At 39.2% G+C, this 288,358-nt stretch overlaps 8 protein-coding genes across 13 annotated transcripts; 6 read left to right on the top strand and 2 right to left on the bottom strand.

Moving 5' to 3' along the window:
- The first annotated feature begins 2,571 nt into the window (after positions 1 to 2,571).
- On the top strand, positions 2,572 to 12,624 carry LOC139310271 (resistin-like beta). The gene is made up of 4 exons (XM_070934433.1): positions 2,572 to 2,602; positions 3,977 to 4,119; positions 11,768 to 11,845; positions 12,113 to 12,624. The coding sequence occupies exons 2-4, from the start codon at positions 3,996 to 3,998 to the stop codon at positions 12,238 to 12,240; spliced, it is 330 nt and encodes a 109-aa protein (XP_070790534.1). The 5' UTR covers positions 2,572 to 2,602; positions 3,977 to 3,995; the 3' UTR covers positions 12,241 to 12,624.
- A 53,589-nt stretch (positions 12,625 to 66,213) lies between these two features.
- LOC139310270 (G-protein coupled receptor 54-like) lies at positions 66,214 to 74,297 on the top strand. The gene is made up of 5 exons (XM_070934432.1): positions 66,214 to 66,511; positions 69,757 to 69,881; positions 70,193 to 70,328; positions 71,517 to 71,755; positions 73,938 to 74,297. Exons 1-5 carry the CDS (start codon positions 66,214 to 66,216, stop codon positions 74,295 to 74,297), a joined length of 1,158 nt encoding a protein of 385 aa, XP_070790533.1.
- A 28,491-nt stretch (positions 74,298 to 102,788) lies between these two features.
- Positions 102,789 to 106,264, top strand: TRAPPC5 (trafficking protein particle complex subunit 5). 3 transcript variants are annotated; one of them, XM_070934428.1, is made up of 2 exons: positions 102,789 to 102,860; positions 104,367 to 106,264. In XM_070934428.1, exon 2 carries the CDS (start codon positions 104,371 to 104,373, stop codon positions 104,935 to 104,937), a length of 567 nt encoding a protein of 188 aa, XP_070790529.1. In that variant the 5' UTR covers positions 102,789 to 102,860; positions 104,367 to 104,370; the 3' UTR covers positions 104,938 to 106,264. The 3 variants fall into 3 exon arrangements, with proteins under 3 accessions (XP_070790529.1, XP_070790528.1, XP_070790526.1); XM_070934427.1 differs by having other exon boundaries at positions 102,795 to 102,860; positions 104,364 to 106,264; XM_070934425.1 differs by lacking the exon at positions 102,789 to 102,860 and adding an exon at positions 102,943 to 103,037 and having other exon boundaries at positions 104,364 to 106,264.
- Positions 106,265 to 120,148: 13,884 nt separating this feature from the next.
- Positions 120,149 to 137,068, bottom strand: LOC139310265 (low affinity immunoglobulin epsilon Fc receptor-like). Its single transcript, XM_070934424.1, has 9 exons — positions 136,984 to 137,068; positions 132,328 to 132,447; positions 130,554 to 130,616; positions 129,499 to 129,552; positions 128,714 to 128,776; positions 126,206 to 126,295; positions 124,301 to 124,452; positions 121,238 to 121,344; positions 120,149 to 120,490 (listed from the first exon to the last, which is right to left on the bottom strand). Exons 1-9 carry the CDS (start codon positions 137,066 to 137,068, stop codon positions 120,352 to 120,354), a joined length of 873 nt encoding a protein of 290 aa, XP_070790525.1. The 3' UTR covers positions 120,149 to 120,351.
- Positions 137,069 to 160,605: 23,537 nt separating this feature from the next.
- Positions 160,606 to 166,899, top strand: NDUFB7 (NADH:ubiquinone oxidoreductase subunit B7). Of its 2 annotated transcripts, none has more exons than XM_070937417.1 (3): positions 160,606 to 160,788; positions 164,980 to 165,151; positions 166,625 to 166,899. In XM_070937417.1, the coding sequence occupies exons 1-3, from the start codon at positions 160,677 to 160,679 to the stop codon at positions 166,719 to 166,721; spliced, it is 381 nt and encodes a 126-aa protein (XP_070793518.1). In that variant the 5' UTR covers positions 160,606 to 160,676; the 3' UTR covers positions 166,722 to 166,899. The 2 variants fall into 2 exon arrangements, with proteins under 2 accessions (XP_070793518.1, XP_070793519.1); XM_070937418.1 differs by lacking the exon at positions 160,606 to 160,788 and adding an exon at positions 162,955 to 163,051.
- A 2,085-nt stretch (positions 166,900 to 168,984) lies between these two features.
- TECR (trans-2,3-enoyl-CoA reductase) lies at positions 168,985 to 219,389 on the bottom strand. Of its 2 annotated transcripts, XM_070937414.1 has the most exons (13): positions 219,267 to 219,389; positions 194,585 to 194,635; positions 187,711 to 187,762; positions 186,771 to 186,815; positions 186,253 to 186,356; positions 186,053 to 186,168; positions 183,447 to 183,552; positions 183,208 to 183,280; positions 180,840 to 180,883; positions 179,527 to 179,584; positions 178,962 to 179,050; positions 174,317 to 174,362; positions 168,985 to 171,604 (listed from the first exon to the last, which is right to left on the bottom strand). In XM_070937414.1, exons 1-13 carry the CDS (start codon positions 219,279 to 219,281, stop codon positions 171,477 to 171,479), a joined length of 927 nt encoding a protein of 308 aa, XP_070793515.1. In that variant the 5' UTR covers positions 219,282 to 219,389; the 3' UTR covers positions 168,985 to 171,476. The 2 variants fall into 2 exon arrangements, with proteins under 2 accessions (XP_070793515.1, XP_070793513.1); XM_070937412.1 differs by lacking the exon at positions 219,267 to 219,389 and having other exon boundaries at positions 194,585 to 194,749.
- DNAJB1 (DnaJ heat shock protein family (Hsp40) member B1) lies at positions 199,212 to 249,618 on the top strand. Of its 2 annotated transcripts, XM_070937415.1 has the most exons (5): positions 199,212 to 199,493; positions 244,610 to 244,748; positions 245,594 to 246,075; positions 247,613 to 248,178; positions 248,580 to 249,618. In XM_070937415.1, exons 3-5 carry the CDS (start codon positions 245,865 to 245,867, stop codon positions 248,808 to 248,810), a joined length of 1,008 nt encoding a protein of 335 aa, XP_070793516.1. In that variant the 5' UTR covers positions 199,212 to 199,493; positions 244,610 to 244,748; positions 245,594 to 245,864; the 3' UTR covers positions 248,811 to 249,618. The 2 variants fall into 2 exon arrangements, with proteins under 2 accessions (XP_070793516.1, XP_070793517.1); XM_070937416.1 differs by lacking the exon at positions 245,594 to 246,075.
- Positions 249,619 to 256,099: 6,481 nt separating this feature from the next.
- GIPC1 (GIPC PDZ domain containing family member 1) lies at positions 256,100 to 287,358 on the top strand. Its single transcript, XM_070934421.1, has 7 exons — positions 256,100 to 256,174; positions 267,401 to 267,723; positions 267,999 to 268,184; positions 271,555 to 271,735; positions 284,482 to 284,594; positions 285,085 to 285,166; positions 285,411 to 287,358. Exons 2-7 carry the CDS (start codon positions 267,451 to 267,453, stop codon positions 285,560 to 285,562), a joined length of 987 nt encoding a protein of 328 aa, XP_070790522.1. The 5' UTR covers positions 256,100 to 256,174; positions 267,401 to 267,450; the 3' UTR covers positions 285,563 to 287,358.
- Positions 287,359 to 288,358: the final 1,000 nt, after the last annotated feature.

Genomic DNA, 288,358 nt, shown 5'->3' with positions numbered 1-288,358 from the left:
AATGTAGAGTGAGACTTCAGCAAAAGTTACAGGCAAACAGCCCTCCTTATATACCCGTCCAGCCAGGCAGCTGACCAATCACAAGTGACCTATTCTTGTTTAAATCTCCCACCAAAACTATATACATAACAGACAGCTTCAGGAATACCAGGGCATGATCTGACCATGATAAGAGGGATAATCTCTCACAGGTCACATTGCAATTACTCTGATGAAAAAAATCAAGTCTGGCATTTGACTACTGTCCAGAGTTGGGTCAGCTTTTCTCTGAGATAGGCCCATGGCTGCCATGGTGGCAGTGAACTCCTGGCTGCTTCTGAGGCCTCATTCAGGGAATTCTACTGCCAGCCCCGAGATGGCCTCCAGCAGCTCATGCAGGGAGGCCAGTACAATAGCATCAATCCCATCTGATCCCATGATCTCAGCTTCAGGAACAGGGTCTCACAACCAGAGATTTGTGGAGCAGGGTCCCTGAAAGCCAATAAAGACTCTCTGATAACTACTGGCTCATGGTTGTAAGTTGAGGATCATTATTCTGTATCATTATTTTCAAGTCTAACCAAAGAAATAAAGCTTTCATTTTCAAATGCATAATTTGAAGACAGATGTGAAGTTTCCGAAAGATGTCCTAATTAATTCATGACCCATGAGCCAAACTTCAAAACAAATACAGTCATTTATTAAGAGCACCATTTCGGCAATATTTGGATGCAGTTAGAACTAATCCCACGTAGATTTACGTTCCCCTATGACCCTGTCTCTCCCCTCCTCCCTGGCCATGTCATAAATCACATTCTACAATTAACCACTTTGGCTGGCTGTGAAATCCAACACCCTTCTTCTGATTGTGGAAAGAAAGCATGTATGGAATGTAGCTTCAGTTAGGGAAATCAATCAGCTCCATCAGTTTTCCCTCCCTCCTGCTTATGGCAACTTGAAAGCTTTGCAAGTTGACATTGTTATTTCCAGGCCAGCCCTGCGGGTCAGATTTATACAGTATATATATTATACTGAATGGAAATAAAGTAGTTCCTAGCTTATGACCACAATTTTTGCTGCTAAGCAAGGTGGTTGTTAAGTGAGTCAGGCCCAATTTTGCCAGGGTTGTGAAGCAAATCAATGTAGTTGTTAAGTGAATCACACAATTTTTAAGGAGTTATGACTTAAAAGTTATGTATCATTATTTTCAAGTCTAACCAGACAAATAGAGTTTATATTTTCAAATGCATAAAATTGCTTATCGTAGAGGAGATATCCTAATCTTGCCAAGGCTATCCTGATTAGATTAGTCACTGGAGATAACATAATATGACTTAGGTAAACTATTTGACTTTCACTACTTCCTGTTCGGTGGTTCAATATTAACCAAACCAGGACATCGCCCAGGTTCCTGAGAAAAATTAAAAATAATGTTCCTGCTGCAGACAAAAATGGTATGTCAGGTAGGTGAGGGGAGAAGGGAACCCACGCTGTTACACGTTCACTGAGGACAGAACTCAAAATAGTTCAAAATAAGGCCTCCCAAAATGCATAAGGAGCCTCTGTAATATCTGGATGGGTTTTTTTCGCAAAGTGAGACAATACGTGGACAGATCCGTCTGCAGAAGCCAGGTGGTCAGTTTCCTCAGGGGCCCAACCAGGTTCCACTGGTTGATTGTCCTAACTGATAGGTCATAGAAGGCACTACATAGTCCTCAGAAGAGGATTCTGTAGTGGCCAATGAGAGCTAAGAAGATCCTAGCTGATAACCACATCATCACTAACTTTGTCAATTTGGCACTCTAAATATTTGTTGGAGAAAGATGGACCTGCACAAACAGCGGGCAAGTGTGGGTGTGCGCAGAGCTCCATTTGGTGAGTTTGGTGTGTGACTAGACAGTTGCTGTGTGCATTTCCCAATAAGAATCATTTTTTTGGCCGTGAATCTAAAAACACTGCATAACTCTAACAGAAAATATTTTGAGGAAATGAAAGATAGTGTTATAGAGGTCCCTCATCCTTTTTTAAAATTCTAAAATAAAATACTGTGTATTTTTGTGGCAATCACCATAAATATATGCCAGGTGCCGAGCTCCTAAATGCTGATTATGTGGCCACAGGATGCTCCAGTGGTTGTAAGTGCAAGGACTGATCATAAGTCAATTTTTTCAGTCTCGTTGTAACTTCAAACAGTTGTTAAATGAATGGTTGTAAGTTGAGGAGTACCTGTATTGTTATTTTCAAGTCTAACCAGACAAATAGAGTTTTCACTTTCAAATACATAAAATTGTTAATCTTAGAGGAAATCATGTCAATAGAGTCAATATATTCTTGAAGACAGATTTGCATCAGATTTGTCTTAGAAAAACTCTTGGTTGCTACTTCCTGCTCTGTGGCTCAATATTGGCAAACAAGGACATTGCCCAAGTGCCTGAGAAAAATTAAAAATAATGTTCCTGCTGCAAACAAGAATGGTATGTCAGGTAGGAAAGGGGAGGAGTGAAACCATTTTGAAACATTTAGACCAATCAGGATAAAAAGAATGGGCAACTCTACAGCATTTAAAGATGGGTAATTTGTTCGGGACATAGAACATTTGGGAAAATAATCCTTGTTGTTCAAGGTAAGTTTCGTCTTCTTTTGGCAAGGGAAGGAGGGGATAAGAACAGGAGGCTACTCTAAGGCTATAGGGTATCTACAGTCCTGTATGTTTATCTGAGAATCCATCCCAAAGAACACCAGGGGATTCTGATTGCATTGTCAGGTTACAGATTGCTTGTTTGTTGATTTGACTTTTCTTCATAGAAGATTAATTTGAGTAAATAAATGGATGAAATGCTGTTATTGCCAGTTAAAAACTCAGTAGAACCTTTGACTTAAAAGTGAAATACCTGTCATGGGTTATTTGGAATTTGCTACAGATTCATATTGATCATGACTAGAGAAATCATTTTAATTTTTCTTTGTAGGAATCTAGTGGTTAAACATGTTATATTACCATATTTGTAGCCTACCTAAGAGCAGTATTTTCTGGCTGGTTTATAGCAACAGAATATTAAAATACAGTAATAATTGCAAAAACAAGTGAAAGCATTAAAATTTCAACTGCAGCATCTTTAAAAGAATCCAGCATAGCTACATTTTGGTGAACTAAAAGTTCAGAGAAGTCAATATGGAAGAATTTTCACAGTTTTCATCAGATACTGGAAGCAATACTGTGTCAGGAAAACATCGATGGTTCTAAATTCCATCACTGGGTCTATAATAGTCAACATTCTTCCTAGTTGCAATTGCCTACATCTTATTAAATTGAAGAATGAGAGATGAACCTGCAAGAATTTATATGACAATGATATGATTGCTCAAGTAGCTTAGATAAAGCTACTTAAGAGATCCTTATCTCAGATCTTTTTTCATTGGTGAATTCATGAATACTTCAGTAATTTTTTCCATATTGCATTTAATTAATATTTTCCTTAATTGCAGACTCTGGCAGGGATGATGGAGAGGGTTATGGGTTTAATTGGGCAACGGCAAAGAGTTTGCCTTCCAGAGCTTTCCTACTCCCTTACACCCCTTATAATGCCCCAAAGGTGGAGGGGGAACCTAAAACCTAGCGCTGCCTCCTGGAGATGACAACAGTTGGATATCCTGATGTTCTCCAGTTGACAAAGGAAGCGAGTTCCACTCCCAGGGAAATAACTGATTTACAACCATATGTGGGTTGTAGCACTGATTTTTTATTTGTTTAATCCATTTATACTTACAAACATACATATTACTTTCTAATATCTAAACCACTTAGAGAGGGCTATAAAGCACTGTGAAGCGGTATGTAAGTCTAAGTGCTATTGCTAATATATGTAGACATGCAGAGATTTCTTTTTCTCTGAATGTTGGGTAAAGTGAGTAGGCCTGGGGAAGAAAGAAAGATATAGAAATAAAGGGGTTCTAAAATACCATTTTGGAGGAAATTACTACATTTTTTTCTCTGCAGGAAATTCTGCATCACTAAGATGAAGAAGCTCTTCATATTCCTACTTTTTACTGTGTTGCTTTTCGAAAAATATGCAAATACTCAGACATGTGCAATTGATAGCGTGATTGAATTGAAGATTAAGCAAATAATTGCTTCCACAGGTATTTAGCTTTTTATTTTTTATTTTGTTATTTATTTATATTCCTCCTTTATTAATAATTTTAAATAACACAAGGTGGCTTAAAATTTTTAACTGGTTAATTTTATGGGTAAGGGGTTTTAAATTGGGGAAGCCAAATTGATTTAATTATGTTTTAAATTATTTTAATTTTCATATTGTATGTATTTTAATCTTGGCTGTTCACCGCCCGGAGTCCTTCGGGAGAAGGGCGGTATAAAAATTTAATAAATAATAATAAATAATAAACATACCTAATACTCCTTCCTCCTCCTATTTTCCTCACAACAACGACAACCCTGTGGCTTAAGTTGGCTGAGAGAGTGACTGGCCCAAAGTCACCCAATTGGCTTCTATATTAAGGCAGGATTGAAACTCTCAGTTTCCTGATTTCTACCTTTATTTATAAAATTTCTATACTCCTCATTACACTTGTATGTCTCTCACCAGTTTACAGAATAAACAGTATAATGGTATAAAAGATATACGTAAAACAAGTTAAAAAGTAGCTTAAAGCTAATTTGAAAGGGACAATTACAAAGTAAAAAAGGCAGAGTGAGCACTTTCAACCCCCCAACCCCCCCCCCCCCCAGGGTTGCATAGCACTCTTGGACCTGCAGATACGTTGGCAGAGGCGGGTCTTAATGTTTTTCCAGAAGGCCTTGAGAGTGGGGATTTGCCTCACCTCTGGGGATAAACTGGTTTGTGGTGTGGGGACAACAGCAGAGAGGCCTCTCTTCCTGGACCTCACCAGTCAAAGTTCTTTAATGAAAAAGGATTCACAACATGCCTTCTCTGCCTGCCCATGTGAGACTGGTGGATGAAATTGGGAGGAGATGTTTCTCCGATCACTTGGTTCCATGACTTAATCACTAGAGCAAACAGTATATTTCTGAACATAGATTTTGTTGCAATATTTTCAGGATCAGACTCAATAATGATAATAAGAGTTAGAGGTTTAAATATATTTCTCTTTAATTATAACAGGCATTCTATATTCACTGAATATTCACAGATAGAAGCGAGGAAAATGGTGAAGGTGGCTCCTTATATATACAAGGGGTGGAGCCAAGAATGGGAGTGGTGAATTATGAATACATTAGGAACCAAAGAATAAGTTAACCCCCGATGTCCCATATATACATTATTTACACATTAGGGAATAAGGCATTTACATCTCACAAATCCCCCTCTAAATGCCGGTTCGCTATACAACACCAATTACATTCAGATTCAGGACAATATAAGACATATAATTTTGATGTTAAATATTTGTGCTGTTTAGAAGGTAAAGGCTTCGTCAATATGTCAGCTAATTGTTCAGAGGTATCACAATGCACTGCTTTGATAAATCCATCTTGAGACAATTGTCTCACATGCTTAAATTTTATATCTATATGCCTGGACCTTTGTCCAATGGCATCGGATCTGGATATTTCAATGGCTGCTTTATTATCTTCATGCATAACAAAAGGCAAAGCAGGTTTTTTCCAAACATCTGAAATCAAATCATTAAACCATACAAGGTTATTTGCAGCTTTGGACAAACAAACATATTCCGCTTCTGTGGTCGAAGTGGCTACCAGTTCTTGTTTACCAGTGTACCAGTAAACTGGACAGTCATTTAATAGAAAAATATAACCAGAAGTGCTCTTTCTGCATGATATATCTCCAGCCCAATCCGCATCTGCGTAACATGTAAGTTTTGGTTCTTTACCATTACTAGGTTCTAATACTAAGCAAAAGTCTAATGTACTTTTCAGATATCTTAGAATTCTTTTGACTGCTTCCCAATGATACATTGTTGGTTTGCTAACATATCTTGACAATAAGTTGAGTGGTAATGCAATATCTGGCCTGGTCCAATTAGATATATAAAGAAGTGAACCTATGACTGATCTATAAAATGTATTATCCTTGAATTCAGGGGAAGATTCATCAGTGTTTCTAAGGAAATCAGTTTGCATAGGAGTGTCACAGGGTTTGGCATTGTTTAAATTGCATTTGTTCAGAAGTTCAATGATTTTATGTTTCTGAGTAAGTTTGAATCCCCTTCTAGTTTTGTTAATTTGTACACCAAGGTATTTGTTTACCTTACCTAGAGATTTCAACGAGAAATGTTCGTTTAGCTTATTTACAAAGGTTTCTCTTCTCTCCTTGTGTTTTCCTATATATAAAATATCATCTACATAAATTAATACAAATTCAATATGATCATCACTCTTTTTTACAAAGAAACAGTTATCAGCAGTGGTAGCGTTGAAATCCATGGTCTTAAGTACTTTTACCAAGCAATCGTACCATCTTTTGCCAGATTGCTTTAATCCGTATAGACTCTTGTTCAATAGCCAAATTTCATTCTTATTAGTGTATTGACTGTGTGGTGCTCTTACATATATTTCCTTATCTAGTTTTGCGTGTAAATACGCAGTCTGTATGTCATATTGAAATACATCAAGATTGAGTGCAGATGCCACTACTAGAGCTGTTTTAACACTCTCTGTTCTCACTGTGGGGGAGTATGTGTCAGTGTAGTCCTCCGGATATTTTTGTGCATAACCTTGTGCAACCAATCTAGCTTTGTATAGAGTATTGCCTCCTTCTAGATTCTTAATTTTATAAATCCACCTGGTACCTATAATCGTTTTATCTTTAGGTGCAATCGCAGGTGTAAACACATTTAATCCTTGCAAACTTTCCATCTCTTTTTTCATAGCTAGTTCCCATTTTTCCTTTTCTTCACGAGGGAGTTTTAATACTTCCTCATATGTATTAGGTGTCATTTGTTCACCATCCATATGCATTATGTAATCTCTGTATTTATTTGGTACTTGATTTCTATTGTTTCTAATAGCTCTTTCGGGTTTGCTATGGTTATCATGCAAATATCTTGCTTCCTTTTTTGTTAATGTGTCTGTCTTTATTTTGTGCTGACTATTTGTCCAAGTTTTGGTTTTGTTTTTATTTTTGTTGATATTTTGATTTTCTATAGTCCCTTCCTCACAAGATTTTGTATCTTTGCATTTATTTGGAAATATTTCATTAAGATGTAATTTAGACCAATTGGCCTGTTCATGGAACACAGCTGTTCTGGAGACTATAAATTTGTTATTATTATCAATGAATCTGTACCCTTTGGTGCCAGTTTCATATCCCATAAATCTTAATCTTCTGGATACGTTTTCTCCCTTTCTTCTCAACTGCTTAGGTATGTGTACGTCTGCAGTGACTCCAAATATGTGCATGTGTGCTAATTTGGGTTTCCTATTATACATCACCTCATATGGTGTTTTATTCACAATACTGGACCAGGTTCTATTTTGAGTGTAATTTGAATAATGTAAGGCCTCTGACCAAAATTGTTTGCCTAAACCAGCATCCTCTAATGTGCACCTAATCATGGTTTGTAGTGTGGAATTCTTTCTCTCTGCAATCCCGTTTTGGAACGCAGAAAATGGGCTAGACGTGAAATGTAGCATTCCTCTATCCTTTAACCATTGGGAGAATTCTTTAGACATGAATTCACATCCCCTATCTGTCATAATTTGTTTTATTCTGATATTATGTTGTGTTTCTATGCGTTTGTAGAATTCCTTAAATTTCTGAAAGGTTTCATCCTTGTGTTTTAATGTGTAAACAAAACCATAGCGACTGTAATCGTCTACTATTGTTAGGAAGTAACGTTTTCTATAAGTGATTGATGGAGTTAATGGACCAACTAGGTCCATATGTACTAAGTCAAAAATTTTGTTAGTTGATCTGTTGGATTTTTTTGGTCTGGGACTAGTTTTTAGTTTAGTGGATTTACATACTGAGCATTCCAAATAATTTTCACAATTTTTTATTTTGACACCTTCTGCGTGTTCAGTCATTTTTTGTACTACAGGAAAACTTGCATGTCCTAACTTCCTATGCAAGATGTGAGCACACTCATCATGAATTGGTTTACCTATTCTTGGTTTCTTCTCATTGTGTGTATTTGCGTGATCATGAGATATTTTACATTCATCATTATCACTGTTACTAACATTTTCATCATCTGCCTCAATACAATCTTCCATATTTGAATCAATGTTATGTAACCATCTTTCTTTTGTTATTAGATAGGGTAGGCCTCCTTTAATCATCACAGTGCCTACATTTGTTTTGTCCTTCTCTAAAGTTGCTTTCCCCTTTGAGAAAACTATATTGATGTCAGAATCTCTGCTTAGCTTTATGGCACTTAGTATGTTATGAGGTATTTCTGGAATTAACAATACCCCCTCTATTTTTCCTAGGCCAGGCAAGGTCACATTTCCTCTGCCTAATACTTGAACCTTTTCTTGATTAGCTACCTTTATTACAAATTTATCTTCTGTAAATGAAGACAATATATTTTTGTTATTAGTGGTGTGGTTGGTTGCCCCAGAATCAATAAGCCAATTATTGTTCTCATTTTGTTGTGTTTTAGTGCTGTCTTGTTTATTTAGTCCATTCAGTGAACCAGATTTTCTCTCTTTTGAATTTTCTCTACCCCCTCTACTATCTCTGTAATTTGGTGGGCTTCTATATTTATGTCTATCTGTGGAAGACTGTCTATAATTGTATTTGCTCCTATACTCTGACCTATGTCTCTCCTTTGAGATTTTGGGACAGTCTCTTCTATTGTGTTCCCTGGACCCACAATTATGGCATTTAAAAGCTTCATTGTATTTTTCCTGGAAAGCTACCTTCCTAAAAGATTTGTGTTCTGTGTGATTGCTGGAACGATTTTTTCTTGAATTGTCTTCTGCTATCAATTTGTTAGATAGACTTTCTATGGATAAATATCCTAGATTGATGATGTCTAAGTGTGACATAAAACTATCCCATGATGAATCAAGTGAATTGATAATAACACTTTTCATTGTTTGATCTGAAATCACTTCCCCCCTCAAATGCAGCTCAGCTCTTATTTTGTTTAGAGATATCAAATGCTCACTTATGGAAACCCCTGGTTTTACTCTGGAAGAAAAGAAATCCTTAGACATTCTTGTAGTGGTAGCTACACTATCGCTGTGAAACAGATTAAACATGCATTGAATTATTTCTGAAACAGTTAGGTTTGGTTTGATGCTATGATACATTGTAGGAGACACGCTAGATATTATTAAGAAAAATGCTCTATGATGTAAACAATCTATTTTTAAAGTCCAAGGTCTTTTTGGAGGACTAGTGATAAAGAATAGCAAATTTTCTTTCATAAAGACAACCTGGAGCTGTTGATACCATTCTTGCAAATTAATGCCATCAACTCTAAGTTTTGGGAAGTCACTGGGTAAGTTTCCCACATTATTTTGTTCATTACTTACAACCTGAGGTAGTCCGTGGTCTCGCAAGTGCAGGAAATTGCAAAACGGCATGGGGATGCTCGCAACGAGTCTGCGCGGTTCTCTGGCCAGTTCAAGTCTTTCCGGACCGTCTACGTAGTTTCGCACATGCGCGTTGCTCATTTCTTCTTTGGCGTCATCGTGGAAGGTTCTCTCCATTGCAGCTCGCTCGCTCCGCTCCTCTTCAGACGAGTCGGTTTCTGGCTCGGTTTTAGGAGTTTTGATGGCGGCGACTGCTCTTTTCTTTCTTTTGTGTGCGTTGGTACTTGATCCGGTCTGCGGTGTAGGGCGGAATCGACATGGCTCTCTGGGCTCGGGCGTCGTCGCTCTCGAAGTCAGGATGGGAGCGTGCAGGTCTTGAGGTATCGGCTTGTTCTCTAGCTTCTTCGTTGTCGCTTTGGAAATTTTTAATTTTGGCCCAAATGCAGCAAAAAGCGTCTTCATTGCTGACTTTACTTGGGATTTCGTTAAGTCGTCTTCGCTTTCTGATTCTGGTTCTTCTGAAGAGTTTGAATCTTCCTTTTCGCTTTCGTTGTCTGATAACGTTTTTCGCGCCAGAAATTTTGAACTGAGCATTTTGATTGGCTCTGCTTCGCTCACTTTGGAGGCTTGTTGGAACCAAGATGGCTGCCATTCAAAATTTCGCGCGGGATCACATCTTTTCTTTTTCATAACGACTTTCTCTGTAGTCATATCACTCACAGTTTTTTGGTCTTTGGGTTTCTCTTTAGCAATGTTTTTCTCTCTCGCTGCTCCGCTGTTTTTCAGCATTTCTTGGAGATTCGCGATGAGACTTTCATCATTCTTCTGGCTTTTTAATAGTTTTAATATCTCTGACCTGAGTTCGTTATTTTCTATTTCGATTTCCTCCTGGTCATTATTTTCATTTATTAGTTCTTCTTCTTCAGTGGTGTATTCTTCGGATTCTCTCGAAATCGCGTTTGTGGATTCGTTGATTATTTCTTGTTCAGTTTCTATTTCTTTGCTGTAGGCCCTGGTGTTGGGCCTATCTTTCTTAGACATCTTTAAGTATTTATTGAGTCAATTAACCATCCTCTGCTACCAGCTTGTTGCAATATTTTCAGGATCAGACTCAATAATGATAATAAGAGTTAGAGGTTTAAATATATTTCTCTTTAATTATAACAGGCATTCTATATTCACTGAATATTCACAGATAGAAGCGAGGAAAATGGTGAAGGTGGCTCCTTATATATACAAGGGGTGGAGCCAAGAATGGGAGTGGTGAATTATGAATACATTAGGAACCAAAGAATAAGTTAACCCCCGATGTCCCATATATACATTATTTACACATTAGGGAATAAGGCATTTACATCTCACAGATTTATTGTACACATCACCTGCCTTAGATATGGGACATACACTTCAGATCTCCTGTTTAACCCAGAGCAAATAATAAAAAGGGAGGGAAAGTATTGTTATAGGTATATTGGATTTGCTCATGTGGTTAATGATTTTCTTTCATTTTAGGTAGGAGCACAGGCTGACTTTAAAAAAGTGAAATCTGAAACAGTTAAATGCAGGATGTCAAAGAGCAAATGTACAATGCATCCTTGATCTGCTATCAGAATGGTTCACTAACCATTTCCAGAGCAAGCCACGGCCTACATCTCCATTGTCCATCTGTAGTTGAGATAGCCAGACGATGGATTTACACACTGCTCTAAATGTGGTGCTTTTCCTCCTCTCCTATCCTCAGATGCTTTCTGAAGGCAACATAGAGTGTTTTGCTGTGCACGGGAGAGGCAGCCTGCAACAGTCTGTTCTCTGTTGGCACCTGGGTGGTTCCAATTGGTTTTGCTGATTTTTCGAGGGACCAGCCTCTTCCATCTGGAAGGTGTGCAGCCACTTTTTCCACAAAAAAGCCTACTATCCAAAATTCAATTAATGGGCCTCTATATTTAATAATAATTTTTATTATTAGTTTTTAAGATTACCTTTCCATAACGTATTTTAGACACAGTGTACTCATATAGGCAGATTGTCTGTTGACACTTAAAATTAACTTATCCAAAAATGTCCTTCAATATGTCCAATGTTAGAACACTTTGCTTCATTCTGTAATTTTAAGTCGACATTATGGGTAATTTTTTCCTGTACATGAATATGAAGAATATATCTTTGTTTTCTTGAGAATGGAAACAAAAAGACAAAAGCAAAGCAAAAGCCAGTGAGACAAATGATTGCAAAGCAAAAATAAAGAATCCTGTTTGAATAAGGATGCATGTGTTAATAATAACTACTGGTTTCATTTCCCAGTGCCTTCATATATACCAAGACCCGAGATGGCTTGCCAAGATGTGAAAGCTAGCGGTGCCACTGCCAGTTGTCCATCAGGTGAGAACTAATAACTTGTGGGAAAAAATCAGGAGCTAAGAGAAGAGGATTAGGTGGGGAAAAAAACCTCCTCTATCAAATCCCTTTCTCTGACATCTGCCTGTCTTGTGTATGCATGGGTATGAAATGCAAACTAAGCCAACTGCTGAAGGAATCTGCTTAGCTTGCCATGTATATCACAATTGTTCCAAACACTCAACTGATGTAAAACACTAAATCTGTACAACCTTAATCTTTTCTATCTTTCTTTTCTTTCTTCCTTCCTAGGTTTTATACCCACTTCATGTGCCTGTGGAATGGGTTGTGGATCTTGGGATATTCGTTACAACTCAGTTTGTCACTGCCAATGTGCCAATATGGACTGGACTACAGCCCGGTGCTGCAAAGTCTCTTAACTGATGGCTCCTAAGCTATCTTGATGGCAGGTTGGCTCCAACCCCTATGCTCAATAAAAGTATGAATCAATAATTCTATGAATTGTCCTCTACTTGAATTTTCACCCAGTGTGCAGCTGGAATCTGATAAATGGCTAACTGTTGAACTGTGTGTGTGTGAGCGTGTGTCTGTGTTTGTGTCTTTCTGGCCCCACAATGAAAGCAAGCACTGGTTTCTTAATCCTGTTGCAACTCTCTTACATATAGAATGACAAAAGTCAATTTTGGCTCCTAAAATGTTTTTCCCATATTCTTACTGTGGCTGGAAAAGGAAATTGCCTTAGCGGGTTAATATGCAAAGCTGTGTCGCAGCTCACTTGCACATATTAAACTTCATCTTGAGAATTGAGAATCCATTGTAGCTTCTTTGACAGGCTTGTTTCTCCACTCAGTAAGTTTCCACTACGCAGCAGATTCAGTCTTAATTTTTTCTTTCAATATTAAATTTTGAAGACAGTTCACTTAATCCTATCACTTTGTTATAACATTTATTTATTTATTTATTTATTTATTTATTTATTTATTTATTTATTTATTTATTGAATTTCTATACTGCCCTTCTCCCAAAGGACTCAGGGCGGTGAACAGATTAAGATTTCATATACATATAATATATATATTTTTTATAAACAGTAAATAATAAATTGAGTCAACTTGGTGTATCTGCTAAGACCTTGGCATAGAATTTAGATGTTTATGCTAGCCCTGCTTGTTGAAACAGAAAGGTCTTCAGGGCACGTCGGAAAGTGCGAAGATCTGGGATTATTTGTATTCCAGGGGGTATTCTGTTCCAAAGAGTAGGTACCCCACAGAGAAGGCTCTCTCCCTTGGAAGTACTAGACGACATTGTTTTAAAGATGGTACTATGAGTACGCCTACTCTGTGAGAGCGTATTGGTTGGTGGGAGGATATCGGTTGCAGTAGGTGGTCTCGTAAGTACTCAGGTCCAAAGCCAGGGAGCACTTTGAAGGTAAGAATCAACACCTTGAAGCGCACTCGGAAGGCCACCGGAAGCCAGTGCAACTCACGTAGAAGAGGTGTTACATGTGAGCGCCATGTTGCTCCCATAATTACTCGTGCGGCCGCATTCTGGACGAGTTGGAGCTTCTGGGTGCACTTCAAGGGGAGCCCCATGTAGAGAGCATTGCAGTAGTCCAGTCAGGAAATGACGAGGGCTTGAGTGACTGTGCGTAAGGAGTCCCGGTCTAGAAAGGGATGCAATTGGCGAATCAGGCGAACCTGATAGAAAGCTCCTCTGGCCAGGCTGTTATATGATCTTCTAAAGACAGTCATGCATCCAGGAGGATGCCTAAATTGCAAGCTTTCTCTGCGGGGGTCAATGACTCATCCCCAATAGTTAGTGATGGGACTAACTGGCTGTACCGGGACGCCAGCAGCCACAGCCACTCAGTCTTGGAAGGATTGAGTCAAAGCCTGTTTCTCCCCATCCAGACCCGTATGGCCTCAAGGCACCGGGACATCACTTCAAGGGCATCATTGGGGTGGTTTGTGGTGGAGATGTACAGCTGAGTGTCATCAGCATACAGATGACATTGCACCCCAAAACCACGGATGATCTCCCCCAACGGCTTCACATAAATGTTGAACAGGAGAGGTGAGAGGACCGACCCCTGTGGCACCCCGCAAGTAAGGGGCCTCGAGGTCGATCTCTGTCCACCTGTCAACACTGACTGCGACCTGTCAGAGAGGTAGGATGAGAACCACCGTAATACAGTGCCTCCCACTCCCAGCCCCTCCAACTGGTGCAGCATGATACCAGGATCAATGGTAGCGTCAGAAGGTCAAGTTTAAGGAGAGAATGGTCTGACCATGACAAGGGTTCGACGACTATATCCCCTACATCTAGACCATTCAGCCACTGGTCAGAGATAAAGATCAAATCCGGAGTGTGTCCCGCCGTGTGAGTAGGGCCATGAACTAATTGGGTCAGGTCCATGGCCGTCATGGAAGCCATAAACTCCTGAGCCCCTTCAGATGTTTCACCGATGGATGGCAGGTTGAAATCTCCCATAACCAGTAGTTTAGGAGTCCCAACTGCCACCTCGGCTATTACATTGAGGAGCTCAGGCAGGGCTGCTGATACGTGGCAGGGAGCCAGGTACGCAATCAACAGGCCCATCTGTAACCCATAACCCCACTTCACGAGAAGGGACTCACATCCGGTTGTCTGAGGGCCAGTGACTTCCCTAGGGTCAAGACCTTCCTTTATAATGACTGCCACACCTCCACCCCTGCCCCGAGTCCTTGGCTGATGGAATGCGCGGAAAGCTGGTGGGCACATTTCTATGAGGAGGACCCCCCTTCATTGCCCAACCAGGTCTCTGTAATACCTGCCAGGTCCGCTTTCCCCTCCGAATTAGGTCACAAATGAGGGGGTCTTTGTTAGCTGCGGACCTGGCGTTGCATAACATCAGCCTAAGACTCGGGCTCTGAGACCTTGAGCAACCCAAGGAACGAGAAGAGCTTTGGCAGTCGGAGCATGCCACCACTTGAAGATAGTGGGTGCGTACCCCCCTAACATGATGTGGCCTCCTGCTCCCACCATATCTGCCCCTCCCAACCATAACCATTTCCATGCCAGTATTAAGTCTGTCTATTCCCACTTCCGAGTTTCCTATGATGTAATTTTGTGTTGGCTTTGGCTTCACTTTTGGAAAATTATTTACTAATCCCTCCCTCTGTGGATTGCCCCCCAAATCCACATGATCCACCCTGTTTATACCCACCCCCCTTTCAGAAGCCATTAAAATTTTGGTTAGAAAATTAGATAAAAAAGCCCTTAATCCCCTCTTAGCACGTGCCACCTCTCGGGATTCCAAAATCTGTCATCAAGGCAGGCCCTCGATAATGTGGAGGGCCAAATTTGCAAGAGGGGGGAGTCTCGCAATGCCAAGAGTTCGGTCGCCAAAAACATCTAGTAAGTCAGATGGGTATAGCATTTGGGTGTGTCCAACAATCTGATGTAAGAGTCTTGAGGCAGATGAGTAATAAATTCAGTGTGGGTAAGAAACTGGTCTCCCTTGCCCTCTCACGGCAGGGGGAAGGAGTTTAGTGCTATCTCAGGATGGACAGAGGATAAAAATCTAGTCATCCGCTCACGGCAGCTTGTTCTGATGGAGATGGTCGTAATAAATTTGTTGTTCCATCTGCTCAAATGATGTCAGTAATTTGAAACTCCCTCAGCATCCACATTAGTAGCTGCCCAGACAATGTATGACAAGAGGGTGGCTCAGTTGGAAATAAAGCCAAACAGTGAAGGTAGAATGATAATAGCTCCATGGGGGGGGGGGTAGATGTATATAAAGAGGGAAGGTAGTCTAGGTGGTGAAAGTATAGTCTGGAGGCAGCTAGGTTAGTGTCAAAATCAAGGTGGTAATGTATAAGCTGGAGGCGGCTGGGTTAGGGACTGGCCGAGGCAGAGAATTGAGAAAGGTGGGGGAGGCCTCCCAAGGTGACCAGGTAGATAGTCTTTTGTCAACCTCTGGCCTCTCCTACTCTCGGCATATTGGATATGTTACGATATTTTCAGGATCAGACTCAATAAATAATTTGAGAATTAAGAGTTCAAATTTATTTCTCTTTATTTACATAAGGCATTCTATATTCACTGAATATTCACAGATAGAAGCAAAGAAGGGATGTATGCAGCTCCTTATATATACAATGGGTGGAGCTAGATATGGGAGTGGTGAAGTATGAATACATTAAGAAGTGAAGAATAAGTTAACCCCTGATACCCTGTTCATGTACTATTTACATAATGGAGAATAAGGCATTTACTTGTGACAAATCCCCCTCTAAATGCCGATTCGATATACTACACCAATTACATTCAGATTCAGAACAATATAAAACATGTAACTTAGAAGTCAAGTATTTGTGTTGCTTAGATGGCAAAGGCTTTGTTAATATGTCAGCTATTTGCTCTGATGTTTCGCAATGAACTGCTTTGATAAATCCATCCTGAGATAACTGTCTCACATGTTTAAATTTTATATCTACATGTCTGGACCTTTGTCCAATAGCATCAGATCTAGATATTTCGATAGCAGCTTTGTTATCTTCATGCATGATAAATGGCAAAGTGGGTTTTTTCCAAATGTCAGAAAGTAAATCATTAAACCATACAAGGTTATTTGCTGCTTTAGATAGACAAACGTATTCTGCCTCTGTTGTTGAAGTGGCTACTAAATCTTGTTTGCCAGTGTACCAGTAAACTGGACAACCGTTAAGGAGGAATATATAACCAGATGTACTTTTTCTACATGAAGTATCGCCAGCCCAATCCGCATCGGCGTAACATGTGAGGATGGGCTCCTTGACATTATTAGGTTCCAATAACAAACAAAAGTCTAAACTATTCTTCAAATATCTTAATATCCTTTTGACAGCTTCCCAATGGTATAGTGTTGGTTTGCTGACATGTCTGGACAATAAGTTGAGAGGCAAGGCAATATCAGGTCTAGTCCAATTGGAAATGTAAAGAAGGGAACCTATGATTGACCTATAAAATGTATTATCTTTGAATTCAGGGGATGATTCGTCTGCATTCTTTAGAAAATCAGTTTGCATGGGAGTGTCACAGGGCTTAGCATCAGTTAAATTACATTTATTCAAGAGCTCTATGATTTTATCTCTTTGAGAAAGTTTGAATCCCCTTCTGGTTTTACTGATTTGAACACCAAGATACTTATTTACTTTACCCAAAGATTTCAGTGAAAAATGTTCATTCAGTTTTGTTACAAATGTTTCTCTCCTCTCTTTATGTTTACCTATGTACAAAATATCATCCACATAGATCAATACAAATTCTATGGAATCATCATCCTTTTTTACAAAGAAACAATTATCAGCAGTAGTGGCACTGAAATCCATAGTTTTAAGTACTTTTACTAAACAATCATACCATCGTTTACCAGATTGTTTCAACCCGTATAAACTTTTGTTTAATAACCAAATCTCATTTTTGTTTGTGTATTGACTGTGAGGTGCTCTTACATATATTTCCTTATCTAATTTTGCGTGTAAATACGCAGTCTGTATGTCATATTGGAACACGTCGAGATTGAGTGCTGATGCTATAACTAGAGCTGTTTTGACACTCTCTGTTCTTACTGTGGGAGAGTATGTGTCTGTATAATCCTCGGGATATTTCTGTGCATAACCTTGTGCAACTAATCTAGCTTTGTATAGGGTATTGCCTCCCTCTAAATTTTTAATTTTATATATCCACCTAGTGCCAATGATGGTTTTGTCCTTTGGTGCAATTGCAGGTGTAAATACATTTAGCCCTCATAAACTATCCATCTCTTTAGTCATTGCTGATTCCCATTTTTCCTTTTCTTCAGGAGGAAGTTTTAACACTTTCTCATATGTATTAGGTGTTGTTGATTCTCCATCCATATGCATTACATAATCCTTGTATCTGTTTGGCACTTGATTTCTGCTACTTCTGATTGCTTTTTCAGGCTTACTATCATTGTCATGTAAATACCTTGCTTCCTTTTTTGTTAATGAGTCTGTCTTTATTTTGTGTTGACTGTTTGTCCATGTTTTGGTTTTGTTTCTATGCATGTTGTTACTGTGTTCTTCTATAGTCCTTTTTCCTTGGAATTTGGTATCTAGGTTGGTGTTTGGGAATATTTCATTAAGATGTATTTTAGACCAGTTGGCCTGTTCATGGAACACAGCCGTTCTGGAAACTATAAATTTATTATTATTATCGATGAATCTGTATCCTTTTGTACCTGTCTCGTATCCCATAAATCTAAGTCTTCTGGATACGTTTTCTCCTTTTCGCCTCAATTGTTTAGGTATGTGTACGTCTGCAGTGACCCCAAATATGTGCATGTGTGCTAATTTTGGTTTCCTATTATACATTACTTCATATGGTGTCTTATTTACAATGCTGGACCAAGTTCTATTTTGTGTGTAATTGGAATATTGTAGGGCTTCTGACCAGAATTGTTTGCCTAAGCCAGCATCTTCTAATGTGCATCTAATCATGGTTTGTAATGTTGAGTTCTTTCTCTCTACCACTCCGTTCTGGAATGCGGAAAATGGGCTAGATGTGTAATGTAACATTCCTTTGTCCTTTAGCCATTGGGAGAATTCCTTAGACATGAATTCACATCCCCTATCTGTCATGATTTGCTTTATCTTAATATTGTGCTGTGTTTCTATACGTTTGTAAAACTCTTTAAATTTCTGAAAGGTTTCATCTTTATGTTTTAATGTGTAAACAAATCCATAACGACTATAATCATCCACAATGGTTAGAAAGTAACGTTTTTTATAAGTAATTGATGGTGTTAGTGGACCAACTAGGTCCATGTGTACCAAATCAAAAATTTTGTTGGTTGACCTTGTTGATTTTCTAGGTCTGGGACTAGTTTTCAGCTTTGTAGACTTACATACTGAGCATTCCAAATAGTTTTCACAATTCTTTATTTTAACACCTTCTGCGTGTTCAGTCATCTTTTGTACTACAGGAAAACTGGCATGTCCTAACTTCCTATGTAAAACATGAGCACACTCATCGTGAATTGGCTTACCTATTTTAGGTCTTTTTTCATTATGTGTATCTTTGTGATTATGAGTTACTTCACATTCATCATTGTCACTGTTACTATTGTTTCCATTATCTATTTCAATGCCATCTTCCATATTTGAATCAATGTTGTGTAACCATTTCTCCTTTGTCATTAAATAAGGTAGGCCTCCTTTGATTATTACTGTACCTATATCTATTCTATTTTTCTCTAATGTTGCTTTTCCCTTTGAGAACACAATGTTAATGTCAGAATCTCTGCTTAGTTTTATGGCACTAAGTATGTTATGAGGTATTTCAGGTATTAGTAATACCCCCTCTATTTTTCCTAGGCCAGGTAAGGTTACATTCCCTCTACCTATTACTTGGACTTTTTCTTGGTTAGCTACTTTGATTACAAATTTATCCTCTACAAATGAAGACAATATATTTCTATTATTTGTAGTGTGATTAGTTGCTCCAGAATCAATAAGCCAATTATTGTTCTCTGGTTGTTGTATGTTAGTGTTGTCTTGTTTGTTTAGTCCATTCAGTGAACCAGATTTTCTATCCTTTGAATTATCTCTGCCCCCTCTATGTTCTTTATAATTGGGTGGACTTCTATACCTATATCTATCAATGGAAGACTGTCTGTTGTTGTACTTATTTCTATATTCTGACCTATGTCTTTCTTTTGGAATTTTAGGGCAATCCCTCCTATTATGTTCTTTGGACCCACAATTGTGGCATCTAAATGTTACATGGTATCTGTCTTGAAATGCTACCTTTCTATATAGTTTGTGTTCTATGTGGTTGTTAGAGCGACTCCTCCTTGAATTGTCTTCAGCTATTAACTTATTGGATAGACTTTCTATGGATAAGTATCCTAGATTGATTGTGTCTAAATGTGACATATAATTATCCCATGATGGGTCAAGTGAGTTGATGATAACACTTTTCATCGTTTGATCTGAAATCACCTCCCCCCCTTAAATGCAGTTCTGCTCTAATTTTGTTTAAGGATATTAAATGCTCACTTATGGTAACCCCTGGCTTTATCCTAGAAGAGAAGAAATCTTTAGACATTCTTGTGGTAGTGGCTACACTATCACTGTGAAACAAATTGAACATGCATTGAATAATTTCTGAGACAGTCAGATTTTGCTTAACGCTGTGATACATGGCAGGAGACACACTGGAAATTAATAAGAAAAATGCTCTATGGTGTAAGCAATCTAACTTTAGAGTCCAAGGTCTTTTTGGGGGGTTAGTGATAAAAAACAGTAAGTTTTCTTTCATAAAGACAACCTGGAGCTGCTGATACCATTCTTGCAAATTAATGCCATCTATTCTCAGCTTTGGGAAGTCACTGGGTAAATTTCCAACATTGTTGGGTCCATTACTTACAACCGGGGGTAGTCCGTGGTCTCGTAAATGCTGGAAGTTACAAAACGGCGTGGGAATGCTCGCAACGAGTCTGCATGATTCTCTCCGCGTCTCATGTCTTCCTGGATCGTCCGCGTAGTCTTGCGCATGCGCATTGCTCATTTCGTTCCTGGAGTCGTCGTGAGAGGTTCTCGTTGCTGCAGCTCTTTCGCTTTGTTCTTCTTCCGATGAATCAGTCTCCGGCTCGATCTTGGGAGTCCTGGTGGTAGCGGGTGCTCGTTTTCTTCTGTTGAAAGCGCTGGTCCTTGGATCAGTCTGCGGCGTGGGGTGGTATCTGCAGGGCTTTCTGGGTTCAGGTGTCGGTGCTCTCGTCGTCTGGATAGGAGCGGGTAGATTTTGAGGCGTTGGCTTGCTTGCTTGTTTTTTGGTTGATTTTTTAGTAATCTTCAGTTTCGGTCCAAATGCAGCAAAAAGCGTTTTCATTGCTGACTTTATTTGCATGTCTGTTGAATCTTCCTCGTTCTCTGATTCTGATTCTTCTGAGGTATATATTTTTTCTTTTTCATTTTCTTTATCGAGTAATGTCTTTCGCGCCAGAAATTTTGAATCAAGCTTTCTGATTGGCTCTGCTTCGCTCACCTTGGGGGTCTGTTGAAACCAAGATGGCTGCCATTCGAAATTTTGCGCGGGATCGTTGTTTTTCTTCTTCACTGCGTTTTTGTCTGTAAGCATATCACTCACTATTTTTGAGTCTTTTGGCTTTTCAGTAGCGATGTGCTTCTCTCTCGCTGCTCCGTTGTTTTTTAGTATATCTTGGAGGTTCGCGATGAGACTTTCATCGCTCTTTTGGCTTTTTAAAAGTTTTAGTATCTCTGACCTGAGTTCGTTGTTTTCTATTTCGTTTTCCTCTTGGTCATCATTTTCATTTATTATTTCTTCGTCTTCTGTGGTGTATTCTTCAGATTCTCTCGAAATTGCGTTCGTGGACTCATCGATTATTTCTTGATCCGTTTCCATTTCTTTGCTGTATGCCCTGGTGTTGGGCCTATCTCTTTTAGACATATTTAAGTTTTTATTGAGTCAATTCAACCATCTTCTGCTACCAGATTGTTACGATATTTTCAGGATCAGACTCAATAAATAATTTGAGAATTAAGAGTTCAAATTTATTTCTCTTTATTTACATAAGGCATTCTATATTCACTGAATATTCACAGATAGAAGCAAAGAAGGGATGTATGCAGCTCCTTATATATACAATGGGTGGAGCTAGATATGGGAGTGGTGAAGTATGAATACATTAAGAAGTGAAGAATAAGTTAACCCCTGATACCCTGTTCATGTACTATTTACATAATGGAGAATAAGGCATTTACTTGTGACAGGATAGTCCTCTGCATATATTGCCAGGCTCCAGACTTTACATTATAATGGTGTCTCCCAATTCCAGCAAGGGTCTAAACACCTTGTGTGATTCAGGGCACTCAAGGCACTCCAGGGGTTAATAGTTTTTAGATTCCCTCTGATGACATTGCAAGCTGTCACTGGCCTTAGCTCAGGCCTCTCGAAGAAGCGTCATTACCGCCCCAGCAGCTATCATCGGTGAGGGCAGCTTCAGGTTTCCCAGCATGGCCCCAAACCAATTTGGAGCCCCCAGTGTGTCCAGGGCTCGACAGGGACTGCCATGGTGCCGTTCGTCGCCGCCGCCCGCCGCCATTGTCGTTCCAACTGCCGTTGCTTTAAGAATGGAGGAACTGATGTAACTGCCATTAACGGAACTGCTAGAGTTAGCTTCCCATGGTGCCTTCACATGCCAATTTCTGCCCAGCTCCGATGATCCAGAGGGTGAGAGAAACCTCGTTGAGCTGGGAAAAGGCTCCCCTAGTTGGTGCTGGGGCTGAAGGGAGTTAAATCAGCCCCGGTGGACCTCCCAACAACTCAAAGCCGCCCCATCATCAGATGGAGATTAGGCGAGAGCTGCCATCTTGGCGCATGCGCAGGTCTATTCTATAGAAGGACATGTTGGTTTTTCTCACTTGGGATTCTTGTAACTTTCAGCATAATGTGTGAAGTAACCAGTTCAAGTATAAAATGCTACGTGAGAGAAAAATGTCATGTTATTAGATGGAGTGGTATTTTCATAATTTATGCTAAATGCCTTTAGAAGCAGGGACAGACGTGAAAGATCCTGTTCTCTTTTGATCACATGACTGTGGGGATGCTGCACTGGTTGTAAGTGCAAGGACTGGTTATAAGTCAGTTTTTTCAGCACTATCATAACTTTGAATGGTTGTTAAACTAATTATCAAAGATTATCTGTAAGCATTTTTAGTAATAACTGTCCATCAGCTGTGGTCTTGGCCAGAGACCACAGATTAGGAATTAGGTATGAGTATTAGATATCAATCCATAGGGAGGGCAAAACCAGACAAGATGCACACACCTACAAAGAGATAGAAGATAGAATAACAGAGTTGGAAGGGACCTTAGAGGTCTTCTAGTCCAACTCCATGCTTAGGCACGAAACCCTACACCACTTCAGACAAATAGTTATCTAATCTCTTCTTTAAAACTTCCAGTGTTGGAGCATTTTCAACTTCTGGAGGCATTTACAACTTCTGGAGATGGGACTTGGATTGTGCTGCTACAATTGCCATGGTGCCTGTATGACCTTACCCTTCAGAGCTATCATTGTGGAATGTTGGCAAAGCCAACAAGATACAAGCAGAAATAAACAATCCACATTTCTTTCCCTAACAATATACTAATCTTATGCTCCGTGTGGATGATTCTTACATTTCCATGTACACACATCAAACTATTTCCATATGGGGGTTAACACATTATGCGGAATACATAAAAGCTAAAAAAATATGAGGATGTGATATAAGAACAAAAGGAAAGGAAACCTCGGTAGATGTTTAGCTATGGTTACAACCCCATTGACTCAGCCTGTTCACATCCTTCTACTCTTGCAAACCATTCTTTCTTCCATCACATCCATCCCTTCATACGTTGTCTTTTGTTCTTCAAATTACTTGCCTCTTTCTTTGTGGGGAATCTTGTTATAAGAAGTAAGATAGATGAGTGGAATTTGAACACAGTGAAAAGTGGGGATGTTCCGAGGAAGGTGGAAAACAAGAATAGTGACCAGATCAGTTTTACATACCTGATAGCAGAGATAAGAGCTACCTGTGGCAACCCTTCAAGATTGGAGAAGGATGGGAAGACAGCAACCAGAGACAAGTTAACTGTCTTGCAGGAGGACATGGAACAGTAAGAAAAAGGCTGAAATGGCATGCAGAGGAAGATGTAACAGAATTTGAGGCAAAGAATAACTGGACATGCTTCATAGGTCTCTTGTGGAAAAACTTCCAATTTGTACGTGTAATTATCATCTATGGAAGGCTCCCGTCTTCCCTAAAACCTGCACATTAAGTGATCACTTTTGCACTGGGCAGGTCAGTTGAAGTATGTGGATGTTTGTGCATGCAAGGAGGGTTGTGGCCACCATATTCTTTCTCCCTCATCCCTGGAGGTGGGAGGGATACAAAGAGAAAGAGGAAAGAGAAAGGATTGTCCACTTTTCCTGGTATTTCCGGGTGGCACTATGTTGCATTATTGACTGGAAAGATAGGAGGATTGACCTAGCTTTTCTGAATTGAGAAAAGGGGACAAGGACACAGAGAGAGAAGTTAATGTAAGCAGGAGTTCTGGTTCTCCTCTGAATGATTTAGAACCATTTTGTTCCTCTTTTCTTCAGCAATTTAGCAAATAGAACAAAACCAAGTTCAGCCAACCAAGTATGGTTGGTTGAACTTTTTTGTATTAGGGGTATCACTTTTTTAAAAATAAAATCAGGATAGTACTAGTTGTCCATATAGAAGGGAAAAAGCCAGAATAGTATATCATTGTAAATAATTTGACAAAGACTGAAACTAGTTCATAGGTGAAAAGAAATCAGAGGAAAGACCAGGGATGAAATGCTCCCGGTTCGGACCGGCTCGGGCGAGTAGGTAGCAATCGTGGCAGGCAGTTCGGAGAACCGGTAGCAAAAATCCCTGCCCCCGCCCCCCATGCCCAGCTGAGCCCCGCAATCATCAGAGCCTTTTTTTCTTTTTAAATGGCTCTGATCAGCCAAGCTCTGACATCCCACCTGAGTTGCCTGCTAATCAGGCAACTCAGCTTGGATCGCCAGAGCCATGTAAAAGAAAAAAAGTTTCTTTTTTTCTCCCCCCTCCCCCTCTCCCAGCCTCCAGCTTGCTTACTTTAGCTGCTGATCGCATGACGATCACAATCCATGCATCAGCAAGCAATTGAATCTCCCTGCCCACAATCAAGCTCATCGGTGAGCAGCTCTTTCTGCCCACCTGCCTTCCTGCCTAGACTTGTGGGCTTCAACTCCCAACAAAGCTGGCTGAGGAATTCTGGGAGTTGAAGTCCACAAGTCTTAAAATTGCCAAGGTTGGAGAGCCCTGTTCTATTGGGTAAGTTTTTTTCCCCTTTGGGAGCTTTAAAAAAAATAGTTAATTGGGGTTTTTTTTAGTTGTTCTTTTTTTAGACCTAGCCATTTAAAGTTTAGGAAGTTTTAAATTTAGCTGCTTTTATATAAAAATAAAAATAAATTAAAATTAAATAATATTTGTGCAGCTTTCTGAGATTTAGTGTGTTTCTGTAGTGTGTCACTCTAATTATACAAACACACAAAATCTCACAAAGCTGTATGTGGAATTTTGTGTTTGTAAAGTGTGAAAGTTGGTTTTTTGGGCTTTTTGTGGTGTGTGAGGTTCCTGCTTGTTGCAGGGGCCATTTTGGGTCTAGCACAGCTGCTTTTACATTGTGGGTGAGCCAGTTGTGTTGTGTTGTGTTTTGTAGGTTAAAAAAGGGCAAAGAAGTGACATTGACTTGGCCACGCCCATCCAGTCACCTTACCACCAAGCCCCACCCACTAATTAAGCCCCGCCCACAGAACCGGTAGCAAAAAAAAAATAGATTTCACCAGTGGGAAAGACCATATTATTTTCAGTTGCCCTTCCTGTATGTGAAGGGGGGAGATCAAAGTTTGCAGTGATGTGAGTGGCTGCCACTCACAAAGTGCATCTCTAAGCTGAGTGTTCTTAGTTCTACATTTTAGATACAAAGAGAAATTATCACTTTCTTTCCTTATTTCTTGAGAAAATAATTGCATTAAGGGGATAAGGAACTGAAACCGAGTATAAAATATATTATGCTGTGCCTATGACCTTTCCTGATTAAACAGATAACATATTCAGGGGATAGAATCAACAAACAGCTATCAAAGCAGATTGATCTATATTGAAATAGAAAGGCATATCTCATATTGACCAATAGTATGATCCCAAGGGATCCTAGAGCAATTTATGTTGCAAATCAAAGCTAGTTGACTTAGGATATTTCTCACAACTGCATTAAAATACTGTCTTCAAAGTGGCAGAATAGTATGCAAGCATATGGCACTCCAATTGCTGAGCCCACCCACCCCTTTTAATTTTTTTATTCATTCAATTTATGTAGCTGCCCATTTCATTGGTGACTAGGTGGGTCATGGGAGTCTTTCTGCTTCAGTCATGAGACCCATACCTGATGGCTATGTCTTTTAATAGAATTCTTTATTGGCCAAGTGTGATTGGACACACAAGGAATTTGTCTTCGGTGCATATGCTCTCATTGTACATAAAAGCTATAAGTGATAAATTATGTTCATAGTAATCATAAAATAGAGGAGCCTTGATGGTACAGTGGTCTAAGCACCCTGTTATTAACACAGCTGCCTGCAATTTACTGCTGGTTCGAATCTCTCCAAGGCTCAAGGTTGACTCAGCCTTCCATCCTTTCTAAGGTAGGTGAAATGAGGACCCAGTTTGTGGGGGCAATAAGCTGACTTTGTATAAATATACAAAAGTATGAAGGCTATTGCTTAATGCATTGTAAGCCGCCCTGAGTCTCCGGAGAAGGGCAGCATATAAATCAAATTAAAAAAAAATACATTTATCATAAATATAAGATACAACACTTAGTGATAGAATCAACATAAATTGTACTAGGAAACGAAATAAAACAATATAAATTGTAAAGATACAAGCAACGAAGTAGAAAAGAGGATAGGTAATAGGAAAGGTGAGAAGAATAAAATTAATACAGTCTTACTAAATAGTTTGACAGTGTTGTAGGAATTAGTTGTTTAGCAGAATGATGGCATGGGGGAAAAACTATCAGTGTATCTAGTTGTTCTGATGTGCAGTGCCCTATAGCCATGATGGCGAATCTACGTGCATGAACTGGCACACAGAGCCATTTCGCCTGGCACATGTGGCGTCACGTGTTCCTCTTCCGGGCTTCTGGCGTGCATGCATGTGCGACGATCAGCTGGCCTTCGTGTGTACGGCAGTGCTGGAAACTTGAAAGTTTTCTGGCATGGGCATGCATATCGGCCAGCTGATCATCATGCACGCATGTGTGTCAGTAACCAGAAGATGAGGTGTCCAGTGCCCATACACATGCCAAAACCCGGAAGTTTATTTCCCGGCATGCGCACACATGCCCCCTTTGCAGCTCCTCTTCCGGGTTGCGTGGCTGATGAACACATGCTCTCTTTTCGGCACTTGGTGCTGAAATGGTTCGCCATCACTGCCCTATAGTGTCATTTTGAGGGTAGAAGTTGAAACAATTTATGTCTAGGATATGAGGGGTCTGTAGATATTTTCACAGCCCTCTTTTTGACTTGTGCAGATGTGGGTCAAATTCTGGTGCCTTGGTTTTCTCCTCCATTGAAATGTGATCAGTTAGCAGGAAAATGTCTAGCAATCACTCTGCATAACCCTGGAGAGTTAAATCTGGAGAGGAGGTGAGTTTTTACAGATGGCCCATTGAGTGCATTGAGCCCACCTGTCACCTGTCTGGTTTTGTGCAAGTGATTTATATAGATGCATTCAAAGGCAGCTCGTTGTCAAGCTCAATTCTGAGAAGAGGATTAAAGGAAAAGTCCTTCTGTCAGGTGCTAGTTGTGAGGAGCATCAGGGATGCTGCCTCTTGATTCAACCTGTGCCCTCAATTGCATTTGTGACTTCTCACTTGGACCAAAAAGGAAATGGGCAGATCTTTCATCAACCATCTATATCCCCAAGTGGTAAGTGTTACATGGAGGTGGCATTGTTTGCAGATGGAAATACTGTGTAGTAAATAAAATAGCACTCAGATAGATGAATTGTCTCTCAAAGTAATACACAGTGGAATGTACACCTTGATGCAATGCCCAATTTGTGAGAGAAATAGCAAGAATGAAGTCTTTTCTCTGGTTTCTCCAAAGCACAACTTATCTTGCTTTCTGTTGTTTAAAGAAAGTGTGCTGTACTTTCACCAAACATTAAACACATTTGAAAAATAAGTCCACAGCTCTTCCAGAATGTATGCATATAAGGAGCCCATTTAATTTCTAACCAGTGATTTTTAAAGCAAATGCCTCTGCAGAATCCAGATCTCTGGTGTCTTTTGCAGCCCAAGCTAAAATGGCCATAGAAAGAGGGGCAAGGGCAGGAGGTAGGTTTGCAGTAGCCTTAAGTGGCCACTCAGGATTGAGCACATTCAAGCCTTAATCACATCACCAACATCATTGGTGAGATATGGTAGATAATTTTTACAACATAACTTGCATTGGGAGCAGCTGAAATTGTTATGAAACTAGAACAACAACACAAATCTAAGCTGCCTCCATGGTGAGATGGGAATGAGACAAAGATGAAATCAGGATGACATAACCTTTTAAACAATTAGCAAGGCAATTTGCAGTTTGTGGGATACAAAGATGAATCCTAATTACCGGTATATCAAGAAGATTATCTTTATACACACACATACACACAAAACACACACACACAAACACACTATTTAAATGGTTACTGGTATGCTGTCTCATCAAGGTTCCTTCCTTCCTTCCTTCCTTCCTTCCTTCCTTCCTTCCTTCCTTCCTTCCTTCCTTCCTTCCTTCCTTCCTTTCTTTCTTGCCTTCAAGCCACTAAGGTGTCTCTTGTCTCCTGGCAATTGCTTGGACAAATCAAGACAAGTTTTCTAGGCAAGATTTCAGAAGTCTCTTTCTTAGGGCTGAAAGAGAGAGAGACCAACCCAAGGTCACCCAGCTGACTTTGTGCCTAAGTCTTATGATCTCCTGGTTTCTACACTGGTGCCTCAACCACTACACCAAATTGACTCTCTGATGTGGCTTATATCTTATAAAATCAGAAACCTGAAATAAAACCATAACATAATAATAATAATAAAACCACAACAATAATAAATACCTCAATATAAAGCATGGAATTAGCCATTGAAATCAATCCCTATCCAGATACCGATATTTTCAAAAATATTTGACACATGTCTACTTTTCATAAAATGTGGATAACCCATGCAAAGGTAAGTTGAAGTCATTTTTCTGTACCTGAAATGGGGAAGGGGAAGATGACTTCTGTCTAAGATAATCACTCAAGGTCAGCGATTAAAGATTCATCCAAGTTCTTAGATTCTCACTATTGGATATATGACAGCATTCATTATTCCATTCACTAAGTTTATTATGGATGAAGTTTGAGCACTTATGCCCTGTTACGTTTAGCACAAGTTTGAAGAACCATGTTCATCACTTCTAGTTCTCATTCCAAAACCAATCTGGGTATGACTACTGATCAGTTAGAAAATTATCACTTGCAGAGTTTTTTAAAAAAGTAAATTAACATTTAATCATATCCTCGGCTATTTCTCAGAGCTCATATTTATTCCAATCACGTGTGTTATTATCCAGTGATAAACTTATCTAGTGAGTGGCTTTATGCAGAAAGAAAGTAGATCTCCCTCTCAGCTAAACTTCAAAACACGGATAAAAGAATAACAGAATAACAGAGCTGAAAGAGACCTTGGAGATTTTCTAGACCAGTGTTGGGGAATCTTTTCGGCACCAAGTGCCGAAACGGGAGTGCGCGTGCGCACGCGCATGCTGGAAACCTATGGCAGGTGTGCCGGAAGTGGCATGCAGAGCCATCTCACTGGGCATGCGAGCCATCGCCTGTTGCTCTTCTGGGTTCCAGTGCGCTGGGCAGCTGGTCTTCCCACGCGCCTGCACACCAGAAACCAGAAAACCAAGTGGCTAGTGCACATGCACATACCGGAAAGTGGAAGACCATCTTCCTGGTGTGCCCATGCGCATCGGGCGGCTGCTCTTCTGGTTTCCAGTGCTCCTGTGCACCGGAACCCAGAAGAGCATCAGGCGATAGCTCGCGTGCCCGGAGAGATGGCTCTCCGTGCCACTTTTGGCACACATGACATAGGTTCGTCATCATGGTTCTAGACCAGGGGTGGGCAATTGTGGCTCTTTTACAACCTGTGGACTTCAACTCCCAGAATTCCTGAGACAGCTTCTCAGGAATTCTGGGAGTTGAAGTCCACAGGTTGTAAAAGAGCCATAATTGCCCACTCCTGTTCTAGACCAACCCTCTGATCAGGCAGGAAATCCTATACCATTTCAGACAAATGGTTGTCCAATCTCTTCTTAAAAACCTCCAGTGTTGGAGCACCCACAACTTCTGGAGGCAACTCATTCCACTGATTAATTATTCTAACTGTCAGGAAATGTCTCCTTATTCTAGGTTGGTTCAAAATTAGCCAATAGATACTTCACAGAAAGTCACTCATGGGAATTAATATTTCCATTCATTATACTTTGGAAACTTTTTTTCTTTTTTCCACCAGAGTCATAACAGATTGCGCACATTACTTCCAGTGGCATGGCACAGCTATAGTTATTAAACAGGCTCTCTTGCTGTATCATAGCCAGTTTCTCTTTCAACTTCCTCTTCCACAAATGCTGTGTTAAATCAAGAAAACCTTAGGAAAGGAATTGATGCACACTGAAATCAATATTTTCCCCAAACTTAACAACATAGCATCTAGATACCCATGTTCTTAAACAAGCAGGAGGCCATTCATTTGTGGAGGGAAACATTTCCTAGTTATTTCAAGTTTTCAACTTTTAATAAATCTTTTCCTGCTCAATGCTTTTCAAAAGCAGGAAATAGGAAAACAGGAAGGAAACAGAGTAAACATGAGTAGAAATTCAAAATGTGCTAAGTGTATACTGGCCAATGCAATTCTCCTAGATGGATCAGATACTGAAAACTATATTTTCATGGGAAAAAAACAAACCAAAAAGAAATCTGTATTCATCAGTTTTGCAAATACTACTGTATGTATGAGCATTAACTTCTCCGCTATCTTCTTCTCGAGATATATCTTTTGATCAGTACAGGATCATGCAGCTATAGAAGTACAAAAACCGAAACATAGACATTGAAATATTGAGATGTGCAAGATGAATTGTAGATCCAGCTGTGCCTCCAAACATCTTTCAGAAATTAAATATATTTCCATTGCCTTTAATAGAAATCGGTATATTTTACTGGCTGTTCTCCAACCTTCATTTGCAACATTTCTTATTCAGGATTAATCATGGGCTGCAATTCCTACTCAGGGAAGCGGGTAGATAAATGTGAACTTGCCTCTCTTAAACGATACACATTATGTGTGATTAGTGGGAGTAAAGTACTCCATGTCAAAGAACATTCTCATGCTTTTTGGTAAAACAGTTACATGCATTATGTAAAAGATACAACGACTGTGGTTTTGGAAAGAAAAAAAGGTTAAAAATTTGAGAGAGAGTTGCTGTTTATATGGAAGCTGCTCACAACAGGCTTAGACAAAATTAAAATGTGTTATTTCCAATGTTGTTGTTGTTGTTTCTTAACACAGAAGATATTTTAAAGCATCTTTGTTCTCCCCATAACTTTGTTTGCCATTTCTTTATCCTTCACATGGATGATCAAGGGTTGCCATGAAATCAGACAATTGATTGTTTATCTCATAAATAACTTCGGCCAGCTAGAAAGACTCCAAGAAGAATTTAACTCATTCAAAGAAACTTCACTTTAATGAACTCACAGTAAACGAGGATGGGAAATTTCAAGATTCCATATTTACTGAGACTGCCATTAAAAACACCTTACTGGAATATGTGTACTATTCTCTCTAAGCTGAGCAGTTGATGGTGAACTAGTATGAGCTGGTGAAAGGTACTTTGTGTCACAAAACTCACTCAGGCCTCTAATGTTAAAAGATGGATTCAGAAGCTCCTCCAGGTATGAACTTGGTCCTTTAAGGGGGGGGGGCATTACCCCATCTAGAATTGTTTAAACATCATTTTCCCCAATAGATAATTCATTCACTGTCAGCACTTCTGTTTTGCCTGGCATCAGTTTCACTTCATTGACTCTCATCCACTCCATTATAGCAGCCAGCGAGTTAAATTATTATATATCCTTATTTTATAAAAAGTATAATTTAAAAAAAAATTGTAGTGAATGTAGTGGATTGTATTTTTGCAATGGTTACATTTTTATCAGGAACTATAAACTCTGGTTTCATTGCTTGCACCTACACTATTAGCTATTTTCTTTACTCAAATTCCCCTTTTTGTTTGTTCGACATTGAATTCAACTATAATGTTTGGAGATTTTGTTTTGTGGTTTTTAGTTCCTCCAAATATTGTCCCTGTTAGAAACTGGATCTAGCCCAATAACTCAAAGACATAGCCCAATTCTTTTCAGTAGTTTTATTGTTGGTCTGTTGGTACTGGAGGTCACTGACCTTGTACCTTTCTCTTTCAGGTATACATCTGGAATCAACTGTGGAACATGTGGTTGGCCCTTTTGTACCCAGGAGGAGGGGTCAAGAGGTAAGGAGTGGTTACAGGGATTATGGGATATGTGGTTAGTTAACCCTTGAAGGACCGGGTGGTCAGGGAGAAGTAATAGTTAGGCATTTATCATGACAAAACCCCCTCTAAATGCCTAACTGGATACCAGGGGTAATGTATGCGCATATACAGGAAATACACAAGTACAGACATGAATTACAAGCAAACACGCATTTTTGACATTAGGTAAGCATGTTGTTTATGTGGTAGGGGTTTAGTGAGAATATCTGCTGTTTGCTCCTCTGTGTCACAGTGTACTGCTCTAATGAATCCTATCTCTGAAAACTGCCTGACGTGTTTGTATTTAATGTCAATGTGTCTAGAACGCTGACCTATGGCATCCGCCCTAGAGATCTCTATTGCTGCTTTGTTGTCTTCGTGGATAACTATTGGATATGAGGGTTCAGCCCAGATGTCGCAGAGCAGGTCATCGAACCATACTAAATTGTTTGCGGCCTTTAATAGGCAAACAAATTCTGCTTCCGTGGTTGATGTGGCCACCAGTTTTTGCTTTCCAGTGTACCAATGGATGGGGCAATTGTTGAGTAGTAGCACGTAGCCAGAGGTGCTTTTTCTGCATCCTATGTCCCCAGCCCAGTCAGCGTCAGCATAGCAGGTTAGCTTTGGTTTCTCGGATGTTTCTGGTTCTAGGCAGAGTAGGGCATCCGCGCTGAATTTTAAGTATCTGAGTAGTCTTTTGATGGCGTTCCAGTGTATTAACGTGGGCTTGCTTACATGCCTGGACAGTAGATTGACGGCTAAGGCGATGTCGGGCCTGGTCCAGTTGGATATGTATAGCAGTGACCCTATCGTTGATCTATACAGTTTGTTGTCTGTGAAGGGTTCAGATTCCTCATACATGGTCTTCAGGAACTCAGGCTGCATGGGGGTCTCGCTGGGTTTTGCTTCGGACATGTTGCATTTGGACAGCAGCTCGATGATCTTTTCTCTCTGGGAGAGGCGGAAGCCCTTGTTGGTTTTTATCACTTGGACCCCTAGGTACCTGTCAATCTTCCCGAGTGACTTTAGGGAGAAGTGGCTACCCAGGTCGGTGGCGAACTTGTCACATCTGTCCTTGTGTTTGCTGATGTACAAGATGTCGTCCACGTAAACGAGCACACCCTCGAATGTGTTGTTTTCTCTCCTCGTAAAGAAACATTTGTCGGCTGAGGTGGCCTCGAAGCCCATGGATCTGAGGGCCTTGGCCAGGCAGTCATACCACCTTTTGCCTGACTGCTTGAGTCCGTACAGGCTTTTGTTCAGCAGCCAGGTTTGGTCCTCGCCTTTGTTGTATCCAGGCGGCGCCTTGACGTATATTTCTTTGTCCAACTCGGCGTGCAGGTACGCTGTTTGCACGTCGAACTGGAAGACCTCCAAGCCTAGGATGGTGGCTATCACCAGGGCGCTTTTGACGCTCTCCGCCCTGACGGTTGGCGAGTAGGTGTCTGTATAGTCTTCGGGGTATCTTTGGGCGAAACCCTGCGCGACTAATCTTGCCTTGTATAGGACCTTGTTGTCCTCTAATGTCTTGACCCTGAACACCCATTTGGTTCCTATTGGTTTTTTGTCCCCTGGAACTTGGGCAGGTGAGTATACCTGGAGGTTCCTTAGGCTTTCCATCTCCTTCTCCATGGCAGACATCCATTTTTCTTTTTCTTCCTGGGGGAGCCCGAGGATGTCCTCATATGAGCTGGGCGTGAAATGGGTGTTGTGGATGGTCATAACGTAGTCCTCTAACTTCTTTGGTAGCTTGTTTCTGGTTCCTCTGATTGGCCTGCTGGGGGTTGGTTCGGTTTCCTGCATGTTGTCTGCCTCATTATCCGTTAGGTCATCTATCTTCAGTGAGGGGTGCCCTTCTTTCCAACCTTTGACGCTTGCCTTGCGATGGTTGGCTTTGTGCCCTGTGACCTCTCTGACCTCCCTTTCCCCTTGGTCATGCTCGAACGTGACCCTATTGGTTGGGATGTCATTGGAGTGTACCCTCGACCAGTTTGCGTTTTCGTGGAAACTGGCTGATCTGGAAACCACAAAACGGTTATTGTTGTCGACAAATCTGTAGCCCTTTGTGCCCGGTTCGTAACCCACGAACCTTAACCTTTTTGATAATTTTTCCCCCTTTCTTCTTAGCTGCCTGGGAATGTGGACATCAGCTGGGGCGCCGAATATGTGTAAGTGAGCAATGTTGGGCTTTCTGTTGTATAGCATCTCGTATGGTGTCTTATTGATAGAGCTTGACCACAGTCTATTCAGGGTGTAATTGGCGTAGTGTAATGCCTCTGACCAGAAATGCTGCCCCATCTCAGCATCCTCCAGGGCGCATCTCATCATGGTTTGCAACACCCCGTTTTTTCTCTCTGAGACTCCATTTTGGAAGGGGGAGAAAGGTGAAGAGGTGTAATGCGCTATGCCCTGCTCCCTCAGCCACCTTGTGAACTCTTTGGCCATGAACTCTGAGCCCCTATCGGTCATTATCTGCCTTATTCTCATGTTGTGTTGCATGTCTACTCTCCTGTGGAATTCTTTAAACCTTTGGAACACTTCATTTTTGTGTCTCAGGGAGTAGACATACCCGTACCTGGTGTAGTCATCTACAATCGTGAGGAAGAACCGCTTCCTATGTCCTACAGAGGGTTTCATTGGCCCTACCAAGTCCATATGCACCAATTGGAAGGGGTATTCCGTGGTTCGTTTGGATCCCCTGGGGATGGCCTTAACCTTGATCTTAGAACGCTTACAAACTGAACACTCCAAGTAGTTTTCGCAGTTCTTTACTTTGAGGCCCTCGGTACATTCCGTCATTTTCTTTACAATGGGGAAGCTTATGTGTCCCAGTCTCCTGTGGAGGAGATGGGCGCAGTTATCATGCAGTGGCTTGCCGATAGATACGGACTTGCTTGTCTTCTCATGGCTACTTCCTGCCTCCTGCTGCACCCCCTCTGTTTCTGGATACTTATCTATCCTGTGGTTTGTGCTGGTATCAATGCCTTCTTCCTCTCTTGCATTGGGTGTGAAGTAGGGGAGTCCCTCGTGTATGGTTACCTTTCCTATCTCTTTCCCCTGCTTGATCAAGTGTGCCTTTCCATCTTTAAACTTTATTTCTATATTTGTGTCTCGTGTTAGCCTCGTGATGGCTAGCACATTGTGGGGAATCTCTGGTATGTACAGTACCTCCTTTAAGTCCCCTAGCTGTGTGATGTGTACGTTTCCTTTCCCCACTACTCTGACCTTGCTTTGGTTTGCCACCTTTATCTCTGAGTCTATTTTTGTGAGTGAGTCTAGCAGCTCTGGGTTACAGGTAGTGTGACTTGTGGCCCCTGAATCTAGAAGCCATGAGTTTCTCTCTATCTTGTGTTTGTCATCTGGGTCATCGTGCCTGATCCCGTACATGGAGCCAGAGCTACTCTCCCTGGAGTGGTCTCTGCGCTCGTGGTGTTTCTTGGGGTTGGGTGACCATCCTCGCCCCCTTTCCTTTGGGTACCTGCGTTCAGGTGACCTTCCCCCTCTACTGTCGTGCTGCCCCCTATCCCTATGGTTCCTGGGGCAATCCTTTTTTAAGTGGTTCCTCGATCCACAAGCATAACATTCTGAGGTATCCCTGGCCCTATCCTGGAAATCCACCCTCTTTGTGGGTCTGGGGTCCCCTTTGGCTAGTTGGCGTTCCCTCCTCAGGGTGTCCTCTGCAACAAGCTGACTGGTCAGTGAGCCTAGTGTGAGGTATTGCATGTTGAGGCTATTTAGTTGGGTCATGAATATGTCCCAGCTGCTATCAAGAGAGTTTATGATTATGCTTATCATGCTCTCTTCAGTGATGATTTCCCCCCTCTGCATGAGTTCTGTCCTTGCAGCATTCATCTTTAAGATGTGCTCACTCATGGGGACCCCTGCCTTATGCTTGGTGGAGTGGAACTCCCTGGATAGTCTAGTGGTGGTGGCTCTGCTTTGGCTATAAAACAGGTTACATAATTTTTGCATAATATCATAAACAGTTAGATTGTCCTCAATAGATGGATACATAGCGGATGGAATGGAGGTTAACATGATGCAAAATGCCCTGTGATGAATGCAGTCAATTTCCAGTGACCAGGGCTTTTGGGGAGGTTTGTTAGCTAGGAACAGTGCATTCTCTCTCATGAGAGCAACTCTTAATTGTTGGCTCCACTCTATAATATTACCCCCATCTAACTGCAGTTTTGGCAAATTGGCATAATTTGCCCCAGAAATGTTAGTAAGGTTACTTACTGGGGGGAGCTGTCCATGGTCCAAGTTGTGATTAAATTCACAATAAGGCTTTGGGATGTCTGTGGCCATTCTGTACTTGCTTGGATCTATGTAACTTGCTTCTCTTATTACAGGCAGGTACTGGGCATGCGCGAAGCTCATTCCGCGCTGGAGTCCATCGGGTGAGGTTCCTGTTGCTGGAGCTCCCAGGCCTAGGCCTAGGCCCGTCGGTGGGAGGCTGGACCCGCCTCCGGTGGGTCCGAAGATCCCTCCCTGAGGTGGACACCACTGCTGGATGGCCGGATCCCCGGCGAAGAAGGGCAGAAGGTGAGGGGGCGACGCGGTCGTAAGTCGAGGACTTTCGCGGGTCGGCGGCGCGGAAGCAGCGGAGGTCATAGGTTGAGGACTTCCTGCTCCCGGCGGCTCGGCGGCAATGGCGGCGGCGGCGGCTGATCCTCCCTCGTGGTCGCTGGTCCCTGGTCGCGTGGACTGGCCTGATGGGTGTCGTGGCGTTGGTGAGTAGCCGGTCCTTCTCTTCTGCCTCGGGCCTCGCGTTGTCGGTGTAGCGGGTGGTGAGTTCGAGTCCTGCGGTTGACTTTTCCTGCAGGCGGGCGGTCTTTTGTGCCGGTTGCTGGTGCGCGCGGAGTTTTTTGTGGGCTGTGCCTCGGTTGCCTGGTCTCTGTTGGTTGTCCTGGCCTTCTTGTGCCCCCCGGGATTTTTCTTCGATTTATTGAGTGCCGCGGGAGGCTCGAAAGCAGAGCCTAGGGCAGCGGTGATGGTCTCGATTGCCTTTTGCAACTCGAGATCGGTGGGCGTTTTTCTTTTTGTTATTGCGATCTCTTCGTGGTCGCTTTCAGAGTTGGGCTCTTCGTAGTCACTTTCTGAGTCTCCCTCGTCTGTTTCGGGGTTCGGGCATTTTCGCGCCAAGGGATTCAAATCCTGGCTTCCCATTGGCTGGTGCTCGTCCCAAGATGGCCGCCGGGAAGGGGGCGCGGAGATGGATTCTGCCGGCTCAGGGTCATCGGGTTGGGGTGGCTTACCCTTTTTTGCTGGCTTTTCTTTCTCTGTGGTCTTTGGGGCCTCGATCGCTGCTTCTTGTTGCTCGAAGAGGCTTTGAAGGTCCGCGATGAGGTTTTCTTTGTTGCTGTTTCCCTCCATCAGTTTCAGGATGGAGAGTTTGAATTTATTCATTTTCTGTGCTGTTTCTTCTTCCGGGGCGATGATTTCCTTGGATGGCCCCTCTTCATCTGATTGTGAGTCCAGGCTGGAGTCCTGTTCGCTTCCAGCTTCTGTCTCCTCCATGGCTGTGGCTTCGGTTGCAAGCTTCTCAGCCATCTTCTTGGTAAGAGCTCTGGTCTGTGCTCTGTTTGCTTCTTCAGGATAGGTGTTGGGTTCAGTCATTGTCTGGAGTTATGGGCAACCGACCTCTGCTACCATTTTGTTAGAAACTGGATCTAGCCCAATAACTCAAAGACATAGCCCAATTCTTTTCAGTAGTTTTATTGTTGGTCTGTTGGTACTGGAGGTCACTGACCTTGTACCTTTCTCTTTCAGGTATACATCTGGAATCAACTGTGGAACATGTGGTTGGCCCTTTTGTACCCAGGAGGAGGGGTCAAGAGGTAAGGAGTGGTTACAGGGATTATGGGATATGTGGTTAGTTAACCCTTGAAGGACCGGGTGGTCAGGGAGAAGTAATAGTTAGGCATTTATCATGACAGTCCCTACATCTCTGATTATTTTCACAAGAATCCTGTTATACCTAATCCAGGAATTATGTAATGATTGCATCTTTCTCCTTTCAGGAAGTTCTATGCTATGCAGGTAGTAAAAGCCACCATATTCCTGCCTGTAATGATGTTTTCTTCAACGTCTGAACAAGACATCATGTGGTGTTGATAATGTACTTGACCTGAAAATCAAAACTTTAATTGATGCTATAGGTATCTGGATATAGGAAAATAGGCTTTTTCTGATGCTTTAAAATTTGGTAGCTTCCAGATTAATTTTAATCGTGTTGCCATAAGACACTTAATCAAAGATGGACATTTAAATGTCTTTCCTTTGCAATCCTCCCATGCTTTCCCGCTATTTTTTCTGTATTTTCATATCACTGGAAATCTGGTAAGGAGGAAAAGATAGAATTTTAATGGTCAGCAACACTTAATATCTGGAAATACCAACCACTGTTTCATTATCTATGGCTTAGAGGAAAACTCAGCTGCTGAGATTATAATTCATAATTTAGCAAAATATACTAAAGCCCTCTGCCTCCTGCTTAGCATTAAAATATCTGCTGCCAGCTGAAAAATTACTGTGGTTCAAAATTCTAGTCCTGTTCCATGTAATGTAATTCTGTTCAAATTCAGATTGGGTTTGTTGACAGAATTACAGCCATGCCCAAACAACTTAATTCATGGTTTATATAACCATGTGTAGTGGCAGAAAAAGATGGGATGTGTCCAGGTTGATTGGCTGTATCTGTATCAAATGCAATGTGGAAGGAAGTGTTTCCTTTCCACTCCACAAAGTCTTTGGTATGTCAGTCCTTTGACCTAGCCTTCCTGCAAGATCACAGCTATCATCTAATTTTGGGGGGAAATACCTTCGCCTGGATTCTTCCTCCTTAACAGCAGTTTGTGCAAAAGATAGGCCCTTAGTCCTTTTTCTGATGCTTCCTAGACATCTTACTTCTTCAGAGGCCTAGAGAACTTTTCTCCACTTTTTCTAGGGAAAGGAACTTTTCTCCACTTTTTTTAGGGAGAACATGAATAAATTTGGACTGTATAATAAAGGTGATTCAGACTGGGAGAGTGGGAATTTATTTATTTTCTGGCTAAATCCTAATTACTTTTAGATATCTATTTGGAGATTCTTTTCTACTTGAGCAAGATTGACTTGAGGTAATACTAATCCTGTTTTTGTTGTGTAGTATCAGAGCTGGAAAAGGTAGAACTGGTTTGCAGAGATCTGACATTCCAATGTACTTATGTTAAATGTCTTTCAGGTGAGCCGTCTTGCCATACTGGGAAAGGTTCACTAAAGAAGACCAAACTAGAAACTGAGGTATTGAGCACAAGAAATAAAGGGGAATAAAAATAGACTGTGAGTACAGATCAAGAATGCTAATAAAGAAGGATATAAAATGCAAGTTGAGTGACAAGTTAACACAGTGTCCAAAGATTGTATATCTCATCTTTCAGCAGGTGACATCCCTTTCTCCTCCAAACAAATAAAGAGATCTTAGATCATGCACAGATAATATCCATTTATGTGTGGGATTACTATTATGTTCAATGTAACTTAATTTAAAGTAGTTTGAGATTACTGATAGCAAGGTGAAAATTCCATGATCTGATTTTTTAATTTAAAATCTCACTTCCTTTATTGAGTTCTAGTAGATAAATTGTGGAGAACTGTACAAACACATACAGAATTAGAGCAATTCAAGAAATCACAATCTAGGTAACCAAAATACTCATCTTCTTTAATCCTTGTGAAATTCTGCCACAATAACTTAAAACTGAATTTTTAATTTGCAATTTTAAAATTTTCAGATTATTAAAAGAGTGGTCTAATCAAATGAACTCTGGCAACTTCTGCATTAATTAAACATCTTTCAACAGCCCCAAAAGTTACACAATAGAATAGACAAATGCAAATTCAGATGACTAAACTGATGTAGGATTTAAACAAGAGAAAGGCGGGGGGGGGAGATAAATCATGCAAGTTAGAAATTCCATACTTCAGCTCAGGTATACTTCTATTCTTATTCCATTCATTTCCAAAATATGGTACCATGAGGAACTGTTATCTCTAAAAAACCTTGGCTTGAGTTCGTGGTAGCAGGGAGTTTCAATGGAATCAACTTGCTCTATTTTCTTCTCATTTTCTCCAGTAAAGGAGTTATCCAGATGAGGGAGGAGGAAGAGTCATTTGAATATAGAATCACTCCTCCCTCATCTGGAAAGCTTCTTGATTGGAGAAAAGTGAGAGAAGGAGAAGAAAACAGAGCAAGTGGATTCCATTGAACTTCTCTACTACTCTCTATTGATGTCATTTGGATATTTCCCCTCACTTTAGGTATATGTTATAAAATGGCTCTCAAAGATGAAAAAAAAAAATCCTAGTAAAATCCTAACCTTTCTCATAGCTAGGTTCCTCTGACACATCCAATCAAATAAATGCTTTTTATTTCAGTCTGTAGCCACTGCTAAAAGCCTTCAACAGCTAAGGAAAAGTAATTGTCCCTGACAGGCTCAACAAAAGTGGCACCCTATCTTGTACAATAGTGCAAGCCTAGCATACACTAAATCAGCTTTCATAAGAGCTGGACTGCAATTCCCTGACTCTTGACATGATGGGAGTTGTAGTCCAATAGAACTGGAAAGTATTATGCTGGAAATAACTGTATTCAATACCAAGGAATCCATTCTTTTTATTTTTAAAAGCCTTTCCTTCTATCTATCTATCTATTTATTTATTTATTTATTTATTTATTTATTTATTGAATTTCTATATCGCCCTTCTCCCGAAGGACTCAGGGCGGTGAACAGATTAAGATTTCATATACATATAATAATTTTTTTTTCCTTATAAACAGTAAATAATAAATTGAGTCAACTTGGTGTATCTGCGAAGACCTTGGCATAGAATTTAGATGTTTATACTAGCCCTGCTTGTTGAAACAGAAAGGTCTTCAGGGCACGTCTGAAAGTGCGAAGATCTGGGATTATTCGTATTCCAGGGGGTATTCTGTTCCAAAGAGTAGGTGCCCCCACAGAGAAGGCTCTCTCCCTTGGAAGTACTAGACGACATTGTTTTAATGATGGTACTATGAGTAGGCCTACTCTGTGAGAGCATATTGGTTGGTGGAAGGTTATCGGTTGCAGTAGGTGATCTCGTAAGTACTCAGGTCCTAAGCCATGGAGCACTTTAAGGGTAAGAACCAACACCTTGAAGCACACTCGGAAGGCCACCGGAAGCCAGTGCAGCTCGCGTAGAAGAGGTGTTACATGTGAGCGCCATGTTGCTCCCATAATTACTCGCGCAGCCACATTTTGGATGAGTTGGAGCTTCTGGGTGCACTTCAAGGGGAGCGCCATGTAGAGAGCATTGCAGTAGTCAAGTCGGGAAATGACAAGGGCTTGAGTGACTGTGTGTAATGGGTCCCGTCTAGAAAGGGATGCAATTGGCAAATCAGGCAAACCTGATAGAAAGCTCCTCTGGCCACGGCTGTTATATGATCTTCTAAAGACAGTCGTGCATCCAGGAGGATGCCTAAATTGCAAGCTTTCTCTGCGGGGGTCAATGACTCATCCCCAATAGTTAGTGATGGGACTAACTGGCTGTACCGGGACACCGGCAGCCACAGCCACTCAGTCTTGGAAGGATTGAGTCGAAGCCTGTTTCTCCTCATCCAGAACCGTACGGCCTCAAGGCACCGGGACATCACTTCAAGGGCATCATTGGGGTGGTTTGTGGTGGAGATGTACAGCTGTGTGTCATCAGCGTACAGATGACATGGCACCCCAAAACCACGGATGATCTCCCCCAACGGCTTCACATAAATGTTGAACAGGAGAGGCGAGAGGACCGATCCCTGTGGCACCCCCCAAGTGAGGGGCCTTGAGGTCGATCTCTGTCCACCTGTCAACACTGACTGCGACCTGTAGAGAGATAGGACGAGAATCACCGTAATACGGTGCCTCCCACTCCCAGCCCCTCCAACCGGTGCAGCATGATACCATGATTAATGGTATCAAAAGCCACTGAGAGATAACAGCACAGGTATACATTTGCAAGTGACCATGTATCTTGAATGATTATTTTACATTTCTCCTGCCACTTTTTCATTTTAGTTATCATAAAATAAAAACAAAACCCAAAAAACTATTTTTTTAAAGAAAACCTCCTCAATAGTGCTTTATAACTCATTCACAAATGGTCCAAAAATAAGAGAGGATGTTTTGCTGATGATCTCAAATTGTCCAGGAGAGTAAAAACAAAAGGGATTGCAAAGAGATTTATCAGATATATCTGGCCAAATGGACTGTTGCAATATTTTCAGGATCAGACTCAATAAGATTAGTGAGAGTTAGAGGTTTGAATATATTTTCTTTTATTTACAGCAGGCATTCTATATTCACTGAATATTCACAGATAGAAGCAAGGAAAAGGATGCAGACAGCTCCTTATATATACAATGGGAGGAGCTAGATGTGGGAGTGGTGAATTATGAATACATTAAGGAGTGAAGAATAAATTAACCCCTGATACCCCGTTCATATACTATTTACACATTGGAGAATAAGGCATTTACATCTGACAAATCCCCCTCTAAATGCCGATTCGTTATGCAACACCAATTACATTCAGATTCAGGATAATACAAAACATACAATTTAGAAGTTAAATATTTGTGCTGCTTAGAAGGTAAAGGCTTTGTCAATATGTCAGCTAATTGTTCTGAAGTATCACAATGCACTGCTTTAATAAATCCATCCTGAGATAATTGTCTCACATGTTTAAATTTTATATCTATGTGTCTGGACCTTTGTCCAATGGCGTCAGATCTAGATATTTCAATGGCTGCTTTATTGTCTTCATGCATAACAAAAGGCAAAGCAGGTTTTTTCCAAACATCTGAAATTAAATCATTAAACCATACAAGGTTATTTGCAGCTTTGGATAAACAAACATATTCTGCTTCTGTCGTTGAAGTGGCCACTAGTTCTTGTTTACCAGTGTACCAGTAAACTGGACAGTCATTTAAGAGGAATATATAGCCAGATGTGCTTTTTCTACATGAGGTGTCTCCAGCCCAGTCCGCATCTGCGTAACATGTAAGCTTTGGTTCTTTATTATCGTTAGGTTCTAACATTAAACAAAAGTCTAGTGTACTTTTCAGATATCTTAAAATTCTTTTAACAGCTTCCCAGTGATACATTGTTGGCTTGCTGACATGTCTGGATAATAAATTGAGTGGTAAAGCGATATCTGGTCTTGTCCAATTAGATATATAAAGAAGTGAACCTATGATTGATCTATAAAATGTGTTATCTTTGAATTCGGGAGAAGATTCATCAGTATTTCTTAGAAAGTCAGTTTGCATAGGAGTATCACAAGGTTTGGCATTATTTAGATTGCATTTATTTAAAAGTTCTATGATCTTATCTCTCTGAGTAAGTTTGAATCCTCTTTTAGTCTTATTAATTTGAACACCAAGATATTTGTTTACTTTGCCTAGAGATTTTAACGAGAAATGTTCATTTAGCTTAGTTACAAAAGTTTCTCTTCTCTCTTTATGTTTTCCTATGTATAAAATGTCATCCACATAAATCAATACTAATTCTATGTAATCATCACCCTTTTTGACAAAGAAACAGTTATCAGCAGTGGTAGCATTGAAGTCCATGGTTTTGAGTACTTTTACTAAACAATCATACCATTGTTTACCAGATTGTTTTAACCCGTATAAACTTTTGTTTAACAACCAAATCTCATTTTTGTTTGTGTATTGACTGTGAGGTGCTCTTACATATATTTCCTTATCTAGTTTTGCGTGTAGATACGCAGTCTGTATGTCATATTGGAATACATCAAGATTGAGTGCTGATGCTACCACTAGAGCTGTTTTGACACTCTCTGTTCTTACTGTGGGGGAATACGTGTCAGTATAGTCCTCCGGATATTTCTGTGCATAACCTTGTGCAACTAGTCTAGCTTTGTATAGGGTATTGCCTCCCTCTAAGTTCTTAATTTTATATATCCACCTGGTACCAATAATTGTTTTATCTTTAGGTGCAACTGCAGGTGTAAATACATTTAGTCCTTGTAAACTTTCCATCTCTTTTTTCATCGCTAATTCCCATTTTTCTTTTTCTTTACTAGGGAGTTTTAACACTTCCTCATATGTATTAGGTGTTGTTGGCTCACCATCCATATGCATTATATAATCCTTGTATTTATTTGGCATTTGATTTCTGGTGTTTCTAATAGTTTTTTTAGGTTTACTATCGTTATCATGCAAATATCTTGCTTCCTTTTTTGTTAGTGTATCTGTTTTTATTTTGTGTTGGCTATTTGTCCATGTTTTGGTTTTGTTTTTATATTTGTTGATATCTTGCTTTTCTATAGTCTCTTCCTCATGAGATTTTGTATCTTTGTTGTTATTTGGAAATATTTCATTAAGATGTATTTTAGACCAGTTGGCCTGTTCATGGAACACAGCTGTTCTGGAGACTATAAATTTGTTATTATTATCAATGAATCTGTATCCTTTAGTGCCTGTCTCGTAACCCATAAATCTGAGTCTTCTGGATACGTTTTCTCCCTTTCTTCTTAATTGCTTAGGTATGTGTACGTCTGCAGTGACTCCAAATATGTGCATGTGTGCTAATTTTGGTTTCCTATTATACATCACTTCATATGGTGTCTTATTTACAATGCTGGACCAGGTTCTATTCTGTGTGTAATTTGAATAATGTAAGGCTTCTGACCAGAATTGTTTGCTTAAGCCAGCATCTTCCAATGTGCATCTAATCATGGTTTGTAATGTTGAGTTCTTCCTCTCCGCAATCCCGTTCTGGAACGCAGAAAATGGGCTAGATGTGTATTGTAACATTCCTTTGTCTTTTAACCATTGGGAGAATTCTTTAGACATGAATTCACATCCCCTATCTGTCATAATTTGTTTTATTTTGATATTGTGTTGTGTTTCTATGCGTTTGTAAAATTCTTTAAATTTTTGAAAGGTTTCATCTTTGTGTTTTAATGTATAAACAAATCCATAGCGGCTATAATCGTCTACTATTGTCAAGAAGTAACCTTTTCTATAAGTGATTGATGGAGTTAATGGACCAACTAAGTCCATGTGTACTAAATCAAAAATTTTGTTGGTTGATCTAGTAGATTTTCTTGGTCTGGGACTAGTTTTTAGTTTTGTAGATTTACATACTGAGCATTCCAAATAGTTTTCACAATTTTTTATTTTAACACCTTCTGCGTGTTCAGTCATTTTTTGTACTACAGGAAAACTGGCATGTCCTAACTTCCTATGTAAGATGTGAGCACACTCATCATGAATTGGCTTACCTATTTTTGGTTTTTTTTCATTGTGTGTATCTATGTGATCATGAGATATTTTACATTCATCATTGTCACTGTTGCTAATATTTTCATTATCTACTTCAATACAATCTTCCATATTTGAATCAATGTTATGCAACCATTTTTCCTTTGTTATCAGATAAGGTAGGCCTCCTTTAATCATCACAGTGCCTATATTTATTTTATTCTTCTCCAAAGTCGCTTTTCCTTTAGAAAAAACAATGTTAATGTCAGAATCTCTACTTAGTTTTATGGCACTTAGTATGTTATGAGGTATTTCAGGTATTAACAATACCCCCTCTATTTTTCCTAGACCAGGCAGGGTTACATTCCCTCTACCTAATACTTGAACCTTTTCTTGGTTAGCTACCTTTATTACAAATTTATCTTCTATAAATGAAGACAATATATTTTTGTTATTAGTGGTGTGATTAGTTGCTCCAGAATCAATAAGCCAATTATTGTTCTCATTTTGCTGTATGTTAGTGTTGTCTTGTTTATTTAATCCATTTAGTGAACCAGATTTTCTATCCTTTGAATTATCTCTGCCCCCTCTATTCTCTTTGTAATTTGGTGGGCTTCTATATCTATGTCTATCTATGGAAGACTGTCTATAATTGTATTTGTTTCTATATTCTGACCTATGTCTTTCTTTTGAAATCTTGGGGCAATCTCTCCTATTGTGTTCCCTGGATCCACAGTTATGACATTTAAATGTTTCATTATATTTTTCTTGGAAAGCTACTTTCCTATATGGTTTGTGTTCTATGTGATTGTTAGAACGATTCCTTCTTGAATTGTCTTCTGCTATTAATTTATTGGATAGACTTTCTATGGATAAGTATCCTAGATTGATTGTGTCTAAATGTGTTATATAATTGTCCCATGATGGATCAAGTGAGTTGATAATAACACTTTTCATTGTTTGGTCTGAAATCACCTCCCCCCTCAAATGCAGCTCAGCTCTTATTTTGTTTAAAGATATTAAGTGCTCACTTATGGAAACCCCTGGTTTAATCCTAGATGAAAAGAAATCTTTAGACATCCTTGTGGTGGTAGCTACACTGTCACTGTGAAACAAATTAAACATGCATTGAATAATTTCTGAAACAGTCAGATTTGGCTTAATGCTGTGATACATTGCAGGAGACACACTAGATATTAATAAGAAAAATGCTCTATGGTGTAAACAATCTATTTTTAGAGTCCAAGGTCTTTTTGGGGGACTAGTGATAAAAAACAGTAAGTTTTCCTTCATAAAGACAACCTGGAGCTGTTGATACCATTCTTGCAAATTAATGCCATCTACCCTTAGCTTTGGGAAGTCACTGGGTAAATTTCCGACATTATTAGGTCCATTACTTACAACCTGAGGTAGTCCGTGGTCTCGTAAATGCAGAAAGTTACAAAACGGCATGGGGATGCTCGCAACGAGCCTGCACGGTCTCCTCGCCAGTTCATGTCTTCCCGGGCCGTCTGCGTAGTCTTGCGCATGCGCGTTGTCCATTTCTTCCTTGGAGTCGTCGTGAAAGGTTCTCCTCACTGCGGCTCGCTCGTTCCGCTCCTCCTCAGATGAATCGGTCTCTGGTTCGATTTTGGGAGTCCTGACGACGGCGGCTGTTCTTCCTTTTCTTCTGAGGGCGTTGGTGCTTGCTTCGGTCTGTGGCGTGGGGCGGTATCGGCAGGGCTCTCTGGGTTCGGGCGTCGGCGCTCTCGTAGTCAGGATGGGAGCGGGCAGGTCTTGAGGCATTGGCTTGCTCGCTCGCTTCTTCGTTAGCTTTTTAGTAATTTTTAGTTTTGGCCCAAATGCAGCAAAAAGCGTTTTCATTGCTGATTTTATTTGGTAGTTTGTTGAATCACCTTCACTTTCTGATTCTGATTCTTCTGAGGAGTTTGAATCTTCTTTTTCATTTTCATTGTCTGATAACGTTTTTCGTGCCAGAAATTTTGAATTGAGCTTTTTGATTGGCTCTGCTTCGCTCACCTTGGAGGCCTGTTGAAACCAAGATGGCTGCCATTCAAAATTTCGCGCTGGATCACCGTTTTTCTTCTTCACAATATTTTTTTCTGCAGTCATATCACTCACTGTTTTTGGGTCTTTAGACTTTTCATTAGTGATGTTTTTCTCTCTCGCTGCTCCGCTGTTCTTCAGCATATCTTGGAGGTTCGCGATGAGGCTTTCATCGTTCTTCTGGCTCTTTAATAGTTTTAATATTTCTGACCTGAGTTCGTTATTCTCTATTTCAATTTCCTCCTGGTCATCATTTTCATCTATAATTTCTTCGTCTTCAGTGGTGTATTCTTCGGATTCTCTCGAAATTGCGTTTGTGGATTCGTTGATTATTTCTTGTTCTGTTTCCATTTCTTTGCTGTATGCCCTGGTGTTGGGCCTATCTTTCTTAGACATTTTTAAGTTTTTATTGAGTCAATTAACCATCCTCTGCTACCAGCTTGTTGCAATATTTTCAGGATCAGACTCAATAAGATTAGTGAGAGTTAGAGGTTTGAATATATTTTCTTTTATTTACAGCAGGCATTCTATATTCACTGAATATTCACAGATAGAAGCAAGGAAAAGGATGCAGACAGCTCCTTATATATACAATGGGAGGAGCTAGATGTGGGAGTGGTGAATTATGAATACATTAAGGAGTGAAGAATAAATTAACCCCTGATACCCCGTTCATATACTATTTACACATTGGAGAATAAGGCATTTACATCTGACATGGACAATAAAAAAAAATGGAGCATATATAGTTCAATATGGTCTGAAATGGATCTGTAATGTGGGCAAAACAATCTTTTGCTATGTCCTGATGAGACTAAGCGGAGAGCATCTTATATAGAAGGGAATCCTAACTGTTTTCTTCTGGAAAGTGGAATGAAAACATTTACCCACAGTGGTGCAGTTGTATAAATGGTAAGTTCTATGTCAGGAGTGTCAAACTCAAGGCCTGCAGGCCCAAACCTGGTCTGCGGGGTGCTTAGAACTGGCCCATGGATCCAATCTGGAAACAGTGAAGGACCGGCCCGCAGTGCCTCTGCCAGTGAAAATGGAGCTTGGGAGGGCCGTTGCAGCCGAAAATGGAGCTTGCAAGGGTCGCACACAGCCCTTCTGAGCTCCATTTTTGCAGGCAGAGGGTTGCAAGAAGCCATCACAGCTGAAAATGGAGCTCGGGAGCCCGTTTTCGCTAGAAGAGTGCTCGGGCCACCACAGTTGCCCCCGACATAAGTGATGTCGAGCTGGCCATATCCATCCTGGCCACACACACCCAGCCCCCCCCCAAGGTCAAACACCACCCTGATGTGTCCCTCGATGAAATTGAGTTTGACATCCCTGTTCTATGTCAAGATGTATAAGGACAGAAGATAAAAACTGCAATATACATGGATACACATGCATAACTCAGTCAGTCTGCCAGTATTGTATACACTGAGTTGCCACATCTTGAAGAGGACACCAAAGCCCTGGAGAGATGTAGAAAACAATAATCCAAAGGATCAAAAAGTTGGAACAAATCCCTGTGAGGAACATTTCAATATTTGAAAAGAAAAGTACATAACAATATTATTTATTTATAGAATTTATGCAGCAACCTATCTTTTATGCAATAATGCTGGGTGACTCACAACAAATTCAATAAAGCAGCAATAAATTCATTGCATTATCTTTACAAAGGAAAATCATGTCACATCAATTCTACTTACACTGGTGTACCCACATCCTAGCCCAAAGCCTGGGGAAAGAGTCAGGTCTTCAAGGCCTTCCAGAAAGCTTATAAAGGTAGGAGCACTCCAAATCTCAGGTGTTCCAAAGAGCCGGGCATCTATGAAGACGGCACAGAAACTCAAAGGTCTCACTAGATGATGATTAAGGGAAGGGATCCTATTACTAGTGTTTATAAAATTAAACAATAGTTTGAGGTTTATAAAATTTAGTCTTAGCACAGAGATGATAGAGATGCTGACAAAGGCAATATGTAATCAGTCAGATTCTTAGTCTTCTACAATATTGTTTATCCTCTTTAGGATCAGAAATCCAGAAGGTCAAACAGGAATCTTTTTTGACCGCTGCCTGAATATATCAGGCTGGAATTCTGTACAAGGAAAGAATGGGCCCTGATGATGAGCCAGTATTACCTGGCAAACCATGATGATGCTAAAAGAATGGCACATGCACAATGACATAATCATGCCAAGACCTTGCATTAGGACATCTGCGGTTAAGTACCTAAGTAGCTTTACTGGTGGGATTATATCATTATGCATATTTCACCATTAGTTCTCTCATAGATGCACATGTGGCATACAATGGTCATAAATCGTTTGTCTGCCAGCATAAACACTCCTTCATCCCAATGGCTGTTTCAGTTTTTAGCAACTGCCTTCTCTTTCTGTCCACTTTCCCTTTCCCCGTGATGCCTCAGGAAATCAGTCTAAGTACTGTACTCCAGTGAGAGTGGTTTGTGATTCTCTGTCCATTGTTCCCCATTAAGATAACAGGGATTTTAGAGAACCTCCTCTCTGAACCAAATAGTCCCCTGAGCAGCATTATCTCTCAGGCATAGAGATCTTCACTCTATGAGAGTGGCAAGGATCTTCACTCAAATCTTGCAGTACTCAACTCAAACTCATTGAATGTTTCCCTATGAATACGTATGTTGTATTTCTACAAAGCAAGTATGTAGTATTTCTACAAAGCAAGAAAAGGGGTGGTGGGGAGGGGGCTTAAAGACCTGGATGTTCCCTCAGCCCCTTGAGTCATGAGACTAAACCTGCCTTGTTGGTGGCTCTGTTTCCTTTGGTCTTTGGTCGTTCAGCTTGCTAGCTGACGCATGGCTCCATCAACTGTGAACAGGGATATGTCTTTCAGATTCCACAATACAGTTTGGTCATTGTTTTTGAGTTGCGTTGAATACAGACAAACTGTTTTTCAGTTCTTATATCTTTTCATGTAGGAATTTAAAAGTACTTTGTGACTTACAGACAAACACTACTACAAACACATTAAAGAGAGTCCAGTGTTTCTATCATCCTCCTACAGACAGAGAGGCTTTCCACCCTTTTCTTCTGGTATAGGTTTTAATTGAAACCTTTTCCTCTTCTCCTATATCCCAAAGGTGCTTTTTCAAAAGGCAACTGGACTTTGTTTTTTTCCTCGAAGGTGTTTCACTACTCATCCAAGAAGCATCCTCAGTTCTGACACAATGCTAAATAAATTCCCACATTCTTTAGCATTTAGTCAGAATTGAGGATGCTTCTTGGATGAGTAGTGAAACATCTTTGAGGAAAAAAAGAAAGCCCAGTTGCCTTTTGAAAAAGCACCTTTGGGACAATCATGACCTAGATGACTGAGAATCTTCATAGACACTCCTCTGCTATACTATTTTATCCCTTTCTTAGGCCTTTCCTCACTTCCCATGACACAAATATCTCTTGGCAATATCTGCTTTCTGTTCCACCATTGACATTGCTTTCATTTAATTCCCAAGTCACACTATCCTTAGCCAGTAAAGGTAAAATAAAAGAAATATTTGCCTCTTCACAAGGACCATTTGAAAATAGGTAAAACTTAAACTTTCAAATCTTTATTGTCAGTGCACAACATATGTACAATGAGATTTGTACATATGAGCTCCCTCAGTGCACCCCGCCCCCCAATACAATGCAACTCACAGTGAAGACAGAAAATCCCTAACCCAATAAATCATATTAACAAAACACTCAGTCCTATCACACCAGTGTGAACATGTTACACATTGTATCGGCCCTGCAGTCCATCATACTACATCAAACTGAATTAATTTAATGTGATCTGTTGACTCAAGGATGGCTCTAATGTAGGAATGGGGACACCACAGAATGTCTGAACCACAGAATCATACCGTTTAAAGGGCCATTTAAGGTAATGTTTTTCAACCTTCTAACCCAAATGTTCATTAATGGCCATGCTGGCTGTGGATTCTGTGATTTGAGATCCATGCCTGGAAATTGACATGCTAAACAGTGATTTAGAGACAATTGAGCCGTTTCCTATTCCATGCAGAAATTCAACTGAAAGCATCTATGACAGATGGTGGTTCAGCTTTTGTTTGAATACATCTGAAGAAAAGAACTATGCCCTTGGCTGTTTTGTTGAACAGCTAGGCTTTGGAAGCTTTCCAAAATCACGGCTTTCTTAGAAGCACGACATTGGGGATCATGATTTTCCTGGATCTCTCATGAGGAAAAAATAAAGCAGATTAAAAACAAATGAATGTGTTCATTTAAAAAAAATGTAATGTAGTTAGTTAGTTTAGTTAGCTTTTAGTGCTAACACTATTTGGCAAAGGGCTCTTCCATCACTTTTCTGGCAATGACTCAGGGAATATTGTGCTGCCCTGGGATTTTAGCAGCTGCTTGTGAATTGTCTTCAGTTTTTTTTCCTAGGCACAGGTTTCTCTAAAAATGGTCATGACAGCTGGTGTGTTTGCCAATTCCCCAGGGGTTGGACTGCCGATTTCCTAATCTACCAATTTGCCAATTTGATAATGTGTTTCTCACTGATTAGTTCTGACTCAGACACCCACCGCTATTCTCCTTGGGAGACGGCGGCTGAACCCTGCTGATTCAGAGTACAAACAAAGCATTCCCTCCTCTGTAAAAAGGAGCCAGAAGGAGCTCACCTGGAGTGTTAATTTAACAGATTGATGTTGATTGATCTGTAGAAGTTAAATTAGAATCATAGTGTGGAAGGGGATCTTAGAAGTAATCTAGATCAGCCTTTTCAAAGCTAGTAACTTTCAGATACTATCATTCTTAAACTAGAATTGTTGCAGAAGTACAGATCAGAGGTGAAATGCTCCCGGTTCGGACCGGCGCAGGCGAGTAGGTAGCGATGGCGGCGGGCAGTTCGGAGAACCAGTAGTAAAAATCCCTGCCTGTGCCCCTCATGCCCAGCTGAGCCGCGCAATCATCAGAGCCTTTTTTTTCTTTTAAATGGCTCTGAAGAGCCAAGCTCTGACGAGCCAAGCTGAGTTGCCTGCTAATCAGGCAACTCAGCTTGGATCGTCAGAGCCATTTAAAAGAAAAAAAGTTTTTTCTTTTAAATGGCTCTGATGATCCAAGCTCTGATGATCTCAGCTGAGTTCCCTGCTAATCGGTAGCAAAAATCCCTCCCCCTTCCCCCTCAGCTTGCTTACCTTAGCTGCTGGTCACAACGCCTTGCTGTAATCCCTGCAATCCATTACATCAGCAAGCAACTGAATCTCCCTGCCTGCAATCAAGCAGGCAGGGAGTTGTGGACTTCAACTCCCAGAATTCCTCAGCCAGCAAAGCAAAGATGGCTGAGGAATTCTGGGAGTTGAAGTCTACAAGTATTAAAGTTGCCAAGGTTTTAGACCCCTGTTCTATTGGGTAAGTTTTTTTCCCCTTTGGAGCTTTAAAAAAATAGTTAATTGGGGTTTTTTTAGTTGTTCTTTTTTTAGACCTAGCCATTTAAAGTTTAGGAAGTTTTAAATTCAGCTGCTTTTATATAAAAATAAAAATAAAATAAAATAAAATAATATTTGTGCAGCTTTCTGAGATTTAGTGTGTTTCTGTAGTGTTTCACTCTAACTACACAAACACACAAAATCTCACAAAGCTGTATGTGGAATTTTGTGTGTTTAAAGTGTGAAAGTTGTTTTTTTGGGGCTTTTTGTAGCTGTGTGAGGTTCCTGCTTGTTGCAGGGGCCATTTTGGGTCTAGCACAGCTGCTTTTATATTGTGGGTGAGCCAGTTGTGTTGTGTTGTGTTTTGTAGGTTAAAAAAGAGCAAAGAAGTGACATTGACTTGGCCAAGCCTACCTGACCAACAAGCCACGCTCTCCCAGTCACCTTACCACCAAGCCCCACTCACTAATTAAGCCACGCCCACAGAATCGGTAGCAAAAAAAATTTGATTTCACCCCTGGTACAGATAGTCCTCGGCCTATAATCACAATTGGGACTGGAAAGTGTATTGCTAAGTGATGCAGTCATTTAGTGAGTCTTGCCCAATCGTATGGCTGTTTTTGTTAAGTTTTGGATTTCTGGACTTAGCGCAGGAATATTTAAAACATTTCCCTGTTCCTAATGCTGGCTGAAAGAGAAATCCTTGTGGAAAGGCTGGTAACAGAGTCGCATATATCAGGAAGTTTAGACTGTATGTCTTTTACCAGGAAGGAGGAGGAGGAGGAGGAGGAGGAGGAGGAGGAGGAGGAGGAGGAGGAGGAGGAGGAGGAGGAGGAGGAGGAGGAGGAGAAGAAGAAGAAGAACAACAACAACAACAACTACTACTACTACTACTACTACTGTCAGGAGGTCTGAAATATCCTCTCTCTCTTTCTCAGCTCATAACGATATAGCACAGGTGGGTTCCTTCCAGAGGAATGGTACATAGCTAGTTCTAAATTTTCAGCATAACTTCCTCAGCATGCTGTACAGGTAGTCCTTGACTTACAACAATTCACTTAATGACTGTTTGAAGTTACAACAGCATTGAAAAAAGTGACTTGCGACCGTTTTTCACAGTTATGACATTTCCACCATCCCTATGATCCTGTGATCAAAATTCAGATGCTTGGCAACTGGTTCATATTTATGACCATTGCTGTATCCCAAGATCATGTGATCCCCTTTTGAAACCTACTGACAAGTAAAGTCAATGGGGAAGCTAGATTCACTTAACAACCAGCTTACTAACATCAACTGCAGGGATTCTCTTAAGAACTGAGTCAAGAAAGGTCATAAAATGAGACAAAATTCACTTAACAACATACATGTTGGGCTCAATTGTGGTCATAAGTCGAGGACTACCTGTACAATACTCCATAGCAGCTGCAACCAATATTTAATAAAAACTGCTTCTCTGCAAAAATGGACACTACTAGTATTTCTTGCTAGATTCTCTGCTGAAAATTATGCTGACAGCCAGTGGGGCTACATACTGACCAGGCTTTATCAAAATAGCTAATCCTTCTCAGAGAGTTTAATCCCGTTGACCACAACCAGACTGGATGTTTTTTTCAAGTGAAGAGCTATCTTCTTGGATTTCAATGCTGCAGATGAGGAAATGAATCTTTGTCTAATTAATATGGTACCTTTTCCTCTTTGTGCTATGAAGTAGAATCTTGGCTTTCTGTGGGATGCTTTTGTATCCTAATTGAATGCTTTTGTATACTCCAACCTCTGTACAACGATCAAAAAAATGTGGTTGGCTGAAACTACTATGTATCCTACTGAGTTATTATTTGCGTCAAAATTCCAATGTATTGATCCTAGGCAGCTCTGGATGTGAGGCAGCTCTAAAGAGAAATGTTGTCTAAGTTCATATAACACAAAGTCAACTAGGTTTTTAAAACTAGAGGTTGGGACCCTCTCCCTCATGGGGGTTACGAACAACTTTGGGGGGGGGGTTACAATTAAAAAAACAACAACAACACAGCAACACAGTCAAAACCTGGTCTGGGCTTTGCTCCCCACTTGGCTAATTTCAGCAGGTGAATGAAGTACTGCAAGATTGGAGCATCCCTGTTGGAGCTGAACATTATATTATTCAATGTAAGTGGTATACAGTACTTATTTCTTGCCCAACTCTAAATGCAATGGACCCAACTGGTTTATTGGAGGATAACGGGAGGATATATTCATTTATTATTCTCAGGAGTCACAATATCGTAAAGTTTGAGAACGCCTGCCTTCCATCATGATGGCTTCATTTGTTTTGGGCTTAATCAATTGTATGAATCCAATTATTAGGCCACACAGTTTTGGAGAACCTCCAGTGGTGGGATTAAGCCGGTTCGCATCGGTTCGAGAGAACCATTTGTTAAGCTTTGTGGAGTTCTGTGAACCAGCTGAATAGTCTAGGCTGCCTGCCTAATAATTCCAGTAGCTCACACACACCTCAGACCTTCCTGCTCATTTGTAATTAACCAAAAGAAGGAAAAAGAAAAAGAAGAAATAACCACATAGCCATTTCCTCAGCAGAAAAATTCTAGCCCCTTTAAAACTCAGGCTTAAAGTTCAAGAGAGCTTCCCCCCCCCCTTCTCTCTCCCTTCAGTTAATAGCCCCGGGCAGAGAACCAAGAACCATTTAACAGTTGTGATAAAAAAACCCGCAGGAATGCAGCCAGCACACCGTTGAATAAACAGTAGAAAATTGATAGGATTAGGCCAGGGAAGGAGTTTTAAAAATGTTAATACAGAGCAGGAGTTTCTTGTCAAAGTTCTTATCTCTTTTTAAATACACATTCTAATTAACAAAATTGATTTTATTAATTTGGAATAGGGTTGCAATGCTATTTCTATATTTATGTATTTTGATCCTGCATTTTCAGCATTTAAGAGTTAGCTTACAGTATTAGCTGTAAAGATTTAAAATTATCTTGTAACTGTGTTGCTTGTGTGTGATGGAACACCCACAACTTCTGAAGGCAAGCTATTCCATTGGTTGATTGGTCTCACCCTTAGGAAATTTCTCCTTAGTCCTAGGTGGTTTCTCTCTTTGATTAGTTTCCATCCATTGTTTCTTGTTGTGCCTTTTGGTGCTTTGGAAAATAGATTGACCCCCTCATTTTTGTAGGAGCCCCTCAAATTTCCTGACAGTTAGAACAATTAATCAGTGGAACAACTTGCCTCCAGAAGTTGTAAATGCTCCAACACTGGAAGTTTTAAAGAAGAGATTGGATAACCATTTGTCCTAAGTGGTTTAGGGTTTCCTGCCTAAGCAGGGGTTTGAACTAGAAGACCTCCAAGGTCCCTTCCAACTCTGTTATTCTATTCTATTCTATTCTATTCTATTCTATTCTATTCTATTCTATTCTATTCTATTCTATTCTATTCTATTCTAGTCTAGTCTAGTCTAGTCTAGTCTAGTCTAGTCTAATCTAGTCTAGTCTAGTCTAATCTAGTCTAGTCTAATGTATCCTATCCTATCCTATCCTATCCTATCCTATCCTATCCTATCCTATCCTATCCTATCTATCCTATCCTATCCTATCCTATCCTATCCTATCCTATCCTATCCTATCCTATCCTATCCTATCCTATCCTATCCTATCCTAAATATTGAAACAGTGCTATTTTATTGTACTATTTTATTGTGAGTTGGACTAAGGAGAAATTTCCTAAGAGTGAGACTAATCAAGTTGGCCACGCCCACCCAGTCACATGACCACCCAGCCACACCTACCCAACTGGTCATTAGCACAGAGAACCAGTTGTTAAATTATTTGAATCCCACCACTGGGAACCTCCCAAATATCTCAGGGCACTTAAAGTAACAATTTTGTAAGATTTTGTTTTGTTTTCTTTTTGGTCTGATTTTTTGGGAAGGGGAGGTTGTTTTGATTTTTTTTTTTCAAAAACTACGGTATATTAAATCTGGATTGAAGGTTTACACTTTCAGCTTCCCTGTGTAGCCCCCATATCAACAATGTTCCCCAGAGATCTCCCTAGCAGGATCCCCCCAGTTCCTATTCTAGTTATTTTAAACAAACCTGCTGCCACATCTCGAACTCACATGAGGGGCTATAAGAAGCAATTTCCCCTTTCCCTCTTGCAGTATCCAATAAGAAAAAAAATTCCAAGCTCTAGTTGAACAGTGACAACAACAGATTTACCACCTGCATTAGAAAAACAGTAACCATAGAGATATCCATATAGTAACAGATAACTTACAAATGTGACTTTAAATTATGGTCAGCTCTTGAACTCAATAGGATAGATCTCTGCATTTTTCAAAAGACAACTGGACTTTGTTTTTCCTTGAAGATGTTTCGCTTCTCATCCAAGAAGCTTCTTCAGCTGAGAATCTCCATAGAGATAGACCTCTGTGGTTTGCTCAGAGCTAGCAGTTGGTACGCAGCAAACTAAGAGAGATATTTCAAAAGCACAATACATATGAAATAACCCCATGGCAGTAGCTGTTTTTGCAAGTGTCCCCTATATCAAGGTTCCTGCCAATCCTTCCTTTTGGCCTGGGGCCTTTTTTCATCTTACCCACCTAAATCCAATGTACCTGTCAGCCCTTTAAACCCTGATTCCCACCCACCCTTACCTGGGTGATCTACTGGGCAATTTCCTCCCTGATGAAACTCCAGCCCCACATGCCACATTGGTTGACCGCCATCCTTTGCTGTGGCCAAGATGCTCTTCTCCTGTTCTCTAGGAAACCGCCAAGAGTGGCACCCCAGCCAGGCCAAGGACTGTTAGAAGAAAAGTCTCTTTGTCGCCTCTTCCTTACTCAAATAAATATATGTAAGTAATTTTGTTACTATACTTGTGTTAAATTGCTCGTGTGCTTGGAAGCTGTTTCCTAATCCTATAAATGAAAATTGTAAGATATTCACAAGAGTGAACTTGATTGAAGAGTAAAAAAAAAGTAAAATTGCCTTGCAAAGTGATAATATTTGTGCGGGGGGGGGAACCATAGGACAAATCTAGAAAAGGAACAAATCTGAAAGAGCTTTGTTAAGGATAAAAAAAAAATCACCATAATTGTTTACAACTTTAAGAGCAAAACCAAGCAAATGAATAATTAAATTAAATAAATCTAAAGGATAGACTTCTGAAATAAAGGCCCGCCCTTTGTATAAAGGGCTTATGGTCACTTTTCTTCAGAGCACCCCTCTTTTTGCTAAAATAAATTATATAGGAGCTGAAAGAGATCCTGCTTATAAGATTTTCTGAGGGAATTAAGGCCAGCTTCTTTTTTACAGCTAGAGTTACATTTAGAAGAACATTTTTTTCTTGGCAGAACCATGAAAATGTTCTTCTCTGCTTAAGCTATATAGCAGAGAACTTTTTTTTTTTAATTTGATTTATATGCCGCCCTTCTCCGGAGACTCAGGGCGGCTTACAATGCATTAAGCAATAGCCTTCATACTTTTGTATATTTATATAAAGTCAGCTTATTGCCCCCACAAACTGGGTCCTCATTTCACCTACCTTAGAAAGGATGGAAGGCTGAGTCAACCTTGAGCCTTGGAGAGATTCGAACCAGCAGTAAATTGCAGGCAGCTGTGTTAATAACAGGGTGCTTAGACCACTGTACTATCAAGGCTCTTCTGACTTTCTTATGAGTTTTCATTCTCTCTGAATTTCAAATAAATTAACATATAAGTCAAGATTTTTGTAGTACATACTACAATCTAAACAGTAGATGGGAAGGAAGGAAGGAAAGGAAGGAAAGGAAGGAAAGGAAGGAAAGGAAGGAAGGAAGGAAGGAAGGAAGGAAGGAAGGAAGGAAGGAAGGAAGGAAGGAGGTCCAGTTAAGATTTAAATCTAAACTGGAGGTCATCCATGCTAATTAATTGCATTTTTGGAAGAGCTGGAGAGTGTCTTTCCTTTTTAGACAAAAACTATTTCCAAGTTATTATCTCCCCCACAGAGTTTATCATGTTCCAGATCAATTCCTTTCCCTACACCAATTATTATTATTTGAATATTAAGTCTGAGAAAGCAGTAAACATAATTTAATTACATATTGTCATACAGCAGGAAAAGATTGTCCAAATTACAGATGATACAGAATTGGATGGCATAACTAACGCATTAGATCCAGACGCAAAATTAAAACTGATTCTGATGTCAGAAGCAGGCAGCAAATGACAAGCAATTTAAACAGAGATAAATGCTAAATTGTTCACTTAGGAAAAACAAATCAAATGTACAAGAATAAATAGAAGGGATCTGGCTTGGTAAAAATACAGTGCATGTAAAAGAGATCTTGGAATGGTGACTGATCAAGGAACTGAATACGAGTCAGTGATGTGGTTTCAGAAAGACCATAAAATATAATTTCTGAATCATGGGATGTAATAGTTTCTCTTTGTTCTGCTGGTCAGATGGTCAGAGCACTTGTGTGAAGTTCTGGATACCACACTTAAGGAAGCATTCAGATGAATAATAAAGGGAAAAGGGAACTAGCCTAAGAATCCCTTGAAAGGAGAGCCCTGCAGGATCAGGCCAATTGCCAATCTAGCCTAGCATTTGGTGTTCTACCATGACAAACTAGGGCATTGGGAAAGCTCACAATGAATAACCCTCCTCCACTTCTGCACGCCAGCAATTGGCAGGATGCAAGCCATGGGATTTCTGAAGAAATCAACAATCAGCAAGACTAGAAATCACTGATAATCTCAGTTCCTATGGATTTATACAGATCAATGTTAAAATTATATTCGATGCCAATAAATGTATGCATTGCATAAAGAATCAGAGCCCTTCATTCCTTGTGAATCTTTCTACATTTTGTTTTAGGTAGTCATACTGCAAGCAGGGGAGAAAAAAATATTTTAATATTTTGATTGTATGCATATTCCTTTATCACCCTTCCTCCTTTTTTACCATTACTCCAAGCGAAATAAAATCAGATGTCAGTCAAACCCAGATGTCAATCTTGTCAATCAATCATCTTAGGCTTCCTACCTTCAATAAGTAGCAACACTAATTTAGTAAATTTGGATGGACTTTACTTTACTCTCCTCTATTGGTACTTTATCTTACTATCTAGGTTCAGACAAAAGCAAGGTCAAGACTTTGTGTGTGTGCGTGTATACACACATGTGCACCTTTAAGCTGGCGCGCACACACACACACACACACACACACACACGCACGCACACACACACCTTTAAGCCAGCTTTTTGACTCCTGGCAGCTGCCTGGAGAAGTCCCTGCAGTTTTCTGAGCAAGATTTTTCAAAAGTGGTTTGCCATTGCCTCCTTCCTAGGGCTAAGAGAAAATGACTGGCTCAAGGACAGCCAGCTGGTTTTCTGCCTAGGCTGGAATTAGAATTAATTTCTAGTCTGATGCATTAGTCACTACACCAATCTGTCTCTCTCAAAACTTAATTGCTGCATTTGCACAAAGAATTCTTGGTTAGTTTTAAGTTAATTTATTTTTTGTTGTCTATGGAATGAAGTTAATCGGTTAGTTGATTTATGGTTCAATACCCAGAAAATTTGTTCAGTAAAAGTTGTAACGCATCTTGTCTAAATGTATCATAGACGCTAGGCATTGTAGATTCTCTTTGCCAGGACTCAACTCAATGTCCTGTAGGCAAGGAGCCTGGTGGTGCAGTGGACTACTGTTAAAGTAATATTTAGCTGCCAGCTGCCTTAATTACTGCGAGTTCAATTCTCACCAGGCTCAAGGTTGACTCAGCCTTCCATCCTTCCAAGGTAGGTAAAATGAGGACCTGGTTTGTGGGAGCAATAAGCTGACTTTGTATAAAATAGAACACCGCTTAGGGGGGGCCAAAGGCCCTATTAAGCAGGTATATACAAAAGTATGAAGGCTATTGCTTAAAAGCATTGTAAGCCGCCCTGAGTCTCTGGAGAAGGGCGGTATATAAATCAAATTAATAAATAAATAATAATAAAATAAAGAACACTGAAAAACGTCTCAACAGGTATATCACTGAGCTCCTATTTATAGCATTTCAATCCATGAGGAAGTTCCACATTACTGTATGGCTGGACATAACAAGTAGCAACCGGAGTATTGCAAAGATAGATCAAATAGTTATTTGATCAGGGTCTTTGGCAAAGATTTAGAAAAACTCAACCACAAAAACATGAAATCAGACCAACAGTGGGGGGGGGAACCCTAATGTTTTTAGCAAATATATGAGTGCATCTACACCACATGCATAATTGTGCTTTTAAGAGTAGCTTAATGGATGCAAGCAACGAATTGCTCGGAGGACAAAAAGGATGGAGCAGGTGTGCCATTCCAGGTTTTTGAAGGATGAAATAAATGAAACAACTTATTTAAACCCAAGCAAGTAGCATCCTTGGAATCTTTAACAATGTACACACTTGACCAGCAGAAGATTTGCTGTAGTTCTGACCAGCAAAAGTAACATTAATCACACTTCTATTTGATACTTATTTATTTGCCTGATGCTAAATTAATGGAGAAGGGGAAAAGGAAAGAACCCCCATGATAAGTATGTTCAGGAAGGGAGTCAAGAAAGAAAAAGAGAACACAATCCCTTTCCTCCTCTCTTCTGTTTTGTTCCCTTCCATCACTTCCCATTTACTACACAAAGAGCCCTTTGATTCATCCTTATCGCTCATTATCCGGGTGACTATTTCGTACTCTGCGTCTCTCCACTGAGACAGGTCCCTGAGGATGGAAGTCCTTATGCCAGCAAATGTCACCTTGTGAACAGTTCTTTCAAACAGATCTTTGGGGGTGGAGAGGCTGCATGTGCCTATTGGCAAAGGAAGACCAAAATTATATTTACCAGGCTACAAAGGAGAAGAAACACTAGATGCTCTTCAAACACTGTCTTGTGATGAAAGGCAAATAAAGAAACACTTGAGCCTTTTCAGACCAGGAGGGCCAGCCACTCCATACCCTGCAGACATGCTAGAGGGAGGCTTCTCCCTGTGAGGGGATTAAAGGGCAGTTACAAATTCATCAACCTGGAGATGCAGGAAAAAGAATAATACTCTTTCATTATTCGGGCAAAGAGCCTAAGAGCTGAGGCTTAGAAATGAGCTATAAAAGGCGCATATTTTGAAGCCGCCAGAGAGGATAAGGCATAAATTATTAAAAATGTGGGATGTTAAAGGCAAGACTACGAGCTTGGAGCACATTTTCCTCAGGTAATGAGGATGGTTTAAGAAGGATAAAGAACAGCGCTGATTCTGGCATAAATTCATTGGCTGCATTTCAATTTCATTATTAAACAGGACAGTTAAAAGCTGAGTAGATAATTCATGTAATAAACTAAGCGTGGTTAATATTCATCTTAATTTCTGCTGCATTTTAGGGTGATTTGTTTATGATTCAATATTATATACAAATCTAGAACATGGACTGATTCAATAAAAAGCTTACGTGTGTTGTGTAAATTCAGCCATTCTTTATTCATAAAAGGACATAATCCACTTCCATGGTATTTGGGGAAAAGCTTTTTCCCATACTAGCCCTAAAAATAAAATAAAGAGAGGAAGACAATAGATATCAGAGGTGATCTGTGCAAATGGTGTGGGCCTGAAAATAGTATCAGGATAATTTTGTCCTCCTGGTCTGTCTGAAGAAAGAAGAATGGTGAAAAAAGAAACAGTTGTGAAATTGGAGGGCTGGGAATTCAGTTTCTGATTCCTTGTACATAAATGCCATTATTGACACATGTGCAAAAAGTGCAGAGTGTAGATTGTATTGTGGCAGGTGCCATCTTATCTGTTTTGGCAGTCCCTCCCCATGAATGCTGGTGTTGATAGCTACAGCTACATCTTCTGAAGGTAATTTCCATAATAGAGTCCTTGAAGAAATAACTTCTTTAGTATGTCCTGAAATTTCCATCATTCAGTTTCACTAGATGATCCAAAAATAATACACCAAGAGGCTATTTTACCTAGGTTATCCCACCATTGCAAGGAAGACATAATTGTTCACAGGATGATTGGAAAAATGTAACAGTGATGGAAATACACAGAAGAAGAAACATGTATTATCTCTCAGCCATTACCTTTTCTGCATTGCCATATATTGGCAGCAGTCTCATATAGCAATGCAGAAAAGGTAATGGCTGAGAGACAATACATGTTTCTTCTTCTGTGTATTTCCATCACAGTTACATTTTTCCAATTATCGTATTTTTCGGAGTATAAGACGCACCTTTTTCCCCCCTAAAAGGGAGTGAAAATTTAGGTGCATCTTATACATCGAATATAGCCCCGCCCATCCACTGGCCCCCACCCTCTGTCCTCTGCCTGGCAGCAGTTACCTCCTTGCAAGCAAACAGCAAGAAAAAACAGCTCCTTTCTGCTTCAGCACAGCTTATTTAGCACAAGTTGATTAGATCGGCCTCCTGACTCTCAGCTGATTTACTCTCAGTTGTTTTGCTCAGGCTCTGCTGCTTGCTGCAAAGAGCTAAATTGCTGGAGCAGATTTTTTTTTCCTTGTGCTAATCAAGCTTTGCTGAAAACGAAAATGAAAGTAAAGCAGGCTGTTTGCTGCAACCAGGCAAAATTACTCAGAGGCAGAGGGAGATTTCTTTTTCTTCTTTTCCTCACCAAAAAAGGTAGGTCCATCTTATACTCAGGTGCATCTTATACTCCGAAAAATATGGTGTGTGTGTGTGTATATATATATATTCCATCCGTTTGTTTTGTTTTTGTTGAGTAGTTGATTTTTTTTGTAGTTTTTCATATAATTTTCTTAGATAGATAGTATTTTTTATATTTCTTTCTGTAAACCTGTTAAGTACTTAAACAAAACAAACAGCTTTTAAAACACCGTTTGCTTTGTGCCTTCTGTTTCAGATGAAGGGAATGGACCTAATTCTTTCTGCTTACAAAGTACATGTTCTACCCATTGCAATGCAGTGCAATAAAATGTTGTTGCTTTGTTGTTTTCTTTAAAATATATCCCAAACTTTTCCTCCTAGCATTTTCCCACAAATGCAGAGGCTGCCTTTTTGCAAATCAACCAAGTATTGATCCATTGGTCAAGACAGAAATTGACTGACTCTCTTATTGCCCAAGCCTGATGTATGGGCTGAGAGAGAGAGAGACTGGCCCAAAGTCACCCAGCCAGCTTTCATGCCAAAGACTAGCCTAGAACTCATAGTCTCTTGGTTTCTAGCCTGGTGCCTTAACCACTAGGCCAAACTGGCTCTAGTAAAGCTGTCAACATTGCTTTGTGGCTAAAGGCCTTGATTCATTGTTATTATTTTTCTGATCTTTTTGTCCAGGGCTTTTAGTTCTATTTGACTCCAGTTCACTATTCCAGCTGTGTTTCTAATGACTGGAATTGTCCAGGTGTTAATGGTATTTCCTCCACTGGGTTTGGATTTTAAGTTCTTCTTCACTTTCATGATATATTCATATTTAGTTTTCTTCTTGACTATAACATGCTTGATGTTGTCAGCTTCAAGGATGCTCAGATATTTGTAACTATCTTCTTGATCCAGACTCATGACATTATTTCTGTAGAGCATCTTGATACCACCAATGTTCATGAGTTTATCCCCCGTCGATGATAAGGGTGGCACTTTTATCCAAACTCTATGGCAGTATCTTGGCTGTATAGCTGGGCAGTGTTGAACAGTGATTCTATTTCAGGTGGTGTTTTTCTATACAATTCAGATCATTCATGTAAAGGAGGTGGGGTAGCCTGACAGATATAGTAATAGCAATAGCAATTAAACTTATATACTACTTCACAATGCTTTCCAGCCCCCTCTAAGCGGTTTACAGTGTCAGCATATTGCCCCAACAATCTGGGTCCTAATTTTACCGACTTCAGAAGGATGGAAGGCTGAGTCAGCCTTGAGCCTGGTGAGATTCAATCTGCCAAACTGCTAGCAGCTGGTGATCAGCAGAAATAGCCTGCAGTACTGCACTCTAACCACTGCGCCACCGCAGCTCATTATATATTATATATTTAATTATATATTAGATATTTTAGATATATTAGATATATATTAGATATATTAGATATATTAGATATTTGATAGCCATATTATTATTATACACACAGCAATGTGAAATCACAACTGCCAGTTCTTTAGCTATTGTTGGACCTACTTAGTTATCATTTCCTGGTGCAAAGGAATTGAGGGATAGAATAAGACCCACCACATCATCCGGACCACCTGCAGCCCTCCAAATATTTCTTAAACTACAGTTCCCAGGAGCCCCAGCGAGCCTGGCCAATGGCAAACACCGCAGGGAGTTATAAGAGTTTGAGCGGCTTTGCCCACCCAAGTAAGCAGGACCCCCGCCCACTGAGGCAAGTCACTCCCAAGCCAGTGGTGAAATCCAATTTTTTTTTACTACTGGTTCTGTGGGCGTGGTGTGGCTTGGTGGGCGTGCCATGGCTTGGTGGGCGTGGCAGGGGAAGATACTGCAAAATCTTCATTCCCACCCTACTCCAGGGGAAAGATATTGCAAAATCTTCATTCCCACCCTACTCCAGGGGAAAGATATTGCAAAATCTTCATTCCCACCCTACTCCAGGGGAAAGATATTGCAAAATCTCCATTCCCACCCCACTCAGGCCAGCCAGAGATGTTATTTGTCGATTCTCCGAACTACTCAAAATTTCCGCTACCGGTTCTCCAGAACCTGTCAGAACCTGCTGGATTTCACCCCTGGTCCTTCCCGCTCTCCTCTAAGAACTCCAGGGACACCCCACCCACCCAAAAAAACCCGAGGAAATTTGCAGAGGGGCAAGTTATTTCTCCTGCTTAACTCGGCTTTCCGTCGAGCCTTAATTCTTCTTTGGGGCTACCGCCAGGCAGACAGTCTTCACCCAGGAACCTCTTCCATCTGCTTGCGGCAGCGTCCTCGGGAGCCAATCAAAGCCGCTCTTCGCGCCGCTCTTCCTTAAGTTCAGCCGTCGGAGCCTCTTAGAAAAGTCCGGGATGCTGCGCTTGGGCGGACTATGGCAAGAGCCCCGCGGAATCCAGCAGGCTCGGCGCGGAGAGCATTTGCAGTCCTGGAAGGTGCGCTTCTCCTCCCGTTGCGCTTGCAAGCCTAACTCTGGCGATCGCGGCGGCTGCAGTAGCAAAGCAGGGAGGCACCAGAAAGAAGCGGGGAAAGCGAGCGGGTCCTGAACTGTTACAAGGGGAGGGCAGGTTTCCCGTCTCTTACTTTGGGCAGGCGGCTGCCTTAGCGGTGGGACTACTGGACGCACCGTCCACCTCTTCCGCTAAGAAGAGATTGAGGGTCCCGGTTGTCGAAGGAGGAAGGGGCTGCGGGCCTCGGCCCCCTCCTGCCCCGATTTCAGAGGCGTTGCTGAAACTGAGGCTCTCGCAGCCGCACGTTGCTTGGAAGCAGGGCTGCTCCACCGTGGAGCTAACCCTCTGCTGCCCCTCCCGTATGGCTGCGGAGCCCCTGCCTTCCGAGGCTTCCTGGGGCAACTGGATGGACGAGCCCACCGTAGCCTGGCAGAATGATCCCATCAGCCCCAAGCCCAAGAAAGCCTTCCAGCTCGGAACGCAGTTCTGGATCTTTAACCACAGCGGAGAGGAGACCTCGCCCCCGTTTCTGACCGATGCTTGGCTGGTGCCGCTCTTTTACGCCCTCATCATGTTGCTGGGTCTGGTGGGGAACGGCCTGGTCATCTATGTCATCAGCAAACATCGCCAGATGCGCACAGCCACAAACTTCTACATTGGTGAGTGAGTCCCGGGTCCCCACTCAGTTAGTAGCAGAACTCATTTGGAACCCAGCTGGCTGCAAGGCGGCAGAGTCAGCTAACATACTTTTCTTCGGCATATTGTCAAATGAGGGGCAAAAAAGATTCTTGTAGCACTTCTGTTGGATGTTCTGCCTTAGCTGGAATCTAGAACCTGACAGGGTTTTACATCTAGGTTCTCGCTCTATCCAGTCAACGTCCATCGATACGATTTAAACGAACATTTAAGATCATGCAAGTTCCCACTGATAACACCAGTTGCTTGTAACATTACAATCAATTGTGTACAGTGAAGTTGGCATTTCTAAGGCATTAAATTTGTTTGTAATATTTGAAACGGGAGTTATATTGCTCGCCACTTGCTCCGAGCTGTAAATAAAGTGTTTTTAAACATTAGCTTTGATTACATTTAGTGATTTTACAGACAAATGGTTAAAATACTTCCTTTAAAAAAAACACACACACTCAATAATCCTTACTGCATTTCCAGATTACACTGATGTGTTGCTCTTTAAGTTCTTCAGCAGTTGCCAGGTAAAAATCCAGAGTGTGTTGTAACTTTAAAGGATTATTATTATTATTATTATTATTATTATTATTATTATTATTATTATTATTATTATTTATTGGTTAATCTTTAGTGAGATTCACAGCCTTTGAGGCTGGTTAATAGCTCAGCAGCTCGAGTCCTAACCAAGGACCTAGGAATTATTATTATTATCATTATTATCATTATTATTATTATTATTATTATTATTATTATTATTATATATAGGAATATACTGGTTTACATTAATTTCATATATGTGTGTGTGTGTGTATGTGTGTGTGTGTGTGTGTGTATGAAATTCATGTAAACCAGCATACTACTCAATGCATTTTTCAAGTGTTTTCAATTTGTGGGTGCTACAACACTGGAGGTTTTTAAGAAAAGATTGGGCAGCCATTTGTCCAGAATAGTATAGGGTCCCCTGCTTGGGCAGGGGGTTGGAGTAGAAGACCTCCAAGTTCCTGTCCAACTCTGTTATTCTGTATTCTGAATATATTAAGATAGTGAACATTACAAAGGTATTTACAATACGTTCAGAGAAACTAGGTTAAAAAATTCTTATCCCCAAGCTCTGACCCATTTTCATATGGCACACCTAATCCATAAGATATTGGGAAACTTGAGGCCTTCCGGGGTGGCTGTGCTACAACTCCCAGCTTTCATCATTGTTAGCCACAGTGGCTGGGGCTGATGGGAATAGAAATTCAATGTTTCAGAGAGCCATAAGTTCCTCACCCTTGGCTTAGTCTATCATAGCTCACAAAGCTGGGCAACCATATGCATCAGAAGAGGCGAGGCAATCTGTATCGTATCCCTAGTTGATCTGGCATTATTATGCATGCCATTCGATATAAACATTTTCACATTATGAAAAAGGTATGCACACTTAGTCTAGACAAACGCAGTATGCTTCCTCTTTCAGAGTTAATCTCAGTCCACTTACCATCCTTATTAGAACTGTAGTACATATAATTTGCCCCTTTTCTGTAACCATTCTCTAAAATTAGCACTTGAATTTGGCTGATTTTCATCACACATCCTCAGTATTTTGGGTTCTTCATCCATAGCTCTTAAAGTATAATCCATTAGTCCATCGGTGGGTAAAAAATTACAATTGCAAAGGTTGCTGTCCTATTGCTGTTCGCTCTTGGAAGCTGCTAAGTGTTTCTGCCTTCATTTACTGTGAAAAGGGGAATTTAAGGAACAAGACTGACTAAATCATCCCAATTTTGCTTCTTCCACTCTGAATAAATATTTCAGCCAGTAGGAAATGAAACCAGTTATTCTGGGTTGAGGGCTGAATCTGGGAATCAGGTGAGCTTTAAGAGGTTTAGTTGTCTGTCAAAAGTCACGACAGATTTTGCATGAACGGTGGCAGCCAACTGTAGGGCAAGAAGAAATGGCAAGAGAAAATCAAAGAGCAGATTACCATTCTTCTCCTGCCATTTGTCCCAGTTTGGGGATCAGGTGGCAGGGGAAGGTGGGATCACTTAGGTCTCCAGCCCCAGAGATCAGCTTTGTGAGATAAGTGATCTGGCAGGTCAAGAACCATTTCCCTCTTCTTCTCCTCCCATCCTCTCAGATTGGGTAATCCATACTCCAAAGCAGCCTGAAAGCAGGTGACTGGATAAGGAGACAAATGCCACGAAGCAGCAGAAAAAGAGCACTCTTTCTATTCTCTTTCTCCTTCCAATACCTTGGGTACTGACTACTCAAGCTGATCCAAATGGGGGTTTGGCTGGAAAGATTTGAATTTTCTCATTGCTCAAAGCTGAATTGCCCAGAAGGACTATACCAATTGACTGGAGGGGATGGAATGGTATTTCCCGTATCAACTGGTAGTCTACAGATGTAGTGCTGATCCCACCCATTTGGGGTCCCCTGGATCAAATCATCAATTGGTTGGCAAAGCACATCTTGTCTCACTCAGAGGAAAAACTGCCATGACTTGCTATGTGCTTAAAGGGGAAAAGCAACTATCTTAACCCCAGAACTTCTAAAATGACTTTAAATCATCTTAGGCATGTGTTGATAAGATAAAAATAAAATGCAAGAAATAGACAAAGATAAATAAATGTTAAAAGCAAACTTTCTAGGCTGGATATTCAGCAAGAATACTTTAATGAGATGTCCCTTTCTTCTGGAATATTAAGGCACTGATGACTCCACAATGTGAGCTGAAGTACTGTGTTTCAAAATCTGGTGGAGAACATGAAACAACAGCGATAAAAGTCAGGAGGAGGGATGTGTGCAGTGGTGGTATTCAGCCGGTTTGCATCAGTTCGGGCGAACGGGTAGTGGCGATCTGCGGGTGGGCCTGCACACCTGCCCCAGCGCTATGCCATCCTATTTAGCCATGTTTTCTAAGCTGCATGCATGCATGCAAGCTCCCCGCGCAAGCAAAGCACATGCACAGAAGGCCGCACACATGCCTGGAAGGCACGTGCTCACATTTTCGGTGCGTGGTGAACAGGTGATAAAATTATGTGAAACCCACCTCTGGACGTATGGATACATGGGGGATCTCTAGAGCACTTTTTCTTTTGAGTCCCAGACAAAGAGGAGTCCTTTGTGTTAGACAGAACTTTAAGACTTGAATCATGGAAGGAGGTTGACATTACTTGTCTCAGCTAACCTTATGCCAAAGCTGATCTCAACTTTGTGTCTTTCACAGCAAATTTGGCTACCACTGACATCATATTCTTAGTGTGCTGTGTTCCCTTCACTGCCACTCTCTATCCCTTACCCAGCTGGGTGTTTGGTGACTTTATGTGCAAATTTGTCAACTATTTACAGCAGGTGAGCTTGAATTATCTATATTATCATTTTATTATCTACCATATCTGTAATTTTATTTTAATCCCCACAGGTACAATTGATGATATGAAGTGCCAAGATCATAGCTGTATGCTAGGACAGGCAACCCACAGGCTGTTTACATTTTCCCAACACCCTTCCTAAGCTATTATAGATCTGCAGGGACTATAAATGATTCACAGTGAATGCAAATAGCACTGTTCTCACTTTAAAAAGGGGAAGGATGTGCACAAGTAGCTGAAGGATGAATTTAGATTTCGTTGTCTTTACCACATGCTTTGTCTTCTCATCAGGTGACTGTCCAGGCCACCTGCATTACTCTGATGGCTATGAGTGTGGACCGCTGCTATGCTACATTGTATCCACTGCAGTCATTGCGTTATCGAACCCCCCAGATAGCCATGTCCATCAGCTTTGCTATTTGGATTGGTAAGTGGGGGATCTGCAAAATCTATGAGTTCTTATGCCTCTGGAAAAAGAAGAGGCTATGTAGATTGAGGTGGAAGGGAGACCAAACCCATGTCTGACACATCCAAACTTTCCTCCTTGGGATTAACCTGATAATCTCTAGTGTTGCTTATTTAATTAAGAAATGAGGTCAGAAAGAAAGGGAATGTAAAAAGTGTTACTATTACTTTGAAATATACATGTATTTAAAATAAGCAGCATGCATAAAAATCAAGGCGACTCAAACATCCTAACTTTGAAGCCATTATTTCAGTTCAAACCACTAATCTTCCAGTCTCATTGCAAGTTGGACCGTATATAAGTTTAATAAATAATCGTAATTTGACATCAGAATCTAGGATTCTGACCTATCCATTCAATTTCCTGTAAACAAGCGGTTTCCAAGCCTTTCAGTTCATCAACCCCTTCATGAAGTTTCAGATTTTATTTATCAATCCCCAAACTTTTACTATATGAAAATAATTTAATAAATATTACTTTAACTTACTTACACAAAGTGCTATGTGTAAACTTAAAATAATCTTTGATAACAACAATTATCAAAAGATAACAATTATCTTTAGATTGTTTAAACGTCAAGTGGTTGACTGTCATGGCAAAGCTAAACATTCTAAATGATGGATTTTTGAACGTGGTCATATTTCAGTTTCCTCCCTTTTCATCCTTCGGTCTCTGGGCTAGGTTTATAAATGCTTTGAACAACACTTTCAAAAATATTCTCCCTTACCTCTATTATATATTATATGAGAACCAGTGTGGTGTAGTGGCTAAGGCACCAGGCTAGGAACTGGGTGATTATGAGTTCTAGGCCTACTTAGCCAGCAGGGTAACCTCCAGCCAGTCACTTTCTCTGAACCCTAGGAAGAATCCAATAACAAACTATTTTTTTAAATCTTGCTAAGAAAACTGCAGGGATTAGTTTTTATCTCTATTAGTAAATCAGCAACCATACTCATTCACATATCCATGCATCCATGCACCCATGCGTCTGTCCATCCATCCATCCATCCATCCCATCCACTGTTCTCCTTTCCAAGAAATAGGATCATTATCCTAGTTTTTCTCAAGTCTCTATAGAGCTTGTTTTCTAAATCCAAGGATTTAAAGTTCTCATCCAAGGATTGTGAGTTCTGTCTCTATGACCTCCAGGTTCCTTCATTCTCTCCTTGCCCATGGCTATGTATCATCGTACTGAAAATGGCTACTGGTATGGTTTACGTACCTACTGCATTGAAGCTTTCACAAGCAAGAGCCAGGAGCGCAGTTTTATCCTCTACACTTTCCTGGGTGTTTATCTATTGCCTCTTCTCACTATTTGCTTCTGCTACACCGTCATGCTCAAGCGCATTGGACGTCCTGTGGTTGAACCAGTAGACCATGATTACCAGGTAAGATAGTGGAAAGAACCGTACTTCAGTTGTTAGATTTTTCTTATAGCTCCTGCAGTCCCCTGTATGTGCAAAAACAAAGTCCCAGTTCAGATAATTTAAACAAATGTTAAAAAGAAAAAAATCTGAAAGAAAAGTTGAAAACCTATTCTCTCTCATACATTGCTTAGGTGTCACCAGAATAAATTTCATGGCATTGTCAATATGTGTAATGAGTTTTGGAGAGAGTTGAAATCATTTTCGTCGCTCATGCAGCATAGTTTGCTAATTAAGCTACTTTGCACATAATTAACCTTAAGGTCAACTAGGAGCCTGAGGAATCATAAACAGGTTTGTTGTGACTCATAAATGCCTAATAAATCATGCCTTCCTTTATAATAACAAATATATTAATCTTAATTAAGAATAAAATAATATTTAATCAAATATAACCTCATTGGTTAAACAACTTTGTCTAGTGTGGGCTAGTCTTTCCCTGCTGTTGTCTCCACTCTATGGAACAGCTTGCCCCAGTGGCCGGTCCACAATCTCCTGGCCTTCTAAAAGAGCATTAAAACCTGACTCTACCAACTGGCCAGGGGATCTAAGTGTGTCATGCCACCCTGGGGGTGGTTGGTGGGTTGAAGGTGCTTCTACCGCCTTTTAACTCTGCAGTTGTTGATGTTTTTTTAAAAATCTTTGGTTTAAGATGGTTTTTAATTATGTTTTTAACTATGGCTTTTATATGATTTGACTGTTTTGTTTGTAAATACCCAGAGTCATGCAAGTATGATGGGCAGGATAGATATTTGATAAACAAACATTTTTTTTTCTTATTTCATTTCATTATCAATTTAAAATACCTGGCAAAACAGACATATTTTTGTATGCTCCTATATTGCTGAAAATGTGAAAGGTTCTTTGGATACAATATTTGGGTTCATCAATTCTCATTTTGTCTTCTTCAACCATTTATATAATATCTTTCACTAAGAAATTGACTTCCTATGTGTTCTGAATTCTCAAATTCTATATCAGTTATGGAGCAGAAAAAATTAAGGTATGCTTAGTTTGTTTTATTCCCAGTCATTTTTATCCAAGAAGTAAATTAAGTTAAGTTAAGTCAGGAGTCAGCAACCTGTGGCTCTGGAGCCACATGTGGCTCTTTCACCCCTCTGCTGCGGCTCCCTGTCATTCAAAATATGCATCACAACCGCCAGTGTGCGACACCAGCCGGCACGCTATTTATTGAGCTTTTCAACTCCTGGTAGGCTAACTATGGATAAATCCAAGAAAATAAAAGTTTCAGAAGAAAATAGAACATTTAATTCAACTACATATGCTAGTTTTGTGGCTGCTCAAGAAATAGTCAAGCATGGGAAGGGTTTTGTGGCTCCTGGTGTTTTCTTTTCTGTGGGAAATGGATCCAAATGGCTCTTTGAGTGTTTAAAACCCCTGAGTTGAGTTAAGTTAAGTTAAGTTAAATTATTCAGTTGATCTTCCTTCCCCAAAGGTCTCTACACTTGTGGGAACATTCAGGAAGAAAAAAATTGTAATGAGTAGGAAAATGGAAAAAAAGGTGAACATAAGATGATAAGTAAAGGGACTGTCAATGTAAGGATAGACAAATAATACCCCCCCCCCAGTGATAGCCAGATTGATGTACTGGTTAAATGTGCTGGATTATAAACCAGGAGACCATGAATTCTAGTCCGGCTCTAGAATTGCAAAATCCAGATGAATGGGTTTGGGTCAGCCCTAGCAAGAAGGTACTAGCAAGCCACTTCCAAAAACTTTGTAAACTGCCAGAAATCTGGGCAGAGACATCCAGCATGTCCAGAGTTTCAAAACAGCTCTAAAAGGCCTGCTGAGTTCCTTGCATTTCACTGCACATTTACCTTTCTTTGGAAAATACCTCTCCAAAGATACATATTCTAAAAATTTGGGATAATTTATATTACGTATTTATACAATTTACCGGTATATGCCACCACCTCGCTCTGCAAAGTGACTCTGGGCAGTTTACAATTAAAATAATAAATATTAAAATATTAAAATGACTGCCTAAAATAGCAATTGTCTTCCTCCTGAATCTGAAACCAGAAGATCTTTTTTTCCTGCTAAACCAGGCAATTGGCCTGGCTGATCAACTGGCACACTCTCCATAAACACTGTTCATGTGTGTGTTTCTGTTCATTTCCAGCAAGTGCAACATCTCTCTGAGCGCTCAGCTGCCATGCGAGCTAAGATTTCCAAGATGGTTGTAGTGATTGTACTTCTTTTTGCCATTTGCTGGGGTCCTATCCAGTTCTACCTGCTTTTTCAGGGCTTCTATCTCCATTTCCAGGCGAACTATGAAACCTATAAGATTAAGACATGGGCTAATTGCATGTCATATGCTAACTCTTCCCTCAACCCTATTGTTTATGCTTTCATGGGAGACAGTTTCCGCAAATCCTTCAAGAAGGCGTTCCCCTTCCTCTTCCGCCAGCGTATACGGGACAATGGCATGCAGTCAGGCTCCCATAATGCAGAGATGAAATTTGTAACTGAAGAGACCTAGCTTCTGTTGTGAGGAGAACTTGGCTGGCTTCCTTCCAGAGAAAGGATATTCCAACTGACATATTAAAAGTAAGATGGCTACTGACTCAGCCATATATGAAAGGTAATTTCTTCCATATCACCTACACAAAGCAGAATTTTCTGCATTCTAGGCTAAGTAAATTCAATAATGATAATAATTAGGGATTCCGTATTATTCATTGTGAATTTTAATTTTAAAGGCTTCAGGAATCTACACCGCTGTATTAGGTTTCAATGCTGGCAGAAGCTAGCCTACTGTTTTGTGTTTATGGTCATCTTTAGAATATAGGTCCTGTACAACCTGGATTTATCCGGTCTCTGGATGTAAAATGTAAAAATAAATAAAATTTTTGAAACTGATTTTTTTCTCCTGAGGCTTATTGAGATTCAAAGGTTTGTTTTTAAAAAATAACAGATTACAATAATAAAATAACAGATTAAGATCATTCAAAAGACACATCCCTGAACCAATGGCAGTTAAGATGTATCCCTGTTTAACCAACCCACACAGTGTTAATATTTAATATCCATTAGTGCCCTAACGTTATTATTTTTTATTTTTAACCACTATCTGATGCAAAAAGATGATGGCCTGATTTAACCAACATGCTAACACTTGACTAGGTTCCCTAAGTAGACTGAACTCCAAGCTCCCCCATCTTATCTCAGTCTGGAACAGAGACGGGACTGATTCTTGGGTTGTAAGAGCAAACATATACCTGGCTGCCATAGGAGCATTTGCCCACATAATACCTCACTGATATTGCCTGAAATATTTGTTATATGGCCTCCTTGTAAACATGAGTCTTCTCTCTCTAAAACAGTGTTAGACGTCTGTGTTTAAAAAACAGGGAGGTCACTCTCTTTATAGTGCTCTAACCTTGGGATTTTATGCATGTGCACACATGAGGCTTACTTATAAGGAATAACCTTGATAGATTACCCCAAGACGCTTGTTACTCTGACCATATGACAAGTTTCAGGACATACCCATCTTCCTCAAATAGCCCAACCATAGGACAAGAAGAGAAGTGTGGACCAGGAGACAGATCTCTAGCTGCATCCAAGTCCCTGGCAGTTGAGAACTGAATGGGATCCAGCTTTCCTGGGATCTACTACTGAATGCAAGAGATGTTCTTTCCAGACTGCACACTGTCTTAGTTTTTCCCCCCCCCTCCTTCCTTCTCTTACTTTTAATAGAGACCTTGGGTTGCTTCAAACAGTCTCCAGACAAGAACACAGTAATTAGCAGTGATTGCATTAAGTCAGGCAGACCTTCCAAGTGATTCTGGCCAGCTTGTCAGTGAGCAGGGACAACTTTGCACAGTGTACACTCGCTCAAGTTGCTGGACTTGACTTGAGCAAGTTCCTTGACAACAGTAGTTGTTGTGGAGAAGAGAAGGTTAAATAATTTCTGACTCTTCCCACACACATCAATCCACAATGTAACCATTTCTCCTTTCCACTTGTCTCGCAATGACTCATATTTTCTGATGTCAGCAGCCATCATTTGCTAGGGATACTGTGCTTTGGAACAAGCTGGTAATTCACCAGGCAGTTGTTTTTACTTTCCGTCTCGTCTCCCCACTTTTTATATTTATTGTTTGAGAATTCATGTTTATGTGAATGATGGTTGAACCTTTCTTGAAGCCTAACACTTTAGATATATTCATCTACTAACATTCAATTGTTTCAGATTCCCTTCCTTTATAAAATACAAACATTTCAATCTGATGGGAATTGCTTGAGCAGTGAAAGAATTTTTTTTAAAAAAACGTCCCCAGTAAGAAAAATCAGAATTCCATCCCTCCCTATTCTATTCACTAAGATTCATTTCCAACATGGTTGCTCAGGGTAAGGTAACCCCTCATTCTTGTCAGCATGATAATATACATAGAGCAGAGGTGTCAAACTCAAGGCCTGGCTGGATTTGGTCCGAGGGGTGCTTAGATCTGGCCATCCTGGAAACAGCAAAGGATTAGCCCGCAGTGCCTCTGCCAGTGAAAAAGGAGCTTGGAGGGCTCTGTTTTCGCTGGCAGAGGGCTATCGAAACAAACTAAAAACAAAACAAAAGAAGAAATGTTTCCCCTTTTGCATTTGAGCATGCAAGAAGGGACAGGAAAGGAGAAAGGGAAAGAAGAAAGACAAAGAAAAAGAAGGGAAGATGGGAAGAGAGCAAGGAAGGAAAAATAAGGAAAGAGGGAAAGGAAGAAGAAAGGAGAATTAAGAGGTGAGGAAAAAGAAGAAAAGGAAGAGAGGGAGGGAGGGAGGGAGGGAGGGAGGAAAGAAGGAAGGAAGGAAGGAAGGAAGGAAGGAAGGAAGGAAGGAAGGAAGGAAGGAAGGAGATTATAATGAGAGTGAGTGAAGGTCTCAGGGAAGTCCTGCCTTAGCACATGGCCACCACAGGTGCCCCCAACATGAGTCCTGTGTCACGCCCACATGGCCACGCCCAGCCCAGCTATGTCCACCATGGCCACACCCCCTACCACCCCCATCACACAAGAAAGATTTTATTTTATTTTATTTTATTTTCAATTTATATACCGCCCTTCTCCCTGAGGACTCAGGGCGGTGCACAGTCAAAATTAAAAACATGAAATACAAATATTAAAAACAATTAAAATCTATATAAATTTGGCCCAAAAATTTAAAAAACCACAAACCAATTAAAAATTTAAAAAATTTTAAAAATTTCTTCCTAAGCCAGCCCGGCTTGCTGGAAAAAGTGGGTTTTAAGGGCACGGCGGAAGGCACTGAGGTCTTGGATTCTCCTTATCTCTGGGGGCAGCTGATTCCAGAGGGTAGGTGCCCCCACAGAGAAGGCTCTCCCCCTGGGGATCACCAGCCTACATTGTTTGGCTGATGGCACCCCGAGGAGGCCCTCTCTGTGGGAGCACACAGGTCAGTGGGAGGTCGTCGGTAGCAGCAGGCGGTCTCGAAGATAGCTAGGCCCTATGCCATGGAGCGCTTTAAAGGTGATAACCAACACCTTGAAGCGCACCCGGAAGACCACCAGGAGCCAGTGCAGCTCGCGCAGGAGCGGTGTTACATGGGAGCGCCATGCTGCTCCCATCACTACCCGCGCTGCTGCGTTCTGGACCAGCTGGAGCCTCCGGGTGCACCTCAAGGGGAGCCCCATGTAGAGAGCATTGCAGTAGTCAAGGCGAGAAGTGACGAGGGCGTGAGTGACTGTGCACAGGGAATCCCGATCAAGAAAGGGCCGCAACTGGCGAATCAGGCGAACCTGATAAAAGGTCCCCCTGGTTACAGCCATCAGATGTTCCTCTAAGGACAGCTGCATATCCAGGAGGACTCCCAGATTGCGAGCCCTTTCTGTGGGGGCCAAGGACTCGCCCCCAATAGTCAGTGATGGAGTCAACTGACTGTATCAGGATGCCAGGAGCCACAGCCACTCAGTCTTGGAAGGGTTGAGCTTGAGCCTGTTCCTCCCCATCCAGATCCGTACAGCCTCCAGGCACTGGGCCATCACTTCAAGGGCATCGCTGGGGTGGCCTTGGGTGGAGATGTACAGCTGGGTGTCATCAGCGTACTGATGGTATCTCACCCCAAAGCCACGGATGATCTCGCCCAGGGCTTCACATAAATGTTGAACAGAAGGGGCAAGAGGACCAATCCCTGTGGCACTCCACAGACGAGAGGCCTCGAGGTCGATCTCTGCCCCCCTGCCAACACAAACTGCGACCGGTCGGAGAGAAAGGAGGAGAACCACCGCAATACGGTGCCTCCCACCCCCAACTCTTCCAGCCGGTGCAGCATGATACCATGGTCGATGGTATCAAAAGCCGCTGAGAGATCTAACAGGACCAGAACAGAGGAGCAACCCCTGTCCCGAGCCCTCCAGAGATCATCAACCAACGTGACCAATGCCGTTTCCGTGCTGTACCCAGACCTGAAACCCGACTGGAACGGATCTAGATAAGATGTTTCCTCCAGGAATTGTGGAAACTGTCGCGCGACCACACTCTCAATAACCTTCGCCATAAAGCGAAGGTTGGAGACAGGACGATAGTTGGCCAATATTGCCGGATCCAGGGACGGCTTCTTGAGGAGAGGCCTCACCACTGCCTCTTTCAAGGCAGCGGGGAAGTAACCCTCACTCAACAAAGCGTTGATAACACCCTGGAGCCAGCCTCGTGTAACCTCCCGGGAAGCCAGTACCAACCAGGAGGGACACGGGTCCAGTAAACATGTGGCCGTACTAAGTCTCCCCAAAATCCTGTCCACATCATCGGGAGTCACAGCATCAAACTCCTCCCAGATAACATTCTCAAGACTATTCCTCGTCACCCTGCCCTGATCTACCCAGTCAGAGTCCAAATCTCCCTGGATCTGAGCGATTTTGTCATACAGGTATTGTCCGAAATCCTCCGCCCTGCCTTCCAAGGGATCCTCCCGCACTCCCGCACTCCCTGCCTTCCAGGGGATCCTCCCGCACTGGAGCAGAGAGCAGGTCACCCTAAACAGGGCGGCCGGACTATTCCCTGATGACGCAATAGAGGTGGAAAAGTAATTAAACTTTGCCGTCTTTATCGCCACTAGGTAGGCCTTAATATGCGACCTTACCAGTGTTCGATCAGATTCAGTGAGACTGGCCCTCCAACCGCTCTCCAGGCGTCTTTTCCGGCGCTTCATTTCCCTCAGCTCCTCAGTAAACCAAGGAGCTGCGCGGGATCGGCACCGGGTCAGAGGCCGCAAAGGCACGACTCGGTCCAAGGCCCCACCAGCCACCCGATCCCAGGCGGCTACCAGGTCCTCAGCCGAGTCATGTGCTAGATCCTCAGGAAATGGCCCAAGCTCCATCTGGAACCTATCAGGATCCATCAGGTGCCTGGGGCAGACACATCTTATTGGCTCCGCCTCCCTGCGGTGGGGTGTAGCGGTTCGAAGGTCCAGGCAAAGGAGCGAGTGATCTGACCATGACAAGGGTTCCATGTCTATATCCCCTATAATAAGATCACTCAACCACTGGCCAGAGACAAAAATCAAGTCCAGAGTGTGTTCCCCCCTGTGGGTGGGGCCATGAACTAGCTGGGTCAGGTCCATGGCCGTCATGGAAGCCATGAACTCCCGAGCCGTCTCAGATGTTTCACCGATGGACGGCAAGTTGAAATCACCCATGACCATAAGCCTGGGTGTATCAACTGCCACCATGGCTATCACGTCGAGGAGCTCGGGCAGGGCCATTGCCGTACGGCAGGGAGCCAGGTATGGAAGCAACAAGCCCATCTGAACCCCATGACCCCATCTCACAAAGAGGGATTCACAACCGGCAATCTGTGGCACAGTGGTCTCCCTCGGACCAAGACCTTCGTTAATAATAACCGCCACCCCCCCACCCCTCCCCTGGGCCCTCGGCTGATGGAATGCTCTGAAGCCTGGTGGGCACATCTCAATCAGAGGGACCCCTCCCTCCGGGCCCAACCAGGTCTCCGTAATACCCGCCAGGTCCGCTCCCCCCTCCTGTATAAGATCGTAAATGAAGGGGGCCTTATTTACCACGGACCTGGCATTGCACAGCATCAGCCGAAGGCCCAGGTCCTGAGTATCTGAGCCACCTAGTATCCGAGGGGAGCCTTGGAGACCGGGGTGCGCAATAGCTCTCAAACAGCGAGTGTGCACCCCCGACACATGATATGGTCTCCTGCTCCCGCCATATCTGCCCCTCCCATCCACCGTGCTGATGATACACCCCTCATTGGTATAGCCCTCCATCCCCTCCCCAATCCCTCGTCCTGCACCCTCCAAACCGTTGCCCCATGCCGGGCTCAGCTCTGACCTTAGTGGATTTCCCCTCCCCCATCCCCTTTGGTCGTCCTCCCAGTTCCCCTTAAAAAATTGTTAAAAGGCCCCCTCCCCGAACCCTTTAAAATCTTATTAAAATACTTTCCTAAAAAACCCCACAAGCCCTTCCTCGCGCCATGCCATCTCTCAGGATTCCAAAATCTGTCATCGAGATAGGCCCTCGATAGAGTGGAGGGCCAAACCTGCGAGAGGGGGGAATCTCGCAGGGCAAGGAGTTCAGACACTGAGTACATTAAATCGTCAGGGGTGAGGATAGTCCATGGTCAGGAGACCACCATGATGTTATAGTACAGGGGGAAAAGTTCCAGTCCATGGCACAGCCAGCCGAATTCCATTGCCCTCTCACAGCAGTGGAGGGGAAGATATGCCATCCGACCCCCGGAAATTTCTTGGCCGACCGTCCTCTCACAAAGGCCGACCAATAAAACTTTGATGGAAGCCCGGGAGTGAAGGCAGCCATACACTGACTCCCACCGGCCTCGAGTCCATAGATCCAATTCCCCATATGGATTAGGAGAAGTCAGAAAGCCCAATCCTCCAGTTCACGAGAAGGATTTAGTTCAAAATTTAGTTCAGGAGAAATCTTGCAAGGCAGGAGATTCAGAGATGGCTTGATGGAAATGGGGGAAAGTAGGAACAACTCAGCAGGCCAGGATAGGCTGGGTGGCTATAGCCATAATGAGGCCAACAAGGTCTTAACTCGGTTGAAAAAAGGAAGGAGGGGAGGGGGAAATATAGGCAGCAACTGCCAACAGACGTTTTCCAGCCCCCTCAAATCTCTCCAAACTTCCAATTGATGGAACATAGTGCTCACCCAGTTTTGCCCCCTCCAGCTCACCATGGAGGTCTCCGGGTCTGCATGGGGGTGGCCCTGCCCCCAAGGGCCAAACACCCTCCAGCCACCAGGGAAATCCACTTTTGAGGCTGCTGCCAAGAGTCCCACACCACCTCAGTTGGTCTACAGGCCTTTAGGAAGCCGCCCTGGCACCAGCCGCCATCCTTGCCGACCACCGTCGCAGACGCCCTCGCCACCGCCGACACCATTGCCATTGGCCCCCCCGCGGCCGTCCCCAGCCGCCCCTCGCCTCCACAGATCTTTCTCGAGGCATCCGGGGGCATGGGAAGACTCCGCAGGGGGCCTCAGCGTCGCCATCGTTGGATGTCGCTGCCGCCGTCCCGCCGACCGCCAGGTAGCTGCTGGATCAATCACAGCCGCCCCACAAGGCCACGCCCACATGCATGGTAGATTCACCTGGACCTTTCAACAACATATATATGCCTTTTGCTGTGTGATTGCTTACAGCTACCATAACATATATGAATTATTGTAGCTGATTAGGTAATGGCATGGGGTTTTTTTTATGTAACCTTTACCAGGCAGATCTGTTTTCCCTGGCCCTGAAGAAACATGCAACATTAATATTTATGGGCACTGTTTTATGAAGGTAAGATCACAAAAGGGATAGTAGATGGCTCTATGAAAGAAATCTCTAGAGTTTCAGTAATGCTCTGTATTACTGAATACATTATTGTATTCAGTAATGCTCTGTACACACCAATGTGACACCAAAACATTCTTTCTTTTAATAATAATCAGCAATCTTGCTGCCTTATTCAGGAACACGGAAGCTCATTAAGTGCACACTATCAGTAAAGTGCACCATAGATAACTCTCTGAGAGGCAGAATAGAAGAAGAAAATTAAAAGGTGTCTGTATTGGCCTGATAACTGACCGGAAAAACACAGAGCATATTTCTTTATGGAAGAGTCAGCCCATCTCTCAAGATTATACTCCTACGGTGCCATTATTCTACCTACATAATTGTTTCTTCAGGGATGCATGATTAAAAAAAAAAAAGAATTGTGGATATTCACAAAAGGGCATACAAAACAAACCACACTATAAGGAGAAAAGAAATTGGAGGTTTTCTACCTGCAAATCTGCCTTACTCCCCCAAAGTCAAAGATGAAAATAGGAAAAACTCTTCTCCAACCCACTAAACCTTCGCTAAATAAGTGGTAAAAAAAAAGCAGAAAAGAGAATAATTCACATGTTTTAGCTCTGAGGATCGCCAGACTCTCTGCTGGTTTACTATGCAATTCTCACAACAGCCCTATGAAGTAGGTTAAGCTGAGAGATCGATGCTTTCCTACTAGACCACATTGGCTACATGGTTGTTTGAAGAAATCATATGTCTTTCTTTCGTTCAGTATCTTCTACTGGAACCACTTGGAATAATTGTTCAGGACAGGAGCACTAATATGTTGAGCTATTACAAATATAAGAGGAGAAAACCCGACAAATATACTGAAAATCAACATTTTCTTCCTTTCCCCCAGTTTCAATACATTTAACATGAACCTTGCTATGAATTGTAGACCTTCTGCTGAAGCCTTTCCTCTTTCCACTTAATGAGCCCTGAAATGGCATTTTCACTGATTTCACAGTAGTTCGCCTTTCATTAAATTGTCCACCTCTATCATTCTATCAGTAGCAGGACATGAGCTGCCATTAGCCAATATGACTGCTAGATTCCACAGTTTCTAAGGCAACCAACAGAGGACAAAGACCAAGAATATGGCCTATCATTTCAGGTGACCAGGAAACTAGGACAGGAAACCCAGTGAAACTGAAATGCAAAATTGACCATTACTGTACTGAAACTTATCATGAATATGCTTTCCTACAGGAAAAAAACCCATGTTTTCACCTCATTATTTCAGAAATGATCATTTTGTCAGTGTCACAACCCAATTGGCATTCTTGAAACCACTGAAATATTCCAATCATTAGGGCAGGGGTCTTCAAACTTGGCAACCTGAAGACTTGTGGACTTAAATTCTGAGAATTCCCAACCAGCATGGCTAGCAAGGAATTATGGGAGTTAAAGTCCACAAGTCTTAAAGTTGCCAAGGTTGGCCTGATTGAAAGAACTGAAGGCACAAATGTATCCATAGAGATGAAAACCAAGTGGAAAATACCTCTATGGAGACAGGAAAGGGTGGAGTGGGTTGAGGCAGTGGGCCATGGCCAATAGCATTTAGTAGGACACCAAACTTCAGTAGCATGAGCAACACTGCTGAAAGCAAACAGGGAAGTTCAATGGGTTAAAGTTGGAATGTTAACTGGTAGAAAATGTCCTGTATTTCCATGATTTGAGTAACCCATCTCATCCCCATCATCAAATGATTCCTCCCTCCCTCCCTCCCTTTCTCTTTCATTTATTTCAGTTCCTGTCCTTTTCCTTTATTTGCTGTTTTGGACCACTTCTTCAAAATCATTTCGGAATCAGGTAAGAGTACTACCAGCAATTCATGGATTCATAACTCACAGTGAATCCACAACAATGTCCACTAATTCCAATTAGCCTAAAGGATCAGCTTTTATCAGCCAGAGAACATATTAGCAACCCCATAACAAAGTTAAGTAACCACAGTACACTGGGAGTACAATATACAGTAGACTAACAGCCTAAGAATTCAGATATTTCATAGCAAGAGCTCTTGTTCATGCAAAAACATAAGAATCTGCTCACCTTCTGAATGTCTAAAGCTTTCTCTAAAGATTTACTATTGACTGTTCCCCTATGACTATCATTAAGTGTTGTACCTTATGATTCTTGACGAATGTATCTTTTCTTTTATGTACACCGAGAGCATATGCACCAAAGACAAATTCCTTGTGTGTCCAATCACACTTGGCCAATAAAGAATTCTATTCTATTCTATTCTATTCTATTCTATTCTATTCTATTCTATTCTATTCTATTCTATTCTATTCTATTCTATTCTATTCTATTCTTCTCACCCAAACTCTTCTCTTTCTGCCTGACAAATATAATGGGAATCAAACCTGCTACCTTTCTTAGTCAGTAAATTTATACAGTCCTGTAACACCAAAGGAATTTCTCATTGGCCAGTCTGGAGTAGAATGTATTGACCCACTGACCTATATTGAGTTGCATTATTCAGCAGTCTCCCCTTGGCTCTAACTTCCTTTTCCCTTGTTTGTCTGCTTACCTACCAGTGAGTTTTGGCCACTTATTTCAATAGTCTCATTTCTCCCCCCCACCTTATTTTGAATGCTTTCTGTGCAATATATCTATGCATGTACAAGTTATTAATTAATAAAAGTTCACAGAACCTGCCTGTGTGAATTAATCTGCCATCAGCCAAAAACATTTTGGAAACAAGCTTCATCCCTAGCATTGGGCAAAAAAGGGAACAAGAGCCACTCCTCCTTTTGCAGAACAGCCTGAACTTAGGCAACTGTCAGTTTTATAACATTTTTAAAGACTACCTTAGAAGTTCTATGAATCAAATAATCACCAATTACAAAATATGTTGCCTCTATAAAGAGTAAGTACTCAGAGCAGGACACCTGGCTTTTTTTTTATTAAGTTTTTTATTTTTTCCAATATAAACATACATATTTTGTGGACAGTGCATTGATTGGGTCAGGTCTTTTTTATACAATGTTAACAATAATAATACAAATAGTATGTGAAATTCCAATCTTCCAACTTCAAACAATACTAGTCTCATTTCATATTCCTCTTACATTTTCCCTTTAGTTCATTTAAGCATAAATAACATTTCTTCGCACTCTGTGTTTATTATCCCTTAATAAATGTTGTCATTCAATATTTTAAATATCACTCATTATTCCACCATAACATCAATATTCCAAATGTATAAGATTACTAATTATTAACAATATTTAATCCATCGCGGGAATACTGTATGTCTCAAGGCTCCCACCATTTCTAATCCTTAATATTTTAAATTCACAATATCTTTTAACACACTGTTAAAATTAATACTTCAGTTAAATTGTCTAGTCTTAAATTACCATCTACTAACCTAAACTTATTGGGGTTGTGGTGTTTTCCCATTTTATTAATATATTTTCTCATTATCCATCATCTCTTAGTCTTTCTAAAATTCCATCATTTATTGATTTTTTCAATCTTTTCAGTCTTTTCTCTCTCTCTCTTAGGATCTTGTATCTCTTTTTAATTTTTTCGTGTCTACTAAACTTTCCCTTCTGGGTGCCTTTTGCCTCTTTCTGCTGTGTTTTTTGAACACCCATCCACAAAACTTCCTTTTGTTTTTGTTTTTTAAAGGGGGTTTTCTCTCTTCTCTCTGTACCATTATAAATTGTGATGTTATGTATTTGTCTTCTACTTATTAGTCTCTTCACTTCTTTGTTTCTAACTTCTTGCTTCTCCTTTTTATTCTCCCCTTCCCCTGCTTTTTCTAGTTTCTCATCCATTTCTTGAATATCGTGTTCCTCTTCCCCCCCCCAATTGTTGAATAGCTTCTACATATCATTTCTGTTTCTTTAAACAATCCCTTTGTCTCTTTGTCATTTCTTAAGGATTCATGCAGACTTTTTAACATGCACAATATTTCTTCATACATCTCTAGATCCATTGTTCATTATTCTATTATTCCAATCTCTCAATATTTAAGAAGCTTCTATGTAATCAAATTACATCAATCCCATAGTTATACCTCCAAAACCCCACATTTTATCCCATAATAATTTACAGCTTATAGTTTCCCAATTATGTATCTCCCAATTGTCCAAATTTTAAAGTCTTATTTCCTTCTTCTCTCTTTTCTTCTAACCTTTTCTTCTTTTGCCTCTTAGAATATTCTATTAAATAACATTAATAGTCCAAGTCCAAATTAATCCAAATTAATCACTAATTTCTTCCAGTCTTTTCAATCCATAATCCAATAGTCAATTTTAATAAAATTTAGTTATTTGCAAATTAGTTCCTTTTGTAACTCTTCAAAAGGAAAGGAAAAAAAAAACCACTATTGGATGTTCTTGAATTTTCCCAGTCGTCTTCTAACAACAGTGTCAAGCCTTTCACCAGATGTTGTTACTTCTGTTCTGTGTATTAGACTTGTGTGTATTAGATTAGCTCTCATTGAATATACTGCGGCTATAGTGTTGTAGTATTTTTTTTCTCCAGTAGATGGCTCTCTTATGCTCCAATCCAAGGTATCAATCTGTCAAAAACAGCTGATAGTCAGATAAATCCAAGGGGTTTTGAACTTCAAATACACAAATAATTTTTCCCTAAAGTCACTTCCAAATTATTTGAGCTTTTTTCCACGCTATCTGTAATTTTATAGCTTCTCTTGGGCCTTTTTGGCCTTTTTGTTTCTGGTTCCCCCCTCCCCCCCCCCCGTTTCAATTCGCCGCTATTTTAAACTTAGGAGTTTTCTTTTCATATTCTTTTTGTTATTGCAAGTCATTAAATTAAAAGTTGGTAAATATCTCACCCAATTTCAGTGTTCTGTCCATACACCGCTCCTGCACAATCTTAGTTCCCAATTGTCCCGGCTTCATGGCTGCCAGCAACGGCGGCTGTGCCTGCTGCCATTAGGAGAGAGCTTGCTTCAGACATGAGGAATTTGAGGATTCATCATGATCAGCAAAGCGCCTCTTCTTCCTTCATCGTCCCTACAAGATGGCTGTGATCCCGAAGGGTTTCCTGGCAGCGGTTACCAGCTGGGTTTTTGTGGAACTCAGCAGAGCCCGCTATTTTCCAGCTGTTGCAACCGGATGTCGCCCTGGCTTTAATTTATATGCTGGGATTTGGGACTAGAATGAACTTCATTAATGTCTAAACTTTTAAAGAGTTTATAGTTTGATTTTCATGAAAGATGAATATTTTACTCCCTTTGATTCCTGTTATGAGAAGTTTACATTTGCCATTCAAATTGGCCTGTAGATCTTCAGTTTTTCAAAGATTTATAAATCATATATTCAGTGATTTTTACAAACTTTTGATTGTGATTTGCTGATTGAAGATCCTGTTCTGCTGACCCATCATGTTCAAGCACTTCTCCAATGTCTTCATAACTATAGAAGTAATTAAGGGAGAGAGTATTACTTTGATCTGCCTGTGTAGGACTTTAGGCAATGATACAATACTTTGAAAAGAATCTAGATGGATCCACCTCAACTGTAACATTCCTTCCTTGGAATTCATGGGAGTTCTTTATTGTCAAAAGGGTATACAGCAGTGATGGCTAACCTTTTCCGGACTGAGTGCCCAAAGTGCACATGCATGCACGCAACCGCACCCATACCCCCAAATGCAATGCGTGCGCGGGCCCCACACATGTGCCATGTCCTGTGCATGTGCATGCAGCCCCCTGCGCATGCGCATGTGCTCTGCACACACCCTGCCCCATGAATACATGCAAAGCCCCCTGCACAGCTCCTCATGCGCATGCATGAACAACCCCCATGTGCACGCCTCCTGTGCATGCACGGCAGAGAACTCAAAGACCAGTTGGCCATTGGGAGGCATGCACACATGCATGGTGGAGCTGAACTGGGGTGATGGCTCATGTGCCCACAGAGATGGTGCTACGTGCCACTTCTGGCACATGTGCCATAGGTTCGCCATCACAGGTCTAGAGTGTTTTCTGAGCTTTTCCAATTTTATTGTACATGTATTCCTAATTCTGTTCCACCTGAGATTTCAACATCAAACAAGCTTTCTCTTTCTAAGTCTTTCTTTGTCATCTATATTCAATCCATCCCTTCATTGTACATCTGTACATTCTCATTTCATATTATTTTTACAGTCTGATCAGAATTTGAGCCATTCTCTTCATTTGCATATCCAGGCAGCTCCTGTAACCAAAATAAACAAGGATATTTTTTACAAGAAGCTTTTGATCACTAAGGAACATTTTCAGCTGCCAAGAGCGAAAAGAGAGGAACTGAAACCACACAGGACTGCTTTCAAAACATGATGCAAAGACTTTCCAAATTCAAAGGCTGAAAAAAATGGAAGGCGAGCAGGTCATGTGGCCAGCCTGACATCATGCCACAGCCTGACAAAGAAACAGGGAATGTTTCTTCCCACTGAAGTGGTACCTATTTATCTACTTCCATTTACAAGCTTTCAAACTGCTAGTTTGGCAGGAGACAAGGCAAGTGATGGGAGCTCACCCTGTCACGCTGTGGTCAGGCTCAAACCACCAGAATATACACTTTCTCTGGCATCTTTTAAGCCACTGAGCCACTTTGCCTCACCCTTTATCATATAAGAGTAGGGAAAGATTTGCTGTTAGATCCTGCACCAGCCAATCTTTTATCTACAATGAAAGCAACTCACCAGTCTGAGCCTTGTCCTTAATTTCTCAGCTGCTAGCTCCTGAGTCCTGGTTGAACTTTTGAACAGAGATCTATTGCTGTGATTTGGCTGCACTTCTGGCATCAACATTGATGCCACTTCCTCAAAAGGATTGCCGAAAACTGAAATGATTGCCAGAATTTTCAATACTTACACATTTCCCCGTAGATCATATGTAACTCCTGGTCAACGATATAATTTTACATCTTACGATATATTTAATTTAAATCAGATATTCTTTGAAGTGCTTTTTGTACCTCCATTGTTCACGCATCACATTTTTTTTTAAAAAAAATACATACAATGTTGGAATCAATCACTTTCTACAATGTAGAAAGACTGAATTAATGCCATAATCAAACAATTTTACCCCTTTTCAGTATTTTCCAGTCATGTTTTACTTCCCTTTACTTTACTTCTTCTGATTATTATTAGTGTACTCATTATTCCTTCCAATCTGCTTTGCAAGCTGAAATTCCCTTCCAGAGCTCTTTTCCACCTTGTTGTTTTGCTACTTGCTTGTGTTATTTCACTGTTCTTAATTTTCTCTCTCCTTCTCTATTTCCCCTCCATTTCCCTTTTAATTTTCAGATAACTGAAAAACAGTATGTGTTGTTGAAACACATGCCCTGCTCATGCCTTTTAGAGATAATTAAAAAAAAAACAGAGAACATGGGTTGAACCCAGCTAGAGCCAGAACAAAAAAGTTATACTTAGGGTTACTAAAAAGGGCTACAAATGCATTTTATCTGTAAGTCTATACCTATATAATTGCATTCTTATGTCACTTTTAAATACATAGAGATTATTATTATTATTACAAGTTATGGACTTTTAGCTGAAAAGCTCCTGATCTTATATTTTAATATTATGATAGTTGCATTATTGTTCCAATTTTTATTTTATTCTGCTCTTGGTTATAAGCAGATAAGAAATAAACGACTGCAATTTTACAGGTAGTCTTCAAGTTACAACCATTTGCTCAGTGACCAAATTTACAACACCACTGAAAAAAGTGACTTATGACTGGTTTTCACACTTACAACCATTTCAGCATCTCCATGATCATGTGATCAAAATTTACATGCCAGTTTGGCAATTGGCATGTATTTATGACAATTGTACTGTCCTGGGGTCATGTGATCAACATTTATATACAGAGGTGGTACTCAGCAGGTTCTGACTGAGTCTTAAGCTAGATGAGCCTGGAATTCTGCATGTGAAACATCCTGAAATTTCAACATTGTGACAGAACAAAATGTTCTAGTGGCCTACTACAATTTATTTTAGGTGAGGCTGTATGAGAAGATAACCCAAAAACTGCAGCTGACACAAAAACACAGTGGCAAGATAACTCTTTTCAATTTAGAATAACATTTATATTAAAGACACTACATTGGTTGCCAAGAGGCTAAGATAGAGAGTCTATCTGCAGTTCCCATTTTGTTGATATTTCAAAACTATGTGACTTATTTTATTTTACTGAGCTTTTGACTCCAGATGATTGACTGAGAGTTTGGAATTGGATTTTTTTCATTTCTTTTTATTTTTCCAATTCTTATGCAGAGTTTTATTGTTTCAAAACCTTCCTTTATTACTTCATATGTAACTCAAGGCAGCAAATATATCTTAATACTCCTTTTTCCTCCTATTTTCCCCATAGTAACCCTGCGGGGGGGTGGGCTAAGAAAGTTCAGCCAGCCAGCTTTCATGCCACAGGAGCTCACAGTCTATCAATTTTTAGGCCAGCACTTTCTCCACTACACCAAACTGACAAAAAATCCTTTGGAACTGGGGCAAATTATAAATACAGTTAAATAAACAAATGCTCGTAAAGTGGAGCAAATTAGGAGTCTGTATATAGCAAACAATGGGCCTTTAACCTCATATTCAAAATGCTCTGCTTGGACCAGGGGTGGGTTCTACTTACATTTACTACCGACAAGCAGAGATAAGATTGAAATGTCGAAAACCACCCTTTTTTTTACCCCTTCAAGAATTCCCACATTCAGTGGTTCTGTTCTTTGGGCAGTTTTAGTTGAGGATTGTGAAGGAGGAAAGATTGGCCTGTGGCTGTGTCTTCATTATAAATCACAGCACTCAGTTCTCTGCCACCATTTTTCAATGTTTGCATGAAGCCGCTGGGGGAATCCATTGCACAATCTGCACTGCGATTAAAGTCTTATCCTAGAATTGGGAGACTGTTGGGGTCTAGGTTGATTTTTCCCACCTAGCATTCAACTGAAGTCCATTTTCCTATTGCATGATACACATTTTATATTGTTGTGCTGTTCTAGCAGTGCTTGAATAAGTAAGCAACTTCTGTTGCTGACTTACTGATTATATATTGTAGATTGACCTAAGAATACTAGATCTAACACGATTGGTATGTTTATGAAATTGGTGCAGATCAAGGCAGACAGACTGAAAAGTGTTGTGGGGAAGAATGGATACACTCTAGGGCCAATGGCATGAAATTATAGGGTAACTTTCATCTTCCAAAAGATTACTTCCACTGGTGACAAATTCAAGAGCTAGAAATATGGCTTTCAAATGTAGTAGCTTCTATTTCTAAATTCCTAGCAACTCCTTGCATTTCCTCATTATTATCAATTTGTTATGAGAATATAGGTAGCTCTGAGAATGAAATTTCAAGTATAAATTCACATGAGTCTATTTTGTTCCCATGATTAAGTATTTGTAGAAATTCTTTCTCATGAGTATGGACTAAAAATCATATATTTTCTATGCTGTTATGTTATCCTCAACCCACTTTGGCAAAATATTATTGGAACAACGTTTTGAACTGAACAACAGTGAAGCAATTACAATAGCCATCAGGAATACTATTAAGGCAACAAATATTTCTGCCAGAACACCTGAACTACAGAAACTTGTTCTCCTATTTTAGGATATGTTCCTAATTCTTTGCATACAAGAACACTATGCATAGTTGTTTGGTCTACAAAATCTGCCACAAGCGTGATGTTTCAAGCAAGTATCACACAATTATCAAGCTATTATATTCATAAATGTGCAGATAACTTTGAGAAAAGCAAGTTTTTTGATGAAAAATTCAAAACAAAATTTTATTTTATTTTTTTAAAATAATTTTTTATTAAATTTTTTCAACATTAAAAAACAAAACACAAATTTTCACTTCTTACAGCATTTCCATATTGGTGTCAATATCATTCATAATATTCAAATTTACATAAATTTTATTTCTATGGTTCATTATCCTATATTATACAGTCGATTGAATTGTAGTAGTATTTACACATAGATACAATACAATTCTGTTATCATCAATATTATTTAGTTCTTATCCACTAGTTTTACTCCTGTTCTCTAGCCATATATACCATCTACTCCAAACTTGGGATTACTCTGAGTCTTCTCTCTTTCAATTCCATCGTCAACCTATCCATCTCTGCACATTCATATACCTTTCTTATTATCATTGCCTCTGAAGGGATATTAGTTTGTTTCCAATTTTGTGCGAAAACAATTCTTGCCATTAATATGTGTGGTATATTGGAGCTTCTTTGCCATTTTCCCATCTGAAATACCCAATAAGAATAGCTCTGGCTTCAAATCAATCTTTTGTTCAGTAATTTCTTCCAATCACTCCCTTATATTATGCCAATACTTTCTAGCTTTAGGGCAGGTCCACCACATGTGGTAGAAAGTTCCCTGTTTATATTTGCATCTCCAGCATTCAGGTGAACAGTTTGGAAACATTTTGGCCAATCTCACTGGGGGCAAATGCCAACAATAAAACATTTTATTTATTTATTTATTTATTTATTAGTCGCATTTCTATGCCGCCCAATTCCCTAGGGACTCTGGGCAGCTTACAGCAAAAAACAATGCGAACAATATCCCATAATTTTTTTAAAAAAGAAAACATTAAAAACCCATACAAAACATCTTATAGAGGCTCTCCTTGTAGGCTACTGACATCGTTAGTGTATAATTTTTTTAAATTTTAAATTTTAAATCTTAGGAAGAAATTGTATGCTTTTGTAATCATTTTTTCCCCTGTCCCTAACAGTATTTTATCCAATTCCAATTGTTTTCCATAGATGCCATACTGTTCCAAATCTTTTTTATACCTTGTCCTAATTTGAAGGTAGGGCCACCAATCAATCTTTATTCCTTGATTCCTTAGTTCCTTAGTCCTGATCAGATTTTAATTCTCCTTGTTCATCCAATAAATCTATGTATCTCACCACCTTGTTTAGATCTAATATGTTTGGATAGACCATTGCCTTCACTGTTGATATCCAAATTGGAATTTTCATATAATGATTTTTCCTAATTCTTTCCCAGATGCTTATCAAGGCATTCCTCACTAAGTGTCTCTGAAAATACACATGGGCTTTGTTTTTCTCCTCCCAGAGGAATGCATACCAGCTGAGTTGGAGATTGTGGCCCTCTAATATTAACACCCTTTTATTGTTCAATTGAATCCAATCTTTAAGCCACGTCACGGTTGCTGCATGATAATAAAGTTCCCAATCTGGGAGGCCAAAACCCCCTTTATTTCTGGAATCTTGTAGAATCTTGAGTTTTTTTCGGGCTTTTTTCCCCAGCCAAATAAATTTTGTTATTATTTTATTTAACTGTTCAAAAATAATTTCCCTAATTTTATTGGTACCATTTGGAAGAGATACAAAAATGTAGGCAATATATTCATTTTTATTGTAGCAATTCTGCCAATTAAAGAAATTCGTAATTTCGCCCATTCATCCAAATACAATGCGTTAAGCAATAGCCTTCATATTTTTGTATATTTTATACAAAATCAGTTTATTGCCCCCACAAACCGGGTCCTCATTTGACCTACCTTAGAAAGGATGGAAGGCTGAGTCAACCTTGAGCCTGGTGAGAATTGAACTCACAGTAATTGCAGGCAGCTGGAAGCTAAATGCTACCTTTAACAGTAGCATTAGTCTGCTGCGCCACTCAGGCTCTTTGTTATAATTGTCCTCTTTTATTGACGAGCATTTTGCCGTTAGCCAAATTCCCAAATATTTCACTTTCTTAGCAGTTTGGATCCCCAATTTCTCTTCCAATTCCTCATTTTGCCTGCTAGTAAGATTCTTAGTTAATATTTTAGTTTTATCTTTATTTATTTTGAGCCCTGCTACCTTGCCAAATTCTTCTATTTCCCATAATAATATGGTTCCTGTTTCTAGGGGATCTTCTATAATAAATAACTTTATTATGGTCATTAACCAGTTGCTAAAAAAATTATATATATATATATATATAAAAAAAAAACTTGAAAACCTCTAGAGTTACAGATAGTTTTATTAAAAATTCCTTGTTGGCTACATTAACATTTTAAGTCACGTATCAACTTTATCTATGCAAGTGTTTTTCAAGTTAGAATGATTGGATATCATCATTGAATATGATGTTTCTTCTTGTTTAAAATTACAATACTGCTTTAAAAATTTTAAAATATGTTCCACCTTATCATATTTTTACCCTTGCCTTGTTTCAATATAATAATAAAAAAAGAACCAAGAAAAGGGAAATTGTATTTGTTAGGCAGCAGCATCTCCTAATTGGAATGTCTTACTCTGATTATTGCAGCATTTGAAAAATTGTAACTCCATAAGAAATTATATAAAACCCATCGAACAATGAAGTACATGATTTTTCAAAGAAGAAAATGTAAACTTTATAAAATTGCATATTTTTATAGTTGTTCTTTTTCACAGATATAAGAAAAATATTCTGTACAAGCAGTTTTCTTTTTCCTACTTTTAGAATCTTTCCAGAAATTATATATACAGTTTTCTTTTTCATTATTTTCAATGGATTGAGCCCTGTTAAGAAAGAATGACAAGCGTTAATTATTAGAAAATGAAGATCTTTCCTACAGTGTCAGTTAAGAATAAATAAATTCAGAATGACTTTCTACCTAAGGTTCTTTAGCACTGTTAGGATAAAGCTTTTTCTTACAATCTATTGGAACCAAAATTAAAGTGATAGTTCGAATGATAGTTAAATATCACTATTTAGTCTCTGCAATATCTCAGTATATACAATAGTTTCATTTGTTTTTTATTTCATTCATTTTCCTCCCTCACCAATCTCTCCAGGCAGGAAGAAGAATTAAGTAAAGATGTTGAGAGGAACCAAACTATATTTATTTATTCAGAGGATTTACATGGTTGTTCATCTCACGCATGTTGACACTGGGTAGTACATAATATTAAAAATACTAAAAACATATACAAAAATGTAAAACCTATAGCAGCTGGAAAAACGTGACAAAGCCACAATCCAACACTCAGGCAATTTTTTTCTAACAGGGACAGCAATTGTGAAAACTCCAACAGCACTTTGCAATCCACTGTGGAAAGGTTAACTATGCAACTGTGTTTGAAGGCAGTTACAAAATAACATCTGAGATTTGGAATAAAATGGAAAAAAGTGTCTGATCTTTCTACAAAGATCTGTCTCGACTGGAGTATCTAGCTGGCTGTTTGCCAATTTTTCCCCCTGGCACCTTCTTCCCAGTATACCACCCACCACTCACCCACTGGGAAGGCAGCCATGAATAGAATGCCAGATTGCCCATCAACCTTTCCTCACTCAGCTCTATGTGTCAGTGAACCTACCAATAGGCAAGTCCTCATGTTAGATGAATTAGGACATTCTTTCATTAAGGATTTTACTCAATGGTTAGGTAAATATGGTTGTTAACTTTTCTTGGTAGCATCTCTAGTTAGGAATGTAATCTTGACTTTTATGGAAGAGATGCCACTAAGAGATACATTTCCTCCTCAGTGTTGCTCATAGCTGTAATTTTTCCTCTCCTATCCAGACTTTCTATAATGGAAGAAGAAGGGAAACCTTGATCAGCAGCCTACAATAGACTCCTCCATGGACAGATCTCCATGAAGCAATCTCCTTTCTTTTGAGCAGATTAAATGAACATGGCAAGTGACAGTTTGTCCTTGTAAATAAGAGGTTTTGAACTACTCTACATACTCATGATATAAAGGTGTCACAATAATCAGAAAATATATTTAAATGTTTTCAAAGATCTATTTCAATCCCATTCAGATGTGGCTACTTTCCTAGAGGTTCCTTCTCTCCTTTTCTCTCCTAAAAGACTTTCCATGAAATGAGCAATTAGAGGAAGAGCCATCATCAGTAACTTTTACTTACGTCTCTGAAAAGGATTTGCCATTTATCCACATCCACTTGTCTTTAGGGTACCTCCTGAGGCCAATCCAATAGCTAGAATTTTTTAGATGGTCTAGAAATTCCTGGGGGGCAATTAAAGTAAAAAGGGATTATATTAATGTCTGGAGCTATGACTGAGACCCAATTCACTGAATCGGGGTTAAGGATACTGGTGGCATTCACCCAAATTAGGATTGCAGCAGATTTACAGTATGTTTATTGAATTTCACTTCTCTTAAAACAATCCAAGACATTAGTAAAAGCTGCACCTGAACATTCTTTTTTAAAAAATACATACACTGAGATCAGTGGTGGGATTCAAAATATTTTACTACTGGTTCTGCGGGCGTGACTTGGTGGGCGTGACATGGCTTGGTGGGCATGGCTTGGTGGGCATGGTAGGGGAAGGATACTGTAAAATCTCCATTCCCACCCCACTCCAGGGGAAGGTTACTGCAAAATCCCCATTTCCTCCCGATCAGCTGGGACTCGAGAGGTAGAGAATAGATGGGGGCGGGGCCAGTAGTATTTACCGGTTCTCCGAACCTTTCAAAATTTCTGCTACCGGTTCTCCAGAACTGGTTAGAACCTGCTGAATACACCTCTAACTGAGATGTGAATGAATGAATCTCAGTTATTTATACTGAAAGGAAAATTCAAAGATTTCCAGAACACCATCTAGCAGCAAGTTTCAACAGATACCTCAGAGGACAGACTGGGATTAACAGTGGGGTCAATTATCTTCGTATCTTTTCCCAGTTACACTCAAGTATAATTCGAACATGCTGTGGCCAAATTCTTTTTCCTCCTGAACTCATGTCTGGGGTGCTTTGAAATTGTCCTTATCTGTTTTGGTGTTAAAGCAACTCCCAAGCAATAGGCTTGGAAGTTTTACAATCAGCTATCTCACATTCAGTTCAATGTCACTGTCAAGAAACCCCTAGGGATGCAATTGGTTTGGCATCTATTGGCCATTTTGTGATAGTTTGGCAAATGTAACAGGTCCAGGGGCATTCTACTTGAGGCGATGGGGAGTCTGTTTTATTTCACAGTCGACTCTCCTTTGTACCCACTAGGTCTCCAAGCCAATACTCATCTTAGTAATTTAGATCACCCTGAATAGCAGCTGAAGAGCAGTGATTGGGGGAGGGGGGGAGTGTTAGTGCAAAGAAGAGAGAGGGAACTCTGCACTAACTTTTGTCCTTCTCACAATATAAATCAGGACACCACCATTTAGCAACAAGCTAGAATAGAAGGTTCAGAGGATAAATTTGGAATAACAATCAGACCGGTAATTGTTATGCCAATATAATTTTTTTTAGTATGCACTGGAATAATGCAGCTTCCATCTGGAATGTCTCTTAAGTCTGTGTACATGTCAGCTAAAATGCTTGTGTTTTTTATACCAAAAAGAGGGGGAGGGAGGGGGGGGAGAGGGAGAGAGGGGGGGCTTCTTTTTGTTAAGGTTTCAAATCTTTAATGAAACAGAGAATGTTCAGGAGATATACTCTCCTCTTAAAATGTTAAGATTTATTTCACACACTTAATCTTTAGGAAACAGATGGCAGAAGAAAATTTGAACTGCAGGCAATCGCAAATGTTTGTACTGTATATTGCCTTACCCCTTGTAAGAATAGGGATGAATGAGGAATAGTTGCAGGAAAAAACTTTAGAGTGCAAGACAACCTGTCTCATAAGGAATGGCTCACCTGTTTATCTACGTCATTTTTATCATCAATCACTACCAGGTAAGCATTGAGGCTTTGGCAGTTACTCATTGCTTTCTCCCAAGGTTGTTGATCAGCAGACAAGTAATAGCAATTTGTCTGGAACTTCAGCCAGCCTTTTGGACACTGAGGGAGAACTGCAGGACACAGAGAGCCATGCAATGTAAGTAAGAAGGTATTGCAAGGATTCTGTACTTCCATACTACTATACCAACTATACCAATATAGTACAAATACAAAACATCTGCTATAATCCTTCCTGGGACTTATAAAAATAAATTAAAAACAACAACAACAACAAAAGAACCTCAAAGGGCAGTGTCAATGGAGCATTAGGTCTTTTTCTGCCATTAATTTTCTGTTTCTATGACTTTCCTCCAACCCCTCCACTTATTACAGCTTTAACATGGTAAACCAGTAAGTATAATTTTCCCAATCTCTGGATAGCTGATGCATGTATATTTCTGAAGACATTCTCCATTTCTATAGGGCCAGAGATTTTATCATTTTCAGAGTAACACTGAGAACTTTTCTCACCAGGAGATCCCCACTTTCTGCTTTATGTAGGAATCATTCTGGGATTGCTGAGAGCACATAATTCTCCTCTATCTCTGCATCTGGGTGACTGAATGAACCAATCATCAATCATACAAGAGAAATGCAATAGCATGAGTCACCTACAAAGTTGGCTGATTAGAAGGAAATGAAAGTAGGATAGTGAACATCATGTTTTGTGGGAAACTATTTCATTATAGCTGTATTTTTAAATGACTTTTTATTGCCCATAAATGAATTATCTCGTAGCATAGTTTGATAATGACAACTAGCATGAATAAGCACATCAGATGAGGAAGCAGTTGAAATGTTGAACATACATTTCAAAAAAGCGAGCAGAAAAGCAGCTGTTGCTATCAATAGGGATACACACACCAAGATGTAAAGAATGATCTTAGATGTTCTCGAAGAGATGCAACTGGACTGATGACTGGCAATCCGCACAAATGAAGGCTCCCCTGTAAATAACCAATAGAAGGCAAACTGATTAGTATATTTTGAGATAGCTGGTAGTAGAAAGCAGAGCAAAGGTATATAAGCAGATGGAGGCATATGTACAAAGTGAGAATATTGAAAAGAGCAAAACCCCCACCCCTGAGAAGAGGACAAAATAATGGGTCAAAATAATGTTATCTTGGTCAAATGTCATCAACTTTTATACTTTTTAAACTTGCTCTTCTGGGAGGACACAGGGATTGAAAAAGGCAACCAGGAGTTCTGGTTTACAATTTATTCCACAGAGCCACCTAGATTCCAAAATGCTTCGGGATAAAATTAAAAACAAAACAAAACTAGAAGACTGCCAACAATTTCACAATCAAGTATTCATAAGATCATCATCTCATTCTTCTGGTAGCACTATTAATATTATAGCAATTGTTTAAATAGGCATGAATAGAGCATGTGGGGGGATAATTGAAATCATAAGTATTTCCCCCTCTGCCCATTGAGACTTTTTAATCTTTCCCAAACTAGCAAAAAAAACCCATGATTTTAAATTTCAATCCCTAGATGCTTTTGTGTTTTTAAAAATTTCATACCTGACTTTGCTTTCATTGCTCTTGTTCTGTTTGGAGGAACAACATTCTGATAATTTCTTTCAGAATCGTCAAGGTTGCTTCCAAAGACTAGAGAAAGAAACATTGTTAAGTATTGCTCTTCTTTTTTTAAAACCCTCATGACTGCATAAGTTGCTATATAAGATAAGCTTGGTGTAGTTTGGTGTAGAGCAGGGCTGTCAAACTCCCGGTCCTCAGGCCACGTGCTGGCCACGCCCACACCCGGTTTAGCGAAGGGGAAAAAACTCCCAATACGCCACATGATGCTGCTGTGACGATGTGAGTTTGACACCCCTGGTGTAGAGATTAAGGTATGAGTCTAGAAACCAGGAGACTATGTTGTAGTTCCTGCCTTATGCATGAAAAACTAGCCCAACTCAGAGGAGGAAGAAATATTGGTATGTTTACCACTTGGGGGGTATGTGTGTATATGTGTAAAAAGGCTTCAGCCACATATTATGTTGGAGGTGAAGTCGGGGAAAGTAACCGGTAAGTCAAAGAGAGCAGCTTAATGGCTGTCTCAGGCCCAAGAAAGGAGTAGAACTCACAGTCTCCTACTTTCGAGTCTGGTTTCTTAACTCACACCAAATTTGACATTAATTTGAGTCTCTCTCTTACTCTTGTCTGCCACCATTCTGTTCTAAAGAGTATGATGCAATGGCAGTGTACAACTGTTTTTTGGAATTCTGTATTTTGAGCACAATATTGTTCCCCCTGTGTGCAAAGAATTCCCTGATGTATACGTATATAATGCACTGCAAAGACCTACTGTAGCCCTGGATATTCCTGAAGATGACTTTAAAGATTCCATATGAAGTGGACTGATAACAGGGTCAGCTTGATCTTCAGTCCAAACTAGGGACTGTTCTCGCTTCATGCCTTTCCTATTTTCCCAGATATTTGGATGTCTTTATGTCTTGTCCCCTCCCCTCTTCCCACATTCTCTCCTCTTTGGCAGTAGATTATTGTTGGGGGGGGGGGGGGCTGAGTCAGTGATGACCTCTGGTGACCACTTAGACTTAGAGAACTCCCTGAAGTTTTCTTAGCAAGATTTCAGAAATGCCTCTTTTGCCATTGCCTCTTTCCTGTGGCTGAGAGAGACTAGGCCAAGGTCAATCTAACATCATGCCCAAAGTAGGAGTAGAATTCATAATCTCCCACTTTTTAGCCTAGTTCCTTAACTACTATACCTTAACTACTATTACTACTCACAAAACTTGACACTAAAATAGGTCCTTTTTATCCCTTTATTGCACCACCATTGTTTGATGAGTAGCCTAGCTGACAAATTATAGGCATGGAGGAAGGATGTATGGTGATGTGGGTGAAGTTCTGGTTGGCATCACTCTTGATAAGGGTCCAAGACCAAAAGGTCCAAGGTATAGATGGGAGCACAAAGAAAAACAGAAGTGAGCAAATGATCATAAGTTAGTTCTACTCCTGACTAGTGCTACAAGTTCAAGGAATCTAGTTCTGTGCTAGTGAAGAGTTTCAGATTCACAATTGTCATGGTGGCTCAGGGTGCTACCACAGCCAGAATGGTGTGGGATGGCACCTGTTGTCTCCCATCCACTCTAGAATATAAGTAACTTTGTTGTGCTGTAAAACAACTATGGGAAATGCAGACACTAGTGATGTCAGTAGCACTGATGATGTTACCTAATTTAAATAATAAAATGTTTGCAAGAAAACAAGCAAGCTCAAAGAGCACTAAGGACTCCTCATTTCAACCCTGAGCTATAAATATTCTCCTTTATTGGTTCCCAATACTTCCCCCAGGAGTGTTTCCCTGCTCTTGTGCAAGTCCTCAGAAGAAATAAAATAATAATAAAACATTCTGGGACATGGAACATTCAAACGGACAAGCACCTGCCATATAACATGCCAGACTTAACAATTGTCGATAAGAAAGACAAAAAACCTGGATAGTGAATGTGTCAGTACCTGGAAATAGCAGAATAAAAGAGAAAGAAATGGAGAAGATAACAAAATACAAAGACCTGCAAATAGAAATAGAACAACTATGGTAAAAGAAAGCAATAGTAATAGGCACCTTAGGTGCAACCCCCTCAACAATTGAAGCACAATTTGAACACCATCGGCACTGACAAATTCACCATCAATCAATTGCAAAAGACAGCTTTACTTGGAACAGCTTACATTCTGCCACGATTCCTCTAACACTATCAAACATCCACATCTGCCTATCCCAGGTCCTTGGGAAGTACTCGATAGGTGGATAAAAATGCTAAATCCAGTTTGAACTTCAGTAGAAGAGAAAATTTGTAATGCAGTCATTGGTGACAGAAGTAGAAAACCACTGCTCTGTCCAGGTTTATGTCAATCTCTGTGTGTTTTCAGGAAACCACATAAGGTCTGAAAAGTGTTATAGAATGTCAGAGTGGCCTGAAGTGGCTAGTGGTAGATAAGCGGTTCCCTAACCTTGACCACAAAAACAAATGTGGTCAGTAACATGTGGCAGATCATACTTATGGCACAATTACATCATGCAAAAAGACACTTTTTTTCAAAACTGGAAAAGTTAAAGATGATTTTGAACTGCCTCAAGTCTTAATTGTGGATGATACATAGGAATTTTATGTAGACAAAGCAAAATAAGTCGTTACTAAAGCATCTTAATTCCATGCGTGTTGGCCTTGTGAGGCAGTCTTGTTGCCCAGAGATTCCCATAATCATTATGTTCTTCTTTGAGATCTGTCTCATATTTAAAAGCTGTTGCTCTGATTAATCCAATACCACAAACAGGATCAAGTTGCCATAGAAAAAGATAGCTTTCATAATTATTATTATGTATTCTAAATGGTCTGCAATTAATGTGTGTGTGTGTATTATATGTATGTGTGTGTATGCCACTGTTGTGTTCACAGAAAAAAGTGACAATAAATGTTATCTTATCTTATCTATCCCATCTCATCTCATCAGTAGTAGTCTTGTTCCTACCTTTCATCTGGTCTTCCATGTGTTCTGCTCCTCTGGTATATCAGGGCTCCAGAAATTTCTTCCAAAATGAGATCCAGCTACTTCCTCAAAGACAATCAGTGTTTTGTTTTAAGAGGATGACAATGCTTCTGTGTTGCAAAACTCCAAGACATTCCTCCTGTAGTTTAGATACCATACAAACAAACACAAACACTTCCATACTGGGACTTTTTAGCTGTTCACTCAGTCCCTTCATTGAGTGAGAGCTAGCAAGGAAGGAAATGGCAGCTTTACGGGGTAAAATGTGGTGAATGGTCTGGTAAATCCAGATAAAGTAGATTTGTTTCAAAGGAAGGCAGGTTATTAAGAGAAAGGAAAAAGTAGAGAACCACAGATCTAGGAAACATGAAAAAAGGATTTCAAAATATTTGGGGACAATAAACTCATCTGCATTTGACAGTCATAGATACTCCCATAAAATGGTTTCCCATTGGGAAAGTGACTGCTGAGGTGTTTTGAATTTCCCAATGCGCAAAGCAAAATTAATTGTGTAATTTTACTACACAGTTCAAGTCAGGATTTATCTCCTTATGCTATGCATATAAAACCTCTCTTTTGAACTCACCAGTATTTGCTCTAGCAGCCATTTCAATTATGACAAATTGTAACGTGCTGAGCATATCATTTTGCAGCATTCGGCTGTTGTATGAAATAAAATGGTTTTATATTCGTTTACTGTATTGATATTTTACACCGATCCACAGTCCCCCGTTTCCCTCCCGTTGCTTCGAGTTTGTGATTCCCCTCTCTGCTCGAGACAGTTCCGCGTCTCTTTACCGCCATCTAGCGCCCGCCCATTGTTTTTGCAGGCTAGTTCGGGGAGCGCTACGGGAAACCGGCTGGGCCGCGGACCCGGTTGCCATAGCGACGCTTTCGGGTTCCTGGCGCTTCCGCTGTGCGCTTGTTCTTTCCGGTCCTTCTGCCAGTGGCCGGAAAGGAGTCGCGGGCTGCCGGAAGGGAAAAGGAGCCGCAGTCGACGGTTAATCTCGTTCTTTGGGTGAGAGATGGAGGGTTGTGGGGGGGAGGGGGGGTTGGTTTGCAAGAGAAACGATGTAACCCCTCCCCCTCCCCTTCCTGTCATGGTCGTGTTGCCCCAGTGCTCTAATTTGGAGGGAGGTCTCACTCCAGGGGCAGCTGGGTGTCTGGCATTTCTGCCTGGCTTATGTTATATTAAGTAAGTTTGAACATCGGATATGGTTGACGGGGCTTCTCCCTAACAAATTTGTGCGATCTGAGGTTGCGCGGGGGGGGGGGGGGGGCACGTTAATGATCCTTAAATCCATCATAGAAAGCAAAACAATTTGGGGACGTTTTCACCCGTGTAGTTTAAAGGAAATTCTCCCTGAAATGGGGGTAGTTGTGTAAGCCTGTGCTTCTGATTTATAATTATGTTGTTAACAGCAAAAACGTGTAAAATCGTCCTGTCACCCAGAATGGTTTCACTTTGGCCAATTAGAAGATTGGGAAAAGTCAACATAATGTAATGAAATTTATAAGGTTCTGTTGCTGTTTTCAGTTTCATCTGAATCAGAATGTTCTATGTTAATCATAAATAACAGTCATTCATAGATTTGTTTTTATCTATCTATATCTATAGATAGATAGATATCGATATCTATGTATCGATCTATCTATCATCTATCAATCTATCTTATCTATCATCTAACTATCGTTTAATTTAAATGATGTGGTTATTTTTATATATACATATGCATATACATATATAGTACAGATATGGATATGCAATAAAATAGTTCTCAACCTATCATCACAGTAGAGCCCGAATTTCTGTGGCTAAGCTAGGCAGTTGTTAAATGAGTTTTGCTTACTTTTAGTGAGTTTTGCTCCATTTTACAACCTTTTTTTGCCACAGTTGTTAAGTGAATCACTAGTTCACTAGTTCTTAAGTGAAACATGCAGTTGTTAAGTGAATTTGGCTTCCCCCATTGACTGTTCTTGTTGGAAGCTGCCTGGGAAGTTTACAGATGGTGATTATGAGACCCCAAATTTTGATCATGTGTCTGGAGAATTCTGCAACGGTTGTGTGAAAAATGGTCATAAGTCACTTTTTTTCATTGCCATTGAAATTTCAGTCAAAAAACAAATGTAAATCAAGGACTATCTGTATATATAATATAAATACAACCACATCATTTAAATTAAATTTTATACATATAGCATATACTTATACACACACTTGCATATATATATATATAATAAAACAAATGTACGAATGACTGTTGCATATCTGTAAATATTACATAATGCAGGTATATAATGTTAGCTTCCCAGTCTGAATCTCCCAATCATAAATTTTAATCAATTTCTATGGTGATCTCTGGTATCAAAGGTGGAGGAAAATATTTCCATAGATATTGCTGAATCTCTGAAAACGATTGTTATTTTTTCTCTCCCCTACCCACATGTTTCTCTGTTTCTAAATTAAACAACACCATATATTGTAGCTGTGTGCTTATTGCCTCAATAACTTTTTTCTCAGTAGCACTATGGATGCACGTTTTACCCGTGGGAAGTCTGCTATCCTTGAACGTTCTCTCACCCGACCCAAGACAGATGTAAGCCTCAGTGCCTTTTCTCTGCTGTTTTCCGAGATTGTACAGTACTGCCAGAACAGGGTCTATTCTGTTTCTGAGCTTCAGAACAAACTTTCTGAACTAGGCCAGCAGGTGGGAGCTCGTATCCTGGATGTGCTGGTGATGCGAGAGAAAAATGGCAAACGTGAAACTAAGGTTATCAATATCCTGCTCTTCATCAAGGTGACGGTTTGGAAGGCTCTCTTTGGGAAGGAAGCTGACAAGCTTGAGCAAGCCAACGATGATGACAAGACCTACTACATCATTGAGAAAGAGCCTCTTATCAATACTTATATTTCAGTTCCCAAGGAGAACAGCACCCTCAACTGTGCTTCCTTCACTGCTGGCATTGTGGAGGCCATGCTCACTTGCAGTGGCTTCCCTGCTAAAGTCACAGCCCATTGGCACAAAGGGACCACACTCATGATTAAATTTGATGAGTCGGTTATAGCACGTGACAAAGCGTTGGATGGCCGTTGACCATATTTTGTATAAATAAATTCGAATTGTCCTTGTGTGTATATGTATATAGAGAGTATGTACAGATAGATGCACACATTCTATGATAAAGTAATTTATTCATATGTACTTTGAAATTTTGACTATATGCAAATGGTATTTGGTGAGGGAAAGCAAGATCCAGCCAGCATCGAAAAATGGTATGTGTTCCATAATGCCTTTCTCAACCAAGTTCTTGTCAGATAATCTGCAGTATACTTCATCCTTGACTTCTAGGTATTCTGAGAAGAGTTGTAATCCCAAGTACCTGGAGGATACCAGTCTGGGAAAGGAGTATATTGCATTTCTTTGTTATTGTCCTGTTGAAGTTTGACAATATTAATGAAAAATGTATGCGCTACCATCAAGTTATTTGCTCATGCTGTTGTCCTTTTTACTTAGTTCTTCCCATTATTCATGACTATTGCAGTTAATTTCCTATGTGTACCTGAAATAAGTTGAACCTATGTTGATATTTCATCTAAAATGTGTTTTTTAGAGATAGTAGAGTGCAATGCCTATCTCTATGATATGTACTTTTTACTGATGATGTTGTTTCTGCTCTGAGCATTAGTAGATAAATCTGCTTGACTACCTACCTGCAGAAACTGTGATAGATTATCAAGTAAAGCTGTTTTGAAAGTTGGGCCAAGAGCCACATGCATTTCCTGTCAACTTAATCATCCCTTCATACAGCTCTTTCCTGCTACATATTGAGGAAGGGGGGGATAATTATAACTGATGTACACAGTTATCTCTCTTTTTAGAAAAAGTAAATGAGAAGAGCATGCATATAGACTTCATACGGAACAATAAGCAATAGCTTGTGTATGTGGATAGAACTGACAAGTGTCAGGCTTGAGCATATTTTCAAGTTCATCTAACAATCCAAGGTTTTACAGTTAGTGCTTAATAATAAACCAGAGTTTCTTCAATCCTGTTTTGGGGACAACGTGAAAATTAGTCCTGGTTTATTTCTTCTTCAAGCTGCAAAGTGGAATAGACCATGGTGTTTTCAAATCTTGGCTTAAACTCTATTTATATATGTAGTTTTGACCAGCGTTACCCAACCAAAGACCTGTCAATATTTTAGGCTGAACCTTTAAATCAGATTCCCAGACAATATGACCATTTATTTGTCAAAAATGAAGGGAACTAAATGCAAAAATATCTGGAAGGAGGTGATGAAAAGTGCAAGACTGATTTGTCATTTAATACATCTAACATCAATCTGTTCTTACTGTTTAATGCAGTAAAATACTTGGGAGAATTTGTTTATTGAAATAATAAACTTGGTGATTGGCCCTTTAATGACTTTTTTTAGTCTCTCTTTCTGAATGGAGCCCACTCTACACCAGTTCAAGCTTTCGAATGCTCTTCAAGGATGCCCCACGTAGAGTGCATTGCAGTAGTCCAAGCGTGAGATGACTAGGACTTGGATGACTGAACACAGGGTCTCTTGATCCAGGAAATGCCACAACTGGTGCACAACACGAAGTTGTGCAAAGGCTCTCCTAGCCACAACTGCCTTCTGCTCTTCAAACAGTAGTCACAGGTCCAAGAGAATCCCCAAATTGTGGACTGGGTCTGTCTGGGGTAGTTCTACCTTATCCAGAGCTAAGGATATTGGAGTGTCAGAAGCTCCGTGTATCCAAAGCCATTCGGTCTTGCTGGAGTTCAGCTAAATCTTGTCTCCCATCCAAACCCCCACAGCCTCCAAGCACTGCAAGAGGGCAACAACAGCATCATTTGGAAATGGAGATATAAAGTTGTGTTGCAATAGTGGTGAACATCTGTAGCTTGGGTGTAGGATGAGGGTGAAGGTTCATTCTCCGAGCTTGTGGGTTGGTTTCCGAATGTTTTGTTACCAGGCTAGGTAACATCTTCAGTGGAGATGTTACTTAGCCTGGTAATGAAACTTTCAGAAGCCAACCCACAAGCTCAGAGAATGAACCTTCACCCTCATAAAGTTGAGTATCATTCCTACCCATGGTGATGGATGATCTTACTCGGAGGCTTCATGTAGATACTAAAAAGGAGTAAAGAGTACCATGCCCTGTGGCATGGCAAAGGAGCAGCTGTGGGCTGGATCTCTCAATACCAATTGAGACCAACCTTGGAGAAAGGAGTCAAACCAGCACAAGACTGTGCTGTCCAGCCCCAGATCCCCAGTTCAAAAGGACACTATGGTTGATGGTGTTGAAGGCTGCTGAGAGGATCACTGCATTACTCCCATTCTGCTCTTCATCAGATGTTTTCTGATATTAAACTGTCAAACTTAGCTTATCTGGATTTTATATATTTTTAATGCAAACATAGTTAAATGCAGTGGGGGGGGGGACGACCCAGTGACCTATACGTTTCTGGTAACTTGTTCTGGACCGCCGTTTGTTTTTTATATTCCTTTTCCTCCTTTATTTGGAAAAAGAAAATATTTCAAAAGTTAGAAAACTGAATCTGTGATGAAGAGGTGGTTAACACCTTCCATTGTGAATACTGGATAGGGAGGTTCAATGAATGTATACTGGATTGACAGGGGAAAAGGTGGGGATTTTGGGACATGTAAGAGCCAAACCTTTCTTTCCTCTACAAATGGAAGTATTGGCTTAAAGGCAACAGGAATACTGTACAAATTTATTACGGTAGAAATCTTGGAATCACTGAAACTGTACACTTGCAAAGCCTCTAAGACCCTTGGGATCTTCTCTCCATTCTTAATTACCCATTTTCTTTTCACTCTTTGCTGTGTCGGTGAAATATTTTCCCTGTTGCCTTTTGCCCAGAAGCCTGTGTGAAAATGCCAAACTCTTAAAGCATGGGGTTATATTCTAAACAGATTGTTCTGCCTTGATTCACTAATATAAAATTCATCTGATCATTTCACATATTAAGGCAGATTTTGTGTGAGGACCTTTTTAAAACTGGAACATGGCACAATCAATCTTTGCAACTGTCCATTAAAAAAAACCTGATTTTATGTTCTGTGAAGAGAATATTTTAAAATGAGAAGTTTCTGGAGTGTGATTCAGTATTCATTTTCACCTTAAATTAGCATCATCCAAAATGATTTAAAATTATCCCAGTTATCTGCTGATGAGAGTTTTTCAACTATAAGTGCAGTTAGGAAGCACTGAGGTTTATCACCATCCAAGGCTATTTTTGGATGTTCCCAATTGAGGTTGAATGAGTCAACACACTGTCTTCAGCTTTTGGACTGTAAACAAGGGTTCTGTATTTCTTCTAAAAACAATGGTTCAGTATTTGTTAATTCTGTGTTCATGGCAGCTTTATAGAACATAGCTACCACCAATAATGAGAATCAACTGTTTATTGATGCAGTCTTTTCACTGCCAGAAAAGTAGCTCTGGGAATGATAGGCGGAATTATAAAACATATCCCCATGGCTGCTTTGTCAAACTCTACTTTCATGATGTCCTAAATCTTACTGTCATTCTCACAGTGTGATTTTACCTTGTTCCCCAAACAGGCCAGTGCTGCATTACTATCCATACAGCGTTAACCTGTATCATAGTAGCCCAGCAACCTGCTTCATGTTGGAATCCTCAATGTTTGAGTTACTTTACATGCTGCTATTTTTATTCCTTTCCCTCCATACCACTGGGTGATTATTTGGGAGGTTTTTATTTCAGTCACCTGAAACAGAACCAATTTGGTGTAGTGGTGAAGGTGTTGGCCTAGAAATCAAGAGGCTCTGAGATGTGGTCCTCCCTTAGATATGAAAGCCTGCTTGACTTTGAGCCAGTCACACTCTCTCTCTCTCAGTCCAATCCACCTCACAAGGTTGTTGTTATGGGGAAAATAGGGGGATAAGAGCATTAAGTATGCTTGCCAACTTGACCTGACTAATTTTATATACAATATAATATATATATCGGTAGATTATTACTGTAATTGTTTCACTCATTGACCACACGATGGCAGCAAGGAGTGGATATTTATATTACTTGGCTGCCTTTCAGTAGTACTGAATATTTGTGCTATCACAGCACCCGTTCTGTTAAGGAGTTTGAAAAAAAAAATGTTTTTTAGCTTTGTCAGGATAGTTGGAGAGAAAGTTCATTAAAGCAGAAAGGACAAAGAAAATTAAGAACAGCTTTAAGTGGTTGCAAACCTCAACACTTTCTAACTGCATTTATGGTGGAAAAACGGACTCACCAGACACTCCAAAACTATCCCCAGATAGTTCTCATTTTGAAATATTCTGTTCACAATGCATACATTCAGGAACTTTTTTTTACATGGACAGTTACTTAGATTAATTGTTCCAGTTATAGAAAGGTCCTCACACAAAATGAGCCTGGTGGCGCAGCAGACTAATAGCCTGTTATTATCATTCAGCTGCCTGCAATTACTGCTAGTTCGAATCTCCCCAGGCTCAAGGTTGACTCAGCCTTCCATCCTTTCTAAGGTAGGTAAATTGAGGACCCAGATTGTGGGGGCAATAAGCTGACTTTGTATAAATATACAAAAGTATGAAGGCTATTGCTTAACGCATTGTAAGCCGCCCTGAATCTCCGGAGAAGGGCGGCATATAAATCAAATTAAAAAAAAAAAGTCTGCTTTAGTATGTGAAAAGACCAGATGCATTTTCCTTGGTGAATCAAGGCAGTGCAAGACATTGGTCAGAATGCAATCCCAGACTTTAAATGTTTGGTATTTTCACACAGGCTTCCTGACAAAAAGCAACAGGGAAAATGTTTCACTGACAGTAAAGAGTGAGAACAAAGTGGGCAATAGGGATGGGTATGAGAAGATCCTAGGCCTCTCAGATCCCTCGCTTTCTTCCTTGTCAGTCCAATGTACATTCATTGAAGGCAGCGCACACATGCACACACATGCGCGCGGGCACACACACACACACACACACACACACACACACACCTGGGTCAAGCAAATGACCAGAAGCTTACATATCTCAGGATCTTTTTCAAGTTGCATTTACTTATAATTGCATTAAAAATATATCAGAATTCAATGAATGTCTCTTGGTCTGAGTTTGACAATTTAATCTCAGAAGAATTCAGTGTTTGATTCAGCAAGTATTTAAAATATATATCTGCTCCTTTGAGACTTGCATTATGCTGAATCGCCACGGCTTTGTTCCTCAAACAATGAGTGATCTATTTCTGTACTGAATTGTGAAGAGGGAAGTCACAGAAGGGGAAAAACAGAACTTTTCAACTACCGTATTTTCCGGCGTATAAGATGACTGGGCATATAAGACGACCCCCGACTTTTCCTGTTAAAATATAGGGTTTGGGCTATACTCGCCGTATAAGACTACCCCTCTTCCAACGCACACCAAATAAAAATTAAAAAAACATCAACTGGCTCACCCACAATGTAAAAGCAGCTGTGCTAGACCCAAAATGGCCCCTGCAACAAGCAGGAACCTCACACAGCCACAAAAAGCCCAAAAAAACAACTTTCACACTTTACACACACAAAATTCCACATACAGCTTTGTGAGATTTTGTGTGTTTGTGTAGTTAGAGTGAAACACTACAGAAACACACTAAATTTCAGAAAGCTGCACAAATATTATTTTATTTTTATTTTTATATGAAAACTAAATTTAAAACTTCCTAAACTTTAAATGGCTAGGTCTAAAAAAGAACAACTAAAAAAAACCCCAATTAACTATTTTTTTTAAAGCTCCCAAAGGGGGAAAAAACCAATAGAACAGGGGTCTCCAACCTTGGCAACTTTAAGACTTGTAGACTTCAACTCCCAGAATTCCTCAGCCAGCTTTGTTTTGCTGGCTGAGGAATTCTGGGAGTTGAAGTCCCCAACTCCCTGCCTGCTTGATTGCAGGCAGGGAGTGGCTTGCTGATGGAATGGATTCAGGCAAGCGAAGCAAGGCAAGCGTTGCGACGAGCAGCTAAGGTAAGCAAGCTGGAGGGGGAAAACTTTTTTCCTTTTACATGGCTCTGGCGATCCCAGCTGAGTTGCCTGATTAGCAGATCGTCAGAGCTTGGATCGCCAGAGCCATTTAAGGCTCGTCAGAGCTTTTCGGGCTGGTCTGCCTGGTTACAGGAGAACGACACCCAGCGTATAAGACGACCCCCAACTTTTGAGAAGATTTTCATGTGTTAAAAAGTCGTCTTATACGCCGGAAAATATGGTAATTATTTATGAACTATTTAAGTGTAACAGAAGTGAAATGATTTACTGTTTTCCTATTCCTACTGTAATTGGTGTAGATATCTGGATGATTCAGATGTATTAGGACTCAACCATATTGGAAAGATTTTGGGGGAAAACTTGGAAAATCAAGTACATATAATCTTCAAGAAGATTAAGTGCATATAATCTTCAAGAAACAACAACTCAACATATAGATACTGAATAAAATGCAAAAGACTTTTGTAAGAAGAGACTGATGAAGATATATATTTTTACTGAGTATTCAATTATACATAGTCGGTGAAAATCAGCTAGCAAAGACCATAATATGGAAATTATCTTTTGTATAAAATAGTTTTTATTGAATATAAATATTAAAAAAGACATACGTAACATATACACAACAAACATTTATACAACATATACACAAAAAGAATATAATTTCTTCTTAAGCATTTTTTCAGAGTGACGTTCTACAATTCTACTTATAATATATTCCTTCACCTTTCTTTAATCTAATAATATTTTTTATTAGATATATATGTATCAATCGGTAATATATCCCCTATATTTTTTGTATATTTCTAATTTTTAACCAATTATACCAATTATTCCATATTTTATAATAGTCTGATTCTTCTTTTTCTTGTAATTCTTTGGTTAACCTATCCATTTCAGCGCATTCTAAAATTTTCCCTATTACTTTTGTTTCACTTGGTATTTTTTCTTGCTTCCAATTTCTTGCGTAGGTTATTCTTGCAGCAGTTAATATGTGAATTGTAAGATATTTGATATCCTTAGGGTATGATTTGTTAAATATTCCTAATAGAAATGTTTCTGGTTCTTTTTCAATCTGTGTTTTTGTTATTTGTTCCAACCATTTTTTGATGTTAGACCAAAATTTCTTTGCTGCCGGGCACGTCCACCATAAATGATAAAAAGTCCCTTGTGCCTTTTTGCACTTCCAACAAATTGGGCTATTTTTAGGTTGTATTTTTGCCAATCTGGTTGGAGACATATGCCACCGATAGAACATTTTCAGTTGGTTTTCCTTGTACGCCGTTGCTTTCGTTAACTTTAGGTTTACCTGCCAGAACTTTTCCCATTTTTCCAAAGGTATTGTGTGTTTGATATTTTGAGCCCACTTGATCATCGTTTCTTTGACTGTCTCTTCTTCCAGTTTATAGCGTAGGAGAAATTTATAAATTCTACTAATTAATTTATTTTCTGAGTCTAATATAATTTTATCTATTTCTTGTTTTTGATTATAAATTTCATATGTTTTTATATGCTCTCTATATTTGGATTGTATTTGAGTGTAAGTCCACCAGTCTATTCCTCTGTGTAAGTCTGTCTCCAATTGTTGTTTTGTCTTTAGTTTGCCTTGATAGTCAATTATATCTTTATATCTAATTATTTTTGTCTTATCTGTTAAATTTGGGTGCCTAATTGATTCAGCCGGTGCTAACCAATTTGGTATCTTCATATAATGTTGTTTTTTAATTTTAAGCCAAATTTGTAATAGTGAGTTCCTTATTGTATGTGTTTTAAAATATGAATGTGATTTGTATTTCTCATCCCACATAAAGGAGTGCCAGCCAGTTTGAAGTTCGTGTCCCTCAATTGTTAAAGTTCTAGAGTCCTTTAATTCTATCCAGTCTTTAACCCACGATAGTACTGCTGCTTGGTAGTATATCTCCCAGTCAGGGAGTGCAGTTCCTCCTCTATCTTTTGTATCCTGAAGCAGTTTAAATTTTATTCGTGGCCTTTTCCCTTGCCAGATAAATTTAGATGTTATTTTGTTCAGCTTTTCAAAAAACGGTTTATCTAATTTAATTGGGGTGACCTGAAACAAATATAAAAATTTAGGTAATATAATCATTTTGATGGCCGAAATTCTTCCTAGGAATGAAATATGTAAGTTTTCCCATTTTTCTAAGTCTTTCTTTGTTTGTTCTAGTAATTTATCATAATTGTTTTCTTTAATTGCTGATGTTCTTGTAGATAAGCAAATTCCTAGATATTTTATTTTTTTTGTTGTTTGAATTTGTATATTATCTATCAAATCTTTTGTTTGGATTTCCGTAAAATTTTTAACAATTAGCTTCGATTTACTTTTATTAATTTTTAGTCCAGCCACTTCTCCAAATTCTTCTATTTTTTGGAGCAAATTAGGTATAGATTCCATAGGATTTTCTATTAAAAACGCTAAGTCATCAGCAAAGGCTTGAACTTTGTATTCTTCTCTATTAATCCTTAACCCTTGAATTCCTTGGTCTTCTCTAATTTTTTTCAACAGGATTTCCAATGATAGAATATATAGTAAGGGGGAAAGTGGACAGCCTTGTCTGACTCCTTTTGTTATATTAAATTTGTCTGTTATGTCATCATTCATAATTATCCTTGCTGATTGCTTGGTATAGATTTCTGCTATAATTTTCCCAAATTTTTCCCCAATTTGCATATTTTGTAATTGTTCAATCATAAATTTCCAATTTTGGTTATCGAAGGCCTTTTGGGCGTCAAGAAAAACCAACACTGCCTGCTTCTCCGGGTGTGATTCATAGTATTCTAAAGCATTAAGTATTATTCTCATGTTGTTCTTTATTTGGCGTCCCGGCAGAAATCCATTTTGGTCTGGGTGTATATATGTATTTAATACTAATTTAATCCTTTCTGCCAAGATTGCTGCAAATATTTTGTAATCGGCATTCAATAATGAAATAGGTCTATAGTTTTGTATTAACTGGAGATCTGTGTCTTCTTTTGGAATGATTGTTATTATGGCTTCTGTCCATGAATTTGGTATTTTGGCTTTCTCCATAGCTTCATTATATAGTCGCAGCATATTCTCTCCCAGTACTTCTTGCATTGTTTTATATATTTCTACCGGTAGCCCGTCGGGACCCGGTGTTTTATTGTTTTTTTGCTTTTTCAGTACTTCATCTAGTTCTAATTTGGTTATTGGCCTATTGAGAGTAATTCTTTGTTCTTCTGTGATTTTGGGCATTCCTGATTCCCCTATGTACTGTTTTATTTTATCTTCCTCTATTTTCCCCTGATTATATAGATTCGCATAAAATTTCTTAATAATATCTTTTTTGGCCTCTTTACTATGTTGAATTTCTCCTTTATCATCTTTCAATTGGTATATCATTCTTTTTTCCTGTTCTTTTTTCAGTTTATAGGCTAGCCATCTGCCCGTTTTATTTGCGTGCTCGAAATAGTTTTGTTTCGCCATTTTTATTTTTTGGGCTAATTCTACTTGGTTTATCAAATTCAATTTATGCTTAATCATTTCCCATTCTTCTCTTATTGTTTTGTTCTGGGGCTTTTCCTGGAGTTTTTGTTCTATTTGTTTTAGGTCTTTCTCTAATTTATCTAATTGTTTTTTCTTCTCTTTATTCTTTCTCCTCGTATATGCTATTACTAGGCCTCTTATATATGCTTTTAAAGTATCCCATGTGTTTTGTAAAGAGGTTTCCTCTATTTTATTTATCTGAAAGAATATTTTTACTTCCTTTTCTAACATCAAATTAAATTCTTTTTCTTTACATAATCTTTGGTTCATTGTCCATCTCTTACGTCTTCTTTCCCCTTTCCAGTTTATGAATAATGGATTGTGGTCTGCCCATTGGTTTGTGCCTATCTCAATTTTTTCTACTTCTATTTTGATACTTGGGGTCATCCATGCCATGTCCAGTCTTGACCAGGAATTATGCGGATGGGAGTAAAAGGTGTATTGGGCCTCTTCTTCATGTGTTTCCCTCCATACGTCTGCCAAGTTTAGTTCTTCAGCCATGGTAAAGAATTCTTTTGGAAGTATTTCTTTTTTCTTTTGTTTTTTTTTCTCAGTTTTATAGTCTTTCTTTGCATTTACTATTGCATTATAATCCCCTATTACACAAATATCATCATATTCTAATTCTGCTAGTTTTTTATGTAGGTCTTTAAAAAAAACCTGTAGTTTTTGGTTAGGTGCATAAATCCCTACAATTAACATTTTCCTCTTTCCTATTTCTAATTCAACCATCACCACTCTACCTTGCTCATCGGTATAGACTAGTTTAGATTGTATTTTTTCTTTTACGTAAATCACTACTCCTTTTTTCTTTTTTGGGGCCAGAGATAAATATAATTTTCCTAATTTGGAAAGATTTTGGGGGAAAACTTGGAAAATCAAGTACATATAATCTTCAAGAAGATTAAGTGCATATAATCTTCAAGAAACAACAACTCAACATATAGATACTGAATAAAATGCAAAAGACTTTTGTAAGAAGAGACTGATGAAGATATATATTTTTACTGAGTATTCAATTATACATAGTCGGTGAAAATCAGCTAGCAAAGACCATAATATGGAAATTATCAACACTATTAATAAATTATGTGTTTCTTAGAGAGAAAACTTCTAGAAATGGACAAAAAGTTGAAAAAAGAAAGAGAAAAGACATGCAGAAGTTTCATAAATTGGGTTTGTTTTAATCAATCTGACTCAAAAATGTTATATATTGATAAATATCCATCCATGGACAGAACAATATTTTACAATCTGGAAAAGAAAACAATGTTATCTCATATTATTTGTTCATAACCACCTATCAAACATAAGACATGATTTAATAGGCATATAATTAGACTATGATTAGGAAAAGTATAAAAGAATTTATGTAGAAACTGTTTCACTTGTCCAAGAAAGAAGGTTCAATCTGTATATTGGCATGGAAATATATTAGTAATTTAATTAAATTAGATTCTAATAAGTTATCTGGGGAGAAATTCTTCTTTCAAGGAAACCCTTCCTCCAGGATCTATCAAAATTCCCAACTATATCTAGAAGCATATTACAAAATCTCAATTCCATCGTATCCCTATCTGGCTTCACTTTCAAGGATTAAGGAAGAAATAAGAGAGATTTTTGGAGAGTGATGAGGACCTGATTTTTCATAGTTTTTCTGATTCTGTTCAGTCTTTCAAATTAATCAGATATTCCAATTATTTCCCCTTGTACCTAGACTCCGAAATATCTTTGGTGCTTCTTCCCTATCCATCATTACAGGCAGAGGTGAATCTGTCTTAGAATAAAACATACTCCTGGGGGAAGGCAGAGGGGCTCCAGCACAAGTAGCAGTCAATGGGATGCAGAACGAATGTTCACTGATGCAGTTAAAATGCAGACAAAAGTCCTCCAGGTTAATTTGCCGAATTACTGGGGGGGTGGGGGAGGCAACTGAATTTAGTTTTTTTGGAGGGTGAAAGGGAAGAAAAAAAATTCCATTGGAAGACACACCAAATCCTCTTCTGCAATTTTGACATTTTCTTGTCTGCATGCATCTGCAGATTGCATGCATCCTGCCTTTGTCAGGTTTTGCTGTTCCTTTGTGAGGCGCTGAGCAATCTGCATCTCCTGCAGAACATTTGAAATAAAAAGAATTGCAGATGCAGCAGCTCTGGAGGGCAAAATGCAGAGGTGAAATCTGTAACTCAGTTTAAAGGAGACTTCTCTTCCCTCCCTCTCTCCCTTAAATTAAATAGTTCATTTAATCCCAGAATTTTTAATAACTTTCACAGCAGCAAGGGCTATTTTTAAAAAGTCTATACTCTGTACCTCTCATTAATTACTATCAGATTTCTACTCCATGGAACTTTCAAATTCTGAATCAATATGTGGAGCAGCTTTGATCTATAACTGCACTGTCTTCAGGGCGTGAGAACAAAGGGAAAGCACCTTTCTACCCAAGAAATCTCAGTTCTTCTATGAAAGTTGTTCTGATCTGGATCAACTACTACTAATGGATTGAAACTGGATGCCACCGAGACTACCAGCTGCTGTATATCCTTTCCTCTTTTCCACTCTCATGCAATGAATTGTAAATTATGGTGGCAATGTTGAATTACAGCTTTTGTGGAGCTGTAGTTCAACAGAATAGCTCAACATTAATTTTTAAGATGTTCCAATATTTTTTTTTAAAAAAAACCCTGTCTATGAAGTCCTCAACAAAAGGCCTGGATATTAAAACAGGATATGGTAACAACGGACCATACTGGCATCCAGATGGTCATGAAAGCATTCTGTTTGCTCAGCTCACTCATCTAACCAAGCTATTCTTCCCTCATGTCCACTCACGCAATTGCTCGACTAGTGTTTCTCAAACTAGGCAACTTCCAGATCTGTAGATTTTAACTCCTGGAATTCTCCAGTCAGGACAGAGCATAGTAATCGCTAATAATTCTGTGAATTGAAGTCCACACATAAAGAGGTTTCTGTGGTTGGGGTAAAAATTGCACCGGAGCGTCTGCATTGGGGATCCTACTCTTATTACAGTACAAAGCGCTACTGAATGCACAACCTTGGTTTTTTTTAATTTTGTCAATCTTAAACTCACTGAGCAGTGAGTTGTGGGATTTAGCCCATGGGAAAGCCTGTTAACCTTCAGTTTTGAGCAAGTACTTTATTTTCTAGAGATTCATGTTCAAGAGATTTTATAAGGAAGAAAAGATCAATACTCTTGGCGCTTCATTTATAACTTTTAAAACTGCACATTATTATTTACTCAACTTTTTGCTTTGCTCCCAATGCAGCTTGGTCTGAAATTCCAATTCAGTGCTGTGAAATCTAGTCCCCGGTGCTTTGCTAGAAGAACGTTGCACTTGTACAATGCTCTTAAAATATCCAGTGCACATCCTTTAGTGGAGCTGAAAACATTGTAAATATTTTTCCGTGCCTTCCACATGGTGCAATAAGCTATTCCCTAGCAGTTCTTAAATCTTACTGAAATAATGAAGATACTATTCAGATTTGTTGCTTCTTTTAGATAGTAGTCACAGGAATTAAGCTTGACTGAAGGGATTTTTAAATTCTTTTTTTAAGAGTAAAAGTTTTGATTGCAGTTGGGATACTGGAAGCACGGAATGGGATGTTTAGACACAGACCCTTAGCCATTCCTCCTTTGCCCCCAGCTACCCACCTCAGCCCATTTACAGCCATCTTTCCTCCTCCACTGGCCCTACTGGGTCATTCTCCACCGCCAATGGGCCAATGGCCCTCCACCTCTCCCCTTTTGTCCCTGCCCATTCACCCAAACACTGTTTGACCCAGGCCTTTGGCTGCATGGGACAAATAGCTCCCAGACAATCGGGTGGCAGGCAGAAGCAATGGTGCTGTGGGCGCAGCATGCGATACAAGATTTTTTAAAAAAGTACTACAGCTGTGCCACAAGTTTTGGGGCCTTGCAGTTCTGTCACCAGGAGCGGAAGAAGGGGGAGTAGCAACCTCAGGGGCTACTGGGGGGCAGACAGGTGAGAGTGTGTTGGGGGACACCAGGAAGGAAGGGAGGGGTGCCTCAAGGGGGCTTCACATAGACCAGAGGTGTTCAAACCTGGCAGCTTTAAGACTTGTGGACTTCAACTCCCAGAATTCTCCAGCCAGCTATGGTTGCAGCTTGGCTTGCAACTCAATCAGCTCCAACAAAAGAGAGGAGGAGGAGCAAGGTGGGTATGGCTTCTGATGCTGAGGGCAGGGGCTGGGGGGGTCATGCAGGCAAAGGCAAGGCCAGCACTTCTTCTAGTGTTGTGAGCGGAGGGGCTGGGGGGGTTGTGCAGGCAAGTGGCAAGGCCGGTGCTGCTTCTGCAATTGCAGGAGGGGCTGGGGGGAAGGTTGCACAGCCAACCTGCCTGTTAGGTGTCAGGCTGGAGTGGCAATGGCGGGGCTCCCCTAAGCCACGTGCCACCTCTGTTCACCTGCCTGTGCTACCCCTCCAACCCCCCGCCCACAATGCCAGAAGCTGCGCCGGCCTTGCAGCTCGCTGCGCAAACCCCCCCACCCCCAGCCCTGCTTGCAACTGCAGAAACAGGCCAAACTGCATTCTGACTGATACCTTACTTGCCAACTAGTGTCCATTCATATTACCTCTTTTTGTTTATTCAGTAGAACGTAAATGCACTTCCTGCAAGAGATTCTTGGAGCTAAACTATATGAGCATTTAAACTTGCCGCTATTATAATTTTTCATGAGGCATATGCACAATGGAGTTCCAGGCCTGTCTTCATCATACAAGGTTGTCCATGTTCTTTTGGGTTAACACAACTGTTGAGTAAAGCCTGTTTCATTCATGCTCTGTTATGACTGTTAATGGCAGGAGTGATTTCAAAATATGCAAGGATGAGAAACAGTTGTGAGGCTGGAGCAACACAACTTCATTGAGTGCTTGTTAGAAGGAAGAGATTGGTGAAGAACAATTTTCTATTTAGCAAAGCTCCTTCACTGAGCTTGCAAACAGGACAGCAAACATTTCATCTTTAAAAAGAGAGTTTCTAGGACATTATGCACTGTACTCCAAAGGGACCTGGTCAAGGAGAAGAATTTGCAGTGAATTGAGGAATAGAGAATGCAAAAATACAGCCCAAATCAGTGTTTCATTTTTTCTTAAATTTTATTATTGTGTAGATTTGCACATTATAGATAAAAAAAGTTCTGTACCAATTTGAATCCGAAACTGCAGTCCTAATGCCTTCAACTTCTCAAGCATTTTCAGTATCATGAATTATTCTGTACCAAGTCCCCACCTCATGGCAGTGGCATCAGCCATGCTCTCCATGGTGTCCTACACTGCTTCGTCCTCCACCCCTTGCTTCGTTTGTCTTCATTCTTCACCACTTCTTCTATTTGCTCGCCACCGTAATGGAGCAGGATGATAAGAGATGGGCATTGCAGGCGGTGAGCGACCTCCGTTACGGCGGCGAGCAAGTGGCAAAGAATGAAGAGGAACGTAGCAAGACAGTGGGTGGTGGTGGAGGATGAAGCAAGGCAGGGGGTGTGGAGTTGCTCCACCTGGAGTAAAGATTAAAACCAAAAACACTGAAATTTTGTATTTGTTACAGAATACTATCATTGCCATCTATTGTCAAACCTGCTTCATTGATTTCATGCCATTCAAATGATAAAGCAATAGGCAGGCCTGAAGGTAAACTGATTAACTCTCATTCTCATTTAAGTGGATTTTGTGGATTATCGTTCATTTCTGAAATTTGATGTTCTATATAATAGATAGACCGGGGGATATTTCTTTTTCTAATATATTATGTACTATTTTATTTACTAAAATAGTTATGCTGTACCATATATTTATAGTTCTCAGTAAAACAAAATATAGCAAATCAATAAAAGACAATAAAAATAACAAAATTCAAAATAATACACAGGTGTTAGGAATGCTGAATGTTGAGTCTTGCTCTTATTGGCTACAATTAGCACTTCCAGGGCTTTTCACAAATCCAGCCATCCACACTTTTTCCACATTGACGATCTTCCCATTGGCCACCAGAACTCATCACTACACAGTCTTGCCCATGTCCACTATTATTAGGTTCTCCTGTCCGCCAGCGGCTGCAGTTAGAAATTCAAAGAATTATATAAATTGCAAAATTAATTAGTCAGCACTGATAAATTGCTGAACAAGCATCAAGAATCCAACAACTCAACCTAAGCTACCTATATTCTCCATTATTGCAGCAACATGTGGGCAGAAAATGCTTCAGAAAGCACAGAAGTGGGAGAGATAAAGGTACATGCAGGCACACTTCTACAAGAAGCAGCATTTTTTTTCTGCGTGTGCCTATGCAGCATGTCTTCGCTAACAGTGTAACACATGGGTCTCCAATAACCTTGCAGCAGGATAGAAACAGCAAAAGAAAGAGCCAGAAAATGGCCTATCTGATGATAGTGGATGACCCAGTAGACCGCATATATATATCAGCACATTATCAATGAATGAAACCAGCACAAAACAGGGCCCTGGTTGCATATTGGCAGTTCTAACCACCATCACAATCACCTGACAAAAACAAAGGAAAAACAAAACTGAAAATCAAAGTGCTGAAGGTCTGCCCGTAACAAGAAAAGATAAAACAATCAGAAAAGTTGTAAAATGGGGCAAAACTCACTTAACAAATTTCTCACTTAACAACATAAATTTTGGGCTCAATTGTGGTTGTGAGTTGAGGACTACCTGCAGTCAGATAAAAGTATGTTGAAAGAGGGAGGCTGATTGCCTAGTTTGAAAGTCTACTGTAGAAATTTCCTAGCATTTATAAACAAATGAGAAAAAAAGAGAAGATTTTAACAGAGACTTACGTAAATGATGGAGAATTATTGTCTACCCAAACAAAGTTGTTTTCATTGTTAATATCACTTAGACCAATCCAGAACGTCTTTTCATTTATATGTGACGTAAGAAAATCCTGAAATATAAGCCAGTTTAATTAGTTCAGCTATAATATACCACACGAAATAGGCCAATTGTTCTGTCTTATGAACTGTCCAATTGTTTTCCAAAACTGGTCAACCAGTTGTGCAAACCATATGCAGATCATCTGAATCTGAATGCACCTAGGAGTATAATTTTTTTTTTTTTTAATTTGATTTATATGCCGCCCTTCTCCGGAGACTCAGGGCGGCTTACAATGCGTTAAGCAATAGCCTTCATTCTTTTGTATATTTTATACAAAGTCAGCTTATTGCCCCCACAAACTGGGTCCTCATTTCACCTACCTTAGAAAGGATGGAAGGCTGAGTCAACCAGTTTTAATAATTTAAAACTGTCTATCCCTTTTGTTTGGGCACATATCAAGGGAGTGTGTTTTGAAAGAATGGATTTCGTGTTCTCTAAAACACATGTACCAATCACAACAGTGTTTCCTGTCATTTGGTGACATCAAGAAATGAGAAGAGCAGAGAAGCTGGAGAAGTTAACCAATAGTTGTGCTTAATATATCCTGTATACCTAAAATCAGGATATACATACGGTAGTCCTTGACTTACAACAATTTGTTTCAAATTGTTACAACAGCATTGAAAAAACATATCACCGTTTTTCACACTTATGACTGTTGAAGAATCCCCATGGTCATGTGACCAAAATTCAGATGCTTGGCAACTGGCATATATTTATGAAGGTTGCAGTGAGAGGGATCATGTGATCACCTATTGTGACGTTCTGACAAGCGAAGTGAATGGGGAAGCCAGATTCATTTAACAACCATGTTACTAACTTAACAATTGAGTGGTTCACTTAAAAACTGTGGCAAGAAAGATTGTAAGATCATGGAGCAAAACTCACTTAACACTATCTTGCCTAGCAACAGAAATGTTGGGCCCAGTTATGGTTGTAAGTCAAGGATTAGCTGTACTATCATTTGACAGCAAGCCTAAACACAGGATAAAGAAACAAGATAGTAATAATGGCAACAATAAATATGTATATGTCTAGTTTTTTAACTGGGTTGTGAGGAATAGCCCAAAATATGATCAGTTACCTCAGCTGAGAACCTTACACAGGGGTTTATAATGACTTGTGACTTGTTGTCCTATATCATTTACAACCAAATGCTTTCCAGTCATCTGGAGGCATATAAAAAGGATCGGCCACGTAAAGTAATTGGGGCACTGGAGAAATACCTCCTGTGATACTTTCTATTGTCATGTATGTAATAAAATAAATGTACACCGTATACTTTCTTTGCCTCTGCAAGGTTTGGAACTTCATAATTATAATTATTGGACACATTCCTTGTGTGTGTCCAATTACACTTGGCCAATAAAGAATTCTAATTCTGATTCTGATTCTGATTCTGATTCTGATTCTAATTCTGATTCTGATTCTGATTCTGATTCTGATTCTATTATTTGGTTAATTTCCATCCATTGTTTCTTGCCGTGCCTTTTGGTGCTTTGGAAAATAGATTGACCCACTCGTTTTTTAGGAACCTCTCAAATTTCCTAATAGTTAGAACAATTAATCAGTGGAACAACTTGTCCAGAAGTTGTAAATGCTCCAACACTGGAAGTTTTAAGCAGGGGATTGGGCTAGAAGACCTCCAAGCTCCCTTCCAACTCTGTTCTGTTCTGTTCTGTTCTGTTCTGTTCTGTTCTGTTCTATTCTATTCTATTCTATTCTATTCTATATAACAACATAGGAGTGTAGAGAAGAAAGAACTTAGAATTTAGAATAACTTTATCACTTTCAATGTACACTAATCGGCAAAGATTAAAATGAATTTTTGTTGTGTACAGCTCTTAAAGGGTCACCACCTGCAATATACACTACATAAACATGACTAAATAAATAAATAAATAAATACAAAAGTATGCATATACCCACATATATTATATGACAGAGAAACAACAGTCTAGTCCAGATGTATACATGTACATGGCAAGAAAAACAAATCTTGCAAGTTTACCAGATGGATGGCAAAGGGAACAAAGCTGTTACAGAATCTGGTAGTCATGCTAGAAATATTTTGAAACCTCCTCCCAATGGGGAAGAACAGAAACAGACCGTAAAGTGGGTGTGTGGGATCTCTAACAATGCTTTGCGCTCTAAGCACATGGCGTTTATAAACAGTATCCTGAATAACAGGAAATGAGCTTCCTATAATCTTCTCGGCTGTCCTTACCACTCTCTGTATGGACTTTCTATCTGAGGCACTGCTGTCACCAAACTAAACAGTGATGCAGTTTGTTAGAACACTCTCAATTGTGCCTCTGTAAAAAGTGGCCAGGACAGAAGGAGAAAGATGTGCTCTCCTCATCCGACGCAGGAAATGCAGAAAATGCAGATGAATTTGTGAATGGGGTTATCACCTTTCCCGGGAATTGCAAAAATGTATCCTCTAAAGGGGAGCTGCATATCATTTACCTTCATCACCAGCATATTAATATTGACTATGAGCAGAGATGGGAAGAGAGTTCAAGAGACCATTTTGTACCTTGCCCAGAGAAGCAGTTCAGGATATTTCCTCACAGACAAGCAAAGGGCCAGTAGCCAGTAGCTCAACAGCCTCTCTTATGATAGACTAAAACTAGCTCCCTCCCAGAGAAACAACAGGTCAAATGGAGCATATAGATATGGAATCCTGTTCCTGGACTGCACATCCCTCTCCACCATCTCTCTTTTCAGATGTGAAGGAGACATCTGACCCTTGTTCTCTACTGAAGCAGGTGGCCCCTGCAAGTTTTCCCCTTCTCCTTCTTCCTTCCCTCTAATAGCTTCATAATTAGAGCCAATATGGCACCACTGTTCAATTCTCGAGAGCTGAAGTTTCCTTCCCACAAACATGCTCTTCAAGTCAATGTGTGTGGTTTAAGTTTGAGAAGTGGGAAATGTTTGATTATTAAACAGGAGCAGCTTATTACCTGCTCAACCCAATCATCAATGATAACCAGTTTGCTTCCATTATCCTCGCATTTCTTCTCAGCTTGAGACCAGGCTTGACTCCCCATATTGAAATAGTAGCATTTTTCTCTGTTCAACAGCCAACCTTTTGGACATATCTGGCAGCCTGAAGCTATAAAACAGTTGTAGATATTTAAAGACAGATAATCACATATTCTAGAGTTGCTTTTAATCATTAAACCAATATTATTAATGCTTGTGATAATTTGATCCTGCCTAAACAGTCTATACAGTCTTGAAAATGAAGTCTAGGCCCAGGTCCTGACTGGCAAAAACTGCAAAACTGTATTTGCAGTTTTTTTTAAAAAAACTTAATGGCTTTCAGATGTTCTGCTCTGCAGATAATCCGACATGAGACCTCCTGGTTAAAATTGGCTCTAAGGAGGGGTGAAATGCTCTCGGTTCGGACTGGATCGCCCGATCCGGTAGCGATGGCGGTGGGTGATTCGGAGAACCAATAGCAGAAATCCCTGCCCCACCCTCATGCCCGGCTGAGCCGCGCGATCATCAGAGGCTTTTTTTTAACTTTTAAAAGCATTTTTTTCTACAAATGCTTTTAAAAGTAAAAAAAAAAAGCCTCTGATGATCGCGCGGCTCAGCAGGGATCGTCAGAGCTTTTTAAAAGCATTTTTTCTACAACCTCTTTGGCTGAAGAGGTTGTAAAAACAATGCTTTTAAAAGGCTCTGACGATCCCAGCTGAGTTGCCTGATCATCAGAGGCTTTTTTTTTCTTTTAAAAGCAAAAATAAATGCTTTTAAAAGAAAACAAAAGCCTCTGAATCAGGCAATTCAAATGGGATCGTCAGAGCCTTTTAAAAGCATTGTTTTTACAACCTCTTCAGCCAAAGAGGTTGTAGAAAAAATGCTTTTAAAATTAAAAAAAAAGTTGGCCATGCCCACCCAGTCACATTACCCCCCCACTAAAGCACACCCACAGAACCAGTAGTAACAAATTTTACATTTCAACACTGGCCCTATGGTTGTAGCTGCCATACTGGCCTCCCTGTTGCCCAACAATATCCCTACCCAAACTGCTACATTTTTTGATTGCCAGATGGCTTATAGCTCTTGGGACTTTGATCTGCCCCCAGATGGCATGAAGTGTGGGGTCAGTCCAAGAGTTCCTCACCACCAGGGCAATCCTGGGCTTGACCTAAGTCTCCAAGAGCCTAACATACACACTCAGCACTGTGCATTAGACGTGGTTTGTATCCCAGAGCAGTCGCAATCTGGGAATGGAAGATCTCACCACCAGTCCTTTGCCATAATCAGATCATTCTCTTATCACCTTTTTCATCTTATCAATGCTGCTGCCACAATGTGGCCAGGGGAAACTATCTTGGTCCACCACACTTGACTTGGGGATTCCAGGGTGGATTATTATTATTTTTTTTCCCCTTAGGTTCTATGGGTAGTTTGACTGAGGCCCTGATCAGAACCTGGAACCAAATATATTAATTTGTATCTATCCCATTTAAATCTCCAGAGAATATGCTTAATAATATATAGTACTATAACCAATGCTTTGAGGCATGTGGTAAAATTGGGCTACAGTTCAAAACTTGTAGCAGAACTTTCATTTGTACTTGTATTGTTTAATTCAAACGTCATCAGCCTAGTACCGTGTTTTCCCGAAAATAAGGCTCTGTCTTATATTTTTTTGAACCCTGAAATAAGCGCTTGGCCTTATTGCCATGCGCTCAAAAGCCCGATTGAGCTTATTATCAGGGGATGTCTTATTTGGGGGGAAACAGAGTATCAAACATAAGCTTTCCTCAACACAGCCTCAATTACAACAAGATTGAGTGCTTAACTCTGAAGGAGTAACATCTTATGAATCGACAGACAGAGGAATTGTATCTTACCATTAATCTGATAGACTGCATTGATTAAATCAATGACTGTCTTCGCATTTCCACCACTTTGAATCGTTATCGCTTTTATCTTTTCATTCACTAAAAGTACAAATTTACAGGAAAACAATTAAATGGAAATAAAACTTGATATATAACATTACTTTTCCCAATCTGTATTTTTCAGATACAGTATGTTGAAACTCCTATACCTATCATGTCCTATTGACAGAATCATTGAAGAGTTTCAGTTCCAAGACATCTGGTAGGCACTGGATTGGAGAAGGTTAGCCACTGATATACTGATACAGAGGAGAATTTGAAGAAAGAAATAATAAATTTCTAAATCAAACCCAGAGGCTACCGCTGCCCCTAATAAAGGAAGCACAACCTATCAGCGCCAAAACTCATTGTATTTACCAATTTGTTTGTAATTGCAGAGACAATTACATCGGCAGAACTGATAGGTGTTTGGCTTTCAGAATAAAGGAGCATCTTTTGAAATGGGTCCAAACAGCCTTGAGTAATCCAACAACAGCAGCAAATCATGGCCATAAAATGCCTTCTTTGGCCATTGCAAGACACTTACTAGCTACAGGTCACCAGGTGGATCAAAATTCTGCGCTTAAAATTGTACTGTGACGCAGGAACTCTCGTTCCCTGCGTTTTGCTGAGGCAGTTGCCATTAACTGTTTGAAGCTCCACTTGTGTGTGCAGAAATGGCTTTATGTCAATCTACGCCTCCCGTGGGCATAAGTCTTGCCATTGGTTACTTTCCTGCATACTTTATAGGCTTAATTAATGCTCTTGTTAGATCTTATATTTGAGGCTGATTTTAACTGTGTTATTGTAATGTAGGTCCTGATGAGTCAATATGAAATGCTTGCATCTACCTCTGTTTGTCTTTTCACACATACATATATAAAGGTCATATGGCATACTCAAGAAAAGATAAGTCTAAAACCATTTTTCCTGTCACTGAAATGTATGGCTGGAAGAATTTTCCATCTTCCATCTTTCCATGAATGCAAAGATGGATTTCTGGCAGAACTTGCTTTCACTATGGCTGGAAAATCATCTTGCCAAAACCATCTTGTCAAAATGAAGTCCGGAGTAGCTTCTGACCCAGCACCATCTTTGGGATCAGAAATCCAATAGCACACACATTCAAAATTGAATCACTGTCGTGATTCGAATCACACTATGTGAATCCAAAATAAATGTGTAATGAAAAATTAGAGTGACTGTCTCAACTCCCACTCCATAAATTTTAGCAATTATGCAAAACTAAGTAAGCTTATCATTCCTATTAAACATAAAGTTTTGGTTTATTTATTTTCAGTGAAAAAATTATAAATGTGCAAGGTTGTATCATTATTTGATATATAGATTAAAAATCATTTTTGAAATCATTTTTGCCCAACCCTAATGTGCATGAATTTGTTAGTTTTATTTAAGTGGAAGTTACAAAGATTCATTTCTTATGTTTGGAGATTATAGTACCACCAATTCTGAGAACTCCTGGTTTAGTTACTGAGTAATCTTATTGCTTTCCATACATTTCCTCTCATCAACACTGGGAAAGCATGCAAAATGGTTTTCATTTTATGTTTTCTTTCTTGCCATTTTCTACATGTAAAGATGTTTATATGCAGGCATGGAAAAAGGGAAAAATATCATTATTCTATCTGTTAAATTCACCTCTGCAGTATATGCTGTTGGTGATAATTCAGCCTTTGTCCATTGGGACTTTTCCAGCTGTGCTGAAACCAAAGTTGTTGGACTTTCAACCAATACAATACTGATACTCTAATTCCAATATATCTAGATGACATTTAACACTGAACAGTTTCTTGTTTATTCAGTTGCTAACTCTTTTATAACACATATTTAAGAAACCCAGAAAAATTAACATCCTTTGACCAATTTATTCCATCTTTCATGAGTGCTTTCCAATTATTTGTTTGTTTGTTTGTTTGTTTGTTTGTTTGTTTGTTTGTTTGTTTTCCATATTTACTTTCTTATTGGCCTGGAAAACTTATAAATTGCCAGGGGGGAAAAATCCTACTTTGCTGAAGATGCCATTAATTTCCTGGTCAATGATCAGAATATGACTCCTTACTTTTGGCCAAAATGCTTTTTTGAAAAGTGTTCCTTGTAAACATGTCTGAATAAATGAAATATTCACACAACTGCTTTCTAACACAAGAGGACAGGGAGAGGAATTGATGGACTGTTGATGCTGATGTGTCGTCCCCCCCCCCATGATCAATCACCCACTCCCTCACTTTAATATAGGACCATCCTTGATAGGGAAAGTTGTCAAAAGAATCCTTCATAAAGAAAAACAATAGAGATACAATGCACAGGATCTAGGAACTTAGACTGACTCAGTTTTCAATCTGGAACAATTCAAAGTAAATCTTATTAATGAAATTCCCTATTAGCAAGCTCATGTATCTGCCTTATCTTCCTTTCTCACTAGAATTAAGCCCATATCTGCCTATAAAGACCACTTACCATTCTTTTTCAGGTCATTGTGATCATTCTCCAGCTTTTTAAGGCTGTTATTTAGTACTGATTCTGGAAAAAGAAAAGACACAGTAAATTGCAATTGCTACTTTGGGAGAAAAGGCATTTTTAATACCTCTGTATTTCCCTACGCAGGAAGAAATAGGAGGTGCTACGGGATTAGGTTATAGTGGTTCGATTTAAAATTAAATGTCAAGACCACGGTGGAAACACACTCCTGTAATAAGCAACACAATTGTAAATTCTGCTTAAAATTCCCCAGAACAACAATGCAGATGTTTCTCTATGTCCCAAGTTTAAAAATATGAATGACTTTTTTTTCTCCCTCCCAGCAATCCTTGAAGAGTACTAGTCTCAGACCTGCTCCAATAAGCCAATTTCCTACTCTCCAGAAAAGAAACACCCCTCCCCCCCATCCTAAATGGGCAGGAACTCCCATTGACAAATTGCTTTATTAATTCATTCAATTGGACCATTAATCATTTTCTCCTAAGAGCAGATAATCAGCCAAGCATTCAATAGGATAAAGGAGACAAAAAAAGGGTTAAGATAGTGGTTATATGTCTTTGATTGTATGGTCATGGCACCATCTTGAATTGTTGATCCTCTCCCCCAGACACGGAACAAAATATGGTTGCCAGCAGCCAAAACAACATGTTGTGATAGTTGGGAGAACAAAAATAAACAACTCAAGAATGCTTGGCACAAGGAAGGAAAGAAGCAATGCAAAACATCAGTTGGGATATCAGACACAAGATGAAGCTAATGCATACCTTGAGCAGCATGGGTGGAATGGAACTGCTGCAACTGCTTGTCTGATTTGAGACCTAGAAAGACAGAATATTAGCCTGAGGGACCTAGTTCAAAGTCTAATGTTTTGCCAGCCAGATAATGTACAATATATGGATTGACTGGAAATTATAAGACAGCTATCCCATTTTAAACCTCTACATGGTCAGGTTTAGCTTCAGCAGCTTCAGGAATTTATAGACCCAACCTCACTCGAAAATTTTCCCAAAAGACCCAGACCTTTTTCTATAAAGATATTAAGTCCTTTGTAATAAGGGTAGTAATGATTTATCAAAACAAGAAACTGAATGCTTATGGGAGATTTTTTTTCTCAGTAAAGGCAATCGTATCTGGAGAGATCCTGGTTCAGGCCTAACAAACTTATGATAGTAGAATAGGATGGATATATAGAAAAGCTAGCCTATTCTAGAAATCTCAACATAAATTTACCGTTAGCTTGTTTAAGTAGTATGTGTATACACCTCAATGAATTCAGAATTGGAAATGTCCACTTTCCAGACTCATCAAAATGATGATCATTCGTCTCTGATCAATATATCTTACCAAGAAATAGGAAAATATATGAATGCTTTGTGAAATGCTGCATTTCAGTTGTATTCTAGTTACTATTATCACTATGAAACTTGGTTGGCTACCTTAAGATAGCCTTTGATAAGCCGAATATCATCCAGATCGCAATTTCTAGAATATGGGCTAGGGAATTCTCATTGTTGAAATCCATACATCTTGAAGGCTCTCCGGCTACAGAAGTCTACACTGCCTACAGCAAAGCAGATTGTATTATATTTTTTCATTGTTTTTCTGGAACTCAGTGATGAAATATAGGAAAAGACTGTCTATTTGCAACTTTCTCCTCTCATGTAAGTCTACTTTTGCAGTTACTTACAAAACATTTCTGCACACGTGAATGTGGCTGGTTAGCTATTTCAATTATTGTTCTTTTAAAAACTTATTTTTGTAATTGAGATAGAAATTACAATATATATAACTGTTTGGAACAACAATATGGAATTATTACCATTTTCAGTCAGCAAAGATTGATTCAAACGCAGCTCTTCTAGTTCCTTGGAAATCTTAGAATCTGAAGGAATAGGGAGACTGAATTCAGACATTGCATCAAACCATGGTTTCCTGGATGAACCATAACTGTCCAGATTAGTACAACAATTATATGCTAAACCACAAATCATCCTTTACAATTTACAGTAGCTGGATATGCACTACTTAGTGAGCCAAACCAATTACATTGCAATTTATGTGAAATGTTTAACCTGGCCAAGACTAGGCAATTTGAAATGAATTAGTTTGATTTTCACTGAGAGAGATAGACAGCCTCATTAGCATGGACAGCAGTAGATTGTGGCTTCCTAGGAAAGTTAAAGAGGAATGATCTCCAGCCTATAACAGAAAATAATATAAGTTTCTGACATGTTTCAAATGGTTGTCCTCTGAAGGGATAAATCTGTACTGCTTATTATCAGTCCACTGTCTTATATAAAGATTGTTATAATAAAAAGGCATAATTATTGACCAAATTTTTCCAGTTCAAGTACTGGTATTTCTTAGTCTGTATTTCAGATTTTCATTGTCTTGCTAGCATGGAGGTGATAATTCCTTCTACAATTAGGAGGAACAAGAGGTAAAGATGAAGGGGTGACAAACAAAAGAGAATCTGAGCAACACTTAAAAAGAATCTGAAGTGCCAATGAATAAGATGCATCTGTGGAGGAAGACACAAGGCTCACTAAGAAAAGGACAATGTTTTCATTTAATATAACTTTTATTCAACTTTACTAATTAAAAAGAGTAGCCGATAGTATCTCTAACTAATAGCTAGCTATGGAGTGAAGTCAGTAGTGGGTTTCAATTTAGTTTGCTACTGGTTCGATTGTGCGCGCGTGCATGCTTGCATGTGTGCACTTGCATGTGCGCAACACTTCTGCACATGCGCAGAAGCATCTGGGCGGGTAGACGGAGCCTCCCCCCACCGCCGCTACCAGTTTGCCCAATCCAGGGTGAACCGGTAGCAACCCACCACTGAGTGAAGTGTTTTACAATCTGTAGAGAAAAATGTGAGAAGGGATGATGATTGGCCACCAGGTATGAAGTTCTAAATAAAGGCTTTCATGTGAAGTGTTCAACTTGGGAATCACGTGACAGGAAAAGAATGTCCATAACCAAGAGGCTGTATTGGGACCTGAGCAAAACCCCCACATTATTTCCTACAATATTTTTTTTTCTCAATCAGAACATTGAGCTCAGTAATGACAAAAAGCAAATATTCATCCTCCTATTCCCAAACTTCATCAAACACAAAATAAATTGCATTAGAAGCGAGGTATTTTGTTGGGCTCCATCCAACCAATTCCAGCTAGCATGGCCAATAACCAGAGATGATGGCAATTACTGATAGTATCTGTGCAAATATTTCAGTGACAAAATAGCTTCATCTTGTATAAAACTGAGTAATAGTTTTAGTCAATATATTTAGTGAGTTGACTCTCTAAAAATAAATTATTTTCAAATGCACATATAATTGAAAACATAACTGGGATACTTTGTTTCTGATCTAGAATTTTTTTTAATACAGGCATCTCTCACCTCCCAAAATTCCCCAAGCTGGAGGGGAATTGTGGAAAATGCAGACTTAACAAATCTGAAGGGAAATACTATGAGGTTGATCTTCCTTACTTATTTGTAAGGCACCCTATTCTCTTTCTTTCTCTTCACATCCAAGATCTGCTATTTTAGAATGGAGATAGATGAACCAGCTTTTGACTCGGAAGACATACATTTTGATGCCATTACAGCAACAATGATGATCCACAGCAAAAATGATACAATGGTCACAAGAGAAATGATTGGCAGGGATACTCCTGAACCACCTCGGCAGCTTTGTGGCAGGAAATTACCTGTGGACAAAAAGCATATGTTTTGTGAAACCTACAGTGGTAAAACTAGGATAAGAATTTAATTATTAATACTATAGAACAGGGGTGTCAAACTCGTGTTGTCACTGCATCATCATGTGATGTATCACGACTTTCTCCCTTCACTAAACCGGGTGTGGGCGTGGCCAGTGCGTGATGCATCCAGCCCATGGAAGCAGCATTTGACAGCGGTATAGAAGAGAAACTCCACAAAGTTTCACACACACTAGCTAAAATCCCATTCATTCTAGAATAATATTTATATTTGCTTTTCTCTATAGAAGCAAAACATGGTTTTATATAGCTGGTTTCCTACATGATATAAACTTTTATAATCATTAGGCTCTTTCTTCATCATGTATATGAAATGGACTATGGCAGAGATGAGAATGTGCACAGGGAAAAACTGCCTTTGAAATGAAACACAATACATCAGAGTAAATGTTCTTAAACAACTGCACAATAAGAAAATTACTATTTCTCCACAGCTTACTACAGCATTAGTGACTCATCAATTTGAATGGACCAAATGGCTAACACTGTATTTCCTGGTAATCCTCTAAGGCAAAAAGTCAATATAATAATGTCCACTGTTGTCCCAGACAAGTTCTTTTGATGCTTGCTCTCTCTCTCTCTCTCTCTCTCTCTCTCTCTCTCTCTCTCTCTCTCTCTCTTTCTCTCTCTCGACCAGAGGTGTCAAACTCAATTTCATTGAGGGCCACATCAGGGTTGTATATGACTTCAGGGGGCTGGGATGGGCATGGCCAGCTCAATGTCACTCGTGTCGGGGTTGCCTATGGCGGCCTGAGCGCTCTGCCAGTGAAAACCGGCTCCTGAGCTCTGTTTTCAGCTGCAACGGCCTCATACAACCCTCTGCCAGTGAAAACCGAGCTTGGGAGGGCTGCATGGCTCTGTTTTCGCCTGTGACAGCCTCCTGCAACCCTCTGTCAGCAAAAATAGAACTGGGGGGAGGCCGCACGCAGCCCACCTGATCTCCATTTTCACTGGCAGAGCGACCGCAGGCCCATCCTTCACTGTTTCCAGGTCGGCCCTGCGGGCCAGACCTAAGCACCCCACGGGCTGGATCCGGCTCCTGGGCCTTGAGTTTGACATCCCTGCTCTAGACAGACAGTCCATTCTTTGTGTTTTCAAATAGAATAATTTATTCTATCAATAACTGCTATGATAATATTGATGGGAGTATGACTGTTGATAAGAGTGATGACAGCCCTCTCATTGTTATAAATATTTCTAGCCTGTTCATCCACAAATTTCATTTCCCAGGCTTCTGTGCAGAAGGAGAAAGAGAGATTCTAAACAGAATCAGAAATAATTTACTCCATCAATAACTGCTATGGTAAGTTGCTTTATTTCAAAATACTGTATGGTATTGAATGGGAAGTCAGCTACAGTATGATTTTTTTCAAAATCTTTATCTGCAGTGAACAACAGTATTTTGCATTCTGTATTTATTTCAGCTCATGTCATTTAGGTACATTCAATTGCCCTCTGAATGTCTATGGAGATTCTCCATCATCAAGATTATGGTTGTCCCAAAGGTGCTTTTTCCAAAAGGCAACTGGACTTTCTTGGTTTATTTTTTTCTTTAAAAATGTTTCATTTCTCATCCAAGAAGTTTGGATGTTCCAAGCAAAATGTTTTCAAAGAAAAAAAACAAGAAAGTCCAGTTGCCTTTTGGAAAAAGCATCTTTAGGTGACCCTCTGAATCTTAGAGATCATTTCTGTGTTACAAAGGAGTATTGCCATGCTTTCTGTCTTGCGCTCATAGTCTCTCTTTCTTCACAGAACCCTGAGAAATGAAATTCGGAGGCAAGCAGGCTAGGAGTGTTTATGTTATAACAATAATCTGTCAGCTCCCATCACCTGACACACTCTCACCAATATTACTTAAAGTATTGATTACAAGAAGTTATGAATGTCTGCTAAGAAAGTGCTAGTTTTCCCTTGAATCTTTTAAAAGCAACATCATTTGTATTGCATACCTCTGGACATTAAATTTTGAATATATTTTTAGCTACAGCTGTTATAGAATAGAATAGAATAACAGAGTTGGAAGGAACCTTGGAGGTCTTCTAGTCCAACCCCCTGCTTAGGCAGGAAACCCTACACCACTTCAGACAAATGGTTATCCAACATCTTCTTAAAAATTTCCAGTGTTGGAGCATTCCACAACTTCTGGAGGCGATTTGTTCCACTGATTAATAGTTAGAAATGCCTGAAGTATTTTTAAAAAATCAGCCTATGTACCAAACCATTATCTGTGAGGTAAAATAGGCAAGGAAAAGATTAATTCTTTGATCTCTCAAGTACCATATTAGGCTCTTTTCTTCATCTGATCTATGTAACTTTAGAGGGAAATGATGATATCTACTTTCAGCTGAGTAACACAGAGAAGATTTCTGACCTGCTTCTCAATAAGAAAGCAGTAAGATAATATCTAGGATGCCATTTTTTTAACCTCATCAGTTCCTAGAATGCTTTGGGGGAAACCTGTTATAGCTAAACCGTTTTAAACTTGATGAGAAGTCTTAAAGTACATGAAGTAGATCCGGTCATCTTAGTTCCAGAACACATGTGAATGCCTTGTGTTCTTATGAATCTTGCTGATCCAGCAAAAGAGATTATGACCAATTGATCACAGGCTGATGAAAGCAGGAAGCAGCTATCTTTGGTATGACCCAGAGAAAGGGAACAAACTGATTGTCTTCTGAAACATTGCACAACAAGGATCATACTGTTTCAGGCTCAAGATGCTTTCTGTTGTGAAACAGAAGTACATAGAAAGCTGCCTTAGGATGTGGCCAGACTATTTGAACTGAGATTACTTTGATCCACCTTACCAGTGCAGAGTTCAGAAGTAGCACATTAAAAAAGGAAAAAGGCTCATTAGCTCATTCTTTGGCCAGTTAACTTCTGTGGATATGATAATTGATATTCTCTAAGGAAACTCAGCTACATGTTTCCTACAGAATACTGACCTAGTTAGTAAACAAACCATGGCTGTTTAACCATGGTTAATTGAAGGAAATACAACCATGTGGGTTTGCATGTGATGAGGTTCACATTATTTATGCCTAGTTTATAAAGATAAACTTAGAAACCTTATTTCATAGAATTGCTGAACTATAAGAGTCACTTGGGGTCATCAACTCAGTACAAGAATAGAAATTAAACCATCCCAGAGAGATGGTTGCCTAACTTATGCTTGGCAACATCTAATGATGTTAGATTTGGTTTGATTGCTATCTCCTTGCTGTTAGAAATGCAGATCAAAAATTGGAACATAAATTTAAAGAGATTGGCTTTGTTTTCAGGTTCAGGTTAGGATTATAGGCCTTTCATCAGGTCAGATCATTGACCCATCTACCTCAGTGTTAGCTAGAGTTGACTGACTGTTGATTCTCTCAGGGCTCAAGACAGAGGATCCTCCCCGCATATCTTAGAACAGGGATCCCCAAACCCAACCCCTGATCAATGGACCAGCATCGGGCCACAGCATGCCAGAAACCAGGCTGCACAAACAAGCGAAGCCCCATCCGCGGGATGCAGGCAGCATGCAAAACCATGCCCCTTCTGGTCCACAGAAAAACATTTCGTCACAGAACTTTTTTTCTTTTTTACTTTGATTTATATGCCGCCCTCTCCGGAGACTCAGGGCGGTTTACAATGTGTTAAGCAATAGCCTTCATACTTTTGTATATTTATACAAAGTCAGCTTATTGCCCCCACAAACTGGGTCCTCAATTTACCCACTTTAGAAAGGATGGAAGGCTGAGTCGACCTTGAGCCTGGTGAGAATTGAACTCGCAGTAATTGCAGGCAGCTGGATGTTAAAATGCTGCCTTAGGAGGCATTAGCCTCCTACGCCACTCAGGTTCCTACGTCACTTGTCCCTGGTTTCCAAAAGATTGGGGGCCACTGCCTTAGAAGACCATTAAATAAAGAGTTTTCTGGTATGCAAAAACCTTGTGATCCTCCACTGAGTTACAGCAGCTTATATGATGAACTATCCCTCCGTATCAGCAAAGAACAGTTACTCTCAGTAAGCATGTACCTCAAGCAGCTAGAATTCTTCCCTCATCCCTTTAATTTGCTAGATGAATGGAATGTTTAAATGTTTGGAAATAAGTGAAAATGGAAAGAATATTCTTGTTCTTCTCAGATACCCATTCATTTCCCATAAAATGTGCCTTTGCAATTTTTTTCCAGTTTATAGTCCAATTTCGCACAAATCCAATCATTAGCAAGTCCCATCATGGTGAGTGAGGCTTATTGTCAGACACCATAAGTATAAGAATTCATATTATTGAAGAAGTTGTGGTCTTCTACCAAACTGGCAATCATTTTCATGAATAAGTTCTTAAACAGCTGGCAGGAGTTTGTGCTGCCGTTCTAAGCTCCTCTCCATTTCGGCTCTGAAAACAGCTGTTTTTCCGGAAACCCTCCCCCCACGGGCACAAGTCAAAATTTCTGAATCCAGATAGAGGTGGCACTTACCTGCTGTTTCAAATATCTTGCTTGGCTGCTTCCCCTGTTCCTCGGGTTCCTCGCATCTCTTATAGATACCCTGTGGTGATGACATTTTTCTCAGTCTTTGGAAGCTGTGGGACTTTCGGCTATTTATTATAGTCTAAAGTTCTCCCAAACTTTTTCTGAGGAAAGGAAATGAGCATGAGCAGTCACTCTTCCTCTTTTCAGCTCAGAACTTCCACGAAGTTCGTAAAACCTTCCTCTGAAAATCTGTATATCATCCTAATATACTGGTTAACACGGCCTCCTAAGGGCTACGTTGGAATATGATGTCTAGTACTGCTTCCGTACTAAAGTGTCTACTTTGTGCATGTCAGAATGAGTTCACAGATCTGGGCATCTTTCAAATCAACTGCCAATATTGATTGGAAAACCCAGTGCTATGCAGTATCAGACTTTTCCTGGAATCATGGACTCCTCCACATAGCAGCATTAAAATGCTTTTCTGCTGCACAGGAGCCAGGTAGAAAATATGCCAACATAAAAATATGCCTGGATTTCTGCCTTGGCAATGAAGCAGAATATGGATTCTGTTCACAGGAGACATGAGGAGCGGGAAAAGCTTCTTTTAGTGATAGGCACCAGTAGCAGAAGGTCTGTGGAACTTCTTTTGTTTTCCAGTCACATGGAGTGGAGTTTCCATTCTTTGGAATTAATACAGATGATCAGAGTTGGAAGGGACCTTGTAGGTCATCTAGTCCAACCCGCCTGCCCAAGCAGGAGACCCTACACCATTTCTGACAAATGGCAGTCCGCTCTCTTCTTGAAAGCTTCCCGTGATGAAGCTCCCACAAGAAGATAAATGCCCTTGCCAGGATTTATCAATGCGTCTGTTTGATCCGGCCACTGACCAAAATAAGAATGATCCATCTATACTATAGAGAAGGGGAGAAGAGGATGAGAACAACAAACAGCAAAATAATATACTGGGAAGGGACCTTGGACGTCATCTAGTCCAACCCCTCTAATTGAGAAGACTGATACCAAAGGAGCTGTTCTCCCCTGCTTCATCTCCACATACTTCTTGGGACAGAGAAGTACAGGTAGTCCTTGTTTAGCGACCACAATTGGGGCTGGCAACTCTGTCACTAAGTGAAGCATTCACTAACAGGGAAATCAGATGACTGTGATTGTGATTTTTTTTCCCTATTCCCCTGCTCTTTGGAATGCTCACTGCAATGATGCTGGGATAATTGGCCAGAAGAGATTTAATGTTTATATCTATATTCATTGGACAGGAAGAGATTACAAGAGAGTAAGCAGGCACACATTGGGGAACATTGTGGAGTGTGCTAGTGGTTGCCAATGTCGGCACATTGCTTTCAGTGTGTGTACCCCATTGTGTGCCTGCTTGCTCTCTTGTAATCCTTTCCTCTCCAATCTCTCTGCTCTGGGGGGGTCGACGCAGAAAAACAATCGTCAGGAACAGGACACCATGTACTGACAGTGATCATGTGACTGAGGGACAGCACTGTTGTAACTTCAAACAGTTGCTGAACAAAACAGTAAGCAAGGACTACCTGTAGAGAAGAACAGCTCCTTCAGTGACACATCTCCTGGCATCAAGAATAATAAATCTCCATCCATTCTTTACTAGAAAGAAATGGTGGCTGACCACTCAATTCCTGCCATTCCTATATAGTAAAGCATAGAAGGAAGTGAATCTTCTTGGTGCTAAGAGGACTGCAAGCCACTTCCCCAATTTTCCCTCCCAGTCCCTGCTTCTCTTGCTTGCACCCAAAGAAAATGACAGACCAAATTTGAGAAGTAGAGCAGACAAATAGAAGCTGTCACTGTGTTGACATTGATAAGTTTAAAGCAGTATTGTCTATTTACATCCTCTACATATGATAGTTGGAACGTCTCCATTCGATAGTTAGCAAGCAATGCAGAAGAGCTCCGACACACAGTCATGCCATGTCCCCGAGAGAATTTCAGAAATCATGTTGTAGAGATTGGAAGCAGAATCATACCTGTCTCCTGGAGTGATTTGGCTACACATGACTTACTGTTTGTTGAATAAGAAAGATTCGCTCACTGTACAAACAGCAGAGACCCAAATAAGCATACATTTGTTGTCTATGCACATACTATATTCTATGCTTACAGGGCATAATTCAACTTTTCATGTATGTGGAGAAAAGCAGTGGGAAAGCCTCTTCCCAAGGCTTACCTAATATGTGCTTTGAATGCAAGGAGGATAACCTGTCAAAGTAGCTAGTTCTGCTGAAGAAGTTCCTTGGCCTTCTTTTGCTTCACCAGAGAAATAAGCTGGACAATAATTGGAGAAAGCCATGTTGTGCTGCAGGCTGGAGGAGCAGATGGATGGACAGATAGACCAATCTATTTCTTTTATAGGCTTACAATCAGAGACAAAAGAGATTAAAAATTCTAACGAATATCGGCAACAGAAAGTGTCATTCCTTCCATGCCATCAAGATCTTCCAACATGTGAGTCATGGCTGTTGGGGGAGAATTTCAGAAGAAAGAGGTTGTGAAACTAATGAGACCAAGTTCGTTTTTGGTTGAATTCATCCCTCTGACATTTCTCGAGAAACAGCATTCCTTATAATTATGTAACTACTAATGGAACACTTCTCCCTCTTTGCTTTCTACTTCTTGACTGGACTACATGAGTCATAATAACTCAAAGAAAATGGTTTGATAAACTTCATACAGCTAATTTTTCTATAAAAAGGGGGTGCTTAACTCTTTCCCATCTTCTTGATATCTATCATAAATTATCCTTCTTGCCAACACTTTTTCATCCTAGAACTTTCCTGATGTGTGCAGTATGTAAGACTTTACAAGGAGAAATGAGCTGAATGGAATAGATGAGCTAGGGAGCTGAAACGTCATATAGTAGCATCTTTTCCCTTTCTTTTCTCATTCTAATGCCCTTATTTTTTGGAGATCCTTCTCATCTGAAGTGAGATGTGTGCATCTGAGGAGAAGGCCTCTGAATCCTGTCAGTAATCTCGGAAAATACTCTTAATAAGGTAGGCAGAAGTGGATTTCTATCTAGGAATCACTGATAGGAAATTCTGGGCATTACATATAATACTTTTGTTAAAGCCCACTTGTTAACTTTTCAGCCTGTTTTTTTGGTCTTGCTTAAAATAACATTGATATTGGCAATTCACCTTCATTCTTACAAACTAATCTGACTTCATTTCTTCCACTCCTACCTCATACAGCAACAAACAACCATTCTTAGATCTATTGGGGAAAATGCCTCATTGCAAAACTACCAACATATTAGTGATGGTATATTATTTGTTGTTCACAACAATGGGTATTTCTAGCACTTGATTATCCAATCATGTGGCAAGGACTTGAATCCTTTCTTGTGATTAAAGCAAGTTACCTTCAAGTTGATCTTGCCTTGAAGTTTTTTACAACCAACTTGCCAGTTAGGAGCTGATGTTTTGTTCTTTTGGTGTTTGGGCAGTTTCCTTTCTGCTCAGGTGGAAACAGCTTATTTTTAACTCGATGCTGTTGGATTACATCAGCTACCACACCAGTTATAAGTTTGAAAGTTCTTGATAAGCAGGTAATTGGCTTGTAATTACCTGGTGCTTCCTCTTTTGTTGGATCTTTCATTATCAGGTAGGTTTTGCCAGATGTTAACCAATCTTCAATTTTACCTCTTTACACTAAGTTGTTAAACTGCTTGGCAACAAATGGGTGTAGACCAGTCAGATGTTTCAACTAAAAACTGAGCAGTTCATTTTCACCTGGTGCTGACCAATTATTGATCTTTCTTGTCTTTTTCTCTACCATTTCAGCTTCTGTTTTGTTCTTACCTACCTCCTTTACAGGGGTGGGTTCTACTTACCTTTACTACCGCTTCGCAACGGGATTGCACATGTGCGCTCGCTTCGCTCCGTGTGTGCCTTGCTTCTGCGCATGCGCAGATCGCTTCTCATGACATCAGGGTCAGTGGGCGGAGCCTCACGCTGGTTTTACTACCGGTTCTATAGAACCGGTCTGAACCAGGGGCAATCCACCACTGCTCCTTTAGCCAGGCTCTATTCTTCTTATTGAATTTATTTGGGTTGTCCCAGAACTACACTATTTACTCTTTATCAGGTGTTGACTGGTTCAAAGCAATCTTTCCACTGATGGATTGGAAGCTTCAAATGGAGATTATTCTTTTTTTAAATAGAGCTTTTATGCGTCTCCCTCAGCCTAGCCCATGCACATTTGTTTTATTTAGAATTCAGGAGTACTTAAGAGGATGGCATCACCAAATTATTAAATAAATTATTAGCATGAATCTCTTCCCTGCAAAATCTGCCTTTTCTGTGTCTTCCAGAACTTTCAATTCTACATCACTAGCAGTCACTCCCCATAAACTTTTAAAAAATGGCCTGGATTTGAAGCAGCAGTCCTGATTTATTGGGTCACTTCTGTGGGATAAGTGGTTTCTGGGGACCTGTGGACTCCTTTTCCACCTCTGAGGATAGCCTTCTGAAAGAGCTGCAGCCACAACTGATTGTAGCCTCAACAACAGCTGTTGTCCCAGTATTACCACACACCTGTCTACAAAAAGGAAGCAAAAGAAAAGGAGATCTGATGACTTCCTGGAGAAATGAAACCCAGAGAACTTGAGAGCTCTATTTTAATCCATTCAGAATTTCTCTCCTTCTCAAGTCTATAACCAGAAGCCATGTATGACAACACAATAAGCAAGGAAGCAGATCTTCCATGCAAGGTTTGGCGTCCTCTTCCTGCTGAGCCTGCAGAGCAGAGTGGGCTCAGCAATGAAGGTAATTGAGTGAAAACCTGGCCGAGGAGGAGGGAGGATGTGATGTGGCATACTTCATAATGTACATAATGGGCTTCACTGGCTGTAATGTTGGTTTGTAGACTGCTATCTATATGGAAAATGTATCTAAAGCAGGATGGAAAGATACGAACATGGGATCTGATTTGATCATCAGATCCAGGAGGGAAATGAAAGGCTGAATGGAAATCTGGGATGAGACCACAAGCTACTTGGAATGGTCAGAGAAAAGGACAAGATTCCTGTACTTGTAAAAGTTATGCAAAGAAAAATTTGCTCTAGAACCACAAGCTATTCTTGTTCAAGTTTCTTCATATTTATTGCTTATTAAGAATGTAGAGCCTTATTCTCCAATGTATCTTTTCTACAAATATCTCCATTGAAGATTCACTAATTGTTTTTTATAACAGGACCATTCCCTGTGCTGAGTTGTGGTCTACCAACCCATCCTTGAGTTGGCGGGAAAACTATATTGACAAAAATGTGCTGCCCTTATTGTCTGTATTGCATCTACTGTATTTTGATTCAGTGCCAAATAGTGCTTTCCTCATCGTGCACCTATAGCATAAAACAGGAGGCATTACTTAAAACAGTTGATTCCTTTGCATTGGCTTCCCTTCTAACATCTCAGTTGGTAGCAAAATATTGATCATGAGAGTGATATGGGAACATTCAAATTCAGCAAATATGAGTTCCTGTGCCTTTTCTCTTGATAGACTAAGTGCTGAGAAGTGAATGAGATCAGACATGCAACCACACAAACCCTCACACAGTGATGCAGAAGCTGACTTGGCTATTTCCAGGAATGAGAAGATGGTAAAACAGTGGAGTGCCATTAATTTTTCTTGTCTGATCAAACTCCCCCCCCCTCAAAAAAAGGAAGATGCTCAGTTTCTAGAGGAAGCCAAATGTATATTGTAAGGATGAGCAAGAACTAAGTCAGAAATTTACTGTGTTACTTGAGCAATACAAAGTTAAAGAATAGCATGCATCTAGAATGTTGTGCACCTTGTGCACAATCCTTGTGCAAAAATTTTCATAATCCTGAGGTTAACTTATTCCATTCACTTTGGAACAGATTATGATAACTGCAGCATAGAAAGTAACTACGACAGTATCTCGCTACCTTGTGAAAGGAAGATACCAGCTAAACCATTGGATCCTGATACAAAAGCTGTTACCGGTATGATATCCATATTACTAATACTAAATCTGTTTCAATTTCACTCAGAGCCTTTCCTTCTGAGGAGTCTTCAACAGAAATTAGCCTCAGCTTTGGCAATAGAAAGAACTGTCTTCACTCTCTTTGATATTTTGTTTTAGGTTGGCACATATTTTGCAGAACAGAAATAGTAGTGTAAGGATGCTTAAATTGTAATTTGGATACCAATATCATGAACTCGGGAAGTAAAATTGGAATTGCCAATGAAGATAAGCTCACAGTTATTTTTCCCATTCATTGCTTTCCAGTTTTTTATTATTTTACAAATGCAGAAAGTTGGGTGGGAGGGGTGTCAATCTGAAAATATATCAATTTCCATGCACATTCGTCCTTGCAAAGCACATTTTCTAGAGTTTCTAGAAAATGTTATTTCAAGCTATTTCTTCCTATTATATTGTGCATACGTTATGTTCCTTTAAAACATAGGTTTTGTTTGCTGCTTTTAAATGTTCACATTTTGTGTGCACGTTGCATTTTGTATTTTGTGAGCTACAATTGCACTTCAACATTCTGAAAAGTAAATTGTGGTATACAAGTTTTCAATTTACAGTATATATACACTGTGTGTTTGAAAAATGCTTAGTGTCATATTCCATTTCTCTAAAATGGAAAGTAAACACTTTATTGCTTGAGATTTGGTGCCCTTTCTGGTGACTATTCACATGGAAGGAAGAAACAATATTTGCAGAGAAAGTTGTTTCTGCAAGAGATTTTCTACACCTCTTACAGGAGCAGCCTTTTTCAATTCACGCAATATTTTCAGTTCAAACAATCTTTTTCAATTTACTACAGAATGTTCTAAAAACAGGCAGTCTGCCCAAGAGAAGTATCGTTCTATATCTAGCCTGATGTATTATCCTGCACTTTACCAAATGAAGGGTTGTTTTTTCCTTTCAAAATCTGTTAACCTGTTCACACTATTATAACCAGTGGTGGGATTCAATATTTTTAACAACCGGTTCTGTGGGCGTGGCTTAGTTGGGGGTATGGCTTGGTGGTCATGTGACCGGGTGGGCGTGGCTAGCTGGTCATGTGACCGGGTGGGCGTGGCTATGTGCATAGGGACTACTCAGAGGGCTGAAAAAAGTCATTTCTGACTGGTCCTCGCACTTATGACCATCCTCACATTTATGCCCACTGCGGCATTCTTAACAACCGTGTCAGTCATTTCACCACTACTTCTCTTCACCATGGTGACAAGATAGGGTGTAAAATGTAAAATGTGAGGACAGTCGTAAGTTCAAGGACTGGTCAAAAGTGCGAGGACCGGTCAAAAATAACTTTTTCAGCCTTCTGACTAGTCCGTATGCACATAGGGACTATTCAGAGGGCTGAAAAAAGTCATTTCTGACTGGTCCTCACATTTTTGATTGGTCCTCACACTTATGACCTTCCTCACATTTATTTAACCATTTCTGCTTTCAACACAATATACAATTAATAGTATCTCAATTATTACAATTCCCTATTTAAATAGAGCTTTTTTTCTTTTGTGTTTTAAAATCTTGAACTCTCCTCTTTTTCCCTAAAGAGGAACTATAGATTCAGAAACGGAATTGGTTAAGGATTGTATGATAAAATGGGCACAAAACTTTCAGGAACCAGTGATGATGGAAACATGGGAAAAGATTTGGGTCAGAAATGTTAAATTTACGCAAGCACAAAATTTGAGAGAGAATTTTTATAAAATGTTTTAGAGATGGCACTTAGATCCTAAAAAATGATCATGTATGCAATTTGCAAGCTAAATGTTGGAGATGTGAATGTAATGATGCAACCTATTATCATATATGGTGGACCTGTAAGAAAATCAAGGCATTTTGGATAAAAATTTGGTGGGTGATGCAGAATATTCTGAAAAGAAGATTGAAATTTACTCCTCAATTGTTCCTATTGGGTATAACTACGGACTGTACAGTATCAGAGACTAAATTGATTTTGAATTTAATATCAGCAGCTAGGCTGTTGGTAGCGCAATATTGGAAGAAGGACTCTTTGCCTACTATTGAAGAGTGGATACTGAAAGTAACGAACCTAGCAGAAATGGCGAAAATCTCAGCGTACTTGAAGGACTATACACAAGAAAGATACGTATCGGAATGGAGAAGATGGATTGATTATATTCAAAATAAGTATCAGACAAGAAAATATCAAATAGCTTATGAATGAACGTTAAGTATTAGAAGTATTATGTTATCTATAGTGGAGTTAAGGTTTCAGGGGGGGAGTTAGTAGTCTGAGGATAAGTAGGTCAATCTAGTTTATGATTGTTAAATGAAATACCTTGTATTTTGCTCTGGGAAGTCTGGGGGGGAGGGTGGGATGAGGGGAGGGAAAGGGTGGGGGGAACATGGGGGGAAGAAAATTCTCGTTTTTTTTGTAAAACTTTTCAATTAAAAAAAAAAGAAATAAATAATCAGGCACGGGAAGGGTTTGGAGGAATATATGGGGGAAATTATTTGGTTGACTCAGCCTTCCAACTTTCCAAGATCAGTAAAACGAGGACCCAGATTGCTGGAGGCAATATGGTGCCTCTATAAACTGCTTAGAGAGGGCTGTAAAGCACTATGAAGCAGTATATAAAAATCTAAATGCTATTGCTACTTTTGTTTTGTTTTTTTGTTTTGTTTTTGCAATTGAGATTCTTCCCCCCCAACCCTACTCTACAGCAACCTTTCAGAAGTTGAATTTTATTTTTGTTTTTGAGAAGATACTGGATGAAGGTAGATAATGTACGCAGCCAGATATGTGGATGGTGGTAGGAACAGAATAAGTCCTTTTCTTTTGTGGAAGGTGAGAAGAATTGTGTTAATTCATAAACCACACAAGCGGGGGATGGAATCAGTGGGATGAGAACAAAGGATATTTAACTGCTGACTACCTTCAAGGCAGAATGACTGTCTGATGTTCTCTACTTGCTTCAGATTTTTAAAAAATGTATACATGCTGGGATAATAGTGCTATGGATTTCAACATAAGACAGAAATATTTGGGCTGTTAGTGTGGAAAGCCTGTGAGAAAGTATTCCCCTATCAAAAGGCATGGCAAAGCTATTGCACCCTCTTTTCTGGATCATACATGATGCCTGAATAAATGCAAGTATATGCTTCTAAACAATTGTGAATGAAGCAGGGTGACCACACAATCAAACCCTTGTCTGGGTTTAATTCTCACTTGTTTTTTGAGTTTTAATCCAGGCTGTATCAGTTGTGGCTCTCTTTCCCTGCAGGTCCATCCATCTTTTTTCCAATCCAATGGAAAAAGTACTGGAAAAGAAACCGAATTGGTGTTCTCTTGAGCCTCACTGGTGTCTGTCTCCTCCTTAGTCTCCTCCTCCTCCTCTCAAGTGAGTGATTACCAAAAACTAGTGAAGCAACCACCCTGGACATGGCAGTTCCATAAGATGAAAGCAATGGGGGAGGGCAATGACATTCAGTGGAAAAGAAACATCAGTTGTGCTTAAACATATAAGAGATTCAGGGGTACTATTCAGCAGGTTCTGGCAGGTTCTGGAGAACCGGTAGCAGAAACTTTGAGTAGTTTAGAGAACCGGCAAATATCACCTCTGGCTGGTCCCATAGTGGAGTGGGAATAAAGATTTTGCAGTATCCTTGTCCTGCCACGCCCACAAAGCCACACCCACAGAACCGGCAGTAAAAAAAATTGAATTCAACCATTGAAGGGATGGTGTCAGCAAGCTGGGAAGGAGTGAGTATTAATGTATGGACCCAGTACCTATAGCTGTCTGTCTCAGATTGCTCTTTTGCCAACTCGTTTTGATCTATAACCCATTTCCAGCATAATTCCTGCCTTTCAACACTAAATGGGAAATATTTCATAACCAATTCCATCAGCACAGTCTTAGTTAACACAGTGGAATCCGAGTGCCGAGACATGAGTTGGGAAAAATAGCCATCATGCAAAAGCACCCAGATTACTCTCAATCACTACACTCCTGCTTTGGCTCCTGCGGACACAGAAGTATCCTCCAGCTCAGTGGTGGGTTTCAAAATTTTTTACTACTGGTTCTGTGGGTGTGGCTTGGTCAGCGTGGCATGGCTTGGCGGGCATGGCAGTGGAAGAATACTGTAAAATCTCCATTCCCTCCAGAGGAAGGTTACTGCAAAATCCCCATTTCCTCCTGATCAGCTGGGACTTGGGAGGCAGAGAATAGATGTGGGTGGGGCCAGTCAGTATTTTTACTACCGGTTCACCGAACTACTCAAAATTTCCACTACTGGTTCTCCAGAACTGGTCAGAACCTGCTGAAACCCACTTCTGCTCCAGCTGCATGTAAGAATATAGTATAGTTTGTGAAATTGCATTTCTTTCTTTTCCTTCCAGATATTTCAATATTTCCAAAACTCAGATCACTAAATTTGATCTCCACAAAAGAAGTCTGTGATGCTTCCCCAGCACCATTCAATTTCACAGAACTAGAGACGAGTGTTATAACCAAACTCAAAAGCTTAGAACAACAATTTGATGAGAAGAGAAAAGTCAGCCTGCAGAAAATGGAAGAACAACTACTCAGAATAGAAAGAAAATTAGGTAGACTACAAAATTGCAGAGGTGAATATAAAAAACAAGTCAACATGCCATCAGGAAAAGCAATAAGAGACCAGAATTCATAAACAAAAGCCTCCATTCAACATATGCTTGAAGAATAAAGTAGTAAGGAAGTTTTAGACTTAAGTTATAGCAAATCTAATATGTTTCTACAGAAGAATCTCTTTGACTGGGGTTCAGACAACCAACTAAGCCTGAACCAAACATATTACAATATAGTTTAGTGTAATGTGTGAACTCAACGAAAATCAGGTCACATATCTCTGAGAATTAAATACATTTTACAGCCTGATGCAATATATAATATATAGTGATACATTTAGTTGTTTCAAGTAGTTTACATTGCTCTACATCCACATATGGCAGGGGAATTGACATAATACTTTACTTTTCATTCACAAACACATTAATTCATTTTTTAAAAAGTGTTAGCGATTTAGTTCATATGCTCTTCAAAGACATTATGGGGCTCAGATTGCACCCTTGTTTCTTACTTTTGGAATGGCCTTCTCTCATGTTAACCAAAGCATTGATTGAAGCATATAGTTTTGCATGCTCTATGACCCCAGCCATTAGATCCTATTCACAAATAATTTTAAAGTGAATCAAGGCTTTGTAGAAGATATACAATAAACCTAGCTTCAATGTGCTTGCAAATTCCATGAGCATGAATTTATAAGATTAACTTTTCTGGACAGTATCACAATAGCCTTGGAAATATCTACAGGTCTCATGTCAGAGGTCTGATCTTCAAAGAGAGACAAGAGAAGGGAAGGGAGGAAAAACTGTAGGGGAATTGCATTTGATAGAGCATATGAATTTTGTGGTGCAAGATATCCAGATCAGGGGTGAAATTCAGCAGGTTCTAACCTGCTTCTGGAGAACCAATAGCGGAAATTTTGAGTAGTTCAGAGAACTGGCCAGTACCATCTCTCGCTGGCCCCAGAGTGGGGTGGGAATGGAGATTTTGCAATATCTTTCCCCCAGGAGTGGGGAGGGAATGGGAATTTTTCAGTATCCTTCCCCTGGAGTGGGCAGGGAATAGGGATTTTGCAATATCTTTCCCCCAGAAGTGGGGTGGGAATGGAGATTTCGCAATATCTTTCCACCAGGAGTGGGGAGGGAATAGGGATTTTGCAGTTTCTTTCCCCTGGAGTGGGGTGGGAATGGAGATTTTGCAGTATCCTTCCCCTGCCACGCCCACCAAGCCATGCCCACAGAACCGGTAGTAAAAAAATTTGGATTTCACCATTGATCCAGATCCTTCCCCAATCTTTATTATGTCATCCACCTTTGGTCCAACCAACAAACCAGGAGTGGAAAGCAATGGAAGAATTAATGGTGAGAAGAGCTACAAATGTTAAATCTTCTTCTCTTTCACCCTGCCAGGCTGTAGCATCCAACACTGGAACACTCTGTTGGTGAAGTCCTATTGAATTATCATTTTGCTTTTTTTTTGGTACATAGATTAAAATGCTTGGAATTTAAAGTGTGTCTCAAGCACAGGATGCTGACCAGTGAAATCTAGCTGTAATCAGAGGCCACTCAGAATTAAAAGGAAGCTATTTGTAATCTGATTCAGCATTTTACATAGGTTACATAGAAGAAGATTATTTAATTTCTGTTTTAGCCTGGTTGAAGAGGCACACCTTCTATCATGTTGAAATATGCATGTGTTGTGAAGGAAGACTGCAGACTGCTGGCTGCAGATTCAAAGGGAAGAAATGAATGTATGCTGACTGAAAAATCACTGCCCTCCCCTCTAATTTTCTCCTTGCGGTGCCTCTGGAACAAGGTGACTGTGGCCTGAATAGCTGGAAGGAATTCTGCCCTCAAAAATATACCCTAAAATGGGTTTCACATTTTGTTTTCTTTTTATATAAAGTTTGGTATACTTCTGCCAAGATTGTTCTATCTCACAAGGAGGGATCATTAGCCCCGTATAATTCTAAGAATCTACTATATAACATTCAGCTAAAAGATGGCATAATTGGAATTGTTCCACTTCTTATATTTTTATCTTTTAATTGCCAGAAATCCAATCTAATCAAACCTTTATTGTCAATCCACAACATGTATGCAATGAAATTGAATGAGCCTCTTTTGTTGCAGCCTCTCCTGAAACACAAAGCCAGAAAGATAAGCAAGGACGGGATTCCCTTGTCTCTGTCCCACCCCAGGTGTGGAGTCCAGATGAGGTACCTTCTGAAATTTAGGTCATGGCAGTGAAACCATGAGTATTGTATTCCAAAAGAGGAGACACAACAAGAATATGAAGAAATTTTCAACCTTCCACCCTCTGGATTTAGCAATCCACTATAGTGTTTGAGAAGAGAAGCTGATTATTAATTCCTTTTTCCACATGAATACATGTGAGCTGGGAATTAACCCCTTTTAATTTATTTATTTATTTGATTTATTTGATTTGATTTGTATACCGCCCTTCTCCAGCAGGACTCAGGGCGGTGAACAGCCGAGATAAAACAGAGCATACAAAATTTAAAAAACAATTTAAAAGGTAATTAAATAATTTCGGCCCACAATTTAAAACAACCCAATTAAAACCATTTTCAAATTAAAACCAAAACGGATGGGATCAAGCCAGCCCAGCTAGTTGAAATAAATGAGTTTTCAGGGCCCGACGAAAAGTCCGGAGGTCTGGTATCGTGCGTATCTCTAGGGGGAAGTTGTTCCAGAGGGTGGGTGCCGCCACAGAGAAGGCTCTCCCCCTGGGGGTCGCCAGCTGACATTGTCTGGTGGACGGCATCTTGAGGAGGCCCTCTCTGTGCGAGCGTACTGGCCGGTGGGAGGCTATTTGCGGCAGAAGACGGTCTCGTAAGTACCCCGGCCCTAAGCCATGGAGCACTTTAAAGGGGGTCACCAACACCTTGAAGCGCACCCGGAAGACCACCGGGAGCCAGTGCAGCTCGCGCAGGAGAGGTGTCACATGGGAGCGCCCCGTCGCTCCCATAATCCCCCGCGCGGCCGCATTCTGGACCAGCTGGAGCCTCCGGGTGCACCCCAAGGGGAGCCCCATGTAGAGAGCATTGCAGTAGTCCAGGCGGGAAGTGACGAGTGCCTGAGTGACCGTGCGTAGGGAGTCCCGATCCAGAAAGGGACGCAACTGGCGTATCAGGCGGACCTGATAAAAAGCCCCCCTGGCCACGGCCGTCATATGCTCTTCTAAAGACAGCCATGCATCCAGGAGGACACCCAAGTTGCGAGCCCTCTCAGACCTTCTTTACCAAAAGTCAAGACTTTTGACTTGGTTAGCAGGGACGGCCTTTATAAAATTCTCCCCAAGATTGGATGTCCACCTCAACTCCTCAACATCAACAGGCCCTTTCATGAGGAAATGAAGGCCACTGTAGTTTTTGATGGCTTAACATCAGATTCCTTTGATATTCAAAGTGGAGTGAAGCAGGTCTATGTCCTCACACTAACTTTATTCGGGATCTTTTTTGCTGTCATGCTGAAACATGCTTTTGGAACTGCAACAAAGGGTATCCAGACCAGATCAGATGGAAAACTCTTTAACTCTAGATTGAGAGCAAAGTCTAAAGTCCAGCTGAAATGCTTATGGGATTTCCTCTTCACTGACGATGCTGCCATCACTGCTCACTCTGCTGAAGACCTTCAACAGCTTATGGACAGTTTTAACAAGGCCTGCCAAGACTTTGGACTAACAATCAGCCTGAAAAAAACACAAGTCATGGGTCAGGATGTGGATTCACCTCCCTGTATTACAATCTCTGCACAAAAACTGGAGGTCGTCCATGACTTTGTGTACCTCGGCTCAACTATCTCTGACACACTCTCTTTAGATACTGAGCTGAATAAACATATTGGTAAAGCGGCCACCACATTTTCCAGACTTACAAAGAGAATATGGCTTAATAAGAAGCTGACGGAACATACAAAGATCCAGGTCTATAGAGCCTGCATCCTGAGCACACTCTTGTACTGCAGTGAGTCTTGGACCCTTTATATACGGCAGGAGAGAAAGTTGAACACCTTTCATATGTGCTGTCTCCGATGGACTCTTAGCATCACCTGGCAGGACAAAGTTCCAAATACCACAGTCTTGGAACGTGCTGGAATTTCTAGCATGTATTCACTATTGAAACAGCGACGTCTACGCTGGCTTGGGTATGTCATGAGAATGGCTGATGGTTGGATTCTGAAAGATCTCCTGCATGGGAATTAGTGCAGGGAAAGCTCCTCAGAGGGAGACCACAGCTGCGATATAAAGGTATCTGCAAGAGGGACCTAAAGGCCCTGGGAATGGACATTAACAACTGGGAAACCTTGCCTCGGCAGGCTGAGGCAAAGAGGCAGTCCCAGAACCAGTGAAATCTGGGGGCTGGGCAGGAGGCAGAATGTATCTGCCCTAAGTGTGGAAGGGATTGCCACTCTCGAATTGGCCTTTTTTAGTCACACTAGATGCTGTTTTAGGACCTGTTTCCAGAGCACGATACCATAGTCTTTTGAGACTGAAGGATGCCAATGATGATCAATGAATGATCTTCATTACCAAGAAAAATGGGAATAAAGTAAAGAAAATGTCTTCCCACCTTCAGTATAGCAAACGTAAGGAATTTTAGTAATTTATCACTTTCTCTTCAAATATAACAAATGATATCTTCTTCATGTCCCATCCCTTACCTACAAACAAATCCTTAAAGCAGCATCATTTCAATCATAATATCAGTCATTAAGTGCATTAAAAGTTACTAGAAATTTAACCCTGATCAAATAAACCAACTTTATATTCTTCCCTTTTACTTCTAACAAATTTAATCTTTAGTCCATTCAAACCATATCATAACATTTGAAACTTTAGCAAATCTGTTTTATAAATCCAAAATAGAAAAATTATTCAGGTCATTCTCTTGGTTTATTATTGGTATATGACTTTTAATTATTAAAATATCAGCCAGTTTCTTTTGTACGTCCAGGGTAATTTCCTTTTCTTTTTTCCTGCCGTTCTTGCAGCCAGTTGTAAATCCACTTTCAACTCAGTCTCTCTCTTCTCAGGTAAAACCAGGGGTGGACTGCTGGGGGTTCGCAGGGGTTCGGGAGAACCTCTAGCTAAGATTCTATGCAGTTCGGAGAACCCCCAAATCCCTTATTTTTTTTTTTAATTCAAAACAAACAAACATACTTTCTCACAGGAAGGATTCTTTATAGTTAGTTCTATATTAATTCCAAAATCTTGTTTCAAATTTATCTGGGCCCTTAGTTTATTTGAAGCTTTTTAAAAATCAAAGTTTTAATCAACCATTTGCTGTTTAGTAAAAAAAGTTCTTAAGCTGGTAGTTAAAATTTTCTTTCATCAAGGATTGAAGGCAGATTCATCCAGTATTTTCAGATTTGTCATTCCAAAAATTTCTAATAGATGAAAAGTAGTTAACAAGCAGTTTCCAAATGTCATTAGAAAAGGAAGGATACAAACTTAGGGCTCTTTTTAAAGTGATGACCAAGGTTTGAGTAACGTGGTTATTTCCTCATCTCTCAGTGCCTAAAATCATTTGCAAACTGCTGCCTTGCAATTTCCTTGCAAGGACCAACAGTTTGGAGTACTTGAGGGTTCTTTCTGTTTTTTTCAGACAGATACGAAGAGCTAGTCTACTCACCAGCTCTTCATTCTTCTGTTCTATCCTGTTGCCAGCTCTGTTTTTTTTATTGAACTGTCTTCAATCCACCAATTTTTTCTTCCCGGAGTCTCTGCCCCCATTTTAAAACAATTCTTCTGTACAACTTTCCTGTTTCAGATACTTCATGGCGGAAGTTTCAGACAAATGTTTACTACTTCTCTGAAACAGAAGAAAATTGGAAGATGGCAAGAGAAAAATGTGCTGATCTTGATTCCCACCTTGTCATTATTAATACCAAGCAAGAGCAGGTAAACTCTACATATTCCTGCAAGAAATAGCTTTATTCTTTTCTTGTACACCTTCTTTGTAGTACAACTTCCTCATCTTAACCTTTTCACACTGCCTGCCTCCTGTGTAGAATCTGAAAAGGGAAACCAAGTATCAGCATTCAGCACCTTAGTTAATAGCACTTAGAAATAGCACTTACACTTATATGCCACTTCACATAGTAACTATTATTTAAAAACTTGGCTTTGTGCCATGCTCATATATAAATACACACCTGTAAAAAATATTACTAGTATTATTTTCATTTAGGCAGAAATTGTATAGATTAGACTAATACTGTTTTGCCCTTGCCTCTTTTACTGTAGCTCTATGCTAATTGTGTTCATATAGACTCAATGAACTATAAACTAGCTAACTACATGTTAGCTTTGTGCATTGTGAAAATCAGTTTGGGTTGCTAATGTATATCTTGGATATTGTATATATTGGATTAACTGAATCAACTGTGCTAACTGCAACCACAAACTCTTCTTCCTCCACTTATTCAAGCTTCTCTTTCCAGTTTCTGCTTCTTTTGCTGGACACCACATATATTGTTCTACAGATAGTCTTCCACTTACAACCATTCATTTAAGTATATCAACGATACAACAGTACTGAATAAAATGTTTTACCAACAGTCCTTGCAGTTACAACCATTGCAGCATCCCCAGTCAAATTATCACAAATTGGACACCTGGCATCCAGCATGTGTTTATGAAAGTTGCATTGTCCTGGGGTCACATGATCACCATTTGCAACTTTCCCAGGTGTCTTCTGACAAGCAAAGTCAATGGAGGAAGCTGGATGTCCTTAAACACCATGTGATTCACTTAACTGCAGTGGTTCACTTAACAACTATCTGGAAAAAGATTGTAAAATTGGGCATGACTCACTTAACAACTGCCTTGCTTAGTAACAAAAATGCTACTCCCAGTTGTGATCAGAAGTGGAGGACTGCCTGATAGTATTTTTATTGATCAAAAATATTGTGGGTGCATACAAAAACCTTACTGGCATTCTCTGAAAATAAAAAATATCTGGCAGCTACAGGGGCTTTTTTAACCCCTTTTTTATCTGCCTAGAAAGATAGCAAATGTCAGCCACAGCAATATGGAAATGAGCCCGATTGGAGGAAACAACCTCACAAGGTTGTTGGTGTTGAAAAAAGTAGGAAAGAGAAGGAGTATTATGTATGTTTGTTGCCTGAAGTTACTTATAAAGTGTTGGAATACAATTTTCTTGTATCTTTATGCAACAACTACAGTAGTATTTAGCCAGTAAATGGCAGTGTTTACAAGTTTGGATCTATGGTATATACTCTAAGTTCTTTTGTTCTAAGTAAAGTTTCCTGTTTCCTGTAACAGTTAAACAATTAAGCAGTAAAGCATATGGTGACTATAGTCTTTGTTTGATCTGTGGTGCAATATATAAACAGAATTTCTAACAAAGTAATAAAGGTGAACTAAAAATCTAATAAATAAATATCCCTTCTGATAAATATAGGGCTGCCCAATCAGGACAATTGTTAAATGGCAGCCAAGAATTGGAGTTTGGCGTGTCTCTTTGCTGCCCTTTAATGTGCATTTAGCTTTTTTCCACCACAGAAATAGAAAAAGCCCCAGATAAGTGGGTGTTTTATAACGGGCCACACTCAGCCATTTAGTGAATAGCAAGCTCCCCCATCCCATGGCAATTGTTGCATGATTGTGCTCATAAAATGCCTTCCAGTGTGCCCATTGGCCCAAAATAAAAGGGTATACTGGTAATAAAGTATAAAGGGAAGTGGAAAGGGAGCAAGCAGCAGACAGAGGGGTAGTATGCCCCTACCTGTCCTTTTGGGCTTCTTGCTGACTTTTAATATCATCAACCATCCTACCTGGACTATCATGTTAGAGACTATTGGCACTAGCACTGATGTTACCTATTTTGGGTAATGAAACATCTGCAAGAAAACAACCAAGCTCTCTAAGGAGATTCTCAGTCATCCAGATCATGGTTATCCCAAAGGTGCTTTTTTAAAAGGCAACTGGACTCTCTTTCTTTTTCTTTGAAGACGTTTTGCTTCTCATCTAACAAGCTTCTTCGGTTCTGCCGTTCTGAGGAAGCTTCTTGGATGAGAAGTGAAACGTCTTCAAGGAAAAACAAAGAGAGTCCAGTTTCCTTTTGAAAATGCACCTTTGGACAACGAAGCTCAGAAAGCACCAAGGACCCCTTATTGTTGGCACCATTTGTAGTGGTTCCACCTTTTTCTCTCTGAGCAGTTTCAGACAGAGGTAGTAGGGGATGAGAACTCAATCCACTGGCCATAACAGATGGGTGTCACAGGGGTCAGTCCTCCCTCCCATGCTTTTCAATATCTATATGAAGCCACTGTATGAGTCTTCAGGATCTTAAGGTCCATTATCATCAACATGCTGGTGACACTCAGTTTTACATCACCACCCTGGTGAAGACTGTCAATGTGAGAGTTTGGATGGAAAAGACAGATTGTATCCATGTAATATAGAACTGTTGTTTGCATATGAAGATTTGCTGTCAACTTCAATGTTGATCTGCTTGTAATGATTCATGCCTTCACCACCACCTACTTGGAGTACTGCAATGTATTTTATATCAGACTGATCCCAATCTATATAGAAACTGCCACTGATAACTGATCCAGAATGTGGCAGCTCACATACTTACTAGGTTCCAGTGATGGAAGCATGTAATACTGATTTTGTGGGCCTGCACTGGTTTCCAGTCTCTGGGGACTACTATTTAAGATATTTCAGTTAGAGCCCAAGCTGAGTAGGACCAAAATTAGAAGGCACTTCATTTCTGTGGCAGCACCAAAGTTCTAGAATGGCCTCCCAATGAAAATCAGTCATCCCCTCCCTACAGGCTTTCAGAAAACTATTGAAAATGGAACTTTTCTGGAAGCATTCTCTTAATTTAAGCATTGCACCACTTTTATTTTATTATATTATTATTTTATTATTCCTGTCTGCTTCTTGTCGCCACTGAGGCTTTCTAACATTATTTGCTTTAAAATTGTACTATGTTTTGTTAGTATATTCTATGCTCTATAAAATGCCAAAAATGCTAGAATGGCATGTTACAAGAGATAGGCAGGCAGGGAAGAGATAGACATACTGCAGATTTCACTTGCATGACATTTGAACAGAGATGTTTCCTCCTAGGATTTTCTTATTGAGACTTTAAAACAATCCATTTGGCTTGGCTTAAATGATACAGAAGAAGAAGGAACTTGGCGTTGGATTGATGGATCACCACTGGGAGAACTGAGGTATGTGTGCATGTGTGTGTGTGAGAGAGAGAGACAGACATACATGCATACATACATACATTTTAGGAGTCACATAGATTAGAAACTTGATGAGCTATCTGGAGTCATATTTACTCTAGTTCAGCGGTTCCCAACCTTTCTGGCTTAGTGGCCCAGCAGGGAGATGAGGGAATAGTTCCTTGTGAGTGGCAGGCGGGCGTACACAGCTCCATTTGTGTGAGTGATGGGCATGTGCCCACCACTCACACAAACAGACTTTCGTGCACGAGTGCAAGTGGCCACTGTTCATGTAAGGGGAGCTTTGTGTGGGAGGGCAAGTGGGAGCTGCTAATGCAAGGGAAGGAGCCTGAGTGGCGTAGGAGGCTAATGCCTCCTAAGGCAGCATTTAACATCCAGCTGCCTGCAATTACTGCGAGTTCAATTCTCACCAGGCTCAAGGTTGACTCAGTCTTCCATCCTTTCTAAGGTGGGTAAATTGAGGACCCAGTTTGTGGGGGCAATAAGCTGACTTTGTATAAATATACAAAAGTATGAAGGCTATTGCTTAATGCATTGTAAGCCGCCCGGAGTCTCCGGAGAAGGGTGGCATATAAATCAAATTTAAAAAAAAAAAGCTTTGCACGCACACATGCGCTTGCTTGCTGCTTGCGCAGCCCAAACAGGCCATAGCCTGGTAGTGGGCTGTGGCCCAGGGGTTGGGGACCCCTGTTCTAGCTTGAGTTCTTTTGCTGACACTGAAGCAAAGAGTATTCATTCAATTATTTCTTTTCTCACACCCGGGGTGATTAACAATAAAAAATCAATGCTAAATAATAAAAAGCATTGTAATTATTATACAAGCATATAAAAGAATCAACTAAAACCTGAAGAGTGGAAGAAAATTGCCCCTTATCTTAATTACCAGCAGTGCCCAAATTGTTCACAACTTCAATCCAGAATTTCGTGTCCAGTTTATGTTGTCACAAATGGATATAAATGGATGGATATGGAAAAGATGTAGACCTGGGTCAATGAAATCTCTGATTTAAGTAACAGATGAACAGTGGTTAATTCAGCCATGTTCAGGAAGACATTGTAGGAACCTTCTCATAATTGACAACACTAATTTGGAATTCTCCTATCTTGTCTCATTATGGTGTAGTCTAACACCCTCTTGTGTTCTTTTTGGAGGATTTATCTTTTAGATCTTTCCTATTTACTTAATATTTTTATTTATCCAAATCTGGGAGTTTTATGAAATAGAAGATTTATGAAATTATGTTATGGAAAAATGGATAGATGACTGGCAAAAATAAAAGGAAATATCCTTCAAGTATTTAGTTTGCCAATACTATACAAGTTACCAATTATGCTTTTCTGTAATACCATGTACCCAGGCAGTATAAAGATTCTAAGTAAAGGAAGATATGTTTGCGATTAACAGAATTTAAAAAGGAATAATGAATTTTGCCCCATTTTCAGGATCTGGAGAACAGGTGAACCCAATAATGATGGGAAAAATGGTGAAGATTGTGCTGTCCTATATAAAGAGGGAAATTGGAATGACATTCGGTGTGATACACGAGTTAAGTTTGTGTGTGAGAAGAAAGAGGTCTCTGTGCAATGACTTTCCTTGTATATGTCTCTTAATTCAAGATGGTTTCTCTTTTCCAAATTTGGTAGAGAATTCCCGATATAATGCTTATTTGTATGGGTAATTAAAGATCAACACCGCTGCCTTGGTTACCTAGATAATTCTGACCAAGCAGGATTTTTAGTGATAGCTCATATACACAGTATACCTTTCATAGTTTCTTCTCATAAAGCCAGCCCTCTGCCTAAAACAACCTTGTCACTTGTTCACCAAGACTGTTTCCAATATCACCATAACTTTGCTGAAATGCAGGTAGAGCAGCTTCGTAAATGAATATTTAAAGTAAAGTAAAATGGAAATTGTTGTATTCCCTAAAAAGATATAATTCCCTAACCCTCTTTTTTAAAATTCCAGATTATTTTGCACTTTGCCATATTCCTCCCTAGGCTCTTTATTTCAGTTGGCAGAGCCATTTGGATTTTGTGTCTTCTACTGGTATCTTATTGTTCTGATCTAAGGAGCATCACCTGTTGATTTGGGGGGATAACTGCACAAAAAAATCTTTTTAAAAAATGCCAACACCGTTGACAATATCTCATTGGAATGGTTCTCCATTTTTGATCCAAGATTAATATTTAATAATAGAGCCATGGTGGCAGTGGTTAGAATGCAATATTTCAGGTTGATTTTGCCAATTGGAGTTAGATTCTGACTGGCTCAAGGTTGATTCAGCCTTCCATCCTTTCAAGGTTGGTAAAATGAGGTCCCAAATTGTTGGGGGCAATATGCTGACTCTGTAAACCACTTAGAGGGCTATAAAGCACTGCAAAGCGGTACAGGTATCCTCGACTTACAACAGTTCATTTAGTGATGTTCAAAGTCACAACAGTACTGAAAAAGTGACTTATGACATTTTTTCGCACTTATGACTTCTGTAGCATCTCCATAGTCAGATGATCAAAATTCAGATACTTGACAGCTGACTCATATTTATGACAATCAGTGTCCTGGGGTCATGTGATAATCTTTTGTAGCCTTCTGACAAGCAAAGTAAATTGGAAAGGCAGAATCACTTAACTGTGTTGTTAACTTAACAACTGCAGTTATTCACTTAACTGTGGCAAGAAAGGTCGCAAAAATGGGCAAAATTCACTTAACAAATGCTTCACTTAGCAACACAAATTTTGGACCCAATTGTGGTCGAATGTCAAGGACCACCTGTATAAGCCTAAATGCTATTGCTATATTCTTCCAAAGAGGCAACCTCTTGAACATCAGAAAAGCTGAAATGGAGGACCATCACTAATAAGGCAGCCAGAAAGACAGGAATTTCTGACGTGTTTTTGCAGTATTTTTTTCAAATTCAGACTTAAAATTTGTCAGTATGTAACAAGCAACTATATAAAATTGAATTTTAATTGTAAATAATGTTACAGGGCTATTTGCAAACTATTTTTCCTGCATGGGCTTTCAACAGGCAAAGGACACTTCTAACTCTACCTACCTACTTAACGTCCCTGTCCTAATGTTCCCTTTTATTCGTATCCATTTCATGTATTCATAATTATGTTTATACTTATATCTGTTATCTAATACATGCTCGACGAAATAAAATAAATAAATAAATAAAACTCAAATTGGACCCTGGATCGGCAATGTATGACATTTTTTTTCTCGGCGTTCTCCACCAAGGACTATAAACAGCATGTTCACCTTGATTTGCCTGGACAAATGTTGACAAATGGATAATAAATAAATAATTCATTGGAAATTGGAGGAAAAAATGCACTGCGGTTCTGGATTCTTTTTTTTTTTCCCCACTCTCCCCACGGGTGAATTTGCAGGCGCCGAAACGGAATCCCCGCCTGCAGTTTTCTTTCTGTCGCGCAACATTTGGGAAGCAAAGCCGACGCCGCGGCTTCATCGGCAACCAACTGCTGAGAACTCTGAGCGTGATGCGCCAAGGCCGCGAAGGAGTTCCGGTTGGGGGGGGGGGGGAGAGAGAGAGAGAGAGAGAGACAGACAGACAGACAGAGAGAGATTCGAGCGCTTTCAAGGCGGACTCCACGACCGCTTCCGGTTCCGGGGGGGAGAGCGAGCGAGCTTTTAAGGTGGACTCCGCGAGCATTTCTGGAGGGGGGGGGGGAGAGAGAGAGAGAGAGAGAGTGTCAAGCGCTTTTAAGGCGGACTCCGCGAGCGCTTCCGGTTCCGGTTGAGAGAGAGAGAGAGAGAGAGAGAGAAGCGGAAACGACGGAAGCCAGCTGAAGCAAGGGGCAGAGTCCTTGGCGGCGATGGGGGCTCATTTAGCCCGCCGGTATTTGGGGGACGCGGAGGTGGAGCCCGACATTTCCGCCTTGCCCACCTTCGATGCCCACCTCGGCCTCCCCGAGCGCAAGGAACGCGGTGAGCAGCGCCGGAGCGGGTCGCGAAGAAGGAAGGTCACCCCGCGCTGAGCTCCGCCCTTGTGGCTCCGAGAGTCCCAGGCTGGGCGGCCGGCAGCTCTCCGGGGCTGCGAAACGTTGATCGCGCAGATTTTGGCCCGTCGAAGTTGGGATCCAGAGGGTGCCAGGCTCTCCTGCCCCCCCCCCCTTTTTGGGGGTGGGTTAGCTCCGGCCGTGTCCTCCGGCGCGGAGCTTCTTCCCCCAGGGTTGCCTCTTTCTCAGCCGGATTGCCTACGGGAGGCGTAGTTTTTTTATGTGCCGTTGAGAGCTAATTCGGTGTGGCGTGGTTAAGAAGCACGAAGTGGAGCAACCGGGGCCCAGTTTCTCATTCGGCTTCCCTTTTCTCACGAGACAAATGTAGGCGAGCGATGCACGGATCTTTCTGGCTCTCTAGAAGGAGAGGATCGCCCCTTAAATCAATGCATTGAGACAGGGACTCCAGAGATCCCAGCTGCATCCAAGGTGCTTTTTCCAAGAGGCGACTGGACTTACTCTCGTTTTTCTTCGAAGACGTTTCGCTTCTCATCCAAGAAGCTTCTTCAGCTCTGGATGAGAAGCGAAACGTCTTCGAAGAAAAACCAGAAAGTCCAGTCGCCTCTTCAAAATGCACCTTTGGGACAACCGGGACCTGGATGACTGAGAACCTCCATAGCCGATTCCGTTTGCAAATTTCTCTCCAAAATTTAAGAACTAAGTGATATGTTGGGCATCCACTAGATCAGTGGTTCTCAACTTTCATAATGCCGCAACCGTTTAATACAGTTCCTCATGTGGTGACCTCCAACTGTAAAATTATTCCTAAAACCATTGAAAATATTTGTTTTCCGATGGTCTTAGGCGATCCCTGTGAAAGGGTCGTTCGACCCCCCAAAGGGGTCGCGACCCACAGGTTGAGAACCACTGCACTAGATGCTTGCTTTCTTCCTTTTGCATTATAAATACATTTAATACGATCATCCATTCCAATGGATTCTAGGTACCTTGCAAAATATAATATTAGATCAAAATGATTTAAACAAAACTTACAAGACAGGTTGGACCAAAAGAAACCATCCAAATAAACTACAAAGATCCCTCCCCTCCCAATACATTAACCTCAGGCCTGAGACCAAAGGCAGGTTTTCAGGGCTGTTCAGAACCCCAGGAGAGAGGGTGCCTTCCATATCTGGAGGTGATGTTGTTCCAGAAGGTGGAAGGCTTTACAGAAAAGGTGCACTTTCTAGATCAGGGGTCTCCAACCGTGGCAACTTTAAGACTTGTGGACTTCAACTCCCAGAATTCCTCAGCCTGCAAAGCAAAGCTGACTGGGGAATTCTGGGAGTTAAAAGTCCACAAGTCTTAAAGTTGCCAAGGTTAGAGACCCATGTTCTAGATCACACAAGGTGACAATTTTTAATAGAAGGGACCTGGAATGCACCCATTCCAGAACATACCAGGCAAGCAGAAACAATGGAAGAAATTCCTGCCAGAATTGAATGTGAATCCTTTCTCACAGCCACACCTTACTTACCGGTTATGTTTACATCCTCACAACAAGTCTTTGAAATAATTTGGGTTGAAATATAATGAGCTTCATTAGCTTTCAGGGTGGATAAAAATTGATGTTTTTTAAAAAATAAATAAAAAAAATTGGATTTTTAAATTTTAAATTGGATTTTTATTTATTTTTATCAAATTTATTTTAAAATGCTTTTGGAGTAAAAATCTATCTAAAGATAGTTTTCTATTTAAGATACATTAATAATTTAGTTTATTCAGCATGAAATGGAGCTTAGTTATGTAGCATGAGGTTGTATATTTGCAATATTTACATTTTTGGTAAACTCAATGAATCCAAGCTCTGCAAGCTGAGATAACATGCACTGCATTGATGCATTCACACAATTTCACAGTAACCATGAGATAAATCATAAAACAAAGTTCAGGAATATTCCTTTATCCCATTGTTTTGCAAATCTATGTACACTACAAACTATGATTGTTTGAAGAGAGATGCATCTGTACCACGAGGCTCTAAGTGTGAGGAGAAAGGGCAAGCAGTAAAAATGAAAGTGAAACCTTCTAAGCAGTTTATAAATATAATATTAAAGAGTACCTGTCATTTCAGATCCATCATGGCAGCACCTGTTAATGGGCATCCACTCGCCTGCTGCCTGCCATGTCCCTCACTTTGTTGTGTCACTGCCGCATCACCAGCCGTCCCATTAAAGTGAATAGGACTATTGGTGAGTCAAAAGCGGGTCAGAGGAGGAGCCGCTGCAGGACAGAGATGACAATTGCTCTTTAAAAATTATGATTTAAATCGAGTCAATTTAAATTAAGCCTTTTTACTAGTGATTTAAATTGTGATATAAATCGACTTGATTTAAATCAAATTCACCCTGTTAGCTTTCATATGAACATTAGTCATTGTACACAATGAAATTGATTACTAACCTTGGTGTAGATTATTGTTCTCCTGTCAATAAAACTGGTTAGAAGCTTCTTGCAGAATTCATATATGCAGCTAGTAATAGAATCATGTTGCAAAATATCCTGGGTGCACTCAGGTTGTATATAGAGTAAGGCAATGATATATCTGCCCGAAATATAATGATATGCCTTTGATTTGACCTCTGTTGATACATTTGGAGAATATATCATATCTCTTCGTTGGCTGTCTTTTTTTTTTCCCCCTTCAAGATTGTTCAGCTCCTTCCATTTCCCTTCATAGCACTTAATTTCTAGTCCCCCAATCATTTTTGCTGTTGCTGTTCTCTAAGCCTCTTCCAATATTTTGGATTAAGTGTGATACATAAACTGAACATCATATTTGAGGTAGGAACTGATCTATGCAAAATAAATTGGAACAACTATTTCCTGTGATTTGGAAATTGTACTTTTGTCATTGGTGGTGTAGTCTGAAATTTCATTTGTCCTTTTTGTAATTGCTGGCAGTATTTCAGTTTGCAACTGGCTACTATTCTAACCTTTTTACAAATTTAGAAGTACTTTCCATCTATATCTGTTCATCTTTCTCATAATTGAAATTTTGCATTTGTTTTTGTTAAATTTCACCCTATTACTTTTAGCCATTTCTCTAATCCAACGATTCTCAAACTCTTCATTTTTTAGTGGTCTGTGCGGTCCAATAGATAGTCTGTCCCAATATTAACCCCAGTCATTGGGTCAGAGCTTACTTGCTGCTTCTACGTTCACTCCTGTTCATCACCAGTTAGCTAGTTCATAATGATGGATCAGTGGCTGACAAAAAGTTTATTGAAGGAAATGAGTGATAATATAATAATGTTAGTATTACAATTAAGAAATCTGATAATACTGAGTAGGTCTCAGTAGACGGTTGAAGTGCAAGTGAACATTTTTATCAGCAAATATATGCTAATGCTGTTATGGAATAGAACACAAAAAATAACTCAAGTGGTAAACATTTTTTGTATAAAATCTAATTTTAAAATGCTTTTAAAAATTCAGAGGATCGGAAGTCATATTCAAATGCAATTATAATCAGTAGTTTATTTTCTCCAAAATATACAACTTCCATGCTCCTGAAGTAAAAAATAAAGGGTAGGTGTATTGTTTAAATGCTTGATACTTGCTTCTTCTTAATTTCTATTTAGTAGATCGCAGTTATAAATAGTTTTGCAAAATGTTCAAACTCTTCACGATTTTTAATTATGCTTTTGTTTCCTAGGATATTAGCTAACAATTTTATATAAGCTTTTTCGTCCAAGTCAATAATAAAGACTTTGACAAGTACATCTTGACAGACTAATTTAACCTTTTTTCATTGAGTAACTTCTTTAATAAATTGTGGGAGTGATAGAGACATGATACAGTAAAGCACTTAATAAATATCTTATGACATTCTTATTAGTAAGCTGATTAAGCACGGGCTGAATGGCATAACTGAATGATTCCATAGCTGATTTCAAAATAATACTCAAAGAACACTCATCAATAATTCTTCATCAGATTGTTGTGGTCTGTAAATTTTAATTGAACAGGTTCTCTAAATTAAGTTGCTGAGTATGCTTTTGAAAACAGCTTTTGCAGCATCTGTTAGAGAATTCCAAATGGTTGATCTTGAAGAAGAGCTTCCGTTTAGATTTTAATCTCCCTTTCCATCTTTTTCTCCTTCTGTTTTCTCCTACAGTGATGATAGCAACTCATCAAGAGATGAATGATGCCCAGATTCCTTACAAATTCCGGGATTATTGTGCCCATCATTACATAACATGGATGAAGTGCAGACGTAACACATATCCTTTTTCAATCAATGGGTGCAAACATGAGGAGCATGAGTGGAAGTACTGTGAGCATCTGGAGTAAGTCAAAGTTATAGCTTTAATCTGCTTCGTTGCTATATTTTGTCCTTTATTCTTCATTCTGTAAATTAACTATGTTTCAGGAATTAGAAACTACCTTGGATTAGAAGTACTGCCTCTAAATATCCCTGTAATTCCTTTATGAAATGTGTTCTGTTTCCACCATAAAAATTCAGTGAGTCTTCAAAAAAAAGTAGCATAATATATTGGGATGGGAGACTATAAATGCTACCATGATGTGAATAGGGAAAAGATCATGATAATCAACCAAGTTGTTTTTCCTTAATGCTGATAAGCCTTGATTTAATTTTAAAGCGCCTTGCCCTGATGGAAAAGGGCCCTAATCACTGAATTATCTAAGCAAAGTTATTATGTGCATGAGGGTAAACCATAAATGAATAATTATTCCATTGTTCTCCAGCATACATAGAGAACTTTTAAGAAAAATACCACACTAAGACCTTGACTGAAGAAGATAAGTCTGGGCAGCAATTTGCCTCACTAATAAAATGTCTGATACTTTAAATATGAAATAAAATTATGGCTTTCAAGCCAATTAACATGCAGCCAAGAAAACAGAATAGAATGGAATTCTTTATTGGCCAAGTGTGATTGGACACCCAAGGAATTTGTCTTTGGTGCATATAATAAGGTATAGTGATAGTCATAGGGCCGTGATGGCGAACCTATGGCACGCGTGCCACAGGTGGCACACAGAGCCCTCTCTGAGGGTACACCAGCTGTTGCCCCAGCCCAGCTCCACTGTGCATGTGTGCATGCTTCACGCTGGCCAGTTGGTCTTCAGATCTTTGCTGCGCATGCATGGGGGCGCATGTGGGGGACATGCACACACAGGTGTAGGGAGGCGGGTGCATGCACTGGGGGTGCTCGCATTACATTTTGGGGGTTTGTGCATGCACGTGCCCCCCGTGCCTCGTTTTGGGCCTGGAAGGCCTCCTGCAGCAACTTGGAAGCCAAAACAGGGTGCTGGGAGGGGGGTGAGGCGCATGCGCCAGGGATGCATGTGCATGCAGGGGGGCAGGGTGCATGTGCGGGGGAGCACTCACATTGCATTTTGGGGGTTCAGGTACGTGCACGTGCATTTGCATGCAAACGTGTATTCACGCACACCCATGCTTTGGGCACCAAAAAGGTTAACCATCACTGTCATAGGGTACAAATAAGCAATTAAATCATATTAGGAAACAATCAATATAAATATAAATTGTAAAGATACAAGCAACAAAGTTACAGTCATGCAGTCATAAGTGGGAGGAGATGGGTGATAGGAATGATGAGAAGACTAATAGTAATAGTAATGCAGCCTAATATGAATAGTTTGACAGTGTTGAGGGAATTATTTGTTTAGCAGTGATGGCGTTCGGGGAAAAACTGTTCTTGTGTCTGGTTGTCTTGGTGTGCCGCAGGGCCAAACAGAATTGAACTGACTTATATTTGTATCCTTTGTGTTAGCTATGTTATGCGCATGAAAGAATTTGAACGAGAACGGCGTTTGCTGGCTAGGAAGAAGCGCATCGACGAACAGGCGAATATTACCATAGAAACCTAATTAGTTTGGGGTGCTTCTTCTCCCTCCTCTTAAAAGAAACTTCTGGACTTGCTATATTGAAAACAATAAAAACATTATGTCACAGTTGGGTCTCAGATGTTCACTGTGATTCCTACAACAAAATGAATGAATGCTCCTCTTGGACCTACGGCTAATAAATGTTCATAAATGCCAAGGATCTGTAAGTATCTTCTTGTTGGGAGTCCTAATCTTGCATTACCAGTTCTGGCAATTGTGCCAATGAGATGCGTCTAGTTAAGTTCAGATGGAACTCTACCATCTAGTTACTTTTATATTTTATCTGTATTCAGCAACATAAGCTTTCAGTTTCATTCTGGATGAAGGCAGCTGCTTCTGAATTTTATGTTTGTATACATTCTGTGCATTTACACCTCTTCATACACAAAGTTCCTTTTACAAAAGTTGGAACCTTTGGAAATGATGAGTGCTGGAGTCCAAAGGCCAGTAGATTGTGCTAAACACCCAAGAATTGCTCTGCCTTATGTGAAATAAGAAATAATAGTGGAACATCTAGTTTAATGAAAAGAAGGACTAGGGGAGACATGATAGCAATGTTCCAATATCTCAGGGGTTGCCACAAGGAAGAGGGAGTCAAATTATTCTTCAAAGCACCTGAAGTTAGAACAAGAAGCAATGGGTGGAAACTGATCAAGGAGAGAAGCAATTTAGAACCAAGGAGAAATTTCCTGACAGAACAATTAATAAGTGGAACAACTTGCCTGCAAAAGTTGTGAATGCTCCAACACTGGAAATTTTTAAGATGCTGGATAACCATTTGTCTGAAGTGGTGTAGGGTTTCCTACCTGGGCAGGGGGTTGGACTAGAAGACCTCCAAGGTCCCTTCCAACTCTTATTCTATTCTATACCATTTATGGTAAGACATGTGACACTCTGGAATTTGATCAAATTTGAGAAGTTTCTCTCCATCTGCTTTTTAGCTATCTCACAACCTGTTGCATAGCCTAGCTCAAATGTATAATAGAGGGCGAAGAACTTCTGCATCATGGTAGAGGATGCTCAGATTTTATTATTCACCAATCTGGCATTTGGTAACAGCACCGGTAGGCCATAAAGAAAGCCAGTATGTTTACTCAGCTATCTGAGCAAGGACATAACCAGTAGTTGGGAAAGATATCTGCACTAGGCCAGACTGGGCCAAATATTCCACCTAGCCCCCTCCAAAGACCTCTAGGACTAATTAGAAGGAGCATCCAAGTACTCAGGCTGAGCAGTAATACAGGCTACAGTTGATAGCAGAACCAAAACAAGGTATTACTTACTAATCATGATGGCAAAGTTGCTACTGTAAGTCAACAGTCATGTAGCTACTGTGGTTATAAGTAGATTGCATGTAACCTTGAAAGTTTCTTGTGTAATAGGTCCAAGCTGCATTTCTCATCTTTTGTAAACAATCACAATCGTGTTTCTGCCAATTTGCTGTTTGATGAACTGTGTGATTTTTCAAAGGGAGAAGTCATGTGGGATGAGTTTTCTTTCAAGTGAGTTTCTCATGTACGGTATATTTGAAGAATTCTTTTTTCTATCCTGTCCTTCAACTGGGTAGGCTTCTGGGAATGAGGAATACTATTCTATCCAATTTTACTTGTGTTTAATTCTGAAGGTTAAAGCTCATCTATAGCTGAGTAAAACATGAGATGCAATCATCCATAATACTTGAGCACCCAAGTGTTTTGCTGGGCACTGTTGGCAGGTGATCATGAGATAATACAAAGCCTTAGGTTCAAAATATTTCTTTGGAAATACAGTTCATTAGTAATAAGTTTTTCATTCAATGTATTTATATTTATAGTCAGTCCTACCTGATGTGTCATTTTTCACGCAAAAGAGTAATATTGAGTAATATTTTGTGGCCTATGATTCCTCTGTTCATCCTACTACCTGGTCTATACATCGAAGTGAGTGAATCTGAACTGGGGAGCCCAATTCTGTGGTCAACCTACAGGTGAAATTTGTAAGGTAAGTCGTACAGGACTCTCAAATCCTAACTTTAAATTTTCCTAGCCAGTAGGTAGTCGCATTCTCCTTATGCAACTATAATCTATTAGGAATCCAATGTTTGTATAAGACTATATAGTTTCTGGTCCATTTAATTTCAAATGAAATATCAAATATAACAAGAGGTGTCCATTCTTACCTGTAGTCTTCCCCAATGTGTGGGAAAAAAAGTCCTTCAATGTATAATTCCATGCTTTAAAAAAAAAAACAGTCTGAGACTGTCCGGTGGCTGGATTATTTTTTATTGGTTAGTTTAAATAAAGTTCCACATGAAATGGATTATAGCAAAAAGTCAGTGGCTCATTTAACAGCAGCCTTGGAGCCTAGGTTTCAGATATCACTGTTCACTGTTCACATCTTAAAACTATGACAAACATTCATCTTGACTGTAAACATATTTGTTTAGAATCAAGTTCCACTTGATTCAAGTTCAAATGGGGCGTCCTCCAAATTAAATATACAAGTAGTCCTCATTTACTAGCCACTCACTCAGCAACCATTTGAAGTTGGAATGGGGCTGAACAAGTGGAATTCATGACCCATCCTTGAAGTTCTGGCCTTCACGGTACTCCAGGGTCATGCGATCATGATTCGGGGACTTGTCAACTGCTTGTATTACCGCCATTGCAGCATCCTGTTGTCAGATTATTGCCATTTACAATTTTCCCTACTGGCTTCCCAAAATCAAAATCAATGGGGAAGCCAGCAAGGAAAGTTGCATGTTACTCTAGTAAGTCCCCCAGCCTTCTTGCCGCACTGTGTATCCCACAACCTTCTTATGCTCAATTTGTTGCCCCAGCCACTCCTCCCCACAAGCCTCTTCCAAATCACAGCCTGCACCAACCCTCCCAGCTGCCCGTCCTCATCCTTACATAAAATTCCTACCACTTCCCACTTAAAAACCTGAATATCTTGAGGTAATGACAGTAAGTGGGATTGCCAGGATTGCTGTCGTTAAGCGGTGTGGCCACCTGGTGTTACCACATTGTTTAGCAATGGCAATCCCACTCCCAGTTGCCATCATAAGCCAAAGACTACTTGTATGCAGTACCACAACCTTGGTAACAATGACAAACAGAAAAATAAACAACCTCCTCAAAAAGAAAGTCCAAACCTAAGAGGCTTCAGTTCTGTAACATTGAATATTTTTATAGAAGGAATAGTAGGCATTTCCTTATCTCTTAAATGCTAGAAATAGTTAGAAATTTCAAAGCAGGAATCCCCCCCCCCCAATTTCTCAGTGCACTTGTAAACATATACAAATTGAGTAAGTCACACAAATGATGTAATTTGTAACATTTACCTAATACCGATACCTATACCTACATTGGTATAATGGAAAACTGGAAGAAACACCTTTTATCATCTGATCCATTAAATCAAAGTTTCACTTGTATATCTCCATAACTGCCCTGTCCACTCATCTTTCAGTGGGCCTGTGTTACAGAAAGTTACACAATTATTGCTAGTTAGGCACAAGACTATTTGCTAGATCTTTATTTCAAGAATCTCTTAACTACAGAAGGCCTACTCTACAATCACACAAAATTGAGTCACTTCAGGCATACATTTCTACTTGGAAGATAATGTTCACCGCTCATAAGATTCTACTAGGTAGGAAAAGGAAAAGCATTTATGTGGACGACAAGTGGCCAATTTGTATGGTGGACAGGACTGAAACAACCTATGTAACACCAAAGCTACTACTAGACCATAACTAATTTATTTCCTTTGCTTCAGAGCAGGGAATCTGCCATGTCATAATTTATCTTATAACTGGGATGATTAAATAATGTGTTCTGCCCTTATGAAATTATTTGTAATGTTGACCCATTTTCAATTTTGGTTTCAAGCACAAATGCCTACTAGTTGAACAAGGGTTAAAAAGGGACATGATCATCCTATAAAAGAGATGAAGTTAGTATTGTCACTGATCTTAGTCAGTTTATTTCCCTCCAGAAAAAAAATTATTACAATTTTTTTAGTACCAAGCATCATTCCATAATAAAAAAAAATAGCAATAATTTTCTACTAGGAGAATGCCCACAACTGAATTAATAGGCTGTGCTGTGCTTTGAATGCAAATGCAAATGCAAATGCAAAAAAGTATATCATACCACACAGGGCCATGATGACTGCATCAGTCTGCAACTCCTTAAAGCAGCCATGCCTTTTCCTGGGTCTTTCCATTCCAGGAAAGACCCATTTGGTTTAGGAATGGCACCATGCTTTCCAAGGCACTTTTATGTTTTCATATCCAAAGTGCTGCACAAACGCAGTGGACAACTTTTCTAAAATTATTAATAAAGACTAGAGTTAAGATTGCTATTCTATGACCTCACTTTTGGCCAAAGTCCAGCTGTCTAGGCTCCATTTATGGTACCTACTCTTACAAATATAAAGCCTAGCAGCTGCTCAACTTTCCCCCCCTGTAAAACTGGATTGTTCCCTCTGTTCTTGTTGCAGTGTTTGGCTTCATGGTAATTGTAGGGAAGTGTTATTCTAAATTAAATGTGGTTTTGGAATAGGGACAAAGGACAAAGATGACGGAGGAAAGGGCAATTAACTTTAAAAAGGAAGGAATTTCAACATCACCACCCCTCAAAACACATTGTGGACAGTGAAAAAAAACCCCGTTTTAGACTCCAATAACAGCTGCTCAAGAAGATAAAAAATGAAGCTACCAGCCCAGTTTGATATATTAGTGCAGAAGGAGGCTTAGAGCAGAAAAGGGACGATAGGTGAACGTAGGGGTGGGTAATCTCGGAACTCCTTCAGGTAACTTCGGTGTTTTCCCTTTGCCCAAATGGTCATTTGAATAAATCCAACCAAGGAAAACAGAGCCACTGTTGACAAACAAAAAAGTGTGTAACGTTAATAGGTATTCAGAAAAGCATCCTCCCTCTTGGCAGAAAAAAGAATAAAACATTTAACATTGACTCCTTTTCCAAATGTATTACAGGTAGTCCTTGATTTACAACAGTTCCTTTAGTGACCGTTCAGTTACAATGGCACTGAAAAAAGTGACTTATGATCGTTTTTCACACTTATGACCATTGCAGTATCTCATGGTCACATGATCAAAATTCAGACATTTGGCAACTAGCTCATATTTATGAAGGTTGCAGTGTCCTGGGGTCATGTGATCACTTTCTGCAACTTTATCACAAGCAAAGTCAATGGGGAAGCCAGATTCACTTAACTATGGTGGTACTAACTTAACACCTGCAGTGATTCACTTAACTGGGGCAAGAAAGGTCGTAAAATAGGACAAAATAATTTAACTGTCCCCCTGAACAACAGAAATGTGGGCTCAATTGTGGTCGTAAGTCAAGGACTACCTGTACATCTTTTAAGGAATAGACTGCAGAAATAGAAAATACTACCAAGGATCTTATATTACATTGGATACTTGTCTTGGGGAATACTATCTAATTTTGCACATTGTTTAATATACACTGCTCAAAAAAATAAAGGGAACACTTAAACAACACAATGCAACTCCAAGTCAATCACACTTCTGTGAAATCAAACTGTTCACTTAGGTAGCAACACTGATTGACAATCACATGCACATGCTGTTGTGCAAATGGAATAAACAGGTAGAAAGCATAGGCAGTTAGCAAGACATCCCCAATAAAGGAGTGGTTCTGCAGGGGGTGACCACAGACCACTTCTCAGTTCCTATGCTTTCTGGCTGATGGTTTGGTCACTTTTGAATGCTGGCAGTGCTGTCACTCTAGTGGTAGCATGAGACGGAGTCTACAGCCCAAACAAGTGGCTCAGGTAGTGCAGCTCATCCAGGAGGCACATCAATGCGAGCTGTGGCAAGGTTTGCTGTGTCTGTCAGCGTAGTGTCCAGAGCATGGAGGCGCTACCAGGAGACATTTACTCTAGTAAATGGCATTTACTCTAGTGCTGACAGCCAGTACATCAGGAGACATGGAGGAGGCCGTAGGAGGGCAACAACCCAGCATCAGGACCGCTACCTCCGCCTTTGTGCAAGGAGGGACAGGAGGAGCACTGCCAGAGCCCTGCAAAATGACCTCCAGCAGGCCACAAATGTGCATGTGGCTGCTCAAACGGTCAGAAACAGACTCCATGAGGGTGGTATGAGAGTCCGATGTCCACAGGTGGGGGTTGTGCGTACAGCCCAACACAGTGCAGGATGTTTGGCATTTGCCAGAAAACAAGATTGGCAACTTTGCCACTGGCGTCCTATGCTCTTCACAGATGAAAGCAGGTTCACACTGAGCACATGTGACAGAAGTGACAGGGTCTGGAGACTCCATGGAGAACGTTCTGCCTGCAACATCCTCCAGCATGACCGGTTTGGCAGTGGGTCAGTAATGGTGTGGGGTGGCATTTCTTTGGGGGGCCACACAGCCCTCCATGTGCTCGCCAGAGGTAGCCTGACTGCCATTAGGTACCCAGATGAGATCCTCAGACCCCTCGTGAGACCATATGCTGGTGCGGTTGGCCCTGTGTTCCTCCTAATGCACGACAATGCTAGACCTCATGTGGTTGGAGTGTGTCAGCAGTTCCTGCAAGACGAAGGCATTGATGCTATGGACTGGCCCGCCTGTTCCCCAGACCTGAATCCAATTGAGCACATCTGGGACATAATGTCTCGCTCCATCCACCAACGCCACATTGCACCACAAACTGTCCAGGAGTTGGGAGATGCTTTAGTCCAGGTGTGGGAGGAGATCCCTCAGGAGACGATCCGCCACCTCATCAGGAGCATGCCCAGGCGTTGTAGGGAGGTCATACAGGCACGTGGAAGCCACACACACTACAGAGCCTCATTTTGACTTATTTTAAGGACATTACATCAAAGTTGGATCAGCCTGTAGTGTTTTTTTCCACTTTAATTTTGAGTGTAACTCCAAATCCAGACCTCCATGGGTTGATAAATTTGATTTCCATTGATAATTGTTGTGTGATTTTGTTGTCAGTACATTCAACTATGTAATGAACAAAGTATTTACTACGAATATTTCATTCATTCAGATCTAGGATGTCTTATTTTTGTGTTCCCTTTATTTTTTTGAGCAGTGTAGATACTCAGAACTAAAGCATCCCTAACAAATGAAAAATAAGATATTGTAAAATTGGAGGCAGCCCTCAGGATTGCTATCCCAGGAAGGGGCAGCATCCATCATTATTTCCTACACTACATAATGAATGAGAACATCTTCAACTTCTATGTGCCTTGGTAAAAGAAAGTAAAGGCAATGAAGAGACCAAACGGAAGAGTGCATAGCTGCTGGCATCCCTTTTAGTAAAGGGATGAAGCTTACTGTAAGACAGAAGCTGTAATTTACTGAGCTCTTGTAATCTTATGCTGGTACTTTCTTCGCTGAAAGGGGCAAGATATTTCTCCTGTTTTAAATTCATAGACCCTAATATACTTGGCAATAAAGAACAGTTCTAATAGAAAAATTGGGAAGGGACAGAAAGAATAAAAATACATAACCGTATTTCATAAACATTGCTTAATAAAATTCTTATTAAAAGTGACTCCAGCAAAGATCTAACGTATTACTAGGACTTACCTGGAAGGCACTGAGTCATTATGGCAAAGCCAATCCAAGACCCTACCTGGAAAAGAAAGCATCAAGACTACATCAAGGAAAATATTAAGACTTTCTAGGCTTGAGCATTGCATTCTTCAAGTACAGTAAACATACAGCACAGTCCTACTTTGAAGGATAAAGACCCAACTCATGCATAAATCCCGAATGTGTTTCTGTACTTGCACTGAAAACTTTCCCATAAACTTTCTAGCCCATCTACAGGGCAGATTAGTGTGTAAGTAGAAGGAAGTACCTATCATACTCTCAATTCAAAAGGCAAGTAGTAATGTTCACATGAGTACAACCATCAGTGTCAAAACAGGCCTGAGGATTTTGTAGTACACATTCTACACTCTTAGGTCAAGCATTGGTACTATTCTTAGCACCCATGAAACCAAAGTGTTTCACTCTGCAAAACCAGAGTGAGAAAAATGTAGAAGAAATGGGAGTTTGCCAGAGGAGTTTAACAGGAAGTTCCAAGGTCATTGTTAATATATGAACTTAGTTTTGAATATTATTTTATAGTTATTGTTTTGAGATTATTGTAAGGCACCTTGAGTGTGCTAATTTAGTGGGATATGTTATATATGTTATCTAAATAAATTCAGCATCTAAGTAAACAATATGAGAACAAAACAATGCACACACAAACAATACAAATAAAATATACACCTTGACTGATGGAACCTTAAAAAATGAAAATGAATTGACTGCTGTAGTAATCTATAATGCTTGTGACATGATGGTACTGTATTCCTGTTTGAAGATCAAAGAAAAAGGCAGAGACAAGAACAGTCATGTAGTTGGTGACCGACTATTGTGAGAAATTGAAATTGAAACAAATGTGTGCCAACCAAACACGGTGACTTGTGAAGTGTGATGAATGCCATATGTACAGTAAAAGTGTGTTGAGTGAACAGAGATGCGTGACAGAATAACTTCCAATCACTGTCAAGTCAATTGTCCGTTATCTCTTCCTAATACATGTGAGCACAGATGGTACTGTTAGAAACAAATCCTAATGAAAATCAAATAAAAATGCTCAAGACCTTGGGGCCATGATAGTCTTCTCATTCATGCTGATAGGAGAGATTTGCTTTCAAAGACCATGGCTGAATTGTCTGGGTGACTGACAGTTGATGTGATATAGACTGTATCACAAGGGCTGCTAAAATACATATGGTTGAAACAAAGCAAAATTCATCAGTACAGATTTAAACTGAATCCTATGGGTGTTAGAAATGAAAACCTAAGCTAAAAAAGTACATACTGTAGAGAGTACAAAATATCAATGTAATTTATTTTCTTCCATCCAATTGTGTCCTGTTCTCAGATACCTGGACTCCTGGACAAGCGTCTCCAGTTTTCTTGGCAATGTTTTTAAGAAATGTTTGGCCACTGCCTCTTTTCTAGGGCTGAGAGAAAGTGATCACCCACTGGCTTTGTGCCAAGGCAGGGCTAAAACTCACAATCTCTCAGTTTCTAGCTTGATGCTTTTAACTATGACATCAAACTGGAATAATAAATCAGATTCACACCAGAAACAATGCCTCATAGCTTTCAGTACCTATGCGCTAATGCCTAGAAGTGTAGAAAATGAATCATGTGAGCCATAGTACTAGAAGGAAAATGTGATTAAATAAATATAGCACAGACTCTGGCATCAGTCACATATTAGACTATAGAAACTAAAGGGACTGTTCAAAATCAAAAACAACAAAGAGGAAAGAGACACTGGAGAACAAAATCAGCTTTTCAATGAAAATGGCAAAAAGCCAACAATTACTCAGCTCCTATTTTGTCTCTATTTTTCCAAGAAAAAGGATTATGTGTATTCCACTGGTAAATGGAGAAAGAGGACTGAAGCTTGAGGCTGACAAATATATTGTCAGCCAATATCTATTCATTTCAAATGAGTACACCTTTCATATTTCCTAAAATGCAACGTATTTGGATGTGAAAAATGTTGCTGATGGACAGGCTGAACTCTGAGAAATTATAGAGAACAGATGGTATATGACTCAATGAGCTCAGATGTGTTCCTATTTCAGGAATGGGGAAAGGATCCAGGGGATTACACACTAGTCTAATAGGTGGAAAGATTTGAGAGCTGATCTTAAAGACATTAATCCAAAAATATATTGCAAAAAAGGTAATAATTAAAATAATTAAAAGACACTAGCATGAATTTGGTAAGAACAAGTTTCATCACACTAACATTATCTCATTCTCTTAGCCAATATGGGAATGCTATAGATTTAATGTATCTTGACTTCAGCAAAGTCTTTCGCAGAGTATCCCATGACATTCTGATTAACAAGATAGTTAAGTGTGAATGGGATGACATGACAAGTGGATACACAGCTTCTGAAAAAACAACTTCAAAGAACCATTTACTTTGAACCAGAATGATACATTTAATGGGGTCCAAAATGGGTTCTTTACTCTTCTATTTTTTAAAATTACTTGGGTAACTTAATAAATTTCAAACCATCTTGATAGGTTGCAGAAATGAATAGTGTCTGCTCATAAATGAGTATGAAGTGAGTGCAAAATGGACAAAATCAATTTTTGTTGCTGTTGTTAGTTGCAAAGTCGTGTCCGACCCATTGTGACCCCATGGACAATGTTCCTCCAGGCCTTCCTGTTCTCTACCATCCTCTGGAGTCCATTTAAACTCACGCCGACTGCTTCAGTGACTCCATCCAGCCACCTCATTCTCTGTCGTCCCTTTCTTCTTTTGCCCTCAATCTTTCCCAGCATTAGGTTCTTCTCCAGTGAGTCAATTTTAAATAAAATCAATTTAATTTTAATTTAATTTATTTTAATAAAATCAATTTTATGGCCCATCAAAGAAATATAGTTTGAGATGATGAGAGATAATTGTTCTACTTTACTTAGTTGGACCCCACTATATCTAATTTATAAAATACAGAATCATAAGGAAGGAAGGGTATCCCTGGAGGTCTTCTAGCCCAAACTCCTTCCCAAGGACAAATGATTGTCCAATCTTTTCTTGAATATTCCAGTATTCAATTCTGGGAGGCAAACTGTTCCATTGATTCTCACTGTCAGGAAATTCCTCCTTATTGTCAGGTTGGATTTCCCTCTGATAAACTTTCATCCTTTGCTTCTTTTCCTGCCCTCAGGTACTATGGGGAATAAATTAACACCCTCTTTCCACTGATAGCCCTTCAAGACTGTTACCATGTCACCCTAAGCCATCTCTTTGTTAGGCTAAACATACCAAGCTCCCTTAGCTGTTCTTTATATGATTTAGCTTCCCGCTTATCATCTGTTGCTCTTCTCTGTACTCTTTCTGGGGCCTCAGTATTTTTTGTGTGTCCTGGTGATTAGAACTGGACATTGTATTCCAAATGTGGCCTCACTAGTGCAGTAGGGAGTGGTACTATCTCTTCCCACAATCTTGATGCAATCCCTCTGTTGATGCAACCTACGACAACGTTGACTTTTTTGGCAACTGCAGCACACTGCTGGTTCATACTTAAATGGTGATCCACCAGGATACCTAGATCCCTCTCACAGTTAATACTGTTGAGCCTGTTACTGTCTATCCTGTACCTGTGCACTTGGTCACTGTGCAAGACCTTGCTTTTCTCATCACTTTGATCATCCAATCAACATCTTGTTGGATGGAGCCCACTGTTCAAGTCTGTCAAGATCTTGAATCTTGAACATATCTTCCAAAGTGTTAACAATTCCCCTCCAACTTGATGTTATCTGCAAATTTGATGAGTCCCTTATTAATTAAATTTATTTGCTGCCCATATTATATCCAACAACTCTGGGCAACTGAAGATGATTTATGAAGGTGTTGAAAAGCACTGGGCAAAGATAGAACCTTGCATACTTCCCTCCACATAGATGTATTTCAATTGAGGACCACACACTGAGTGTGGCTGGTCAGCAAACTCCAAATCCATCTGGTGATGGTGCTGTCCATCCCACGTTGTTCTATATTACCAAGAAGTAGGCTCTGTCTACTGTATCAAATGTCTTACTTAAGTTGATTCTGGGTGCTACACCTCACAAAGCATTCAGAGAAACTATAACAGGTTCAAAGAAATGTAAGAAGCATGATCAAGGGACTAAAACAAAGTTATAAGGATTTGAAGTAATTGAGAATTTTTAACTTTGAGAGAAGAAAAGTTTACTATCATATCTCCCCTCAAATATCTGAAGGATTATCATATACAAGATCACAACCTACTCTCTATCATTCTAGGATGCAAAATAATGATTTTAAATTACAAGAATGAATGAATATTCTCATTGATTTTTTTTAAAAGGGCTATTCTGAAAGAGTAAGTCAGTAGTGGAACCAATTGCTGAGAGAAGAAATAAGGTCCACTTTGCTGGATGATTCAAGATGAAACTAGATTTCCATCTGTCATGAAATTTCAATTTAAGTCAAGGGTGGAGAAAGCTTCTGAGCCAACAAGAATTAATCATTCAATTAAAAGACAGATAAAAGTAATGATTTTTCAGACTATTTGCCTAGATACTGTCACTATACCTATATGTTTCCTGTGAAGCAGAATTCATTAATAAAATACAGATGTAAGCATCCAGAATTTGTTCCAAAGCTAAAACACAGCCATACCTCATAAGTATAATTGGGACAAGAGACCAGCAAGAAAAGCCATGTAAATGGGTTCCTTGTAGGGAATGGGATCTTCCTGGCCTTTGAACCTGGAAGAAATCATAAGAATGTTTATTGAGACAAAGAACCAATTTGCATGCAATAAAAAAAAAGTATCACCTAACAACACACACAAGAGTTACAGTAAAGCATTACTTATAAAAGTCTTCCTTTTCTTTATCAAAGGTGACAAAAAGAAGGATCTGTATACTTCACAGTTAGAAAAAGGGATACATACCAAAGATTCTAACATGGTTCTAGCCCATAACAAAATATTTTTTCATTTTGCCTGATGTAGCTTCAGCTCACCTCCCAAAAACTGCAGAACTCTTCCTTTCTTCCTACCCAAACCTGACAGAGCACTCTCGTCTTTTCCTTGTTTGGCTTTCAGAGGTCAGGTGATTGATTACCTCTGGGCACCTAAGGCTGGCTTGTTATTTAAAGGGTCAGCTGTTCCCACTACAGAGCAGGGGGTGTTTTTAATACAGACATCTGCACTTCCATTTGGCCTTTTCTCTGTACTCACCAGCTGGGCGAAGATTTCGCAGAGCAATATGAATAGAAAAGTTTCCCAGCTGACAGAACTGCAAAAGGAAACAAAACCAGTGTTAGCAGGGAAGGGGCAAGAATGGGTTTTTGTAATGCTTACTATCACCACTAGAAGCCAGATAGTGGCACAGAAACCTCCCAGAGCTCACTCCGTCTGTGATTCAATTAATTTTGTAGAAATGTTAGGAATTTGCTTGGAGGAAAAGATAAAACTTTTAATGTGCCAATACAACAAGGGACTTTTATCACTCATGTCTTCTAGTCCCTTGTTCTTATCAGTCCAAAACAATTTAACAGCTCTGGCACTATCAAGATGTTCTACAATTGTGCATAAGTAAGTTCTGGCTCTAAAACAAGAAACTCAGGACCCAGTATTTTCCAGTACCATAACTAAATAAACTTTTAAAAAACATTGTTGCCTTTTTTCTTTCTCCTGCCTTATTTTCCCCTTTTGTAGTTTCACTTGATTTTTTTTTTTAAATTTGATTTATATGCCGCCCTTCTCCGGAGACTCAGGGCGGCTTACAATGCGTTAAGCAATAGCCTTCATACTTTTGTATATTTATACAAAGTCAGCTTATTGCCCCCACAAACTGGGTCCTCAATTTACCTATCTTAGAAAGGATGGAAGGCTGAGTCAACCTTGAGCCTGGTGAGATTCGAACTTACAATAATTGCAGATTTTCTTTGGTGCAGGTGTCTTCTCATTGTTTATAATGCATCATATACATACAATCAACAAATAAGATTGCACAGCATGAATACAGCATTTTTCTGCAATTCTTGGAAGCAATTTTTTTCCTGAGATCACAGAACTGCCTAGTGCAGGAATCAGATCAGTCCAAGAAAAAAAGGCTGCCTTCAAAACTTGCAGTAAAGTACTATATTCACATTTCTGCATGTTAAAGCATCTTTCTTGAACTGAATTTGTACCAGATGCACGATTCATTCCCAAACTAGACTGCTTCATGGTCTTTCCATGCACCAAGAAAGAGAGGTATATTTCTATATTTTTACTATACATAGTTTTAGTTCCATTCTCCCAGATTTCTTCCCATTGCTACAAAAGGCAACTGATCTTTCTCTTATTTGAGGGAACTACTATGGTTTGTAAAAAAATACAATATTATTTTATCAATCTGCATAAAACAATTTTTTGATTTTTAACACTTGACTTTGCATGGGGAAACTTCCCACCTTAGATCTGTCTAAAACATCTGCCTATTTTCTATTACATATACACCATTTTTCAAGTAAAGGGCTATTCTTCAAAAATCTACAAATTATTACCAGGAATATGATAAGCGCCAATTTCACTTGTTCATGTCCATATGCTGGGAAAAAAAAACAGAAAAAGAAACAAAAACACTATTAGAGTAACTACAAAAACTGGAGAACCTAGAACCGTGATGGCGAACCTGTGGCACGCGTAGCCATATTGGTGGGCACGCAAGCTCAGCTCCGCAGGCCTTCTGGGCCCACCAGAAGTAGGGAAACAGGCTGTTTCGTGCCTCCGGAGGGCCTCAGGGGGTGGTGGGGAAGGCCCGTTTTTTGCTGTCCCCAGCCTCGAGCCTTTCTAGGAGTCTGGGGAGGGCAAAAATGGCCTCCCCCTGGAGGCCCTCCGGAGGCCAGAAATGGCCCGTTTGCTAACTTCCGGTGGGACTGGAAGGCCCGTTTGTTGCTGTCCCCAGTCTCCAGAGCCTTTCTAGGACTCTGGGGAGGGAGAAAACAGCCTTTCCCACCCCCCCGGAGGCCCTCTGGAGGCCTAAAATGGCCCGTTTGCCAACTTCCGCACCGGAAGTTGGCAAATTGGCCATTTCTGGTCTCCGAGGGGGTGGGGAAGGCCGTTTTCACCCTCCCCAGACTCCTAGAAAGGCTTTGGAGCCTGATGAGAGACAAAAACGGGCCTACCAGGCCATTGCGTGCCAGAAGTGGCGGGAGCATGTGGGGGGGTGTCACGCGCACATGCACGGGATACATAGAATTATGGATGTGGGCACACGCGCGCACACACACACACGGCCACCTCCTGGCACGCGATGGCGAAAAGGTTAGCCATCACTGACCTAGAACATTTCTAGAAGAAAAAAGATTATCCAATGACAGATCGCAAGATTTTCCAACTGAATGAAGGAGAATCTCATGACAGCAACTATACAGTTATATGTGTGCTAGCATATTAATACTCATAAGGAAGGGGAAAAACAAGGATAAACTAGAGGCCTTTAGTTAATCCCTTCAGAGTTTTCTTTTTCCTTTCACCATTCACTAAGTAATTATATGATAAATCAAACCAACAAATGAAACAAAGAAATTGATTCACCTAGACATTTTTGAAGATGTCAAAAAGCATGTTGCCAGGTTAATGCATGAAATGTTGTAAACATGGATTTTCATAAAGCCTTTGGCTACCAAAGGCTCATAATAAGATGTACAGATGTATGTTTTTTCTTCGTTTCTCATTACATTGGAACCTTTAATCCTTCAATGTAAGGAGATTTAGGACCCGAAGAGGGAAACAATTTTTCATACACAACTGTGTTAAAAAGAATGTTTACTACTTATTACTTTATTTAAAATATAAAAATAGCACATTTAAAAGTATAAGAGCTACAATATGAACTACACAAATGAAACAAGAATATGTATAAAAATAACTTCAAATATGAAATAACTTTTGATATGAAATATCTTGATCGGGTAGCATATATGTTTTAATTAAGATTTGAAATAATTTGCACCAAACTATATCCTGTGTTCTCTGCACAGAGTTTTATATGGCACTTACAGTATGCTGCCTTTCCCCCCATGCTTTTCATCTTCATAACTTGTGAGATTTGTATAGCTGACTTATAACAAACAGACCCAAAATAATGACTTTAATGTCCAAGAGAATATTTTAATGAGATCTCTTTAGACCTACACTGAAACTTGAACTGTTTAAAAAGGAGTCAGGTCCAGAGCAGTAACTCATAAAGAAAGCATCTCTAAGGGAAAGTATGTCAGCTGTAATTCTAAAACGGAGAATGACTGAGGCTACCCTTGTGATAGAAGCCAATTTAAAGAAAATAAAGTTAGAGAAATTAGATTACATGAAATTACTTGATCTGAGGAATCCTCAGGTGGAAAGATAGGGAAAAAATTATAGACCTGTCCCTGAACTAAAGAATCCACTTAGGTATTTTTCCATTCAAGAAATTATTTGAGGCACTAGGAACTTGCTTTTTGATCTCCTGGAAATCTTGCTCTACTACTTCAAAAAATATTTACTGTTGCTTCTGATCTGAAGAATTTTACCAGTCATTAGTTATATGTTTTTAAGCTAGTATTTTAAATTGAAGGGCCTTTAGAAATAAAAAAAAGAAAGCTGGAATTCTGCTAAATTATGTATTTATTTCATTTCTCAAGGCAAGAAATCTGTACAGCTCCATTATGTTCACCATTATGTAAGTCTATTAGCACTCATTCAGTGAGAAGCATATTAACTAGGCAGAATCTATTCTAAGGCAAGCCCATTCTGAGATTCCCCACCCCCCACCCCCATCCCAGGACACACGTCTGGTTAATTACAAGAAACATTAACTTCATTTAATATTCAGCTTCTTAGAAATTAAATGGACTTCTTTAATCAACTGATTTTATTCTTTTCTTAGCTTACCAGGTGGTGTATACAACGGGTGATTGATGTAATATGCCATCCAGGCTGCAAAGCCCCAATAGTAAGTGCAATTCTGAGGAAAGAATTAAAACTATCACATTAAAGATGTAATAGATTAGTAGCAGTATATATAAAGAAGGACTTGCCGACTGTCTCAGTTTCATTGCTCCATAAAGAGACCCAGCAGAAAAGGAGGGCAGTTTTTAGTCTATAGCTATGTTCCTTGAAAATGTCATTACCTTGAAGATGTTACGTAAAGGCATTGTTCCATGGGAGAATCTGTGGACAAAAAGGGTCTCGAGGAGGCGCTTGACATAATGGAAAGAGTGACAAATGCAAGCCAGGCTAGAAAGGAAAAGAAAGGAAAACAGAGATGGCTGACAATAGAATCACAACCTTACAAAAAAAAAATACAGATACTATTCTACTGTATTTGATTATTCTCAGCCAAAGGATAAGGTATATCCATGTTTCCAATGTTAATCTATTTATTATTTAAATTTATATGACCACCGATCTCAAATTTCTGACTCTAAGTGGCTAACAGCAGTTAAAAGCACTACTATTGTATAACTATTGTTATATAATAACAATACACTATAATATAGTGTATATACTATTGTATAACAATAAAAAAAAATACTTACATTATTTTTTAAAAATAATCAGCAGTTGAGGTAAAAATGTAAATAACCAATCAACAAACAAACCAGCACAAGCACTGCATAAGCTTTGGAACAAATCCTGCTTCTCAATGGTGACCCAACCATGACTTTAAGACAGGCTGGACAATTAATTTTTCCAAGGGGTCACATGAGAAACTGGGACTGTTGTGGGGGGCTGCCGTCGACTCCCGCCATTGCTGCCCTGCCACCTGTCACTGCCCTACCCCCACCCCCACCACTGCCCCACTCCCACCACCTTGTTTCCATTGCTGCTGTCCCACCTGATGCCACTGCTGCGTGCTGGACCGGGACTGCCCGCGGGCCATGAAATGCCCAGGTCTGCTTTTAGACCTTACATAAAGCTAGCTGGGTTGGGGCAAATCTAATCTCTGGGGGATGATGTTCTAAAGGGGCAGAAGAGGTCCTCTTCCTGGGCCCTATCAAATGAGATTCCCTAGTGGACAGGATCTGTAACATTTTTCTCCTGCTGGATATGATGGGATGGATATATATAATTGGAGAGAGATGACCTCTCAAATACTTGCCTTATGCTGTGAAGGTTTTTATTGTTTTGGCCATGTCATAGTAACAATGGGAACTCACTGGGAAAGGCAATTTTCAAGTAACTGAACTGGAGAAGCCAAGAGAGACAGGGAGGGTGGCAGTAGAGGCCTTCAAGGGTGATGGTGAATCTCATCCTAACCATGGTTCCTCATTAATTACAGAAAAATAAAACTCTTTTAGGGTAGGAGGCATTCCACCCATGGAAGAGGAAAGAAAGTTTAAGAATGAATCCACTCTTTGTGACTGAACACATATATTGCCTCATGGAGCATGCTTCTGGTAGTGAAGAATGTTATTATTAAGAATTCTTATTATTCTACTATTAATTATTCTATTCTATTATTGAGCTATCCTATTATTATATTTCTATCATCCTTAGACAAATAGAAGTAGAACAGGCTTGCCAACCATATGGTAACTTGTCCTCCCACTGTGAAGATGAAGACATCATGTGCTATCTAGATAAGCTTGACAGGTAATGCTGGACTAGAACCAGTAGATGGGGTGCACGTCAGTGCTAACAATGTGAAAAAAAGTAGGCAGGCAGGCAGGCAGGCCTGGAAACCAAATTTAGGTTGCTGGGCAAGATGTTGAAGACTACTGAAATGACTCTCTTGGAAAGTTATCTGTCCCATGCAGAGTGCCAAATAGATAAATGTCTATGGAGATTTTCAGTCATTCAGGTTATGGATGTCCCAAAGGTGCTTTTTCAAGAGGCAACTGGACTTTCTTGTTTGTCTTTGGAGATATTCACTTCTCATCTGAGAAGTTTCTTCAGCTCTGACTGGATGGTGGGGAACTCCTTGCAGATAGCTAGTCATTTGCATTCTTTTAGAAAATAGTTGAGGCCACCTGGAGGTTTATCTGTGTCATCAGGGTCACCTAAGTGGTGCAAATGGGTCTGGAGGCTTCTTGGAAATGTTGAAAGGACTGTGTTGTAGACTGGAGATAGATGATGTTGTATCCCTCCCCCTCTGTTGGAGAGAGGGCTGTTCAATTTTTTGACCTCTCAACCAGCAGTCCTCTCTGTCCAAAATGTGGACTTTGCTGTCTTCAAAAGAGTAGCTTTTGTCTTTTAAATGCAAATGGACTCCTGAATCTTGACCTGATGGGTTTATTCTCCTATATTGTGCCATGAGTATCAATGATTACCAATACAGATAGCATCTTACTACCTCCTGAATCAAAGCAGTGTGTTTTAAATACTGATTATAGGAGTATGTAATTAGAAGGTAGCAGTTACTCCCACCTAAATTTGTGAGCTTCCAAATGCATCCAGCTGGCTATTTTATAACACAGAATGTACCTTTAGTCTGATGGAGGAAAATTTTATATCCTTGTGTGATACTTCAATAATACCCAATTGCAAAAAGGAATTCAATATTCAACCAATTCTTTTGTGCCAACTCTAAAAATGTCAGTTGGAATGCAAGGAAGTTTTCCTTTACAAGAGCAAGATATATGAAGGGAAATGTCTAGTTCTAGCAAGGAAGAAAGATAAATTAAGTTTGGGGTTGCCCTTCCTTGGAGAAGATTTCAGCTTACTTAGTGGAAAACATTTCAGTTTAAATTAAATGTAAGCAATAAATTGGATATTACGGCCTGTAAATACTCACTGAACAACAGAGTACTTGCTGGAGGTGAAGTCATATCTTGAGCCATAAATGAAAGGAACCCGGAAATAAAACATCAGGTAAATGAGGAGGGGCCCAGCATACTCTGTGAGAAATACCTGACAGAACAAAAACAGAATGTAGAAAGGCAGAACGAATTCACAGGGAAGTGCTTTCTTGAGGAGAACTGAAATACTACTCACAGTCACCCAGCTGATCTGTGCGCCTAAGTCCCGGAAATACAATGTTGCTGTTGTACCAACTGGCAAATTCTGAAGGATATCTTCATCCTTCAAAGACTTTCCCTCTAGAAGAAAGAGAAATCACACTGAAACTCTGGGGAAGTCAGAATCTTGACTTGAACATCAAACACAACAGTTGCTTATTTAGCTACACAACAGAGAAGAAATTGTTAGCCTTACATTCTAAAGGACAAACGTATGCACAGTAACCCAAGATGAAAGATGCTTAATTATCTTCTTACTCTATTCATGAATCAAACCATTAGCAATTAACTATTGATAGGTAAAGATTTCTTTCAAAGAGGCCCTTCTTGGGAATTCCCAAACCACAGAATGTTCACACCAATGTTATTCTCTAATACAATCTCATTCAAGCAAGTACCAGCCTTTGTTTGGTTCTTTTCCATATTTTTTACCAAAAACATTATCCTTAACAGAGGAAATCAAGTATTAGGAGATATTTTAGCACAGCAACTTACTGGGATCTAGTCGCAGGGACTGCCGGGCTGGATACCATTGAGGGTCTGAGGAAAGAAAAGTATAAGTTTTCTTATAATGAGTCAGAACCATTAGCGCCATCAGTTGGCAGCACTCAAGAGCAATCTAGAGATATGGAGGTAGACAAAAAATTATTTGCTCCAGAGTTTTCATGAGAAAGAGAATTTAAAAATTAGAGAAAATTACTCATTCTGGGGTCAATATATAAAATTTCCGAACAGTGTCTTATACTAATAGTACAATCTATACACATGACTAATAGGACTTATTTAAAAGTAGTTGGGTATATGACTAACTCATAGCTATTACCATTTCTTTAAAAGTTTTGTACAAGTTTAGACAGATAACCTACATGGCCATATGGCAGCTGAAGCCCAAAAGATCTGGAGAGCACTAGAAAATTGATGAAAACACAAACAAATCTTAGATCCTCTCGTCTGCTTCAGATTGCTTTATCTTCCACAGCAAGTAAAAGTAACTGATCAAGAAACAAACCAGCATGTGGGGGAAAATGCTGTTAATCTACACATTTTTTTTTCTCAACTCCATAAAGCAGGGGTGTCAAACTCGCAGCCAGCAGGCCAGATGTGGCATGTGCTGGCCACACCCACACCTGTTTTAGCAAAGGGGGAAAAAGTCACGATACGTCACATGATGACAACGTGACGACATGAATTTGGCAGCTCTGCCGTAAAGGGACAAAAGGGACAAAAAAATAAATAAATTCATAAGCTGAAGCTACTGATCTTTAATCTAATCAAAGAAAAATAATTATATTCTCAAAAATGTACCATTTAAGTGATGTAAAAAAAGTTTTCAATAGCTAATTTTATTAATAAATTAAGGTGCTCTTCGCTTTCTATATTGAAACTAATCACAAAGATATGATAAAAAACAAAGGTGGTATTTTTCTATACATACGAGACTTGGTAAAGAGATTCTTGATTTCAGTTATGGTAGCATTGGGCTCTACCTGAAAGGAAACATACAAGAGGAATCAGAAAACCAAAGGACACTTATTATATGTGATTATACTTGTATAATCAAGTAAGACCACTGATTTAACTGCTTTCTAACCTGACAAACAGGCAACAACAATAAAAATGCCTCAGTCATAACAAGTGCATATTCAAATTATGCCTAAACTGGAAATATACTACCAGCTTATATCAGCGTGTTAAGCAAAATAATACTAGATGAGTCAATTAGAAAATTAGAAAATAAAAAAAAAGCTGTGATGAAACAATATCCTCCCAGCATCCGAGAAACACTGCTAGAGATAACAAGTTAGAAATGTGTTTCTGTCACACAGTTTTATATTCTTATCAGCCTAGTGGCTTGCGGGCAAGAACTTATTACATCTAGTAGGGTGGTGCAAGTTTGTATTCAATCCAGACGAAGTCTTTGGAATATTGAAAAGCATGTATGCAACAGTTGTCTATGCACTTGCAACTTTTTCTATGGTTGCATGGCTGCTACAGACGTTTCTCCATTACAGCCATGCAATCCTAGGGGAAAAATCCTTTAATGAGTTACAAACATCTGGCACATTCACGTTCCCACAAGTTTCAAAGAAAATCCAAAGCACTGCACACGCCTAGCGTCTGGTCAATAGGAATCTGTTGGCAGAGGTATTAATCCCTTTATGTTGTTCACAATTACTTTTGTAAGAACACAATATCAAGAATGTGGTTAGATGTTTTGCTCTCCCTTTCTTAGTAACCTTTGTTGCTTTATTTGTATGGTCATTGCATCATCTCTATTTTAATCCTTTTACATAAGAAGTGAATGTAAACTGGTTCTCTTCCACCTTGGAAAGCTATTTCTGTGGTCCAGAATAGGTTTGGATGAAATGAATCAATAGTCAAAGGATACTGAAACTGACTTCGTAAATCAACACTGATGTCACCAATACTGACTGCCTAATGTAACTTGAAGGCTAGTTAGTTCTTTACAGTGTAGTAGCACACTCATAAAATTTATAAAGCAACAAAGCAAATTTATCGCAACTATGAGCCTTCTCATGTAATAAAAACACTTAGCACGAATATGTTAATTATATTTTCATCGTGCCTTTAATATATATAAAAGTTTTGGTTAACTAGAGGTGGTGAACATATCTAATACTGCTACCTCCTATTTTTCCCAGAGTACATATAGCCATATCAGTATATACTAATACACAATTCATTAATTAATGCCAGTATATAATTATAACAGTACCATCAGTTCAAAGAAGACACGAAAAGTTCTCAAAACAGTAAATGGTTCCTACTGTATATGAATTTTTCATTGATGGAAAAAATACAAGATACAAGAATATAAGATATAAGAAAAGTGTCAAAGTGGGGCTAGCTAAACTTCAAAAACTGATCAATTCTTGCTGGGCGTTATAAACATGTCTGGGAACTGTAGTTTTTGGAAGCTATAACATGGAATGAGTATTTCCTGCTTGATTCTTTAAGAGTTCAAACCTAGCCCCACCAGGAAAGATATGCATGTGAACATGAAGGTATCTTTGGTGTTTTCATTCAGAAAATGAAGTACAAAATTTGTAAATCTGCATTTGTTTCTGTGTGCTGAATCTCTCTCTCTCTCTCTCTCTCTCTCTCTCTCTCTCTCTCTCTCTCTCTCTCTCTCTCTCTCTCTCTCTCTCTCTCTCTCTCACACACACACACACACACACACACACACACTCCCTCTCTTTCTCTCTCCTAGCCAGTGTGACCTAAAGATCAAAGACTAAGCATTAAAACAAATAAAAAAATGAATATGTCTATGGTTAATAAAGGCTGGGAAAACATCTGCAAACCTAGGCACTCTTCCAAAAAATCTGAAAAAACTATCAAAAACTAATATAAAGAAAGAAAAGGAAAAAGACAAAGACAAAGACAAAAGTGCAAAAAAGATAAAAATAAATAGACAAAAAAACTTCTTTGCAGCAAATACAAGTACAGGTAGTCCTCAACTTACAAGCATTTGTTTAATGACCATTCAAGGCTACAACGACACTGACAAAAGGGACTTCTGATCACTTTTCACACTTATGACCATTGCAACATCCCCATGGGCATGTGCTCAAATTTGGACGCTTGGCAACTGGCATGTGTTTATGATGGTTGCAGTGTCCTGGGGCCATGTGGATCCCTTTTTGAAAACCTTCTGACAAGCAAAGTCAATGGGGAAGCCAGATTCACTTAACAACTTTGTTACTAACTTAACTGCAGTTATTCACTTAATAACTGTGGCAAGAAAGGTCATAAAATGTAGCACAACCTGCTTAACAACTATCTCACTTGCAACAGAAATTTTGGGCTTAATTGCAGTTGTAAGTCAAAGATTTACCTGTATGATTACAAAAAACTGCCTCGCTATGTTTACAAAATGAAGTTTTCCTTTTCTATTATCTAATGGTTTCTAATCACCAAAACCATAGATCAGAAGTTCATTTTTTTCTGTTATATGCAAGAAGTTTATAGGGGGTTTCCACTCAGCAACATTGTTGCTGAGATATTGTCTTTTCTCTAATGAAAGAAGACAATTTAGCCATTTCTGCAAGTTCCTCCACTATTCCTCCATTGTGGGAAGTATTGAACCTTTCCACTTTGGAGCATATTAATATTATTCATTACTATCCATAATATCTGTATAATCTGTATAATCTGTATTATAATCTGTATAATCCATGAATATCTCAATTCTCTTCCAAAACTTCTCTGGATTTGGGTGTAACTGCTTGGTAATTACTGCTGCCATCTCTACTTCCATTGCGACATCTTTACCTGGTATTATCTCTCCTAATCCTGATATATGAGAGGGATAGAATCCCCTCAGCCTACAGATTTATTTCCAAGTTTAAAAAGAAAACAAAATGATAAAAGTGAAATAACATATTTTCAGGTTGAAGTGACTATGCTATATGGCACAGAAGACATTTTAAAATGTTAAACAGATTTTGCAAGGCACAAAAGCATGCAGCATATATTATATATGTATGTGAATGGTCTGTAGGTGAATATATATACAAAGGTGGAAAAAGGAAACAATTTTAAAATCTTTTCTGTTTAAAGTTTTGGAAGATAAGAATTTGGACAGAATTTTGTAAAATGGGTGACATTGATTTATACTTCAGAAACAGTAAATTGAGAAGGTTAAATATTTAAATATTACTATGACAAACATGAAAGATTTTAAAGATACAATTGAAACCCGAGGCTGGGGACTGATGGATAAACAGCGGAAAAAAGTCATGCAATTTTGTTTTATATATATACGGTATAAAATTGTATTAATTAATTAAACTCTTGGCTACCTTACTTTTTCATCCATGTGGAGCAGCTGGAAGTTGCACAAGGGACAGGGTATACTGAAAGTTGGATCATGGGAAAAGAAGAGGGGGAAAGGAGAGAGTGGTAGGAAAAACTAAGAAACAATTGGCACCTATGTTATTTTGAAGAAGAATATTAGGTGGTTTTAATTTTTTCTCATATTCATCCCCAAGCTACTAAAAATACTCCACATTTCTTTCAAGAAATCAAGTAATGAAGCAACGATAAAAAATATTGAAAATGAATGAAGAATAGGTAAAAGTTCTTTGATTCAACTCAAACTTTTAGTACAGGAACTATGGATGCTTTGGATACAGTGCAAAAAGTGAAATAGTAAAATTAATACCATAATTTGTATGTACAAAGATTGTGAAAAAGATTGCCTAATTGCAGTGTGGGCATTAGAAACACTGCTAGGTGCATATTGGTAAAGATTTCTTAAATGAATACTATTCCTTTTAAATACATGTTTTCTGTGGTGAAAATGTGCCATATAAGTAATGATCAATAAGCAAAATGAGAAAGTTGGTATAGTCCTCATACAACAGGCACCACCTATAATTGTGAACAGAGCGCATTTATACTTTCATTCGAATCATTTATTCTGTCATTCCAATCCTGTATGGAAGTCCAACCAGGGGTGGAAGACAAAAGGAAACAATGTAGTCAAAAGAAGTTTATTTTACTGATGGGAGAAGACATTATTGTAAAAAGATAGAAAACAAACAAAGGAAGTTGAGTGCATTCTTTTGCGAAGGACAGTATTCAGCTGGAGAGGCAAAATTATGGGTTTAGAGGAAATGACCATACAGATTTGTACATGATTGAAACATCTGTGTTAGTTTTTCGATTTTTAGACACTGTATTTCATATTTTATAGGTATAACTAACATCAGTGGGTGGAATGCATACTTAGTTTATGTTGTGCGGATCCTGTTTTGGAAATTACACTGATGGCATTTCCTAACTGCCCAGCTCCCTCGTAGAGGGGCTCTTGCAGTTGGGAATTGATGACATACTGACTTGAGATGTGTATTGATGCTGCTTATTCTTTTTTTGCTGTTAAATATGTTCGTCTTTTTTTTCTGTGGCTGATCTATTGCTACATCCCTTTTGTAAGTTACTTATATTTGCTTGATTAAAGTGACTTAAAATGCTTGTAATAAACTAATAATAAAATGAATGTAGGAATGTTGTGCTGGAATTCTGAGTTGCATTTTTATATTTTTAGAATTTTTATCATTATCTCTACCTAGCAACCATACATACATTCACACACAGAAAAAAGGTTATCTTATGATTTGTGCTACTCTTCTACAAAATAGTAAAGTAACGTCAATGCATGGCTATGGAAGACAGTAGCACTTTAGTAAAGAAATCAGTTATTGGGACATAAGACTAGGATCCAAATGTCATACATGGCATACAACAATGTGGAAGAAACTAGGATTATGCTTTGTTGACCACTACCACTATTTGGATGTTACTTTAGTCTCATCTCTATATTTAGTATCTTTGCTTCCTCAACAGTCAATGCAAGAGTCTCATTTGTCTGAAAGGATTAACAATACCCAAAGGAATCAAAATGAAAAAGGGCAAGATGCTACTGTCACTCAGTGCTGATACAAAACTGAACTGCCATGGTTAGTAAATCTTTGGGACAAAAAAAAGAATAAGTGAATTTCCCTCTTTGGTGCTCGCCTCCAAATCTGTTTTTCCTTTCCTTTCTCATAAAACATGTTTTCTACCTTCCCAGTTTATCTCATCCAAAAGAACATGCATCTCAAAAAGAATATTCTCTGATCCACTTTGTGCAGAAAAAAGATTGACAATGCAAATACAGAGAGTCATTTGTAACTAAGGTGTCACCATATTAAGGGTTCAAAATCCTCCCCTTAATCAGATTGGCTAGCACTTTTGGATGGGATTTGTCATTCTTTGCAATGACAAATTCCACCCAGTAGACTTGTGTCTGAAAAGTTTATCGATCTTACAGATAATTTTGGTACTGTGCCTTTGAGAAAGTTCTTGAGCAAACGCACTAATAGCTATTTTATACAAGAGTCCTTGCCAGGATGGATAAAAATCAATGATTTTTTTAAAAAAAATCAAAAAAATCCGATTTTTTAAAATTTAAATCGGATTTTTTTGATTTAAATCGGATTTTTTTTTATTTTTATCAAATTTATTTTAATAAAAAACTTTTGGGGTAAAAATCTAGCATAAGATAGTTTTCTATTTAAGATACATAAATAATTTAGTTTATTCAGCATGAACTGGAGCTTAGTTATGTACCATGAGGCTGTATATTCTGCAACACTGGGACTATCGGTGAGTCAACAGTGGGTCAAAGGAGTAGCACAGATGACAGTTGCTCTTTAAAAATTATGATTTAAATCGAGTTGATTTAAATCAAACCTTTTTACTAGTGATTTAAATCATGATTTAAATTGTGATTTAAATCAACTCGATTTAAATCAAATCCACCCTGGTCCTTGCAGTCCAGAATCTTTAAAGATTGAAAAACTGACCACTAGGAACTTTTCTGTGGATTGTACTTTTCTAAACAAGCAAAAAAATCTGAAGTCCACTCATTTGTGTTTCCTCAAGCCAACCAGATATATTTGTAAATAATTATAGCGTTTCATTTCATTATCTAAACTAAACCAAAACAACTTCCATATTTTGGGGGTTCAGACATATCCAAAATATGAAGGTGTGTCTAGTTAGAGTGGTAGACGTGCAGATCCAGAATTATTATTTTTTTCTGGGAAATTAACCATTAACTCAGTGATAATGCAATTATTATGTAAGAATAGTGGGATTGAAGATATCAAACTGTTCCAAATGATTTAAAGTTCTGTCTTCCATTTATAATACAAATCTATCTCCATGGAGTTAGGGTTCATGCGTTTGTTCTTTACTTAGGATCTACATAGGGAGATATCACACCAACATTAAACAAAAAACTAAAAAACTCTACTGGTGGCCATATCACATGCTTATTGTACTCATAATTCTAGAGCTAAAAGATCTTGATATCAAACACAGCCTAAAAGATGATTAACATATTCAGATCAGAGATAGGTGGTCATGATTATAGAACAACTTGGAGTTAAACAGTGTATCACACAACTGCAAAACAAAAATACTTTGTATAGTTTTGCAACATGCGTATTTGCCTTTTGATAGCAAATATTGATATATTTTGCAATTGACTATAATTTCCTGTGCTTGAATATCTCACATTGCTACTACAAGTCCTGCAGATGTAGATCTCACTTGCTAACTGAAGTTCCGACTTCATGTATATTTTATTCAAGCTTTGATTTATGACAGTTTTTAGTAAATTTTCAGGATAAAAATACAATACTATGTTTTTTTAAGACTAAAGCAATTCTAAAGCTCTGCAATGACAAAAAGTCAACTTCAGCTTCAAATCCTTCTTCTGAGATTAGGACACTTACCTTATCCAGGAAGCACAGCTTTTCCCGGGTCTTGGCATCCAGGATCTCCACCTCAAAAAAAAGAACACCCCTTTTAGATTTCTTAATAGGATGATGTGGCCCTAAATCATTGAAATTTCTTTGAAGAGGTGGACAACCCTCTACGAGCAGCAAATTCCCATCCATGCCTCTTCACAAAACAACAAATCCCAAAGACTATGTTCAGTCAACAGACTTGTTCACAATAAGCTTCCTTCCCTATGATCAAAATTTAAGTATGGATCATTTCTGATTGGTGTGAAAATTTGAGTCTGAAGGAAAAAAAGCTCCTGTTGAGATTAAGACTCAAAGTTCAGCCTTTCAAGCAATTCAGCTCAGCAAATAAAGGGGCTTCCCTTTTGGTCTGTTCTGTAGGTTGTGTTCCAAGGCGTAAGTCGATAGCATGGTAGCTGAATCCTTCTCAGCTAAATATAAAACTGAGCCTAGCAAAAAACTTCTTGCAAGCAGCCTCTTGGCCAGTTAAGTCATATCAAGAAATTTTAAAGTCTTTTATTTTTATTATGAAATTTACTTGCCACCCATCTTGTTTCAAAGTTAATCTTTCATTCAAAGAGACCATGCCAACTCATTTGTGTCCAGATTTCACAAGCCATCTTTTGGGGTGGAAAAGGTACTCAGAAAATTCTCCCTTTGACTGCACATTAATACAGGAGGCTGCTTGGCAAAACTAACAAGTTTCTAGGATCTTATCCAGCTCTCTATTGATATCAGAGCCTATAATTTTTTTCTCCCCAGGAGACCAGGAATTCCTGTTAAAGTAACACAAGAATCCAAACAACAATTCCTAGGTATTTTTTGGGGTGGGGAGAACTGTATCATGCTAGGACAATGATGGCTAACCTTTTCCGGACCAAGTTCCCAAAGCCCGGCTGAACCCCCAAAATGCGATGCGCGTGCCCCATCCCCAGTGATGCGCACTGCCTAGTGCCTAACCCTAACCCACCCCCCAGTGATGCGCACATGGGCCCCCGCACACGCCTCTGGACATGCATGCACACACATCCTGCGCATGCATGCACAGGGCCAACACACATGCCCAATCCCCTGTGCATGCACACACACACCCGGCATGCACCCCCCCGCACGCATGCATGCCTGCCCCCCCACACGTGCCTACCCCGCGCATGCGCACCTGCCCCCCCTCAGAAAATGTACATAAAAAACCGCATTGACTGGAACTTGTTTACAATAATTATAGATTGCCTGCTTTTTTAAAAAAATAACTAAGACAACCCGTTCCCCATTGCATCATTGTTTCAGAGATATTTCCTTACCAGATTCCTCAATGCCTTCAACAATGGTTGAAGTAGAGCTACTAATATAATTGAAAAGTTATTAAAAAATAAGGGATGTATTCAGAAATGCATCTGCCTTGAAAGTAGCCCATGTTGCACTGTATGGCACAATCAAACGTCAACAACTGACCTCAGGAAATATTTTATGACATTTTGTATTATGTTATAAAATGTTTTATTATGATGTTTATGTCATAAAATGTTTTATAAAATTTGCAAAATTTGATTTGTACAGTAGTCATGGGTCCAGGATTTTGGACACATTCTGTAAGTTAGCTCATTTGAGGTACCATGGTTCAAAAGGTTTTCCCTATGATGCATTGTTTCAACCAGTTAAGGGTTACAGACACAAGAGTTTTAGTAGTATATAAATAAATTTGTAGAGTGATTGACAAAATATGCTGAAATATGACTTAAACCAGTTCACACTAGTTATATACAACCTAATAACGTAAACGTAAATAACGTAAACTTTTATTTACTTAGCTTTTAATAACACTGTTTCAGTATTTCTACTCAAGTTCTGAAATCAGATTTTTTTTCTGTCAATTTTAAGATTGTATAATAGTCTACTAGAAAAGTGTGTCAAACTCCTTTATAATATACTTTTAATCATGCTTGGAGAATGTTTTATTTCAGGAAATTTTTCAATATTTATTTTGTACTTTGCCAGTGTTTTTAACACTACTATCATAAACTGCTGTGAGAATGAGGACACCAAGTAGATTTTAAAATGATAGAACTAAATGTCTACATTCTTATTTCTTTGTAAACACAGTGCATCAGACAGAATTATAGACCCTTCCCAATTTCTTTGCAAATCATAAAGTGACCGATTCTTAATATGAGAGTATATAGTATGTGTTCATACAGAATGCCAAGTCATAATTATTAAAATATACTGTATTTGCTTATTATTTTTAGCATAGTTTATTAGGTTGTAAGCAAAATTTAAAAAGTTTACCAGCCTGAATAGACAAGTAGTCCTCACTTACCAACTGTAACTGGGATCAGCGACTCCGTCACTAAGTGATGTGGTCATAAAGTGAAATATCATGTAACCACAGCCAGCTTATATTAGAATCCTGTGCAATTGTTCTGTGCAATGTCATATGACTGGACTTGTGATTTCTTGCCAGATTTGCCACTGACATGGTTTGTTGGAAGCCAGCTGTGAAAATCACAAATTGCAATCATGTGTCTGTGGGACACTGCCACCATCATAAATGCTGGTTAGTCACCAAGTACCCATCCTGTGATCGTGATCATGACTGCAAGGATGCTGCAACCACCACAATCTTAAGGATAAGTTGTACGTCTTTTTTTCTCAGCACAATAACTTCAAGCAGTTGATTAAGTAACAGTTGGTAAGCAAGGACCACCTGTAGTTTAACCAAGTAAATTAAAAATCCACAGTGGAATTATTTTTTATTTTGTTATGGTTTATATCCTTGGCCACTTTAATTATGTGAAACCTTCATGTTCAGAATCTATATAATTCTTAATGTGCAAAGAAAAGGACACAATATTAGGGAAATGATGGTATCTGTTCAATGTTATAGATTACAGGTATGGCAAACTGCTATTATGAACTGGGCTGAATTTAACTTAATTGTTCAGAACTCTGCTACTTCTACTGGGTCCTATATACTGAGTCCCAGAAGAAGTAGAACCACTCTGATATAATCGCTCAATTTTTCACCATTCATAGATATTCCAACTATTGTCACCATTGTCAACTATATAAAAGCCAGTGAGACATCTTGGAGGACAAAAATGCTCATGCTTCAAGTTCTAAGTCACCTATGAGAATCAGTAGTGTTGTCTACCATTAGGTCACTCAATTCTTTTTCTGGTCACTTTAACCAGCCATTTCCACAACTGGCATAGGTAAGTTATCAGGTTCTTAAAATTAAATTATCAATTAATCCAAAGGAAGAACAATTATAATACTCTAAAAGGCTTTTTAGAAACAAGGAATCTAGTCCAAAAATAAATAAATAAATTGACAATTGTAAAAGCTAAGCATGCATGATCATAAGTTGAAAATGTCCAAGATTGCTGACATGATCTTTGGAAACTTGATGTGATTGATAGTTGAGGCCATGAGGGATTTAAACTTTTTGTAGCAAGTTCATGAGATCAGATTATGTTTCTTCTAAAAATGAAAAAGTTCTAATAAAATACTGACAAAATTTAAAAGGGGTGGTGGTGTCTGTAGTTTAATATTAAAATAAATCTTACTATCATTCCCCTTTTAAAAAAATGGATATTCTGTGTACTACATTCCAATACCTCATACAGATTTCCTCCTAGTTTTTTTTTATTTTATTTCAGGCCCTAGTTTATTCCTGGGAATAAACCAACAGGATTAAAATAAATAATCTTCTACTCTGATAAGTTAAAATACCTAAAAAGAGGACAAGCAAAAGTGAAAGCATATAGGAGCTATTATTTTGACACAGTTTTAGCCTAATGCATGACAAATCCTTTGCCAATCAGCTGTAATTATCTTGCTGTTCATCAAATTGGAAATGCAATACAAATAGTCCTCAATTTACAACCATTCATTTAGTGACTGTTCAAAGTTACAACAGTACTGAAAAAAGTGATTTATGACTGTTTTTCACTTGACCATTGTAGCATCCCAATGGTCATGTCATCAAAATTTGGACGCTTGGCAACTGGCATGTATTAATGACAGGTGCAGTATTCTGTGGTCATGTGATCACCTTTTGCAACCTTCTGAAAAGCAAAGCCAATGGGGAAGCCACTTAACAACTTTGGCAAGAACATTGTAAAATGGGGCAAGATTAACTTAACCACTACAGTGATTCACTTAACAACTGTCTTGCTTACCAACTGAAATTTTGGGCTCAGTTTTGGTAAATCAAGGATGACCTTAGGCTTCAAAGGTTGCTAATGTTTGTCCCTTGATAGTCTATGCTTTCAGAATAAAGTTGTTCATAATGACAGGATCTTGAACCAGATTAATTATACTATTATACTCGACTTTACAAAGCTTTTCTTATATTAAATAGATGCAATCATCACTCTTTCCAAAAGACAGAAACATAATCTCCTTCTTCTCTTATTTATATAAGAGCTTAGCTCTTTGAAATTAAGAGTAGTCTTGAGTGGGACAAAAATTTGGAGTCTGTTCAGTATGTCCAACAGATACCAAGGAACAACTCCAAACAGGGGTATTAATAGAACTGTGCCTCAGACAGGAATGGTCACTCTCATACCTCAGAGCTTCTAGAACAAAGAATTTATTCCAGTGGAAAGCAACACATAGATCACACTGACCAAATTAAGCTACTGTAAACTACAATCAGTTGCGCAGCAAGAATTGAAGATAATACGATCTACTAAGGGAGAGAGTAAAGCCCTAGAAAAACAACTTGATGCTAGAGAAATGCAAGAAACATAGAATATATTGAAAATAAAGCAGCCTCCAATTGAAGCCTCTCAATAAGTCTGTTGGAAAAAATTTTTAAAAATCACCATGAAAGCAAGAAGAACTACTAACCCAGACAGAAGCAACCTGATATTAAAAAAAGCAAGAAGCTCTGGTAAGTAAGTGTTGTTGGTGTGAGGGGTGAGGGGAGAGAGTGGAATTTAGAGATCAACATCTGAATTGCTTATCAGACCTGCATATACTACAAACTATTTCAAGCACACATTTTACACAAGAAATCTTGCAAATAAGGGTGGTGTTCATTGAGATATCCACCCACACATCATTCTTAACAAATTGCTTGGCTAAGCATTGAAGTGAAAATAAAATATAAAAATGCAAAGAGGCATACAACACATAGATAGGACCGTTTTCCCACTATGTGGCTTCAACTAAAATTGATATCACTTACAATTCAATGTTGAAAACTTTCTAGAAGTCTATTCATAATGCCACATTTGAATGTAACATTCCTTTCATGAATGAACTGAATTTACAGTGTCCAATTTCCAAATTTGACCACAAAGATTATAAGAATTAAATAAACGTGTACCTCAGCGCGCAGAAATTCTCTCATAGACAAAATGTTCCTAATTGGCATAACAAAGGCACATCCAATCTACACTCAAAATGTTAAAATAAATTTAAATAGCTAAATTTGTAACAGCTTACAAAATTCAAGCGCACAGTTTAAATATTAATTCTAATTTCATATAAGCATTAATAACTCTCTACGTCTCTTTTGGGAGACCTGACTCATAGGTTCATAGGCATGACATTTCAAGGCATGTCTCTTCCTATATATGCCCATATAATCACTAAAATTATCAGAACCTTTCTTTCAAATTCTCCATAATAATGCTGTTCAGAGGGATAAATTTAAACTTTCCAAAGATTGGCTTGCTATATATTTATAGTATAACATTTATAGTATACAGTATCTAAAAATGCTGCCTTGTTTCTAGTCTGTTGTCTTTTAATTCCTGCAAAGATCTTTTTCAGTTCCCAGGGTTTTTAATTTCTGAGATTTCTTTGTCAAGCTGCATTTAAGTTAGTTATGTGATACTTCAATTGTTGCTCTAATAACCTGAGTTTCTGTCTAAATCTGATGGGCTTTATTTACAAAAGGACAAAGATACTGCAGAAATAAATAAATCTGCTGTACTTAGTACAGGCTTGTGCTAGTAGATAACTAGAAAGTTATTAAATGTGTATAATCTATCATGGCTGTCTCTCGGACAGATTAAACCTATGCATGGCAAAGTGGCCACTGGCCATTGCACACTCAATCTACCTAAAGAAAAAAAAAACTGCATATAAAGTTTCCTGGAAAATCAAAAACTGGATACAGTTCCGTAGTCCTGAAGCTAGTATTTTTTTATAATTCAAGATGAAATTGGACAAGCAGACATAAACAACAGGTGTACCCAGAACTTTTGTGCCTGTAAGTAGTATAGCAATGAACCATCCACTCTGATTTGTTCTGAGGTCTTTATTTGAATATAGTACAGAAGCAGCAGCTAGAGATGTGGGGGGTGGGGAGAGAGCATATGTTTGGCTGGCTATGACTGCTACAGGTGCATGTGCAGTTGCCTAAGATCAGTATGAAGAGTATCAGGAAATTATGGTTTTGCTTCTCCCTCCCACCACGCTCTCAGATGCAACTGAAGACAGTGCAAGAATGTGGTAACAGTATCTCTTAATTCCCCACTGATTGAAAATATTAACAACTCAAACTTGTGTCAGACTGATTCCCTGCTGTTTCTATCCATCTAACACATTCACAAAGATATAACCGGTAAGAAGTTTATGTCCCAAAAGAAAATTTCATTACTTATTACTGTTTCCATAACTGACATCAGTTCTTCAAGATAAAAACAATCTACAGTCAGTAGTTAAATCACAAACTTAGGTCGCCTAACAAAAATTCCTTGCGCAGTTTTACTTTGGAAACCAAGGTAGCTAAAAAATAAACCTCAAATTACATTCATCAACGTAAAAAATAAAAAACAATGTGCATTTTATCATAGCTCTAGCATTCTTGAAATAGTTAGGAAAAGATAGTTAGCAGAAGTCTGGACAATTTCAACACCCTTCAGTAAGAGTGAAGATGTGAAAATAAGTTAGATATGACTTTCCAATTTATAAAAGGGACAGCAGTGAGCCAGGTGCCAAAAGGCTCTTAGAAAACATTTAATACCGTGTTTCCCCGAAAATAAGATATGTCCGGATAATAAGCCCAATCAGGCTTTTCAGCACATGCGATAATATAAGCCCCTCCCACAAAATAAGCCCCCCACCACCAACTACTTACACGCATGCGCAGCCAGTCCTGCCATTTCCTCTGGTTGCTTGCCACGCAACCAAAATGAGTTGAGGAGGTGAAGCCAGAGGGGGGAGAAAGGGGGGACATGCCCTCCCCACCCTGTTCTTTGTGCTGGCCTAGTGCCCCAACACGTCCCATCCCACCCCAATGGCAACAGCAGCCTGGCTGCTTCCCTTCCCCTCCGTCTCTTTATCGAGAGGGGTGGAAGGTGGGGCAAGGGAGAAGCAAGACGCGTGGAGCGAGACGTGGCTCCCCTTGCCGTCTCTTCTCCCCCCCGCTCGCCGGGCATGGCAGGGCTCCTGCCTCTTGCTTAGCCACCTGCCCCCTTTAGGGATGCAATTTGGGGGTGGCAGGTGGGGCAGGCGAGAAGCGGGACACAGGTCTTACCTTTCAAGCTCCATCGCTTTCCTCGCCATTGTGTCCAGGCAAACATGCTGTAAAAGAAAATCTTATCGCGAGTTCGAGAAGTTTGATTGAACTCGTGAGGTTTTCTTTTACAGCGTGTTTCCCTGGACACAACAGCAAGGAACGTGACGGAGCTGGAAAGGTAAGACCTGCGTCCCGCTTCTAACCCGCCCTACCTGCCACCCCCAAATTGCATCCCTAAAGGGGGCAGGTGGCTAAGCAAGAGGCAGGAGCCCTGCCGTGCCCGGCGAGGGGGGGGGAGAAGAGACGGCAAGGGGAGCCACGTCTTGCTCCACGCGTCTCAATTCTCCCCTGCCCCACCTGCCACTCCTCTCTATAAAGAGACGGCTGGGAAGGGAAGCAGCTGTTGCCATTGGGGTGGGGTGGGACATGTTGGGCTGCTCGGCCAGCGCGAAGAACAGGGAGGGGAGGCGACGGCAGCAACAAGACATCCAGTCCTACGCTCACCTTCTCCTGCACCCCCAAAATAATAAGACCCCCCGATAATAAGGCCAAGCCCTTATTTGGGGGGGGGGGGGTTCAAAAGAAAATAAGACCCTGTCTTATTTTGGGGGAAACACGGTACCTTTCTGATTAGCGCAATGAAGTATCTTTCAGATGTAGCAAGATGGTAATTGCCATTCAGTCATTATAGTGACAACAAAGATAAGTAACCTATAAGTTGAATACAGAAATGTGGTAACAGATTGGTTCAACATATTGTTATTAATGTTGGTTGCACAATCAGCAAGATGTTTAGGCAAGATTTGCCATTTTAATCCACTTATTAAGTCCTTCCCAAGGACCTGGGCTAGGCAGAGGTTGCTGCTTGATGATGTAAAGGTATTGTCACAGAATGTAAGCTATTCCAGGTAAAGTTGCCTTTTGCAATTGACTGGTGATGATGATTTTGTCATGCCGTTCAAGTGGTGCTCTAGGAGTTTTTGTATTGTACCCAGGACAGCTATTACTATTTTTGCTTTGGGGTCAGTTCCAGTCAATGTTGATAGGTGGAGACAGATCCAGCCCATGGGTCTCACTTTGTGGAATGCCTCAGGATTTTATCCTCTCTCCCCTTCTATTTAACATTTACATAAAGCCACTGGTGAGGTGATCTGTTGGTTTGGGATCAGATATCATCAATATAGAATAGAATAACAAAATTGGAAGGGACCTTGGAGGTCTTCTAGTACAACCCCCTGCTTAGGCAGGATACCATTTCATAACACCCAGCTTTATAGCTCTACTCCACACCCCTAGAGTGATGCCATGGATGCGAAACGGGCTCCAACTAAACCCTAGCAAGCTTGGGTTATGGCTATGGGTATTGTTGTGGTCCGCCAGCAGCCTGCAGAGCTGGTAGTGGAGTTGGACAGTGAGGAGGCTGGGGAGAACAATGGGCCAATCGTAGAGTCAGGGGAAGGCCCGGACGAAGGCTTTGCGTTGGAGGCAGGGATGGGGCCAGGGCCATCTGGGAGCGATGCACGGACTCCAGAGCCTCCAGAGGCGGATAGCAGAGAGCCAAAGGAACAGGAGGAGCCTGTTCCTAGTGCACACATGCAAAGAGCTGCCAGAAGGCAAGAGCAGCTAAAGCAAAAAGGATGACTCAGGAGTAAGGCCAGGAGATGATTGCCCCCTCCCAGAAGGCTTAAAAGAGCAGCAACAGCTCTTGGGATCTTTGTAGGAAAGCAATGTTGCTACATTTGTTTCTTGTCAGCGTCTCTTGCTTCTGAACTTTTGCCAAGAAAAGCCTTTGGCAGGGTGCCAAAGAAGACAAAGGTTAGTGATAAGGCCGAAGGACTGTTTATGAAGAATTTGTTTTGGAATCAATTTGGACTAAGCTGAGAATGAAGTAATTCTCACCTGTTCTAATAAAATATAAAATAAAATATAAAATAAAATTTGTTTAGGACTGATTGTGTCTAGTAATAACTACTTGGGCCTAGGTCACAACAGGTATTTGGACACTCCAGAGACAAGGTTCTTCCATTTCTGAATGAGGCTGCACTATCCCAGACAGACCGGATACACAATTTAGGGGTCCTCCTAGATCCGTGATGGCGAACCTGTGGCACGCATAGCCATATCAGTGGGCACGCCAGCTCAGCTCTGGTGTGCATGCGCACGCTGGCCAGCTGATTTTCGGGCCCTCTGGACCCACCAGAAGTAGGGAAACAGGCTGTTTCCTGCCTCCGGAGGGCCTGGGGGGGCATGGGGAAGGCCCGTTTTTCTTTCTTACCTGGCTCCAGATCCTCTCTATGCATCTGCGGAGGGCGAAAGCAGCCTTTCCCAGTCCCTCGGAGGCCCTCCGGAGGCCTGAAACGGCCCATTTCCCAACTTCTGGTGGGACAGGAAGTGATGTTTCTGCTGTCCCCAGCCTCCAGAGACTCCTAGAGAGGCTCTGGAGACTGGGGACAGCAAAAAACGTCACTTCCTGTCCCACTGGGAGTTGGGAAATGGGCCGTTTCAGGCCTTTGGAGGGCCTCCGAGGGAGTGAGAAAGGCTGTTTTTGCCCTTCCCAGATAAATAGAGAGGATCTGGAACCAGGTAAGAAAGAAAAACGGGCCTACCAGGCCATCACGTGCCAGGAGTGGGGGGGGGGTTGCGTGCGCATGCGCAGGGCACATAGAATTATCGGTGTGGGCACACGTGACCCTCCCCCACCAGCAGCCCTCCTGGCACACGATGGCAAAAAGGTTAGCCATCACTGTCCTAGACTCATGACTCCTGCTCAAAGAGCAATTGGCAAACATGCTAGGAGACCCTTTGCCCATCTTTGGATGGTGGGCGAACTGCACCCATTCCTGGACCAGGAGAGACTGCTCACCATCATCATGCCCTTGTAACCTCTTGTTTAGATTACTGCAACAAACTCTAGATGGGACTGCCCCTGAAGAGCATTTGGAAATTTCAACTGGTGCAGAGTGTGGCTATGCAAGTAGTAAATGGTGCCAAATATACAACACACCACACTACTATTGCATGAGCTGCACTGGTTACTGATATCCTTCCAGGTGCAATTCAAGGTTGTCACCTTTAAAGCCCTATATGGCTTGGACCGAGTTACTTGAAGGACTGCTTTTTTTCCCCAAGAATCTCTACCCATCCAATTCGATCTATCAGATTGGACATGCTCCAGATCCTGTCAACCAGAGAGTTGACTAATGGAGATTAGAAGATGGGCCTTTTATGCAGTAGCCCCTGTTCTGTGGAATAACCTCCCCTCAAAGAATGGTCCCAACCTAATTGGCTTTTTGTAAGGCTTTAAAAACCTGGTTTTGTTCCCAAGCCTGAGGTGCTGACTGTGTTAATGGCCTTGTTTCCTACCCCTACGGCTAACTGGTCAAATATATTGGCTGCTGTGTATATTTATTTTGGATGTTTTTTTATTGTTTTTAAAATGTTTTTAACATTTGTTGTATACTTTGGAAACTGTAAGACGCCCCGGGTCATTGATTAAGAATGGTGGCTATAGAAATTGAATGAATGAATGCATTGCAATATCTTGCCTTTAGATACAGACAATGTTGAACAGTGATTCTATTTCAGATAGTGTTTTTCCATACAGCCATAAATCATTCGTGTAAAGGAGATAGGCTACCGTGGCAGACATTTTTGATGTTTGATAGCATAGTTTTGTACTATTGACAGAGGATCTTGTTATTAGTATGTTTTGCCAAATGTTAACCAATCTTCACTTTGACCTCCTTGAATATATTGTTAAACTACTTGGCAAAATTAGTGGGTACAGGTGAGTCAGATGTTTCAACCAAAAACCATGCAGATCATCTTCCCTTAGACCTGACCAATTCTTGATCTTCCTTGCCCTGTTTTGAACCATTTCTACTTCCTTTCATTAAAAAAAAAAAAAAAAATCTTATCCATCTCCTTTATCCAGGCTGCATTCTTATAGTATTTCTTTGAATTGTTTCAATAGCTGTGCTAGAACTACACTCTTCTCCTTTGCCAGGTATTGACTGGTTCGTTGCAATCCCTCCATTGATGCACTAGTAGAAATGTTTCTGATTTGACTGAAACTGGAGATTCTGTCTATAGTGTGTAATTTGAGCTTCCTGTCTGTTGAGCTTCTTGACTGTAGCTGTTACGTGCTGCTTTATTATTTCTAGTGGTTTCTTGATCTTCCTTGTTTCTAGATGACATTCCTTTATCAGATATTGTTTGATCTTCTGCTTCTTCAGCTTCTTTTCTGTCATCAACTCTAACTTCCTCACATCTGGGAGCAACATGGCGCTCCCATGTAACACCTCTCCTATGCGAGCTGCACTGGCTCCCGGGAGTCTTCCAGGTGCGCTTCAAGGTATTGGTTACCACCTTTAGAGCGCTCCATGGCTTATCCATGGCTTAGGATCTGGGTACTTACAAGACCGTCTTCTGCCACCGGTAGCCTCTCACTGGCCAGTACGCTCCCACAGAGAGGGGCTCCTCAGGGTGCCGTCGGTCAAACAGTGTCAACTGGCGGCCCCCAGGGGGAGAGCCTTCTCTGTGGGGGCACCTGCCCTTTGGAATGAGCTCCCCCCCAGAGATACGGAGGATCCCGGATTTACGCACTTTCCGCCGTGCCCTCAACACTTTTTTATTCCAACAGGCTGGGCTGGCCTAACACCTTTTAATTGTTTAATTTTAATTTGTTTTTTTAAAAAGGGGTGTTTTAATTAGTTTTTAAAATTAAATTTTTATTAGAGTATAAATACTAAAAAAAACATAACATGACATACACACAACAAACATTTATACAACATATAAACAAAAAGAAATTATGTTTCCTTCTTAGGCATTGTTTCAAAGTGACATTCTGTTATATATTTCTTCCCCTCTCCTTAGTCTAATGACATTTTCTATACCGGTAATATTTCCCCTCTAGATTTTTTGTTTATTTCTAATTTTTAACCAATTATACCATTTATTCCATATTTTGTAGTAGTCTGATTCTTCTCTTTCTTGTATTTCTTTGGTTAACCTGTCCATTTCAGCGCATTCTAGAATTTTTTCTATTAAATCTGTTTCGTTTGGCATTTTTTCTTGTTTCCAATTTTTTCCATATATTATTCTTGCAGCTGTTAGTATGTGAATTGTGAGATATTTGATATCTTTAGGGTATGATTTATTAAAAATTCCTAGTAAAAATGTTTCTCGTTCTTTATCTATCTGTGTTTCTGTTATTTGTTCCAACCATTTTTTGATATTAGACCAAAATTTCTTTGCTGCCGTGCATGTCCACCATAAATGATAGAAGGTTCGTTGTGTCTTCTTACACTTCCAGCAGATCGGGCTATTTTTGGGCTGTATTTTTGCCAGTCTGGTTGGAGACATGTGCCACCTATAAAACATTTTCAGTTGGTTTTCCTTGTACGCCACTGCTCTTGTTAATTTTATATTTACTTGCCAAAACTTTCCCCATTTTTCCAAATTTATTGTATGTTTGACGTTTTGAGCCCATTAAATCATCGTTTCCTTGACTGTCTCTTCTTCCATTTTATAGCGTAAAAGATATTTGTAGATTCTGCTAATTAATTTGTTTTCTGAATCTAATATAATTTTGTCTATTTCTTGTTTTTGTTTATAAATTTCATATGTTTTTATGTGTTCTCTATATTTAGATTGTATTTGAGTATAAGTCCACCAATCTATTTCCCTATCTAAGTCTGTCTCCAATTTTTGTTTTGTCTTCAATTTACCTTGATAGTCAATTAAATCTTTATATCTAATTATTTTTGTCTTATCTGTTAGATTTGGGTGTCTAATTGATTCTACCGTTGATAACCAACTTGGTATTTTCATATAGTGTTTTTTTTAATTTTAAGCCAAATTTGTAGTAATGAGTTTCTTATTGTATGTCTTTTGAAGTATAAATGTGTTTTGTATCTTTCGTTCCACATAAAAGAGTGCCAGCCAGTTTGAAGTTCGTGTCCCTCAATTGTTAAAATTCTAGAATTTTTTAATTCTATCCAGTCTTTGACCCAAGACAATACTGCTGCTTGATAGTATGTCTCCCAATCTGGAAGTGCAGCTCCTCTTCTATCTTTTGTGTCCTGAAGCAGCTTAAATTTTATTTGTGGCCTTTTTCCTTGCCATATGAATTTAGATGTCATTTTATTCAAATTTTCAAAGAATGATTTATCTATTTTTATCAGAATAACCTGAAACAGGTATAAAAATTTAGGCAGTATAGTCATTTTAATGGCCGAAATTCTTCCTAGGAGTGAAATGTGTAAGTTTTTCCATTTTTCTAAATCCTTCCTTGTTTGTTCTATTAGTTTATCATAATTATTTTCTTTTATTGCTGAAGTTCTTGTGGACAACCAGATTCCTAAGTATTTTTTTTTTCTGTTGTTTGGATTTGTATACTATCTGTTAATTCTTTTTCTTGATTTTTCGTGAGATTTTTTACAATTAATTTCGATTTGCTTTTATTGATTTTTAGTCCGGCCACTTCTCCAAATTCTTCTATTTTTTGAAACAAATTTGGTATAGATTCCATAGGGTTTTCTGTTATAAACATTAGGTCATCAGCGAAGACCTGAACTTTGTATTCTTCTTTATTAATCTTTAAACCTTCGATTCCTTGATCTTCTCTAATTTTTTTCAGAAGAGTTTCAAATGATAAGATGTACAGTAAAGGAGAGTGGGAAACCTTGTCTGACTCTTTTTGTTATGTTAAATTTATCTGTTATATCATCGTTCATAATTATCCTTGCTGATTGGTTAGTATAAATTTCTTCTATGATTTTTCCAAATTTTCCCCCAATTTGCATATTTTGTAATTGTCTAATCATAAATTTCCAATTCTGGTTGTCAAATGCTTTTTGAGAGTCAAGGAAAACCAACGAAGCCTGTTTCTCCGGGTGTAATTCATAATATTCTAAAGTATTAAGTATTATTTTCATATTATTTTTTATTTGGCGTCTCGGCAGAAATCCATTTTGGTCTGCATGTATATATGTATTTAGTACTAATTTAATTCTTTCGGCCAGAATTGCTGCAAATATTTTGTAATCGGTGTTCAGTAATGAGATAGATCTATAATTTTGAATTTGCTGAAGATCTGTATCTTCTTTTGGTATAATTGTAATTATCGCTTCTGTCCATGTCTTTGGAATTTTGGCTTTCTCCATGGCTTCGTTATATAACATCAACATATTTTCTCCCAGTACTTCTTGCATTGTTTTATATACTTCCACCGGTATCCCGTCGGGTCCCGGAGTTTTATTATTTTTTTGCTTTTTCAATACTTCCTCTAATTCTAATTTAGTTATTGGCCTATTGAGCATTTCTCTTTGATCTTCTGTGATTTTTGGCATTTCAGATTTTTCTATATATAGTTTTATCTTTTCTTCTTCTACTTTTTCTTGTTTATATAAATTCACATAAAATTTCTTAATGATTTCTTTTTTGGCCTATTATATTGGATTTGTCCTTTATCATCTCTCAATTGGTGTATCATTCTTTTATTCCTTTCTTTCTTTAATTTATAGGCTAACCATCTGCCTGTTTTGTTTGCATATTCAAAATAATTTTGTTTCACCATTTTTATTTTTTGGGCTAATTCCTTTTGGTTTATCAAATTCAGTTTATGTTTAATTATTTTCCATTCTTCTTTTATTATTTTTTATCCTGGGGTTCTTTCTGCAATTTTTGTTCTATTTGTTTTAGGTCTTTTTCTAATTTGTCTAGTTGTTGTTTCTTCTCTTTATTTTTCTTCCCCGTATATGCAATTACCAGGCTCCTTATACATATGCTTTTAGAGTATCCCATGTATTTTGTAAGGAAGTTTCCTCTTTTTTATTTATCTGAAAGAGTATCTTTATTTCCTTTTCTAACATCAAATTAAATTCTTTTTCTTTACATATTCCTTGATTCATCGTCCAGCTCCTGAACCTCCTTTCCCCTTTCCAGGTTATGAATAGTGGATTATGATCTGCCCATTGGTTTATGCCTATCTCGATTTTTTCTACCGCTGTTTTGATATTTGGGGTCATCCAGGCCATGTCCAGTCTTGACCACAAATTATGTGGGTGAGAGTAAAAAGTGTATTGGGCCTCATCTTCATGTGTTTTAATTAGTATGGGCCAAATTTATCTAATATGTTTTAAATTGTTTTTTAAATTTTATATTGTATGTGTTTTATCTTTGGCTGTTCACCACCCTGAGTCCTTCGGGAGAAGGGCAGTATATAAATCTAAATAAACTGAAACTGAAACATCTGATCTTAGCATGCTGATTTTATTTTTCAACCAATCTTCCATTTTGGTGGTGCACTATTTAGCTTTTTTTTTCTTATTTGTTGAATTTGCATCCAGGGTATTCAGTTATAACTGCAGTCATGCTGGGCATTAGTTAGTTTGTTTCTTACAGTGAGCTTTGGCTTACATTTGGTATCACAATATTGTCAATTTTTAATACTTTAGCTGTTTCTTTGGAACAAACTTCAATGCAAACAATATTATTCTGATGTTTTTTTGCTGTTCTAGACGCTTAAGCATTCTCTGCTTCAATTCCTCTTGTTTTTTGGTTAAATGGTTTTGGTCTTTCTGAGACAAAAGCAAAGGTGCCTGGTTTGAGAATGAAAACAATTCAACACCTATGCTAGTATCCTCTACTACCGACTCCCCCTGGTTTGCTTCTACAGTCTGAGCTACTTCTGGCAAGACTTTCATTTCTTTACCCTGTGTACTACTACTTTTATTTCACATTATAAATTGATATTGATATGCTAGACTCTGTTATTTCTGATTCTAGATGCTCTTCTTTCCAGAATTGGTACATTCTTTTCTCTTTTTTCTCTTTCCCTTCCCCACTCGCTCCCTGCCTGCCTTTAATATTTTTACAATAACTCAAGGAAATGAATATCTCATTGGATTTGATTTGTAATAGTTCATTTTTTCCCCAGTATTTGTATATCTGTGACAGGTAAACAACCTTTCTTCCAATAGTCTCACAGCTGTGGTTTCTGCTTGCTCAGCTAACAGTCCTCAGTTGTAACTCATTTGTCACTATATGTCCAGGAACTCCAATATGGTTCTTGTTGAAATGGGTGACGATAAATCCCATGGCTGCCATTCGGCTAAGCTATGCATCGCAAGCTAACAACCTTACATCAGTAACGAGGTGGGGGGAGATGTTTTGGAGAACATGGGGATAACTGCATTATTTCTTGAGATCACAAAGCTGTCTTTCACCAGCAGTGAAAAGATGTGCTTAGTTTAAGGACTTGCAGAAGATGATACATGAACATTTAAGCAAGTCTGAAATGCCCTTTTGCCTTTGAATCCAAGTGTTGCAAAATCCAACTGTTGGAGTCTTGTATCATTCCGAATGTTTTAACCCTATAACAGTTATTGGAATAAGCCACAATATCTAGATTCATATAATAGTCTAAGTCAAAATCCAACAAGTCACATTATAGCTTAGTAAACAACAAATATAACATAACACAGGGAAGTCTGTATTTTAACATATGAAAATCCACATTATATAACCCAAAATAGGAGACACTACAGCATAACACTAGCTCCTATTTATAATACAGGGATACAGATTTCAAGCCATTCTCCATTTGCCCTTTATCTCTTATATAAACATCATTTTACATGGGCAACATTTGTTTATTGGGTCCACAAAGTGAGATAAACTTGGGTCACCCTTAGCTGTATTGGAACAGTATTAGTGTTTCTGTCCTTAAGCTACAGATCACAAGTTACAAGACATATAAAATCTGACATGTTTCACAGCTCATTCCATCATGAGTGATAAAAATTATTATCCATTTTAAGCCAATATGGACAATTCTCCCTCCAATTCCTAGCTCATGTCTTCTCCTGCTGTTTGTTTTTCTCTCAGATTATAAACATTCCAGAAACATGGAAGACATTTTTCAACTTCTGCATAGAGATAGGAGCTTTTCCCCGCTTGATCCTTTTTGGAGGAGGTTGCAGCAAGCACCAGTGCATGTTATGGTAGCATTTGCATAAAAAAAAATGCTACCTACAAAAGGCTGACATAGGACTGATGCTACATAACGTTTGCTTGCACTGATGCCCAGAAACACTAGAGCTCCCTCTTCGGTTTTTCAAAACTAGGGGAAATCAGCATTTGTGTTCGTTCACAGATGATTGTGTGTGCATATAAGCCCCTTTTCACTTCCCAGTGCTTAGTCTTTAACAAGAGGAAGGGTACAGAAGTGCACAGTTGCTACTCCCACCTAATTCCTGGATCACTTTACTAATTTGGAGATGTTTTCTACCAGCTAATGACATTAGGAGAGGGAAAGGAAAGCTAAGACAGAAGAATTAACCATTTTCATTAACATACTTGCAGGTAGACAGTCAGGATACCAATACTGATCAGTGAAGCAAAACAGATCCAATAGATTTAGAACATACCGTAGATAGGCAACGAAGGCAAAAGATCTCATCCTAGAATAGTTTTCTACTGATCTAGGATTAATTATTCAGCAATAGGAATAGATCCTATGTTAGGCTGCAATGGGGTATTTGTTTTTCTGCTAAATATCAGTTCAAATTTAGGGGAGGAAAAAAACCCAGGAAAACACTGGAGATCTTATTTGAAATGCACATTCTCCAAAATTAAGCTAACAGCACCCTCTGGTGTACCAACAAAACTTCAACAACTAAAAGGTCTACAGTTGTTCTACAAAGCAATTTCTACTTGGCTTCTACGTGAGATGTTCTGTTTGCTGACAAAAAGCACACCACTGTAGTAGATAATTATTAAGTAAAGTATTATTTACTTAAATTATTCAAACCAGAGAAACTCAACAGAACTATGTTGAACACTCAGTAGATGAAGGGTTTGAAGAGAATAGAGAAATATATATACCCTTTTCAAAATAAATTAAAAGTTCTTTCTCCATTTAGCTCATAAAAGGCAATCTTAGCCTTACAAATGTAATTTACCAAATGTTTCTTTGCATTTTGAGTTTGATTTTTATTTTACATTGAATTTCTTATATCATGCGTAGGGAAACAATGCCACAAATTGTACAAAAATGGCAGCATGTACTAGTGAACAATTTCCAAAGAAACATCTATAAATGTGAAACAGTTAAGTGACAAGTATAAATCAGTCTTATAATATCAAGTTGTTTTATTCCCAGATAATTGCAGGCTAAATGAAGTTTCTTAATTTCAATTTGTAATTTTGCAATTTGAAAAAAAGTATTTTCTAATATTGTAATGCAGTTAAAATTAACTTTGAAATCAACATGCGGGGAGAAAAATTCTTATAGTCACCAATATATAATAAAATATAAAAAGGCCAAGATTTCAACACATAGCCATTGTACTTGGAACATAGAATTTTAAAACTATCCAAACTGAACCTTAATCAGAGCTATCGTATTTATCTTTAATTAAGACCTCTTAGTAATTATAAGAAGAAACACATTATGCAATAATAAGGGGAAGAAAACATAGGTTTAAATGAACTTGCAATGAAGGGATAGAAATAAGTGGCATCTGTTAGGTATCTAGTTAGGGCCAATATTTTCTGAAATCAACTTGACATAGAATTGCTATAGGACTCCCATATCTTTCTAATCACTTTTGAAATTGCTTGTCAACTGCTTTTCAGCCATTAGGAACTATGAATCGACAAATTTAAAAACACAGGGTCAGCTTCCTTCAATCATTAGCAAAAGAATTCTTAAATACAAATTTAAGGACTTAATTTTTTAAATAACCCTCAAAAGGCTGATTAGAACTTTCATTTTGGACATATACAGGGTCTAGATGATCTGAAATAAGATTCTGGAATTAATTATAAAAATCCTTTCTGTGGGAAATTATTTTTGTTTTGAATTCTTTTTTAAAAAATGATAGGATAAAACTTTAACGATTGGACACTAGAGCAGTGATGGTGAACCTTTTCGGCACTGAGTGCCGAAAAGGGAGCGTGCGTGTGCTGCACCACATGCCAAAAAGGGAGCATTTCACACTTGCGCAAGTACTCATCAAAGCCACAATCAGGAAGAGGAGCTGCCCAGGGAACATCCTGCGCGCTGGATAAGGTACTTCTGGTTTCCAGTGTGCAGATGTGTGCCAGCCAGCAAGTCTTCTGACTACTGCCGCGCATGCGCACACAGCAATCAGCTGGACGATGCACATGCTCTTGCCGGAAAATGGAAGACCAACTCTTCTGGTTTCCAGCACTGCCACACGCACAAAGGCCAGCTGATTGTTGTGTGCAGATGTGCACCAGAAACTCAGAAGAGGAACGGGCGACGCAGCGCATGCCAGGCGACATGGCTCCGCGTGCCACTTCAGGCACGCATGCCATAGGTTTGCCATCACGGCACTAGGGGGAGCTAGAAATAACCGAAGATTACAATTAAAGGAGAAGAACAGTTAAATTTGACTTACTATTACAGAATGGAGCAAAATGTAGTAACAAGACTGACGCTGATCTAAAAGTGGATTTTAGAACAGTCAAAAGATATGGGGAAAAAAATGCTACATTGGACATACAAAAAAACCAGGTGATATCTTAACAACTAAAAGGAATATACAAATAACATATTAAGAGTGGATAATTTTTCTATATTGGATTTACAAATAGGCTTATTAAAGCTTTGAATATCAAGATTGTTAAAAGTAAAAGAAATATAAAGATGGTTTATATGATAAAGTTTATTATCTCTAATAACCTAAGTGGACTTTTGCTGATTCTGATTGAAATGATTAGGTTTTTAAGGATTTGTTTGTAAGAGATGGGATATGCGAAGAAGAGATCATTTGCTTAAGATAAGGTGATTACTTATTTTTTTTATACTTGTGATGAAGGGAAAGTCATATCTATACATCTATTTATATATCTATAGTTATATTCTTATTTTTTCATTTATTTTTAACACCTTTTCTTTTTTCTAAGTTTCTATCAATTTCTTATCATTATCATTATAAATGCAGCCTCTAACTTATAGAATGGCTGCATATGATTACAGTAATATATACTGGACCATGCAAACATACAGTATTCTTATTAAAAGGGGTGTAAGACCCAAACCAAAAAAGTTGCTTACAATATGTTTTGTCTTAAGCTTCCAGCTGAGATTAACTCCTTATTCATTACTTCAGAGTAAAATAAAAGCATTGAGAAACATCTTTGATTTATGAATAATCCTTTACCTTTAAAGTTACCATTTGCATAGCTTCACTCTAAATTTTCATGATGACATGAATACAATAAAATGTTAAGATTTTTGCAAGATTTGTATGAATTTTCATAACAATTAAAAGAAACACTATATAAATATTAAATAGAGAAATAGCCAGATGATTCTCTTGAAAATGTTTAGCTGTGCCAGATGTGGAAAACCAGAAAACACCAGGGTTTTATCCTAGACTAGAAGGGTGAAAATTGCAAACCGTTTCTGTATAATCACCAGTAAACTAACATATACATGTAATATTCAAGGAGACTTTAGCCCAATAGAGAAATAAGCACTTATAACTGCCTAGACTAGAACAAGGAAAGGCAAGTTGGTGGCCTCCAAATGTTTAAATTATGATCTCTGAAATTCTTTGTACTGATCATGCTAGCTGTGGCTAATACGACTTAACAAATTTAGTCTAAATTTCTGGAGAACTCTAGATGGCCTAGTTCTTTGATCTTTGTCTTCTTAGCAAATAGTTATGACTGGAGAAATAATATTCTTCAAGGATAGTCTTTCTCAACTAAATGCCCTCCAGATTTGTATGTCATTAAAGGTCCCACATGGCTGTATGGAGAGCATGTGGCTGTAAGAGCCTGATTTGGGCATATCTTTTCTATTAATAATGAAGGTTAAAATCAGGAAATTAATGAAAGAAAAAACTACAAACTGTCAGCAAATAAGCAATATTGTCAATTGATTCTGGGAAAAGTTATTATTCTCTACCAGTTCAAGGTATTGTGGAAGAGATATTAAATACTCAACTGCTCAGTATTCAGACAGGGCCATTTGAAAAACTGCTGAGCTGAGCAGGCAATGCAAAGAGCCAATCTTAGTACCGTTGCACTGCTAAGCATATATCCATTTACAAGACAGGTGCAAAGGCTGCTTTGACCTCAAGGATGGAAAAATATACTGAGCTGTTCAGATCATCACAGATTGTAAGGCAAATGTGCAAAAGTTGTATTGCAAACATTTAAAAGTTACAAAGTGTTCTTGGAAAAAGAAAAGTATTGAAGCAATCCATACAAGGATCTTTTGTTCTTTAAAAACATTCCAAATACCTAAACAAATTTTAAATCATGCAACTGTGTCCAGGGCAGAACCCTCTTAGACAGGATCTGTGACTAGTGGTCATAGTATTAAAACAATATAGACAACCATTGAACGTCAACCAAAGAATGTGGTTGAACATTCAACCAAAGTAAATCTGAATGAATGTTATCATTCAGATTTACTTTGCAGTCTATACCAATATTTTCTTAGATAAGTAGTATTTAATTTCTATATGCATCTGTCTTTTGTAGAACTATACAATGCTATACAACACAGAGAGGACACTAGGGAATGCAGTATGGGATATATTCAGCTGGGATATAAAGTGAATTGCTAAAGATCCAACAAGGGTATCAGTTACAATTAGTACATACCTACTAATCAAATGTAGCACAAGAACCTAAGTCTATTATATCAAATAAGAGAAGACCCTCAATGAAATACAAAAGCCTTTTGGAAGGCTCCCCTACTCTACTTCCATAAATTAGCATATGTCCAGTAAATGGAAAATTGAGGATTAGTTTAGCAGAATCTACCAGAAAAAAATATATAAATCTGCTCTGAGGAAAAATTAATCTAGATTGAAGAAAGCAAGCTGTGTTAATTTAAAGTTCCTATAAGGGTCCTGTGCTGCTCAGGAGATAATAATCTTACTAATACAAAACTGCTGGTTATGTTTTTAAGATGTACATCTATTTCTTTTTCGGTCTTGGAAGCTGACTGCAAAAAATATGAAGGTTCCGTAACATATTCTTTGAGTACTCTATCATGCATCAATTTTCAACATAAAAGAGCAATGAACTAAAATGTAGCAATCAATAGCTATGCTGTAACATTCTATTCCCTCACCTATAATTATTAGGAATTGGTTCACAGAGGCTATGTCTTAAGCTTATAACAAATATAACACAGTTGCTTGTCTTAAAAAAGACAGGATAGTTTATGTATTTATGGTACTTTCTCTCCTTCACTCCTGTCGTCCTCAAACTTTATACGGTATTGCTTAAATCAATTATTAATATACTAGCAACAGTTGTACGCCATGCTAAGTGTGTTAGTTTAAAATTTTGTTCGTTTTGAGTTTTTTGGTGGCTTACTATATGATATGGTATGTAAACACAGGCCATTTGTTTAGCTTGTGACTCAAAGTATTATATTGTGCAAACCCAGAAAACAAATTCATTAAACCAGCCTAAGCATCTTGTCTGAACATTGCAGGTGACACTAATTTGTATTACTAAATAAAATGCCCTTCTGTTCCATATTACTGTTACTTTTAAGGAATCCAATCAACTGACATCCACTATCCTAAATATCTGTATTTCCATTCAGTGACTAATATGAAAAAAGACATAAAAAGTTATAAAAACGTAAAATTAAGACAATACTTTCCTGCATAAAGTAATCAAAACTATGAGAATTTCTGCAAATCTTCAGGAAACGTTAAGGTTCCAGTTCAGTGATATACTAAAAAAAGGATTAAGTTTAATATTCAGTAACATAAAGCAATGTAACACATAATTAACTTTGTACAAAGATGAATTAATAGTAAGGTTTGCAATACCTGTTTAACTGAACAAGCCAAAACATTAACATATCAAAGCTGCCTTGCACAATGACTTTTAGGTTCTCTTGAGTAATCAGAATCATGACAAAAGCAACAGAAAAGACAAGAATGTTAAAGAAACAGCAGCAAGATATGGAGATTTTTAAAAAAACAGATATATTGAAAGTGTAGTATGTATAGAAACACACACATACAAAATAATTGTAAATTATTTTAAAGTTAAGATTTCTAAAGATGGGTATGTTGGGAAAGATGGACGGCAAAAGGAGAAGGCGATGGCAGAGGATGAGATGGATAATGTAATTGATGCAACAAATGTGAATTTCCAGGAAAACAGTGGGGGAGGCTTGTCATATTATGGTCTATGGAAGAGTTGAACATGACTTAGCGACGGAACAACAAATGTGGCTACTCAATTTGACACTTCACTACTACCACTCATTGAACATCAACCACCAGACATATTAGATATGATCATTTTTATGTTTTTGGAAAATGGAAAGACACATGGAAGAATATATGCAGAAAGCACGGTTTCCACATCAATCTGACAGCAACACAGACTAGGTTTTTCAAATGATCTGCAAGAACATGATGGGATTCCAGGACAGCCGAAGGCAAAAAAAAAACAAAAACCCAAAACCCCATTCACTTGGACATAGCCAATTTCCTATCAAATCTTGGTCAAGGGTCTTTATTTTTTCTTTAACTAACAGGTGCCACCGTCTGAAGAAGCCTGAAAACCTTCGATTTTGGATCACTTCTCTTCCCCCAAAGGAAATTCAGAATATGGAAACAAGCAAAATCAGACGCAGCGATCTGTTTCTACGCAGCCGACAAGAAAAAAGCCCAGAGCTGCAATCAGTACAAGGAAAGATGAAGTTATCGCACTTAAAAGAGAAAAGAGAACAGGCGAGAGACAGCAGAGCTAAATGCTCCAAAAGACACAAAAAGTGTGTAGGGTTTTCGGAGCGCTCCTTCACAAAGCAGCAGGAGCAGCCTGCGGAGGCTGAAACGGACCACTTCCCTGCAGAAGCCCACAGAGGACACGCCAACGAAACAGAGGAGGGATACCCCCCACTTCAAACTCGATGAAAAGCCCATCCTCGTTCCCTCCAACTCCCAGCGCATGCTTGTTCAAGATACTACGCATGCGTACTTTCTACAAAGCGGAATCCCACGCGTGCGTGGTACCCACCACCTGCCTTAGGGTCAGAGAGCGAGGACCTGGTTCTCCTCCCCTCCGACCGTTGACCGGTGGCCGCTGCCGCACGACCTCCCCCCCCGCCCCCACTCCCCGTCGGCCCACGCGATGCTCTCGGACTCCAACTGCTCCCCACCTCACCTCGTAGTACTTCATAGCTCCGCGCTCGTTCTCGCTCCCGTGGCGTAAAGCACCTTTGCCCCTCACGTGACACGCTCTTAACTTCGTTGAAGGGGGGCGCGGCGCGAAGAATTATAAAGCGAATCACGGGGAACTCTTTTTTTTCTCTCGGACGGTCGGCCAATTAGACGCAAGCAACTCTCCCTTCCCGCCTACGTGCCCACCTCCAAACGTCACCATGGCAACTTGTGGCGCGTGACCACGCCTGACCCAATCCAGTGGCCAAAAGGGTAGAAGTGGCAACCCGTCGAAGCAATCATCGCATCCCGAGAACGTCGACTTGATCCAATCACAAAGCTGCAAACGAATATAGATGACCTTCGAAGGGGTTGCCGCAGGTGATGCGGTGGGAGCTGAAAAAAGATTCCGAGGGCGAAGGTCCCCTGCGCGCTTGCTTACCTGAGAGCGGGCGCTGTTAAGAGTTCGTTGGGAGCTCCTTCAGAGTCAGCCGCAAAGCGAGGGTTAAATGATCGGGATGAGAACGGTTAGTTCCGTTCCTGTCGGTCGAAAGACTGGTTGCTGTGTAGAGTTGTTCTAATCTACATCACTCTTAACGCTGGAGGTAATCTCAATAGAATGAACCACGTCTGTGTTCCAGCTCAGTAACTATCAAATTAGTTCGATGCCAGTCGGTCTGGCTCGATCCCTGGCGGTTCCTTGTACAAATACCACTTACCTTGGCCTCGTTTTGGTAACAAGTCACTTCCAGGGGTTCCAGTAACCTCTTCCATTCCGTCTCATCCAAACCCATAATTCGAAGGGATCCAATTTTTTTTCTCAGTGAAAACTTATTTTCAGAGTCCATCTTTCACAGTCCTGTGTTGCCACTGGACTATTAATTTAACCATTCTGACCTACTTTGTTGTAAATATAGGCTGATCATAAGTTTGTGTTTGTCACTGCTTTCCTTCCAAGAGTTTGTTCCCTCTTCGCTTTATCTGTTCTTTAACCCAAGTAAGCAAAATGATTTCCCATCTTAATTTCTGCATTAAGTTTACATTCAGAAAGAGTGGAGGTTGGCATTAGTTTTGTCTTCTTGATGTTTTATCGTGAACTTAGGTTTTTGCTTTCCTCTCTTTATTTTCATAAGGAACTCTGCCGAATACTTCCAATTTCTAAATTGTGTTGTCAGATTATTTTAAAATTTTTGGATACCCAGGTTTGATTCTGCCATCACTTCTGCCATTCTTAAATTATATTCATTTTGTATTACAAAATGCACTGCAACAGTGCATTCTAGGTCGGGCTGCTCTTGAAGAGCATCTGCAAGTCTCCACTGGTACAGAATGCAGCTGCATGGGTAATAAAGGATGTCGATATCCAACATATATAACATCATTTTTTGGTGAACTGTATTGATTGTCAGGATCAGTGGTCGGATTCAAATTTTTTTACTACCAGTTCTGTGGGCGTGGCTTGGTGGGTGTGGCATGGCTTGGTGGGTGTGGCAGGGGAAGGATACTGTAAAATCTCCATTCCCTCCCCACTCCAGGGGAAGGATACTGCAAAATCCCCATTTCCTCCCAATCAGCTGGGAATCAGGAGGCAGAGAATAGATGGGGGCAGGGGCAGTCAGAGGTGGTATTTACCGGTTCTCCAAACTACTCAAAATTTCCGCCACCGGTTCTCCAGAACTGGTCAGAACCTGCTGAATACCAGCTCTGGTCAGGGTGTTCCCAGGTAGAATTCAAGGAGCTGGTTATCATCTTCAAAGCCCTCCAAGGCTTGGAGATGAGTTACTTTAGGGTCTTTCTACGGTCACAGGACTTGTTTCCTGGCTGTATTACCATCCATAGTAACAGTGTGTTTACATAGTGTTGTATATATTTACTTTGTAATTGCTTTAAATTCATTTTATGTTTTATAATAGTTACCACCCAATGTCATCTGTTGAGAGGGGTGACTATAGCAATCAAATAGCAATATGTATCCATATCTTATCTTTTTCTTGTTTCTGCACTACTGCATTTTTTTAGTTCAGTTCTTTACTCTTCTGTTTCCATATGTAAACTTTCAGAAGAAAATCCATTGCTTTGACAACCATTAGTTTTAATGTATTTCAGAGTCTAGAACAGTGGTTCTCAACCTTCCTAATGCTGCGACCCTTTAATACAGTTCCTCATGTTGTGGTGACCCCCAACCATAAAATTATTCCTAAAACCATTGAAAATATGTGTTTTCCGATGGTCTTAGGCGACCCCTGTGAAAGGGTCGTTCAACCCCCAAAGGGGTCCCAACCCACAGGTTGAGAACCACTGGTCTAGAATGATCTACATACATAGACAAAGGTTTTGCTATAAATTGTTAAAGATAAATATTGTATTCTCATGATCTCTTTATTATTCATTGTATGTTAACTCTTTGATTTCATGTCCCTCTGCCTTTTCTGAAAAATGTCCATTTGTTTGATATTTCTTTATCTATGTACATTTCTATTTGTAAGATCTTGAACCAATGTTGTCTTGCATAGAGAATTAGTGCAATGGTTTGATAACTTCATTCCATAAGATTATCTTATATTCTGTTTTCCGGATGATATTTTGCTGATATCTTATTATAAGGTTAAAGGGGAAAATACCTAAATGTTAATTAATGGATTTCTCAATGATTCTATTGTCTTGTCATTACATGGAATTATATGGTGATGAAATCATTTAAAATTATGCCTGGGAAAATCCTGTGATCTAAGAATATGGGCAAGCAGGAACTAGTACAAAAATCCACCTGGTGATTCATACACATGTAGAGCTGGGAATGACCCAATAGTATTTTGCATGCCACTCCCATCTATTTTCGTATTTAGTTAGCATCAGAAAACTGACATAATTTTCAGAGAAAATAATACTAGTTTTTCACTTATGAAAATTGATGTTGTTGCACTATTTTATTAATTGCTAATTGCTAATATACTTGCATGTCCCCTCCAATAATGTCTGACTCTGAATAGCTGATAGATTTTCAAACAATAATATTAAAACTAAACATTGTAACAGTGTAAACCTAAAAGCTAATAATCATGTGATAAATACCTTATCACATGACAACAAACAACCATAAGACCATTGTCATCTGCAGAGAGTATAATGGTTCCCTCAGCTCCAAAGGACCATCAAAATAGGCAGGTCTTAATGGCACTGCAAAAAACTAACAGGGTCAGAGCCTGACTATATCAGGGAGAACACTGTTCCAGAGAAGAGACACATTCTGGTGAGAGAGAGGTTCCCTGAGGATGGGCTCCAGCAAGAGTCTGAAAGCTTGGAAGAGTAAACCGCTGGTCCTGGTGACAACCCAGATTGGATCCTGCAACAGACATAGTGATTGAGAGGCCTAACCCAAGATTCTACAAATGACATGTACAAATAGGACATGGAAGGATCCTTTTCTTTCAGTTGCTGATGCATGTGGAGAGGCCTTTGCACATCAGCTTTAGAGGAGGAAAACAAGAAAAAAAAATCTGCCTCTGCCACGGCCCGCTCGCTGCCACCGCGGCCCACTTGCCGCTTGCCACTGATCACCGATAGGGGCAGCGGCGATCCCCGCTGCCTAGAACAGCTGATCAGCACCGCACCAACACCAACACCCCCGCCACAATATTCGCTCTATAAGACACAGAGACATTTCCACCCACTTTTTGGAGGGGGGAAGGTGCGTCTTATAGTCCGAAAAATATGGTAGTTCCATGCCTGTGTTCAGCCTGAACCCTGACTGAAAAAAGTCCAGAGAATCCATTTCCTTCAGAGCCTCCTGCAACTGCAGCGCTCAACCTTCTCTGAAAAAAGGAAGTTGGATTGTGATAGTTTCTTAGAGAGTAGCTGAAGGGGAAACAAAGGAAGTCACACAATATGAGGAGCTGACACCATTAGCAACTAGTAGGAGAATTGCAAACAAGATTTCATTGTCAGATAAGAATACAATACTGAATTGTCAAGATAATCCACTAATTATGACCTGCTACTAGGGAGAATACAAGTCAATTGATTTTATTCACTTCAACTGGATGAATCTACAATGTACAAAAAACCATTTAAATATCATTTTTGTAATATAGGAATTCAGAGAGAAATACCTAAGGATTTTCTCTTTTGTCTTTTGTATTGCAGGAATGACCAAGAAAAAATTTGGTTTGTTGAATATAGTACTTTTTAATTAATATGAGATGACAGGAAGCAAGAAGACTTAATTCTATTTTGTAAAACAGCTGCAGCCTCCAATTCCTCCCCCCCCCCATTGTAGTATAACAACATAGAAAATGAGGAAAGGATCAGGAAATGAGTGCAATCATTTGATGGCTTGCAGAAGGAGGAACAGCCTCTCATTAATTTTAGCTCCTTTCCTTAATCCTCTCTCCTTAACAAACACCCTTCATGCATACTGAGATCAGAAGGCTATTTCAAGCACACATAGTATAGATTCTAGAAACAGGTGAAGGACTGATGAAGAAAAATAATATAAAATGCTAAAACGGTGTCTTCTAGAATTCTTGTTTAATTCTCCCCACCCCAAAACTGCAAAAAGCAAAGCAAAACAAAACAAAAATCTAAGAAAATGAGTTTGCACATCATTCTGAACCATACTTGTTTGTTCACAAACAAACCAATTTGAATGAACTCCAAAGGGCTGGTGTCACAGAACACAGCAACCTATACTTTTGCTTAGTTTTAGCTTAGTGTATTGTATGAACCCATTGTCTCCTTATATCACCCCAACTCACCAAAAGAAATCTTACCTTTGTTGCAAAGGAAATCTCTCTACATCTTATAGATTAATTACTAGACAACCTGTGCCCCGCTGCATCATTATTTCAAAGATATTTCCTTACCAGATCCCTCAATGTCTTCAACAATGACAGAGCTTCTAATGAAAAACTGGGAATATATTGAGAGATGTATCTGCCTTGAAAATAGCCCATATTGAATTATATAGCACAGTCAAACATCAACACAGGAAATATTTTATGATAATATTTATGTCATAAAATGTTTTATAAAATTTGCCAAATTCCAGTTCCATAGGAGTCACGGGTCCCGGATTTTGGATGCATTCTATAAGTTAGCCCATTTGAGGACTTGGTTTAAAAAGTTTTGTTCTGTTGTGTTGCTTTGCCCAGTTAAAGGTTACAGGAACCAGAGTTTTAGAAGTGTATACATTTCCCAGTGTGATTAAGTAATTAGGATGGCAGGGCTTGACTATGTTAAACCACAATTATGATTTGTATATGGAATCCCAGGATTTTCAGCTGCTCAACTCCCAAGACAACTGCAAAAACATCTGTTTCATGAGGAGCCACCATCCAGAGCACAAGTGGATTAACTGACAATCTTGCCTGATTTTGCAGGCAAGCATCCCTCTAGTGTCTCTCTATATCTTCAGAGATGTCATTCTATCATAATTCCTCAGCTCTTTGACTGACACACATCCTTCCTTTTTCAGTCAATTTCCGAAATTGCTTGTGAACTGCTTTTCAACTATTAGGAACCTTTCATCAACAAGTATGAAAGCATAGTCTAAATTTCCTTTAATCCTTAGAAATAAACTTTAAATAGAAGTATAATGACTTTAAAAAACGGAGAGCTGAAATAAACAGCAAAAGGATGTTTAGAACTTGGAAAATTACAAACAGGATAAGGGACCAGATGGATTTGAAATAAGATTTTGGAATTAATTATAAAAATCCATTCGATGAGAAAATGCTTCTCTTTTTAATTCTTTTTTTTTAAAAATGGTGGAATGGGATTTTGAAGGTTGAACACTGAGGGAGCTGGAAGGAACTGAAGATTGCAATTAAATGAAATACTAATACAAAATGGAATAAAATATTTTAACATTGGACATACTGGGGAATATTTTGAACAATGGACCCGAAATTAATTTTCAGAGTGTCTGCCTCATATTTTAAAAATGTCACAAAAAAGGTACAGTTTTTACTGGACAAGACTGATGTGAAAATTGATTTTAAAATGACAGGGTACAAGAATTATATGGAAAAAGAGACTACACTGAACATACAAAAGAAACAGCTGCTGTCTTAATAATGAAAAGGGATATGCAGATACAAACCAAGAGAGTAACCTGGACAATTTTCCCATGCTGGATTTACTAAAGATGCTTGTTAAAACTGTGAAAAGTTTTGCGAGATGGGAAAAAGAAAAAAATGAAAAGAAATCATGTTCTAGGACATTACTTGAATGAACTAAAGGTTTAACTAAAAGAAAGGAATATAAAATTGTTTTGGTTGATCAAAGTTAAAATATATATTGTTATTTCTGATAACCTTTAATGGACTTCTGCTAAGCAGGACTAAAATGATGAAGTTATAAGGATTTGTTTGTAGATGAAAAAGAAATCCTTTGTTGTATTTTTAGAAAAGGTGATAAATTACTGAAATTATTTATACTTATGCTGAAATAGGGAAGTCATTTCTGTATAAATGTTCTTTTTCTTTACTATATTAGATTCTTTTCATTCTTTTCTATTTTTTCACTTTCTTTTTCTTTCCTATTCTTTTGATTATTTTATAACTATCTATTTTTAGTTTGTTTTTTGCTCTTGTAGTTGTGTGTGTGTATCTATATTTATCTATATCTATCTAACTATAGCTATCTATCTATCTCTAGAAATTATAATATGAAATGAAAACAAAAATAATAGAGAAATGGGGAAGGGAAAAGGAGGGAAAGATATGGGTTAAGGAAAAAAAGAAGATAAAATCCAACTTTTTTTTCAGCACAGTAGAATAAAAATAATAAAATTCAGCCTCAACATTTTACTTTTACATACTTAGTATATAATAGCCAATTCTGTAACAACAAACTTATCTAATCAGTAAATCCCAAAGTCAGTTTTTCATTTTTTTCTGTCGCGAGCTCAGTCTAGAAAGTTCCTTGTCAAGTAGTCTTACAAATCTCTGGTTTCAGTTTTATATTCATGTTAAGAATCATTAAAATATGAATCTGGTCCCAATATTTCTTTGCTTTGTCAAAAATCAAACCACAGATGATAAGTTGTAATTTATCATTGTAGTTGTAATTTTTAATATTGCTATTAAAAATAAAAATTGTATTGGGTTTTGAGATAGCTCTATTTAATCAGATATTATTAGCAGTTAATTTTTACTTCTCAAGGTATGTTATCTTTTTAAAGCAGTTTACAGGGGACATCAGCAAAAATAAATAGCATAACAGGAAGCAATATTGGAGACTATTTTAACACTCTTTGTGTTTGCTGACCTGGCAGCTGCACCAGCAGAGTTGGAGAAGAGGCAGAATCTGTCCACTTACAAAAAAATGTTTGCCAATCCCTTCACAATATGCTAAAAACCACTGAAATCCCAGTAAATTGCTCCTGGGAGATCATTCTGATTGTGATGAAGCAGTGAGTTGAGTCAGTGATTCATATGTCATATGCCATCATGGTTTGGATGGTTTTGGCTTAGCACATTGTGTGAATCCTATTAAAAGTATAGATCTGGCTCAGCATATTTTGAAATCTTAGCAATTTACAGCTTATCCAGTAAGCCATGGTTAAACAACCCACATTTAGTACATTGAATAAACCTAATCACTGTTAAGCATATTAATCATATGTATTTTTGAATCAATATGCATGTGATTGTGTTCTAAAATTAATGGCTGGGTATTCACAGGGAATGGTCAAAAAAATAGGGCTGTGACTGTGACCATGCAGTTTGAAGCCTTGATGCGTTTTCATATGTGCCATACACATCACAAGTATTTTTTAAAAAGTCATGAGAGTCCAAGTGGACAATCACATCTATCCAGTGGTGGGTTTCTACCAGTTCTACCCGGTTTGGGCGAACCGGCAGCGGCAGGTGGCTCCGCCCTCCCTCCAGGACATCATCACAGACACTCTGCATGTGGGCTCACATTTGCAAACCAGTTGCAAAGGTAAGTGAAACCTACTACTGCATCTATCCCAGGGGTGAAATGCTCCCAGTTCGGACCAGCTCGAGCGAGTAGGTAGCGATGGCGGCGGCAGTTCAGAGAACCAGTAGCAAAAATCCCTGCCCTCGCCCCCCCATGGCCAGCTGAGCTGCACGATCATCAGAGGCTTTTTTTTTCTTTTAAATGCCTCTGACGAGCCAAGCTCTGACGATCCCAGCTGAGTTGCCTGCCGATCAGGCAACTCAGCTGGGATCGTCGGAGCCTTTTGAAAGCATTTTTTCCATGGTTTTATATGTAAAAAATGGTTTTAAAAGTAAAAAAAAAAATTGGCCACACCCACCTAGTCACATTACCCCACCACCACCAAGCCACGCCCATAGAACCGGTAGTAACAAATTTTAGATTTCACCACTGATCTATCCCCTTGACTTTTTATGATAGCCCCCTACATTCACACTTGCAATGCTGCTGATTTTTCATAGTTATTTTTCATAGTGAGATACATATACCTACTAGATTTCAACCTTGTTCATCTAGTTTGTTCATCAAAGGCAAATTTCTATTTTAAATGAATACTTCAGCAAGTTCTTTTCTTCCTAGTTCACCTTTAGATTCACAGGAATAGCACAATAACTTCATCCATGTGGGAGAATTCCTATTCCTTATTTTGCTTTGTAAGATTTGCTCTCTTGCTTATTTCAAATCTCTGTTGTGCAATACATTCTGGTGCCTGCTTGTCTGAACAAACAGAATATCTGAAGATATTGCAGAGAAAAGACAGTCTTACAAAACCATCATTTAAAGAGTTTGCACTGAGCAAACTCAGTGATTGCTGATTACAAAGATGTTTTAGTGGAACTTACACACCTAAATTAATGTACACATATACAAAAAAACAAATAGCTGATATTCAATTATATGCATTCTAATGTTTGATTTCCAGTATAATTAGGAATTTGATCAAATAACTTGAAGAATCTGAACATTAACTATGGCAAGGAGTTGAAGGGAAACAATAATAAGGATATAATAAATAATACTAGGATATGATATACTGGTACACTAGATTCTGTAACCATTAGGTTCCTGTAATACATATATGCCTTTGTATTTGTATCACATATATTATGCCTTTATATTTGTATCTCCTGTAACAAACATATTCTGTTATTAGGCCTGTAATGTATCTGGTATTTGTCAAACATATGTCCCTGCCATTTGACCTGAAGCCATATCAATCTTCTCCCTGTTTTTTCTTGTGCCATCTAAGAGCATGGTACGTATCTCCAAGGGATAATTTACACCCCAGTCCTAATTTATGTTGATCTGGATAGACTCCTACTTTCCAGGGCCAGGGGGCCAAAGTGGCCAATTGAGTAAACAAAGAAATGCTCAAGATAACTAATTGGGAAGTTTCTATTCCCCCTTGCAGGGCAACAAGGAATGCACGGGCCTGGATTGGGAGGCCAGAGTTGGGTACTAAGCTGATGTCTCTGAGGTATAAAAGGACGCCATACCTTCCCCAAGGTGTGGCTATCTCCTCACATGCATTGTATCTGTATGTTTTGGATATAGTTCCACCCAGTATTTTGTTTTTGGCCATAAATAAAATCCGTTGTTTTTTTTTGCAAGCCTCGTCTTGAGTCTCTTTGGCATTCTGGTGACTCAAGTGTATTTTGGGACCTTACAGAGTCATATTTTAGGTTCTGTGATATAACCAGATAATTAGTTGTAAGGGAAACTGTGTGTAGAATATAGATCTTTTGTGTGTGTATCTTTAATATTATTTACTTTAATATTAAAATATCTTTAATATTTTCCTAAGCACTTCTTCCATTTCCTTTCCCACAGGATGATTCCTTGCTCATATTTTTTAGGGAGATTGTACAACATATCCAAGTACTATAGTAACTTCTCTGTGTCTAAAATACAATCATTGTTATCACAACACAGAGATAATATGCATAATTGGTGGCCCCTCCCTAGCCATAAAGACTAGAATTGCTCAAAGGTGTGCTGTAGTTCAACAAGATCTAAGATACTACAGATTCCCCCAGTAAATGAAATTAGTCCTTTCACTCAGAACGGCTACTTGACAATAAAGCAGCATGAACTTCATTAAAGTTATTAGCAGCCCTATGAATTTTTCACTTTACATTAGTTATGCAAGTTGTATCTTTGTTATTTTTTTAAAAAACAACTACATTAGTAAATTATACTGAAAATTATGTCTTAGCATCACCCATCTCCTCCCACTTATGACTCTATGACTGTAACCTTGTTGCTGGTATCCTTACGATTTATATTGACTGTTTCTTAATATTATTTGATTATTTGTTCCTTATGACTATCATTAAGTGTTGTACCTTATGATTCTTGACAAATGTATCGTTTCTTTTATGTACACTGAGAGCATATGCGCCAAGACAAATTCTTTGCATGTCCAATCACACATGGCCAATAAAGAATTCTATTTTATTCTAACTAACTAACTAACTAACTAACTAACTAACTAACTAACTAACTAACTAACACCCTGAACCCTCAATGTTTTGGAGTTTTCTTGTCATATGCTGGCAAAGCCAAGGGTCAGCTCCTCACTTCCCTTGTTACCTTTTCTAGCTCCATTCATCCCGAGGCCCTTAGCTTTTGCAAAGCCTGCAGTGAATACTGACACAAGGTATTGATCTCATCATCTGTCAAAATTCACATGTTTCTCAACCCTATCCAACTTAAGAACAACTGATGAATATTTTATGATGCTAGTTTATGATGGTTATTTGATAGTCTGGAGGGAGGGGGAAAGTATTGGGGGATTCCACCAATCTCTTTCCTTAACTTGCCCACTTCATAGTAAATGAAGAGTCCACTATTTGATGGCTTTCTTGGCAGGATAGGGATCAACAGCATAGGCAGCATGCTTTATGCTTGTGTAGTTTTCTGTTAGCTGAAGTATTGATAGGTCAAAGTTCACCTGATCTATTGGAGGTAGGAAATCTGAGTCAGATTTCCATTATCCTTGGCTATATTGTGTTAAAATAGTATTTATTCCTTTACTCTGACACTTCTTTGGGTAATCTCAAATTAGGTAAAACTTATTATGGTCACGGATTAGTTGGTGGGAAATCAGATGATTGCAGTGATTTAAAACCTAGGCAATTGAGCCAGGACAGGGCTTCAGCAACGAAGATAACAAATGTATTTATTTATTGGTTTATCAAATTTATTGGCCACCCACCTTACCACAGGCGGCTTACAATCTTAAAAAGATAAAAACTATACAAAAGCTAAAAGACATAAATAAATAAATTTCATGCAAGTACAATGTTCTGCTGATAAGAGTGAGTAGAAGGCAGTGGAACCCTCTAATGGAAAAGGGCTCTGAACTTGCTTATGATGCTTTAGTAGGAGGCATATTTCCTCATATTTTAAAAAAAACCCTTTGTTAATCTGATTTGTATTTGTCCAAATAAGTGAACAGAGTCATTTGTTTTGTTAGCAGATGGCAAGTTGTTGGTTGGGTACAAAATCAAAGAATTAAAGAAACATTTGTCCTGTTTAAAGCGCTCCATCTACTGTTCTAAAATTCTATTAATCCAGGGCAGCATTAGATTAATTCTGTGCTTAATACTTTAGAAGAACTGCTGCTAGGACAAGTTATACCACATGAATGGATTCTAAAATATTATTAACATTAGCAAGTTTGAGCATTGCGAGTATGAACATGCAATATCATCTTGCTTTTTCAATTAAACTACTAACCTAGTGAGTTGCCCAATGACTGTTTTCTCAGTTTCTTCCAGCACCACACCTTGCTGACTCAGTTCTACTAATATGTTTCTAAGGCTAGAATTCTCCACTTTTAATAATTCCACTCAGCTGTCTATAAAGTTCTCAACTCAGGTTCACCTATGAGTCACATAGGTAGAAAATCTGATGCACAGACAAGGGAACTTATACAAATGGAGTAAGACTCAGAGAGTTTAGCTCATTACTCTCTATACTCACAGTGTGAATTAGGAGTGAGCCCCACATCTTGCTCTCTTTAAATAAATTCAACCGTGTAAGTTCAATATTTGTTTTTTAGAAATTACAGCTCTGAAAATATTCAGAACAAAAATGGTTTGCTGCTCTCCAGTGCTTATTCCAATTTATGCAATCCAGACGGGTGGGCTTCAAAAATTTTAGTAAGGGGTTCTCTTCCCGGTTGCTGGGTGGGCGTGGCCATGGTGGGCGTGGCCTAGTCAGCCTCCTGCATCGGGGGGGGGTGTTTTTTTTTTTTTTAAATTTGATTTATATGCCGCCCTTCTCCGGAGACTCAGGGCGGCTTACAATGCGTTAAGCAATAGCCTTCATACTTTTTGTATATTTATACAAAGTCAGCTTATTGCCCCCACAAACTGGGTCCTCATTTAACCTACCTTAGAAAGGATGGAAGGCTGAGTCGACCTTGAGCCTGGTAAGATTCGAACCTGCAGAAATTGCAGGCAGCTGTGTTAATAACAGGGTGCATTAAACCACTGTACTACCAAGGCTCTTCTTTTTGCCCTCCCTGGGCTCCAGAGGCTTTCTTTGAGCCTCCGGGAGGGCGAAAATGGCCTCCCCAGGCCCCGGAGGCCCTTTGGAGGCCAGAAACAGGCCCGTTTCTGGCCTTCCCAAACTTCCAGTAGGCCTGTTTTTCGCCCTCCCAAAGCCTCCGTGCGTGCCCTGCACTTACCAGCATCCAAAACAAGCCGCGTGGGGACTCCTGGGAGGGGAGAGGTGGGTGTGGCCAGCCAGGAGTGGGATTTGGGGGTTCTCTGAACTGCACAGAATCTTAGTTAGAAGTTCTCCCAAACCCCTGCAAACCCCCAGCAGCCCACTCCTGAATCCAGATATGACAACCCTATATTTAAAACAATATAGCAATATGAGAAGCTAATGCATGTCAAAGTATGCATTATCAAATTCTCTAGGTTTTTCAGACAAGCAATAATAACTATGGTACCAATATTTAACTGAGTATTAAAGATGTAGGATATTGTATGTGTATATGCATATCTGTTTGTCAGTACACTGTATAGACTTTGTAATTGGTGGTACTTTATATAGGCAATAGTATGTTGGCTTGTAAGATACTCTATATCTTATAGAGCCTATATTTTAGGGAGTTAGCACAAGCATAATTCATACAAAACTCCTTTGTTGTGCTTGTGGTTTATTAAATATCTTTTATGATTGTGAAACTATGAGATACTTATATGAGAATGTAATAGATCAGGGTGAAGATGGGTTTGATCTTGTGGAGTGAAATAATGAATACATTTAGGGAAATGAAACTGTTGAATTAATTATGAATGAAAGGACTAAAATATATATCAGAAAATATAAATTAGTGTCATCTAGATAGCACAATTTGGTATATATAGGAAGATCCAACAAAACAGTAAATAAAGCTGGAAAGCATACAAGAGGTAGCTGGATCCACAAGGCAATGTTTTTCTTGCAAATGTTTTAATGAAAATAGACAATATAAATACATTCCAAAAAGGTATACAGGTAGTCCTCACAATCACAACTGAGCCCAAAATTTCAATTGCTAAGTGAGACAGTTGTTAAGTGAATTTTGCCGTATTTTATTACCTTTCTTGCCATAGTTGTTAAACAAATCACTGCAGTTGTTAAGTTAGTAACACAGATGTTACGTGACTTTGGTTTCTCCATTGACTTTGCTTGTCAGAAGGTTACAAAAGGTGATCACATCACCCCGGGACATTGCAACGGTCATAAATATGAATCAGTTGCCAAGCAACTGAATTTTGATAACATGACCATCAGGTTGCTGCAGTGGTCATCAGTGTGAAAATGGTCATAAATCACTTTTTTTAGTGCTGTTGTAATTTTGAAGGTCACTAAATGAACTGTTATAAATTGAGGACTACCTATGCTTGTAATTAAGATAGGTCAATGCAACTGAAGCCTAGGAAACACTTTAATCACTTTTACAATAATACAGTAAGACAATGTGTAATAAAGAGATTAAGTTACAAATAGCTTGCTAATTGTTCCAACTTAAATCCTCTTTGAATAAGAAGGATATAAAAGTCAACAGATCAGTGTTTACTTTTGAAAAATTAATAGATATCAACCTGAAGGAACAATTCCAAAAATGTGGAATTGGAATTTACACACACACACAGACACACACACACACACCTGAGTAGGTTTTAAAACCAGAGTAGGTTTTAAAAGAGTAGTGCATACAGATTTAGGAAAATTAATAGATGAGATGAGGTAGGAAATAATATGAAAATCAGATTACTTCAGTCAGCTCATTTACAGGAGGTACACTGGAAGATGGTACATCATTGGCACTTAACTCCAATTAGACTACTGCAAATTACACTTCAAAATATTGGAGAGACCAATTTTTTTTAATCATGTATGATGGACTAGTAAAAAGATTGCATTTTTCTGGAAAAAAGTTTTTTGGAAGACAGAATAGTCACTAAACAAGTATAATCTATTCCAGATTTGGGATTGTCACATATTTTCAATGAAATAAAAAAGTATTTACTCTATTTTTATTCTCACCTACTAATTCAATACTCAGAAATACTTAAATGATTTATCATTGGACAGCTTTCCTTTTTCAAGAAAATTCAAATGTGAATTCCTAAAATTTTGCAAGGATGCAGGAAGTTAGAATAAGCAAAATTTGATGTATCAGACCTGTCTAGAATAGGTTTTGCTTTTCATCAGGATATTAATCTAAGGAAGAAATGTTATTGAACATTTGTTGATTAAGAGAAAATGTATCATAAACTGAATAGGCTTGAATTATGGAATATTGTATATGATTATAAAGTTCCTAAGGGTAGCATATAATGGAAGCAAATTTTGAGAATAAATGTTTCAAAATTCAACAGGAAGTAGGACAAAGATGACTTTCAGTTATTTAATGTTCTTATGAATAAATACATAAAGAATGTATTTCTTTAAGCAAACTTTACTTTGTACAATGCAACAAGGAATATGGACCTGAAAATTAATCTAATAATGCAAAAGAAGTAATAATGGCTATATATATATAAACAGAAGTTGCTTCTGCCAATTTTGTCAGATAAGAAAATAATTGAATGTAAGAGAAATATACAAGTAAGTTGGTTGCAGCAGGAATGGGACATTTAAAGCTGTGTATTTTATATATATATATATATTTTATTAAGTTTGTGAAAATACATTAAATATCATTTCTATTTACATCGGAAGTGCAGTGTTTGTACATATATACAAGATATATACCTGGTGTTTCTTACGCTACTTATTCCTTTTATTAGGTACATCTTTTTCTCCTTCTTTTACTTTATCATTCATCCATTCATACCACCTTCCCCAGACAGTATAGTAATCTGAATTTTCATCTTCATTTATTTCATGGGTTAGTTTGCTCATCTCTGCGCACTCCAGTATTTTCCTGATTATGTGTTCTTCTGTTGGCAGATCTTTCTCTTTCCAGTATTGTGCATATGCCAGTCTAGCAGCTGTGGTGATATGTATAATTAAATAAATCTTTTTCTTTCCATAGTTCCTCTTTACTATTCCCAGGAGAAATATTTCAGGGGTCAATTCAATATCTTCTCCAATTATTTCTTGTAACCATCTCCAAATCTTGCTCCAATACCTTTTCGCATCAGGACATGTCCACCACATGTGAAAGAAGGTGCCCTGCCCATGACCACATTTCCAACAATTTGGGTGTATATTTGGATACATCTTTGCTAGCCTAGCAGGAGCTAGATACCACCTGTGTAGCATTTTGTACTGGTTTTCCTTATAAGTCCCTGCTCTGGTTAGTTTATAATTCCTATTCCATGCCTCTTCCCACTCGTTAAAATTTATATTGCGTCTAAAGCTGTGTATTTAACAAGATGCAATAGGTTCAAATAGGTGTTAAACATGGATTAGTGTGAAACAAGTACATTTGAATGTAATGATATAATGATTGAGGATCCACCTGGGAAACAAATACATGCAATGACTGTGAATGGGCAAAAAAGAAGAAAACCAAGAAAGTTGTATTTAAGCGAAACTGCTGAAATCCTCAGAAAGAGAAAGCTGAAAAGTTTAAAGAACAAAAGTGAGGACATGTTGGAAAAAATGTTTGCAAGGATAGAAATCAGGAGTGAAATTCACTTACCTTCGCTACCAGTTCATAAATGTGAGCGAGCGCACCTCCTCCACACATGCACAGAGCCTTCTGCGCATGCGCAGAGGGTCAAAAACTGGATGTGATGACATCCAGGCGGGTGGGTGGAGCCTCCCACCGCTGGCGCTACCAGTTCGCCCGAGCCAGATAGAACCAGCTGAATTTCACCACTGATAGAAATGTATGAAGAGATACCAGTACATGAATGTTGTCAGTATAAATTTGTGTTGGCAATATTTCTTCTCCATATCTCAGTTCTTTAGTTAGTTGGATCTGTGTTTCTTAGATCTTTTTTGCATTTTGCAACCAATGGAGTGAAATAGTGGGATGGATTCATTTGTATGAATGTATGCAATATATGAATGCAAATATAGCTTGATTTATAAACACATGAAAATAAAAATACCAATGCAATTTTTTGAAACTACCTTTCAAAATATCCTATCCATCAGGATTATGTTATATATTATACCCTTCCAAGTAATTTTTAGTCCAGGTAGAACTATGAATAGTAAAACATATTTTCTGTTTATTTACAATTGGTTCCATTGCTTAGTCACAAAACTTTTTTTTCTTTTTTCTTTTCTTTTTTTTCTTTTTCTTTTTCTTTTTCTTTTCTTTTTTTTTTTTTTTTGCTATTTGAGCCACTATTTTGTTGGGGCTGCTGCTACTATATGAATAAAATAGGTCACACTTAAATTCTCTCTAACTCAGAAATAAAAAGAAACTACATCAATTGTACAAATCCAGTCCTCTATTTTGGCTTTGTAGAGCAGACCTGAACATTTGACAGCCCCCAAGCTAGATCCAACCTTTTTGCTGACCCTGTTTGGTCCGCATGGGGTCAATTGGAAAGTAGAAATAAAATATAAATAAGTATACACCATAAACTTAATACAACAGCATTGCTTTGATTTTGAAGGTGCCTATTTTTTTTCCTGATTTATGTATGTACTTATGTGCGTGCCTACGCCCTTTCAGAGCCCTATTGATTTGAGCCTCCACAACAGTCCCAGTTTTTCATGTGGCCCCTTGGGAAAATTAATTGCTTACCCCTGTTGTAGATGAAGCTTCTGATTCTATCTCTTATGTTAATCTAGTATAGTCCTGAATCTTCCAAACTAGGTACCTATATTTAAACTATCTAATAGCTAAGATCAAACTATGATTTCATGTCTTGCCTGACAAGTCTAATTAAAATTTCTTTATAAATGTGAAAATTGCCTCTTTTTAAAAGAGAGTGGACAATGATTCTTCTTTCAAAAAGATACTAACTTCTTGGATCCAGTTGATCAGTTCTCTATTATAAAGGCCTGACAGATAAGAATCAATGCAAGTTGAATTTCTCCAGTTGAATTTCTTCTCTATCAAAATCCTGTGGCTGCAAGATTAGAAAGAGATGCAAGTATTAAAATAATATTTTGGATTTTATCTAATCTGTAATTCAAAGATACTTGCAAAATATTTTTTGGGATGCAGTTTCCCTCCCTCTTTATTCATAGAATGTCATGGGTGCACATTGCCTTATTGGTAAATCCCTGCTTCTTCTATTCCTCTTTCTATCCTTAATTTGTTTATAACTTACCTATTAAGGAGGGAAAATAGAACAGCTGCACTTTTAAAATGTTAATGGTAAGTGCTGTCTGTCTGGAAGCAACCCAAGTCTAAATGAATTCAAGTGATCGATTAGCAAAATGCTTTATGGATGTCAGATATGACTACAGTATTATGGAATCAGGCCACCAAGCTCCATGGACAAGAGATTTGTATCCAATTTCAAAAGTGCTGATGGACAGAATAAATCAATTATGTTTACCACAATTGCTAAGAGGAGATGATGACTTTTTCAAACTGTCTGCTTCTAGGACTCAAATCCAATATGATATTAACAATTCTTATAAAGTGCATACTTGGCAGTGAATCTAGTTGATTAGGCATTAATTCAGAAAGTGAGAACTCCTTCCTCAGCTTAAAACTCAAAAATTCACCTCTGGATGTTAAGTATAAAAGAAAAAAATATAAACCCTCTATCTTGTTATTCTTTGATGTTTTGTTATAAGGTCATTTTCTCAGTCCAAGCCTGTGACCTCCTTCTGCACATGATTCATGACCATGATTCTGCCAGTTCCCAATCTATACTTCGAACCTGGGTCTCAGACAAAGAGAAAGAGGAAACACAACTCTTCTTGTTTAGGTTCTGTTTCTTTTAAAAGGACCCTGCTCGGATTTTCTTTGTCTTATTGTCATTCCTGCTTCTAACTGCAAATGAGTGCACTATCTCTGGAAGCAAAGGAGTCCAAACCAAGGGAAACAAAAAAGTAGAATAAATCAATCTAAATTTTATGCTCTGTTGAAACAAGTGGCAGCAACATTTTCAACAATTATTGAAACATTCTTCAGAAAGGTGCTGGTTGGCTCTGCAACTACCACAGAATATCTATAAACATCACAGTTTCTTAACCAGGGCTATTTATTTGTATCCAGTATTAAGTATTGAAACATAGATTCCCAAAACATTAGTTTCAAAGAAGGTAAAGAGCTTTTTCCAAAGAGTTGATATGCCAAACATTTCTCCCTTATTGCTTTTTAATGCCAATTCTTTAGGACAAAAGAAACTTGATACTAGGATGCACATAGGACAAACCCTGTAATTATCAATATTCATCATTGCTGATTTAGACATGACTGTTTTCTTTAAATTGTAATACCTGTTTTATCTCATTAGAAGTTATAACATCTGTGGACATTTGACAAAATTAATCTTATCTCATGGTGTCATGTGAATCAAAAGTAGACATTAATTCATTTATTGTTTTTAAAATACTTCTTTTAACTGTCTTCTGAGGTTTATGCTCAGTGAGCAGAAAGAAGTCATTTTTGGCTCCTGTTAATACTTTTTTTTCCTAATTAAATTATTGAAATATTAATTAAATGTCATCTAGAAATATTTACAGACTTAACTATTTTATCCTTTTTAAAATTCAAATACCAGGTCAGCTGCTTGATAGCTTTTTCAAGACATTCTTCAGCGATGCCCTCCCTTTTCTTTTGCTGTATGCGTCATACAGTGTATGAATCACATCATAAGCATATCTCCAGACAAAGTGCATTTTGTATATTTTAAGCCTTGCTATTTTGGAAATGATCTTGTTTCTAAGAATATATCCAATTAAAACTTGCAATCCTCTATATCAATGCCGAATTTTTAGTCTGCATTTTCACTCAACTTACTTATGTGTCAGGTCATTGTGATAACTTGTCGTGGCATTTACAGGTAGTCTTCGACTTATCACCACAACTGAGCCCAAAATTCCTGTTGCTAAGCGAGACAGTTGTTAAGTGAATTTTGCTTAATTTTACAACCTTTCTTGCCACAATTGTTAAGTGAATCATGTAGTTGTTAAGTTAGTAACTGGTTGTTAAGTGCATCTGGCTTCCCCATTGATTTTGCTTGTCAGAAAGTCTCAAAAAGTGATCACATAATCCCAGGACAATGTGACCATCATAAATCTGAGTCCATTACCAACTGCCTGAATTTTGATCATGTGACCATGGAGATGCTGCAATAATCATAAGTGTGAACAATTTCAAACGGTTCCTAAATGAATTGTTGTAAATCAAGGAATACCTGTATATAAAGATACTCATATCTGTTCAATTTATTCTAAGTTGTACTATTCTCTTCACAATGGGTGATTCTATTTTTCTTTTTCTTATATGGAAACTCTGTGGTTACTTGTAGCTTAATGCAGCAATAGCATCCCCTAACAATCCAAGTGCTCCCCCTTATTCACACAAATTTTTCTTCAACTCCCCATGAATGAAACAGCCTTAAATTGTCACTATTATTATACCAGAATAAACTAGGGTTTTTTTCTCCATTAATACAGAATAAAATAGTTTTTACCCTTTATTATACCAGCTTCAAAGTGTGTGCAATGGGTAAAGTTTTATCACTTGGGGCAAGGTTAGGTACTCTGTTATGGGTATCACCAGAGAAGTTCCTTATGAATGCTAGCCAGCCCCCACCTATGCCATCTTCCTTTCCAGGATGGCTCTTTTTTTACACCCACACACCCTTTACTTAAAATCTACCACCTTCTCACTCCCTCTTGTAGGGTTCCAACAAGATGGAGTAGAGAAAACGAGACTTCCCCTATTTTATCTGATGAAGAAAAATAGGAACTCATTTGTGCATGTCCTTATCACCAGCACTCTGGAAGGCCCAGACTTCCACTATTTTATCTGGAGAAGAGGAAACCTGCTTGTGCAATTCAATATTAAAATACTCTGAAACGCCATCAGTTGCGATTTTCACCTTAGATGCATTAGACCCACTTTTCCTTATTGCAGTGTTTAGAAAATAATGAAAGATTATTGAAGGGAGCCTTTGTTGTTTATTTGCTCCTTTCCCTCCATTACCTATGCCTATTACTCTCCCATTTCCCTGTAGAAAATGGGGAAATAAACATGTTTTGCACATATTCAAAACTGGAGGTGAAAATGTCACACTCACTAATCAGGCAACATAATTTGACAGTGACTTGGAACAGATATTATAGGTAGGTTATGGACTAGTAATGGAGATTGTATATACTGTATCAGCATTGTCTTATATGAGGGGTGTCAAACTCAGGTTGTCACAGCGTTGTCACGTGACGTTTTGTTACTTTTTCTCCTTTCACTAAACCAGCATAATTAAATGAACTGTATAATAGAACTTAAGAAATAAATAATATTTGCATATATTTCTCTTCTAGTTATACCCAATGATAAAAAGAGTTCAGTTAAAATATACCAATCTTGTCCCTAAGAAGACCTTTTAATACAGAAACTGGGTCTGCCTGATCTTCATTTATAAATTGAGAAAAGTGAGCTGGTGTAGCTGGTTTACAGTTTCTCATTCTATCTTTCACTGGGGCAGGAAGAAAGCAAGACAACTACATGTTTAGGACTACATTAATACATACCATCAGCTGCTTTAATCTATTCTTGAGATATGCAAGACACGCAGAAGAATTTTTTGTCTATTTTTGATCAGCAGCTGTTCTTGGAAACACTGAAGTTAAGAAAGAGAGGAGCAAAGAAAAGCAATTGGGATCAATGATTTTTTTTCATGGACAATACAATTTTTTTTTTATAATGCCGTATTAGAAAACATACATGGGAGTCTAGATTTTTATACTTTAAAATATTTCATATGGCCGTGTATATTGATTTGTTCAAATTAAATTGCAGCCTGGTAGGATAAATTCAGCACTGGGTACTAATTCTTATTTTCCCCCAAAGTACTATGGAGTTGGCTCTATATATGATAACAGCTCCTAGGAAACTGTACATCTTTATTCTTCCTGCTGGAAACTATATAATTCCATCTTTAGAACAATGATAAACTCAGCTACAAGTAGTCCTTGACATATAACCCATCACTTAGCAACTGTTTGGAGTTAATTAAAAAGTACAACCCAGATTCGAAGTTCTCGTGGTTGCCCCTCTCCCCTCCAGCAGTCAAATTATTGTATTTTGAGCGCTCACCAGACCCCTCAGATTTGACCACAATTTACAACATTTATTTCCAGTTCCTGGCAAAAAACACCCATTGCAAACAATGAGTTTGCTGAACAACCGCAGCATTTGCTTAAGGACCACCATGTTGACTTTATGACTACATTAAGTATTTGCTTAATGACTGCCGCAAAAAGTTGTAAAATCAGGGGTGGTTACATGATGACCCTTTATCGATCAGCATTTATTTATTTATTTATTTTGATTTTGATTTATTTGCCGCCCTTCTCCGGAGACTCAGGGCAGTTTACAAGGCGTTAAGCATAACTTAATAACCATAATTCCAGTCTCAATCAAAGTTGTAAGTCAAGGATTATCTGTATTAGAGTACAGATTTGGATCAATGTCAAAAAATAATGTAAAAATACAAGTTAATAATGACTTTAATTGAATCTGGGAATCATTTATGAAAGGGTCTGAAAGCAGTTCCCTTGGATCAGCCTTAGGTTGGTGTATAACCCATAATATATGCTTAATGTTTGTTTTGTGAGGTCTGCATGTTTTATTCTTAAAGTTAAATCTATATTAAAAGACTGGATAATATCACCTGAAGATTGAGCATTCTGATGACACATAGCTATTTTTCTTTATGCTGGCAACTATAGCAACCTATCTCACAAAGAGATAGGTTGGGCTGTGAGTGACAAGGCTAAAAACCAATCACCTTGTGGAGTGTGAATTAAAGTTAATTCAGAATTAAAATTTGGAATTCTGCAATGCTACTCCAGTACCTTAACAGTACAACACAGTGGCTTGATCGGCCCTTGACTGTATTAAGAGATGTGATGACAGACAACAAAGTGTAACTTGAACCAAACAAGTTGGAAGTGCTATTATTGAACAGATTACCTGTGGAAATGATAGCATTCAACATACTTTCAGTTTAAGTTTGGGATTGCTTCTAGATCCATTTATATTGCTAGAAATGTAAGTGTTTTCCATGGCACAAAATCAACATTTGTGGATGCCACTGAGTATGGGTATTTGACAGGTTCATAAGTATCGCAAGATAGTACATCATATTGTTCCAAAAAAAAAATAATTACACTGGTTTTATAGATTTTTGTACTATTGACATTTAAGGAATTACTTAATCCATATAAGACAGGTTCCCTGTAGACAGGTTATCTCAGATAAATACTTGCCTTATGTTTCTTATCCAGAAATTTGGCTTAAAGGACTTACTCTACTACACTTAGAAAGGAATGGAAATAATTGCTGCTATTTTTCCACTCACCTGCAATTATTTATTAAATTCTCATTGTGTAAATGTTTTTTATTGCATTGCAGCATATAATAAACACTTGGAAGCTATTCATAATATTTTGCCAAACTTTATTAATTTGGTTATATAAAACCTAATAAGCTTCCAGGTATACTTCAGGGTGTTAATTACCACATTATATAAAGGCTTTCATGGGGACTTACGGTATATGTGGGAGAGTGGTGGGTTGCCCCCGGTTCGCACTGGTTCTATAGAATTGGTAGTAAAACCGGCGGGAGGCTCCGTCCACCGACCCCAATGTCATCAGAACGCATTCTGTGCATGCGCAGAAGAGCGCACATGTGCAAGCGAAGCAAGCGCACACACACGGCCCCGTTGCGAACCAGTAGTAAAGGTACGTAGAACCCACCCCTGATGTGGGACCCCTTTCTCCAATTGTTTCTGCCTGGTATACTAGATCAGGCAAGGCAGGCCCATTTATTAAGCAGTACTGTGCAGACTCAGAAAGTGTTTGCCCTTTGGAAGTTCATGCAACTTGGAGACTTTTTGGCCCTGACCCTCCCAGCATTTTGCAAATCCTTCAACAACTGAATGTCCCCTGGGAATGACCTTATAGGTTAGGTGAACTTGATATTACGGTATGTCACAGAAGTGAGTACACCCTCTCACATTTTGTAAATATTTAAGTATATCTTTTCATGTGAGAACACTGAAGAAATGACACTTGGCTACAATGGAAAGTAGTGAGTATACAGCTTGTATAACAGTGTAAATGTGCTGTCCCCTCAAAATAACGCAACACACAGCCATTGATGTCTAAACTGCTGGCAACAAAAGTGAGTACACCCCTAAGTGATAATGTCCAAATGGAGCCCAAGTAGCTGTTTTCCCTCCCTGGTGTCATGTGACGCGTTAGTGTTACAAGATCTCAGGTGTGAAGGGGGAGCAGGTGTGTTAAATTTGGTGTTATCGATCTGACTCTCTCATACTGGTCACTGGCAGTTCAACATGGCATCTCATGGCAATGAGGATCTGAAAAAACGAATTGTTGCTCCCCATAAAGATGGCCTAGGGCTATAAGAAGGTTGCCAAGACCCTGAAACTGAGCTGCAGCACAGTGGCCAAGACCATACAGTGGGTTAACAGGACAGATTCCACTCAGAACAGGTCTCGCCATGGTCAACCAAAGAAGTTGAGTGCCCGTACTCAGCGTCATATCCAGAGGTTGGCTTTGGGAAATAAGACGTATGAGTGCTGCAAGCATTGCTGCAGAGATTGAAGGGGTGGGGGGTCAGCCTGTCAGTGCTCAGACCATACACCGCACGCTGCATCAAATTGGTCTGCAGGGCTGTTGTCCCAAAAGGAAGCCTCTTCTAAAGATGATGCACAAGAAAGCCCGCAAATGGTTTGCTGCAGACAAGCAGACTTAGGACATGGATTCCTGGAACCACGTCCTGTGGTCCGATAAAATAAGATAAACTTATTTTGGTTCAGATGGTGTCAAGCGTATGTAGCAGCAACCACAGGCAAGGAGTACAAAGACAAGTGTGTCTTGCCTACAGTCAAGCATGATGGTGGGAATGTCATGGTCTGGGGCTGCATGAGTGGTGCCGGCACTGGGGAACTACTGTTCATTGAGGGAACCATGAATGCCAACATATACTGTGACATACTGAAGCAGAGCATGATCCCCTCCCTTCAGAGACTGGGCCGCAGAGCAGTATTCCAACATGATAACAACCCCCAAAACACCTCCAAAACGACCATTGCCTTGCTAAAGAAGCGGAGGGTAAAGATGATGGACTGCCCAGGCATGTCTCCAGACCTAAACCCTATTGAGCACCTGTGGGGCATCCTGAAACGGAAGGTGGAGGTGCGCAAGGTCTCTTAACATCCACCAGCTCCATAACAACATCATGGAGGCATAGAAGAGGACTCCAGTGGCAACCTGTGAAGCTCTGTTGAACTTATGCCCAAGAGGGTTAAGGCAGTGCTGGAAAATAATGGTGGCCACACAAAATATTGACACTTTGGGCCCCATTTGGACATTATCACTTAGGGGTGTACGCACTTTTGTTGCCAGCAGTTTAGACATTAATGGCTGTGTGTTGTGCTATTTTGAGGGGACAGCACATGTACACTGTTACACAAGCTGCATACCCACTACTTTCCATTGTAGCCAAGTGTCATTTCTTCAGTGTTGTCACATGAAAAGATATACTTAAATATTTACAAAATGTGAGAGGGTGTACTGACTTCTGTGACATACTGTAAAATTGTTCTGTTGGTTTTAGATTTTGTGTTCACTTGCAATCACAACTTGAATATTGGGCACCTATTCAAATTAATATTACAAAGAAAATGTTGCCTTGATACAGTTATTCTGTTAATATTGTTTTTAATTTTCTATTTGTCTCTGATCCAGATATGATTTCAGAGGTTTTAACAGAAGCAGAATATGAGGCAAGCAGAAATCAGGTAATGGCAAATAACTTCCAAAATCTTGCCAAGAAAGCTGCAGTGACTTGTCCAGGCAGTCTCCAGGAGTCAACACTAACTTGAAGGTAAAAAAAAAATAGCAGCTTTTTTATTGAGAAGCTTGTTTCTGGCAACTTGCTTTGGGATATTAAAAGGGAAGCAAATGCATTTATGATTGCCAAGGAGGTACTTTTAAATGCTTTTCAGGCTGCCTTAAATTTCAAAATAATTTGATTGCAGTGATAGATATTTTGTGGGCATTAGGGATTTGCTTCTGTGCTTCAGGTAACAAATAACTGGCTTTCCATGTAAGATTATAACTTGAATTCAATTTTAGTTGCTAGCTGGCTGGATTATGTAAATCTGCAGATAGCCTAGGGGTGAATGTCCATGTTGTTAAATGCCACTACAGCTATTACTTTACAGGCTTGGGTCACCCTTATCATTAGTGACAGTTAGCCAAAAATGACATTTATTATAACAATATTTCAAAATGTTCTCCTGTATTTTGTACCATTGTCATAACCACCCAGTGGAGCGCCTGCTTTCCCCAGTTGCTGCCCTCCCGATGTGTTTGATTTCCAACTTCCCCAATTCCCCATCTAACGAAATTCCATTCATAGGGCACCAGACTGTGGAGAAACTGGCATAACATAAGTGAAACTGCGGCGTTACAAGGTTCTCTGAATCTTGGCTGACTTGAGATTTAAGAAAACCTCAGTTTCTGGGTGGAGTTGATTAATTGAATGGCAATGACCGGAGGGGGGGATTCGACGTTTTCTGGAAAGGTTTTAATAGATGAGGTCTAGCGCGAGCCTCCCGTGACGTCACCCGATTCGCCCCCGCCCTGAGACCAGCCGCCAGCCTCTAGAATTCGGAAGGAAAACAACCGTTGACAGAAGCGCAATTGCTTATCTCCTTCGCTCTTAAGGTAGAAGGCGGATTCTCGGCAACCGTTACTTCCCCTATGTGTGACGCACGCCGCGTCTTCATTGGCGCAGCGTTCGAAAGGTTTCGGCTGCAATTGGACAAAGGATGGAGAGGCGGGCTTTCGGGAGAGAATGTTGTGGCAAACTCTGGAAGATTCCTCCGCCCGCCATATAAACTTGGAAAGGGGAAGCGCCTCCTTCTAAATTACAGCTTGGGGAGGCGAACGAGCGAACGGGGTAGGTGGCCGGCTACTGAGGGAATTGCGAAGGGCGATGGGGAAAGATTATTATCGTATCCTGGGCCTGGCCCGCGGGGCTAGCGACGATGACATTAAGAAAGCGTATCGTAAGCAGGCGCTGCGCTACCATCCCGACAAGAATAAGGACCCTGGAGCTGAAGAGCGCTTCAAAGAAATCGCTGAGGCGTACGATGTATTGAGCGACCCGAAAAAGCGCGATATTTTCGACAAGTTCGGCGAGGAAGGTGCGTGCCGAGACAGAGACAGGCTGAGGGGCGGGGGAGGGAAGTCGTGTGAACGGGCGGAGGGGAATTCGAGTCTGCGATGCATGGTGGGGATGTCTAGAACACGTTGTCGCTTATCCGAGTTTACGAGAAGGGGGGATCTAATTTGTTAAGAATCGGACTCTCTTTAAACTAGCGAAACTGCCTTAGCGTGCTGCTGTCTTTGCTAGGTTCTCTTAAGAGGAAAATTGAAATGGCCTGGCTCGCAGCGTAAATTGCAGGACCCAAGAGGAAAAAAACAACAAATTAGCTGGTCAGGGAAGCAGAACTAAATCGCCCCCGTTGAATATTTTTTATCATGAAAGCGAATGAAATTAGAAAGTGAAACTTCAAAGTGAAACGACTGTACTCGGGCAGGGGACTTGAATAAAAAAAAAAAATCAGCTTTGAAATATTTTTATCTTTAAAATTTGCTTAAGCCAAAGAATGATCTCCTGTTTTCCTTGATTGCTAATAATCTTGCCCTCACCCAGAAAAGATAGCTGCTAACTTTACAGTTTGCTACTATTATAATTGTCAGATCTAGCTTTTAGAGGTCCCATTAATAAAGACTTCTTTTTCCCAGAGGCTGTGGAAAACGACCGTGATCGGACTAATTTCCCAAGGGAGGGCAAAATAGTAGAGAACAAGTTTTTTTACTCTGCATTCTGGAAACTGGCCAGATGAGTTGCCATCTTTGAATTGTTCTGATTGTATTAAGGTCACTCCTCAAAAATCCACCATTACTTTACAGGTTCTTCCTGTCTAGTAGGAAGCTACTTTGAGCCAGGTAGAAATGCTTCCTATAGGAAACTACAAAATAATGTATTAAAATGCAGAATTTCTCCTGTTTCTAATGATTTTATGTACACTAAAAAAGATTGCTGAGTATATACATTCTGTCAACTTACTTACCTTGTGGCATGTATGTTTTAAAGAACATCATTCCATTTATAAAATGCAGCATTTAAAACAGACTATATACAATTTACTATACAATTTGTACAGATTTGGGATAGCTTTTCAGTACTGGCTTCCATTGTCTTGCTTGCTTATATTCATAGTAAATGCTCAGCAATTTTCCTCTGAAGAATTGGTAAAATATGTATTCACTGCATATATTTGGGTTGCATGACAAGCTGCCTTAGATAGGTGGAGCCTTTCCTGCAAAGTCTTCTAGTAGTAGCTAGAATATTCTAGCAAGATACCTATTGCTTTATCCACTTTAGGTAGAAATGAATGATAATTTGTGTTGTAGCTATAATAACATTCAGTTCAGGAGAGTATCATAGACTGAAACACTGAAAAGGGTGTTTTGCTGATTTTATACAGTTGAATCATGAACATGGTGAAAAAAGGAATTGTGAGAGAAAAATGGAGGTGAGAATTGGAGGCATTTCTAAGATTAGCCCTATTTGACATTCTCAAAATAATACTACTAAAAAGAGACACTGTAACATGAGACATTGAACATAAGTTTTATTGGATGAAATGCATTTTTATGTTTTCTCTATTTCAGGATTAAAAGGTGGTGGTCCCAGTTGTAGTGGAGGAGGTCCTAATGGTACTTCTTTCACTTACACCTTCCATGGAGATCCTCATGCCATGTTTACAGAGTTCTTCGGTGGACGGAATCCTTTTGATACCTTTTTTGTTCAGAGGAATGGAGATGAGGACATGGATGTTGATGATCCTTTTTCAACTTTTCAAAACCTTGGCAATATTGGTTTTACTCGCAGTCGTGGAGGACATGAAAACATCCGCAAGAAACAAGATCCTCCAATCATCCATGAGTTGAGGGTGTCATTGGAGGAAATTTACACAGGTTGCACGAAGAAAATGAAAATTTCACACAAGCGTCTCAATCCAGATGGGAAAAGCACACGCAATGAGGATAAGATTTTAACAATAGAAGTAAAACGAGGGTGGAAAGAAGGAACTAAGATCACATTTCCCAAAGAAGGGGACCAAACACCAACCAACATTCCAGCTGATATAGTTTTTGTTCTAAAGGACAAGCCACACAACACTTTTAAGAGAGATGGGTCTGATATTGTATACCCAGCTAAGATCAGCCTCCGTGAGGTAAGTTAAAAAGCTGGATTTTGTCATTTGAAAGATGGACTAGGTTGTAAAATGTCTGAATTACTGCATTTTGAAATAGATTAAAGTTTAATTTGGATAATCCATATTTAACTAAGAATAGACTTGTTGCAAATTTAAATATTCCCTAAGAGTATATACTCTCAAGACACTGATAGCATTATGGAACACATGCAGGAAGCATGCTTCATGTTGTAGTAGCTTGAACAGGAACATTGAAGTATATTGGTATATATGTGGCATTCAGTTTTTTGGCGTTTTCTCTTATCATGAAATCTAATTGAAGTTTAAAGTCATTGTCAAATGAATGAAAATGAAATGTTCCCTAGTTTTTCTCATTTGTAAAAAACATACTGATTTATGTGGTTTATTTTTATATACAGGCTTTGTGTGGCTGCACTGTGAATACACCAACATTAGATGGTAGAACCATACCAATGATATTCAAAGATGTCATTAAACCTGGCATGAAGCGAAGAATTCCCGGAGAAGGCCTTCCATTTCCCAAGAATCTAAATCAGCGAGGAGATCTTATTATTGAATTTGATGTAAGATTCCCAGACAGAATTCCACAGTCTTCCAAAAGCGTCCTAGAACAGATCTTGCCAATATAATAAGACTGGCATCAACTGGACTGCACTACCTCTATTATGGAGGATTACAGACGGGAATCAAGATTTCAGGGTCTGTTTTGGCAGTGGAATGAGAGTAACTTTATGCTACAAAAAGTTTCAAAGAATCGATTGAAAAAAATATTACACTGCTAAATGACTTTAGATCCAGATTGCCTTTGCTCATAGCATTTATAACCAGGAGCATTTGCTGAAAGAAACAGGAAAACATCTCAAAAATTTGAATCAGAGTATGGCAACCAGACATGATTCTGCATCTATTTGAGAAGCCCTAGTCAGGCCATGCCCATACAGATTCTCATTAGGAAGAAAAAATGACACTAAAATCTAAACTGGACTTCAGAAGTAAACATCTCCAATCTCTTGTCTATGTTGTATTGTGTTGTCTTTGTCTTTTACATTATTTCCTGAAGGAGGATAGGCTATTTTTAGTAAATATTCAGATTTCCAGTTTCCTTGATATTCCTATGGTACTCCTTAAATAGTACCAAATGCTGACATACTGGAAAGTTGTTCATATAGCCATAAAAATAATTTGCCTCTTTCAGAAAGTTGAATGGAATAGGGCTTTTTCTAATACCGGGTAGCTCTTGAACGCATGCAAAAAAATTACAGGAAACCATCTGATTTACAGACTTGCCAGATAATGTTTTTCTATACAGACATATTTATATGTCCTGCTACGGGACTTGGTCTAAAAGAATTGAATGTATCAAGTCTGTCAAATTTACAGTTGAAAATTTTAATAAAAAGACTTTGGAGTCTTGCTTATTGATATATATACTTAAAATATTTGTTTTGCTCCTATGATTATTAAAAATTTGGTAAATTAAATCTGATGATTGCTGCAAATTGACAAAATAGCAGATACTTAAAACTACACATGAATTGTCACTGTTTTCTGTCATGGGAAAAAGACATTGTATAATGCTAAATCTTATTTTCTTAAGGAAATTACTAAGCACCATTTGTTTTGTTCAGATTTTATAATCAAGAATGAGGAGAAATAATCTTTACTGTAATTAGAATTTGGCTGTAGCTGTCTAATGAAGAAAGCAGATTTTCTGCTGCCAAGTGTTTTGAACAGAAATTATACCAGGCTCTTTGATCCTTCAGTAGGATTATTGCAGAAAAGCAGTAGAGCTGGTTAAGAAATCTAGCCAATTCTTCAAAAAATATACATTGTTTCATATCCCCAATTAGATTATTCGTAATCTAAAACTTGACTGGTTTGGGAGAAGGACAACATTGTCATTTGCAGACAGCTAACATTCTAATATTAAAAGTACACCCTCGTTTGTAACGATTTAATAAATATAAATTCCAAAGTGTCATATATTTGATATCAATATCAAAGTAAAACCTTGTGTCTCCAAGATGGTATACATGCTTTATATAACATGAACTTTTTGATATTTAATTGGTTTAATGACAGATTCTAGCTTTGAGAGAAATTAATGAACAAAGGTATGTTGGTCTTCCAGCTGTAGAATGTACAGCAACAATACTTCATCATACAAGTTGTTGGTGAGTTCATCAAATTGGTAAAGTGCCAGTGTACATGACATCCTACTATTTAGTTTTGTACAGTGGAACAATTTCCTCCACTGGGTGGAGGAAATTGATGAAATACATTTCTCATAACTTGGGGTGGGCCATAATATTATTGTTGATAATATAACAATAGCCAGTTTGGTCTAGTGGTTAAGGCACCACTCTCAAAAGGGGGATTTGTGGTCCCACCTTAGTTATGAAAGATGATCATTGGCCAATCACTGGGTCTTTGCCCAACTCCCCTCCCAGGGTGGTGGTTGTGGGGAAAAAATAGGAAGAAGATACGTTGGGATATGTTTGCTGCATTGAGTTATTTAACATAAAATATTAAGTTATTATATAAAGGTATACAAATAAAGTAGATAAAGTACAAATTTTTAAAAACCCCGAGTATGCAAATGGCAATCATCTGACCACAAGACACTAAAATGGTCATGTGTGACTAGCCATTAAGTTACTTTTTCAGAACTATCATAGCTTTAATCGCTAAATAGGGTGGTGGTTAACCTAAATTATCTATAGTAACTTATCTAAAGTATGCCAACTGTTTATTTGTGGGTGTACAATATTTCAGTGATACATATCATCCTGTAAAAATATCATCCTATACCCAAAAGTCTTTTCTGCTATGCCTGACTCTTCAGTGAGATACTAAACTCTCCAATTTGAATTTGACTCCAGGTGACCACATGGATCATGTAGTTACTTAGCAACAGGGAAATTATTTGCCACTAACATCTGTTTTTTGTTTGGTTTTTTTTGGTCTATCTTACAGACATATAGTTTCCTGGTTGTCTTCTCTCAAAAATAAACCAAGTCTATGTTAATTTTTTAAAGACCATTATAGTACCTTGCCCAATAGCTTTTGTTTAGACTAGAAATTGAGCTACAGTAAGGACATTTTCTAGCTATTATTTTACACCAACTGGTATTTAGGGTATAATTGTCAAAGAACTTGAAGCTTGTGCTAAATCTGGCTCAGAGTTTTTGAGGGCTAGATTGGTGGGGCTATATACATGCATATTAATGCTTCATAAACGAAAGAGTATATGAACAAAAAATTTGTACAAGAGCATTTAAAAGCCTACATAAATTATTTTGGGCATGTCAAAAGAAATATATTTGTAAATGGTGGTGTTAAGAACATACATTTCAACTACGTGTATAGACCTGTTTTTATGTTAAATGCATATGGTATGTACACACAGAAGCTGAAGTACCTGAATTACACTGTTGATTTTACTGTATGTACAATGACCACACATGACAGCTATGCACAAAAAATACTTTGCATCTGAGTTGACATTACAGGAAACATTCCCAATGAAAAAAGGATAAAAGACTTAAGTAGAATTAAAGATCTGAAATCCAAGCTGTACAAAATAACAGGTTCAAACAAGTTGTTAGGCTAACTCCAACTCATTTCTAGTACAGTATATGTGCAATTTATTATTCTGCATCCTGAACAATCTCAGAAGTAGTTAAGGCTATCATTAGTTACTGGCCAAAACATCCTGCCCAATTCAAAGTCCTAGTATTAACCTATAGCAGTGATGGCTAACCTTTTTGCCATCGTGTGCCAGGAGGGGGGCGGGGGAGGGTTGTGCATGTGCCCACACTGATAATGCTATGCGCTCTGCCCTGTGCGTGCAAATCCCCCCCCACACTTCTGGCATGCAATGGCCCGGTAGGCCCGTTTTTCTTTCTTACCTGATTCCAGATCCTCTATTTATCTGGAAAGGGCGAAAACAGCCTTTCCCACTCCCTCTGAGGCCCTCCAAAGGCCTGAAACGGCCCATTTCCCAACTCCCGGTGGGACAGGAAGTGACTTTTTGCTGTCCCCAGCCTCCAGAGCCTCTCTAGCAAAATGAGGACCCAGATTGTTGGGGGGTAATACCCTGACTGTAGACCGCTGTAAAGCACTATGAAGCAATATATAAGTCTTAAGTGCTATTGCTATCATGAGGTCATTAAGTGAATTTGGATTTCCCAATTAGCTTTGCATGTCAGAAGTCTGCTGGGAAGCTTACAAATGGTGATCACATGATCCTGAGACAGTGCAACTGTCATAGATGCCAGTTGCCCCAAATTTTGATCACATGATCATGATGCTGCAAAGGTCATAAGTGAAAAATGATCATAAAGTATTTTTTCAATACCGTTGTAACTTTCAACAGACACTAAATATATAGTAGCTCAAGACTACAAGTTGGTATAAAATCATATGTCTATACAGTAGAAAGGCAAGGAGTATTCCAAAATGTAACCTACTACATGAAGTAGAGTGATAGCAATATAGATGTATAGATGAATATTTTCCCCATTAGCTATATTCCAATTTTCATGAATTTAAGACAACTATTGTTTCTGTAGGCTTATAATTCTAGATTATACTTTAAAACTGTTTCAAAATTCTTTCCATTTATAGCAAGCTAAAACCTTAAGTGTGGAAATGTCAGTACTGCATTCAATTCACTTTAAATAAAAATGACTGATTTCTTGTACATATAACTGAATACGAATATTTAGGCACTCAATCAAATAGTGTGTTTCAATTGACCCCAAAGTAAACTAAACTAGGAATAATCTTTACATGGTACAAAATTGTACATGACATATTTTTGCAAATTTTAATGCATACTTATTGACATGCCATTGTTTACAGATTCAAAAACAGAATATTGCAGATGCAAAGATTTGGATATCCTCTCTACCAGGTTTTTTTTTTTTTTGAAGTATTTCCTTTGCTTGAAATAAGCTTCCAAACATTTCCCGTAGTCATTTTAAATTTTGTTTTATTTATTTGTGCTAGACCTGCAAATTGTAAGATCTATGAAACAGAACCCAGAGATCACTGGAAATGACCTATTTAAAAATTTACCTGAAGAGGAATAGTTATCCAACGTTCCCAGCACATGGTTGGTTATACACTTACGATTTGTGGGACAATTGCAAGAAAACTAAAGTATATATATATATAAAATCAAGATAAACCTGAAACATTTTGGATCAAAGTCCTTTGCACCAAGGAAACAAGTTGAACTGTAAGTGACAATCACCAAGATACCTTTGGAGAAAAAGAAATAAAATATTTGAATAAAAATTACCTTGCCAACATTTAAGAATGGAGGTGGCTCTATTATGATTTGGGTTATGTGGCGCAGGATGTATTATATGGGAAGAATGGGTTCCATATAGAAGCCCCACAATAATTGAAAACAGCTCTTTCAGTATCCATAACACAACCACAAAGGGAAGAGGAGATGCAGCACAAGTCTAGACAGGTGACAAAGAAGGTGTTGCAGCACCAAACAAGGGCAGCAAGGGAAAGGGTGCTGCAGTGTAAGCTCAGTGGGGCAGAGAGTGGGCAGGGGTACTGTGATCTCATATTCCATAGTGAGCTCTTCAGGAGAAAATATAGCAGGAGCAATTTATAGGAGTGACTTGTGATCTTCCCAGCTGGCTTCCCAATTGACTTTGCTTGTGGGATTGCCAGCAGAGAAAGTTGCAAACGATGATCGCCTGACCATTGGATGCAGCAAGTACTGTAAACGCAACCTGGTTGTCAAGTGCCCAAATTGCAATCACGCGAGTGTGGTGATACTGCAACAACTGCAACTTGAAGGACCAGAAGTATCATTTATCCAGTACCATCATAACATTGAGGGTTGCTGTACGGATGGTTGTTAATCAAGAAATATCTGTACCTCCATAATGGAATAAAAATAAGAGCAAAGCTCATGGAGTTATGTTGGAAGAAAAGCCATCTCACTAGCCAAATGAACTAATGTTGCTGTCAAATCAATTTCACTCTTTAACTTAACCTGGTTTATCAAATACGAATTTTAAAAAAGAGGCTGAGAGATGCATGGTATATCCTGAAATTCTTGGAAAAAAGAATAGAAACTATGTATTCATAGAAACTATGTATTGTTAAGGAACCTATTTCCAGGACAATGTTTCTATGCTTGCAAGTCCATCCTAATCTCAGATGCAATTGACCAGGTCCATCATGAAGGTTCAATTAAGCTAATTTATTTCTAAAAGCCTATGCATAGGAATCTTTTAACTCATCCTGGACCTCTGCGTAGAGTTAGCTAAAGGTCAATGGCACTCAAGGGGAGTTAGACTTAGTTTTCTTGTGGCTATGTAGTAATTCTAGACTGATCCCCCTTTTCGCTCCACCCTCTGGTTCTGCTATCCCTTCTACACCTATGCAGGTTTAAAGGTATATTGATTTCACTGGTTTTTAATTTGCCCCACGAAATCTAGTACCAATTGGGTAGAAAGCCAAAGATATACACGTTAGTAGTAATTTTGTTTTAAAAGATTAGAACATACTTTCCTCCTCTGAATATACTTCCTCCCCAGCCCCCGCCCCCCTTCAATATCTTCATATGAACTTGGGAGAGACATCTCCCAGGTGCTTTCTCAAATTACAGTACAGTACATTCCTGCCCAGGACTCAGATTTCTTATATCTGATTGTTGTCTTGGTTGCAGCTTTCTCCTGTTCCTCAATGTTATTCTTTCTGTCCATTACACGTATGTATTTCTTAATTTAAAGCATTTTTATTCCACTCTTCAATTCAATAAAGTTGCCCAGTAATAAGAACCCTGCTCAAGGCCAACCCCCTATAGATGCGAAAAGCTTTGGTTATCAATATTTGGTTATCCTCAGACCTTGAGTTAAACTGGGCGATGAACCCTTATATAAATAACCTGTTTTCCCCAAAATAAGACATCCCCTGATAAAAAGCCCAATTGGGCTATATATATATAGGTTGACTCAGCCTTCCATCCTTTCGAGGTAGGTAAAATGAGGACCCGGATTGTGGGGGCAATAAGCTGACTTTGTATAAAAAAGAACACCACTTGTGGGGGGGGGGCAAAAGCCCTACTAAGCAGGTATATACAAAAGTATGAAGGCTATTGCTTAATGCATTGTAAGCTGCCCTGAGTCTCCGGAAAAGGGCGGCATATAAATCGAACCAATATATATATATGTGTGTGTGTGTATGTGTGTGTGTGTATGTTTGTTGTGTTTTTATATTATTTTTCTCGTTATTTTGTAAACTGTCCACAATCTAACAGATGGGGTGGCCTATGTATTAATTTTTTAATAAAAATAGAAGAGGGAAATGCGTGCTGTTTCCTATGTTATGTTCTGCGTCATGAGAGATCCTAAAAACACCAGCTTTCACGGGCCAAAACTGGCTCCTACAGAAAGTGAAATGAAATTGCTGCATCTGCGCCGCTTTCCTGTTCCGCCACAGCCCTCTCCCGATAAGGACCAGGTACCGACAAGGCATCCTCCCTTGGCTACCTGATTTTCCCCGGCTCGCCCTTCTGCTTTGTCATTAGTGCTGTGTGTGGCTGTAGCCACCCGAATTGGCCAGAGGAAAGCTACGCAAGCACAAACGCAAACTGGACGTCGTGATGATGTTTCCTAGGGCGAGACATTACCCCCTATGGGTTTCCCAGATAGTACTTTCCGTCGTCCCCTTTCCCAAGGTGGTACATCCCGCTCTGTTCCACGCCTTAATCCGTTCCATTCACAGCACCTTGACGAAGTGGGTGGGGGAAGAAGCTGGAGGAGGGAAGTTGCCAGGAAAGCCCAGGAATGTTCCGGCTCAAGAGAGCAAGCTCGTTGATTAGCCAGGAAAAAAGCGATGCGCTCCTCAATTGGTTGGGAGGCGTTGTTTTAGATCCCGCCCTCTCTTGAGGGACAGGCAGGCGGTGTTGGGCTGTAGTTCGGCTGAGGGACGGGCCCGGAGAAGAAACGGACGGGGGGTAAGGAAAAGGGGAAGGGTGATGGTTTCACGGAGAACTTCGAGAGCGGGAGGGGCTTCAAGGCACGAAAGGAGGCTTTGGTGGGGCCAAAAGCCGGGAGAAGGAACCGGGCATCCGAGCATCTTTTGCTCTTTCCCTAACCTCCCTACAACACCCCCCTCGCCCGCCCGCAGCAAGCTTCCTGCGTGTTTGCACATGTCGAAAACCGGGGATGCTTGGATACACAATCCGATGAGGTGCAATTTGCCCGCGAGCAAATCTTGTCGGGACAAACAAGTCAGTTGAGGCGAGAGAACCAGGAATCGGAGATCCACTGAATGGAAGTTGTAGATTGTGTCGTTTTTCTACACTTTTAAGTTTCTTTTTCTCACACTTTTAAGTGGGGGGTGGGGTGGGAGGAAGTCATGGATATGGATCAAATAAAGTGAGCACCCGTGGTGTAAATTCTGAGCAGATGTTATGGCCCTCGGATTACAGGCAGTGGATCAAGTTAAATCAAGGGGGGGATTGGAATCTTAATTAGTGGCTGCTTTAAATGTAGGGAATGGGTCTGTTCAGCTTTTGCTGTTCGTCATGCGTATGGGGTAGAAGAATGTACTGGCAAATAACCTCTCTGTTCTCATTGATGGGAGGATTAGCTTTGTGATTGACCTTCGTTTTCCTTTAATTGTGGTGTAAGTATAGAGGTAACTTGGTAGTTACACCCAAACGCTGACTAGCAGAGGAAACCGACTTTCCTGTCTTTCCTAAGAAACTGTGAACAGAAAACCAAACGTTGTATGATTAACACAGGTTAATTTTTCTCGTGTGTTCTGCACAGCTTTCCAAACCGTTGAAAATTTCCATTTCTCTTATTTATGGGTTATCCTTCTGTCACTGAATTCTGATTGGATTTGTAAAGTGACTTGCTGATCATAACAAGGATTCCCTCTTATAATTATGCTGTTTCAGGAACTTGAATAATGCATATAGCCTAGTAGCCATTCATAAGTAGTCCATGCTTTTATTTTACATTTCAGTTCAGATATATGCTAAGGCCAGTTAACATTTATTTAGGTAAGGTAATAGCCACATAGTTGTGACTTCAGATTTCCATAGGTATCATTTGGCCAGTATCTTGCATCAACCCAATGGTGGTCAGATCCAGCCTGCAGCCAAAACTACACATTAGCTGGGGATTCTTGGTGATTGATTCTTGTGATTTCATGTTTTTAAACTCTGCCTGTAGAGGGATATGTCGGTGTCTCAGAATCCTTTCTGACTAGAGCAGGATGTAAGTCTCAGTAAGTAAATAAATACATGAATAAATGGAAACTAACAATTGAATATAAAAGGATTGGCCTCCTACATCTTGAACAATCACTTAGCTTTTAAATACCAAGTTCATTATCTGTTTGCCAGAAAACCATGCAAATATCTAAAATTATTTCTGAAAGATTTCCAATAAAGATTTGATAAGACTTCCAGTAGTTATGGGGTAACCTTGGCAGCATTCTGCCAAGCGCTTCTTTTTTTTTTTCCTTGCCTTCTCCTGTCATCAGTTTTTAACTATATCTTTAATGTTCTTTTCTATTTGTCATCATTCCAAATTCTTTGAAATTTTCAAGACTTTGAAGACAGCAGAATATTTATCAAAGATGTATCTGTATGATATTAATAACATTCTAGTAAATGTGAGTCTTTTTATAGCATATATATTCTATATATTATTTTATAACATATATTATAACTATAATACTCCTAATGAGCTCTCTGTGCTATGCAAATGTGTACAAGATAACCCATCTTTTCTCTATTTTCCCATGCAATGTCTATTTGCTTGTCATGAGGAGGTCATTCACCATTAGTCCCCAAGTCAAAAAAGTATAGCTACTCGAGCAAGGGATATTGTTTGTTATCTTTTTTTCTGATAATTCATGGAGCAACAGTTTAGCATGAGCTCAGTTGAGATTTAGCCATCATTTTTAATATTTGTTTTTAAGTAAAATAAAAATAGTTGAAATCCTGAAAGGTTTCTTTCCTACTTTGCATCATAATATGTTAGCGTAGCTAAGACCTTTGCTCACATATGTTTTAATGACCTAGGTAGGATAAAGTCACAGCCATAATGTTCTTATCGCATTAGAGAGAATAACAAGGCTAACTAGGCTGCAGCTCTGCTGATAAGGAATTGAATGGTAATTATAGAAGAGACTGAATATAATAAAGAAAAAAGATTTTTTGTATTTCCTTAAATATTCTGCCTAAATAGTTCAAAATATTAGTATTCTTTGATTTTGTTCTTAATACATAGAAATTAATTTTTATAATAATATTTTACTCTTAATATTATTGCACATTTATGATTCCTGCATAGTAATAAGAAATTGTAGTTTCTCTATTTTGTGTTTATTAACGTGCATATTAATATAAATATGCATTTATATTGATGCAGTTTTATTAAGCTCTATTATTTCTCTTTATTCCTTGAGGGTTAATTAAAATATTAAGTCCTAAAGGAGTCACCTTGTTTATAAAATCTAAATGTTAGTAGTAATATTGGTCATTCACAACAGCTGGCAAAGTTACCAAGTTTTTTTAAATAAGCATAATAAAATAACATCTCTCAAAGGGAATATATGTTCAAGAACTTAAAAGGCACTCTTAACCTAGAAGGACAGGCTCTTGAATTTAGTGAGATATCTCCATGTAGATAAGCATGAAGGAATAGAATGCTGGGGATAGACAAAAACCAAAACCATCTATGACTAATAGATGGAGATGGCAGCAGAATGAATGTTTTAACATCAAATTGAATTGAGAAAATGCATATTGAAGGAGAGTGTTTTTAAGAGAAGAAAATATCATTTTTACTTAATATCTAGAATATGCATTAGCTGTTAAAAAAGTGATGTTGGATGTTATCTAGCGATCTCACAGCCATCTCTACTACAGATTTTAAACGGGGGCTTGGCAAACATCCTTTCAGTTGTTAATATAGGTAAGGTAATTCCTATTTCAGCACAGAGTATTTGCCAGATGGATCTATTTGAGGCTTTAATTTATTCAGAACTTAGAATTTGAGTGCTTATCCTAATTCATTACAGATAAATTTCTTCAGTATGGAATGTCAACAAGTCTGAGTGAACAGCTTTACAAGAAGTTCATGAAAGAGTTCTTGATTTCTTTGATTTCCCAAAATTACATCTGCTTCAGGCAGCCCAAATCTTGAAATTCAGGACTGCTGTACAGAAGTTGAAGGCTGGAAGCGTTAATGTCTGCATTATGGGGGGATATGTCAACACTCTATGTCTGCTGTCTACACCAATTAATTCAGCATTTTGGAAACGTGACAAGAAAAAAGTATTTAGCGTTAATTGAAAAATGCATAAATTCCTATGGTTCTGTTGGATTCATTTCAGAGGATGGATGTTGTTATGAACAATTTTTAGAAATGGAAGCAAAGATCTAAATTTGGGGAGAGGATCTTGGATAAAATCGGCTTAAGATAAGAATTTGGTTTGTGTGCCTGAGTTTAAGAAAGCAGCCAAGGAGACAGTAAATACAAAATACTATAATTATATCTAGGACCTGAAAATGATTGGATGTGTTATGGAATAGTGGAACATGCAATATGAAATGAGACCAAATTTTGTTGGATAATGGTGATATTATTTTTGGGTAAAAAGGCAGTGCTTAGACTGTGCAGTGCTTTGCCTTGTAACTTGGCCAAATTCTTTATGTGAAGCATAGTTTGGCTATGTTTCCTTGCCGTCCCACCCTCTAAGGAACTCCCTAAAGCCAGTTTCTCTGCTTTGAATCAACTTGCAAAGGTGTTCTCCACCCTGATTCGAGAATAGAGAGATTGGAAGCTTTTCTCTGGAATGGAGCTTATTGTGGCACTTGCAATTCTTACTATTGGAGGGCATAAAGCTTGCAGCTGTGCTGGTTCTTGTGTCCTGGTAATTTCTCAACAACAGTAACCACCTTTTAAGGAAGGAGTCATATATTTGGAACAAAGATGTGGTTTGCCTCTATTATGGTTGACTTTGATTCTACAGTATACTAACATATAATTTGTTTTCTATTTACAACTGCCAACACAAAACTTTGACTGTCTCTAACTGGTTTAAACATTGGTTTATTATATCTGGTGGTATTTACTTACGAGCTGTCTGTGTGGGGGTTTTTTAGTTGGTCTTTTCTCAACTAAAGGGAAGAATTCTGGAGTCCTCAATTATTCCTTAGGAATTTTTGTAAAGCAGTCATTAAAGGAATCCCCTGAAATCAGGGAATGCTGGAAAACATGTGTTAGAAATTTGTATTATGGGAATGATAGTGATATAACAAAGAATGAAATTAAAATGAATGCTCTAAAAGTCTTAAGAAAAGTTTTACAGAGGGTAAAACAGAGCTATGTGAAGACTCCTTGACTATTTACTGCATTCATGGATAAGCCTTTAAGGAAAGTTTATGATGATATTAGAGGGGTGCTGGTCGAGGCTGTGAATAAGCATGTACTTTTGTATGCAGAAGAAAAGTTTTGGCTGAGAACTCAAGTTACTTGCAGCAACTGTCATCTTGTAAGTTCCAATGAGGACTAGAAATATACACCTGAAAATCAATATATCAAAATCAAGGTAATCGTGTCTCGAAGACTGAGTGAATAAATGCAAGTTATACATAAATGGTAAAACTAAAACAAATACGTAGATTAATTTGCATGCCCCCTGTGTAAGACATGCAAATACTGGCAGAAAGATCGTGGAAGTATGTGATCTGTTGTGAGGAATGAATGCTTGTCAGGGAAGAAAAGTGTCTGTCTCTGGGAATGTGCTCTTGATCACTTTACTGTGTAGAAGTGAAAGTTGGGTATTCAGAAGAAATATACAGCATTACCAAACTGAATGTTGGGCAGAATGTGTGTAAATTTAGAAGAGACGGGGTCAAGAATGAATGAGGGATGAAAGAATGAATGTGGACTGAATACAAAAATGGATGGCTAAAAAGGAAGAAGTCCTTTGAAGTAGTCATACAGAGAGATTGAATAGCACTGGGTTACAAAGGAAATCTATAAAAAAGAAGTGCTATATCTAGGGGCGGTGTTGGCAATTTTAAAGAATAAAAGGTGATCTATGTATGGACCTGATAGAAGCAACAATAAAAAGTTATGTGGCATTAGCAATTGACTTTGGTGCGAATCAAATTGAGCTATATTTCTCTTTTATCTCATGTCTTTCAATTGCTTTTCCTTTCCTTTGCTTTTCTTATTATAGTGATTACTATGGAAGGGGAAAATGTGATGGCTACATATGTATGTAAATGTACACAGTTTGGAACACAGACTAACATTAAATATAAGCCCAAACTAAGATTCAAGCAATGGCTTCTTATATAGCGAGTATAAAATTAAAACAGCTACTTAAGAGTGAAAATGTAATTCTGCATGCTAGTCTGTTGAATTTTTCCATTGTTGTTCTAAGGATCCTGTGTTGTGGTGCAGGAGGAGATAAAGATATTAGTGCATAAGTATAGGTCTCCACTTTCAATCTAGTATCTTATTTTCTTCTCAGAGTCACTGGTTTCAGATGGATGGCTGTAGAAAATAAATTTTACATCTAACAAGATGCAGTCAATGTCTTAGTTCAGGTATATATCACTTTGGGGGTTGTATTTGATTGTTCATGGTAACTAGCAACTGAATATGTGAATGAACTATTGAAAAATATTTCATTTGTTTTATGGTATAGATGAAAACACAATAGGGTGTGAATTGCACAATATATGTATGAGTAAGATAGAGTGAAAAAACTTGGACACTCCCACAACTGGCTTGACATCCCTCACTTAAGCAAATGTATCCTTTGACAATTGATGAGGGAAAGATTTTCTTTTCCCATACTTTATGGCAGTGATGGTTAACCTTTTTGGTACGAGTGTCCAAAGCGGCGTGCAAATGCACACACGTGTGGCCGAACCCCCAAAATGCAATGCGAGGGCCCCCCCACACATGCACCCAGCACATATGTGCACCTCCCCAGTGCATGCGTGAACATCCCCAGCACATGCACCCTAGGGCCCCCCCACCGCATGCGCCCTGCCCCCCCCCATTTTGGCTTCCAGTTTGGTGCAGGAGGCTTTCCAGGCCCAAAACAGGGCATGGAGGGGGCTCGTGTGGCCCATTTTGGGCATGGAAAGCCTCCTACGCCAACCTGGAAGCTAAAACAGAGCACAGGGACGCCTGTGGCAGGCGTGCCATTGGTTCGCCTTTATGGCATTAGGCCCAGGTTGGTTTATTCCTGCATGATAATAATTGCTAGATGTCATTATTATTAAGTGATCAGCATTCATGTGGGAACCAGTCCAAGCTACAAGAAGCAGGCAAATTATCTTGTGATTAATTATCTAAAGAAGGAACTGTAATTCACAGGAAAATGTGTTACATGTAATAAATCCCAGATTAAACTCCAGGAAATGCCAATAAAAAGTCTCAACAAATAGTGGGATTTCTTTGCCTCAAACCCTAGAGGGCTACTGCCAGTCATAGAAGATGCTGTGTAGGGTAATAAATACTCTGACCTACTATTATATATCATTCTGAGAACTCCTTCCTATGAGTTTCATTCATATATTATAATTAAAGTTCTCTACCAAGTCTATATTCTCTAAAGGATATGACCATTGTTTTTTGAGATGTTTCTAAAGTCTTCATCTCGGATATTTTGCTTGTATTCTATAAATGAGGAAATGTTATTATTTACTGTCCAACTTCAGTGTTCCTTCCTTCAAAGCATTTCTGTTTTTCAATTATGGTATTGCAGTTTCCTATAAGTGAAATGCAGTCCTCCTTTCATATCATATCATGGTCTGACCACTCGCTCCTTCGACTGGACTTTCTAACCGCTGCACCCCGCTGCAGGGAGGCGGGACCAACCAGGTGGTTCCGCCCCAGGCGCCTGATGGACCCTGATAGGTTCCAGATGGAGCTTGGGCCATTTCCTGAGACTCTGGCTCATGACTCGGCTGAGGACCTGGTGGCCGCCTGGGATAGTGCGGTTGCCGAGGCCTTGGACCGTGTCGTGCCTTTGCGGCCTCTGACCCGGCACCGAACTCACCTAGCTCCTTGGTTCTCCGAGGAGCTCAGGGAGATGAAGCGCCGGAAAAGACGCCTGTAGAGTAGTTGGATGACCAGCCGCTCCGAATCTGACCGAACACTGGTGAGGTCTCATATTAAGACCTACCTAGTGGCGATAAAAGCAGCAAAATCTAGCTATTTTGTGGCTCTTATCGCATCATCAGATAATCGCCCGGCCGCCCTGTTTAGGGTGACCCGCTCCCTCCTCCATCTGGAAGCGCGGGATGACCCCTTGCAGGGCCGAGCTGAGGACTTTGTGCAGTATCTGTATGACAAAATCGCTCAGATTCGGGAAGGGCTGGCCTCTGACTGGGTATGTCCGGACGGGATGACTGAGGCAGGTCTTGAGAGTGTTATCTGGGGGGAGTTTGATCCTGTGGCTCCCGAGGACATGGACAGGGTCCTGGGACGGCTGAACGCGACCACATGTTTATTGGACCCGTGTCCCTCCTGGTTGGTACTGGCTTCCCGGGAGGTGACACGAGGCTGGCTCCAGAAGATTGTTAACGCTTCTTTGAGTGAGGGGGTCCTGCCGGCTGCTTTGAAAGAAGCGGTTGTGAGGCCCCTCCTCAAGAAGCCCTCTCTGGATCCGGCTGTTTTGGCTAACTATCGTCCAGTCTCCAACCTTCGCTTCGTTGCGAAGGTTGTTGAGAGTGTGGTAGCGCAACAGCTTCCCCGGTACCTGGATGAAGCTGTCTATCTAGACCCGCTCCAGTCCGGCTTCCGGCCTGGGCACAGCACGGAAACGGCATTGGTCGCGTTGGTGGATGATCTCTGGAGGGCTCGGGATAGGGGTTGCTCCTCTATCCTGGTCCTGTTAGACCTCTCAGTGGCTTTTGATACCATCGACCATGGTATCATGTTGCATGGTCATGGGGGTGGGGGGCACCATTCTGCGGTGGTTCTCCTCCTACCTCTCTGACCGGTTGCAGTCTGTGTTGACGGGGGGGCAGCGGTCGACCCCGAGGCACCTTGCTTGTGGGGTGCCACAAGGGTTGGTCCTCTCGCCCCTTCTGTTCAACATTTATGTAAAGCCGCTGGGTGAGATCATCCGTGGCTTCGGGGTGGAGTTCCATCAGTACGCTGATGACACCCAGCTGTACATCTCCACCCCAGGCCACCCCAACGATGCCCTTGAAGTGATGTCCCAGTGCTTGGAGGCCGTGCGGGCCTGGATGGGGAGAAACAGGCTCCGACTCAACCCCTCCAAGACCGAGTGGCTGTGGCTTCCAGCGTCCTGATATAGACAGCTGACGCCATCGCTGGCTATTGGGGGCGAATCACTCGCCCCCACGGAGAGGGCTTGTAACTTGGGCTTCCTCCTGGACGCACGGCTGTCTTTAGAAGATCATTTGACGGCCGTGGCCAGGGGGGCTTTTTATCAGGTTCGCCTGATACGCCAGTTGCGTCCCTTTCTAGATCGGGACTCTCTACGCCCAGTTACTCAGGCACTAGTCACTTCCCGCCTGGACTACTGCAATGCTCTCTACATGGGGCTCCCCCTGGGGTGCACCCGGAGGCTCCAGCTGGTCCAGAACACGGCCACGCGGGGGATTATAGGGGCGACGAGGCACTCCCATGTGACACCTCTCCTGCGCGAGCTGCACTGGCTCCCGGTGGTCTTCCAGGTGCGCTTCAAGGTATTGGTGACCACCTTTAAAGCGCTCCATGGCTTAGGGCTGGGGTACTTACGAGACCGCCTTCTGCCACCAATAGCCTCCCACCGGCCAGTACGCTCGCACAGAGTGGACCTCCTCAGGGTGCCGTCCGCCAGACAATGTCGGCTGGCGACCCCCAGGGGGAGAGCCTTCTCTGTGGCGGCGCCCACCCTCTGGAACAACCTCCCCCCAGAGTTACATACAATAACAGACCTCTGGATTTTTCGTCGGGCCCTGAAAACCTATTTATTTCAACTAGCTGGGCTGGCTTGAGTTAAATTTTAAATTGATTTTAAATTGGGTTGTTTTAATTTACGGCCAAAATATTTAATTATTTTAATACTGTTTTTAAATTTTGTATGCTCTGTTTTTACCTTGGCTGTGCACCGCCCTGAGTCCTATTTGGAGAAGGGCGGTATAGAAATTTAATAAATAAATAAATAAATAAATAAATAAATAAATAAATAAATAATAAATATTTGTAATGAATGTAACTTGTAAAGAGAAATCTTCCTATGCCTTGGCTGGTACAGTTTTGTATTGATTTTTAATGTTAAATATGTGCAGACCATTCCTTTACCATAGTACTATGGCACAAAAATACCTATATTGCCTCTTACTGAATACTACACAATTCATGCCCCATTGGGACATTGTTTCATCACAGAGAAATAGAATGACCACATGTGGGTAAAAAAGCAGTGGGAAGCAGGAGTGATTTCTGACTTCCTGCCAGTATCTCCACTGAGTTTCCTTTTGGGAAGACGTGTTTGGGCATATGTCTACTGGGCACCAAGATGAATTCATAATTTCTATATATTATAGAAAACAATTAATCCTGCGACCAGTTGTATGTTATTTTTTTGGCAAGAATAGTTTTCATTGATCATGATGAGAAGCTTCATTGATCATGATGAGAAGAATTGAAGAAATATTCATTCTTTTCTCAGGTAGATTATGTCCTCCCTTCTGGAACAATGACTGGTAAAATTTTGCTTTGAATTGACATGCAAGTCTGTTGCATGGATCACCTGTGAATTTATTTGGCCTTACCTGATAATAATATAAGTCTTTAAGTTCTTCATGTTCAACTTTCTGCCTCCCTGACTCGGCTTGCAAAAAGTATCCTAGAAACAATATTAAAATAACTATAAATAAATATAGTATGCTGATGATACCAAGCTATCCATCTCCACACCTGTTGAATTAAATTTTCTGTCTTAATGTATAGAATACGTGTGGGTTTGGATGTGGAACAACATGATCCAGCTCAATCCTAGCCAAGATTAAGTGACTTTGGCATTTAGGACCATCTGATTCCTGGGCTTTATTATCCCTTGTTTTGAAGGGATGTCACAGTCCCAGATAGACACTTTGCGCAATCTGGGAGTCCACCTGGACTCACAACTCATTCCAGGAGCATGTGGAAGTCATAGCCAAGAGAACTTTTGTGCAACTTTGTATTGTGCACCAATTGTGCCCATTCCTGGACCATTTCTATTGTTGATCAGTAATGCTTAGGTCAACTCCTGAATGGATTACTCTAATACTCCCTACATAAGAGCTGCCTTTGAAGAGCAACTGGAAGCTGCAGTTGGTGCATAAGTGATTATGTATGCTCCTTCTTTAGCACACATTACACCTCTGTTGTGCAAGCTGTATTGGTTGCAATACAGGTGCAATTCAAAGTGCTGGTAATGACCTATAAAGCCATACATGACATAGAGCTGGGTTATTTGTGGAACCGCTTCTCACCAGATATATCTACCTGTCCCGTTAGATCTGACAGAAGAGGCATACACTGGGTCCCGTCTATAAAGGAATGTCATCTGATGGGGCCCAGGAGGAGAGCCTTTTCTGTCATTTTTGAAACATTACACCCCAGAGATTAGATTAGCCTGATCCTACTGGTCATTTTAAAGGCCACAAAGATATTGTGTTTGGAGATAGAGTGGTGCGGGCCCTGTTTGATGGTTATATTGAATGCTGTGAATATGTCAAGCATAGGAAATCACATGTCCAGGCAGTACAATGTTCTCTACAAGAACCTGAACTACTAACACTCAAAATAAGTTGGAGTCAACAGAATTTAAGGTGGGCTGGGCTTAGATCTCTTGTGGGCACAAAAGGACAAGGCTGATGGCACATTTTACCGCTCCCTCAGGCTCAGAATGTTTTGTACCTTAGCTGCTTATTGTACTGGTTTTAATGGTTTTACCATGGCTGTATTTTTTTCTTTGTATTTTTTATTGTTTTTGGTATTATAATTGCTGTAAGCCATCCAGTCATGTATGTGAGATAGATGGCTTTACATATTAAATTTTAAAAGGTTTAAAAGCCTTTAAATAAATAAATTTAAATATTAGATATATTTAATTTAAATATACTAAAGTAATAACTTTTAAAAAAAATATTGACTGTAATTAATCTTATCTGTGTCTTATTTCCCTTTAGGTCCGTATCTTGGTAGCTGATTCTTGCTAGCAACTGGACGCATTTCCCTCATGCCGCTTGGACTAGGCCGCCGGAAGAAGGCCCCCCCTTTGGTGGAAAATGAGGAAGCTGAGCCCATCCGCAATAGCCTGGGTGGGATGGGGATGGGTGGCATGGCAGCACTTCAGCCTGGACTCCCCCCTCCACCGGCCAGCCTCCGTCCTCGACTTGTGTTCCACACCCAGCTAGCCCATGGAAGTCCCACTGGTCGGATCGAAGGCTTTACTAATGTCAAGGAGCTATACAACAAAATTGCAGAGGCCTTTAATATAGCCTCAACTGAGGTAAGCACATCTTTTGTATTACCTGGTTACTGTAGGCTCATTGCATGTGTGGTAGGATTTAGATAAGACCAGATCTACGGGGAAATATTTTGGGTGAACTGAGGTGTTAATATATCTGCTTGTATCTAGATACACATCTTGGAATCTAGATGATTGTTGGTGGTCAAAGGTCTCCTGGCCCTGTATTGCTGGAATTGAAGGAACAGCTATCTCCTGCATCCGCATTATCTCAAACAATATCAGATTTTTATTGTACTTCCTTAATATCTTTCTAGGTGATGTTCTGCACTTTAAATACCCACAAAGTGGACATGGACAAATTATTGGGTGGTCAGATTGGCCTGGAAGACTTTATCTTTGCCCACACAAAGGGCCAGAGGAAAGAAGTTGAAGTGTTCAAATCTGAGGAGGCCCTGGGCCTGACTATCACAGACAATGGTGCTGGCTATGCTTTTATCAAGGTATCTTTGAATGATCACATATAGTCCTGCTGCATTATTGCTTTGCTGTTTCGGATGGTAGGATTCTGGGTTTGTTTTTGTTTTTTTGCTCTGTCTGTTGTTTTGTTTGCTCTGTCCTACAGAAACTATCAGCTCTGAAAAACAAAGGTCTTCAAATCAGTGGTGAAATCTGAACCGGTTTGCCACTGGTTCGCTGGCCGCACATGCGCGGTGTGCACCAAATGCGTGCGCAGTGCACACCAAATGCATGCTGCACGTGCACACATGCACAGTATGTGCCAAATGCGCGCTTCGCACAGAAAAAGGCTTGGGAAGGTAAGTAGAACAGCGAAGAGGGAAACAGCTGTGCCGCGCTATTTAGATTCACTAGAAAGCAGGATTTCCTGCTTTCTAGCGATTTTAAATCGCGCGGCACAGCTGATTGCTAGAAATACTGGTTCATAGGAACCAGTAGCTTTTTTTTTACTATCGGTTCACCCGAACTGGTAGTTTTTATCACTACCGGTTCACCTAAACCAGTGCGAACCGGTAGCATTTCACCACTGCTTCAAATGCTGATATTTTGGTGGCACCTAGAAATCCAATCTTATCTTTTTTTTTCCCTTCTTTTTCATCTTTCCAAGAATATGTTTTTTTTTTCCAAAGTGAATCAGAAATGATTTCATAACAAGGCCTTTCATAGATGATGTATTTGCTGAAGGCATGTGAAATTATCAGCTCCTATTTTTTTACAATGCTAAACAGAGATAAGTGGATTTTAAAAGTTTTAAAGCAGCTTTTTCAATCTTGTGGCCTTTGGAATATTTGTGTTCTTCATTCCAGAATTCCAAATAGCAGTTCCTAAATGCTATCAACTTGTGAAATACTGGGCTGAAAAGTGTGGGTTTGATTAGTTTAAAGAAAAAAATATGAAACATAGGATATAATGGGAATTGGCCTCCCTGTACTTTGTATGTACTTTGTATTGTAATAGATTTATAAAGTAAGATGGATTTTTATTCTATTTATGGAGAAAATAAATTGAAGATTAGATTTCCAAAACATGGTTTGTTTGGCATTGAAAACTGAGTCATATATTTAACCTTATGAGCATAACTGTGAGAGCAACAAGTATCCTTTTTTAAAAGAAAGGGTTATCTACAATTTTCATAGACACCAGAAGATAACTGTAGATATATCTGTTATGCAGGCTTACAGGATGCTCAGGCTATAAAAGTTACTTATAGGGTTGGGATAATTAAGATGAATGACCCAGTGGGATGCAAGGCTAGACACCATTAATCCTTTTTGCCCTTCTCTTCTTTTATTACATTTTTATTATGAAAATCAAAACAACTATGAAGAATAAATTTATCTTTTCCCATTCTCAGAGAAAAAAAATATTTCCTGTGATTTGGTGTGATTGTCAGATTCTGCATACATGTTCCTATATTGGAAGTAGGTGATATTAGCCCTGTGAAAATCAGTCAGTGTAAACATTTTGCAGGAACAATAGTTTTCTCCACCATGGGGGGAGGGGGATGTTTCCACTACAGATAAGAGAAAGAAAAGGGATGACTCCATATCCATTTTGGATTCTGATCGTGCCCACCATCAGCATGAAGTTCCTGGCAGATGGCCTTTGAGAGTATGCAGCTTTTGCTAGAACAAAGATCCCCCATTTCCTGAATAGCTGTCATACGGCTATGACATGCCTTCAAGGAAGTTTGTTTGCTATAGCCTTAATTCTGTTTGGAGCCTTGCTGATTTTCTTTTCTTTTTGGGGGGGGGGGGCACATGCAAGAGCACAATTTTGTAATGCACATTCTGAACATAATTTCCTTTTTGCCATACAAAAATACAAGGAGGTCAACCCCCATTATATCCTATATAGGACCTTAACAATGGATTTCATGTTAGGTTGGACACAGGCCTTAGCTGTTCTAGTTTATGCTAAAAATAAATTATGGGCTGTGTTTAATATTAAACAGAGCTATGAATTTTCCTCAGTTTAACATAATCTTTAATACAGTAATAAGTTAGTAGCAAGGAAACCAATAAATATAAAATTCATAAACAATTGCTGAACTCCGCTGTGTATTTTTCAGTATTTTAATCCTACAGAAAGTGACTATGTATTGTAATTCTGTGCTCTAAGGGGAACGATCCAATCCTTTTCAAAATGACCCAGAACCACTATTTTTATTAAGTATAAGTTTTTGCAGTTTTACTTCTTAAAATAAGTACTTCTAGATTTGACTCTTACCAAAACCAGCTCTGACTAAACAGGTTTCAGAATCCCTTTAAGCTAATATTTCCTATTTGTTTTGCATCAGCTACAATGAAGCTCTATTGTGTCTGGATTTAGTCTTTCTCTCCTTTTTCTACTTCTTTTCAGGTAACTCTACTTCCTAATGATCTTCTAATAGGAATTATTTTCATTGACTTTATATGGTTAATCCACAAAAATATATTGTGATATACTGATACATGCAGTAAATTATATAGTTACTGCATGTATCAGTATATAAACAGAATATGGACAGTCTTCTCATTCACTTCTAGTTTGTAGTCTCAGGGAAGAGGAATGATACTATCCTGCTTTACCGGATAGCAAGAAAAACATAGCTTTAGCAGATCTGATACCATATACTCCTTGGGATTAATATACATTCATCTCATTCATCAGATCTGTTTTTTTCCCCAAGACTCTGTCTAAGGGCATAATATTAGTAGCACAGCCTTCTTTCAAGGTGTGAATTATTCTGGGGTTTTTTTTAGAAGAAATGAGTAAAGCAGACTGGTTGGGCCACTGCTCATCTCCCCTATGAGTCAGTTATAAGTGTAATTATGAATCATGTTTCTCAAGTAGAAGTTGCAGGTCCAGCCCTGGATTAGAGTAAGGCATAACCATTACTGTAGATTGTCATACATCCTAGGGTAAAACAGAGTTGTTGGACTGCAAGGTTAACACTTTTACTGTTGAGCTTGATTTCTTTCTTCCGAAATATATTTAGCAACTTGAAGGCCTGATATAGAGCAATCTCTGTGCAATTCAAAGAAATGCCAGATTGTGTATAAAGCAAAAGGCTCCATAACTAGGGTCTTGGCAAAGTATTTACCAAAAAATAACCCAGAGGAAGACAGGTATTCAAGAGAAGAGTACCTCTGCCATTACAGTAGTTCTGATTAAGTGAACTGCTCTGTTTGTCACTCAACTAGGAGTATGTCTATGTCTCTGGTTTGGGGAACCAGGATTGTTGGGAATCCTCCTTTCATTTAGTTTGTTTTATTTTTTTGGTTGCATTGCATTCTAATTTTTTCAAATTATCTAGCATCAAGAATTTATTTGGTTTGTGTTTGCATAGTGATTGTTCACTTCTTTTGGCAGAGAATCAAGGAAGGGAGTGTTATTGACAGAATCCAAATTATTAATGTTGGAGATATGATTGAGTCCATCAATGGTCAAAGTCTTATTGGCTGCCGGCATTATGAGGTTGCAAAAATGCTCAAGGATTTGCCCAAAGGTCGCACTTTTACTCTGAAGCTGACTGAACCACGAAAGGCTTTTGGTATGTATATATTAATAATGCTGCTATTCTGCTGGTTGTTGAGAAGTGAAAATATGCAGCTATATTTCTTATCTTTTCTTTTTTTTTTTGTAATCATTTTTTTCCAGGTCCTAATAATACTTTGTCTATGTCCAATTGTTCCTTATATATGACATCCTGATCTTTTTTAAATCTAGTTTTAATTTGTAAGTAAGGCCACCATTCCAAATTTAATCCTTGCTTTTTCAAGTCTTGAAATTATTTTAATTCTCCTTTTTCGTCAAGTAGTTCTGTGTATCTTACCATTTTGCTCAAATCTGTGGTATTTGGGTATAGTATTGCTTCCATTATGGATAACCAAATTGGGACTTTTCTATAGTAGTTCTTTTTTATTTTTTTCCCAGACTTATAGGAGAGCATTTCTTAATATATGTCTTTGAAAATATGTATGATATTTATTTTGCCCATCCCAGAGAAAACTATGCCAGCCTATCTGAAGATCATTGCCTTCTATCATTAGTATGCATTTGTTTTGTAACTGGATCCAATCTTTGAGCCATGTTAAGGCTGCAGCCTGATAGTAGAGCTCCCAATTTGGGAGACCAAAGCCACCCCTATTTCTACTATCTTGCTATAATTTAAATTTGATCTGTGGTTTTTTACCTGACCAAATGAATTTCGATGTGATTTTATTTAATTGCTCGGAAAAAAATGTCTCTAATTTAATCGGTACTGTTTGGAAAAGATATAATAGTTTGGGTAATATATTCATCTTTATAGTTGAGATTCTGCCAATTAATGATATTTGTAATTTAGACCAATTTTCCAAATCTTTTTGAATTTGTTGTAAGAGTGTATCATAGTTGCCTTTTTTAATCGTGGTACACTTTACCGATAGCCATATTCCTAAATATTTAATTTTTTTAACTCTCAAGATCCCCAGTTTCTCCTCTAATATATTTCTAATGCAATATGTTATTGTGCATCTTTAATTTAAACTGCCTTGAGATAATTTTATATAGGAAGCAGTATGAAACTGGATTTAACCTATTAGCTCTAAACTGTCTCAGGTGAAAAAAATAAGCAAGTCAGAAAAAAGCAAATTGGCAGTACACATATTTTCTCATTGGCATTATTTATTAAAGTTACAGTTTTGTCCAGATGAACTACATTGTCAGAAACAGATGAACTACATTGTCAGAAACATTTCAGAGTTGATCCTTCGGATCACTGATTGGAAATTTGGAAAATAAACTTAACTGATCATAAATTTTGCTTATGAGAAAATTGACAATAAAATTTTAATTAGATATGTAATATTTTTAAGAGCAAAAGTGATCATTTCCTTGGCTGATCTTAAGAATTTAAGCCAACCTAGTTAATCTTTAGTAGGTAAACCATATGGAAATTGTTGGGTAATAAGCAACTTTGGGAAGTTAGAAAAATATTTCAGAAGGATACAGCGGCAAACCATTGTTGGTATTGTTGCCAAGAAAACTCAAGACTCTCTATTTTAAGGTCTGTATAAAATAGCAGTAACAGCAATGTGGAAGAATGCAGGGTGTTTAGTTTTGGATTGTTCTGAAATTGGCAATAATTTGTTTGTAATATGTAAGTAATTTGAATTGTTGGCAAATTTTAGCAGCATAATCTAGGGAGCTCCAGGTATTTTTTTTTAATCATTTGCTTGTAGATGTATCCCCTTAATTCATCTATGCTCTGTATTCTGATGAGTAAAGTTGTTTCTCTGTTCCAGCCACAAAGTTATATAATTTTTCTCCAATCATCTATGTTATATACATGTAGGAGCAAAAAGGCAATATGTGATATAAAGTTTAAAATAAAGTGAGATATAGATGTAGCAATGAAGTAGCTTCCTGATTATATTAAAGTATTTTTGTCCTTCATTATTTCACCAGCAGAGAAAGAACTTAAGTACAATTATACTGGTGTTGCTCAAGACTTTTCTAACTAAAATTCTCATTATGACTTGGTTTTAAAAAAGGTGGAATAGGTATAAACACAAACATTTTAGCCCATTATGCTGTTTGTTCAAAACATTTTAAACATCCTTCTCAAAACTGAATACATCTGTTGTAAAATCATATTTTGGCTTGCGATATGTGAATGCAGCAGGAGCCCACATGGCCACCAGCCCACTTCTGCTTGCTCACTGTCACAACAGAGTAAGAGGCTGAGTGGTGTGTTGGTGCTGCGGCTATGAGGCGAGGCAGGTGTTGGGGCGTGGATGGCCTGGCTGCGGGGACCGTGAGGTAAGCTGGTACAAGGCGCGTGGGACAGTTCTGCCCCCCACCTCGCCTTGTGGCCATGGCACTGGTGTATCACTCAGCCTCCTGCTCCGTTGTAGCCACGAGCAAGCAGAAGAAGTGGGTGTATCTTTTTTTTACACAATATCTATGGAGATTCTCAATCATCCAGGTCATGGTTGTTCCAAAGGTGCCTTTTCCCCAAAAGGCAACTGGTCTTTCTTGGGTCCCCCCCCCCCTTTGAAAAAGTTTCACTTCTCATCCAAGAAGCAAAACATTTAAAAAAAAAAGTCTAATTGACCCTTTGAAAAAAAGCACCTTTGGGACTTTTTATCTTCTTCTTCTTCCTAGCGTATTCCCACAAGTGCAGGGTCTGCTTTTCGGATCATTGAATGCCACTTTGCATGGTCAGCTGCATCTCCAGGGCTCAGGCCCGCAGCTTGCATATCTTTGTGGATGGTGTCTTCCCATCTCTGTTTTGGGCGCTTGCGAGGTCACCGGCCATTGACTTCTAGTTGGTAGGTAGTCTTGGCAACAGTGGAAGGTCTCAGGACATGTCCATACCAGCGGAGCCGGCCTGCTCTCATCTTCTCTAAAATTGGTGCCACACCAAAATGTTGTCGAATGGTGTCATTTGTGATGTGGTCAAGAAGCTAGATGCCCACTATCCAACGGAGCATTCGCATTTCCATGGCATGGAGATAGCTTTCGGTCCTTTGGGACTTTTTATGTAGTCTAAAATTTTCTCACTTGCACAAGATTGTCAGCTGTCTCATCTTTAAGGATCTCTTTTCCAAGTATCCTATAAAACATACAGGGATATGTAGGGACCTGCCTTTGCTCTGGGAACATATTCCCTCTAGTTTAAACCTTCAATAAGTCATTCTTTGAGAATATCTTCCCAAATTAAACTGTCTGTAGATCATACAAATTTAAAGCTGTGAGGGAAAGGAGAAAGAGGAAGACCAGGATTGTTCTTAGCGATCTTTCTATGGGGCTTGAAGTACAAACATTGCTTGGCTCTTACCATCCATGGTAAAAAGAATTCAAAGGAGAAACATCATAAAAATGATGAAACAATATGTAAATAATGTTAATATATGAAGCACTAGGTAGTGGAATGACATTTTTGGTACTTGATCAAGAGGAAGGAAGGATATTTTTCTCTTAACCACCGTCGAGAAATCCTACAGTACATCTGCCCCATTTAGAATTATAATGCAGTAACATTTCCTCACCAGCAGAGGTCAGAATGGCATCATCCAGTAAGAACTTGTGTCATTTCACACACATACACACCCCGCCTCCCCAACCCATATTCTGCAATGGAAAGATACGTTTACTCTGACATAGTCAGCCTTGCCCCATAGTAACAGAACGAGATGTCCTGTTTCAGGCAATCGGATGGATCAGATACAAATAGGAATAGTCTGAGTGACTATCTTAGTGATATAGGACTATTGCTGATGAAGGTGCCCGGTACATTTTTAAAGAGAAAAGCTTTGGGAGAAGCTGTATGCATATTTTTGACAACACATTCTGCTAGCAGAAGTTGTCTGAAAGTTTGGGAGACCGGTGACCGACCCAGATTGGATCCTGCACATTTTTGAAAACAGAGTGTCTCGAGACAGTATTTCTGAGATGACCCACTTATCATCTTCAATCCCTTTTCTCTCAGATGGGAAAAAGAGTGAAAAAGAATCTGCATTCCGTTAAACCTACATTTGGTTGCCTTTCTCTTACACAGCAACATATACTAATACATGCATGCACACACTTTTCTTTGTACCATGCTGTGCCACATTTGGGAGCCAGCGAAAACCTGTGGGCCTCTGCTTCTCAATATGGAGATTTTTATAGTGGCTACCCAAAGAGAAGAAGAATGGGGCAGTAGCACGTCCAACAGAATTCTGAGAAGTGATCTACATTAGCTAAGTATGAAGCAGGAGCATTCTAGCTTTGGGATGAGACATGCAGGTAGCTCCTTGGCGAGGATGTGTGTATTTGTACATGTTTGTTGGTTATTCTCAAAGGATCTGGCCCCTCTTTGATTATCAATATTTGCTGTCATTTAATTTTTCTGTCCTGGTTCTATTAGGGTAGTTATTACACAAATTATTTGGTCCTGAGTATTTTCTAGAACTTAATCTGTTCCATTTAATAGCTCCTGCTACATGATCACTTTTAGAGTAGCTACAGAATCTAGGGAGGTGTGTATTTCTGGTTCACTCAATATCTATAAGGCTTCCTTCCACTACTTCAAATAAGTTTTCAAATTTCTAAGCACATCAGATTCCTTAATAGCTCTTCAGCTCATCCATCACTTCAGTTCGCCTCTACTATTGCAGATTCCTTCCTACTAGAGTGACTCATTGGATGGTTCTGGGAAATATGATGATTTTCAACTGTTCACTTTAATTCTTCATTGACTGAAGCTATTGTGCTGTATATGGATCAGTTTTTCACTGTACCTGTATCTCTACTGCTGAATTAATATTTGCTAGTCTGCAGGAACATTGTGTTTATTGCTGAAAGTAATAGAGCTTCCATTTGAAGAAGTATTTTCAAATGGAACCTCTATTACTGAAAGTAAAAGAGGTTCCATTTGAAAAGGTATCCATTGTATTCCTGGTTAACAACATGTTGTTAGCCAGGAATAGAATGGGTACCTTTTTCATTGGAACCTCTTTTACTGCTTGTTTTCTTTTAAGCTAACTAATTCAGCCCAGAATCACTTCTGTGCAGGTATCTTTGACCATAAGAAAATTGAGCTACAAAATCGATGCCTGGGTTTCAGACAATATTTCTTGCTTTCTCAAAAAACTGTTCTGGAATGTAATATTTACTGCTAGGTTTTTTTGTCCAAAATAGAACAGCATCCTAGCCCTCTTTCAATTTTTTTTTTAAAATTATTAAACTTCGTATGTTCATACACAAATTCATTTGATCCATGATCAGAATAAAAGACTTGGCCGGCAACACTGAATTACAAAAATATACCATAATGGAAATTAATTTAAAACATTAAAACTATATACTAGTTTCTCTTCAGGTCATCTAAATATTTGACTTAATGTGTTGTGGATGAGGCGAGTATCTGTATACATACAACCATATTTAAATATCTCTGCCTGAATATAATGTTTGCAGAGTTCATAAGCATAAACCAAATTCCAGGTTTGTTTCTACATTTCAATAAATGCCATAATTGTTTTAATAGACTCTCTCTGCATCTCATATTTTAACGTTTTTTAATCTTTTCTCCTCCTTCCTCTTTCTCCTTTTCCTTTCTCATATTCTGAGATGTGTTCATTCTGAATTTGGTAATTGATAGTAAATGAAAAGCTAATGACTAACAAATGCAGTGAAAAATAAACTGATAGCTACAGTCTGAATTAGACTAAGGTAAAATTAATCAAGGGGAGATTTTCTTAGGAGGATCACAGGTGCTGCCTGTCAGAGGGATCACATGTGCTTAATGTATCTGTGGAATATAATAAGGCCCCTGTAGCTCTCATATGTTCATTCTGTGGCAGAGTTTTCTTTGATCTTGGCTTTCTTGCAATAGTGTCATTTTTCTGCATTACCATTCCTCTTGATTTTCCTTTCATTTATCCACTAAATCTTTAGTAGAAGCAACAGAAAAATATGTCAGAGAAGCCACAGGAGGAACTATTGGCCTTCTATTCAGATTCTTGCACCAGTGTCTTTTGAACCAACTATGGGTTATTAAAGCAGCACTTTATTTTTATCCATAGCAGGTCTTCAAGTAAAAAGTTCTCATCACAGATTACATATGTTATATGTTACATAAATATGTTAGTGTTAGAGGAGAAATATTAGAATTCTACCTAAATGAATTAAAATTGAATTCCAGTATGCCCTGTTTCAGACTTGTCCAGGAATCAATACATTTTCCCACTGTCTGCTTCACTACATGTGTTTTGCTACTAACCCTAACCAAACATTTTATGAGCTTTTATTTCTTGCATTCCCAGATCTGCAAAGAAGAGGTTCCTTTAGGGTCCCTTTAAGTTTGCAGTGGTAGTTGAGTTGGACTTATCTGAATAATTTTTCCCTCCACCTCAATTTGTGTTTATACTTAGGATCTTTAATATATAAGTTATTGCTCATGAAATGCCTCTGCCTAGGTTGAATTCTGTCCTTCTGAAGTGAAAGTGCCTAATTTTTTTTGCTTTTATGTATGTTAGAAAGGGAAAATGGCAGGAATCACTAGTACAAAGAAATCTGAATCCTTCATAAGAGCCTGCAGTATTGTTTGAAGACCATAGATTTGTGAATTTCCATTAGCATAGTAATAAGCAATGAGACAGGACATGGAGGGCTTGCTTGCTAAATTTGCATCCTATATATATTTGCCAAGAATGCTGATTCTCTAGGGATGGCTTTGGTTCAAGTCTGTCTTATTATAGTACCTGATTATCACTTGGCAAATTATGTTTGATGTTTAAACTAAACTGATAACGCCATATCTAGAAACAAGATTTCCCCCCTCCCCAAATCAATAACTTTCTTCCTCTTAAATGTGGTAATTCATAACAGACTGGTCTGCACTTGGTGTATAATGGAATGCTGGAAGCCTCCCAGGGTGTGTATGAATTGAAGAGGAAGAGAGCCAGACAGTTGCCATTTGAAGGTGGTGCCAAGGAGCTGTAAGCAAGCAATACTCTTTCTCCAAATAATTAGGCTTTGCAAATCCTCAGTCAGTGTAGTTAACACTATTAAAATAGTTTCACAGAGTTATTATTAACTTGTTTCACTTGTGATATTTTCCCTTTGGCATGCTTTTTTAAAATTATTTTATGATCATTGACTCTGGCAATAAGAAAATGCATAACCATCTCCTGGCATTTCATGTTCTAAGATACCCTTTGGACAAACAGATAAAGTAAAGGCACTATTACAACTATGTATGCCTAAACAAGCAAAGGGCATATGTGGCTTTCAATTCCTCAGAAGTAGCCTATTCAAGTGCATGATTAGTATACATAACACACCTAAAGCTCATGCTACGTACTTTCCCTTCTTTTGCTAAGGGACAGGAAGAGGCCATATTTATTTATTTATTTGGCAGTATTTATATGCCGCCCTTCTCCCGAAGGACTCAGGGCAGCGAACACAGGTTAAAAACATACAATGATAAAATAATAAAATCCCGTTAAAACCAAATTAAAATCAATAAATAATAAAACCCAAGAATCAGCATCAGCCCATTCATTGGAATAGCCAAGTCTTCAGGCCTTGACGGAAGGAGCAGAGATCCAGGGCCGTTCGGAGCTCAGTGGGTAGTTCATTCCAAAAGGTAGGGACGCCCACAGAGAACGCCTTACCCCTGGGCGTCACCAGACGGCATTGCCTGGTCGACGGTACCCTGAGGAGAGCGGCTCTATGAGAGCGGACAGGACGGTGGGAAGCAGGGAGGAGATGGTCCTGCAAGTACCCCAGGCTAAGCCATATAGGGAAGGAATGTAGAATGTAGCATGTGTTTGTCACTTTGCCAACTCAGTCAGTCCCTAGCATTTTTAAATAAGGTTTGGAAAGAATCCTATTTGAAATGCTAAAGAATTGCTGGGAGTCACTGTAGGTAAAGCCAGACCAGGTGAACCAATAGACTGAGTTGGTACTTTTGAAAAACAAAAGAAGCATGTTGGTGCTTAAAATCAAGACTAGGCCTGTTACTGTTTTCTAAATTTGGAGTAATGCTGTTAGCTGATACAAAAATGTGACAAAAATTCAGAATCATGATAAGTAAAGTTACATCATAGTTTTCATTTTACAAAGGAAGACCTAGAGGTAAAAGAATAAATGTAAAGCTTTCACTCTGGAATATTCTGTTACCTTTTCTTACAATTTTAGATTCTGAGTTTGTAACTATTTTGGTAATACAGATAGTCCTCAACTTACCACAGTTCGCTTAGTGCAGTGATGGCTAACCTTTTTGCCATCACGTGCCAGGAGAGGGGCGAGGGTGGCGGGGTTGTGCATGCATGTGCCCACACCCATACTTCTATGCGCCCCGCCCCCACGCACAACTCCCCTCCCACTCCCCCTGCTCCTGGCACATGATGGCCCGATGGGCCCATTTATCTCTCTCTCCAGGCTCCAGAGCTATTCTAGGAGTCTGGGGAGGGCGAAAACAGCATTCCCCATCCCCACCCCCCTGGAGGCCGAAAATGGCCCGTTTGCTGAGCTCACACGCCCACCGATATGGCTACGCACGCCACCTGTGGCACATGTGCCATAGGTTCGCCATCACGGACTTAGTGACTATTCAAAGTTACAACGGCACTGAAAAATGTGACCTATGACCATTTTTCACAGTTACAACCTTTCCAGCATCCCCATGATCATGTGATCAAAATTCAGATGCTTGGCAACTAGTTCATACTTACGACCGTTGCTGTGTCCCCAGATCGCCTTTTGCAACCTTCTGACAAGCAAAATCTATGGGGAAGCCAGATTCATTTAACAACTGGGTTACTAACTTATCAATTTCAGTGATTCACTTAACAACTGTGTCAAGAAAGGTCATAAAATGGGGCAAAACTCACTTAACAAATGTCTCACTTAACAGTGGAAATGTTGGGCTCAATTGTGGTCGTAAGTCAAGGACTACCTGTATATTTTTCAGCGGTTTCTTCAACATTTACTCCATCTTTGACAGTATTTCTCTAGTCTACCAGTTCTGTGATGGGGACATGAAAACCTACTCTCCAGCCCAATTGCTTGTTCCAGATGTGCCCCAGATACGATTTTTAAATCTACTTGGCCCTTGATAAACATAACTTACCCAGAGATTGCTGTAATCCTCACATCTAGTTTATGATGTTTATTTTGCAATCCCACAACGTGAACTATTCTTGAAACATCATGCCAAAGAATTTATGTCTCATCCAGCTCCATTCCTAGAATAGTGTGTCCTTCCAATCCCAATTGGAACTTTAACCTGACAGTTCTTCCAAGACCACACATGTGGTGCTACCTCCCAAATTTAAAACAGATTTAGTGCTTTCTTTAGGGAGCAGGATACATTTGAAAGCTTCAGCATTTGTTCCACTCGCTTCCTAAAGCTGCTCTTAGAGTCATTACTGTACAGGTAGTCCTCAACTTAAAAACAGTTTGTTTAGTGACCGTTCAAAGTTACAATGACACTGAAAAAGTGACTCATGACCATTTTTCACACTTATGACTGTTGCAGCACTCCTGTGGTCACATGAGCAAAATATGGACACTTGACAATTGATTCATATTTATAACTGTTTCTGTGTTCATGGGATCATGTGATCACTTTTTGCGACCACCTGACAAGCAAAGTTGGTGGGGAAGCCAGATTCACTTAACAACCTTGTTACTTAACAACTGCAGTGATTCACTAAGCAGCTGTGGCAAGAAAGGTCATAAAATGGGGCAAAACACATAACAAATGTCTTGCTTAACAGCAGAAATTTTGGGTTTAATTGTGGTCATAAGTTGAGGACCACCTGTATACCAGTTTCTTTTAAAGTGGTGATTTGAATTTGTATGAAGATTACTTAGCTTTTAGGGGAAAATGTTTATGTAAATGTTTGATGTAACTAAATGAGTACCACACAAATACAATAAACATAATTTACATTGTCAATTTTTTCTCCTTTTTTGTGAGCACTTTATTGCTTCAGTGGAGAACTAATATCAGGCGCTAGATTTGAGAACTAATGCTACAATATATTTCTTAATTTGTTCTCCATTTGTAGTTTGCACCAGTGGTTGCCAAAGAAAGAAATGTTCTCCTTGATAGATTTGAAATCATTTCTGTATCTGTCCTCCTCTTGCCCATTTTTTTAAAACTTGGAGCCTAGCTTCACAATCTTTTCTTTTAAGTGTTAGTGGGCAGAGTGGGTGAGTGTTCACCTATCAAAAGTTATGTTTTCTGCTAACCCAAGAGAAATTAAGGAAAAGACAGAACATCCCATTTCAGGGAGGCAGACAGTAAGCAAAAACTGCAAGTAATGGTAGAAAAATTCTCTTTGGGGAGCTGACATTCTTCTCCTCAGAAATATGAAAAATTCCAGCATGTTCAAGGCTTATATTCAGAAGCCATCTTGTCTGCAGATATTTAAAATCAGACTCAGATGAAACATGTTTTTACTTTGTTTAAATCTTGTTTCTAGATAACTTTTACCGTAATCTAATTAGGATAGAAATGAAAAATGCCAGAAGTAGAACATACCTCAGCCTTAAGAATATACAGACATGTTTGCCTTTATCATTTGTATTAAGTTGTGAAGGCATTCTCCAAAAGACAGTTACAAATAGCAGCAATTTGCCAGAAACTAGTTGTAGTTTTTGAAAATGAGTTACTAAATATTCTATTACATGTACAATAAAGGAAGAACAGTCCCGTTGCTGGTTTCAAAACAGCTTACAAATGGAGAGGGGGGAAAGCAAAAATATTGCCTTAAGAACAAGTTAAATCGGAATGACTGTGTAAATGGAAATTCTCATTTGGACCCTTATGAAGCATGCTAAATAGAATTGCAGAACAATATCTGATATTATCCCCTTTGATGAAATGTTCTCTTTACAATACAAAATGTCGTTGTTGTTTTTTTTTTTATCTATTGTAATGTATCTGGAAGCCAGAAAATAAATTCTACAAGTACTCTAACAGGAATCACTTTGAACGGAGTTGTTTCAGTTTTATTTTATTTTTTAAATGTTCGGTCAACAGAACCATTTTTAGGCATCTATATGCAAAGGGCAAGGCCCTTAATTGCTACTACACTGAGTGCAAAACAGTAATGGCAAAGAAGATACAAAAGATTGCAGAACAAGGGAAATAGCAAAGAGATTAGGACTATTATGGCTCATAGTTTCGCCACTTCAAATCTTGTTTATAGGAAGTGAGCAAGGACACATTTTAGTGCCAGTTTTATTCCTCTCCAGCAAACCTTGGCAGTGGTAAAGTTATACTTAATTGAAAGATCCATCTAAATTTGCCCTAAAGTTGGAAAGTTTGCTAAAGCTATCCAAAGGAAATGGGGACTGCAATTTGTCAAAGAATACACATTCTTTTCATAGAAGATACACAGTGATACCTGGAACCATGACAAGTAACTTGTGCAAAGTCTTTGTGACGGCTTTCTTTAAATATGCAAACATTTCCATGTATTGCATCTACTTAACTTTTTTGGTCATGCTTCCTTTGGTTAATTATAGAGCTGGATTTTGGCCTTTTTCCTTTCTGAAGAGATGCGGATCCGTTGGCAAACTACAGATTTCCTTTTTGTTCTGCTGGAAGCAGCACTCTGTTCTAATTTGCCATGGGTACTTCAGCAACAACTTATCTGTTAGGTACGAGAGGCACAGTGCCTAGGGCCCACAAAAATGTGAACTCTAAAATTTAGCAATGATGATGTGCGATAGAGATAATTAATCTGCAACTCTTGATTATTATTACAAAATAATATTTAGATTATTTACGATTCCTTATTTCTTTGTAAAAATATGAAGAATACAATGAAATCATATAAAATATAATTTGTAATACCATTTTTAATGGAAGGAGGGGTCCATAAAGGCAAAAGTAATTATTGAGCCTGATTTGTCCTTAAGGTGAAGTTCCATTCTTAAGTACACTCAGATTTACAATAGGCCATGCCAGAAAGAATTGTATAACTACATGTATGAAAGTTACAACTGGGGTAAGTAAACTTGATTATTATTATTATTATTATTATTATTATTATTATTATTATTATTATTATTATTATCATTTCCCTATTTGGAATGAGTGAGGAATGAATGTGAAGGATCTGCATTAGATAGTAATTATTTAAAAGTATCACTTAAAAATTGAATTCCCTGACATTCCACTCTTCCAATTGTGGGTACATTGTCCCATGATTGGTATTGCAATTCAGATTCTTTTTTATGTTTTGCAGATCTTTTCTTTTCTATTTTGATGGGTATATGTTGTCTCACATATTTTATCCCAAGTAGCCTTCCCAATTATTTCCTACGTATGCACTTACATTTTTCAAATAAGATTTTATAATGTTCTTTCCAGATTCTTATAATTAACATTTCTGAAGCTGCATTTTTTACTAGCAGCCACTGATATCAAAGGATTCAATGTTCTTTGCTGGGGATTTGGACTCCTGATATTCTTTATTTGAGTTTAAATTCATAAACATTTCAGTATGCCAATAATGTAAAAACGTATCTGTTTGGGTCAGAGTCTATGTACATCATGGTGTTTGTATGACTTTAACAAGTTATTGAAAACCTAATAAATGTGGGTCATCAGTGGCACACCCCAAAACTGTAAAATAACACTTGATTATGAACACACAATACTGAATAATGATAAGTAAGCATTTTTTGTGAAGTTCTTGCTTGGGGACATGAAAGCAAACTTTCCTATGTTGGTTTTTAAGCTGGAGTTTCTGCTGTGCATACCAAGCAAAACCTCAGCAAACATGTCTTATTCTATTCTAGACATGATCAGTCAAAGGTCCAAAGGAGGCAAAAACAGCGGATGTACTCAACTTGGCACAGGAAGGGGCACTCTGCGTCTACGGGCCAAGGGACCAGCCACCGTGGAAGAACAGGTGTGTATTCCACGGTTCCAACTACATTGGTCAGAAAGATAAGTAGCTCTGTTGAGAAAGTGGAGCTCTTTCTTCCATCCAAGGATAAGACAGAGCAGATAGCTACAAAGCTCTGTTGAAAAGGATGTCCGGCAACACACCAAGCTTCACTTCTGCTGCCTCATCTTTCTATGCCTCACCTTCCTTCCTCATTCTATATGGTAAAAAAGAAAAGAAAAGTGGTGAATCAGCAGTAAGCAGTAATAAAGATTGGCTGCTCTACCAAGCTTACATTTGCGAATCTTGGACCAGACGTCTTCCCCCTGAACTCCTTTCATATTGTTTAATTTATTTTTTCTCTCCTCTACCAAAGTATTTTGCTGCATTGTAACCACCATCAGTTCTGTCTTAGTGGGTATAGTTATGTGGATTGTTTTTTCAGTTAGCAAAAGGGTTATTTTGGGTTATTGTTGCTATTTTGGCAATTGGGTTTTGTTTTGTTTTTTCACAGCCCTCTGCATTTGAGGAAAAGGCCATTGAGAAGGTTGATGATCTTCTGGAGAGCTACATGGGTATCCGTGACACAGAGCTAGGTAAGCTTTTTTTAAAATCTGGATGCTAAATTGCTAAGAGATGGCAGGCAGTGAGTTGTAGCTGATCACAACCTACTCCTGCCTATTTTTACTCCTGTGTTTAGGAATAGAAATAAATGTGAGGTTTTCCTTGTCCTTCCTTAGATTTATGTTTAGTTCTATAAACTATGCACATATAGCCCTATAAAAGTGTTTGGGGATAGAATTAATGCTTATTTCTGATTTTTTTTTTCTTCCTCTGCAGCTGCTACCATGGTGGAGTTGGGCAAGGACAAGCAAAATCCTGATGAATTTGCAGAAGCATTGGATGAGCAGCTGGGTGATTTTGCCTTCCCGGATGAGTTTGTCTTTGATGTCTGGGGAAGCATTGGAGATGCCAAGGTTGGGCGCTACTAGGACTGTAAACATACTAGACCCTCTCCCACAGAAACTATGGACAGACCAGTGATGATTCTGGAACACTACAGCGCCCTTCCCTTTGATGCTGGGCCCACTGATTGGAAGGGATCCTAGAGCAATAAGTAATCTGCATTATTGACTGGATTGTAATGTGAACTGGGGGCAGAATTTCTGCTGCTTGCTTCCAGCCCCTCTTGTTGGAAATTCCCTCAGCCCTGGGTACAATCAAGCCATTCAGTTTGCTCTCTGTTCTAGTGTGAGATAGGTGCTACCAGTTGCTTCATACAGTTTGCTATTTCTTAGAGAGGTATGGCTGCTGCATGTTGGATTTCTAAGCTTATTCTGGTTTGAGAGTGAGCATAACTGAAATAGCCATTCAGATTTAGATGGATAACGAGCTGTTTTTGTTCTGAGAATCGGATACTCTCCACAGGAGCTGAATGAAAGGAGGGATGGGCGGAATTGGCTTTTTCAGCTCTAATAAAACTGGAGGAGAGATCCTAACTCTGCATATTTGCTCTGAGCAGGTTGGTGCCCGAGGAGACACACACTTCCTAGTTCTTCTGAAAGCTTGATCACCCTTCCCTAGTTCATCTGTCATCTGTGTTGGTTCGAGGCACATAAAAAAACAGCCCCTCCCATTTGGGAACATCTCACTTGGTCTCTGTCCCCTTGATCCTGGTGACTTACTTAGACATTAGCTAGAAGATGCAACAGTGATGCTTCTGCTCAAGGTTAGCACAAACTAGGTTAAGAAATAACTTTCATTCCATCCCATTACTGACATGTATTAGATATGTACGAGTGGCAGTCAGTTGTTAAAAGAGATTCCAACTATGAAGCATAACACTTGATTTCTGCTAGGCATCAGTTGATGAACTTGATCTGTTTTTGGTCAATGGCCTCAAATATTGTGGCTGGAAAATAATTCACACACAGTCAATTGCTACAGAGAGCACATATAGCATACATCTAACCCCCCAAGTACTGGTCCTTATGAATGGGTCTGGCACATTCTGTTGTTTGAATGTTACTTTCTCAGAACCATATGCAGTTTTCAGCCTCATCCACCCTGCCCTTTTTAGCTCTGTGTTTGGGCTTTTAATCCCTGCCAACTCATGATATGTGGATAGTACAAAGGCTATTGTGCGTGTTCTCTCTTTCAGAGGATGGAACTGTATTGAATCATTAATTCAATGGCATTTTCTCCTCCACCTCACTGATTCTAGAACATTCCTTTTCTAAGCTGGCTGTAGCAAACTCCTCTTTTCAAAGTAAGGGTTTTTTTTCCCCAAAAAAATGTGGGGATTTTTTTCCAGGAGGAAGGGCAGCAGCAGAAGTCCCTTGTTGTCTAGGTATGGGCATACCCTTAATGTCTGTCTGAACTAATTTTGTCCTGCTGACCTACCTCCTAGGGTTGGCCCAGTTCATTTCTTGTTATTTATATTCTTTCACCCATGTGTTCATTCTCAAATTCTGGGCCTCTCCCCTGTGCCACAATCCATTACTGTAATTATCCAGTAATTAATAACATCATCTTCACATACACCTTACAGCCTCAGCCCACCTACTGTATCTCTAAAACACTAATTCCAGGTAAGATATGGAGCTTGCAGGCCTCTGGATCATACCTCAAGCGCAGAGCGTGTGAGGCTTCTGCTAAGCCTTGCTGTTTCTTGTGTCCTGGCACTGGAAACCTCTTAGGGAAAACAGGCACCATGTCCTCCTTGGGCATATTTTTGTATTCTGCAAGTAAATTGTCGTTTAAGATAAAATATATCTATACTATTAAACTGTGTGCATGGTGGTGTGTTTAGAACAGTTACTGTAATTACAATTAATGAACCGGTAAGAATGGAAAGAAGGCACTGAACCTGTAGAAGGGATTGGAGAATCTGCATTACATATTGGCAGGGTGGATTTGATTTAAATCGAGTTGATTTAAATCACAATTTAAATCATGATTTAAATCACTAGTAAAAAGGCTTGATTTAAATCACCTCGATTTAAATCATAATTTTTAAAGAGCAACTGTCATCTCTACTACTCCTTTGACCCACTGTTGACTCACCGATAGTCCCAGTGTTGCAGAATATACAGCCTCATGCTACATAACTAAGCTCCATTTCATGCTGAATAAACTAAATTATTTATGTATCTTAAATAGAAAACTATCTTACGCTAGATTTTTACCCCAAAAGTTTTCTATTAAAATAAATTCGATAAAAATCAAAAAAATCCGATTTAAATTTAAAAAATCCAATTTAAATCAAAAAAATCTGATTTTTTTGATTTTTTTAAAAAAATCATTGATTTTTATCCACTCTGCATATTGGGAAAAGAAATGTATCCAGAGCAATATAGAAGAAACCAACTGCAGGCCACAGAATTTTGTCCTGTTTTATTTTAGCTTTGTTTGCACTCTTTCCTTGAGAAACTTTACTGCCCGTTATTTTTCTCAAGCTTTGGAAATTCTCCTCTAGACCTGTGCCCTGTCACAGCTGCAGTTTGAAAAGGATGTGCATGGGATGGCAGCAGTCGCCTGACGCTTGAGTTGGCATATATACCCTGCTCATGTGGACCGGTCTATAGATCACTGAAAAGGATTCTTCTACAGGTGAAGCTGAACCCAGAGGACGGGTTGCATGGAGCCAACAGTTTCATTTTAATAGGCCCTCTGGGATTCTGCAGTGACTGCTAAACTGGATGTCTAGTCCTATGCAATGGATTTAGGCAGTGGTGAAATGTAAAATTCGTTACTACTGGTTCTGTGGGCGTGGCTTGGTGGGTAAT

This window comes from Pituophis catenifer, unplaced genomic scaffold (assembly GCF_029215685.1).
Source record: "Pituophis catenifer annectens isolate HBS135680 unplaced genomic scaffold, rPitCat1.0.hap2 SCAF_2, whole genome shotgun sequence".
Lineage (NCBI taxonomy): Eukaryota > Metazoa > Chordata > Lepidosauria > Squamata > Colubridae > Pituophis > Pituophis catenifer.
The sequence above is the reverse complement of the archived record's forward strand: the minus strand, read 5'-3'. Positions and strand labels throughout refer to the sequence as shown.

What these genes read in the sequence shown, in the direction of transcription:
- LOC139310271 (XM_070934433.1), top strand. Translation starts at nt 3,996, where the DNA reads ATGAAGAAGCTCTTCATATTCCTACTTTTTACTGTGTTGCTTTTCGAA. An exon ending in GCAAATAATTGCTTCCACAG is followed by an intron (nt 4,120 to 11,767) that starts GTATTTAGCTTT and finishes TTCATTTCCCAG; the next exon opens with TGCCTTCATATATACCAAGA. An exon ending in CACTGCCAGTTGTCCATCAG is followed by an intron (nt 11,846 to 12,112) that starts GTGAGAACTAAT and finishes CTTCCTTCCTAG; the next exon opens with GTTTTATACCCACTTCATGT.
- DNAJB1 (XM_070937415.1), top strand. Translation starts at nt 245,865, where the DNA reads ATGGGGAAAGATTATTATCGTATCCTGGGCCTGGCCCGCGGGGCTAGC. An exon ending in CGACAAGTTCGGCGAGGAAG is followed by an intron (nt 246,076 to 247,612) that starts GTGCGTGCCGAG and finishes TCTCTATTTCAG; the next exon opens with GATTAAAAGGTGGTGGTCCC. An exon ending in CTAAGATCAGCCTCCGTGAG is followed by an intron (nt 248,179 to 248,579) that starts GTAAGTTAAAAA and finishes TTTTATATACAG; the next exon opens with GCTTTGTGTGGCTGCACTGT.
- LOC139310270 (XM_070934432.1), top strand. Translation starts at nt 66,214, where the DNA reads ATGGCTGCGGAGCCCCTGCCTTCCGAGGCTTCCTGGGGCAACTGGATG. An exon ending in TTGTCAACTATTTACAGCAG is followed by an intron (nt 69,882 to 70,192) that starts GTGAGCTTGAAT and finishes TCTTCTCATCAG; the next exon opens with GTGACTGTCCAGGCCACCTG. An exon ending in CAGCTTTGCTATTTGGATTG is followed by an intron (nt 70,329 to 71,516) that starts GTAAGTGGGGGA and finishes TATGACCTCCAG; the next exon opens with GTTCCTTCATTCTCTCCTTG.
- NDUFB7 (XM_070937417.1), top strand. Translation starts at nt 160,677, where the DNA reads ATGGGGGCTCATTTAGCCCGCCGGTATTTGGGGGACGCGGAGGTGGAG. An exon ending in CCCCGAGCGCAAGGAACGCG is followed by an intron (nt 160,789 to 164,979) that starts GTGAGCAGCGCC and finishes TTTCTCCTACAG; the next exon opens with TGATGATAGCAACTCATCAA. An exon ending in AAGTACTGTGAGCATCTGGA is followed by an intron (nt 165,152 to 166,624) that starts GTAAGTCAAAGT and finishes CCTTTGTGTTAG; the next exon opens with CTATGTTATGCGCATGAAAG.
- LOC139310265 (XM_070934424.1), bottom strand. Translation starts at nt 137,068, where the DNA reads ATGTCATCACCACAGGGTATCTATAAGAGATGCGAGGAACCCGAGGAA. An exon ending in CAAGATATTTGAAACAGCAG is followed by an intron (nt 132,448 to 136,983) that starts GTAAGTGCCACC and finishes TTTTGTCCACAG; the next exon opens with GTAATTTCCTGCCACAAAGC. An exon ending in TGCTGTAATGGCATCAAAAT is followed by an intron (nt 130,617 to 132,327) that starts GTATGTCTTCCG and finishes CTATTCCTTCAG; the next exon opens with ATTCTAAGATTTCCAAGGAA.
- TECR (XM_070937412.1), bottom strand. Translation starts at nt 194,749, where the DNA reads ATGGATGGGAATTTGCTGCTCGTAGAGGGTTGTCCACCTCTTCAAAGA. An exon ending in GAATCTCTTTACCAAGTCTC is followed by an intron (nt 186,816 to 187,710) that starts GTATGTATAGAA and finishes TTCTTTCCTCAG; the next exon opens with ACCCTCAATGGTATCCAGCC. An exon ending in GTCCCTGCGACTAGATCCCA is followed by an intron (nt 186,357 to 186,770) that starts GTAAGTTGCTGT and finishes TCTTTCTTCTAG; the next exon opens with AGGGAAAGTCTTTGAAGGAT.
- TRAPPC5 (XM_070934425.1), top strand. Translation starts at nt 102,943, where the DNA reads ATGGTCGTGTTGCCCCAGTGCTCTAATTTGGAGGGAGGTCTCACTCCA. An exon ending in CCTGGCTTATGTTATATTAA is followed by an intron (nt 103,038 to 104,363) that starts GTAAGTTTGAAC and finishes CTTTTTTCTCAG; the next exon opens with TAGCACTATGGATGCACGTT.
- GIPC1 (XM_070934421.1), top strand. Translation starts at nt 267,451, where the DNA reads ATGCCGCTTGGACTAGGCCGCCGGAAGAAGGCCCCCCCTTTGGTGGAA. An exon ending in TTAATATAGCCTCAACTGAG is followed by an intron (nt 267,724 to 267,998) that starts GTAAGCACATCT and finishes ATATCTTTCTAG; the next exon opens with GTGATGTTCTGCACTTTAAA. An exon ending in CAGCCACCGTGGAAGAACAG is followed by an intron (nt 284,595 to 285,084) that starts GTGTGTATTCCA and finishes GTTTTTTCACAG; the next exon opens with CCCTCTGCATTTGAGGAAAA.